General features: G+C 35.2%; 17 protein-coding genes, 1 long non-coding RNA gene and 3 other non-coding genes across 24 annotated transcripts; 10 read left to right on the top strand and 11 right to left on the bottom strand.

The window, feature by feature from the left end:
* Window positions 1-33237: 33237 nt before the first annotated feature.
* Window positions 33238-33309, bottom strand: Trnap-agg (transfer RNA proline (anticodon AGG)). The gene has a single exon. It is a non-coding gene; the product is annotated as a tRNA-Pro (tRNA).
* Window positions 33310-35151: 1842 nt separating this feature from the next.
* Trnap-agg (transfer RNA proline (anticodon AGG)) lies at window positions 35152-35223 on the bottom strand. Its single transcript has one exon. It is a non-coding gene; the product is annotated as a tRNA-Pro (tRNA).
* Window positions 35224-39926: 4703 nt separating this feature from the next.
* On the top strand, window positions 39927-40904 carry LOC106143382 (uncharacterized). The gene has a single exon (XM_013345443.2). It carries the CDS (start codon window positions 40199-40201, stop codon window positions 40598-40600), a length of 402 nt encoding a protein of 133 aa, XP_013200897.1. The 5' UTR covers window positions 39927-40198; the 3' UTR covers window positions 40601-40904.
* Window positions 40905-45025: 4121 nt separating this feature from the next.
* Window positions 45026-47571, top strand: LOC106134623 (uncharacterized). Its single transcript, XM_013334717.2, has 2 exons — window positions 45026-45157; window positions 45524-47571. The coding sequence occupies exon 2, from the start codon at window positions 45729-45731 to the stop codon at window positions 47460-47462; it is 1734 nt and encodes a 577-aa protein (XP_013190171.2). The 5' UTR covers window positions 45026-45157; window positions 45524-45728; the 3' UTR covers window positions 47463-47571.
* Window positions 47572-59657: 12086 nt separating this feature from the next.
* LOC132902732 (uncharacterized) lies at window positions 59658-71828 on the top strand. Its single transcript, XR_009657228.1, has 2 exons — window positions 59658-59907; window positions 70442-71828. It is a non-coding gene; the product is annotated as an uncharacterized LOC132902732 (long non-coding RNA).
* A 6169-nt stretch (window positions 71829-77997) lies between these two features.
* LOC106143339 (uncharacterized) lies at window positions 77998-104538 on the top strand. The gene is made up of 7 exons (XM_060948778.1): window positions 77998-78152; window positions 92271-92494; window positions 93918-94071; window positions 96115-97398; window positions 98018-99202; window positions 99718-100683; window positions 103084-104538. The coding sequence occupies exons 1-7, from the start codon at window positions 78150-78152 to the stop codon at window positions 104521-104523; spliced, it is 5256 nt and encodes a 1751-aa protein (XP_060804761.1). The 5' UTR covers window positions 77998-78149; the 3' UTR covers window positions 104524-104538.
* Window positions 104539-105650: 1112 nt separating this feature from the next.
* LOC106143384 (SET and MYND domain-containing protein 4) lies at window positions 105651-109465 on the bottom strand. Its single transcript, XM_013345444.2, has 2 exons — window positions 108060-109465; window positions 105651-107254 (listed from the first exon to the last, which is right to left on the bottom strand). Exons 1-2 carry the CDS (start codon window positions 109463-109465, stop codon window positions 106870-106872), a joined length of 1791 nt encoding a protein of 596 aa, XP_013200898.2. The 3' UTR covers window positions 105651-106869.
* Window positions 109466-109491: 26 nt separating this feature from the next.
* On the top strand, window positions 109492-111460 carry LOC106143385 (protein OSCP1). The gene is made up of 2 exons (XM_013345445.2): window positions 109492-109620; window positions 109729-111460. Exons 1-2 carry the CDS (start codon window positions 109509-109511, stop codon window positions 110535-110537), a joined length of 921 nt encoding a protein of 306 aa, XP_013200899.2. The 5' UTR covers window positions 109492-109508; the 3' UTR covers window positions 110538-111460.
* Window positions 111461-111527: 67 nt separating this feature from the next.
* Window positions 111528-137108, bottom strand: LOC106143440 (nuclear pore membrane glycoprotein 210). Its single transcript, XM_060948777.1, has 29 exons — window positions 136825-137108; window positions 136597-136747; window positions 135861-135981; window positions 135685-135772; window positions 134850-135080; window positions 134136-134607; window positions 133847-133932; window positions 133399-133578; window positions 132770-132901; window positions 132055-132140; window positions 130954-131117; window positions 130160-130288; window positions 129647-129786; window positions 129000-129207; window positions 128651-128770; window positions 128123-128323; window positions 127363-127605; window positions 126363-126509; window positions 125562-125672; window positions 124838-125030; window positions 123903-124003; window positions 118659-118940; window positions 118160-118320; window positions 117485-117624; window positions 116474-116655; window positions 115450-115642; window positions 114797-114973; window positions 113798-114088; window positions 111528-113488 (listed from the first exon to the last, which is right to left on the bottom strand). Exons 1-29 carry the CDS (start codon window positions 136986-136988, stop codon window positions 113256-113258), a joined length of 5127 nt encoding a protein of 1708 aa, XP_060804760.1. The 5' UTR covers window positions 136989-137108; the 3' UTR covers window positions 111528-113255.
* Window positions 137109-138434: 1326 nt separating this feature from the next.
* Window positions 138435-149028, top strand: LOC106143427 (uncharacterized). Its single transcript, XM_013345506.2, has 9 exons — window positions 138435-141153; window positions 141415-141576; window positions 141836-142054; window positions 143555-143709; window positions 143976-144198; window positions 144310-144490; window positions 146011-146117; window positions 146787-146903; window positions 148518-149028. Exons 1-9 carry the CDS (start codon window positions 138595-138597, stop codon window positions 148620-148622), a joined length of 3828 nt encoding a protein of 1275 aa, XP_013200960.2. The 5' UTR covers window positions 138435-138594; the 3' UTR covers window positions 148623-149028.
* Window positions 149029-154144: 5116 nt separating this feature from the next.
* LOC106143401 (homogentisate 1,2-dioxygenase) lies at window positions 154145-160261 on the top strand. The gene is made up of 10 exons (XM_013345463.2): window positions 154145-154285; window positions 154645-154817; window positions 155286-155382; window positions 156094-156271; window positions 156602-156722; window positions 156975-157105; window positions 157482-157636; window positions 158142-158268; window positions 159138-159319; window positions 159763-160261. The coding sequence occupies exons 1-10, from the start codon at window positions 154271-154273 to the stop codon at window positions 159895-159897; spliced, it is 1314 nt and encodes a 437-aa protein (XP_013200917.2). The 5' UTR covers window positions 154145-154270; the 3' UTR covers window positions 159898-160261.
* Trnas-uga (transfer RNA serine (anticodon UGA)) lies at window positions 158843-158924 on the top strand. Its single transcript has one exon. It is a non-coding gene; the product is annotated as a tRNA-Ser (tRNA).
* Window positions 160262-160961: 700 nt separating the features above from the next.
* Window positions 160962-162792, bottom strand: LOC106143338 (uncharacterized). The gene has a single exon (XM_013345393.2). The coding sequence runs from the start codon at window positions 161938-161940 to the stop codon at window positions 160993-160995; it is 948 nt and encodes a 315-aa protein (XP_013200847.2). The 5' UTR covers window positions 161941-162792; the 3' UTR covers window positions 160962-160992.
* A 2115-nt stretch (window positions 162793-164907) lies between these two features.
* Window positions 164908-170743, bottom strand: LOC106143400 (chromatin assembly factor 1 p55 subunit). The gene is made up of 10 exons (XM_060948768.1): window positions 170584-170743; window positions 170290-170467; window positions 169079-169194; window positions 167914-168118; window positions 167632-167706; window positions 167050-167232; window positions 166470-166587; window positions 166087-166217; window positions 165545-165722; window positions 164908-165277 (listed from the first exon to the last, which is right to left on the bottom strand). Exons 1-10 carry the CDS (start codon window positions 170603-170605, stop codon window positions 165185-165187), a joined length of 1299 nt encoding a protein of 432 aa, XP_060804751.1. The 5' UTR covers window positions 170606-170743; the 3' UTR covers window positions 164908-165184.
* A 562-nt stretch (window positions 170744-171305) lies between these two features.
* LOC106143399 (uncharacterized) lies at window positions 171306-173916 on the top strand. Its single transcript, XM_013345461.2, has 2 exons — window positions 171306-171461; window positions 171548-173916. The coding sequence occupies exons 1-2, from the start codon at window positions 171350-171352 to the stop codon at window positions 172156-172158; spliced, it is 723 nt and encodes a 240-aa protein (XP_013200915.2). The 5' UTR covers window positions 171306-171349; the 3' UTR covers window positions 172159-173916.
* A 1333-nt stretch (window positions 173917-175249) lies between these two features.
* On the bottom strand, window positions 175250-179298 carry LOC106143397 (transcription factor A, mitochondrial). Its single transcript, XM_013345460.2, has 5 exons — window positions 179104-179298; window positions 178535-178742; window positions 178099-178257; window positions 176138-176331; window positions 175250-175784 (listed from the first exon to the last, which is right to left on the bottom strand). The coding sequence occupies exons 1-5, from the start codon at window positions 179175-179177 to the stop codon at window positions 175673-175675; spliced, it is 747 nt and encodes a 248-aa protein (XP_013200914.1). The 5' UTR covers window positions 179178-179298; the 3' UTR covers window positions 175250-175672.
* A 502-nt stretch (window positions 179299-179800) lies between these two features.
* Window positions 179801-219990, bottom strand: LOC106143443 (frizzled-4). Its single transcript, XM_060948749.1, has 3 exons — window positions 218791-219990; window positions 186901-187079; window positions 179801-182442 (listed from the first exon to the last, which is right to left on the bottom strand). Exons 1-3 carry the CDS (start codon window positions 219696-219698, stop codon window positions 181793-181795), a joined length of 1737 nt encoding a protein of 578 aa, XP_060804732.1. The 5' UTR covers window positions 219699-219990; the 3' UTR covers window positions 179801-181792.
* Window positions 219991-220479: 489 nt separating this feature from the next.
* LOC106143442 (ralBP1-associated Eps domain-containing protein 1) lies at window positions 220480-229483 on the bottom strand. Its single transcript, XM_013345532.2, has 6 exons — window positions 229132-229483; window positions 228633-229043; window positions 227738-227894; window positions 225289-225451; window positions 224604-224784; window positions 220480-224413 (listed from the first exon to the last, which is right to left on the bottom strand). Exons 1-6 carry the CDS (start codon window positions 229279-229281, stop codon window positions 223337-223339), a joined length of 2139 nt encoding a protein of 712 aa, XP_013200986.2. The 5' UTR covers window positions 229282-229483; the 3' UTR covers window positions 220480-223336.
* Window positions 229484-230583: 1100 nt separating this feature from the next.
* On the bottom strand, window positions 230584-233918 carry LOC106143432 (glyceraldehyde-3-phosphate dehydrogenase 2). 2 transcript variants are annotated; one of them, XM_013345511.2, is made up of 2 exons: window positions 233771-233918; window positions 230584-231818 (listed from the first exon to the last, which is right to left on the bottom strand). In XM_013345511.2, the coding sequence occupies exon 2, from the start codon at window positions 231811-231813 to the stop codon at window positions 230815-230817; it is 999 nt and encodes a 332-aa protein (XP_013200965.1). In that variant the 5' UTR covers window positions 231814-231818; window positions 233771-233918; the 3' UTR covers window positions 230584-230814. The 2 variants fall into 2 exon arrangements, with proteins under 2 accessions (XP_013200965.1, XP_060804720.1); XM_060948737.1 differs by lacking the exon at window positions 233771-233918 and adding an exon at window positions 231911-231932.
* Window positions 233919-234964: 1046 nt separating this feature from the next.
* LOC106143451 (uncharacterized) lies at window positions 234965-242037 on the top strand. 2 transcript variants are annotated; one of them, XM_013345544.2, is made up of 7 exons: window positions 234965-235218; window positions 235571-235694; window positions 236221-236336; window positions 236704-236806; window positions 238657-238817; window positions 239609-239769; window positions 240039-242037. In XM_013345544.2, the coding sequence occupies exons 1-7, from the start codon at window positions 235135-235137 to the stop codon at window positions 241999-242001; spliced, it is 2712 nt and encodes a 903-aa protein (XP_013200998.2). In that variant the 5' UTR covers window positions 234965-235134; the 3' UTR covers window positions 242002-242037. The 2 variants fall into 2 exon arrangements, with proteins under 2 accessions (XP_013200998.2, XP_060804858.1); XM_060948875.1 differs by lacking the exons at window positions 234965-235218; window positions 236221-236336 and having other exon boundaries at window positions 235659-235694.
* Window positions 242038-242055: 18 nt separating this feature from the next.
* LOC106143450 (PI-PLC X domain-containing protein 3) lies at window positions 242056-246073 on the bottom strand. Of its 2 annotated transcripts, none has more exons than XM_013345543.2 (7): window positions 245936-246073; window positions 245554-245661; window positions 245092-245254; window positions 244254-244383; window positions 243982-244140; window positions 243303-243499; window positions 242056-242936 (listed from the first exon to the last, which is right to left on the bottom strand). In XM_013345543.2, the coding sequence occupies exons 2-7, from the start codon at window positions 245651-245653 to the stop codon at window positions 242699-242701; spliced, it is 987 nt and encodes a 328-aa protein (XP_013200997.2). In that variant the 5' UTR covers window positions 245654-245661; window positions 245936-246073; the 3' UTR covers window positions 242056-242698. The 2 variants fall into 2 exon arrangements, with proteins under 2 accessions (XP_013200997.2, XP_013200996.2); XM_013345542.2 differs by having other exon boundaries at window positions 245891-246050.
* Window positions 246074-246279: the final 206 nt, after the last annotated feature.

Here is a 246279-nt window from a genome sequence, read left to right as displayed (position 1 = left end):
AAGCAGATTTTTAAAGTTAATCTAGGGTTAAGCCAAATTATCATATGGATTCTTTGAGGCGATTAGCTACCAACATATCCCCTGTCTTAATCTCAATCAATTTCATCAATTATATAGTAGTTAGAAGCCTAGTGAATGCAATCAATTTCATAATTAAAACTGTCCAGAACGTGGCCTTTCTTTTAGAGGCTGTTAAGGTTCCCGTCAAAAAGTAACGTATCGTTATCATATTTTCAATATTTTCGCCTATCATCAACGTAATACACATGAACGCCATTCATATTTTTGAAACTGACTTTCCTATGAATATTATAAAAGGCGACAAAGGAAATGGCTTGACAATGAGCTAGCAACCAGTCACTATTTACATTTGAATTACATTATAAAGCCGCTTAACGAGGCCTTTTAGTCTTTATCTAGACTTAGATCTATCTAAGAACTAAACTGACTGAACCAAATACATTAATAGATTAATACACATGTATTTGGTTCATTCTACCTAGTATAAAGACGTGATTATATGTATGTATGTATTTTCAAGTCATTTCTAGATCGCACCTCACAGCATTAACTACTGGTTTCTGTATATATCATACAACAAATATGATATGATTAATTCGAGATGGAAGCTTCGTAATGGTGCATGAAATACTCGTAAAACTCTATTTTACAACCTCCGAACCGGAACGAACTCCCGAGACAAAAGAAGGGTAATATGAGTTTGATGCTAATGTATTTTTATGGCTCTATTTCACAAATTTAGTTCAAATTTAGGACACACTAGACAATGTCTTACACCTAACTTTTCAGCTTTCGTAAACAAAATATTCGTAATTCTAGTTGTAATGAAATCCCGAAAAATAGGTAGTATAGTATATGAAACAACTCAATCGATACTACCAGAACAAAACATAATTAGTTTGACATTACAGTCAGCCTTCTATTAACGATCAATGATATCTATTTACCATCAAAATGATGGAAAGTCCTAACATTTTGTGCCGTGTGGCCCGGCACTAATATAAAAAAGAATAGGACTACTCAATCTCTCTCCTATGGATGTGGTAAAAGGCGACTGTGGGATAGGCTCATAAACTTGGGATTCTTCTTATAGGCTAACTATTTGAATCTTAATTCTATCATTAAGTCTCACAGCTGAACGTGGCCTGTCAGCAGCAGTCTTTCAAGACTGCTGCTACTGACTGCTGTCTACCCCGCAAGAAATAGACGTGATTATATGAATGAATTAATCACAACATTTTCGCCTTTGATTTAAATAAGATAAATTTATTCCATTTTAATGTACAAACAAATATTTTAATATTACGATATCTTGATCCGATGTCCTATTATTCTCGTGTATAAAACTATCACAAACAGCAGAAATAAAGACATTTAGAAGTTCTCAACTCTCATTCTATAGAAATAAATTCCAATTTACGAAGATAGTTGGATTTGAACTTGGGAGAAAACTGACAAAATCAGATACGAAACTTGTTTACTTTGTAATGCGAAAGGTAAACATTATAATCAAGAAAAAATACAAATACTCGTATTCTTAGGTAGTAGGCTACTAATATTATAAATGTGATAGTGTTTGTTCGTCTACCTTTCAGCTCTATGAAATTTTGCATACGTATAGTGTGGAGTACGGAGATGAATATAGGGTACCTACTATTTACGGAGACAAAAAAAAAGTAAGATCTAGAGTATTATCACTTCTAGATAAATAAAAAAATAATAATATGACACTGGACACTTTTTATTGGCCTACATATTATTGAAGAAAAATTATTGATTTGAAAAACAAAGCTTCATGATTCATCACATTAACAGAAAAAAGATAATTTAAATTTAAAAGTTTATATAAAGCAAAAATTTTAACAAGCACGGACCAAAAAACTATTAGAATTTAAATAAAATTAATAGACAAACGTCGTCAAGATTTTGATACATTTTTTTTTTATTGATCTAAATATTATTTTCTTCTACCATGAGGATGAGCAGTTCGGTTGTGCGTAGATCTACCTAAGGAAATCTGAAAATAAAGACGTAAATAATGACTGAGGCATACTTCCATCGACTGCAAGTTGCCTTGTTGGTCTCGTTACGAACAAATAATCTAGTGCCCGTTGCTTCTCTTCCTGTGCTTATTGTAAAAACCAATCAAAGGAACCGTTCTAAAGAACCATACTATCTCTTTCCCATGGATGTCGTAAAAGATGACTAAGTGATAAGCTAATAAATTTGAGATTCTTCTTTTAGGCGATGGGCTAGCAACCAATATTTGTCAAGTCAATATTTGAATCTCAATTCCATCTAGCCTTACAGCTGAACGTGGCCTTTCAGTCTTTGTGAGTCTGTTGGGTCTGGGCTTACCCCATTAGAGATAAAATCCTCATCATACATATATATGAGTAATTCTTAACCATTGGATTCTCAATTCCATCTTTAACCTATACAGCTGAATATTACTTTCCAGCTTCTATCATGTTTCAGTCTCATCAAGACTTTAGTTCTATCTACCCTGTAAAAGATAAAGATATAATTATAACCGACCTCACTTCTGTTGTATGAATGTGTCTTTGGAACTTCTTGGAACATGGCCGGGGGTTCGAATCCACCCACGGACCCCGGATTAGGCCATTCTTCGTTGGCCGCACCTCCGTCGTTCTTACTCTTTTCATTTCTTTTCTTGCTGTTTACTGTAAAATTTTATATAAATAATAAAAAAACATGTTGTTTAAAAAAAATTGTGTACTCATTTTCAATCATTTCTCTCTCTCTCTCTCATTCCGCGAAATAATTCATCTAATTATTTTTGTCTTTTCATAATTAAGCTAATATATGGAATGAATTTCAAAGGTCTGTGCTTACTAAAGAGCCTATACATTTGCATAACCTTTAATATTTGCCTCACTACTTTGTTCCACTAACCGGCACTTTATTTGATCTCGGCTCCACCCGCAAATGAAAAATCCCGTTCGGGAAATCCCCCCCTTAGTGCACCGATAGACCACATATGGAACCTACATTTCAAATTTCTAGATCCCGTGGTTTGGGCTGTGCGTTGTCTGTCAGTCAGTCACTCAGTAAGTGGAAAGTTTTATATAAATAGACCAACAAGTAAGTGATGAGGTCTCCAACTCTAGAGGGAATGCGTATTGCGCGATTATGGTGGTACAGACAGGTCAAATCTTAGCTTGGCCATGTACCAATGACTGTTTTCTCAATAATGTCCATTAGTTTGAGTAAATAACCTTACGGTGAGGGAAAACATCGTAAGGAGATCTACATATTTAAAGAATATCTAAAATTTTTAATCTATATATTTAAAGATACACATAAGTTACGGAGATCAGACGGAAGAAGCTTCGTGTAAAAAGCCAGTCTTTACCCAAGCCAGGACCATAGTGAAAATGTTTACTCCAAGCTGCTCTTCTTAGAGGTGAGGATGTAAGTGGGATAATCGCCAGGAGAAATAAGTCTGTATATCTTTACGAAATTAGACTAATTAATAATATCTAGCTTATGTTAAATAAAAGACGATGTGACTTAATTAATAGGCAATTGTTCCCTAACCTGGCCTGGCCTTCAAAATACTTCTAATTTCTTTCAGTCGACTGGTTCGCCGCAGCTATTACATAAATTATAGTCTATTTCTTAACAAAAAGGGAAGCTTTCATTTTCACTGACGCAATTACTGTAATTATACAATAAATTATACAATTGTTTAGCTGTACAATTACTGAAAGTTTCCAAAACAAACATCTAAGTAAAATGTTTCAAAGAAAATTATCTGAAATTGCTTTGGATTAATTAAAGCCGAACCGGGTTAACAACCAAGAGCTTAAAATTAAGTGAATTAGGACTTTATTAAGAAAAGAATAAATTGGATATACGTACTTATTATGTTCATAAAATGCTGACGTTCTGCAGATTGAACAATAAATTTGGCCGTAAATTGGATAAATGAATGGTTTAAAACTAGTCATTTATTTTAACATAACCCATTTAAGGAATTGAACTCAAATTGAGATATTGTAATACAAAGCTTAATTAAAATATATACATTTTCCTTACTTACATACTCTCTATTGCAATACACTGTGATGAGAAAGACATTTAATTCTTGAACATTTCGTTTCTAATCTTTCCCAACCAATTTTCAAGAAATCAATAATTAAAATATAAAAAAAATAAATATATACGAGACAATAAGACAGATTCAGTTAGCCTCAAAATAAGTTCGAGACTTGTGTTACGAGATACTATATTATATATTTATTCACTCCTTTTTCAGTAAATTTCTAAAGTCTTTTTTATAAGGTCAGATAAAGTTGTTATAAAACACATTATATTTTATAATGGAAATGCATAATATGGTTATAGTAGAAAAATAACGACACTATAATATTGAAACAATGAAAAATCCTATTATTATTGCTTAACCAAACGACACGAGCATCAAGCAGAAGCATTTGAAACTGCAAACAGCATAATTCAATACGAAATAAGCAAAATATGAATGCTTATAAAAATGAGAGACGAACTCCTCTTGCGGGAAATGTACAGGGGCTGCAAAAGTATGTCGGGAACGCTTTTGAATATTCAAGAAGCGGCTCTGATTGGATTATACGAAGTGAACTGGCAGCTTGATTGTTATTACTTTATTTTTAATTTTAATTTTACTGTGTTATTATTGTTTTAGTATATTTTTGTTATTTAATATGTATAGGATATATATATATATATATATATATATATATATATATATATATATATATATATATATATATATATATATATATATATATATAGGTTATTTAATGAAAGCAGTTTGACTAAGCAAATATACAAGGAGAGTGTGGAGGGTAAAGTCGGAGTGGGAAGGCCTAGACCAACGTATCTTGATCAAATTGAGGACGTCCTTCAACGCCTTGGCATAAATACAGCATCCATCAGTCATTGGTACATAGCCGCGGTAGGATTGGAACCTGACTATCATGCTACTATATGATTGGGGAATTTCCCTCAAGATCAACGAATGAGTTTTGACGTCAGCTGTCCTTCATTTTTTGAAGAAGAAGTGAGCTTGAAGATGAAGTTACCATTAAATTTTTACAAACTCTTATTAATATTTTTAGACGTAGTTATAAAACAATGTTTTGTATGGTTGTGTCGTGCCGTGTGGTTCCAGGCACCAATACAAAAAAGAATAGGACCACTCCATCTCTTTCCCATGGATGTCGTAAAAGGCGACTAAGGGATAGCCTTACAAACTTGGGATTCTTTTTTAATCGATGGGCTAGCAACCTGGCACTATTTGAATCTCAATTCTATAATTAAGCCAAATAGCTGAACGTGGCCATTCAGTCCTATCAAGACTGTTGGCTCTGTCTACCCCGCAAGGGATATAGACGTGAACATATGTATGTATGTTTTGTATGGAACTTGGGGGCTCTTACTGTGCTCGTTCACAAGCCGGAATGTGAAAATGCGTTAATTTACTGTCCGTAGTTTGGTTTTCCAATTAAAATGTTACGCCACGCGGCTAAAAACTTTCAACAGTTTCATACGGGGTAAATTAGTGATGACTTTTATATTTATTTTAAATTACTTAGACATAATCTATTTTATAATAATAAATACTTATATAGATAAACATCCAAGATTCAGGTCAATAGAAGAAAGTCTCTGCCTACCCCTCCGGGAAAGAGGCGTGATTTTATGTATGTATGTATGTATGTACTTAGACATATTTTAAACACTAAAATTTTAACAAGTTTTGAGGCAATTTTGATCAAAGAACATGCAGTAATATATTATTATTAGTGTAATGTAAATAAAATTTATTTTTTAATTTATTTATTAAACCTATCTTTAAACCTACATTTGATTTTTTAAATTATGATGGATGGAGGAAAAGGGATCCCAATATATTATGTCAGGAAAGTAGTCTAACCGTCTTTAGTACACGGATGAAATAGGAAATATGAGTGAATATTTCATCAAAAAAGTTACAAACACACATTCTTACAAACTTTTGCATTTACAATAATAAGTAGAATAATAAGTAATGGAATTTATCATTTAACATACCTAATACCATATAAACGGTACAAATTACACAGATTGGGTTAGCCTCAAAGTAAGTTCGAAACTTGTGTTACGAGATACTTACTCATAGATAAACATCCAAGATTCAGGTCAATAGAAGAAAGTCCGAAATGGAAATAAGTTCATGCTGGTTTTGCATTGGCAACGATAGTGCTTGCTTTTCTGCCCGCCCACATTGTAAAAGTCGATGAAAGGAAAGGCCTATAAACTTGGCATTACTCTTTCAGACAATGGACTAGGAATCATTTACTATCTGAATGTCAATTCAAGTATTTTCAAGACTATTGGATTTGTCTAACCCAGTAAGGCATTAAGACGTATTATGTTTGCGTTTAAAAAAACAATGATCTTACCAGACTCCAGTAATACAGCAAATACCACCAGGACTAACAAAACCACAGCCTTCATTGTAAATGTCTTCGAATGTAAAATGAACATGAAAAAATCTACAATATATAGCGTTGGTGTAGATAAAACAGTAATTTAGAACTATTTCCTGTAATTTTCACCAGTCATTTGAACGTTATTAAAAAATGTAATATCCAAGAAATGACTGTTTTTCTTCTCTTTTTTTAATAGCTCAAACAAATGTGGTTTGCCAGCACTTTAAAAGTAGACAACTAGATATCGAAATAGTCAAATAAGACAATGTAATTACTAGCTTTTACGCGCGAATTAAGTGCCACATATGCGCGCGCATTTTAATATAACAAAGGAATCGATGAAAAGTACCCTATGTCCTTCTCCAGACTCTTAGATATATACCTAATCAAAATTCCAAGAAAAGTAGTTCAGTGGATCACTCGTGATGAGAAAATAGACAAACATACTTTCGCATGTTTAATATAAAGTGGGGATTACTATGCATCTACCTAAAACAACAAGTAAGATCCAAACTGGGTGAAGTAAGTCTGTAATCCCAAGGGAATGGCGAAACTCTGGGCTAAAATGACTAGGTTTATAAATAGGCCTTCGTAGGCATTTTTTAAGTCATTATCCATATTAATAAATTTAGTTAAATGCATTCCTCAAAAAGCTATTAACTACCTGAGCATTTAACCCCCTTGAGGCTAGCATCCCTTCAAGCAAAAGAAGGCTCTTCAAAAAAGTCACCCTCCCCAGAAGTGTGCCGGTCTTCGCCAAACAACCTTTATTTTCCATGGTGTTATACAATTCATATGTACAAACATAAGTACATTAAGGTATTCATATATATGAACTACAGCTTTTTACCTTCTTAACACCTTTTTGAATAATTATTTTGCGACATAATTCACAATCAAAGTAAGTTTACAAAATCGTTGAAGGTTCACATACCAAGATGGAACAAATTGAAATAGTTTCTGCGAAGTTGATTCGAGTTTTTAACAGTTTTTAATGGCTCGTTTGAAAACGCTGGGGAACATTGCAGACGGTAGTTCAAACTTTTTGGTATGAATTAAGTTCTTACGGGAAGAAGCTTAAATTAAAATGCTTAAAGTAAAATGAATAAATAAAGGCATTTTTATATCTTATATATAAAATTATCGTGTCTCAATTTCCGTTCCCGTACTTCTCCGAAAAGGCTTGACCGATTCTCATGAAATTTTGTGAGTAACTGAGAAAACCGGACAGCAGCGGACGACCTAGAGTTGATATGCTGATGATATGTTTTAAAAATATATGTAAATAATTAAAACATTAATAGATAGCCATACAAATTTTGTAAGTATATTGTGAGTAAGACGATTATATGCCGTGTGGTTCCCAGTACTTTATAAGCCATCTCCTTCCCATGAATGTTAAGGAAACTAAGGAAATAGGTACATTCATGTATTGCAGCTTTTCCAATGATTCAATAGCAGTAGATTTTCCTAAACAAAAGTTGCTGAGGTCAGACAGGAATCACTTCGTATAAAAACCTGGCTTAGAACCAATCAAAGATAATGGTCAAAAAGCACACCCAGGGCTCCTCTTCAATGATATGAGGATGTAACATGATCTGATCAGACATGACACACATAAATCGAAATATATATTCTCCTAAAACCAAATCATGTTATTGCCGCTAGTAACAGAATCCAAACATTACTTAGTAATTGATCACGTCACACTGTTCCCCGTATTTCCAATGGTGATATAAACCAAATACAATTGGTATAATGATATACAAACACCATGACAGACTGCTATATATTTGGGGCTTGGATTTACCCAATAAACTTTTGTGTGCATATCATCTAGTTAAGGCTGTCTGGCTGGCTGCTGGTAACAGTTCAAATAGGTACGTTTTCTATGGATAATTTTCTACATTACCCCGTTCAAAGCCCTGAAAAGAGGGGTGTTATAAGTTATATTTGTTAAATCTATTTCTACATGCATACATATAATCGCGTCTTTATCTCTAACAGGTTAGACAGAGCCAACAGTTTCGCAAAGACTGAAAGGCCACGTTCAGCTGTATGGCATAATGATAATTAAGGTCGGGAACCATACGCCTCTATTTTACACTAAAATAAATCAGTTTCTGTGTCATTATGACTTTCAAAAGATAAAATATTAGTTATTTTTAAAAACTGATCGTTATTTTTATAGTTTATTAAGCTTTTTTACCTTGAACAAATCGTAGACGTTCTGACAAAAGGTCAGGTCAAGAGTACCTAAAATCGACGAGCTCGCCGCATGAAGAGAGTTATGAATGTGGATGAAGCAAAAGAAGTATACAGGGATCGTGGCAAGTGGAGATTACTGCCTACCAATCCGGTAAAGAAGCATGATTAATGTATAAAATATATTTCTAGAATTGTAGACCGTGTTACAAATAGGGTGTTCAAAACCTGTAGAGTTAGTTTTAGTCACTTTTATTCACAAAATAAAGATTTCTTAAACTATTAAGCGCTTGGTCAAACTCTTGGATGATGGATGGCCACTTGTAATAATAAACTGTTCAGAAGTTGTGCAAAATTCTTACCTCTTCGAAATAGATGCGAGTTGGATAAAGCCTTATCAGATTACTGGGCGTAAACGTTTGATTGATGATGAAGAAACTCATGATGGCCCGGAAAATAATGTTGGAGTTCTCTAGGATCCATTTAATAATTCAGTACATAAATACGTACATCTTTACTAATGTGCCATTTTTACTCTAATTCTTTCGCAATGATGTCGTATAGGGTAACTAAAGGACACATTTATCTAGTACAGATAGATAGCTTGTTATTTAATTTCATGTATCTTACAACATTTATCGGTAGTAGAACTAAGTTTCGAAACAAGTTTTATGTTTGTTTTTTAATGGGATCTGATTTTTTTTAAACATTTTAGTAGTTTCAGTATGAGAGACTGTAATTACCAATACATACATACATATGATCACGCCTATATCCCTTGCGGGGTAGACAGAGCCCACAGTCTTGAAAAGCCTGCATGGCCACGTTCAGCTATTTAGCTTAGTTAATTACCAATGGTACCTATAATAAAATAAGACTTTTAATAACAGTCGATTCCCGAGGTAATCTCAACTTGTAATTACGACTTCAAATCGATTAACAAGTCCGTAAATTTTATTTCTCGCAAATCGAAAACCCATTTTCAACCAATTACAAAAGCCTGTTTTGCTTGAATTAAAACGGGTCACTTGGAGTCTCCTGACGGGAATAATATAATAAAGTAAGCAGTTCCCAACTATAACTATTAAAGTATTAGTATTCTGTGCGAGTGTCTTTTGTTTTCTAAGTGAATTGGGCCCACTATTAGGCCAGCCTAAAACCACAGATTAAAATTTACATATTTTGTTGTGCTGTTTCCGTAGGCTTATGTACTCGTGCCTAAATATACCAATGTACCTGGATCTATGAATATACTAAAATTAAAAAAAATGTTTTTTATCCTCTTTTCCTTCATAAGTTAATTTTTTCACACGTTATTTATTTTATTTTTTTATGCCTGACTCTAGATATTTACATACATACATACATATAGTCACGTCTATATCCCTTACGGGGTAGACAGAGCCAATAGTCCCGAAAAGACTGAAAGGCCACGTTCAGCTGCTCGGCTTAATGATGGAATTGAGATCCAAATAGTGATAGTGGTTGCTAGCCCATCGCCTAAAAAAAAGGATCACAATTTTATAAGCCTATCCCTTAGTCGCCTTTTACGACATCCATGATAAAAAGAGATGGAGTGGTCCTATTCTTTTTTGTATTGGAACCACACGGCACCTCAAGATATTTACTTAAATATAAAGCTTTTTCAGTATTTTTTACTTAATGATCTTACGAACGAAACTTAAACCTGTATACTATTTTCATACATACATACATAAAATCACGCCTTTTACCCCTCCGTGAAAAAATCTTTCCATTTGCCACGATCTCTGCATACTTCCTTCGCTTCATCCACATTCATAACTCTCTTCATGCAACCTCGGCGGCTTCGGGTACTCTTTACCATACATACCATACGCATACTATTTATTTATTAATAATAGTCAATGCCGTTTTGCTGGCCATAAGGGAATAACGGTTTATGGCCGGGTAATCCCCGGGACGTATTGGGCGTGTAATTTACGAAGGATCAGACATTTTACTGCCCGTTGCCATAGCAACAGCGTCGTTTGGTAAGATTAGAGACAATCTTATTGACTTTGTAAATGCGGACGAATGTAAAGACGAACTTTTAACGGAATGCGAACATTATGTTTTTAATTTTGTTATATTTTTAAAAAATTTTGTTCTTTTTTTCCTGGCTGGATATATCCTCATTTATGTAGCCCGTGATGCGCTTACGACGACGTTCCTGGATTAAATGAATCAGGACGGACTTTCGTTAGACCTCCGCAATCTTAAAGGGACAACCTTTCATTATTGAAACTAACCCAGTTGCCTGTACGGGGTTAGTCCCGTTAAAAAGTGTTCGCGAGAAAAATAACGTTCGTAAGCAAGTGAATGAATGTGTGGTAGATATGCATACAATATAAAGGGACTTTAATTATTGCAAAAAGTCAAAACACCAAAGAAAAACCACCGCTTGATCTGTGTTACTAACTGAACCATGACAAAAACTGTTAGGCATTCAAAGGACATAGGAAGGCAGAGAAAATTAATTAAGGTTGTAAATTTGTTGTAAATGTTCTTTATATTTAAAATAAATAAGTAGTTAATGTTTTACAAAAATTGCATGATCATTAACAATCATACTAATTGTATTAGTTACATAATGTCTATGCAAATTAAATATCCAGTTGTCGCGTTACATATTTCCTTGCGTTTGGTTACATCAGAAGGTACTATTTAAATAACCAACATTACACAAGTCGATTTACATACATTAATACCTAGCAATCTTTAACCCTTGTGCAATTTAGATAATATCTAGAAATATGCGGGAAGTGACAGTAATAAAAATATAAAACCAGTTATAAGTCTGGATTTCTCGTGATGGTTAAAAGTAAGAGTTTTTAGTAATTACAAGTATTTATCCTATGACATTCTTAATTTGCGAGTAAAATTTTTAAATAAAAATTTATGAAAAATAAGATAAATATTTAGTTATATATAAATAAACTAGAGGCCGCCCGCGACTTCGTCCGCATGAAAACCCTATCAATCCCGCGGGAACTCTGGGATAAAAAGTAGCCTATGTGTTATTCTGGGTCTTCAGCTACCTACATACCAAATTTCATGGTAATCGGTTCAGTAGTTTTTGCGTGAAAGAGTAACAAACATCCATACATCCATACAAACTTTCGCCTTTATAATAGTAGTAGGATTTATACAAACATCAATTTAAAAAGGTTCAAATAAAATCTCTATGGTTTTAAAAATAATTAACTGTACAATCACTCTTATGTTTAAATTTATAAAACTAAAAACTAACACTAATCTATAACAATAAAATAAAACCAAAGGGCAATGTAAATAAAATATTTGAGCTTATGTTAAAAAAAAGTTGTGTTAACTGTCATTTCCATCTCATTTTATGTATTAAGAAGAAAATAATATATTTTACGCCTATAATATTATATAACGTGCTTAGTTTGTCCAATGATACTTTAATTATCTTATTTCATTTTCTTTATAATCACCACCATAATATGACCACCACATTGTTCTCTCAAAACATAGCGGGACGACAATAAAATTTATATGAAATATTGTATATCGAGAAAGTTTCGAACAATAAGCCGCAAATCTTGTTATTGTGATGTAACTTACTTTCTTCGCTATATTTTACAAAACACAAGTGTTTCAGACACTAGGCGCGGCTTGTTACAAGTTCTCGAAAGTTTCTCTTGCTAGTTTTAAAAATAAATAGGCAAAGACAGTATTCGATTTATTACGCTGTGTGGCTTTCGGGAGAGATATTAGGTACTCCTAACATTAACTCGCTTGAAACTAACAATTAACGTATTAACTATTTCTAAGCCAGGTGAGGACCGATGAAATTTGCTTTGCCTAAAATCTCTTTTTATTTGCTTTAAATCCCATTATTGGGCCTAGACCATTTTGCGGTTAACAGCGTTTGTTCTTTGCCATAAATTTGCCATCAGTACAAAAAAATATAAATCACAAATGTCAAACGTCTTACATATACTGTGCCGAAAGCCACACGGCTATTCGATCATGATAATTCTAATACTACTTAATAATCAAAGCTTCGTTTTTTTGTGGGGCAAAACAGAAAAACACTTAAAGCAAACAAACTTAAAGTTCTCCTCCGTTTAAAAAAGAGGTTGTACGATTATCTCAAGTATGGGGTCCGGTTCACGGAAGGAAGTCAACCCTTTGGGTCCAATTATACTTCGGTACCCTACGCAATTTGCCAGAATCAGGTAAGTAGGTGTGTTACAGTTACAGTACAGAAACCTGCTGTTGAAAGTAATAAAAATGTAATAATAACTTCAGCGGTTTCCATTAAAAGTTGATAAAGTTGTTACTCATGAGGATATGATTGCCAATTTAAATATATATCCCCCAATGCAAGTTAGATCGGAGAGTTGTAAGATATTATCTTGAATGAAGGGTAGAATTTCGTTGTGTGCCTAATAGTTTTATAAATATTTCGATAAATAGTTATAATAAATACGCGTCAGAGTCTATCGTGGTCCTTTCCTCAGGGGTTCTTGTTAGGTAACAAGATTTACATCAGGTATTAGTAGTATACATATATTAATAGTATATACTAGCTTAATAGCTGTACCCAAAAATCGTCCAATAGTTAACGATATTCGCGTGTACAAAAACGCATGCAAAAATCTAGGGTAACAAAGGGACAGAAATATTTTACGAATTCTTATTAAAATTTGCTATTTGCATTTGTCTTTGATAACATAAAAGTACAGACACAGTTTTCCTATTATTTAATTAAATCTATCGATTAATTCCACATTAATTTACTTTCTATCAAAACCGTCACACTTTCTTTTACAAAGCATGCAAATATATGATGGCTCAGGCGTAGTGGGGTTCATAGTTGTAGTAGTAGGTTTTGGAGTAGTTGTAGTCTCTGGTTTGCAGAGAACGAACCTCGGGTAGTAGTGGGGGTACGAAATTGGGTGGTCCTCGTATGGCGGGTAGTAGGGTAGTTCATCGTCGATGTATATAGCGGAAGAGGCGTCTGAAAAAAAATGTGTCAAATATACTTATAAATACATACAAAAATCACGCCTCTTTCCCGGTGGGAGGCAGCAAGCAGAGACTACATCTTTTCACTTGCTTACATATTTCTTTCGCTTCATCCACATTCATTACTCTCTCATGCAAGCTCGGTGGTTTCTGGTAGGTACTCTTGACATACATATTTTTATTTGCTTCAAGCTGAGAATATTTCTTTAAATTTTATAGCATCTACATTTAGTTATCCATATATTCAACTTATTAGGCATGCACCCATTGAAATAGGCATTATATAATTATTCAAAGGTTGTACTTTAATACTATGACGGTAACTAAACCATCACTTGTCAAGTCTTATCTTCAGCAACAATTTTTTTCATAAGTAAATTGATTTAACGAATTCCCCCACCTGTACCAACAAATAACATTGAACATTTTCAAAACACATCCGCGTCTATACCGTTGTAATAAATTGAATAAAATATTTCTGCTTCTGTGACCTCACCTTCGTCATACCGCCTCGGGGAGCAGTACACGGGACAGATCTTGAAACAGAACAACCACCGTTCATTTTGTGCTGAAAAAAATATTATATTTATACATAACTTTGTAGCTTGGTAAATAAAAAAAGTGTGATTTAAAGATAAAGCTGTTTTAATCGCACCGATGCTCTTGTGGCGCGGGTAAAACATAATTAAGAATTCAGGACATTCAAGACAGTTGGCTCTGTCTAACGCATAATTATATGTATAATTACGTCTATATTTCTTACATTTATTTTTATTTATATTATGTATATATATTATACATTTATATTTATTTTTATTTATGTTAATTTAAGAAATATATATTTATATTTCTTAAATTAACTTAATATAGACGTAATTATATGTATAATTACGTCTATATTTAAGTTAAGTAATTATATGTTTTAACTACAAGAGGGCGGCTCCGCTCGCATACGAGTAAAACGAAAACATATCTCTTAGTGGGTATATCCCTAAACCACATTAAGAATTTATCTTTTCAACCCACCGGTTAGGGCCGTGCGTTGATATGTCAGTCAGTCATTCATTTTCTTCTTTTATATATTTAGATTTATAGAGATTTAAGGCGGCCGAAGTCGCAGACTGCTGCTAGTCACTTTAATATAAGCTTAACTTTCGTGTAAGCATTATCTTGTGGACGTTTAGACACAAATTGATGGTTCCTTAGGAAAAGTAGGGGAGAACTTAGAGAGGATATCCCAAACATGCGACGGAAAGCGAAATATATTTAAAAAAAAAGTAAGTTCGACATTGGCGAAGATTTCAGGCAAAATTTGGTTAAATATTACCGATTCTCAATATAAGAATAACAGTACAGGACTTTTAAACAATATACAGTAATGTATAGCTCAAGGCTGGGACCCCTTTGGCCACAATTGAATCCAAATTACGTAACGAGTTTCGAAAAAAGAAATATTTCTTCCTTCGAAATTAAAAAAATATAAATGTGTTATCAAAAAAAAATAAACTCACCAAAAAAGAAGAATGCATCAGCCAGCACTGGCAGCGCCACAAATATTAATAACAACAAATGCATTTTCTCACTTCGGTTACCTTTCACGCGCACACGCAGACAAATCGAGGGAAAACTCCGCGGTATCTTTATAAGTAGGAAGCTAAGTTACGTGTTGATATGGAGATCAGTCAGTCAATATTGTAAGTGTACAAGCTTGTTGTCCACAACTTCGTCCGACTTTAATCTCTACAAACTTATTAAGTATGTATAACGATGTCTAAGCTATATTCTTGCAAAGTTTTACGAAATTCCGTCCGATACTTTATGCGAAAAAGAGTTAAAAAACATTTAATAACAGAGCGTGAGGCCACCAAAATTCCCGATAAACTAGTATAGTATAATGCCTTTTGTACATTATTTTTAATGCAGTAAAGTTTAAATAAATAAAATCATACACCTCTAAACCATGTCTTTATCACACAAACAAACAGAGCCAACAATCTCGAAAAGAAAAATCTTTCTCAATAATTAAATTGATATTCAAATAGTGACAGGTTGGCAACCTGTCACTATTTGCATCCATCGTATAAAGGAAGAATTCCAAGTTTAATTAGCCTAACTACTAGGATCTTCTTGCGAAAATTTGTCAGTATATTAACAGCAGTATACCAAGCTCATTGGAATGCCAGAAAGTCATTACAAAACAGCATGCAAATTTTGACTGAATGACAAAGTTAAATAAAGGTCGTAAAATTATTCTAATAAAATCATTCTGAAAAGTCAGTTTTACACTCGTAAAGCCTTAGAAGCAACATTCCCGACAGATGTTTAATATAAATAGGTACATACTAGATAGCGCTGCTAAAGCAAGCCTTAAAATTGTCTTTATTTATAGAATACTACTTAGCATTTGCCCGCAACGCCGCTCATTTTTAACTTTTTCCCGAGTCCGCAGCATTTTCATTAAAAAAAAAATATTATTAATTTTATGGTTTAAATGTGGAAAATATAAATCAGATTAACACAAGATGTCCGAAGCTTGATTTTAATTGAAATTTAGAAATTTTCGCAAAATGTCCCTATCCGAATTAAATTGACCGTATTAAAATTTATGAATTCAAACTAACAAACTTTCCTCAACTGAATTCGATTGGGCAACTAGTAGGTATTAGGTTAAGTTGCGTTTATTCCATCCTTTTTGTTCTGAGTAGGGTCGAAATAATGTTTATTACACGCCCTTATAGTGAGAGCCACATCAATCTGTCTGTCTGTACCGTGACGTGGTTTCTAATGAGCATTGAGATTACAAGTCGTTTGCCGCGAACATACACTTCATTTTAGTATTTTTTTTACTTGTATATACATATATTTATATTACATTGAAAACTACTGGTTTTGATGAAAGACCGAACCTATGTAATTATATGATATGCCTACATAGTTTAATTTTTTAATTAAAATCGGCTGGATTACCGGTCGCCCAGTTATAAAATCGCAACTCTGTTCATAATGAGAAGTTGACTTTTAGTTTTAAATGTTTGAAATATTAAAATTTCCGAAATTCCGTTCATAGTTGATTCCAATGTCGGTATTATATACCATGACGAGTATACATTACCCCCTTATTTTATGGGGGCTTTATGGCCACGACTCACATTAATTTTGTACAGACCTAGTTTAAGGCCCAGATTAATTTAAAAATGTAAAAGAACCTTGTACCTTTTGAAAAGTACTTACTATAATCGACAATAATAATTTTTATCATCTGACACAACTTGTTATCCTGAGGGAAATGTTTATTGCCCTATATAAGGCGCCGTAACAAACTTATGTGCTAAATTATTGAGATAATAAGCTCTTTGTTATTGCAACTTTCATAGACATCGTAAAGTTACCGTGAAAATAATTCTTCAATCATCGAATTTGTTTTAAAAATTATTCTAAATAAATTAAATAATAAAATAATTTGAAAATATTAGATCAACATTGCGACAGCTCGATTTCTTTTTTGTTAATTTGAGACATATCAGTTATCTTCTTTAATAAGAAAAAACTACAAGCTACAATTTTTAATAAAAGAGTATAGTTTATCTTTCTTGTTACTTTCCAGATAAATTCAATTTAGATTTATAATTGTGACAACCTATCTAGTTAACATAGGAGGTTCAAATTTCAGTTACAATCATTATTTTATAAATTTATAATTTATTTTGTTTTCTAAATATTTTGTTTTAAATACTCAGCAAGTGCCTTCTAGAATAACGTCTCTGTAGACATAACATACATATGATGGCCTCTGTGGTGCAGCGATAATGGGTTGTCTGTGACACCGGAGTTCCCGGGTTCGAAACCCGGCCAGGGCATGATAAGGAACTTTCTCTGATTGGCCTGGGGCTTGGATGTATATCTTTATAAGCATTTATTACTAAAAACAGTATCGCTGAGTTTCTCGTAACACAAGTTTCGAATATACTTCGAGGCTAAATCAAGAGAAAATCAGTGCTGAAGCTGCAGCATATCACTGAGCCAGAAACTGTTATGACATTCACATTTATTTCCGAAGTTATGTGCGTACATTAGTTTGCATACTACCCGATGGTCTTACGGCAAGGATAATTATCGTGAGGAAACATGCACACTCAACTGTAGCAATGATGCATGAGTTAGATTCCCCTGCAAATGGTTGCGGAGGTCAGATGGGAGTCACTTGAAGCGACAAGTTACAGAAAGCGACTTGCATCCTGTAACAATGTGACTTACCCATTACAAAATCTTGATCATAATCGCGCCCCGGGCTCTTCTCCAGACAGATGAGGATTAACCAGGATTAATGCTCATGATCACAATTTATTGAAAACTTATATAAACCAGATAGATAATCCTTATTACATCAATAGTTCAAGTTTCTATAATAACAGGATTATTGACGCTTTGAACTCAAACAAAGTTATCTATTATCTAAGTAATAATATCAGTTTAATCCCTTCCCAACACAATACCAACTCAATGATGTGCGAACAATCAGATTCCGGCGGGGAAGTCTCTCGGCAACGGAATTCTATCTCTATGGCCTTTAATAAGTACTTTAAAATACCTTTTTTATTTAAGTATACCCACTTCAGGTCTCATATTCTTTTATGTTTTACTAGCTTTTACGCAGCTACGCCCGCGCGAATATAGCGTCATGTGTACCTTTTATTTATTTATTTATAGTATTTTCGCAAATCCCACGGGTTCTAAAGTTTCGGGATGAAAAGAAACCTATATCCTTCTTCAGACTCTAAATTATACATACGCAAAATTTCAAGAAAATTTGTTTAGTAGATTACAAACAAAAACTTACTTTCGCATTTATATTGTTTGTTGATATGGATTTGTTTTGTATTCTATGTAAAAATATGACTACTGTAAAATATTGAATTCGGTCATTTAAAAATTATTATTAACACACTCATATATTACAAACATTACGCACGGGGTGTATATCTGTGAAAATGTGACAAGAAAATCTTACAAAAAAAATAATTTTATTTTTAAGAAAAAATTGTTCGTGTTTTTAAGAAAAAAGTTCCACTTTTTAACAAACTTGTATCAAGTCGTTCTTATGTTTCATCGTATTATCCGCAGTAGATGGCCAGTAGTAAAAAAAATTAAAGTAGCCTTACTCTAATCACTCAAGTACTCGAAATGAGGTCAAGTCTGGGGTCACTCAAGAGAAGCCCGGGATAGTAGCGTACTTAGACTTCATGGGGCAAACATTTTACAGTGATATTCATACATATGTCACATTTAAATTCCTTCAAGGGTAGACAAAGCCAATATTGTCAATTAGGCTGAAAGATCACGTTCAACTGTATGGCTTTATGGTGGAATTGAGTTTCAAATAGTGATAGGTTGCTAGTACATCGCCTACAAAAGGAATCCGTCATCTTTGCGGAATCACGCTGTTATATGTTTCGACATTTCTCTTCCCACTTTGCCTGATCCATGGTGTCTCCAATTTTGAGACCATTAAACAATAAAAAAAGAAATTAAGCTGATTAGTAGTAGAAGTATATAAAACACTAGCTTTTGCGCACGACTTCGCTCCCTTGGATAATTCCAGAAATAAAAATATTTTTTGTCAATCCGAAGGTCTATTCTATATCCTGTAGTTTCTGAGTTTATTCGTTACAAACATACAAAATCTTTTCTCTTTGTTAATAGTGCGGATATGGATGTGAATGAACATGTAACTAAGTATACAAATTCACTTTCGCATTTATAACATTAGCACTGCTTCCAGAAATACAAAGTTAGTGTTACAGAGATATCCAACTACCGCCCTTTTAGTTAAGTGCTCAACTGACGGTTACAAACTTAAGAAACACGTTCGGCGTAGCAAATTGCCCTCACTAAAAGGTGATGGAGGTACAAGTAAAGTAACATAAAAATAAAATCGACACCTTTCTCAGCCTCGACGAAAAACAGGAAATAAAGAGGAAACAGAAAGACCACTTGGGAAGGAATACAATTTTTGATGTCCAGTTTACACATGCGCAATACCAGGGGTCAACCAGACCTGACCCTGGCCACTTACCAGGAATAAGAAAGTTGGGTGAATCGGCAGAGTGACTGACAATCAGGCCTGAATTTACCGTTCTACAAAATATACACAAAAAGATGTTACGTTGCGATACACAGAACCAGAAGTCAAGAAACTTAAAGGCCACTTTTAGTTGGATCGTATAATGACGGCTTTGACATTCAAGTACTTGTTGCGAGTTCATCGGCTAATAGAAGAATCCCAAGTTTGTTTCTCCTTTTTTTTAGATTTATCATTTCATTGTCTTAATCGTCTTTTAAGGACGATCGTGACAATTACCTTTGGCTTCTTTGTTTGAAATATTAAGAACTATGAACCGAAACAAACGGTCAACATTTCCTCTACTTGACTTGACTGGTTACGAATAACGAATCTAAACAGACACGGAAAAATATGCTACATTGTAACCAACTGTATTCTTCTGTACTCTTGATATTGTACACGGAAGGCCGCCATTATCTGCTGTAGTAGACTTCTCGGCTTTGTCACGGATCCTTTGACCTTCACGAATAGCTGCTTTTATAACGGTTCAGGCGACATAGCTGTTTTGCTAGGACACATTCCGGTGTGGACGCAGGGTGTCTTGCGTATGTACGGTGTTGTCAGAAAACTTCAGTACCTTGTCCTGTCTATATATAGAAAATTTATAAATAAATGCAAAAAGGTTAATGTTAAAATTTTACCGTTGTGAAACATCGGCTTCCTCCTGGCGTTTGTGGCAAAGAGGTGGTGTGGTCCTATTCTAAAGCTTCAGGAACCACACGGCACTAAACTTTTGGAAATGAATATTAAGGCTATAATAATGACAATCTTAAAATCCGAAAGATTACTTAATTTTTTGTGCTATATCCAACGCTTTTTTACGATCATATTCTTAACAAGCATAGTTAACGTTCATAACTTTTAACTCCTTCGCCCGACATCAGCTTACCCCTATTTATTCTTTTACCAAGACTTCTTTATTTTCAAAACCATCACAAAAGAGAATTATCTTTTATCCTTTACTGCAAGTGAAACGAAACACCAACTTTATACAGCAACTAAGGATTATGAGTCCTGCACGACCTACAAAACAATTTTATGTGGCACTTGCATCGTACTGATAAGAGATTCTGTTCACGCCCCATCGCAACATTGTGCACAATGCATAATGCATTCATTGGGAATTGTACGGAATTCCATTTAAATTAATATAAAACCATCACTTGATCCGTTCGACCGCCATTTATAATGTGAATTCTTTCTGTTGCAGCACGATATTCGAATTTCAATTATAACCATCTAATGAAAAATTATCTATCTAGGGTGGACTGCACTATTCAGGCAACTGAATGTGTGTGTGACTGTGCGTGACCCAATATATGTAAGTTAGGATCACCTGCAAAGATCAGTCAGACGGAGATCGCTTCGCTTAAACCAAATTACCTGCTTCAGGATCGTGTTCACAATATGTTCCCAAGAGAGTTGAGAACTTAACCCAGACAAACACCAAAATGGAAGGACTCCATATTGGTCCCATAAAGTAAAGTGGCATAATAATCGTTTCACGTACATACGTTTTGCATATGAAAATTTACGCGATAAGATAATTATGCCATTAAAGTTTATGGGACCCAATATAAAGAAAATATGCATAGATTGCAGAGAGAGTGGGTTGAGTGAGTTACTTAAGTGGACTCCAGGCCTCGAAGCATTGAAAGGAAGGAGCCACTGGGAATACGCAAAGATGAGAGAAAGAGTAGATGAAAATTAATAGAAATAGATGAATTAATGATACTAGATTCTCAAACCTTTTGTTTTAAATAATAGAAGCTGCTTTGTTCAGAAATAGCCTATCGCCGGCTTTGTAATGTAACATAATAGCTTAAGCAACTAAAGCCGATAAATCACTGTTGCTTACCTTCGAGAATATTTAGTTCTAAGATTACTATAATACATTATCATCAATATTTTAATATGTATGAACTTCTGTCAGTTTATTTTCGATTTGCTACTTAAGAATGAGGTTTTTTGGTCTGAAGATTCGACTGTTATATAATGCCTTATCTAAAACTATGTAGTACATTATTTTTGGTGCAATAAATTTAACTTAATATAAAATAATATATTTCCTAAGTCAGAACATACAAGAAACCTTCACGCCTTCACGAAGAAGAGACAATTCTCAAAAATCAAAAAGTATATTCAACCCACTTCTACTACCGAAGCATACAGTACTTATATGCAGAGTAACTTGATATGCGGTTGACTGTTCATAGCCATCGTATTATTTTAAAACTCTTAAAGACCTATAACCATTCAGAGGTGTGAGAAATTAAGTGCAGTTTTTAATGGTGCAGCTTGCATTATCATATCAATTAATACAGATCCGTAATGTGCCGATAATTGTTTTAACGTTAAACTTTCCTTTCAGACTATAGAACTTATTCTAGTTGAGTTAATTTTGACGTCTGACATTTTGACTTGTGAAATTGCACTTGTCTCTATTAGAATTGCTGAAATGTTTAGGATGTCTGAATTCAGTCTAGTGGAATACGCGCTTATACGAGAATTATGATAAAGAGTAACATGGGTTATTTTAAACCGACATCTACAAAAGAGAAGGTTTTCATTTCGACTTTATGATTTTCAGTATACCTAACCCCAGAAAAAATAGCATTGGGCAAAGAAAATATTATGATAACATCAACCAATTCAGATTTCCTTGTTCTGTAGTATCACATTGCTCTATCTCATTTACGTAAAATCGTTATCTAATAGAGTCGTTAATAATCAGTCATAATTATTGCCACAAAAGTCGCTTATTAAGCTGATAGTAAAACAGACAGCTCTTTTACTAAGATCCTTTGTTCTAAGACATAAAGAGCTCTTTACCGTTCTTCAGTGAAGAATCAGGTTTTTAAATTCAGTCCTGCCAGTCAAAATTGAACTTTACTCTCTCTATGTAAGATTCCAAACAGTATATTACTGTTTAAGGTATACCCAAAATGTGACGAGCATTGAGCTTAATAAAGCAAGGTTATGTCTGGCTTAAACACAGTGCAGTTTTCATAAATTTAACGAAAGCGAAATTAAAAATTTTGATTAAATAACCAACTTGTTTATGTAAAATTTTGTACCTTATTTATAAAAGAAGAATGATTTATCGTTTATCGTCTACCAGAAACACATGCACTGATGTTACTAAAGTTTGAAAGTTTTAATGACATTTCATGCTGTCGAAAATTGAGAATTGTTGAAAATGTTCAATTGCTCGCTAAAGCTCAAAACAAAAGACCAAACTACATATATGTGAGTGAGTTTTGTTAAGCCTCCTCGTTTCCATTATATATTTGCACACTTGATACTGATAAAGCATTTAGGACTTAATACACTGAATACAACTTAATCATACAAATGCAATATAAAAATTAAGAAAAGATCAAAAGACAGTCCACTCAACTTTAGCGACAAATTAGCTCTTAAAATAAGAAAGGATAGATAAAAAGATTAGTTACCGGTCAAAATAAAACCATCAATAAGCTTCCCCTATCTTTTTTTCAGCCGTTACATTAAATGACGGTAATCTTTATAAAAAGACACATGTTCCACAAGTGTACACCCTTGCTAACTCAGCGGAACCCTTGTCAGGGCAGAAGGCCGTGAGTGTGGGCGTCACACACATCCATTCACACCTATAGAACCTTTCTTTTTGTTTTTGTCCAACTAACTACCCAAAAAGGAGGCTTTCCGTTCGGAAGTTTTATAAGCATGTTGAGTTTTATTCTATCAAAATGCAAAAGAAGCACAACTTGAACGGTTTTTTTTTAAGTGTCAGTTATCGGCTAAACTGTCAAAACGTATACTTAAATTCTTTAAATCTTCTATATAGATAATTTCAAATGTGGAAAAGAATGTAGGGCACAGTATATACAATATAAAAAATAAAATTTACAGTACTAGACAAAGTTAAGAAATTTATAAAACTAAACACAAAGACTTAAATCTTTGGACTAATAATATATGCTAAATGTTAAGTGAACAGTCTTGAAAAGACTGAAAGGTTCACCTGCAAAGCTTAGTGATGGAATTGAGATTCAAATAGTGAGATGTTGCTTGCGAATCGCCAAGAATCCCAAGTTTATAAACCTTTCACAACGATTGAATTTTATAATCTGTACGAGGAGAGAAGCTGTTTATCATTGTAAGTTAAATTTAAACATTACTATTGGTTACTATCCTCTTCCTTTTATTTATATGTAATAACAACCTATAAGACAAGATTGAAATAAAAAAAAATAAACAATTCTACATAACAATTAATAGTTCGTAGAAGTGAGAGGCCAATAGATAAGTACGCTGTTGATGAGATGTTCAGCCGGCTATGATAATAAGACCTTTCTTATTACCCGACTACAAAAATAGCTTGTTTTTCCGATACTATTGTACCATGGAAATATATTCAAACTGAATAACCAACTCAATATAAAAAAATATCGAATGATATTGAGGGGAAAAACAACTTAGATTAACCTTATTCCTTTCATCCCTTTTAAATGAATCCTAATAGAAAGCGTCAGATTTTTTCATCTCTTCCTAATTATCCCAAATGGAAAGAGATAGAAGAGAGTTAATAATAATTTAATTTTTCCTTTCAGTCTTTTGGTGATTGTGGATCCATAAGGAATAAAGTTGCAATTGTATTTATATACATTCATTTAAGTGAGTGCCTTTTCCACATTGTTTATATGTCCAATGTTTCAAGTGATTCTTATAAAACGACTACGAAAAACAGGATTTTTTCTGACTGAACGCGTCAGACAAATAACTCGCTCGTGAGCAACTAATGAAAATATAATATTGATATTGATGTTAGTTTTTTACCGATATTTCCGTAGGTGTGTTTGATATAATTATAGTTTTGTTGAATTTTGTTGATTTTATTATTCCAAAATTTTTTTAGACTATTTTCAATCATAGATTTCGAACGAAAAAATTTCACGGCTCCAATCTTCTGTTTTTTTTTCTTGTAATATAGTATATATATATATATATATATAATAGTTACCAAAACGTTATTAAATACATAAATTGTGTAGGAGAATGTAACCAACACAACTGCTAATAGTGATTTCATAATCCTACGTCAATTTACGAAACAAACTCGATCCGGATAATCTTAAAACCACACGACACGGTTTCTGACAGTTAATTAACTCAACCAATTGTTCAAAAGTTCATTATAATCACGTCTTAATCCCTTACTGGATACAGCCAATAATCTCGAAAAGACTGAAAGCCACTTTCAGTAATTATTGTTCAATGCAACCACATCTGAGGTCTTAACCTTCCTGACGATGTACCGTTTGGCGTTTAACCACAAAGGGGGATTTTCAGTCCGCACCGATCTTCGTATAATTGGCCGACGCATATTCATGACATCAGTTTGGAAACCGATAGCTACTTAATCTGTGCTCCTGCTTGCTTTGCAAATGAAAGTACATAAGAGACCTGATTACGTACGTTAAGGATCCCCACATTACATACATAATATAAATTTATATATATATAATCACGTCTATATCCATTGCGGAGTAGACGGAGCCAACAGTCTCGAATAGGCTGAAAGGCCACGTGCAGCTGATTGGCTTGGAATTCAAATAGTGACAGGTTGCTAGCCCATTGCCTACGAGAAGAAACTTTATTAGCCTTTCCCTTAGTCGCCTTTTGCGACATCCATGGAAAAATATGAAGTGGTCCTATTCTAAAGTGCGAGAACCACACGGCACACGTGCCTCCTGAATTAGTCATAATACTTAAAATAATTAATTGTCTTTATAGCGTTGCAATCTCAGCGCCCTTTAAAAGTTTGAGGTTCGCTCAATATCCAAATATTATCCCGATAAGGTACTTACCTACTAAGCAAATAGGTGAGACTAGTTAAAAATCTAATCAATTAAAGGCTATTAAAAAACACTTCCTATTTAATTAAATAGGTTCATTTTATTTAATAGGTGAAATACACACGAAAAGAAAAAGAGACGCACATACACCACGCTTTAACCTCTTTCCGAGCAGACAAAGATAACAGTATATAAGATTGTAGCCACATTTACTAGCATAATGATGGAATTAAGTTTCTTAGATGACTTTAGAAATTTCTATGACAAGTGGCTAGCGCCTAACTGTAAACTAAAAATATGATTAAAATCTGTAAACTTGTGAACTTATCATCTAATAATATACTTCTGAGGATACTTTGACGAACACATTGGACATCGAGCTGCGGAGAATAAAGTTGTTGACTTCACACAGGGCCGGATTTAGGGATGAAGGACCCGGGTACCTCAAATATTTAAAAAAATTATTATGCTCGATATTCATCGAGCAGAATACATTTTTTATACGGAAAAGAAAAATGACAGAAGGTAACCTTAATTTTTAGGCCACTGGATGAGTTAGCACAAGACACCAAGAATCATCGGGAACACGAGGCAATAAAAAGTCCGTATTATTATTATATATTTAGATTAGACAAGGATAATACAAGTATTTTCTTCAATGTTCTTGTTGAATACAGAATTAAAACCATTCAGACCATTGCATGTAAATAACCTAAACCGACTTGTTTGCAAGAAAAGAACATGAATGTGGACGAAAAGAATGGATATAGCAAGAGGAAACATATAGTCTCTGCCTACCCCTCCGCGAAAGAAGCGTGATTTATGTATAAAAAAATACCAAATCCGCCACTGACTGCAAGTCCGTTAAATATTTAGAAGGCTCTCAAGCAGGGCCAGGGCGTAATATTAAAGAATTTGCCAAATTGTTTGGCCTAATCTGAGATTTACTCAAACCAGTCAATACCGAGTCCCTCTGAATATTTTATATGTCCGCTATTTGGGTAAAACCCAAGTACTTTTATTATAATTTATTAAAATATGTATGTTGAAAGGTTGTTTTTTTACCAGATATATAACAGTTGTTAGATACAGCAAGGTCTTTATTAGTAATGTGAACGGATTAAACAATAGGAATCATGGAGTCTTATTATTCCGTTCCGTTCAAACTAAAGCCAAAAGGGACTGCCATCAGGCCGTTACAAACTTTTTATCATGAAAACGTGAACGGATTGAACCAGATTGTCATCATTAAAACATTATATTAGCCTAATTAGCACAGAAAATAATAATTCATACCAATTTAATCACTTCAACCGATGCTCAGTAAAAAATATGAATTCTATTGCGATCAGAGGAACAAATTGGTGAATAAATTAAAGGAAAATGTGTTCAAAAGATGCTTGATTATGAATATTGTAGCAAATTCTGTTACCGAATTAAATAATGAGATTGCTACCTACAAATTTTCCGATAATCTTCCTTTTATTCGTCACAAAGATAGGATCTGCAGATCCTCTGCCTGAAATATTTCAGTGGCGCCTGAGTCTATTATGGTAATTTGAGTTTTAGGTTAGTTTCAAAAGCGATTAAAGTCTACATCAAAATTGTATTAACTGAAAGGTCTTTAGGGTCAAATAGAAATGTGGGTTGATATTAATTGAAGCTTATTATTCTAAAATCTTAGATGAATTTAATTTCGTACACATGATAATTTCAACGGTATCGTTAGCAAAACAAAATGTAGGCTTCTACTAAAGGGTCTTAATTAGTCTATCAAGATATAAGTAGGTAGAAATATACGAGGCTGACATATATCACTGAACTAACTGAATAAATTAATCTAAAATTTGCTAACAATAACGATAACAGACTTTAACATCAGCTAACTTTATTGAAAAATGCAAGTTTCAGTTCTTACATAAAAGGCAATTTAATTAATTCATTTAAATATTATCTATCTACCTTATCTATCAAATAACACTCAACGAAAATTCTCACGAGAATGGGAAAGTGGTAATTTAAGTTTAGTGTAACACCAGCGATGCTGCGGTTAACTGTAAGTCGTTAATTAACAATATCTTTAATAGAACAAGAGTGACAGCTATCGTACAAAGCGTAAACTAGGTAACAAAACGTAGCTAAAAGGTATTGCAACTTCATAGATATCCTAGGAAATGCAACCGGAATGCACTAATGCTTCTGTTGCAACGTGTGATTTTCGTAGCTTGCGTATAGATGGCGCTTGATCGTTATTTCAAACAATAGTGTAGACCGGCAGTGTCGTGTGGTTTCAGGCCCTTAAGAATTGGCACATTTCATATCTTACCAATGGATATCGTAAAAGGCGACTCAAAGATAGGCGAATAAAATTGGGATTCTTCTTTTAAGCGAAGGACTAGCAACCTGCCACTATTATAATTACGATTTCATTTGTTAGGCAAAAAATAACAACTACATTCATTCATATAAACACGTCTATAATCCTGGCGGCGTAAACAGAGCCAGCAGTTTTGTAAGACTGATAGGCCACGTTAAGCTAGGCTAGTTAGGCTTCATGATAGAATTGAATAATGAAAATAAGAATCCCAAGTTTATAAGCCTATCCCTATCCTATAAATAACGTTTCATATCTTAAATACCCCTCATAGCCATATTTCTTACCCTTCAAACAATTAAATATTGATATGAGAGATGCTTTTCTCTCTTTTATCCTTTTAAAACAGCATAACTAAGTTACATCACGTCCGTATTAAAACTAACACAAAATAAGGAAAACGCAGAAGTTTCACGCCAAAAAGTGCAGGCAGTAGACCCATGAGAGGAGAGATGAATTTTGGAGCGGTATGGCGTGTGCATAAATATCGTTTAACATATTTAACTAAAGATATATGGTAATACTTTCATAATTAAGTCCTGTATAATAAAGTCATATAATAAATTAAGTCCTGTGAGTAGGAATAGTAAAAATGGTGCGTAAATCAAACCTACAAGGAGGATTAGACGAATTTTATGTTAGTATTTTTTTGTAATTTCGTCATTTTGGACATTCCATTCGGTCACATAAAGGCTATCTCTACTTTGTTGTGATAATGGATCTTAGTTTAAGGTTTTTTAACGACAGGCTTAAATCCTATTTCTTTTATGACGAAGGTGGCTTTGTAGTATTAACACAGAGGATGAAATACTTCGTCCATAATACTATTAATTTACTAGCTTGAAAGGCTTTTGTTAATGTATTTTATGTGTGGTATGGTTTCGTAAATTGTAGCCTATGTTTTTTTAATGTTTAGGCTATATATGCAAAAATGTAGGTGTAAAGTTTATTCCAAAACCGTTCTGTTGATTTTGCATGAAAGACTAAAAAACATTCGGGTCTACGATAAGCTTGCTGCCCTATTAATATTATAAATGCAAAAGTAACTCTATCTGTCTGTTGGTTATGCTTTCACGCCTAAACCACTGAATCTATTTTGATGAAATTGGTACAGAGATAGAGTTGAACCTGAAGAACTTAAACTTAATTGCAAAAAAAAACTGTAAATTTCGAACTCGTGTTACGAGATACAAACTCATCAATACTTTATTTTGTAATAAGTACTTATACAATTAAACAACCAAAACCCAGGCCAATAAAAAAAATCGTTTCTCATCATGCACATTCGAACCCGGGACCTACTGTATCACAGACAAGCACACACAACTGCGCCACAGAGACCGTCATCCAATCATCTGTGGCAAGGACATTGATCCTAGGCTGAAATTAAAAAGTAAAACCCGGGACAAAAACAAGTTAATAAAATGTTTCCTTCCACAATACAGACGAGGCTCATTCCTCTTTCTCCCCGAGGAAATCCAGTGTCCGGGATAGTAATTAAAATGGGCTTGTTCACCGGTTGTTGTGGAAACAAACGAACATATAAACCTATATCAATTAAGACTAATATCTAAGCGCTACGAGGTGTACAAGCACTTAATCCATTTAGGTATTTACCTACTTACGTAGTTATAAAGATCCATACATACATACATATAATTACGCCTTGCGGGGTTGCCGTCTCAAAAAAACCTAAAGGCCACGTTCAGCTGTTTGGCTTAATGATAGAATTGAGATTCAAATAGTGGCAGGTTGCTTGCCTATCGCCTAAAAGTAGAAGTACAAGTTTTTAAGTTTATATACAGCTAACTAAGTGCATCATAAATCATAAATTAATTTCTGGCAAATATTGAAAAAATATTGTACGCCAATGTAAACGAGCCCTTATTTGTTTTTCGTGCATCCTACTCGTAGCCAGATTCCTGCGTAAATATAAACTGCAATACGATATCTGTGTTTTTTACCTTATAGGAAAGTGAAACCAAACAACTCGACAAAGATGATATAATTTGTTTTTTTTATAATAATTTGAGTTCGTTTGACCTCAATCTACCTGATAGTAAGCAAATTGAGACCTAAGGTGGTGCACGCAAGCTCAAATAGTGCCTTTTCAAACATAAAACTGTCTTCAAATGACTAGAACAAAACCGATCAAGTAGTATATGAAAATGGGGCATTTTCGATAATAATACTAAACCAATTTTTCTCAACTCTTTCTTTACCATATACCGTGCAACGTGGCCGTACTATCGTTTCGAGATAATTGGCTCCGTCTACCCGGTAAGGGATGAAACCTTGTGTGTATGTATTCTGACCCATGCTTGGTACGATTCCATTGATTTTTGGGGTACATAACTTATATACCCATTTTCATCGTTGACCTGATGTTGATTGTTATCCACATTATTCCTAAATCCATCCCTGAATGACGTTAATTCTAACCAAATACATACGTAAACTCTTTGGCGAAAAGCGTCGGTGGTCAAGGTAGTCAAATCGGGAAGGTGCCCGGTTAAAATGCGGCTCTAATGACAATTTTTATGATATGGCCAATATATTTTAATTCTTTTTTTTTATTAACATTTATTAACTTGTTTTTTTGAGCTTGCATGAAGAGAGTTATGAATGTGGATGAAGCGAAGGAAATATGCAGAGATCGTGGCAAGTGGAAAGAGGTAGTCTCTGCCTACCCCTCCGGGAAAGAGGCGTGATTTTATGTATGTATGTATGTATTTAAATTCTAACCAATGCTCTTACGGTGAAGGAAAACATCGTGAGGGAATCTGGACATTCAGGCGGCTGGATGTGTAACCATCACGAAGTCACTTCGTGTAAAAACCTGACATACCCAATCCAGGATCCATGGTCAAAGGCATATCCCGGACTCCTCCCTAGAGTGATGAGGATGCAACCGGGACAAAAGCCGAGAGAAAGAAGACATACATAAATTTCTTGGATCTTTTTATAAATTAATAACAATGACTTCACATTTTAAGAATACCTTGCGACCCATTTAAGATATTTTTACACCTGAGACGGAATTTTCCTTGACAAAATATCGCCGTTATTATACTGCCTTCATTACTTTGTCATAAATCCTTAATTCGTAAAGTCACTAGGGTGCTCAGGTTTCCTTTATTTTTCTCCATGACTGGCAGATTGACGCCATGGCGGGAATTAGCCGTTAAATATAATGCTTTGAATTCAGTTCAGAATTTTTTCATTTTAGCTTATATTGTCGAAATGTATCCGTGAAGTCTCTGAAGAGTGGAAGAAGTAGAAGCGAACCGCTACGGTCAAAAGCTGCTCGCTACGATTTCGCCCGAAGTAGGTACATAATAATTTAAATAACATATAACACCCGCAGGTATAGTATCTTTTTAACTGTGAAAGAATTTTTATGATCTCTTTAGTGTTACCGAAAATGAACCATTACAAAGAAACAAATTACCTCCTTAGAATATAACTATTTTTGCATGTTTCCGGTTCTGCTCTTGGCTATCGTAGTTTTATAATCTAGGTTCCTAAGACTATACATACATTGGTGATTTGCTTACAAATTATAGCAGAAAGTTTTGTAAAAAATCAAAATATTACTCCATAGCCGAAACTACTAGGAAGCTGTAAGTCAGTCTTTACTTTATTTGAACTGGCTTTTGCACTCGACTTTACATACAATACATTTAAAAAATAAATTAAGAGAGGATTAAGATTGTAAATAAATACAAAAAAAAATTGAAAATGAAGCACTACAGAAATACATTTAGCTGCCATTACGAATTCACATTGAGCCATAATCGGCTTTGTGAAAATAATGAAATAAGCATGCAGTAACATTTATAGTAAAGAGAAAATGTTTTATTTTATAGATTTATTTTGCAATGATGATAGGATTTATTTATATACAGAGAAATAATGTGCTGCGTAATATTGCAAATTTTGTTATTGGTTAAATGAAAATTATTTTCTGTGAATCGTTTCTTTTATTAACACTTTTTTTATTCTTATCTTTAATTTGACATTATAGGCTAACTAACTGCTCAAAGTAATATATAAAAGTGTACCATTGGGTGTTAGGGAAGAACTTTTACAACAATAAATTGTATTAAAAATAACTTTTTTTATATAATATATGCAATACATGAATCGATAAATATTACAATTTAAATACTTTAAACGAATGGGTAAAACGGATAAAAACGCAAGTATAAATTTTATCACGTTCACAATTTTTTGGTCAGACAAAATACTACACGGAAAAATATATGTATTGAAATGATAACATCACTGACGAGTAAATAATATAAATAGGGTAGAAAAATACGGTGTGCGTTTTCCTCCCTGTACCTAAATAAGTAATTATAGTACTTTTAAATAAGTACTTGGTGTGTTATAACCCTTAGACCACTTTATCACAAGACCCACACGACAAAAACTGTTTTTGTTAAGTAAAGGCGCGATTCTTATATATATTTCACTTATATAAGTCTTCCTGCTTTTCTGTATGCAATAATTCAGGTTAAAATGAAAATGCATCAAAAGGAGATAAAAGTTTACGAACAAACAAAGCAAACTCGTTGTTGTGTGAAAAATTTTTCTTGAAATACAAAGCCAAGAATCATATAAAATCCATAGAGAGTCCTGTTAAATTAGAAGTCGTAACCTATTTATTTTTCTTCATATCACTGACACGAAACCATACTACGTTACGTACACGGTTTCCAATGGCGCTTTCCTTTATTGGCTAAAAGCTTTTCGTGTGACGGCCGTTAGGTTTTTCGAATGAATCACATTTCTTCAACAAACCGAATACACTTTTTTATTTTACGTCAATATAAAATGGAAGTGTTATGATTTGAAACATCTACCATTTTTCCGAGAGGAAGCCGTAGAAATGTAATTGATTTCCGTATTTTTCATACGAGTTGGGATTTATCGGAATAGTGAGTTTATATAAGCATTAATTTTTAAGCATGTTCTCTTCGCGTTTAACTTTACTGTGCGACGCAAATAACTGCTTAATTTTACATTATGATACTTGCTATATTAAATTACATTATTTTCTCTAATTTCTGGTAGTATTCTTATTGAAACTTTCTCAGCAATCGATTCAATGTAAATTATAATAGTGCACTAAATTATAAAGAAAAAAATATTTTGTAACAAAAATGTATTGGGCTCGTCCGGGATTTGAACCCGGGACCTCTCGCACCCTAAGCGAAAATCATACCCCTAGACCAACGAGCCGGTTGTTTATTGCTGCTGGATAATCGATTGTTATACACAAATCAATAGAATATTATAGTACTTATCGATTAAATTTTATGGCATAGTAATAAAAATATCATACAACATGATTATGAGCAGAAGATACCTATAAATAATGATAAAATTTGTTTGAACACTGCTGCTACTATCTCCAAATTAATATTGATCATTTAACACTAGCTTTCGCCCACGGCTCCTTTTATTTTTAATTCAAATTGAATTTGAATTTAAATTTGAGTATAGTGTAGAAATTGTTATTGTCACATTTAGCCAACTCTATTCACCAAATAAATAATAATGTTTACTTACTAGTACGTCACGTAGATATTCCTGCTACCATAATACGCTCCTTAATGTCCATTGGCTACCTTTTGCTTTTTTTAAAGTATACTTTAAAGTTACTTTTTATATATTTTTTTCTTTTAATTTTTACAGTTTCTAATAATGGTGTATAATTTAGTTGAATAATTTACATAAAGAAACACCCACTTATCAGCAACATGATTAGTCAAATGCTTTTTAACCCCCGAGGAAAGAGAGGGGTGTAATTAGATTTTATATTCATTTCATACATTGTAAATAAAATTGGATACAAATTCGTCAAAAAAAAAAGTTTAAAACACTAACTGCACGTAAAGCTGTAAAGCGGTAGTCCTCAGTCATTTTATTATTATTATTTATGTTACTCCTGAAGATATTAACTGTGTCTATGATAAATTTTATCAAAGTTTATCAATTAGTTTTTGAGCCAAAAAATCATTTCTCTTTAAAATATTTGTGTATGTATAATAATATAATACGGAACAAATTAAACATATTGAGTTAGCCTCGAAGTAAGTTCGAGACTTGTGTTACGAGATACTAACTCAACGATTCTATATTTTATAATAAATTCTTATAAAGATAAACATCCAAGACCCAGGCCGATCAGAAAAAGTTCTTAACTCATCATGCCCTGGCCGGTATTCGAAGCCGGGAACTCCGGTGTCACAGACAAGCGTACTACCGCTACGCCACAGAGACCGTCAAAACGTGTATAGACAGATTGAATCTCAACTTCATCATTGAGTCAAATAGCTGAACGTGACCTTTCAGTCTTTTCTATATCTCTATCCATATGACCACCGAAACACTGTGCAAGTAAGAATATTCAGCTATCTTTTATAAATACTGTTGGCTCTGTCTACCCCTTAAGAATAAAATACGTGATTTTGTGTATGTATCAACTACGGTGTTTAATCAAAGACTGGTCAATGCAGTTTCAGGTACATTATAGAAATTAGCAAGATAGCTGTCGGTCTCACAAAGACATCTCCAGATGGCATGCCCAGATACTAACACAACCTTGCATAGCATGTATTTCTCAAACCTTGATACATCAAAAACTATAATAAAACTTGACAAATCGGTACATTTATTTATTCAAACTATATGCACGTAAAATGTACGACGGGTCAGGGAATTATTGCCAAAAGGCATTCTCTGCCGGTCGAACCGTTAAAGAAATAATAAATAGATCACATATATAAGTATGACATAGATAATAATATATACTCCACATAAAATAAACATTATGTAGAGTTTAAGAAAATCTACTGGTCAAAAAGAAGATTATGGACTTGCTTCCTGAATGGAAATCTATTGGGCACCAGTAGAATATACATATGTATATAAGAAATTATCAATTGACTTGACTACAGGTCGTTCAGGTTCATCTGTAAGTTTGGATGTCAGAATCGCATTTATCGTAGTTAATGTTTTCATTTCCTAACTTTCACACGTTTTCTAAAAACATCTATCACTGTGTAATAATAAAAATTTGGGCTCGTCCGGGATTTGAACCCGGGACCTCTCGCACCCTAAGCGAAAATCATACCCCTAGACCAACGAGCCGGCTATTTATTGTCTTCTAAAATTTCTTTACACTCGATATATTCCTATTTGATAATATTTTATTACCCATGCAATAAATCAATAACGATAAAACGTTTATCTTACAACTATAAACAATTAAACCAAATCGACTTAACCATATCTATTATCAATTATTTTCTTTTGTCGCTTCTTTATCTATAAGGTGTAATGAATTGAACGTTCCAGTGTTTCCGAGGCTGCTGGGTCTGTCTACCCCGTGAACGATAAAGAAGTGATTATATAAATGTGTATGTATGTAAATGTATATGTATAAATGTATGTACCTAAGAAACCTTACAAATACTTTTATATTTGTTTTTTATAAAAAAGTGTTGGAATGAGATGGGCTTTAACCAGAAATAAATTTTCCCCGAAGCCTTCCGCGTGAACACGAACGTCTCTTTTGTTACCTTCGTTATTATAATTATTTGAATTCTCCTGTTTACGATTTCCCCGAATTGGCGGGGAGATAGGCATGTTGTCATGATTTGAGAATGTAAAAAATAAGCGCCCAGTAAAATTTACGATGGAATTCAAAGAACGTTCTGGGAATTATCGTCCTACTTTAAGGGGTACGTCGCCAATGGAGCCTTATTACTTAGCTGTTCTTGCTTTTCAATTATTCGCTAGAATTTTTTTTTGTTTGCATTACGTACTATTTAAAAGGAAACATTTTATCTAACTTTTTTTTGCGTGATTGTCTAGAAAATTATATTTTGAAGTGATTTTCATAGTCATATTAAGTTAATGGGTACCTAAAATCTATGAACGATTAGCTTGGATCTCGATAACAGAGACATTTAAAATCTGCATTGTTTATTGCAAAAATATACAGAATAAATTCATATTCGGTATTGGTACTTTAAAAAACTGTCAATTCACAAAACCTCAAACTTACACCCACTTTTTTATTGTTTAAACATATAATACTTGCTATACTGTATTTTGTCAGTCTTTTACATCCCAGTTTGAAAAGCACTGGCCTGTATCGAAATCCTGTATGGAATGCCTTCTGATCTGCATGTCGTCAAATGTAACTCGGCACTTAGTCAAAATACGAACATACAGACGTTTATTCCCAAGGATTAAAGTTTAAAATACCATTAACAAATGTATGTTTAATTTTGTTTAGTACACATACTCTCATTCCAATTGTAATGAAATTGTTCAGTAGAAGGCACTTGATGTCGCTAGTTTCCTTTGTCTTCTGATATTACGGGAATTTAATTATTAAATTTCAGAATTTTTATTTTTTCTATTTGCTATTTTTTTTCAGCTACGAATTTTTGATTCAATATTTGCTACTTATTAACTTCCGTTTTCGATAACAGGTTTCGTTCTGTGGTTTTATGTCTCCCGAGAGATAGATGGACACGGTAGGTTGAAATTTTATGTTTGGACGATGAACTGTGTGGTTAGCAAAAGCGACAAAATTTGTTTTTCCCCTAATAAAGCTGAGCACTCAATTTTTGTGAAAGAGTATCCTTTTTACTTTTTGCTATTAACTTTTATGGAAACCTACTCAGTTTCATCGTCCAAGCATGCTGTAAAAATTAAAATTTCCATTATTTACAAAAATTCACCATGTAGGTATAAAATACAAAAAAAAAACAGTAATGGTAAACATTCGTCATCTAAAAGAATTGAAGAAAGGAAAGTGTCCCATATGTTACATATATATCTCATATATCTGTTAATGGACAATCATTTTTCTCCCTTTCAAACTTTCTTCAGTTTTACCATTTGTATCACCTTTGAAAAACGCCTGGACCCAATCGCCTTCAATTTCGCCAGGAAACCCGAAAACTATTGAAATAGGCAAAAAAACATTTGTAGGTTATAATAAAGAGTTCCGTAATGTCAGAATAGTAAACAGTATTATGGAGGTCAAATTGCAATATCTTATTTTAATGACTTGTTAGTCGGATGGTGCTCACTTGAAGCACCTCCCGTTCAATTCAAGTTTAATAAATTAAGTCAGTTACAGTTATACTCGTAATATTAATAATGTAATTAGTTTACTATGGAAACCAGAAAGAATACATTTTTTTTACAACTTGATAAAGTGCGCTTCAACCGTTAAAAAATTTCAAACAGATAAGAAATCACATGTAAATTTAAAGTCGGACACAAAACAATTGCAAAATTTAGTATTTTTAACCGACTCATTTATAAATGAAATATATAGATATACTAAGTAATTATGACATGACTTTACTGGGGCTACCCACGGGAGCAAAACCTCGCGCAAAAGTGTATTATTAGCGTCTTATAATTCGGCCTTATCGCCCCTCGCTTTCCATCTTAGATTAATCGAAGTGACTTATAAAGAAAAGACAAGCCTTTCAATTCGTGAAAAATGCCCTCAGGTCGGGTATAAACATAACAAACAGAGATAATTGGCAAAATTAATCAGCAAAATATTAAGAGTACTTCCCTTTGTGTAATTTGGTCGCTTTACAATGACAGCGCTGGCCTGTTTGTGACAGCCAATAATACCCGCTATGACCGAATTGGTTAATTTCAACTTAATCAAGCATCGGTACATAGGCTCGACGTGATACACACACACACACACACAAATGTATTGGTAGGTAGGATCCTAGTTGCCGATCGTGATTCGTTTTGATGTTTTGCGGTAATTCGTTGCTATCCGCAACGCATGTTTCATTGATTTGTCTGACAGTGTTGTATTCATAGGTACAAATTAAAATTTGTAAAAAAAATTGCCGTGGAGTGTACAAAATCGATTATTAAGCATATACTTAGTGGCAGAGACTATATTTTTCCACTTGCAAAGATGCCTTCATACTTCTTTCGCTCCATCAACATAACTCGTAAAATATTATAAAATTATGATTTATAAATTTAAATAATAGTCAGTTATTAGAAATAAATACTGGATGAAATATGACTTGATATGGAATTAAGATTCAAAATAGTGACAGATTGCTAAGACATCTCCTAAAACAAGAATTTCACGTTTAAAAGCTCTTCCCTTAGTCATCGTCATTAGTAGTTTTACGACACCATTGGAAAAATAAAATTCACTCCTAATTATATCAGTGCCTATGATAAAACTGAACATACACTAGGTGTTTTGAGTTCTACATAGAGTTTGAAAAGGGGTGCTACTAGGAACTTGTATAAAGTTTCACAGAACTGCATTCTGCCAACTACTTCATTACAGTATTTGAAGTTTGGACGGAACTGGGAATACTCAGTTCTGTCAGTGTTCAGCTAAGGATAACAATCCCGGATCGGATATACTTCCAACTGCTTCGTTTGTTTTTCTTGAGAGCAATTCAATATTCAGTCTTTTTAGTTTAGGGTTTCATCAAAGGGTTTCCTAGAAAAATGGCTAAATATGTAATATATAACGGGTTGGTACAATGGTTGATATAATCGTTTTAGTAAAGATGTTGACAAATGTTAATCGGATGTATTTTCTTCTTATTCAATAAACAGGTATATTTTTGTTTCGGAACAAAGATAACTCATTTTTGGATAAGCTCAATTTATGAGATTTTTAACTTTATTGTTTGTCATGCCAAAGTACACGTTGAAGATATAAAAAAATACCTAGAGTAACTTAAAAATTAAATTATCATTGTTGCTCGAAATATTCCGTACTTATAGTTGTTACTTTAACAGTTATTTAGACAAAAGGCTTTACATTCAAAACAATGACATAACTCCGGAACATCCAATGAAACTCGAACAATGGAGTTCACAAATTTACTTGCACATAAACCCTCTACGTCTTTGTAGAACACTCAGCCCCCTTTGTGCACGGGGTGTATACCTGGAACTCCTTTGGACCTAAGGCCGATGTAACTCGGATTATTGGAAAGCTCATACGTCCGCACACGCTCACATTAGCCGTGTTTCCCGGAAAATCTGGGTATCACACAGTAATAGCACATAGCCAGCTCGTCGTACCTACTACATAGGGCTCGTATTGATTTTTACAATTACATAGGGAGATACATAACTCTATGAGCACACATAGACTGCAGTCCGGAGAGCGTGGCGCGCTGTTTTTCAGCCGGTGTGCGTGTCTATTTTGAAACCTGGGCGATATTAATCCCCGCCGATAACAAAGAACCGTCCGAATTTCCAATTGAAAATTACAATGTTACCAGTTTTTATTAACTCCGTTGTCAGCTCGAGTGAAATTCGCCATCAATTTTGCCGTTGTTTCGCCGATTTATTTGAGACCAGAAACAAAGAAATTTTTTTGATAATCAATTTAACGGGTAAAAGGTTTGTCGGGTAAAAGTATAAAATTGCTTAGAGAGTTATCAATTATTACCAATTTTTCTTTGTGTTTTATATTCACACACATTACAAGGGTGTATTTGAGGTAGGTAAAACTAACCATAGAGAAAGGTTTTATTTGAATTATTGCCCTATAAAATCACTGTTATCGCAATTACATACACATAAGGTCCAAGTAAACAGAAATGCAGTCTATCCTGCACATAGCCATGTATCTGTGACAAAGGCAGTCCGTTGCATCGCAACTATGTACCAGTATGTTCGCAATAGCTATTGCTTTGTTTACCCCGGAGTCGACAGGCGGCTTAATTAATCGACGTCGGCACCTTGAGACGCAGCATGTGGATTCACCTGAGAGCGGCAGATGCGACGCAGCTGCCGTCCGGGGCGGAGGTCCTCCCGCGCCCCTCCCCGCCCGGCCGCGCAATCGCGGCTAACAGTTTTATTTCCCCGAATAAACTTTATCAAACAAAGCGTGCGTGCCCCGCGCCCTGCATCTGCTCGCCCAGCTGTTCCCGCTGCAGCTGGGCTCGCCGTCTCCCTCTAACGCCCGCCTCCCCCCGGCGAGCGAGCGAGACGCGGCGTCCCGGTGTAATCGCATCGAGGCCCTTCAATTCCCTGTGCACAGCCCATTCGCAGTCTGATTCCCGACGCCGGCGGGCAAACTGTAATAATGAAATGCAAACGTAAGCGCGAATGTGACGACGATCGGCGGGTGAGGCGACAACGTCGTCGCAAGCGATGCCGCAGCGAGCCAGCGGCGGACTCCGACAACGCCGAGAAGCGGGAGGCCTTGAAGAGGCTTTTCGGCCGCATCTGTTCGATCGAGGTGGAGGATCCGCGCGTCACCGAAGAGGATTTGGAGTACGGGAACAGTGATTACGGTGACGAGAACGACGACCCCCTATTGGATTCTGTGCCCGTGGATATGGATCCTGAACAACTAGGATTCTTGGTGTGCGCTCAGGAGACACTGCGCTTCCTGCACGGGCGCGGCATCCCGATCCAGCACCCGGTGTTCGCCCGGCTGCGCTCGCGCCTGCTCCGCGGGATCGACGAAATGGCGGTGGCCTGAGCAATGCTCGGCCCAGAGCCCAGGAACTAATCTCCCTATGTACCTGACCTCCCCCTTTTCGAGAGACTTCTATTTTCCGACAGTGTTTTCCCCTTCTAAATGGTTCTCTTCCTTCGAAACAAAGGACTCTCGCACCCTTACTATGGGCTCTGGTTAGTGCTTAAGATGGACTGTGTAAGGTTGGTAGTTGCTTGACAAAGCAACAGGTGGCCCGCCAGGGCATTCTAGTCACTATCTAGTCAGATTACGGAGTATAATTGATAAGCAAGATTATTCTATTGATGTAAAGATCGAATAAATCGTTCACGAAAATGTGTGTTAACAGATTATTTCTTCAACCCCTACCACATTCCCCATTGTGCATATGCGAACAATATTAATAACGTTATATTTTTAAGGAACGCTTTTTTTATATTGCTAATGTTAGCGTTCTTGTATAATCTAGATTCTTTTATAATACACTGATGTCACAACCGAGATTTTGTAGTACCCTCATAATGATGGACTTATGTAATAAAATAATACATTTTAGTTCAATCGCATAAGTTTATAAGTATATAATTTTATTTTAAATTCTTTTTCTTTATCTCTTCCTTAAGAATCCAACGTCAATACAAGTATCAGTAACGCTTGCGTAGTTGCTTAATTTGGTCACTTGACATCATTAAGATACAATTAAATTAATATATGCCTTGATGGAACTGTATACTATGCTTGTATAAAAACAATAAGCATTTTATAGCGGATTTTTTTTTATCAGCAAGTCTTTTTGTCTCCTCATAACAGCGCATTAGCGACTGCATTTTCGGCTTTAAATGCTGCTAAATAGAGACGTAGGAAACGGCCAAAGGACAAACAACTAGTGTTAATCCCAATTAGGGCAGTCAAAAATAATACTCATAAATCGAGTAATTCCACGGTAAACAAAAACGAAATTTTATTTATCTAGTGGAGTTCATGCTGTAAAGAGTTGAGTATTGAGTATTTGAAGCGACAAATGAACGAAAACTGCCTACAAGTGAGATGCAATAAATACTTTTTTGAAATGACAGGTATGGATAAAATACATAACAAGCATATATAATAGGAAAGTGGCAACAATAAATAAAAAACTGAATAATAATAGGTTGGGTTGGTACGGAAACATGAGAAAAGAGAAAAGCCATAATACTAAGAAAGCCTCAAAGTTAAAAATGTTTGGTTTTTAAATAAAGACCGAAAAAGGGATATGGATACCTTGAAGAAAAACATAGGAGCAGAAATAAAATTTATGACAGTGATTAAGGAACAAAATAATTAGAATAAGATACGGAAAAAGTGTATTTTTAACACCCGAAAAAAATTATAATAAATAATTTTATATCTCAATACCTACACAACAATGTTTAACACCCGAACGCTACAAATATTCGCTGTACCTAAATAGTTAGAAGTGCGAGCGAAATCTAATGCACCTTCAAGTGAAGGTTTAATCGTTACTGACCTAGCAAAATCAGATTACCACGACGTGATAAACAAGCTTACCAGGGACTAACCTAAAATCTCACTTGGCCTAAATTTACACGAACATGGTGCTTCAAGGGAATAATGTTTTTAAATTGGATTTATGAACTAGGAGTAACCGATTAGTTTACCTCGTAAAAAGGAGGTTTTCACTTATTTCATCTATTATTATACTATATTATTTATTTGTGTACTTGGAATGCCTCTTTTAGGCGATGGACGAGCAACCTGTCAATATTTGAATCTCGATTCTATCGTTGGGCCAAGCGGCTGAGCGTGGCCAGTTCAGTAATTTGATGCATGTTGGCTCTGTCTATCCCGCGGTGATATAGACGTGATTATATGTTATGGTATTTTATGTTCATCCACAAATTAATACATATGAAACCAGCCCCTTTTTCGGAAGGGTAGGCAGAGAAGATATTTTTCCACCAACATTCATCACTTTTTGCATTCAAGCAAATTTTATCTAATTAAGATACTTCACTAGACGTTTCATTAATGTTTTACTAATAAAAATTTCATCAAGAATAAATGATTATTTCACGTTGCAGAAATTATTAAAAAGTTTACTTATTTCGTATTTAAATTAATATTATGTAGACTGAATAGAATATAAAATGTAAAAGATTGGAGTTTTGTTTATTTCGACTTCACGATTAATAAAGAGAAAAAGCGAAAAACATATGAAAAAACAAATCGGTTTAAAAAATTATAAATTTACATTGGAAAACAGAAAAAAAATTTGCCATAAAGCAGGTTCTGTTACTATGGGCTTTATGACATTTTTTTTCATTCACAGATCCATCATGTTTCGACGAGAGTATCGAAATAGACGACTGAGGAAATACACACTTAGAAGTCATAGCAAAATAAAACTCATTATATATTTTTTCTTTGATATATTTATATCTTATTTGTGTACTAATACATTACAAACTGTTTATTAAAGTCATGATATATTTTTACTAAGTAATTTTCTATGATTTAAAAATAAAAAATATCTTATTTAGTACGATGGATATTTACTTCCTAAATTAGTCCCTTATCTAAAGTACGTTAAAAATATTTAATATTTAAGTAACCTAACTTTACTATCTTTGGTTTAAAAAACATGCATTCGATATGATTCGATATTAGCCTACTGGTAAATTATGTGTATTTGCAATAACGCTATAATTATAATTTAAAATAATGTAAATAATCTTTTTATTAAATTAAGTGCCGTAAGGTTTCCGGCACCTTAGAATAGGACCACTCCATCTATTCGGATTCCCCAAGGATGTCGTAAAAGCCGACAAATGGAATAGACGCACATCAAACATTAATTATAAAGTATGAAAAATGGTCACCGTATATAATAATTTTTATTCAAATATTTTCTTTTCTTCACTTATACATGCTTACTTTTTTATTATAATTTTACACAAATTAACCTTTATTCCTTAAAATAGCATTATATTATTTAGAACCTCTACATACTTAGATAATAAAGCGAATTAATTGCCCGTTGTTGGCAACTTTATTTTTCTACTAAAATAGCTAAGTATTTGAATCTTTGAATAATATCATCGAAACATAAATAAACTTCTGGGTAAACATTTACCGTCTCAAAAGAAACACAAAATTATTAACCAACTTAAATTTTATCTAATTATATATTGAGTGCTGTGTGGTTCCCGGCACCAATAGAAAAAAGAATAGGACAACTCCATCTCTTTCCCATGGATGTTGTAAAAAGCTACTATGGCCTATAAGTCTTTGCAAGATTTTTGGCTCTGTCTACCCCGCAGGGGATATAGAAGTTATTATATGTATATATGTTGGATATATATTTTCATATGAATTTTATCGTAGAGATCTATACATAATATCAAAAAATTACCCCTTTCAAAAGAACATATTACTCTACAATACGACATGATTTATCATTATTACTCAGTATAATATAATATTGGTATTTCAAGGCGTTTTCCTTCTTTCATATCAATCTTCTTCATAAAGCGGCAAACAATCGACCCATTTCCTTTGTTCATGATAAGGCTCCATCGTTATCCTTCCTATACCTAATATTGCATCCTCTATAGGCGTATTCAAGCAAGAGTTTATTGACCTCAGTACTGGTCATGTCTGGAGGCAGCCCCTTACTAAGTAACGTAGTAAGTAAGGCTCTATACAAATCGTATGCTGTGTTGGGTTGAGGTAAAACTTCCCCCTTCGTTACTGTTGAGAAGTCTGGTATCATTCTGAAACAATAAGAAATTAACAAATTTGACTATGTATATTCTGATATTGAAGGTTACTGTGTTTCAAATGACATCACAATTGGTCCAGATGTTCTTGAGTAAATTTTCAAGGAATAAAAATACAATTACTTTCTCATTATTATAAAAAATCGATATCGATTTTTATAATAGACAAACAAAACCAAAAATTTCATCTTTAGAATTTCTGTCTGTCTGTGTGTTTGTTCTCGCATCACGAGTAAAACTTTTGCTCCAATTTGAATACGGGTTTCACAGATTTGTTTAGCAAGGTCCAACTTTTAAAAACTGGTATACAATTTTCGGAATAAAGTCGCGGGCAACAGCTAGTCTTTAATATAAGTATTGATTGGTATGGATGTACTGGACACACACGCCCACAGCCACCCACGATTTAAGTCTTCTGGTTGACTGGTAGAAAATGACTTTTGCTTTTTAGTTACATTTTGCATTAATTTGTGCTTTAGAGGTCGTTATTTGTTATATTGTTTCCTTTGGTTTCGTCAAACGAAATGTTAAAAAGTATATTGTTGAACCTTTGAGAAACTTCGAAATTCCTTTGTTCGCAAGTTTTGAAGTTGAAAAATATACGGGAATACGAGTACCTGTAGAATTCTTCAGGCATAGGGTAACCTGGTCTATGAGTACGCATCCGATAAGAGTACGCAACACCCGATGCCGTGAAGTTGTTTACGATACTCGGCTAACTTCAGTCGTATTTTGATGTCAACTGAACTAAAAAGTGCTGTGCGAAAAAAAAGTCAAATCCGGATGAAAACAAAGAAATTACGTAAGTTTAAAGATTTTTGGTCAAAATATTAAGTTTTTTTAGGATTTTGAAAGTATTTTCGAGACAAGAATGTACTTATTTTGTAAAAACCAAGTGAACTGTGTAGTTCTCAAAGGCAATGTTTAACTCATGCAGCCCGTGTAATTCCGGTCAACGCCAAGAGGTGGCGTTAAATTTCGCTCGTTTCCGATTTGGTTAGAATGTGTATGAGTACGCACTTATGTACCGTAAAAGAGTGCGCGCGTACTCTTACACGCAATTATTTTTAAAGCTTGTTTAGTTAATGTATTTATTATTTATCGTTGTTAATATTTACATAAAGAAATATTATATGTAATTTGTAGGTAATTTTTATATTGTACACAGGATGTCTAGACGTCAAAGAAAAAGCGAAAGAAGTCTTTGTACTCCAGAACAGTGGCTCAACGCTAAAACACGCGTTGAGGCAGGCGAATCAAAGAGGTCAGTTGCTAAATCCTTGGGGATGCATGAAGCCACCTTGCGTAAGAGGCTGAAGAGATCCTCTCCAGCTGCAAGTTTGGGTAGGTACTCACAAACCTTTTCCAGTTAAATGGAAACAGAGCTCTGCAATTATATAAAAAAAATAGATAACATGTTCTATGGATTAACAACTCAAAAAATACGAGAAATTGCTTATGATTTTGCTGAAAAGAATGGATTAGAACATCGTTTCAATAAAGAAAAAAAAATGGCTGGTACAGAGTGGCTCCGACTTTTTTTGAAACGGCACCCAGATTTGTCGTTACGAGCACCTACTTCCACCAGCGTCGCTCGTGCAATAGGCTTTAATAAGCCCCAATGCGATCGCTATTTCGAAAATCTGGCGAAATTGTTAGACTCATACAAGTTCCCTCCTCATGCAATTTATAATATGGACGAAACCGGAATTTCCACAGTGCCAAATAAAGCTCCAAAGGTGATATCTATAAAAGGGAAGCGTTGCGTGAACAAGATTTCCAGTGCTGAACGTGGCATCAATGTAACCCTCGTGAATGCAGTTAATGCAGCAGGGAATTTTATACCACCAGCCTTCATATTTCCACGCAAACGTATGAAGGCCGAGCTTTTGGATGGAGCCCCACCTTCCTCTATAGGAATGGTGTCAGATTCGAGTTACATCAACAGTTCTTTGTTTGTCGATTGGTTATCTCATTTTAAATACCACGCAAAACCTTGCAAAGATAATCCAGTACTATTAATACTCGATAACCACACGTCACACTGCACATTAGACGCGGTCAATTTTTTCCGGGAAAACCACATTCACGCCTTGACAATCCCTCCTCACAGTAGTCATAAAACTCAACCACTCGATCGCTGCATCCATAACAGCCTCAAAATTTTTTATGCATCAGAGTGTGAAAAATGGTTGCGTAACCATCCTGGTCGAGTGATAACCGTTTATCAGATTGCTCAAATATTGACTCCGGCTTACCTTAAAGCGGCTACCCCGGCAAATGGCATCCAGAGTTTCAAGATATCCGGAATTCAACCGTTCAACCCGGACATTTTTGGAGAAGAAGATTTCTTAGCTAGTGCAGTGACAGAAAGACCACTGACAGAATCTCTTTCAACACAGATTCCTCAATCGGCTGATGATCTGCCAGAAAATATGCCTTTGCCAGAATTCGATGAAACACATGTTTCTCAATCAGCTGATGATCTGCCTGAAAACATGCCTTCGGCAGAATCTAATGAAACACAGATTTCCCAACTGACTGATGATTTGGTACTAAATGTTGACCTAGAGAATAATGATCCCAGAAATTCTCCACAACCCTCGTGCTCAAACAATTCTACTTCATATGTTCAGCCGTTCGTTGAGACAGATAGAGCGCGAACACCACTTGCCAGTATCTATGTTCAAAGCACCGGATCGCCTCACATACCGCTTGAAGATTTAGCTCCCCTACCACGAGCTGAATGTCTGTCAAGATCTAACCGTAAAAGGGCAAAATCTGATATTTTGAGTGGGTCGCCATATAAGTTGGCTCTCGAGGAGTCCTTGGCTTCAAAGAAAGAACCTAAAAATGTACTGAAGATAAAACTAAAGACTGGTCGAAGACCAAATTCTAAACCTGTTTCTAAAAAAGGCAAACAAAATTTTAAAGTGCCAAAGAGTATTCCCAAAAAAAAAGTTTGGAGATGCCCAGCATGCACTGAAATATACGTAGACCCCCCCGCAGAAGATTGGATAGGTTGCTCAAAATGTTCCGAATGGTGGCATGAGGCTTGTACGAATTACGAGGGTCGAGGAAATTTTATTTGCCGCCTCTGCAAGTAAGAAAAAAGTAATGGAAGATCTGCGTACTCTTGTCGACGTATTTGCGTACTCTTATCCAATAGTACTTGTAAGAGTACGCAATTCACAATTTTGATTATTTTGATTTTTATGAACGATACAACTTAATTATGTAATTTTTTATGTTACTTTATGTAAGATTTTTAAATTATAAGCATAATAAATGGCTAGTTGATTTCCTAAACTACATTTTTATTTTTATTTAACATTTTGAACCTTAAGTGCGTACTCCTAGACCAGGTTACCCTACATAAGTACGTGTTTAAAGTTTGTATGAATCTCACATGATATTTTAGCTTAGCTTCACTTTAGAGGAAATTTTCAAATGCTTATAACATAAATCGTCTATATAAAATAATTAGTTACTTTGACTCAGCTAATAAGATGTTTTCAAGATAACAAGATGTTTTCAAGTATTGCCAAAGTTATACAAACCTAAAATAAACAGCCTTAAAATCTTCGTGAAGTGGTATACTTGAATACATTCCCGTTATTTTACAAGCTTCATTTCAATAACAAAGATTGATTAAATCTTATAATTAAAGCTTCTTATTCCTGGACGATGTTTATTTATTTAACGTTACTTTCAAAATAATATGATCCCTCCTGGAGGCCAAGTCTGTGTACTATATAGATACAGGATAATTTCACAGATTGAGTTAGTCTTGAAGTAAATTCAACTTGTGTTATAGGTTTTGGGACACTATCTCCCTTATTTGCGTGTTCCCAATTGCACCCTCCGCCATTATGCATCGGAGCCTGTTCACAGCATCTTTAGTGTACCTAACAGCGACATCAAGCTGCTGCAAATATAGCTGAACGTGGCCTTTTTAAAACTGTTGGCTGTGTCTACCCCGCAAGAGATATAGAAGTGATTATATGTAGGTATGTATGTATATACATACATAAAATCACGCCTCTTTCCTCTTTCTTTTCTTTCTTTCTTTCTTTTTGTTTCTATATATATGAGTTAGTTTGTTTATTATACATTATTTATTATCACCCACAAATAGGATCTCTGCTTAACCCAATGGTAGACTGTTAGATAATGCTATAAAGAATATCAAAATAATTTGGGTCATTTCGAACATCACATATATATATTTAAAAATAAATTAAAGCTCAGTGTAGAGTGTAAGGGGTTGTTATTGAATTGTTAATTTTTTAAAACTTACTGAACAAACAGGAAATGAAATGTTACCTAGAAAAATGATTAGATCTAGAATGTTATATGGGTCAAAGGAAAATGCGAGATTTATTTACTTCTGAGTTGATGTTGAGGTGGACTGACTTAGTTCACTTTTTCTAGACAAGTTATTTGTTTAGAAGTTTCTCTGGTAGATAAGCTAGAAGACCGACTCCTATAAGTAGATAAGGACTTAATAAAATGCTGCAGTGTAACTTGATACCGCTTTTTCTGCACTGACGCTTTGTAAGCGGCAGTAAACTTAATTTTCAGTAATTTATTAGACGTCAACCAATGTTTTGAAACCAAAAGATATGATAATTATTAAGTTATGTTGAAATGTCCCATAATAATGTATAAAAATTTGGAATTTTTTAATAATTTATAATTGAATGTTTTTAACGATGAAAATCTTCCAAACATGCTGTGAAAATATCCTAAATTAAAATTCAATCTGTATATTTAATCTAGGTCTAAGACCTTTCTTTGATGCTAATATAGTGCCTGTCAAACCGCCTGCTGTCTCCAAAATTCAGAAATATTCTCATGTAAGTACTACAAAAACATCACAAAAATTAAGCATGTTAAGTAAGTAACTCTAGGGTTTATGTCATTAAAATTATTGAGGTTAATGATATTTTTTTTTACCATTAACTAACATTCAAAAGAGTCATTCTTTTCCTATCAGAACACTTTAATTACTTAAGCTAGTTTTAAAGATACGCGGGCATAAGAATCAAACCTAAATTTAACAAGATCTTAATTGATACATAGTTAGTCGTAGTCCAAGCAAACTTTAACTAACCACAAAACTCAATACCCTCCAGAATTGTGTCGTCGTTCTGGTGAGAAACTTGGATTATTTCCATGACTGAAAATCTTTATAAAAACCTTTTTAAGTAACCTCACATTTAATTTGAAGCTACCCCAATCCGTATACCTTGAATGATCATTTAAGAATAAAGCAGTTAAAGATAAAAAAGTGATCTTAGCCAATTCCTTTTTAAATATTGACACAGTCAAACCAAAGTGAGCTTTAAACATCACAACTTAATGTCCTACATAGCTTGATATACCGCCGGCATGCATTCCAAAAGCAGAATAAATTTGAAACACTATTCACAGAGCGTTACACAGTGAAACAAAAGTAATAACTCAAATATTCGTAAAATCCAACCATACACACGGTACATTCAAATCAAAACACAATATTCCCAGTTTGGTAGTTCGTATACGCGTAATTGCTATCAGTCGGCGCTGTGGTAAAAAGTTACGTTTCAATATTTCAGTTCCAGTATTTTAGGGTTTGAGGGTTGTTTAAACCTATCTTGTTTTCATCATAACGTATTTTCGGAGCTAGTAAAATTCAATTTTTGACAACACCATAACATACATAACAACTAGGATACAATTAGAACACGCATTTTCTTCCTCCAGACCTTAGTCTCGGTTATCCTATATACCTCTCTGGAGAGGAGCCCGGGCCCCCTTTGACCATAATCCTAGATTAGGTGAGTAAAGTTTGTACATGTGACGTCTAACCTCGGCAGCCTTTTCAGGATAACCTAAGCCGTATTAGACAACGCATTGTTCACAGCCTTATTACAAAACCATTTCATATGACTGGCCAAGGAATAGTAATAATTGTTTATCATAGTAGGTTTAAGAGCTTTTATACTAGTCTGGTAGCAAAAAAACTAATAAGCCTCTTCCTTGATTGATTTTTACAATCTGGGTGGGTAGAGAAACTGTCCCCGTAGCATGGCACGCGCGACGCCGTTTTTATCGCGCGGAAAACTATCGCTATTACGCTTTTTGACGCCCTCTGTGGCGCAGCGGTAGTACGCTTGTCTGTGACAGCGGAGGTCCCGGGTTCGTATCCTGGCCAGAGCATGATGAAAAAAGAACTTTTTCTCATTGGCGTGGGACTTGGATGTTTATTAATAAAAGTATTTATTATAAAATATAGTATCGTTGAGTTAGTATCTCGTAACATAAGTCTCGAACTTACTTCGAGGCTAACTCAATCAGTGTAATTTGTCGCATATATTTATTTATTTATTTTTATTATGACGTGAAACGGGCAGCTGGCACACATTATGTTTTTTCTACACGGCCAGTCTAATATGATGACAGACTTACAATATCACCCGAACTCCTGAACTTATACGAAGTGCCAATATTCCTTTAGAACCAGAGGGATACCGTCATTGTTTGTATAAACAATCGCAAAAATAAAACGAATTTCATTTGAATTCAAAATGTGGATGAAATGGACTTTGTTAAAATATTCTGTTTTTAGGGGTTCATTCCTGGAATTTATATTTTAATGAACTATTCCTAGTACCGACTGACGTTTCAGATAATAACGTTTGTTATCGCTGCGAAATAAAACCGGATGCTCAAAAACAATATGTATGATGATTGAATTGTTCAAAGATTTTTTATTGTTTCTGGGCAACGATGAATAAAATGAATACCTACTTTATAAAATAAAATGTGTGATTTACTTTGTGTATGACGTTTATATAGCACTCATCGTAGCTCAATATGTATATCTATCTATATATATAAAACTCTTCCGTTACTGAGTGACTGACTGACAGACAACGCACAGTCGAAACTACTGGTCGTAGACAGCTGAAATTTGGAATATAGGTTCCTTGGGATATGTAGGGGAGCACTAAGAAAGGATTTTTGGAAATTCAACCCCCAAGGGGGGGAAAAGGGGTAAAAACGTTTCTATGAAAAATCTTATTCCTTGGGTTTATAAACTTGAAACTTGGCATGAACACGTACATAGGCAAGTAAATATGTTTGACATTATAAGTTTTTTCAAACTACCCTCCAATCGTGATTTAGGGGGTGCGATTGGGTGACTAATTTATTAACGCACAGCCGAAACCGCTCGGTATAGGAGTCTGAGATTTTGAACAGAGGTTCCTTTAGTAACATAAGTGAGCACTAAGAAGGGATTTTTGAAATGTCAACCCCCAAGGGGGGGAAACGGGATAAACTGAGCCGGGGCTGCGGGAAAGTTCTAACGAGATACCGTGGCCCCGGAACGCAAAGGGCAACTGAAGGAACGAGGTGGGTTTTAGTCAGTAAAAGTCTGACACTCCCTTCCGTTCCACCCAGAGCGGGAGAGGTCATTTGATGATTTCCCATCCTTAAAAAAAAAGACTTTGTATGACAACTTTCAGTCGTTTCTTTAACATACATAATAACATACATAATTATGTACATACATGCATAACATTAATAACATCACGCTTTTAAATCCCTATTTTGTGTTAACACTACCCATACAAACAGCTAAAAGGAAACAAGTGAAGAGACGAAATTTGTCCGCATCCATTTTCACCTAAATTCTTAACGTTAATGAGATTTGCTTTTTATTATCAGGTCAAACTTATAGCCTCACATGTACGTATAACTTCGTAAGAATTTTCTTTCAACTCCTAACCGTTGAGGAGTTGTACCTTCCATCATCAGCTCATTCACATGGGATGATGACTATCAGACGCAAATACTTAAACAGATCTATGAAATTGTCAAAAACGTAATTGCCTGTAAAACACATGTAATCGATAAACTCCGAAACTACTGAATCGATTTCAAACATTCACCATTAGAAAGCTACATCATCCCTGAGTAACACAGGCTATATTTAATTCCAGTTGTAAAAAGATTTCAGCCTGTAGAAGAAAAAGCCCTGTCGAGATCATTAAAAAACGCTATATATAACCGAATTACACGTGGGCGAAGCCGCGGGCGGAAAGCTAGTATGTCATAAAATACTTACTTATCAGAGTATAGAGACAAAGTACGTAATAATTGTAAGTTATTATAATTTTTACATTTTTAAAAACATGTTAAAAGCTTACGGGATTTTCTACAATTCAACGTAATCAAATAAATTTTAATAAAAAATATGAATTAAGTATACCACTAACAAAACTATGACTGTAAACTACACCAATAATACATATGAATTGAGAACCGCAGTGCCCTAGGGGCGCCGACATGTGATAATCAATATCACTTTATATCAAACAACTAACTTATCTTCAAGCACAATTCTCTCTTCTTAGATTTTGCTAGTATAATCAACAAACAAGTAAATGTCCTTTATTACAATATATAATCTTTATTCAATTGCGACTTATCGTCCAACCAACCATAATTCATCGATAACAGAACCTTAAATTCTACGGAATCGTAAGACCCCGTTATAAAACAGTATTAAAATTTGCTACAAAACTGACATCTGTGCATAAACTAACCATATGCGAAAAGAAACCTGACCTACCTGACTACTGACGTCTCCCTTACAAGTCCGTTAACTTATCTAATATTGCACCTTTTGCTCAAGAAAAAACTCACAACACAACAAAGTTTGCGACCATACTAAAATACACAAGGACAGACAGACCCACAACCCGGCTCATTCACAATTTTTAATAAACAAACCCCTTTAATCGAAACTGGTTTCTAAAACGGAACTAGCAAAGTCTATAATCGGTTGGTGGTTTAATTGAAGGGGTGCCGTAGCCCGACAGTCCCTATTTAGTGATTTACCCCACATGGCATGGACGTATTATTGGCTCAATAACTAGAAGCATGTGCGTGTATTACCATGAGTTCTGCTTAGTAGTCGGTCGGTACAAATACAATTTATTCGTTAGCGGCTATAGTAAATTCAATTTGTGCTTCGGTCGTGGTATGATTGTTATACCTAAATAGGTCTACAATCTATAGTCTTAAACTCTCATCTTAATCCAAAGCATTCTTATAAAATATATCTATGTTTGTGCCTATGGGTCTTTGATGTCTGGGAAGAAATTAAAAATTAAATAAAGTAACTTTTCCATTTAAATATAAGTTCAATGGAATTCTTCAATTTGGCCACTAACTGCAGTTAATAACTGAATGTTCTCACTTTTATTAGTAAATGTTTTTTAATGAATTTGTTATATGGATTGGATAATTTAGTTGCAGATTAATTATATCGAATTCTACAAAAACAGTCTAGCTACAAGCTAATAGTCGATGAAAATAAAATGATTTTCACAATATACGAGTATTTTACTATAGTCGATAGCGATAACCAATTAAAACCCGTGGTAGGCACACTGATGACGCATTTCAATACTCGTTTTAGATCGATGATGTTAAATTATACGAGGTATTCTTCTAAAAAAAAAAGAATTTTTCATCAAGTCAGTTATAAAATAGTCAGTTCTAATCATGATCTTGTCCATTATTTTAATAGGGGTAGGACTGAAGATTTGACAAAATAACGAAGTACTTACTAAAGCACTTTAAACTATGAAGCCAATCTTTAATAAGTTTAATTTAATTTTCATGAAGAGAGGTCGTGCGGTTTGGCCGAAAAAACATATAGATTTTCGCATAATATAATGTTGATAGTATAACAGAATGGTTTTGCGTTTCACTCCATGATTCAGCGAATCCCGTTTCATAGGCGCTGAAACTTCACAACTTGTTAATTAACAAAAAATATTTCGTCAATTTAAATTATCTCATTAATTAAAAGTTATATTTTGGAGCAACGTGTTTTGTTACAAGTCTGTCATGTTCTAGTAGTATATAGGCTTGTTTTGCATGAAATAAAAAAACACTTGACAACTTGGAATTCTTCTATAAGCGATGAGCTAGCTAGCTAATTACTTTTAAAATCTTAATTTATCAAGCCATACTTCTTAACGTGACCTTTCAGTCCTCGCCGTTAGCCGCCGTTATCTGAAAACCTGTGGTGGAATCACAGGCCAATAAAATAAGTAATTCTACGTGAAAACATGGTTTACAATTGGAGTAGTAAGGTACTTACATTAATTACAGACTAGCTTTTGTCCTCAGATCCGCCCGCGTCTTAAACTGTAACTCCCGCTTTTTTGGAAAAGAAACGCAGTTTAAAGCCTACAGCCTATATCATAACTACACAATTTTGTAGTAGTTAATTGAATACATCTATTCCCCTAATTACAACAAGGACAGACTTATTCGACAATTGGCGCCACGACAAAGGTTGATGAAGCAAAATAAGTATGCAAGAATCACGAGATAATGTACCTACTCTACTATGTATATAAATGCAATTTGTGATTTTTCGGGAGACATTGCCGGCCTTTTGTCATACAAAATACCGAGACATTCCTAACGATTCTAGACCGTCTGGTTACCCTAAGCTTAGTGGGCGTCGCCACTGTAGGATATTTTCTATTTTTGACTTATATTTCTTAATACCAAGACCAGCCTGAAACTAATCAAAGTCTGGAAGTAAAGATCGAGTTATACCTAATGTGGCTGAAGTCTGTGGATGTTTCGAGGTTTCTCCCAAAGGCCGATCAGTGTCACAACAAATAAAAGAAAATGATATATGAAATGTTCTTAATAATAAGAAAAAAAAAGGTTTAGATTTAAACAGACAGAAACTTTTAGGACTACGATATTTTCATTCTATTATTGGTAAGAAAAACAGCTTGATATTACTATATATTTATAAAAACGCAAATTTGTGAGAGGAAGACAATAATGTAAATTTGTTACTCTTTCACTCAAATCTTCTGAACGGATTTGGATAAAGACAATCTAAAGAGAAAAATGTCTGATAGAGGACCCTGAAGTCCTGGAGCAAGCTGAACAACAACTAGGAATAGGCAAAAATAAATAAGAGATAGAAGATTGAATAAATCTTCTCTATAGATCATCCGACCGCGGCGCTCTTCTTTGAGAGTTGCCGCGGTCAGTTTAAAGCCACACTTTAGAGATCAAAGTATCAGTCACATAATGAACTGCATAAATTTAGTCACATCGGGAACGTCCTGGCAAAAGGTCAGTTCAAGAGTACCTCAAACCTACCAGCTTTCATAAAGAGAATGACGAATATGAATGCAAAAAAAAGTATGCAGGGATCGTGGGTAGTGGCAACATGTTGGCTCTGCCTCACCTAACCACAACTCAGAAATATCCACAAGAAGGAGCTCCCTTCCATCCTTGCGTGCACAATCTACTGCAATACTTTGAGACCATGGGGTCTACCTTCCTACTTTTTTCTCTTCACATTATCTGGTCTTTGGCGTCTCCAATTTTAAGTCCATTCTCTCGCATATTGATTCAGAACATCTAGCCAAGATTTCTTCTGCCTGCCCTTACTACCCTACTAAATACATATACTTAATAGTCCTAACCACCTCAACCACTATAAGTTCTCATTTAAAATAATAGTGCTTCATAATTTATCCTATAATATAACCCCGGCTGTCACCGGGTGACTGGGGCTCGATCGATCTGCAATGGCAGGTGCATCGCGCATGTATTAAATGCGCTCAAATAAAATATCAGACGCCAATGATGATATAACTATAGATACTGTAACTTCAATGTTTTAATACTAACAGATGCTCTCACGTGAAGAAACCTTTTGGCAACTGGATATGACAGCATGATCATTCAGTACGGGGTAGGTTCCCCTGCAAAGGTGGCTGAGATCAGATGGTAGTCTTTTCGTGTAAAAACCTAACTCACCCAAGCCAGGAACTTTGGTAATAGGCATACCCCGGGCTCGTCTCTAGAGTGGTAAAGATGCACATATTGACACTTTGATAGCTGGTAGCAAAGAAAAAACATGGCGTGTGCCAGCTGCTGCTCTTCCCTTGCAGATGTAAAAGTCAATCAAAGGAAAGGCTTATAAACTTAGAATTTTCTTTTCAGTGATAAGCTAGAAATATGTCAATTTGAATCTCAATTCCATTACTAAGCCACACAGCTTTAAGTTGCCTTTTAGTCTTTTGAAGACTGTTGGCGATAAAGACGTGATTACATATATGTATGCATTTATTGTCACACCTGCCGCATCTATAATAAAATAACCATCGGTGCTGTTTGTTCGTGTAGCCACCGCAACACAGCCGGAAGCTCCCCGTGTAATTGAAGCCAGAAATCTGGTCAAATAACTATTGATCGAGCAGTTCATTAAAAATTTTAATTAAACTCTGTAAACGTGAACGTGCTTTATACCGCTGGACAAAAGAGTGGTTAACTGTACATACAAATAGTCACGTCTTTTTCCCGGAGGTGTAGACAGAGAACTTTTAACACGTGCATAGTGTCTGTTTGATATAAACCAAAACCCTAGTGGGGGTAATTTACATCATTGCCATCGTAATGTACATCGAATAAACTAAAAAAACAAAGACATACTTAGGGGGATTGAGCAATACTAGTAAAAAAGAGAATGTGTGCGACGATAGGTTCCGTACCATTATCACGTTTATTGCATGTTTATTAAAATCGATCCAAAAATGCTTAAAAATACATTTTTAGTATGAGAGAATAGATACGAATACGAAACGACTAATGTTGAGAGAAATTTATTGTTTTTTTTATTTATTTATTTTGAAATGTGATCCTATATACAAGTAAATATTCCGTAGTAGTAGTATTCAAGCTTTCACGGTTTATGAGATACTGCCTGGTGACAGACAAATGGACAGATGACGAAGGCTTAGTAAAAGGGGCCCGTTTTTACCTTTAAGGTACGGAATTCTAAGAAACGGCAAAATTTTCTAGTGAAGGTAGGATTGTCCTTACGCCTCAGTTGGTTCTTCTTAGCGAGGTCACTCCCGTGTCCCCAGATATTATAGTTTGTTACACTTTATTAAAAAGCAACGCTCGCTAATAACTGTGCAAATTTTATGAAATAATTTTGGTAGTATAGCCTGGGCAATGCTGCTTACAATTTATTCTGGTAAGTGATACTGACGTAACACCGCATGATATTAAATACCTAATTCTACTTCGTAAGAGACCTACGAAGTCGCGGAAAACAACTAGTCTCGAAAAAACATCACTCCAACGCCATACTTTGTTTTTCATTTATTCCCACCAATAAGACTTTTGAAGTACGGAATTTATTGAACTAGAATTTTCTCAGCGTCTCGGAAATAGGTTTTCACGGAATCATATTCTTTGCTTTTCAATTATTAGTTCCTGTGTTACTTGAAAAGAAAGTAAAAATATATCTAATAAAATTCTACCATTCATTTTTCAACGGTTACCAAGGCTCCCCCGGAAAAGGGTAAAAAAAATCTCCCGACTCCTGGAATGCAAGTAAAATCTGCCTGAGTTTTTTTATACCAACGATGAAAATTAACGCTTATTCAGGAATTTCGTAGATAAGTATAACAAATATCTAAGCACTTCCCTCCCTGATTTCCGTCTCACAGACAACCCGAAATAATAATGACACCACAACTTATGCCATATAAATGTGCAAATGGATACTTAAATCCGCTCGTTGTCATAGGAAGAACAAACATGTTAAACTTATAACACGCTACCTTCGTGTTGGGAGTAAAAATTCCCAAAACGAAACGACTACTGTTGAAAGGTTTATCTGAACTACACTGGGTTACCTCTTTAACCTTTTACTTTTTAACTTCTGTTTGCTGAATTTTTATCTCTTTTAAATTGTTTGCCGTAAATCCGAGCTATGGAGAGAATTTAATTTAAGCTCTATTAAATAACAAAGCGGAGTTGTTTTGTTAACAAAAACATTTGTCGAGAGGAAAGATCTCTTAAATTCCTGTGTTATAAATAACTGGTTGTCTTAATTGTAACTATGGAAATGAAGAGGAGAAATTTGTACAGAGGCAGAGGCGACTTGAAAAGCAAACGTGAGATCGATCTCATGGTTCGGCTCGCATAACAAACAGGAAGGTTGATAAAGCCGTGGGTGGTAGTAGAATAGTGACCTTCATCTAGATTATATTGGTAGATGTTTATATAAGTTTTTACTTCGATCAAATATTAAAACTTGATCGAAGAGTAAATTCATCGATTTTTTTTAGTATATAATTTAGATTTTTTTTAATAATTAAATAATATAAGATTAATTATCTTAACTCTACTTAAGTTATGTTTTAGGTCGGCCTAAAATTTTATTTTATTATTTATAAAGTGAAATTCTATTGCTGTATTCATCATACTCGTATTATGCAAATATCGAAGAGTTAGTGAGCACCACAAAATTGATTGAGGCTAATTCAATCTTTGTTATTACTTAGTATTTCCTAGTGATATGATATTTATTTTTTATAAAACAGTAAATAACATTGATGAAAAGTTTAGAAAAAATTATTCACGAATTAGTATTACATTAATAGGATCAAATGTTCTGTTAACATAACCGATAATCTTGGCACGTAATCGTTAGGAATCTTTCGATTATATATGAATGTACCATGAATCTTGCCGCTATAAAAGGTAATAAAACATATAGCGCTCACTATCTGATAAATTACAAGTACAATAGGTACAGGCAAGAAAACATTCACCTATTCAGATTTATTGTAATTTGGGCACTTCTATAGCGAAACGTCTTCTTCTTGGCTATAGGCCCGCACTACTCTGGAGAGGAGCCCGGAGTAAGCCTGGAATAAGCCTGGAGTAACTCGTACTAAAATAATGATATTAAAACAAACGAAACGATACTGACTGATAAATGAAATCTTGTTAATACATTATGTCATCACTTATTTGAATTTTTTATGATAAATAACGCAATTGAAAATAAGTTTGCAATTGAAAGACATGTATTAAAAAAATACATGTCTTTCTTCTTAAATTTTCTAACTTTTGTCTGTGGAGTTAAGTGAAGCGTACTCCAGGCATTTCTTTTCTTTGTTACTTTTTTTTAATCTGTTGGTATGTTGTAACGTTAAGTTTTTGCTTTGTCTGATCAAAATATTTTATTCTTGGTCTCTCTCTTTTCCATTATTTTTTCTTCTTCTATAGTTTTCAAAAATCGTCATGTCGAATTAATGGCCTATCATTTGTTGGTTATAAATACATCAGATTTAAAATCGATTGGCAATCCAATAAAAAAGAATAAATTCTACAACTCATCTTAGGAAACAAATCGTCATTTTTGCGAATATTTTGAATCAATAAAAAAGTACATTTTATTAGGCTGCGCACGCGCCTGTCGCGCCCATTGTATTCTTCCATTTTCAATACTCACTACATTAGTTTACTAACTCTGGCGGCGTACAGTCGCGTCTGATATAATTTGTATAACAACTTTAAATCGTGACGGTACGACTAACAATCCATAATGTAAATGGCAAACATACATTTTATTATCACCTGATAAAATGGGAATTAGTGATGTGACAACGTGAAAAGTGACAAAGGAAAAACGCTGACGCAGATACGGTGCGTTGTTAACATATTTTTCCATGATTTTTCCGGATTTCAAAAATTGGAAATTGATTCGCTGCGGCGTGTTCCGTTTCACGTGTGTTAGTTTGACAACCGTGAAGTTTTACGATTTACGGCGAATTGAAACGTGGTTTGGGCACGTTGGGCTGTGGAAAACCTTGATGCATTGGCGGTACGGATGTTAGAATTTTTTATTATGTATCTTTTATACCATCGATATCTAAGTGTCATCCCGGTTCACAGATAATTTAGTAACAGTTACATCCTTTACGGTAACGCTTGCTAGCCTGGGGTCCACTCCATAATCAAACTACCTTCATTTTCCTTAAAAAGGTTTCTTGTCAATAAAAAACCTCCAACGAGTGAAAGGAAACGTTGTAGGTCTGCACATTCAAGCAACTGAATTTGTAACAGCGAAATGTTAATCGCAAAAATTATCAAGCAAAATAAATGGCATTTTCATCCCTATTCCGATCTATTTTTAGGTTGACTTTATTCCCTATCTCCAGAATAATAGCTTCTACATCATCTCAGTTCGACTTGGTTAAAGTGGATGATGTAGCGATTTTTACTCAAATGAAACTTAAAGTCAACAATATTTTATCACAAAATGTGTGTAAACATATAGGTGTTTGCAGGTGGATACATTTTTGGTGATAAATTCCGACATAGTGCCTTGAAATAGTATAGTACCGCTTGCAGCGACATAATATACTGCATAATAAGCTATTTTATTCTGTACTCATTATTTTGCTGTCGGTTTACACTTATTACATCATTCGGAGTATAAACAGTAGTACACACTTGTGACCTAACCACGCTTGAATGAGTGGTCATGGACACAAAACCTGCCATTAATTTAGAGCACGCTAATTAGTGCTAGTTATCGATATCTTTTGAAAAATAAAGCCTTCAGACCTAATGAGATAGTAGTAGAAAAATAATTAAGATGGTAGACAATTTTATTACTAAACAATATTTTACTGAATTTAGTTGTCTAAACTTTGAAGATTTTTTTATTATTTTTATTAACTTTGAAGATTTTTTTATTATATTTTTTTATTTTATTAAGTATATTTTATTATATAAGGTATGTATAGCGAGCCGATTAGAAAACATACACATCACCTTTCGTGTTATAATCATACATATAATCACGTCTACATCCCTTGCGGGGTAGACAGAGTCAAAAGTCTTGAAAAGACTGATAGTACCTACTATCTTCCTTGCCAAAACAACACGATTAACCTTATTTATTATGAACTAGATGCCGCCCACGACTTCGTCCGCATGGAAACCCTACCATCCCGCGGAAACTCCGAGATAAAAAGTAGCCTATATGTTATTCTGGGTCTTCAGCTACCTACATACCAAACTTCATCGTAATCGGTTAAGTAGTTTTTGCGTGAAAGAGTTACAAACATCCATACATACTCACAACCTTTCGCATTTATAATATTAATAGGATGCATCACAAACTGTTTCAAATTTCAACTGCAATCAATGCTGCCACACTTCGCCCACATTCAAAATGGCCGTCGCATCTTCCCGCCAAACTCAGACGCCTCCCCAAAGATCAAGGAAAACTGGTTTTCACTTATCGGGCTTTATAATAATTCTGTGCCTTGGTTTCAACACCGCATCAGTTGAAACCAACTAAAATCGTCCATTATCCCTGCGTAATATCCCTGGAGTGGCCGCTTTGAGCTCCACTGCTTTCGCCTCAAAGCAGACGGCAATGTACAGCGAATCATTGATTAAGTACCTGAAGCCCTTGATCGGTACCACCTTTGTACAGGGCTTGTTGCACTGAAGTAGATTTCAGACTGCAAAACTCGATAGAAATTTACAGCTATTTTGTAATGGTTATTCCTGATTCAGTTATATGTGTGTGTCTGACATAGTATATTATTTCTCTATGAGCTTTCGCCCGCGGCTTTCCTCTCTGCCATTATCGTACATTATACGGGAAAAGTAGGTGTTTTTTTTTCGGGATGAAAGGCATTTTATGTCCTTTTGCAGTGTAATCTATGTGAAGATTTGTCAAAAGGATATAGCGTGATGTAGTAACAAACAAACACACTTTTCTATTTAATAACAGTAATGATATCTATATGGTTTTCTTTTTACAGATAATAAGCAAAAACATTATTCCTTTTAATATTAATAGCAAAAGTTAGTTTGCTAGTTCGAGATAAAAGAAAATAACAGCTTACAACATAATATATTATGAGAAAAGCATATTTTCCACAAAGTTACGATAAAGCACTAAATTAAAAATTTGTTTATTTGTTTATTTTCTCTCCACTTTTTTTTTTTAACGATAAAGCATAATAGTCATACGTAGCTACAAAACTAAAATCTCACTTAAATCTCTTTAACATAAAAGTTAGTTACTAGCTTTTACAATTTATTGGAAGTTTTAAGAAAAATGGAGGTTTGCTTTGCAAATTTTGCTGAAAGATATTTCTTTAGGAATAAGTGGGACCTATGTTATATTGCTTCTTGTATTTATCATTATTATGAGTTTAAGTGGTTCTTCGTAAATAAATAAGTAAAATTTCAACAAAATCAGTCCAATCGGTTAAGGAGTGACAGACGGACAGACAGAATTTCACATTTATATTTTAAGTATACAGACGTATTTTCCACTACAGATTAAAAATGAAGGCTTAGTTGGGATTATAGACTACCTACTGTCCGAATCACTCGTTTTCATTTGCAAATGGCGGCCGACCGGATTATCAGAGTTTTAGTGAATTGTTAGTTTCCACTGAACTAATTAAGCTTTGCATTTACACAGAAATGCGCTATTTAATCAAAAGATCTAATGGGAAATTTATAAGGGGATTCTGCGAAAGAAAAGATACATTCATACACTATTTTAATCTCACATTGACGTAGAAAAAAAAGATAAACTGAGTGTAACCAAACGGCAAAATGAAGCACCAAAAGTATGCTAATTGTATGTATACACACCTCACGCACACACTCTCACCAACAGTGTGACATTCGGTCGCCACTACGTCATAGATGCGTCATAGATTATCTCACAAAATGGCAAGTATTGTCACTCACACATGCCTACAAAGCCGCCATTACGATACTTCATTTTTTTGCCACACTGTGTCCGCCTTTATTCTACGTCTCAATTCCTTCCTTAAGCGATACAGCTGTACGTGGCCTTACAGTTTTGAAAAGACAGTTGGCTCTTTCTACCCCGTAAGGGATGAAGACGTGATTGTATGTATGGAAAATACATTATCTCTCATCTTATCTTTGCATGTCTGTGATTCCATCCAATGGATAGCATACCTATGTCAGGTGTTATTGTTTGTTATTTTTATACACCGTGAAATTAAACTCTATTCGGTGATTGTACGCTCACCTTCTTATTAATGTTTTTGTTGTATTCTACGACAACATGTTTCAATGACCCCGCACTCAATGATTGGCTGTACGTTCCTAGAACTGACAATATTTTTTTACTTAATACCTTCATCTTACGATAAGGAAGAACATCATTAAGAAACTTGCACATTAAGACAACTGAATGTGTTAGTATGATCTAATATGGATGAGTTTCGGTTTGATGAAGGGATAGGCTAAAAACTTAGGATTTTTTAGGTGTTGGGCTAGCAACCTGTCACTATTTCAATCTCAATTTCATTATTAAGCCATACAGCTGAACGTGGCCCTTTAGTCTTTTGAGACTGTTTGCTCTGTTTGAACCTTTTGAGCTACTGATAAATTACTCGTAAATCAAAATCGTGACATCATCAAAGGACAATAACCCAGCGTAGATACTAAGTACACGATTATTATTGTAAGTGGTTTTATCACGAGTCTACAATTGTTTATACCTATATAACATTACAAAATAATACATGAAACTGTGTGTTCATGGATAAAATTATAAACTGCTTCCTAAATTTATTTGAATGGCGTAGGTATCTAGTATCTATAGAATAATTCTGATTTTTTCTAATGTTTTTCTAAACTCGCAAACCAGAATTGCTAACTACAAAATTTTTGGTTATTCTACAATACAATACAAATTTTCTTTATAGCCCATAAAAAATACATATTTAGTAGAAACATACATTGTGAATATTTTGAGCAAAGGGAGTCCCCCTTTGCTCAAAATATTCACAATATATCGCTAAGCAGTCTCTTCCAGCCAACCTTTTTACTTAAATAATAAGGTACTCGTAAAGGATCATCGCCACTGTCAATACCGGACATAAATTGAACATGAAATCATGCAAACTACTCAAATCAACTAGTTTAGAATTAAAAAATAAATTAAAAATAATGACGCCTAAAATAAATGCGGTAATTCCCGCGCCGATAAGATTGCGTGACCCAGAAATAGTATCTTTTTTGTACCTACCTGAATTATTTTAATTACCTTTTATTTAACCTTAAAAAGCATATAAATGGCGGCGATGGTGTCCGCACCCCATCACGTCTCGTTCCCGGCGGGAGCGGTATGCGGTCTGCTGAAAGCCGCTTTGCGACGATGAATGTAAGAGGAGGAATAAAGGATAAGATTGAGGAAGTATGCCAGATGATGGATGAAAGACGTTTGGATGTGTTGTGCGTGAATGAAACGAAGCGGAAAGGATGCGACGCGACGCAGCACGGCCCTTACACGGCGTATTGGTCTGGAATTTCCAGTACCAGCCGAGGCTGTCAAGGGGTCGGTCTAATTCTTTCTGCACGAATGGCTGAGTGCGTGAATGAGTATGAGTGTGTCAGCCCTCGTCTTCTATGGATTAGGCTGAAAGTTGGAATCACTCGGATCTTCGTTCTAGGTGTTTATGCACCTTGGGATGTGGGTTCGAGGGGTACAACATCAGCAAAAAGCGAAAACGAGGAGTTCTGGAATAGTGTAAGAGAAGTATTGAAAGTTACCAAGCCAAATGAGAAGATTATTATGTTAGGTGATTTTAATGGATGGGTGGGTGTAAAGCGTGATGGATATGAAAAGGTGCTTGGTGCGTTTGGTGACGAAAAGGTGAATGATAATGGAAGAAGTGTATTAGAAATTTGTCTAGAGTGGGATCTTTTTGTGTCGAACTCAATGTTTCAACATAAAGAGATCCACACCTACACAAGAGTGGAAGGTATTTTAAAAAGTATGATAGACTTTGTGATTGTAGATGAAAGATTGAAGAACAAAGTGCTGGATACCCGTGCATATCGCGGTGCTGGCATTGACTCGGACCATTTACTGGTGATATCCCGGATAAGGGGTATCTTCAATCGCTGGCGGCACAGGGTAAGGGAGCAAACCAGCGCTTTGGAAAGAGTAAAAGTAGAAAATTTGCAAGATATGGATGTAGGTAAGAAGTATATTAATAGACTGAAGGATGAATTTGAAGATTTAGATGAAATGAGCGATATTGAAGATGGATGGAAGGAATTTAAAGAAAGAATTGTGAAAGTAGCTGTTGAAGTGTGTGGTGTAAGTAGAAGAAGGAAAGGAAAAAATCACAAAAATGCGTGGATGAGTAAAGATGTGCAAGAACTTGTGCGATTAAAGAAGAAAGCATGGCTGGATTTGTTAGCAGCAAAAGCTAACTTAAGTATGCAAGAGGTTATAGATGAAGATGTGAATGAGGCACGTAAGGAATATAAGAAAATGAAAGATTTGGTTAAGAAAGCTGTGATTAGAAAGAAAGAAGAGTATAAAGAGGATTTTGATAAAAGGCTATCAGAAGACTTTCAGTCAAATCTGAAAGTATTCTGGAAATCCGTAAGGTCAGCCCGAGGAAATACTATAACCAGAGAGCTGACTAGGATCAGATGCCAGGATGGTAGCGTTGTGAAAGGAGAAGAATGTGTACTAAAGATATGGAAGGACTATTTTGAAAGTTTATTTGAAAAAAAGGAAGGAAATAAGAAAGATTTCTGCTATAGCGAAGAAAAAGAGAATGAGATGGAAGGCGAAATTGAAATGTTCGAAATTGTGGAAGCACTTAAGAGTATGAAAGCGGGAAAGGCTGCTGGGTGTGATAGAGTGTCGGTCGAGATGCTTAAAGCAGGAAAAGGCGTAGTAGCTAGTCAGTTGTACTGCCTTTTCAATTTGTGTTGGAGAAGCGGCCGAGTACCAAAAGATTGGTGTAAGGCTGTTATCGTGCCACTTTACAAAGGAAAAGGGTCACAGCTGGACTGCAAAAATTATCGTGGTATAAGCCTGCTTAGCGTCGTCGGCAAATTGTATGCTAAGGTATTGATTAATAGAGTCAGGAATGAAACTGATGACAAAATATGGGATGCTCAAGCGGGATTTCGAAAGGGAATGGGATGTACTGATCAGGTCTTTTCCTTGCGGTGCATAGCCGAAAAGTTTTTGGCCAAGAGTCAAAAAGTCTATTGCACATTCGTAGATCTGGAAAAGGCCTATGACAGAGTTGAGAGGAATGAATTGTGGTCAGCACTTTCTATGCATGGGGTGAGCAGTCTCTTAATACGAGCACTGAAATCCTTATATGAGGATTCGAGTGCTTGTGTCAGGATAAACGGAGCGCACACTGAGTGGTTTAAGATTGAGAAAGGCGTTAGGCAAGGATGTGTTGCGTCACCGTGGCTGTTCAACCTATTTATGGATAGCTGTTTGACAGATTTGAAAGAGTCTAAAAGTGGATTAAGGATGAATGAGTTACTCGTCAAATGTCTGCTCTATGCCGACGATCAGGTTATACTGGCGTCATCAGCGGAGGAGTTACAGGAGATGGTAAACTGTATGCATGAGGCTTTAAAGGAGAAGGGAATGAAAGTGAACGTAAGTAAAACTAAAACACTGGTTTTTGAAATGGAGAAAGAAATGACAGCATGTAATATTTTGATTGGAGGAGAAAAAGTGGAGCAAGTGAAAGAGTTTGTATATCTAGGATCAAAGTTTACATCAGATGGCAAGTATGATAGTGATATTGAAAGGAGAGTGAACGCGGGGAACATGGTGAATGGAGCTTTGCATGCCTTTATGAGCAGTCAGAAACTATCCAAAAAGGCTCGACTGGCTGTGCACAGGGGCGTGTTGGTCCCGACATTAATGTATGGGAGTGAAAGTTGGGTATGGCAAAAGAAGCATGAAAGCAGAATAAATGCAGTGGAAATGAGAGCGTTAAGGAGTATGATGGGTGTGAAATTGAGTGACAGGATAAGGAACAGCGTGATAAGGGAATGTTGTGATGTGAAAGAAGATGTAGTTACAGGAATAGAAAAGGGTATGTTAAGATGGTTCGGTCATGTGGAGAGGATGAATGAAAGCAGGTTGACTAAGCAGATATACAAGGAGAGTGTGGAGGGAAAGGTCGGAGTGGGAAGACCTAGACGAACGTATCTTGATCAAATTAAGGACGTCCTGGTAAAGGGTCAGGTCAAAAGTACCCGAAACCGCCGAGCTTGTATGAAGAGAGTTATGAATGTGGACGAAGCGAAAAAAGTATGCAGAGATCGTGGCAAGTGGAAAGAGGTAGTCTCTGCCTACCCCTCCGGGAAAGAGGCGTGATTTTATGTATGTATGTATGTATGTACCTTTTATTGCGTGTCAATTTTAGGGTAAAATACCTCAATCTTACCTTGAATCTTACATCAAATCTATACAACATGAAGTGTTTTATCATACATTTCCATAGACATCCTCTCTTAGTCACCCACGACTTAGTCTGCCTGCGTTACTTACAACTGCATATTAAATTAGACGAAAAATTGTACCCATAATAGGCAGCTCTTTTCATATTTAAGATTTAAATACATGGAAACAAGTCCTTATCTCTTACGGAGTAGACAGTGCCAACATTGTTCAAAAGAGTGAGGCCACGTTCGGTTGTATGGCTTATTGATGGAATTGAAATTCAAAGGTAAGGGAGCAAACCAGCGCTTTGGAAAGAGTAAAAGTAGAAAATTTGCAAGATATGGATGTAGGTAAGAAGTATATTTATAGACTGAAGGATGAATTTGAAGATTTAGAGGAAATGAGCGATATTGAAGATGGATGGAAGGAATTTAAAGAAAGAATTGTGAAAGTAGCTGTTGAAGTGTGTGGTGTAAGTAGAAGAAGGAAAGGAAAAAATCACAAAAATGCGTGGATGAGTAAAGATGTGCAAGAACTTGTGCGATTAAAGAAGAAAGCATGGCTGGATTTGTTAGCAGCAAAAGCTAACTTAAGAATGCAAGAGGTTATAGATGAAGATGTGAATGAAGCACGTAAGGAATATAAGAAAATGAAAGATTTGGTAAAGAAAGCTGTGATTAGAAAGAAAGAAGAGTATAAAGAGGATTTTGATAAAAGGCTATCAGAAGACTTTCAGTCAAATCTGAAAGTATTCTGGAAATCCGTAAGGTCAGCCCGAGGAAATACTATAACCAGAGAGCTGACTAGGATCAGATGCCAGGATGGTAGCGTTGTGAAAGGAGAAGAATGTGTACTAAAGATATGGAAGGACTATTTTGAAAGTTTATTTGAAAAAAAGGAAGGAAATAAGAAAGATTTCTGCTATAGCGAAGAAAAAGAGAATGAGATGGAAGGCGAAATTGAAATGTTCGAAATTGTGGAAGCACTTAAGAGTATGAAAGCGGGAAAGGCTGCTGGGTGTGATAGAGTGTCGGTCGAGATGCTTAAAGCAGGAAAAGGCGTAGTAGCTAGTCAGTTGTACTGCCTTTTCAATTTGTGTTGGAGAAGCGGCCGAGTACCAAAAGATTGGTGTAAGGCTGTTATCGTGCCACTTTACAAAGGAAAAGGGTCACAGCTGGACTGCAAAAATTATCGTGGTATAAGCCTGCTTAGCGTCGTCGGCAAATTGTATGCTAAGGTATTGATTAATAGAGTCAGGAATGAAACTGATGACAAAATATGGGATGCTCAAGCGGGATTTCGAAAGGGAATGGGATGTACTGATCAGGTCTTTTCCTTGCGGTGCATAGCCGAAAAGTTTTTGGCCAAGAGTCAAAAAGTCTATTGCACATTCGTAGATCTGGAAAAGGCCTATGACAGAGTTGAGAGGAATGAATTGTGGTCAGCACTTTCTATGCATGGGGTGAGCAGTCTCTTAATACGAGCACTGAAATCCTTATATGAGGATTCGAGTGCTTGTGTCAGGATAAACGGAGCGCACACTGAGTGGTTTAAGATTGAGAAAGGCGTTAGGCAAGGATGTGTTGCGTCACCGTGGCTGTTCAACCTATTTATGGATAGCTGTTTGACAGATTTGAAAGAGTCTAAAAGTGGATTAAGGATGAATGAGTTACTCGTCAAATGTCTGCTCTATGCCGACGATCAGGTTATACTGGCGTCATCAGCGGAGGAGTTACAGGAGATGGTAAACTGTATGCATGAAGCTTTAAAAGAGAAAGGAATGAAAGTGAACGTAAGTAAAACTAAAACACTGGTTTTTGAAATGGAGAAAGAAATGTAATTGTTGTGTAATATTTTGATTGGAGGAGAAAAAGTGGAGCAAGTGAAAGAGTTTGTATATCTAGGATCAAAGTTTACATCAGATGGCAAGTATGATAGTGATATTGAAAGGAGAGTGAACGCGGGGAACATGGTGAATGGAGCTTTGCATGCCTTTATGAGCAGTCAGAAACTATCCAAAAAGGCTCCACTGGCTGTGCACAGGGGCGTGTTGGTCCCGACATTAATGTATGGGAGTGAAAGTTGAGTATGGCAAAAGAAGCATGAAAGCAGAATAAATGCAGTGGAAATGAGAGCGTTAAGGAGTATGATGGGTGTGAAATTGAGTGACAGGATAAGGAACAGCGTGATAAGGGAATGTTGTGATGTGAAAGAAGATGTAGTTACAGGAATAGAAAAGGGTATGTTAAGATGGTTCGGTCATGTGGAGAGGATGAATGAAAGCAGGTTGACTAAGCAGATATACAAGGAGAGTGTGGAGGGAAAGGTCGGAGTGGGAAGACCTAGACGAACGTATCTTGATCAAATTAAGGACGTCCTGGTAAAGGGTCAGGTCAAAAGTACCCGAAACCGCCGAGCTTGTATGAAGAGAGTTATGAATGTGGACGAAGCGAAAGAAGTATGCAGAGATCGTGGCAAGTGGAAAGAGGTAGTCTCTGCCTACCCCTCCGGGAAAGAGGCGTGATTTTATGTATGTATGTATGAAATTCAAATCGTGACAGTTTACTAGCCCATCACCGTTGATAAATCCCAAGTTAAAAACCAAAGATCGTTCAAAAATAAAAAATAAAAATTCTTTGGCTTTCTCTTTTTATGCCATGTAGTTCCCGAACCGAGAAATAGTAAAAGTACTTTAGAATAGGACCACTATTTGTTTCCAATGGATGCCGTAAAAGGCAACTAAAGTGGCTAATAAACTTAGGATCCTTCTTGTAGGCGATGGGCCTCAACCTGTCACTATTTGAATTTCAATTCCATCATTAAGTCATTCCAATTACACGTGGCCTTTAAGTCTTTTTGAGACTGTTGGATCCGTCCACCCCATAAGTGACAGAGGCATCAATAATACATATGTACGTGTTTTCAATTTATTTTCTTTTTCAGGAACGCAAGATGTGGTCGTACTCCAGCGTGGACATCCCCGAAGCGAGGCTGAGTCGCACGGAACGCTGCAAAATTTATCTCTCTGAGTGCGTCGTCTGCTTCTGCATAGTTTTCTTCATAGTGTGTGTAGGATTATTATTGTATTTGTTCTTCCATTTGTACAACACTGTTTCTAGTTCAGGAAAACCAATAATGTTGGCGGAAAGCTAGCGGGATGAAAGTTTAATTAAAAATGGTCTGATGAATATAATACTTAGTTAATTCGAATGTTGCTAAAGTTAGATGAAAGTTAATGAAATCGCAAATCGGTTCATTGTAAAGTTAATAACAGTCAGGTATAGGCCAAAAATGTTAACTAAACTACTTCGATAACTATTTATATTTTTAAACGTTTGTTATCATGTACCTATGAAATAAAAAATATATAAAATATAATTTTCCCAATCTTATGTTAGATACATAATTATGGGAGGGGATAGACATATAACTACATACATATACAGACGAGATGATATGTATGTGCAATGGGGATGGCAGACATTATGGATTTCCATTTGCTACTCCTACGATCCTTACAGACCTCTCCCGCTTCCTTCGCATTACTCTTTTCATGCATAATCGACAATTACAGGTACTCCTAACATCTCCCTTTTTTAAGACATGCCAAATTTGGTCCTTGTTAGTAATATATTATCATATATCCTTTTCGGGAATCCCCCGTTTTACGCACTTTTATTCCTTACAGTGACAGTTCATCGATCTCTCCATAGGTCTTCTAATCCCTTTTTTACAATTATCAATATTTAGAATATTTTCAATGACGTGTTGTATTTTCTACTTAAAAACAAATAAAATCACGGATCTCGTCTTCTTATAATTTTTTTAGCTAATCCAACTAGAAATATAAATTTTAAGTAAAAACCAGACTTGTCCTTAATAATTCAAATTTAAAAACTTATCAGTACTAGCTACTAGCTTAGAAAAATAAGTACGAGTACTTACTGTTATTAACTAATTATATTATTAAGAACGAATGGATAATAATGTGTTAACAAAAAAAAAATAAAGAGCTTAAAAATGTGATATTACTGTACAGATACATATTTCATATTGTTATGTAGTCGAATGTACAAAATATACTTACTATTAAAATGTTATTGTAAAAAATTAATACGTATTTGTAAGCTAATAAAAGGTATTATTTTAATTTGTTTATTTTGTATTAAGTACTTGTATTGTTTGTACAATCTCATCATTTGATAGTTGTCTCCAGACAAGTCGTTGAACGATATGAGTACCCAAAGATTTATTTGTAAATATAATAAATGTCTGATAAATATAAATAAAGTGTATATTGTTGAGTATCGATTACAAAATTATTGTTTCATGTAATGTTTTATTTTAATGAGTACAGAGATAAATATAACACACATCTTATGTAATTTTCTTATCACAGGTAAACTCGGGAAAATTGGACACATTTATCTTTTCAAATACGTTTCCTGTTTTCAACGTCTAGATAATTTATAACGTTTAATTTTTCAGATCACCATAAAGTTAATTAGTCACATAAATGTAGGTAAGTACACTACTGTTGATTTAATTTTGATAAAATGCTATAAATCAATGATAACGAATTAACTTATCTCGTTAAAAGTAGTTTTCGAAACTGTCCAAGTGCGTGTCTTAATTTAACTTTGCCGACTACATTTCATTTAAAGGTTTTTAAATCTTCATAGGTATTTATTACCTACTACTTCTCGGAAGACGATAATTATGTGTACCGATGGTTTTAGAACTGAAGACGCGGTAGTCCGGAAAAAGTGGATAGAGAGCATTAAAGGGGACCTCAGGCTCCGAGGCTTTATGACAGAGGGTGCAACTGGGAACCCGCCAAAAAGAGAAAGTTGTATTGTCTACTCCAGTAATTCTACCTAATTAAAGAAACTGTTTTACATGTTATTCTGTATCAAATTCTTTTTCGATACGAGTATTACCTTTTCGAACACTTTACATGTGTAGTGCTGTGGTCGTGTGACTACAGTACTTTAGAATAAAAAAACTCCATATCTTCCCCATGTATGTCGTAGAAGGTGACTAAAGGATAGAATTATAAACTTGATATTCATGTCACTATTTGAATAGCAATTTTATCATAAAGCCATACAGCTGAACGTAGCCTTGAGTCTTTTCAAGACTGTTGGTTCTGTCTACCCAGCAAGGGATATAGACGTGACTATATGTATGTGTAAACTTTACATAACGTCATTGATAGCTTCATGATGGCGTCGGCACGGCAATTCGGCATAATAGCAAACATCCGTTATCATGCTTTTACAGTTACATTTTTATCAGGAACAATGCTGTTCAATTTGCTATAGTAGGTAAACTAAAATTTCTGCATATAGTGGATTATAGCAATGTAGGTTGTATAATAATTATTTATAATTACTCTAAGATTATAACGGCCTCTGTGGCGCAGCGGTAGTACGCTTGTCTGTGTTCGAATCCTGGCCAGGGTGAGAAACGAACTTCTCTGATTGGCCTGGGTCTGGGATGTTTATCTATATAAGTATTTATTAGAAAATTTAGTATCGTTGAGATAGTATCTCGTAATACAAGTCTCGAACTTACTTCGAGGCTAACTCAATCTGTGTAATTTGTCCCGTATATATTTATTTATTTATTTAGGCAAGAAAAGAGTATTTTGGGACCTAAATTGAAATATATAAGAGGGTAGATGAGCAGATTCGAGCAGTAAACCCCACCCGGCTTGGATATACCTATAGCGATTTGAAAAAGTGGAAGTAACTACCTATCTATATGGAAAACTTGACTTTACCCCACCTTACTATGGACAAACCAAATTTCAAAACATATAAAAATATCATTTATGACTCGAAAAGTTTGAACATTTGTATCATTATCAGTCAGTCTGGGACTGGCTGTTTCATTCGCGTTATCGATTCAACGACGCCTGCAAATTAAAAATAGCAACCAATCATAATTCAGTGATTTTGCTCTTTACATGTAAATAGGTTACGAGGAATTATCTTGTTCATTATTTCAGAGTTTATTTTTTGACGTAACTGGGTTGGTTCTTATTTTTAATCAGCTGTTGCCCGCGGCTACGCCCGCGTGTAGGTCGCTTTTTGCGTAACCTATACGAACTACGATAATCCAGAACTTACAGTTACAGTTACATACAGACTTATAGTTAACTAGCCACCCCGGCTTCGCACGGGTAGCATTTATATCATACATATAAAAATCTATCTTGAATCACTCTATCTATTAAAAAAAACTGTATCAAAATCCGTTGTGTAGTTTTAATGATCTAAGTATACAAATATTCATACAGAGGGATAGACACGGGAAGCGACTTTGCCATAAAGTATGTAAGTACGTAGTGATACTACAGTATCCTTTTCCCAGGACAATTTTATATAGTGATTACATTGTTACGATATCAAACGGAAATTGTTAACACACATTACCATCAAGTACATACATACATAACATCACGCCTCTTTCCCGGAGGGGTAGGCAGAGACTACCTCTTTCCACTTGCCACGATCTTTGCATACTTCCTTCGCTTCATCCACATTCATAACTCTCTTCATGCAAGCTCGGCGGTAAACTGTATCAAGTAAACTGCATTTAACTTTGTTTACAAGTTTAGAAGCATTGGCTTGAAGTAATTTTTCAATATAACTTATTTTTCCTTTAACGACCTTGACAAAACAAATTTTTGACAACTCTCCTAATTATAATGTAAACGACCTGAGAATACAGGTAGTTTCGGAATTATAACGTACCAGACAAACAAAAGAAATTTAAAAAAAAAAACTTATTTTTTGTTTTTGTTACTCTTCTTTTCTCCGAGCGTATCAAGTTTCTGCAAAAAAAATATTTACAGACATTAGATTTTTACTAAGTACCCTAATATATTAATATTGATGATTCGTATAATGAACCATATGTTGAACTATATAATTATGTCCCGTATCACATTGACGCGTTTCTTTGTAGAATATAGGCAGAGACTACACTCTCTCCGCTTGTATCAATCCCCGCTTAATTAATTCCTTATATTTAAAAAATACTAGTTTATCTACAAATTTTATCTACGAATGTCTCAAATAACTGCTGTTCAATTCTATCCGTACTAATAACGTTAAGAGAAAAGATAAGTTAGGTTTTAACTCAATTCTACTAGAGAGGTGTAGGGTTTAGCCAGGATTAAAAATAAGCAGATAAGGCATTCCTCAGTTGCCTCCCCCTCTCCCGGATCCCGCTCTACTCCCACGTCTAAGCTTCTTTTAGAACTTCTTTTACTTTTTAAATCTCATTTAAGTACACGTTTCACTTACTTATAGCGATATTATTAGGAACGATGAAAAAAATATTGTTCTATAATTAGCTTCAATGCGTATCTGTTTGTTGTACCTAAAACGGTAAAGATGGCTGTAAATCACAATGTCCCGGGTTCGATCACCGGCCGGGTCAAAATGAAAAATTAGTTTTCTGTTTTTTTTTATTATTAGGATTCTTAAATGTTAATATAATATTTATTTAGTGCCGTGAAGTTCCCGGTATTTCAGATAGACCACTCCGCGTCTCTATCCCATGGAAGTCGTAATAGGTGACTAAGGGAATAGGCACATTCATCTCGTACCTGAAGGTACTGGTTGGAAGTTACTGAAGACTGGACTGAGGAAAGAGTTGGATAGAGGACCCTTAGAATCCTTAGGTCATTAAAGCGACCCATTTCCCCGAGGCTTAGCTGTGGAAGATTTAATAAGATTTACAGGTTGTAGAATAGTATAAGCTATACTAATATTTTAAAAGTAATTGTGTGTTTGTTCGTCCGTCTTTCACGTAAAAACTTATGAACCGATCTCCATTAAATTTTGCATACATACAGTATAAAACACAAAGAATACCTACCGCGGGCGAAAATTAATCTATGGTATACTTGTATACTTTGAACTTGAATCTACGATGTGTGTTGGCATAGCTGAATGTCTCGATGTCTCGTCTGTTTTTTTTTAGTTTTTTAACCGATCGTTCACCCGCCGTGGTGACGATTGATGCGACAAGAATACCTCGCACAGTATACATATGTATGTATGTAGCACCAAATAGGATAGTATAACTTCCTCTAAAATATAATTATCTTCATCTTAAAATCTTAAAGACGTGTGGAGGTCGTTTGCCGTGTTACTTCAGAAAGCTATTAGGTAGCTTAGATTCATATATATAATCACGTCTAAATTTTTTACGGGATGGACTGGGCCAACAGTACCTAAATCTGGGCAAAAAGACTAGAAGTTCACGTTTAACTGGTGTGTGTATGGCTTAATGATGAAATTGACATTTAAATATGAAACATAGATTACTAGCTTATCGCCTAAAAGATGCTTATTTTCCTTTCGCTTGATTGATATTACAATCTGCACGGGGACAGAAGCAGCTGGCATACATCAAGGTATAAGACATAACCAATTTTAAACGCAAAATGTGTTACACAAACTTACTCTCCTCTTAACACGTCTACTGACACCTCTGTCTATCTCTTGCGGGGTAAACAGAGGTGTCAGTCATAGGACGTTTTTCTTTTTCCTGTTAAACTGGATAGCTCAATAATAAAAACATCGATAGGTACCTATTTTTTAAAGGCCAAAAATAAAATGATAAATATGGAAGCTCCTCTGGAAGCGTTCAAATAAGCGAATAGAATGGATTTATTATCAAAATTCGATACAACGTATGACTTATTGACGTCTACATAACTTAAGTCTTATTACGTCTACTACAAGTATCAAAGTCCGTTTATAAATGGCATGATTGCTAGCATGCGTTCGAATTGAGAACCTCCACCTTTATTCAAGTTGGTTTAAAATCAATATCTACGCAGTGCCGCGCTACGTAAGAAAAGTATAACTTAGTCATAACTTCGGTCTATTACATATATAGAAGTTCAAAGTCCAATCTCAAGGCAATGATTCCTTATGTAATTATATCTTCAATTTTAATCTCATCAATAAAATTTTTGCTCTCATGAACAGAATAAGAATATGAATTGATGATTGAATTGAGTTGGTCACTAAGAATTGTTACATATTTTCCTATGTTTAATCGATAGGTGGATAAAAATCAATTTTATAATTAAAAACGAAAGAGTTCTCAATAATTATTGTTACGCGCTTAGATAGGCTAATAAAATACCGTTATTTTATGATTTTTTTTAAAATAATAGGCATTCCCTTGATCATCTATAAGTATATGATAATTATGACAAGATTCGATGATGAGATTTTGGAGAAAATAAGGGAATACTTTAAATTGTAAAGGCTTTAATGATTGTTTTCAATACTTTTAATTTAGAAACAATGCATGCGAGTAATAATTTTTTTGAACATGCTTCATCAAATTTTCAAAATGACCTTGACTATCATACAAAAAGACCACACAGTGAGTTTCAGATGGTATTCTATTATATGTTTAAATAATTCTCCAAGCGTTACCTTTCACAAGTACATAAAGGTTCTGTACAATTTAACTTACTTATTATACCCTAAATACCTAACCAACTTAACCTCAAAATACTCTTTTGTAACGAAACATATGATGCAGTAGGAATTATGTAGTACATATACTATATATATACATTAAATATATATTTTTTAATATATTTGATTATCTATGTATGGCACCTCATAGGTATGTTGTCCAGGCTAACTGATTTCAACGTGCAAATAGTGTACAGGAATCGTGGCATGGAGAAAGCCTTTTGCCCGAAAATATTCCTTAAAAATACGATTACTATTACAAATTTTCAATTTGCGATTAATGCTACGGAACCCTAGTGATGTGCGAAGTAATTACACGGTTCGTCGCCTTCAAAACAGTTTACACTTTTTGTATGAAAGGAATGACGATGACGCAGACTGACGGCATTTAAATCCAAACGTAGATGTTTTGGGATGAAAAATCGTTAGTAGAAAGGTAAATAAATTATTTAGGAATTTTAATAAAACATATTATAAATAATCAAGTTAATAAACTAGGTGTACCGTATAATAACGCTAGTGGAGTACCTCAAAAAATAGATTTTTAAATTGTAATACATTATATCTCATGTGGTTGATATTCAACAACACATTTTTCATTCAAAAATTAATAAAACCACAAATTTGTTTCTTCTTTTCATTAGTTTTTTCAAATGTCTTAATTTTACACGGGCGTTTTTCTTGTGTACCTGTCTACTTCAATTCTGGAGTAAACAAAAAATAAAGTTAAAATGGACACAAAAAAGTAGAGGTGAACTGTCCAGTCCAGTTTGTTAATTCTGAACAAGCGCCCGCGCAGCCCCTGAGGCTCATACACCTGATTATGTCAAAAAATGACGCTGCGGCCGGCTCGAACCGCATTCTACGCATTCTGCGCTGTCCCGCCGTTTCAGAGGCCACGTGACTGAAGACTTTATGCGTGACTAAAGCCCCCAAAGTTTCCAAATACTAGTTCTTTATGCAATTTCCTGCAATAATACTCAAGCCAATAAATCAAATCGTATCCTAGCATAACCAAACCGCGTTATCATTATCACTTAAAAGAAATGCGCGGGCGCAGGTAACGTCTCAGTTGAGAAGCGACCGCGAGCCGAAACGCACGTGTTTTAACAACCAGTGTTCAGTGCATTGCAATGGTGAGTGCAGAGTTTAAACTGTGATTATTGCGTGTCTAAATTAATTGCCATCACAATAATAGCGAGCCTTGGATATTGTGCGCCATACAACATTAGTACCGGAGTGTGTCGATGACTTGATTATCCATAAATTTCGTACGCAATCAGTAATTAAGAGATCATAAAATGTATCGAATTTTATTAGATGACCATGTGAAATTAATTTGCGCAATGTTTAAAGTAGGACAATTTTTTTTATATCTGACGCATTCATTCATAATGTGATGGTAAGCAGAATTCCATTCATTGCATGGTCATATGCAACAAGAGAAAATAAAAAAAATCATCAAACAAGCACGTGTTCTATCATAAGTCTTTACGGTGTAGGATATAAGGTAGATATTGCAGTAAATTGATAAATCCACTACAACTTGTGGGCCCGGCTTATGTATAGGCAAAGTTACTAAGGACTGCAATACTTTCGTGTAAGGTATTTTGATGCAAATGCTGTTCTTATTGCATGCCTTCTCTCAATTGATGGACAACCACGTGGTGCTTACACGCGAACAACTAAACAATTAGAGCATGCAATGTCGGAGATGGAATTGACAAATGACAAACAAATATCTGTTTTTTAAACTATAACGATGTTTAACAGTAATCTGGTACTAGGCAATTGAAATTTTTAAAACGCATTTGTTCTGCAAAAACATCTTTTTCTGTCGATGTTTTCAAATTATTGCCCATCGTTTTGTATCTATAGACAGTAATATGTTGAAATTGTCATCACCATCGTTAAAAAAATAAAATAGGCCAAAAAATAAGCATAAGTAGTCCAATATGTGTCAGGTTCCCTATAAAAGTTGCGAAGGTCAGACGAGAGTTGCTTCTTGATGAAACCTAACTTAATTACCTATCACCAATGGTGGACCCCAGAGGAGACGCCAGAGAAATGCAGACGCGACCATTACTATATAGACTTAAAATTTCTAATATATGTTATAGTCCTTATAGTTTATCAATTTCAAAAATTATTATTACTTGTTTAACCGCACGCATTAAAAAAGATACGATAAACAACAAGGTCGCTTTATACGTAAAACTCAACAAAACTAACAATTTGGTGTCAACTCGACAATTAAGATTATGTAAAATTTTATTTTAATTTACATACCACCATAATATTCTTAGTATATTTTAATAATGCATAATTTTTTAATATTTAAATTCTGCCATATACGCCGAATCACTTGTTTAGAATCTAAAAACTTGCTATGTTTTATGTCAATTACAGTGTTATATAAAATAAAATTTGTTTATATTCAAGGAAAGATATATTGAAAGAAAGCATTGGTATTACAATTATTAATCATTAAAATCAAAGATATTTTTATAAAACTTTAAACGATTGATATGAAACAAAATACAACTAGTATTTATGGAATCATATTGGTAAAAGAAAAATCTTCATGCGTATACATATTTTTAGTAGCTAATAAAATAACAAAATAACATACAATCTTTCAAGTCACGCCCGATAAAACACCATAAGATAGGTAGTTATAATCAAATAATTAGTGCAATAAATCGATATGATTACGATAATCTCAAAGCGACGTCACATACACGAAAAATGGGCGTGCAAGACAAGAGCTCATGTCAAAACATACCAAACCAAACTAATAAGAGTTCATAAAACAACGGCGCGTTTCGAAAAAAAAAGTTACCTGTAAGTGTTCTTGCGCTTCGCTTCCCTCGTCTTACCGGGAACACTCGCGTACCGTTCCTCTAAAAACATTGAAATAAATTCTTTCCATGTCTTCTGTCCCGGCCTCCTCACCTCTTTTAAGGAGCATCTGTGACCATGATTCCGTTCTGGGTAGGTCAGGTTTTTTAAACAAAGTGACTCCCGTATGATCACCGTAAACGGAAAAAAAATTATAATTCAGTCGCTTAGATGAGCTGTGCATGATTCCTCTTTGCAATCATATATTTTCAAATTCAATATCGCTCTAGATAGACAATGTTGATTTAATTTTTTATATCAGTAGGTATATACAGATTTTACGCTTCTGATATTTGAAAATATTGTATAATTATTTTATTAGATGTTTATTTGATTAGATATTAATTTATTTTATTTCAATGACAAGAATTTCTAACTTATCGGGACACAGATTATGATTTATGATCTATCATCTTTTATATACGTACCTATAGAATTAAGAAATAACAAATGGTATAAGTAGATATCTTAAAACTTTCGTTTTAATAAACGTTAATGAATTAATTGGAGATTTCACCGACACACTAAGTTAACTTTTTGTCCTAACAGGTTTTTATCAATGAATTTATAATGTAATGAATGATTGAATAATTTATTCGTCGCTATTTGAAGTCGCAAAAACGTATCTTACGTTCTCAACACAAAAATTACTAATACATATTATATTTTATTCGAAACACATAATAAAAAATTGAAGAATATTTTCGTAATTATTTTACTGAACAATTAAATGATCATTTCAATATTAACTGCAGACAGTTATAATGACCTCGGTCGGATATTTTTTTACAGTCTTTTTAGAATAATCCGTATACTAACTTTATATAGATATACTAGAGATATTATATAGACTTCATACCAAGGTCATCACGTGTTCTATCTGTGTCAACAACAGGAAAATATCAGCTTCTGATTTCTAAACAAAAAACCTGATGCTCCAGTGGCTTCATTAAAAAGACGTAAAAATTAATATTTCAACTAAGGTATAACTAAAATAGTATTAATTAACATAATCTATTTATATCTCTCTATATTCAAATATTTGGTACACACAAATCATTTAAGTACTTAGTTGGATAGAAGAAATTTACCTTAGTAGAGTAAGTAATAAAGAAAAAGTATTGACAAACACACACACACACAACACTCAATGATAAGTATGGATTGGCTATCACAATTTTAAAATAAAAAATAAAGGGTTATTAACGTGTCATAAAATTTTCCTTGTTAGGAAAAACGGCGAATATTTTGAAACATCAAACATATTGAAATTGTATTTTTATAATTAGAATAATTTAGTAATTTCAATAAAGTTATAGCCATCAATCTACGCCTACACTTACAATTATCGCACTGATACGAGTACATCAATTTTTGTTTGATTTATTCTTAGTTTAGAATGATCAATCATTGACCACGTGTCATTAGCTTGCAAATTTCTAACCATACAAGTTTTTTTGCGATTATTTTTTGGGTTCGGTAGCAAGGTTGCAAAAAATTACACACTTAGAATTTCTGGCTTTTTTATGAACTGCTACAGAATTGAGCTTAATGAATTCGAAAAAAAAGGAGCATTCCATAAAATATAGAAATATTAAATAAAAACTTCAGAAGAAAATTTGTATGAATTAATTGTTCTAGTTGTTTATGAGATATGAGATAGATAGAACTGGAAGTTTCAGAAAAAATAAAATGGTACGAAACCCTACTCGCACCAGTCTGACTCGCACTTAGCTGGTTAGTTTTTATCAGTGCGGTCGAATTCATGGCCAAGTCATGATCTGATCATGACCTCACGTTGCCGGTCGTCTGTCACTGCAATTATCGATTCCATTAGACATCATCATAAGACCGCTTCATTCACGTCTTGAACCAATTCTTATCCATGCACAGTCGAAAAATAAACTGGCCAAATGTCTTCCCCTTAATTAAAGGTAATCAAATAAATAAATAAATACTTGTGAAAAATGTCAAACTTTATGGTCTCCCGTAGAAATCGACCGACTAATCGTAATTGATATGGAAATCCGAAATTTTATGTTCTTCTTTCACTATACCTACTCCAATAAGTCTACAACTAACAACGTAGCCGCAAGTAAGAATTTTATCTACAAATCTTTCGAGATTAATTTAAAGTTCTTAGTTACTTTATTATACGTCAATACTCAATCAATAATTGTTCTTTCATTAATTTCACAAAATAATGTTCTTTATTAATATATTTGTTTTGCTTTAGATATTTTAGTACATAATATAGATATTCTGATGTAAGTTAAGTGGCTATAAAAATATACTATCTTTCAGCAAATACTCAACTTCTTTCCACGTCTTTCAATACATATTTAGTACATCTAACATACTAACCTATCCATGCCATGTACATATGTATATGTAATGCAATGTGCATTACAGTCTATCAGTTAATGCAAACTAAATGCGAGTTTCTCGTAAGTTGACTGTTGGATTCGACACCAATTGGGACCGGTTTAAGCTAATCTTAATGGTAGATAAGTAGCACGACAGCATGCTATATTAGTACTTTAAGTTTATAGTAACAAGAGTTATGGAGTGATGATAGAAATGAAACCACTGAATTGTTTCCATAGCCAAAATTTGCCATGGTATCCATTGGTGTGCTATTTGGAGATTGCATGTGGTGCTCTAAGAAGAGATTTCCCTAAATTCCTATCGGCAACGAGATATTGCCATGTTCTAAGATAGCACTTCTCTCGGGCAACAGCGTTTTATGCTGATTTTCTTCAAGAATGCATAAAAATTTACTGACAACACATCCAAAACTCTAGACTGCGGCCAAATTCTCTCGAAAGCCAATTCAAAGACAAAAGCCATCAGTCTCTATGAAAACAAAATCATAAAATTCCTCTTGCCACGTTTCCGCCGGAACACTAAACACCTATTTCGCGACGCGCCGCCATTTCCCAAGTAATATTCTTGAACGAATTTTATATGATTTCCGAGCATACGCCTTCAAAGGGTACTTAGAATGAGAGACAACTGCATTTTATGTAACGTTCTCAAGAAAGCTGATTTCAGAATGTGGAATACTTTAAATAACCTAGATTTTAATACGGACGTCCTTTTTATTGACATTGTTTTACTGTTGACTTTCCGGAATTTCAGGTCCTGAGGCTCCAGAAATTTAACTTATGTAATTATGATGATCCAATAAAAAAAAATACAAGTAGGTATAATATAGTAAACACAACTAGGGGTAGGTGTGTGTTTACTATAATGAGCTTTTTCCTCTAATAAGTCATCAGCACAACACCCCCTGATCTGACACATCAATGTGCCCTCCTGATTAAGAAATGGTGATTGTTACCAAAAGTGCAGTTAGCTCTTGAAATACGTCTTCAAAGATCGATGTATCTACAGCGCAGCCTGACCTAGATGTCTAGGTATTAGATTGTCAGCTCCGAACTCGGTGCGCTTGTAAAATAAACGTCGTGGAACCTAGCTAAATGGACATCCTAATACATTCAGACGATCTCAGGAATGGTCAAACTAAATCCGACACATTTCTTGGTTAGCATGCTTTTGTCTTGGTTTGTTTGTAAACTCTTTATTGCACATAAGAAAAATGCAGTACAGATAAAATTACACTAATACTAGCGACCCACCCCGGCTCGCACGGTACCATTTATAGATATAAACCTTCGTCCGGAAACCCTTTTTCCAACATTTCAAACAGAAACATCCGTCCACAACTTTCCCAGTGCATACATGCAGACAGAAATAGTGGGACTTTATTATTTGTAGTGATAACTTACAAAGTTGGACTTATCCCGTTTGTGATTTCATCCAGTTAACTAATTAATTGAAGATATACCTGAAAATTTACTGGAAAGTAACTATATATAAGAACCAAGTACATAATCTGTTTTTTTATGTACAAAACTACTTATATACTAAAATATCAACGCTGTGTTACTCTTTAGTGTTAGATCGTGTGGATTGTAAACTAGTATCCTAGTATTCGTTTATGTAAAAAACAATACAATTGATAAGTCCATTTTATTCTTGAGGTAGTTTCAGGAAGATAAACAAATTCCAGTTTTTTTGAACAAACAGTAGTTACAATTTTTTTATTTTATACATAAAGATAGAAAACCAATTTTTGTAACGTCCTTAATAATAAAACTAAATATTTATCAAATTTCCACGAAACATATTTTTTTTACAAAAATAACAACATATCTTATAATTACATACTTACAACAATCACCAATGTCTTTTTGTAAGTACGTAGGTTCTACTAATTATACAATTCGTATAATGATGTTCACAAAGTTCTTGTCACACCAACAAAGTTGTTAACTACAATTTAAACAAACATAAATGCGCCGACAATGAAAACGACGATCATTATAACCGTTTGTTACTTAAATAAATAATTATATGGGTTTGCCTACGCTTTAAATAATATGGATCTTGTTATTTTTGAAAGATGGGCAAATTACATATAAACACTTCTTCTTCCTCCTGGCTTTAGTCCTGGTTGCATCCTCACCACTCTGGAGAGGAGCTAGGATGCCTTTGGCCATGGATCCTAGATTGGGTGAGTCAGGTTTTTACCCGAAGCGACCTTTGCAGGGGAACCTAACCCGTATTAGATGGATCGTGGTTAGATACACATCCAGTTGCCTGAATGTGCAGGTTTCCTCACGACTCCCCTCACCGTAAAAGCATCGGTTAGTTTTCAAACTAATGTACTAAACCTTCGAAAATAGTAGTGGCCGGGGTGGGCATCGAACCTGTACACACACGCATTTTAACTGGGCACCTTAACGATTCAACTATCGACGCTCTCAAATTATACACAAACAAATTTTCCTATTAGTATTTTCTTTAATTAACGCACTTATTGCAAGCCCCGACTGGCCCTTAATCTTCAGGTTTTTTTTTAAACATTTTTTATCATAGTTTCTTATTTTGGCCACATGCAGTTAAGCAACGTAGAATATTTAATATTCGAATAAATGTTAATCTCTTGCGATAAGTAAGTATTAATTTTGATAAAATATATAGGTACCTACTTTAAAAAAACAATGCTCGACTTTTATACAAAAAAACTACAAAACTACTTAAAGTAGGTACGTTAATTATTAAAAAAGAAGGTTTATGAATTTCAATAAATATACATACTTATCTTTAATATTTTGCAAATTTATGTAATATTCCATTAATTAGGTACACTATTACCACTATTTGTATATATATATTTTAATTGCCATAACTATCAACATTTATTTCTTTGTTATATTAGTAATACCTTAAATTATAGCTGTGATTATAAAGCATTAAGATCTGGTGGAAATTCACCTTCTTCTTCACTATACTTCATAAATTTAATGCAATTTGTTGCGTTTGATACAGTGATTTGATATCTTGAAACATAAATTATAAGGTACTATTTACATTATGAACGCTCTTGGTCATTCCCAAATCTCAATTCAATCCAGCTAATATTATGTATATCATTTCAGTCTTTGCAAGACTGTTGGCTCTGTCTACCCTGATTTAGACGTGATAACTAATATATTGCGAATATTAGTTTGTTATCTCTTCACATTTAAACCGAATGTGAAGAAATTTGGTAACAAATATAGTTTACTTAGACGTTTTTGTAATCCCTACCGGAACGGGAAAGTCAGATACCTATTGTAGGTAATATCGAAAGATAACTTTAACCACCGACAACATATATGTAAAGATATCGGAGTCAATTCATGTAAAAATCAAAATAAATAAAAAGAGGAAATTCAGGATAAATGGTCAAAAGCGTACTGAGGATGTGATCGGGACAGAAGGAAAAGATAAGTAAAAAAATTACAATGTAAACATTGCATTATCGAATGACGTTATAAATGTAATCCTGATAACGTATCTTTATTATACTATCGTCATCTTGTACTACCAGTGCGAAACGACTTTTGTGTTCCAATTACAGAAGAATTAATTGTTATACAACAAGTAAGATGAGGACCATCACTATCACTGAATCTTAAATTCCATCATTCATTAAACCATCCAATTAAAGCCATAAATTCTATTCCCCATCAGCTTTGTCTACCCCACGTAAAGATAAGATTTGTTAGTGTACGTATGAACAAATAAATGAATATTTTGCAGTTCCTTTCAATAAATTTGTGAATACATCAAATGCTGGATAATAACTGAATCAGGCAAATGCATTCAGTATGATGGACGACATTGCAATAATATTATGCGTTACACCAGCATTGTTGGCATGCATGCAAAAATTAAACAAGATTTTGCATTGTAAAAAATTACTGATATTAAAATAAATAATCTAATGAGAAAAAAAACGGGGAAAATTATTCCTCCTTAAATTGGACTTCAATGATGCCCAAAATACGAGTATCTATTCTACGCGGACGAAGTCGCGGGCACAACTAACTAGGACACAAAAGAGCAAGCAGACTGAGTACCTATATGATAGACTTATCATATAGGTACTCAGTCTGCTCTTTGTACAAAAGAACTCAATAATGTCCGTCCTATCATATCAATCTGCAAATTGTAACTTCCTCTGCGTTCTCTTGAATAACGATCGACAGATCGCCGATAGGCTTGTAGAAATTTTATGTCACTCCATAGTGGGCGGCATGTCGTGTGGTGCAAATTAATTGTTGTAGATATGACGTAGTAAGGCAAGTTTCACTTAGATTCGACTAGTCGCCAAACCATAGATATAAAATATATAATGTATATAATGATTTTAAAAAATCTGATATTTAAATTCTCATTTTAAACGCGAAAAAACGCAATACATTAGTAACAAAATTTTATCTTTTAACGATCATGATTGCGTCAGTATCTTAATCTTTTTTTTATCTTTGAACGTTTTAATTTGGTTTTATCATTAAGTACATTTGACACACAATCTCCAAATGTTAATTATATGCAATCACTTCACATCACTTTTCCTAGCTGATCAATGTAATTACTCACGTTGTAATCTTAGACGTACTATTAATTATATAAATTAAGTAATTATACAAAAATAAAGTAAATGTCAAATGAATAAAATACTCTCAAATTTAAAATAATCTTAATATTGAATATTAAACTATTGGATGTAAATCAAACCACACCGCCTCTGTTGAATCGGACAGTACTTTTTAGTAGCCGACACTTTTTGTCGCGGCCCTTTCTAAGAAGAGCAGGCAGGTATCGAAGGAGATCTCCCTTAGTTACCGTGAAATAGGGTTCAATGAACGACTATTGCAAACGTTTGATACGCTGAGTTGAAAGCAAATAAATAAATAATACAATTTTTTTTTCACCAAATTGATTAAGTTTAAAATTATAGATAAAAATGTTTGGTCTATTTTTTTTTAAACCAGACACAGTATAATGTCTCCTATATTAATTTATGTCTATGGCCCAGCTTTTATGGACAGTTCCTAATGCAACTTCAACGGCAACTGACAAAGCCCTTAATTCCTATAAAAAAAGAGTAGACATTCATTTCTCATTCTTATTATTAAAATCTGTTTTAAGTAGGTAGTCTAAAATCCCTCGCAAGCGCGACGAATTGAAACTGATAGGAATTTTAATTGTTGCACTATTTATAATAATTCTTGATAGAAAATAACGGACTAAAATGCTATATTATTTATGTTATTATAAATTCCAAGACATAAAGCTTGAATATCAAGTAAATGCAATTACTATACCTTTTTTGTTTATCAACGTGCCAAATTTACATTTTTTTTTTAGAATCAGCCTCAATGTATTTTGGTACTTATATTATGAAGTACGGTCGCGTTCATAATTGCAGTCATAGTTCGCAAAACTTTATAGCTTGCAGTCACCGCTGTCACTCACACATTCACACAAATAACACAATAAACAACAAGCGGTGAAGCGTTGGGTAACGCGCCATCAAGAAGAGGGTAGTGTAAAAAGTCGACCGCTCAGCGACCGTCGTCCACTAATCAACACAGCGACACGCCACACAGCGGAGATCCATGGTGGAACAGTACGAAAATAATGGCTTCATACCGACCAGAACATTTGCGGAACAGTTCGACACATCAGTGGTTACTGTTCGTCGAGTTTGCACCGTGAGGGACTATTCCACAGACAGCCAGCAAGAAAGCCGTATTTATCCGAAATAAATAAGCAAAAACATTTAGAATTTGCTCGGCAGTATTTGGATTTTGACTGGAACAAGGCGATATTTACGGACAAAAAGTTCGTTTACGTCATCGCAACACGGTAGGCTTCATTTATGGCGAAGAAATGCAACTCGGTATGAAGAAAAAAATATTGTGCCAAATATGGAGTCTGGACGCATATCTGTAAATATGTGGGGCTGGATGAGTGCTGCTGGACCTGGAGAACAGATGTGGATAGCAGGATGCGCTACAGCTGCTCATTATGTGCAAGTGCTGGAAGAAACCATGTTACCAACTGTGCGGTGTATTTATCCGATTGATGATATGCAATATCATTTGTGCAAGACAACTACCCTGTGTATCGAGTCCATATAGTGCGTGAAAGGTTCTGCCAGTTTATATTAAAACTACTATGTACTTAGATAGTATTTTAAGGACAGCTTCAATATCTTTTCTTTATGAAAACGAATAATTAAGCTGTAACCTTAATAACAGGAGATAAGTAAATTAGTGCAATATGCTGTATGTATACCTTTATATAATCATCAATATGTAAACAAAACTATAGGTAAACTGTTTCAATAAAATTTACTTATTTTAATTATTGAATGTTTTATTTTGCTCCCTCTTGTTTAATATTTCTTGCTGATTTCCGTGTTTGAAGACACGGGTACTGTAATTCTTAGATATCAGTTAGTTAGTTAGTCAGTCAGTTACTTAGTTCAAATGGCACCTTGAAACATTAAAAATTGTCAGTAACAATATATATATTTTTTTAATAGACAAAAATTCCTTGAATAACTTCGGAATCCGCTAGTAACTAGAACAAGCGAGTGTGAGCAAGCGAGATTATCTATTATATCTTAGATCTCACTTGCACACACGAAGTAATAAAATTGCTACCCAATAACTTTCAAAGGAACCACTACCTATGTTAGGGTCGTGTGCAGACAAACTTTCAACTTTATTGAAATGATATAAGTCTGGCAGTCGCAGGCTTCCCTCTATAGGCAAATCTTATGCAAATAATGAGAGACGACGATATCTCGATCGACAATTATCGGGCCCAGTTCGGCCATCGTTGATTACCGTCTCTTTCTGTTTTGTTATGTTATATGTCATAGAATAATAAACTGTTTTACTTAGTAATCATTGGTATTAAAGACCGTATTCATTTGAAGGAATATTTATTCTTTTTAAATATGCATGTGTGTGTGTATCTAGTGGAACCACAGTGCACGCTATTTTAACCCGTAAGAATTTTAAAACTATGACTGCAGATATGAACGCGATCGTACAAGAAACTTTAAATAATATTGCAATGCAAAGGTAAAGAACCCTGAAGAAATCGGTAGATAGCAGTAAAATCAAAATGTTAATAAAAATCTATAGTATAACAAAATAGGTAAAAATGTTCTGCGCTACTTTACTATTTCCATACTATGCACGTTACTATATTGTTATCTTCGTTACTAATAGTCTAGGTGTACAAATAAGACTTGCACTTGCACATCGTGAGAATGTAGGCGAGGCAAAAATACAATGGTAATTCGGGACGCCGTTCATGCATTTGCTTCCGCGCGAGACAGTTTAGCTAAATTAGTTCTTTCCTGCGGCGTTCGGATATCTATGGGGGAATTTGATGTGAAAATCATAATGCATCGATTACATGACTTTTATATAGTTACTAGAGGCCGCCCGCGACTTCGTCCGCATGGAAACCCTATCAATCCCGCGGGAACTCTGGGATAAAAAGTAGCCTATGTGTTATTCTGGGTCTTCAGCTACCTACATACCAAATTTCATGGTAATCGGTTCAGTAGTTTTTGCGTGAAAGAGTAACAAACATCCATACAAACTTTCGCCTTTATAATAGTAGTAGGACTAGAGGCCGCCCACGACTTCGTCCGCATGGAAACCCTATCAATCCCGCGGGAACTCTGGGATAAAAAGTAGCCTATGTGTTATTCTGGGTCTTCAGCTACCTACATACCAAATTTCATGGTAATCGGTTCAGTAGTTTTTGCGTGAAAGATTAACAAACATCCATACAAACTTTCGCCTTTATAATAGTAGTAGGATTTAAGACTTAACCAATAAAGCTAAAAGCATAACGTAGCTCTAGAATAACTGCCAATGTTATTAGACTTTTAAAGGTCTAATTAATGAATAATGTGGCAATATTAATATAAATGTGCCGTGTGGTTCCCGGCACCAATACAAAAAAGAATGGGACCACTCCATCTCTTTCCCATGGATGTCGTAAAAGGCGACTAAGGGATAGGCTTACATACTTTCTTAGGCGATGGGCTAGCAACCTGTCACTATTTGAATCTCAATTCTATCTTAAAGCCAAATATCTGAACGTGGCCTATCAGTCTTTACAAGACTGATGGCTCTGTCTACCCCGCAAGGGATATAGACGTGATTATATGTATGTATGTTAAATGTTAATATAAATCCAGAAGTAATTGAGATTTTTCATTAGGAACAAAAATTATTTCAAATCTTTAATGACATTTTTAAATCAGTTTCTTTGTAAAATCCTCAAATTTAAAGCAAACGGCTCAATACAACAAAATTATTCAGAACCGTTATTTTATTCTGTTCACCTACATGCAGTGTGCGAAACTTTGTTAGTAAGATGATAACTACCTACATATTAGGTAGGTCCTTCAAAATAATCTCCGATAAAAATGCTTATGACTGCAGCCTTGTTCAATTATGGCATAATCTTGATAATGTCATATAAAGTTAAACAGTAGTAATATCTGTTTACAGTTCTTGTATAGGTAGCCTTGCAGCGTATTTCATAATGAACATAACTTTTTATAAAATCTTTTTCTGTTTGGCTTAATTTACTATTTAGCTGTAAAATATTTTCCAACAATACTTTCTGTATTACATACTATTATATTTATTATGCTTGCACTTTTAACTAGTAAGTGGATAACTTAACTAATAACTTACAAAAAAATTTAATTGTCATTTTTCTGGTTCCTAATGTATTAAGTTAACTACTTTACTTTCTTATAAATGAAGGAATGTCGTATTAAAAAAATATTTAGTCTTATTTTTATTTCGTTTGTTCATATTGAGTCAATGTGTTTTGTTGTAGATACAAAAGGCTAACAGTGTTCTACGGCTGTTTAAATATAATTTAAGGCAACAAAGAAAAGAGACTACAGTTAACTGCATAACAAACATCGATGATATGTTTGGTTAACTCTGAAAACGGATTGCACTAAACTTCACTACGGCTATCATAAGTAAGATGGAATACCAGAGAGTCCGTTCACATTGAACCAATGGCGCCAAGTTATCCCGCGCTTTATTGTACGAAATATCCATGACAAATGACTTTTTTTTTTCTTTTTAGTTGCTATTAGGTACAGCATGGGTGGCTACAATTTGAGTTAACTGAATCGCTTACGTACTCACTTGTCTTTTTTTGCGTCTTTTTTCTACCTTCTAAAAATAGTACAAAGATAGATGCTTCTTCGTCGCATTTTTAGGAATTCTGATAAGGTGCCTCATTCAATTGCCGTGTGGTTCCCGGCACCAATACAAAAAAGAATATGGCCATTCATTATTTTTAAGACTGTTGGTTCTGTCTACCCCGCAAGGGATATAGACGTGACCATATGTATGTATGTATGTATATGTATATGCCTCATTGAAACAATAATTATTTCACACATTTCTATAGGCAAATTTGACTTATTTATCAGCCAAAACCCAACCCAAAACGTCAAAAAAACAAAAAAAAAGTCTGTCTGTCGTCGGTGCAATTTTACCAAGGTTTGATTCTTTAAATACATTAAAATATTGATAAAATATATTTGATTTATAACTATACTAAAGAGAAATTGAAAGAATATTGACCTTGATTTATATACATACTTGCGACCCGCCCCGGCTTCGCACGGGTGCAAAATTATAAATGTTATTATACATAAAAACCTTCCTCTTGAATCACTCTACCTGTTACAAAAAACCGCATCAAAATCCGTTGCGTAATTTTAAAGATTTAAGCATACAGACAAACAGACTAAAATAACGACTTTGTTTTATACTATGTAGTGATGCTTTAATTACCATATCGTTAACGATTAACTATAATTAATTCTGTTATTGAAATCTACTCTGCGATACCTTATTTAATTGCCTTTTCTCTAATTTCAGAACGCATTAATACAACTAACGGCCTTCGCGGTCGCGTTGGCTCTGTCTTCCAGCAGCATAGTGAAGTCCCCTGGGAACAATGGGGAGAACTTTGAGCTGCTGATTCTGCACAACAATGACATGCACGCGCGGTTCGAGCAGACCTCGCAGCTCAGCGGGACCTGCACTGCGGAGGACAGGGAGGCCGGGAAGTGTTACGGAGGGTTCCCAAGGGTTGCCTATGTGTGAGTGTTTATTTACCTATTTTCTCGAATTTAAGCAAAAAATGCCTACATTTTTGGTATGAATTCGTTCCAGGTCCAGGATTCGAATCCCGGCCAGGGCATGATGAGAAAAGAACTTTTTCTGATTGGCCTGGGTCTTGGATGTTTATCTATATAAGTGTTTATTATATAAAATATAGTATCGTTGAGTTAGTATCTCGTAACACAAGTCTCAAACTTACTTCGAGGCTAACTCAATCTGTGTGATTTGTCCCGTATATATAATATTTATTATTTATATTTATAAACAAGGAGTGTGAATAGCAACGTAGAAAGGAGAAGGCGCCCGTTCCTTGTTCTGGAAAAAGTCAGAGGGGTTAGTGCCAGTTTTACTCGATCAAACACGTCGAGCAAGTAAACGCGAATTTGTATGTTATTAAATAAGCGCCACCTAGTGGTAACGCGATGGCACTAATGTAACTCCATACAGACTCGCGGTTTACTTGCTTGGCGCGTCTGACCGAGTAAAACTCGCACTAACCCCTCAGGTCAAGGGTACCTACCCTAAACCGACATGCTTGCATGAAGCGAATAATGGATATAGATGAATTCGCTTCATCCATATGCAGAAGTATGTAGGTATCGTGTCAAGTGGAAAGATCTAGGTAGTCTCTGCCTACCCCCGGGAAAAACGTGGTTCGTCTAACGTATTAAAATAAATTTTGTAGTGTAGTCGAGTCGTGTCGATGTCGTGCAGACTAAAAATATTTAGGTACTTGATTTTATTGAGTGATGCTATTTGTTATTTTTAAAATTAAACTCATAAACAAAAAGAGAGTTTAAATTTTTAAATTCAATATCGACCAACGATATAACGTTTCCCGATATTACATTTCCTTTGATGAAACCAACAACTGACCAATTTTAAAATTTCCCTTTGTTCCTTGTTTGTAATTTATTGGGAATCACCCGGTTCTATCGATAAAGGTAGGATTTTATTTCACAAAACAATTTCAGGAACTGATTATTTTTTATGGTAATATGGGTTACTGCATTATTAGGGTAGAATTATTATTTTTTGAAAGAGCTACGCATGTTGTCACAGTACAGGATCCAATCCTATATCGACTAATGATTCTTTTTTGATTTATGTAAAGTTTTAGTATTAACTGATGCTCTTAGGTTAAGTAAAATTTCGTAAAAAAAAAACCTGCACATGCAGGCAACTGGATGTGTAACCCCGATTGTCCACGATCCAATATGGCTCCCTATAAAGAATGTAAATCGCTTCGTGTAAAACCTGACTTAAAAAATCCAGAAACATGGTCATGACGTCAAGTTTTATCGTTCCTTTGTAAGGAGGGATCTGGCCTGTGGAAAAATGTAGTATCTGCCTACACCTCCGGAAAATGGCGTTATATGTAAAGTATATCGTATCTTGCAGTGTAAAAGAGGCCCGAAGGAAAGCGGCTTCTGGCGAGGGTCCACCAGTACTCTACCTGAATGCTGGAGACACCTACACGGGCACCGCCTGGTTCACCATCTACAAGTGGAAGGTGGCTGCGGAGTTCATCAACGCTTTGCAACCAGACGCTGTGGTAAGTTTGTAATAATTTGTTCTATGTTAAAATTTCGAGATGTCATATGCCTGGATTGTATATTGTTATGCATACGTGTTGAAAATACAGGATGATTTTGCATTAATTGGCATCCTTTTAACAGATGAATCAGTTCATCAAACTGTACAACTTCTTCTATGGGACCAACCTGAATACTCCGAAAATGAAATTAGCTGTTAAGTTTTTGTTATTCATACGTATACCTTTTGTATGAAGCAGCTGATATTTATCCGCGATAACTAGGTTGGTCCCATAGTAAAACTTGTTAAGTTTTAAATATATAGCCTGACCTGTTGGAAAGATGCCACCTAATTAATAAAAAATAACCCTGTATACAAAATATGTTGTTATTGATAAGCTTGCAAAATGTGTTGTTAAAGCTATCTAGTGTCGCTCATTTCAACCTTAAACAATGAGGAATAATTACCTATCATAATAAGTGGATAGTCAAGAGCATATCTGGTCAAGGTCTGTATGAAAATTATTAGGATTTCTATAATTGGTGATAATTAAATGATAGTCTACCTGCAAATGATCGATCAGTTCACTGGCATCCTTACAAAGATTTTTTAATGTTGTGATTGCAACAGCGCCTTTTCTTAGAATGCAAACTATTCAAACAACATTGTTGAACTGATTCAAAAATGTTGCAAGAAGATATTTACCACTGCCAATAAAGGTATTGTATATTCTAGTAATCTGGTTGCGCATTAATAGGTATATCAAGTTCAGATTACAGCCTCCAGCAAATGTAAGCAAAGAAAGTTCACCGTATTGGAATCATATGACTTCTTCATTTTCAGAAGAGTATCGTTTACAGACTCTTTACGTATTTTCTTCCATGTATTTGTTTCAATAGTATTTTGAAAGTCTGTTCAAATTGTTTTTATTGTTACCTACCTAATATCACAAAGGACCGGTAGGTATACATATTTAAAAGAAAGTATAAAAATATATGATTATGTTGTTAATTATTTTGCCCTAAGCAAATTCCAGGCTTATCATTATGATATTATGACTGCATTCTTATCTTCATTTGTTTGATTGTTTGAACACTTTATTTTATCTACCTCTGCGGAATCTATAATTATACAAACCGAGAATTATTAGATGTTAATTTGAGCTGCTGTGATAAATTTGGTTCAATATTAGCTGAAAAGCCGCTTACGAAGCGGGATAATAACGTAGGTACTGGCGATGATTATGGTATATATTATATACCATAATCATCGCCATATACTATATAAGGAACCCTATCTACACACATCAATTACGTAATCGAAATTCATACTAAGCACTACACAATACGATGAAGAGACAATAAAAAAAGATTATAAAACATTCCATTATTTACAAAGATATTTAAACGACATGCGTAAAAAGTATTAAAACAACAAATATCAGATACACGTGAGTATATAAAAGAATGATGTGACATGTGTAACGAAGATCTGCTGGATTCAACTCAAAGTAAGTTGATAAAGAAGACAAATTGTTGGTCACGTTGTGGTACCAATACCAAAAAGTACCAACAATAAAAACATTACAATAAGCGTTCACATAAAATTTACTAATATATTGTTAATATAGTACTAGAAACTAATATATTATTACTAATATGTTCAACAATCGTTCATTTAATATTGTCATTCTTGAATTCATGACTTTTATATTGGTTGTGGTTGTGGAATTATTTGTTATCTGTTGCATGAACGCAGAAAATGGTGGTGGGTTGAGATTTTTTTAACACAAATCTAACAATTTCATGTTGCTCCCCAAACTAATTAACATTATATTTTATTATTTCATTGAAATTTTTTATGACATGTATACTACCCTTAACTGCCGTTATAATTAATTTCTACTAATACATTCTGTATAAAAAAATACTTATTAGATACTTATATAAATCTTACTTATCATAATCTCATTAATCAGTTAATAACAAATATTAACATACTTAACAATAACTGTGTGTAAATTACTGTTGAAATATAAAGCATACTTATATTTCCTTTTCAGTCGCTCGGAAACAATGACTTCGAGTCTGGCTCCACGAAGTTTTCGCCATTCATCAACAGCCTCAACACTCAAATCGTGTCCAGTAATGTTTTGTTCAAAAATATGGAAGGCAAAAACCTGGAAACATCCGTAGTTATCGACATTGATGGAAGAAAAGTTGGAGTTATTGGATACCTAAAGCCTGAAAATAAATTGTTGGATAGTGCTGGCGATGTAGAATATATTGAGGAAGTTCTTGCTCTAAAAGAAGAAGTTGAAAAACTACAAACATTAGGAATTGACATAATTATAGCACTGGGGCATTCTGATTTTGAAAAAGACTTAGAAATCGCAAGAGAAGTTGATGGTGTAGATATAGTGATTGGCGGTCATAAAAACATGTACTATTGGAATGGTACTGCTGCAGAAAATCAAATACTGGAAATGACAATTATCAAACAAAATTCTGGGAAACAAGTTTTGGTCACCCAATCTTACGCGTATAATAAATATTTAGGAAGACTTAGTGTTATTTTTGATAAAAATGGAGACATTACTAAATATAGCGCGGAACCTGTTATCTTAGATAACACCATTCCACAAGATCTTGAGTCAATGAGTATCCACAAAATTAACACCAAATCCCTAGCTCTGACTGCTCAAGAAGTACTTGGACAAACTTCTGTAGTTCTTGATGGCCAGTCTTGCCGTACTAATGAATGTAACCTTGGCAATCTTATCACCGACTCTATGATGTATTACTACGCGACCAGATTTGAAGGAGACACATGGACTGATGCTCCTATAGCTGTTATTCATGGAGCTGCTATTGCTGCTTCGATTTCACCGGATATAAGACCAGCATCCGTAACTAGGGGAGACTTATTATCATCATTGCCTGTTGCAAGCAACTTGGTCGTCTTATCGATGAATGGGACTATTTTAACTGAATTTTTAGAACATTCAGTAGCTGATTATAATCCTTCAAATCCTTCTGGCCAATTCTTGCAATTTTCGGGTGTTAGGGTTATATACGACTTCGACAACGAACCAGGTACAAGAATCGTATCTGTAGTAGTTCGATGCTGGTCATGCTTAGTACCTCAATTCTTTGCTATCGACGATTGGAGAGAATACAAAATAATAATGCCTTTGTCATTATTGGACGCACAATATGGTTTTACTATGCTTACTAATTTACCGCAAGAAGAACTTGCTTATGATGAGGTGACATGTCTAGCAGAATACTTAAACCTAAGAAGTCCTGTATATCCAGAAGTAGCAGGACGTACTATTTTACTGAACGCGCCTGATTCTGCAGCCACATTCACTTCTTCTGTTTTAATATTTGCACTTATTGTTCTTTCACGTGTTCTCTCTTAATTTTGTAACAAAAATAGTTTTAACACATAAATATGTTTTTATTTTAACCCGATATAACCAGCCATCAAAGTCATTTCTATTATAACCATGTAATTGTTTTATATAAACATAAATATTTGTGATAGTGAAAATTGGACCAGCTAAGGAAGAATAAGAATATATTACCATATGGGATAAGTAGCAGTACAAACCTAAACGGTATTTATTCCAGGCATGCTCTTTCTGAATCTTTTCTCTATTTCTTTTGCATGCTCTCTTACTATTCAGACCGATGGCCTGTTAAATATATTTTGTTAAAACAAAACGTTTACCAAATTTTAACAGCATGAAAATATTCGTATTGCTTGCCAAAAAATTATAACGTTTAGTTGAGTTCTTTCTTTCTCCCTGCGATATTAATTAATGCTGCATGTTTATGCATACCTTACCTACTTGCATTATTGGTGTTTCCTAATCTTTGCTGTCTTATTTGGTGTCTATTTTATAATATTTTCGGTATTATTTCTACATTATGAATTTAATATTTTTTTATTTGTTTCAGTCTCTGGGTAACCACGAATTGGATAATGGGGTTTCTGGATTGACGCCATTTATTGAAAATGTGACCTGTCCTGTCCTGGCAGCCAATCTCAATCTCACTATGGAACCAACCCTTGAATCAGAAACAAACCTTATGAACTCTGTAGTATTTAACATATCTAATACCAAAATAGGTGTTATTGGATATTTAACACCAGAAACGCAAGTTTTAGCAGTGAGAAACGATATAATATACGAAGAAGAAGTATCTGCCATCAAAAAAGAAGTAGACAGATTAAAGAAAGAAGGAGTAAAAATATTTATCGCTTTAGGTCATTCGGGATTTACAAAAGATCTCGAGATCGCCAAAAAAGTTGAGGATATCGATCTCGTCATAGGCGGACACACGAATACCTTTCTATGGAATGGCTTAACTAATGAAACGGAAACACCTGAAGGCCCATATCCCACGATAGTAAAGCAAAAGTCAGGAAAATCTGTTCCTGCAGTTCAAGCTTACGCGTATACAAAATACTTAGGAAAACTTCACTTGGTGTTTAACACTAATGGCGATCTTATCAGCTTTGATGGAAATCCAATTTTGTTAGATAAATCTGTACCTCAGGATCCTGACGTTTTATCTATCGTTAACAAGTATCGCGGCGAAGTACTTAAAGAAACTGAAATAATTGTTGGCCAAACTTCTGTTATTCTAGATGGACATTCTTGTCGCGTCAAGGAATGTAATATGGGTAACTTTATAGCTGATGCTATGGTTAATAAATATGCTTCAGAGTATAAAGGAGTAGGTTGGACCGATGCTCCAATAGCTATAATTCAGGGAGGCGGCATAAGATCTTCTATAGCCAAGCTTAGTTTACCTGCGAATGTAACGAAAGGCGATGTACTAATAGTTTTGCCATTTGGTGGTAATTTAGCAAAAGTATCAGTTAACGGAACTAACGTTTTAAAGATGCTTGAACACGCCGTTGCCTTTTATAGACCAAAACGTGCTCCCGGTCAATTTCTCCAAGTTTCTGGAATTCAAGTTCAATATGATTTTAAAAAGAAACGCGGAAAAAGAGTTACCCGAGTTTTACTTCGTTGTGGAACTTGCGATATTCCTACGTATTCTGCTCTGAACGTTTCACAGTATTACAATATTTTAATGCCATCATTTCTTTCAACAGGAGGTGACGGATTTTCAGTTCTAAATGGGCTTCCATCAGTAGCTTTAGACTATGATGAATTAAATTGTACTACTAATTATTTTAAAAAGATTAGTCCCATATATTACGCTGTAGAAAATCGTATAATTTTAGATAACCTCAATTGGGTTAAAAGTTCTACCGTATCCATACAGGGCTCCATAGGTTTAATTATAATATTTTATATGTTTTTGGACTGTTTATGGTAAAATTGTTATTGATATTACTTACACAGTAAAAAAAGGGTTTTAATTTTTTACTTTCAAACAGAGAATTTACAATAAAGTTTGCCAATAGGGTAATATTATGTTATAACCGAATTGTTGGTTTATATTAGTACATATTGTAAGTATACGAAAATAATGTTGTATAATATTACATACATCTGTGTAAACGTGAAATCTTTTAATTTTTCTATTTAATGATTATATTCTAAAATTATATAATATATTAATTAATTTTAGAGTTGAAATTTAAAGTATTGATAAGGTCCAATATCAAATTTTTGTTTCAGTCCCTTGGAAATCACGAGTTTGACAACGACGTGGATGGTCTTACTCCATTCATAGAAAATTTAAACACTCCAGTGTTAGCAGCTAACTTAATTCTTTCTAAAGTTCCGGAATTAGCCAAGGAGACAAATCTCAAGAAATCAGTAGTCATCAACACTTCAGGTCATAAAGTTGGCATTGTGGGATACCTGACACCAGATACTAAAATATTAGCAAAGAAAAATGATGTAGAATACATTGATGAAATCGTTGCCCTTAAAGAAGAAGTTCCAAAACTGAAAGATCAAGGGTGTAAAATTATAATAGCATTAGGGCATTCTGGTTTTAGCAAAGATTTAGAAATTGGAAAAGAAGTTGACGGAATCGACTTAGTTATCGGAGGACATTCTAATACTTTCCTTTGGAATGGAACTTCTCCTGATTCAGAAGAAATTCAAGGACCGTACCCCACTTACGTAGTGCAACATTCAGGAAAATTAGTACCAGTAGTACAAGCATATGCTTATACAAAGTATTTAGGGAAATTGCATTTAATATTCGATACTAATGGAAATTTGGTTTCTGCTGATGGATACCCCATTCTTCTAAATAGTTCGATTCCACAGGATACAGAAACTTTAAAGATAGTCGATAAATACAGATTGCAAGTAAGTAACACAACACAAGCTGTGGTGGGTACTAGTTTAGTTCCACTAGATGGCTTAAATTGTCAGAAAATTGAATGTAATTTAGGAAACTTAATAGCAGACGCCATGATTTATACCTATGTAAAAAATTACACTGGTAAACATTGGACAGATGCACCTATAGCTATTATTCAGGGAGGAGGTATAAGAGCATCCATAACACATACAAGAAAGCCTGCTGTATTAACAAGAGGAGATCTTCTAACAGTATTACCTTTCAAAGGTAGTATATCGAGAGTAACAATGAACGGTAGCGTTTTATTACAAGTTATTGAATATTCAGTGTCAAAATATAATCTTTTGGATTATCCTGGTGAATTTCTCCAGTACTCTGGTATAAAAGTTGTTTACGATTTGAAACTTCCCCCAAACTCAAGAGTGGTGGAAGCAAAAGCAAGATGTGCTGCGTGTGATATTCCAAAGTATTCCATAATAGAAGAAGACAAATTATACAATGTCTTAATGCCTACATTTATTTCTAATGGCGGAGATGGTTACACTATGATTATTGGTTTGCCAAAAGAAACATATCCATATGATGAACTCTTTTGCTTAAAGACCTATTTACAACGATATACGGATGTCCTGCCCGAAGTGGAGGGAAGGTCAATTTTGCTAAATTTAGATGCGATTAGATCAAGCTCTAATTCTTTATTACCTTCATACGGCTTATTACTATTGATGTTATTAGCGCTTAATAAATAACGAATAATTTAAATAGTAGGTACAGGACCAAATATATATACTAATGCAATAATTGGAACAAAAATTATTAGTTCTTTCTTTAGGGGTAATGTCAACAACAAGAATAACAAATTTTGATGAGATATTTAGGTAACTACATCGCAGAATAGACGGACGTGGATTAACACCACAGACTTTAGAGATTATATTCTCTATTCACACACAATTGTCCATTATACTAAACATATCATAATCTTGGATTATAATTAGGAATACATATATTGGCGAACGAAACATTCAGTATTAAATCGGATCTCTGGTTAATTATAAAAAATACAAAATATCAGTATTTCTTTAACTGTATGTGAATAAATTGATTTGGGATAAATGGTAGAAAATGTCTGTAGCTAAAGATTTCCTCGGATATAAGTATTTGTTGTAATTTAATTCTAATTTAAGCATAGGCGGCAGCATAAGATAAAAATTTGTTATTAATTATTGCTATAATTGACATGGTTTACCATTTCAAACATACATAATACAGTACCCAGAGCCAACAGGAAAGGCCACGATCAGCTTATATAATACCATTTTACTAAAATTTTTTGTGCTATTTTATTGATTAATCGTCGTAAAGCAGTGGCTTCCAACGATTGGTAGAAAAAAAAATTAAACAACACAAAAATTAATAAACCCAACCAACCTGCTGCAGGCTTATTATAGGTACTTTAACACAGTGTTGTGACATAGTTAGTGTTTATTTTTATAACAATTTTATCACTTTTGTATGGTTAAAAATATGTGTGACAAGATTTGATTTAAATATCTGATGAAATTAAAATAAAATATTGTGACTAAAAGGATATTTATGCGAATTTCTAAGTTGAAATTTACCTACTACTATGCTATACTACTATGAGTAATTAGGTATGTTCCTTGAATATGTACATAGCCACGAATATAATGTGTTTTTTATTTACCACAAAAATTATCCCTATATTATAAATAGATAGGTAGGTACATACATATCTTCCTTTGACATTGTCCATCAGAGTGCGTGTGTATTCTTATAAGTTCTATGTAATAAATCCTAGTTAAGTGTGTTTTACAAACATAAATTTACAGTTAAAATGCAAGATCTAAGAATCTATCTATCTAGAATATATCTAGAAATATATATATCTAGAAATCATAAGTTGATGTTTAAATTACATAAAAAAATACTTAAATGTCAGATTAAGGTATTTTTTTACAACCATAAAAACCTAAATAATATTATTATAATATTCCACAACACTAACAAAGTGAAGTTCCTGAATTGATAACTTATAAGTACAAAAATATTTATTAAACATTTCTACAATCTGAATTCGTTTCATTATGCCAAACAAGGTCCTATTAATCACAATAGTATTATCTATAAGAACATTTACAGTAATTTGCCATTCTTATGCTAATAAGCAGTAGTAGAAGATCACAAAATAGAAATAACAAATTATCAGACAGCATTCATCGGTCAGCTTTTTACACGAAGCGACTCCCATCCCAGTTTTGCAACCTTTGCAATTTTGAATCCCAATACCTATTGGATCATGGATACACATCTACTCCACTTCCCACTTCTCCTCCCTTAGGTTTCCCTATGTTTTCCGTCAGCCGTAACAAGTACCAATATGTCTTCACCACTATGATATATGGTTTAAAAATTTACTTATGATTTGATGGGTGTTAACTCACTAAATATCAAATCACTGTGAAAGTAGATGACGCGATTGCAACTACCAAGCGGCTTAAATCAAACCCTGGAAAACTTAGCTGGAAAAATATCATCGATATAGTATTTAGCATATTTTCTTTTTCTTTTCCAAAACTACAGTAGCCTACATCGTAGGTATATAAATGATAATAAAATGCAGTGTGATATTCCTACCTTACATGTTTTATCACGTGAAATCCAAATTATACTATATCGATGACTTGAAATTTCTTTCCTTCCAGTCTCTCGGCAACCATGAGTTCGACGAGGAGGTTGAAGGCGTTATACCATTTATCAGAAACTTGACATCACCAGTTTTGGCTGCTAACCTTATACTGGACAACGTGCCAGAACTACAGAATGAGAAAAATCTGCATCCTTCGGTAGTCATTCCAGTCAACGATATCAAAATAGGCATCATAGGATACCTGACGCCAGAAACAAAGTATTTGGCACCAAAAAATAAAATAGAATACGAAGACGAAGTAGTCGCTATCAGAAGAGAAGTAAATAAACTGAAGAAGGATGGTGTAAACATTCTTATAGCTCTAGGACATTCAGGGTATATAAAAGACTTAGAAATAGCTAAAGAAGTTGATGGCATTGACTTAGTTATAGGAGGACATTCGAACACATTTCTGTGGAATGGTAATAAAACAGAAGAGAAACCCGAAATACCACAAGGACCCTATCCAAAAACAGTGAAACAATCAAACGGCAAAACCGTATTAGTAGTGCAAGCATATGCGTATACTAAATACATGGGTAGATTGCATTTAAATTTCAATAAAGATGGCGACATAATTGATTTTAACGGCGCGCCAGTACTTTTGAACCAGGATATACCAAAAGACCCGGAACTCCAAGCAACTATAAATAAATATCGAAAAGATATAGACAAAATCAACGGTGAGGTAGTTGGAGTATCATCAGTATTTCTAGACGGAGAATGCCGTTTGAAAGAATGTAATATTGGCGATTTGATCGTAGATGCAGTCGTTAATTATACACGTCAAAAATATGCTTATTCACACCATGAGGATTTAAGTATAGCCATCGTCCAGGGTGGTCGAATTAGAACATCGCTAGATAGGTTTCCGAAACCTTTTGAGATGACAAGAGGCGACTGGATTACAGTTTTACCATTTTCGGATTTGTTGACTATTGTGACAATGAACGGTAAGATATTGAAGCAGGCCCTGGAACATTCAGTATCGACATGGCGGGAAATTGATAGCACTGGCCAATTTTTACAAATTTCTGGTATAAAAGTAGCCTATAACTTGGAGAAGCCGCCTGGTTCTCGAATAATAGACGCCTCAGCAGTATGTAATGGCTGTGGAAAACCAGGATTAAGCTACATAAAAGACTCTTATGAATATAAAGTGGCTATGCCAGAATTTTTAGCGAAGGGAGGTGACGGTTTTACGATGTTCGAAACTCTTGACAAGGAAACCCTTCCATATAATGAAGTCGAATGTGTATTTAACTACTTAAAACAATTAGGTCCTGTAAATATTCAAACTAGTAACCGAATTAAAATTAAGAATGTAGAACTACTCAAAGAATTCGGCGACGATACTGCCCCATCTAGGGCATTTAGTTTGTTACACCACAATATTTCCAGTATTTTAAGTATATTAATAGTATTATTTTCTTATGTAAATGTTTTGTCTACGTGATGCACCTATACGGGTAGTTATTTTTAGGTAGTCTTTACATACAAAATAATATTAAATTTAATTGAGAATCTCAGCTCGATTAGAATTTATGTATTTGTTACTTATTACCGCATAATTTACGCCACTTTTGAAAAACCGGTCAAGTGCGACCTAAATTAGCATTATGAATATCAGAAACAGGACAGAAAGATGACTGCTGTCTGGGAACACCGTAAATTTTTTTTTACTTTTGTTACATATTTATTTTTAAAGGGTACATATTACATATAACTTAATATTCTGTGAACATTTCAAGTGACGTTATCAATAACAAGCAAAACATTTACAGCCTCATTCATAAACGTTAAGACACTCTTTACGACATACTTAAATCTTATTAATAAATGCTGTGAGTTAAACATATAACAGAATCTTAAAAAATAAGAGATATTTAACTAAGACACGACTTTACTGGTTTTATGAATAACAAAATTTAAGACACTGCTTAAGTCTTAATCAACGTCTTAGTTAAGACGTTCTTAATAGACTAATTCTTTTTTATGAATAAGGCTGTTATTTTAAAAAGTTTTTTTCTTAGTATTTCTTGTAGTATAGCGGTAATAAAAATACATTTGTGAAAATATTTATCCTGTGGGCACGAAACCCTAAAAAGCGCAATTACCTAAAAAATCATGATAATAGTAGTTATTTTACAAAAGTGCACAGTAATTGGTTTTTTAACTGGTTTAATGGCGCCATTTCTGCGTTTATAAATTTATTGGATTTATCTAACACTGTACAGATAATATTTTGACGGCTATAAGTTGAAATTGACTCGAAGCTGTCGCTCGCGCGCATCGCTTTAGCAATTTATTACTCGTATGAAATAAATTTTGTTTCAAAATCTTAACTTTCTATCTCCTCCCGCCCTGCAAGTTTGTTGATGTTTTCTACCTACAAGCATGTTTTATCCCGTACGAGGTAGACAGTGCCTTAAGTCTTGAAAACACTGAAGAGACTAAAGGCCCCACGCTCAGCTGTGAGATTCAAACAGTAACATCGTGCCAGCCCAACCCAATTTAATTAGCCTTTTCCTTGTTTTACAAATCTATTAAATAAAATATGCCTATTGAGTGACTAAAACAACAATAAAGGTTCATAAATTTATTCATAAAAATATTCTGTAATTTAGAAATGTAGCAAAAGATACTGATACCATAATGACATTAAAATTTTCGTAAACATGTCAAAACGTTGGTAAACTTTTGATAGGAATTAAAAATATCTGAGAAAATATAAAAAAAATATGATATAATGTAACATATTTTACGTTTAACTAAATTTGCAGATAAAATTTTAAAAAAATACAAAAACAAAAAAAAAAACAAATTTTATCAATTTAAAATACAAAAATTAATCACTTATGCATAAAAAAAAAAAATTCGAGAAAAGTTAATCTTATAACTAAATAAAATTTATAAGTTTTAACAATATCTGTGATGGAGGATGTCCTGTTATGACAAAGAAACTTACTACATTTTGGTTCCAAAGACTTCAATAGAGGCTTTCGCCACTTTTCTCTGCTCGAAGTCATCCTACTGCACTGGTTAATGGACTGGCCCAAAATAGACGTTATTTGATCATTCCAACTCGTAGGCGACCTCCCGCGCGGTCTTAGTAGTGCCTTCTACTTTTCCCTGGACGACAAGGCGTTCTATGGACAAATTATCGCGTTTCGAGATGTGACTACGCTGCTTTATGCCAAGCTCATGGAATATGGAGACATTTGTCATGAAATTCCAAGCATTCTCCTCCAGTACCAGATCCCGAAAATGTGTTTTCTTTGCCTTTCCACTTATCACAGGGTCCACGTTTCAGCAGCATAAAGAACTATGAGGAAAATAAGTGAACGAGTCTGGTCTTCGAGGTTTTGGTGATGTTCCTATTCATCCATACTTTCTTCATTCTGTCCATCGATGTTGTTGTGATAGCAAGTCGTCGCTATATCTCATCGATTCATCCGCCATAGATCTTGATTAGCGCTCTGAGATATATGAATTAACATTTATCGCTAATCAATAGAATTTAGTTGTAGGCAAATAAAAATAACGGGTTTGGACATTCACATCCCCTCTTTAAGCCTTTATGACGATTCATTTGTAATCAAATCTGTTTAACCTAAATGAAATGCCCAACTTTCTATGCATCTTATAAAAAAACAAAACTTTAAATTTTAGTGGCAAACATATTTTAGACAATGTTTTCTTTGGTAAATTAAATATAATTTTTTACTTTTCAATTAATTAATAAACTCGCATTCTGTCGCATACTGTGTGTTAACGAAGTACATGTGTTGTTTTGCCCTTTTTAGTTTGAAGGCTTAACACTCCATGGAATTTCAATATAATTAGGTATTAAACCACCAAATATCTGCAAGCACTGCTTCAAAGTTTCTTGGCAATCAGCTAATTCAACACATGGACAATAGGGTTCCAACATTTGAGCAAGTTCACATAGAGGTTTGTACAATTTGATGGCCATTTTGATATCGCCCTTTTGGAGTTTTTCAATGTTATTTTGATGCAACAGGGAACACTTGGTGCTTTTTATCTGCGGTCGTAAGCACTTAGCTGGTGGTAAACTGAAATACATCGGCCATTTATTGACACAAGCTTCGCATGCGCAAGTGAATTTATATTGAAATTTCAATGTGCTTTGCCGGGACATGTAATCATCTAATGCGTGGTGTGCTCTGAAAATAAATAGAAAAATATTGTCATTAGTTATACTTATACACGTTATTTTTTTTTTCAATCATACCTTCCTAATTTACAAATATCGTGTCGTATCGCGTCCCATTAGTTAGGTACTAATATCAGGAATATATACTTATTATAAATACTTATTATGAATGTAAGAGCACAGTTAACAAGTTCACAATTAAACCACTCAACCTTGCAGAAGGAAACGTGACTCCTTTTTTTATAATTCCTAGATATCGAAAAAACCAAAAAAAAATGTTTAACGCGATTGAAACAGTGGGCGAAAGCTAGTTTCAAAGTTTCATAAATCAATTAAATAAATACATATAAGTACAAGGAAGTCCAAAATAAGTTTTTCTTTTAGGAAAAAACACAATATAACGTCTCTCTCTGTCTCTAATCTCTGCATGATCCCGGTTGCACCCTCCACAGAAGTGTTACGGGTGCCTGGTCCGCCTTCTGACTTGACTTTCTCTACTTGGTCCGGTTATCGGCGTCCTTGGATTTCAGTCCATTGGCTCGCATGTCATCTTTTGCGAGGCAATGGACTGAAATCTGAGGACACACAATATCACGTCTTTATCCTATGGGAATCATATATCCTAATGGGGAAGGCAGAGTCAAATATTATAAAACTAAAAGCCAAGTTTAGCAAGATGGCATTGAGATATAAAGATAGTTGCAAGCCCAAATATAAATTATCAGTGATCATGAGAAAAATACACTTTCAAAGGAGAAAGAAAGAAAATTTCCATAGAGATTAAATACAATACTATTTTTTAAATTAATACATACCCATAGTTGTCAAAGATCTGCATTCCTTTCTTTATAGGTCTAAGAGCTATTAGTGTCATTTTTCCTGTACCCAACTTGTTAAATCTTACAACATTAGGTGCACAGGAGTGGTTGATCAAACTGTGGAAAGCATATGAAGCGCTTGCAATGCTGGTGTCATCCTCATAGTGCCCCATAGAATTCTGCATAAGTCCTGATATTCCATGCATGTTAGTCGGGCTCGTCATTATATGGTGAAGTAATATACCTGCCACACATTTCTTTATATCATTTTTCTCCTCATCAACATTACCTTTCAAAAATTCTGTCTCCTCAAGCAATTTCAAAAATACTGCAGCAGTAACTGATTTTTGGAATATGTCCGAAATGGTCCTCTTTTCTATATTAGACGCTAACATATGTATTGAAGTATAATACTTAGAATCATACACCCATTTACCATCAATTTTGACATGGCCTCGAAATTCAGTTTCAGCATTCTCTTCAGCTTCTTTTATTGTTTGGAACAGGTCTTTCCAATTGTTATGGTCATTTCGAGCCCTTATAACAGTACGGAGGCCCAGCCATTCAAGTTTAGTAAACTCCATGTGTATTATGGTTGGCATAAGTGAACACTCAACTGAATGATAATCATTCCATGCTCTTTTCTTACACTTCTCAGAACAATATAAAGCAAAACAGCAACTACTGCATGGTGTTAAATTCAGATCTCTAGATAAACAGTAACTACAACATACCAAATACTGAGATTTTAATAACAGAACAAAATAGGGCTCCTCTTGGGCTAGTGTCTCACCCACCCTTATATCTTCTTTGGCCACAACATGCCGACCCATTTCTTTATTGAATACCACCTCCAACTTTGAATTAGCACAAGGGTATCGAGAATCATTTTTTATTTCAAAGGATTCCAAAAGGTCTGTATTATTTGTGACTGGAGGTTTTTTGGTAAGCAAACTATCTTGACACTTTTCCTTCCTATCATTTAGCTTTTTTCTAAGTTTTTCAGGAAATTTTTGTGAGAATACATTTTCAATATCTTTGATACACTCATTATAAGCTTTTAAAGAACATAATACTGCAGATCTATTAGCTAAAGATAAACTGTAAGCTTCAGACTCTATCGGTGCATATCCTAGAGACAAATTATAATACTGCAAGGCCGTATAATTTTCTCTTTGTTGGTAGTATTTGTTGCCCTGGTTACGGTACTTTGTAGATATTTCGTCCGACTTGGACACTTGTAATAAGTTTGGAAAAGCTTTCAGGCTCTCCAGTGTATTATAAACATATAAAACCCTTTCATCATTTTTAGTTAGCGATAATAGTTTTTGTGATAAAGGTTTTATTTTGTTTTCATCTGTAAGTCTCTTTATGACATTATCATAGCAGTTATCTATACTCATATTAGATTTCTGAATCGATTTTTCAGTGTCAGATTTATTTGTGATGTCGCACTTTTCAACGCCTTTTATAGTTGTGAATTTGGGATGTGAGATGTTATATGTGATTGACCAAAGACTGAAAGCACAAAATATAGGATCTGATAAGTCAGAGAGAGGTTAGTTCTGAAAATTTTCAATATTGTATCTGTAGCTAAGTGGTATGCTTATATGAAATGGGACCTATTGACGAGTTTGTAACTAATAAAGTTTATTTTTACTTACAGTTCTAATGGATATAGCTACGGTTTTGCTCCACCCGAAACTTTTAGATGAACTATTTATACCACAACCAGTGGCCACACATGTCGTCACCAAACAGTTGTTGCAAGATATATCTGCTACATCTATTATGAAACTGGACGAGTATTCTATGACTAAATTATGGGACCTAATGACTATGATATTTAAATGGCAGCTTTCAGTAGCAACAAAGCAAAATATATTTGACATTACCCGCCGACACCTAAAAAGTATTGCCCGGCTACTACCGCACTATTTTCCCAAATGTTTCATCGAACAAACAATGCGCAGGTTCGAAAATATAGAACAACGTTTTACAGATGCCGATTATAAATGTTTGAGCAATACCCTAATACTTTGGTTCTCAGAATATCATACAAAAATTTCTGTTCTTTTACGATTGGGATTACAAAATAAAGATGGCACATTCAGTTTACCTGCCACTATTAACCCAAACATTTTACACAATTTGGGAGAGAATATTTATAAATATGATTCAAAGAAAAATCCCGTAGAAGATTTTGAAAGACGTTGCTCAGACACTTCTGAAATTAGTTGTCTTCTTTCTTCGATAGAAAAAGATATACTTCCAACAAAACATACATTCCTAAAGATACAATTACCTTTTGAATTGGGAAATAAACAAAATAAAAAACGAACGATCGAAATAGATACACAGTTCGAAAATATTGCAACTAATTTCAAAAACAATATTGAATATGATTTAACATTTAATCCCAATTTACCAAAATCGCCGCAAGAAGATCTCTTACAAATGTTAGATGAATGTTAAATAAAATTAAATTGACTACCTACCTAAATAATAATTTTTTTGGAATAATAAATGATAATAATAATAATATATAAAGGCAGTTAACTATGTAGAAGTGGTTTCACTTTATGCTTTTTTGCTTGAATTTATATGGCTTATTTATATTTATAGTCTTTTATGGACAATTAATTTTAATTTTACTTCCAATTTCTCGCTCATGAATTCTTCATTTTAAATTATTTCTAAAAATCGTATACTTGGAATTAAAGAAAGCCGCCGCTCATTTTGATCATAATTTTTTTTCAGGCGCCCATCAATGTTCATTCAGGGCGGAGGTAAAGAATACCTACAAATAGAAATAATTTTACAAGTAATTTTCCTTTGTTTAAGGTTCAATCTATTATTATGGCTACACTGATTTGTTTACAATTTTAGCTGTCACTCTCATTGATATGGAAATACAAGTCTGAGGGGGATCCCCTCTCGGTTTCTCAGAATCGAAGAATTTATACAGAATTCAAAGGAAGTTTCTAAACGATAATCTTTCCGTCTTAGAATTTTATAAGCACACATAAATTGTTTTGGTTAAATACACTCGAAACACATTACCCTCCTTGTCGCAGTCGGGTAGAAATAGACATCCTTATAATAAAATTGTAAAAATTGTAAATAGCCGGTGTTATGTATATATACTTGAAAGCTTTTGCTAAAATAAGACCAACGGAAGCCAAATAGTGTTTATTTTTTTAGAATTTCTGTCTGTGTTTTTACACATCACGAGAAACGCTCGCTCTGATTTGAATGCGGTTTCATCAATGGGTCAACTTTAAAACAGGTAAAAACAGGTAGGTATAAAATTTTCTCCCCCCACTCCTCTATCTACGCGCGAAAATACAGGGGGTCTGCTACAGCTTTTTGGATTAAGATTAGTGAGTAGCTACGTTATGAAGTCTTTAAATAATATCTAATATTGTATATTGTTGTATTGTATGTAAAAATAAAACAGAAAAATGTTCAAAAATAATTTTATTTTTGACACCCAACACTACTTACGTAGGTATACATACTACACATGGTAAATCACATTCTTTAACATTTATCTAATAAAACAACAAATCAGACTTGATAATGTAAAATATTTACAAGACAATTACAAAGATCATCCAGCTAAAGGGACGGTGTGCTCTTCTTCAAAATTAAAATCTTATAAAATCAAATGTTTTTGAATTTGCATGATTATTTTCGATAATAAGCCCATACAAACAAACAACTTTTGTTTAGTTACAGAATTTACCTCTTTAAATTATATTTGTATAGATTGGTCTATAATTGACTTGGGCAGCTAGTAATTTTTTCAAATTATAAATAATTTGGGATTTCCCTGCCCAATGTAAATGAAACAATTAAAAAAGAAACAAAGAAAATCTTAAGTCACGTAGGTACACTAGAAAATATGACTGAATTTCATAAAACACAAACTTATGATAATAAGTGCAGAGTATTAACTTTTTTAAAAAGATCATAACAAAATTATCTTCACAAATTATTCAACCTCCTTCGCATATCTTAACCACAGACTCACATGTCTGTACTCTGAGTATCTTTGGTGATCAGGAGATTTTTGAACTATAACATTATGATTTTGGATATATGAATTATTCTAACCTTTTGCTTCAAAAAAAACCGTCAAACCAATAAAACCTTTTGCTTCAAAAAAAACCGTCAAACCCATAACAACTGACTAGCAAGCTGATAGTTTATCAAGTCCTTTCTATGCAATTCATTGTTGAGTACAAATGCTAAAGAGGATTCTGCATCTTTTCTATGAAGTAAATTAGGCATCTTGTTGGCCTGTTTAGTATAAAAAATAAGATACATACATACTAATTGATTGATAGTTGAGGTAGATATTTACCTATAAAAGATGTCAATACTGAAATATTCCGTCCTTACGGAGCTTGGTATAAATTTATTTAAATGAAATAATATTTTTTCCATCCAGCAACATTGTGAAAAAAATACACTCAAATAGTTTTAAAAACCACCATATGTATATTTTTTTTAAAACATATGGTGGTTTCCTTATTCATCCTCAGCAGGTTGCAATGGATTAAGATGGCTTAATCCATTATTTAAAAAAGTTCTAGTTATTCAGTCTGTTAGAAAAAATATATATATAAATTAAAATTTCTTGCAATGATCATGTATTGTATATATTTTAACAAAAAAAAGTGATATTACATACTACACAATGGTGAACTATAGACAAAGTTATGAAGTAAGAAACTTTTTGGTTTATTCTATTGACCTAAGACCGTTAGGATTTATCCTGATGCAATATTCAATAAGTACGACTTTCTAAGATCATTGTCTATGGATACAAGATCTTTAATATCACTGAGCATCATTATTTCATACATTTACAATATACACAACTTCCTGCTTCCAAATCCTCTGAAAGTCATCTTTCTAACACTCATCCCCTAACACTCAACCTATTAATAACAACTTTCTTTTGGCAACCCTTTAAATTTTGGTTAGAACACTCAAAAAGCTTTAACAACCACTTTTACACAATTAAATTTTGCCAAACATGCAGGCATTGAATGCTATGCAATTTTAATACCACTACCACCCAAAACCTTTATCTATCACTTTGATGAAACCACCATTGAAAACATTAAACAGTCAATTCAAAACACTAAAATCCGACCAATTTAAAACACTTCACGTCTAGCACTATAATCCAAACAAAGTTGAATGCATGCTTGTTGAGTTTGGCGAGAAGCTTTGATCTGGCAGTACACTGGCATCGCCATACACGGGGGCCGTCGGGCCTCGACTCGCGTACGGGCTGCGAGACCACGTGCGCGTCCGCGACAGAGGCGGGGAGCCCGGCCCTGATGATACGGATGTTTGGGGACGCTCCACCGGCATGCGGATCTGGCCTTTCTGCTGGATGCGGGATTGAACTGTGGATTTAAAATTAGAACATAGGTAATTAAGATTTATGAAGAAACCTGATAACTGAACCATAACATGTAGCTTAAAGCAGTAACTAGCACTTGACATACTTATTCTAGGAGGTCGAGGTCACCTACAACCACGATCCTTTAGTTGGTTTGTCAGATTGACACCTGTCGGTTTTTATGACTAAAAACCCAGTTAGGATTGGTTCTAGTATGATAACACATTGAGCTGCTAAAATGTGCAGGTTTCCCTTTCACGGTATCGCAAGTTTTTTGAACTTAGAATCTCTCAAAAGAACAAATAATACTCACTGTACAAAAACGCCACCGCAACAGCCAAGACCGTCACTAATGTTGTCAAATATGGCCTCAAAATTGATATTAGAGCCCCAAGCAAAGTCCCACATGCCACGTCGCATTCTCTTTCGACGTCTATCCTTATTTCTTGAGCTGTGAGTCTAGATTTAACGTCTATGAACCCTAGGCCGCAGGTCGACGCTTCATTCTTGACTAGAACTTCAATCTCTCCGTCTTTTGTTCGCGTTTCGATCTTGACGCCTGGTGAAGCGGTTAGTTTGACCAGTCTTAGGGCATGGGGGTGACCTGTGAAAAATGTAGAAATGTTAATGATAGGATAAATTCCAGTTACATCTGCACTCCCCTGGAGGAGTCCAGGGTGCGCCTTTTAACTATGATCACGGTGTAAAGGTCACGATTTTACACGAACACTATTGTACTTTATTTTAGTTGCAATAAAGCTTAAACCCATAAAAAATATATGTTATATATATCAGTCTTCTTCTTCGTCGTTACCTTTTCCCACTTTTTACGTGGGGTCGGCACAGTGTGTTAGTTTTTTCCAATTACTTCTGTCAATTGCCATCTCACTGGTCACTTTCTCCTCATACTATCCTTTACGCCGTCCATCCATCTCTTTTTCGGTCTTCCCCTATTTCTTGAACCTTTCACTTCCATATTTAAGGCTCTTTTAGTAACATGACCTTCCTCTCTTCTCATGATGTGTCCGTATCAACCCAGCTTATTACCATTCATCTTTTCATTGATTGGCGCTACTTTCATACTTCCTCTTATATACTCATTACGTATTTTATCCATTCTTGTCACTCCACACATCCATCATAACATTGGCATCTCACTTGCATGCAGTTTCCTTTCATCCATCGCTTTCGTTGCCCAACACTCTGCTCCATACAGCATAACCGGTCTGATGACTGTCTTATATATTTTACCTTTTAATATGTTATAATATCAGTATCATTGTGAAATGATTTCTTAAAAAAAAATACATACCTGTGACAGTGAAAGAAGCGGGTGGATTCAACAACGACACAGTCCTATGAGAGGTTTTGATCGGAGGCAGCAACATAACTTTGGTGCAAGTTCGCGCCGCTTCCCACTCCGCGCACAATTCCACTTCGGAAGCTTCTGTTATCGTGTAGGCGGGAATTATAGAACAACCGAGTTCACCTGAAATTATTTATAAGATTAAAGAATATTTATATATATAATTAATATAACCACGTATTTTTAAGTATTCTTAATTAAAAAATGTTTTTTTACTCGTACCAAATTTATTCGCTATTTAACTAGTTAAGTCTTAGGTTTATTATCCAACTTTCTTCTTCGACCCGCCGCACGGGTAGCAGTTATACATATAAACATTCCTCTTAAATCAGTTTTAAAGATCTAAGCTTACATACATAGAGTTAGAAATTTCGACCTCAAAACCATCTCTCTATTATCATCATAGTGACGGTATTATTGAATGCGGAGAAAGAGGGTATATTTTCCTTTTAAGTAAAAAGTCACTATTCTTAGTGTTTCTACAAATATGATTTTCACGGAAACAGATGCCTAAAATCTTATTCTTCTCTAACACATAACACACAATGCCATAAGGGCGTTTCGTATTACTTCAATTAAAAAGACTAATAATTTCTCACCCTTCATGATATCCAAGACAGCTTTAGCCGTATGCGGTGTTTTGGTTCTGCAAATAAACGGCAGTTCCACTTGAATGCCCTCCAATGCATACTTCTGGTCTTCGGTACACAATAAAGGTCCTGATGTTAAACCAACCGCTTCTATCTTGAGAGGCACCATGGCCGATGGCCATTCACCTGGCGCGAATTCCATCTGCGGAAGAAAGCAATAGTAAATTATAGTTCTTCTTCTCATCATTCATTCATCAAGTGGTGAGGATGAAGGAAAACAGCCCGAGTACCACTATCGCTGTCCCGTTTCACATCATAATAAAAAGCGAAAAAGAAAGCGATAAAAACGGCGTCGCGCCTGCCATGCTAGTTATGTTAAATTTTGTCCCTATCTACCTGAAAGAGACGTGATCTTATGTAGTATCAATGAGTTCATCTTTTATATATTTTATGAGTAGAATATATAGAACACAACAAGTTTGAAAACTAACCGATTCACTTACGGTCAGGGAAATCAACGTGACGAAACCTGCACATTCAGGCAACTGCATGTGTATCCATGATCAATCTAATACGGGTTAGGTACCCTTACACAGGTTGCGAAGTCAGACGGGAGTCGCTTCGTGTAAAATCTGACTCACTCAAATCAGGATCCATTGTCAAAGAAGGCATACACCCTATGCTCTGCAGAGTTGCCACGCGGGACTAAAACCATAAGGGGAAAAGATAGAATAGAAGCCGTGTGCCGTGTGGTTCCCGGCACCAATACAAAAAAGTATAGGACCACTCCATCTCTTTCTCATGGATGTCGTAAAAGGCGACTTAGGGATAGGCTTACAAACTTGGGATTCTTTTTTAGGCGATGGGCTAGCAACCTATCACTATTTGAATCTCAATTCTATCATTAAGCCAAATAGCTGAATGTGGCCATTCAGTCTCTTCAAGACTGTTGTCTCTGTCTACCCCGCAAGGGATATAGACGTGACGATATGTATGTATAGAACAGAAGATGTAATGTAGCGGCGTGTAGCACCTTGTGCACACACAGCTGCTGCACGCTGAGCGCGGCGGGCGGGCGCTCGCGGCGCAGCGCGTGGCGGGCGCGGGCGGCGCGCCACAGCACGGCCAGCGTGGCGCCGCCGCCCGCGTGCAGCCGCACGCCGCTGTCCGCCCGCCAGCCCACGCCGTCCAGGCAAATACCCCAGCCGCCGGTCGCTGCGACAAACAATATACATAAATAAATAAATATATACGGGACAAATTACACTGATTGAGTCAGCCTCGAAGTAAGTTCTTTGAGACTTGTGATACGAGATACTAACTCAACGATACTATATTTTATAATAAATACTTAATAATATAGATAAACATCCAAGACCCAGGCCAATCAGAAAAAGTTCTTTTCTCATCATGCCCTGGCCGGGATTCGAACCCGGGACCTCCGATGTCACAGACAAGCGTATTACCGCTGCGCCACAGAGGCCGTCATACATACATACATATAATCACGTCTTTATCTCTTGCGGGGTAGACAGAGCCAACAGTCTTGTAAAGACTGATAGGCCACGTTCAGCTATTTGGCTTTAAGATAGAATTGAGATTCAAATAGTGACAGGTTGCTAGCCCATCGCCTAAAAAAAATCCCAAGTATGTAAGCCTATCCCTTAGTCGCCTTTTACGACATCCATGGGAAAGAGATGGAGTGGTCCCATTTTTTTTTTGTATTGGTGCCGGGAACTACGCGGCACCTGCAACAATATGATTTAGAAATTTTGCTTAACAAGAGGGTGATTTAATTACAGTTATGAAATTTCAACTCTTAAAGAATACCTATCGAAAAAAAAAATTACTGTGACCTAAACAGTCATAAAGTAATCTCGGGGGATTCCAGCGTGGAGCACATGGAAACGCGTATAGCAAAAACCTATAATAAAAGTATTTTTATCGACTTATAGAAGTTCATGGGCTCTCATCTTCCATGACTTTCTATCATGAGCTTATATCTTGGACAAATAAGTTATTAACAAATTATGAGAAAACTCACCGAATATTCTATCAGTGCGGGAATCTGGGCCAGTGACCCACACGTCGTCACGGACTGTAACGCCGCCGATGGAAGCTTCGAAACTCATGAAAGCACCGGCGGGCTCCAGGTCCGATATCATCAATTCGTTTCCGTTTACACTGTTTGTCAACAAATATAAATATAAGAAATTAGGATTGCGGATGAAGCTAAGGAAGTATGCAGAGATCGTGGCAAGTGGAAAGAGGTAGTCTCTGCCTACCCCTCCGGGAAAGAGGCGTGATTTTATGTATGTATTTATGTATAAGAAATTATAATCGAAAATATGGATCTGGAACCCCTATATTGACTAAAAACTGAAATAAAATAGTGACTATTTAAAGTAAGTTTTCAAAGTCCACTCAGTATTACTAGTAGTACTCTAGTACTGGGAGCCTACATTGGGAGTTTTTAAATACGGGTATTTGAAATTAGAAATTTATCGAAACCAAAACCTATCGAAACAAGGCCTGGGCGTGCTAACTAGTAGAAATGCTAAAATATATTATATTTTTTAGATGATGTTTTTCTTTCATTACTGCGAGTTCCTGGTTGCAACCGCGGCCGCTATTACTTCATCCGCTTTCCGACATCTTTATCTGGTGTTCGGCATTCTAATCGACTACTGATGTACATCGATGCTTATAATATACAAACCTTCGAGTACCACTGTAAGTGAGTGAGGATATGGTGACATTGGCTTGCGGTCCGAGTAAATGTCTGCCGATATTGGAGCGGAGAGCCACGCGAACTGAGCCTTCCTCGTCTGCTGGCTCCGCTGTGCAGTAGTGGGGAGTCGCCACTTCTACATGGATCGCCTGGAATGATTAAACTTTGGTTAACACTGCTTTTCATTATTGATGAATATGATAAAGAATAATCCTACTCTGGTCTCTTCTCTTGACAGTTTGGCGTAGACTTGTAAACACGATCCTGAATAGTACTCAATTTATTATATGCGATGTTTCCCGTCAAAAAATTAAGACACTGCATAAAAGCTTAAGCCAGTTGGAATCATGGTCATCACCAGTTGGTAACCTAACGATGTTTTCCTTCAAGAGCAACAGTGTGCATACAAAACGTTTCAGCGCAGCGCTCCTCTGTTTTTTATCCTGTATCATAAATAGCACTTACGTAAACACAAAACCAAACTTACATTCTCCCTATAGATATTATTCCTCTCATCCTTATGACTAACAACAACCACTCCATGCCCGGGTCTTATTCCTCTCAATTCTCCATCGGGCGTGACTTCAAAGGCGCCATCTTGTAATGCCCTGTAACTTGATGTCGGTGTACTCTTCAATTTGACCGTCGCTCCCACGGCGACGGCCAAACGTTGGCCAGATGATATTTCGCCGACTCCATCAACTGATGTGCGAATGTCGGCTATGCCGAGTATTTCGATAGTACCGTCCCAGGAGAGGGTGTCGGATAGCTGGAACAAAGTTTTTGTGGTCAGAAAGTGGATGGATGGTGAAATAAACTGAATACTAAAACATAAAAAACAGTTGATTTGAGAACCTCCAATTTTTTTGAGTCGGTTTAAATATCGGGTTACGTGTTAAGACTGCATCGAGCAAAAATGCCAAAACAGGCACTCACCGTTTAGTTGATAACTTCTAAAGTTTTAGTTCAATAAACATAAAAAAAATACATTTACCATCACAATGAATATGTTAAGAATTAGTCCGTGGAAAAAACTAAAAAATATCAATATATAAGCCTACATAATTACGTAAAGTTGGTCGAAAACTGCCAAAACGTATGCTGCCGTTAAGGGCTTTTTTATTTGATAAAAGTTGAAAACTAACAATATTTTCAATTGACACAATACCTTAATGTCTAATGTACAGTTTGTCCGTTTTAAATATTTAAATTATTGTCCGATTATTTAAATACGTATTTATCAAATAGTGTATAAAAATCTCCATACATTTTACTATGGCGGCCGCGCGTCGATTTAAATATACAGCGCGCGGGCTCAGCGCTTCAGTCGGCCACAAGAGTTCAGAGTGATCTCACGTCACTTTTTTACCGAAAAATATTCCCGTCGCACGCCGGCCTGTCGCCCCGTCGTCTAGTGAACGCCACGGTAAAACGAGGTAAGTATTCTTTTGGAATTTTTCAAGTCTAATCAAGTATGAATTATTTTACTTTATTGTCTTAATATTTTTTTTTTTATTTCAGTAAAATGGGGAAACGTAAACAAAAATATTATAAATTAGTCAGCAAATCGAAATTCAAGAAAAAAAAGACTATAATTAAGTATGTATAAATTTTTATGTTTTTTGTGTGTGTAAGTGGCTAACACTGGTGTTAGATTTTTAATGCTGCCATTGCTCTCTCTTTGGGCAGTATGCATAATGCCCAAATTATCATTTGGTCGATAACATAATATATATCAGCATCAAATATTGTCACAAAAATGACATTTTTGTTTTTCTCAGATTTCTTGACTAGTGCAAGAACTTCATGATTTGGTCCATTATTTATTGATTTCACATGCCCCAAACTCTTTTCAGGCACCAGGTTATTTTGATTGATTCAGCCTGCATGATGGTTCTTCTTTCAAGTGACTGACGATTTTCTTCACAAAAAGTTATGCTTTTTAAGTGCTCTGTTTTGGAAAATTTAAAATCTGCATCGCTTAGGTCAGGTTTTTGACAATCCTCGCCATTATTTTCATTGCTGGTACAATATTTTCTTCTGCCGCTTCATTTTCAGTAAGTTTCTTGCAAATAATACGGTTTGCATGAAGCATGACGACATTATCAACCATCATCGTCAAGTATTGTCCTAAAAAATTTTTTTGTATTTGTCAGGTTTTTGAATACTCGTTGTACCCTATTACATACAACTATGATAATAATAAATGTCTAACTTACAATTTTTATATTTTATGAATAGAAACAAAGCAGGCAACGAAGATGGTGAAGCGCCAAACAGTTTAGGCTTGAACATATCAGACATTGATAAACAGGTCAGTATTCTTATGGTCTATAATTTAATATCATATTTTCGATAGAGATTATTATTCTGATTACATACGATTATTTTTTCTTTCTAGGAATCACTAGAAGATACATCTGATACTAAACTTATTATAGAAAAGGAAAATGAAGAGCAAGAGGAAATTGTAATAACTGGAAATAGAATTATAGATTTTGCGTACATTTTTCAACAACTACAACAAATTTCTAATCATAGCACGGCATTTGGTTGTAATTTAAATTGCTTAAAACTTAAGAAAGAAGTAAAAAAAGGGTTTCGTTCAATATTTCATTTTAAATGTCAAATGTGTAATGAGTCATTCAAATTAAAAAATTGTCCTGATTCTGATAACAACATGGATCTCGACCTAAACGATAATGTTGTAAGCAGTTTTATGTCTATAGGTGCGGGGTTTTCAGGATTGGAACTTGTTTCAGCCAGTCTCAACATACCATGTATGTCTGATAAATTATATGCAAAGTGCCATACCAAGGTCTGCGAATTATGGGAACTAGCGAAAGAAAAAAGCATGGCAGATGCAGCTAAAGAACGCACTGTGTGAATAGCAATATAGCAGAGGTTTTCAATAGTATTATTGCTAAGTTTATTGGAGGAAAACGCATTAATTATTCGGGCAGACAGTCATATTCTGGAAGATGTGCAGCATCAGTTGTTTCCTTTAATTCAAAGCAACCACAAACTTACATCAATAAAAATATATTTTTGCGAAGTCCAAATAAATTAATTAAACGTCTTGAAATGCAAAGGAATTTGAAGAGAATGTCTTCCGTAAAACGGATAATTTTTAAATGTCGCAAATCTAACCAAAATCGCAAAAAGTCTAATAATCGAAATAATGACGAAAACTATGGCGAGGCTTGTCAAAAACCTGACTTAAGTGAGGCTGATTTTGATTTTGCCAAAACAGAGCACTTAAAAACCATGACTTTAAGTGAAGAAGACCGTCAGGCACTAGAAAGAAGAACTATCTTGCAGGCTGAATCTATGGAATGGCGCCAAGAAAGGAAACTACGTCTTACGGCTTCTGTGTTTGGCAAAGTGTGCAAACGAGGACTTATTAAATGTGGACCTTTAGTTAAAAATCTGGTGACTGAAAAGAATTTGGAGCATGTCAAATCAATTAGTTATGGACAAAGTCATGAAGCTCTTGCACGCGAACAACTAGAATGTCATCTAAAGAAGCCTATTAGATCGTGTGGTCTATTTATTGACCAAAATTTGCCATTCTTAGGTGCAAGCCCAGATGGACTTGTGGAAGACGATAAAATTGTGGAAATAAAATGTCCATATGCGGCTCGGGATCTAAGTGTCGACGATGCTATTAAAACGAAAAAAAATCTTTTTTGGAAAATCAGTAAAGACGGAAATACTGTTTTAAATAAAAGACATGATTGGTTTTTCCAAGCGCAGGGACAAATTCACATTGCACAACGAAAAACATGCATATTTGCTGTTTGGACAAATGTAGATATGAAGATAGAAATGATAGAAGAAGATTTACTTTTTTGGAATGATATGGAAGAAAAATTAATAAAGTTTTATTTTAGTTGCCTCCTTCCAGAACTAATTGATTCAAGATTAGATAGACAGATGGAAATTAAAGAACCAAAACATATTCTGGAAGCAATTGAAAATAGAAACACTAAAGAAGTTAAGCGGAAACTAGATGAAACAACCAGAGAAACAAAACGGAAACGAAAAAAATAAGATAAGCGAGTACCCAATGAAACTAATTCAAAATAAGTTTGCCTTACCTGATTACTTAATTTTACTTGAGAGACGGTACCCTCCTTTTTTTAGAAAATTATTTGTTTGTTTGTTAGTTATGCGTCACTTTCCTAGACGGACTTCACCTTAAGCTTTAACTCCAAATCCGCTGACCCGCTTTTCATGAAATTTGGTAAAAAGATAGACACTAATGCTTGAGAAAGGACGCGAATAAAAACCTCTTTTGTGTATAAGTCGGTTAATTAAATGAACGCATAAGATTTTAAAACCTTAACTTTTGTTATAAAATTTAATTCAGTTTTTTAATTTGCTAATTGCAATATAATAATAAATAAATAAAGATAAATAGGGATAAATCACACAGATTGAGTTGTCTGAAAGTAAGTTTAAAACTTGTTTATGGAATACTAACTCAAGGATACTATATTTTATAACATAAATATATATATATATATATATAACATTCATTTAAATCTCATATAATTATATTAATCTGAACAATGTATTCTCTCGTCCACATCCTATTCTAAGTTTAATTGATATTGTGAAGTTGACGTTGTTGAAGAAAATGCTGCAGTGCAGTTTGTTACCGCTTCTTCTGCACTTACGCCTTGGAAGCGGCAGTAAACTTAGTTTTAAGTAATTTATTTGACGTCAACCAATGTTGTTAAACCATACGTTTTGACAATTATTAAGCGATACGAAGTATCCTATAATAATGAATAAAAATTTTGAATTTGTATTCAAGACCCAGGCCAATCTGAAAAAAGATAATTTTCTATGTTGACCTGACCAGGGTTCAAATAAGTTCAAACCCGTATTTGTAATAGAAGTATACTTATGTCAACTGTACTTCTTTCGGTGTAATGAAACTAGGTAGGTTTAAAATAAAATAATATTATACACTAGTATTGTGTTTTATTTACGACTTTAATTATTTTTAAAATAATGACTTATGCTATTTTCCCTTCGGTCGTTCCGATCCAAGCACACGGACACTCGCTGATGTGTGCGTTACGCACACTACTAGATAAATACCTAAACAGAGTCCCTGTGATATGCTCGGTGCAGTCTTAAATAAAATACATACATATGGTCACGTCTATATCCCTTGAGGGGTAGAAAGAGCCAACAGTCTTGAAAAGACTGAATGGCCACGTTCAGTTATTTGCCTTAATGATAGAATTGAATTTGAGATATGTAGATTGAATAGTGACAGGTTGCTAGCCCATCGCCAAAAAAAGAATCCCAAGTTTGTAAGCCTATCCCTTAGTCGCCTTTTACGACATCCATGGGAAAGAGATGGAGTGGTCCTTTTCTTTTTTGTATTGGTGCCGGGAACTACACGGCAAGTTAAATAAAATAATTGACTTAATTTATATCTGAGCACTAAATATTTTGTCTTTTAAGGTGGCTCTCTTCACATAACACATCTCACAATCAACACATTAAATGCGCGGTGGTTAAAATATCTTTGTAACTAGTAAGATCCTGAGACTTTTGATATTCTGAGGCAATTAAAAAAATCACATTACAGGAATTTAGTTCTTTTGTTCAAAGATATTACACTCAAGACTATTTTTACATAAAAAAAAATCGATTGTGATTCGTTATTGTTTAAACTATAGGAAAAAATTTTAGTTTCAAATCAACTCACCTGTCCCACATTCCTGACTCTGACATCTATCGTAATAACACCGGGCTTCAGAGGTACCACTCGCACCGACAAACCTTCAGCGGCCTGTCTCTCGAGCATATCTGCGAAACAATAAGAATTAAATAAAAATAATATAAACAGACGCACAAATATTTCTGTTTGACGACAAGGACAGTATTAACCGATTCATTCGAATAATTCATTTGTTCATATGTAATTTATCGGACCTGTTAATCATGGAATCGGGGATCTTCATCAAATCGGGGACGTCCTGGTGAAATGTCAGGTCAAGAGTAGGTACGCTAAACCGACGAGCTTGGATGAAAAGTTATGAATGTGGATGAAGAGAAGTATATATAGTAGACCTGTTACCTTGGACCTGTGCCGTGTGGTTCCCGGCACCAATACAAAAAAGAATAGGACCACTCCATCTCTTTCCCATGGATGTCGTAAAAGGCGACTGAGGGAAAGGTTTCAAAACTTGTGTTTCTTCTTTTACTCGATGGGCTAGCAACCTGTCACTATTTGAATCTCAATTCTATCATTAAGCCAAATAGCTGAACGTGGCCATTCAGTCTTTTTAAGACTGTTGTCTCTGTCTACCCCGCAAGGGGTATAGACGTGACCATATGTATGTATGTATGAAATCAAATATAATTTGGCCTACCCTTTAAACAATCTATGTATGTACCAATATGATAGGTGGTGGATGTTAATCATGGAATTGAATTATTTCAAGTAGGCTATCCCTTGATTTCCTCATTAATAGCGTCGTCGTGTCTCACCGTCGCTGTGCGTGGTGTAGAGGCGCAAGTAGGTAATTCCCTTAAATTCCCCAGTAATGGGATCCCGTGTCTCACCGTCGCTGTGCGTGGTGTAGAGGCGCAAGTAGGTAATACCCTTAAATTCCCCAGTAATAGGATCTCGTGTCTCACCGTCGCTGTGCGTGGCGTAGAGGCGCGCGGCGGCGGGCGGGCGCAGCGTCCACAGCACGCGCGGCGGCGGCTGCAGCGCCCACAGCGCGCCCGGGCCCAGCGCCGCGCGCGCCGCCACCCACACCGGGCCCGGCGCGCCCACCACCAGGCTCTGCGTGGCCGCTTGGACCCGAACGCCGGATATCGGCACCACCTGCGGGAATTACACAACTGTTAGGTCTACTATGGCGTGACTTGACTTAAGGTCCTATGTCCCCTAGCTGGGGCAGAGGGCATCCACAGTGCGTCGCCATCCCGCTCGGTCTTGAGCTTCGCGTTTTATTACGCTATGGCGTGGCTGCGGCGAACTAAAACAGAATGTGTGGCCGTGCAAAGTTATTCAGCCACCTGTTTATGGCCAATTGTTACAATCTTTGAACTTGATGCGGTGAAGCGAATTAAACAAAAAAAAATGTCTTATTTTTGTATGTTAGTATGGATGGAAATAATCATTTTCGTCTTCATATGTCACAAGTCGATTATTTAATTCAATTAAATTATGTATGCAATAGGAATGATTACGCAATTTTTAATTTTTTGGTGCGTCGGTCGGCCTGACAAATTTCAAGATATTAATTGTAATGTTAAACAAAAATGTTATAGTGCAAAAACATGTTACTAGGAAAATATACTAGTCGCGTCAAACGACTAAAAATAAATGTTAAGAATAATTAATGGCACTAACCTCCACTTCAGCATCAGCCGAAGCCATCTCCACGTTGGCGATGTCTGTAGCGACCAATTTGATCTTCGCGACGCCTTTCGAAAGCCCCTGGACGGAACCGGTAGGCGACACCTGTGGAAGATCTTTACGTTAGCATAAATAATCAGATAAAATTGAGTGTGTGAATGGAAACATTGGGAGGAAGACTACAAATCTTCATCAAATCGGGGACGTCCTGGTGAAATGTCAGGTCTAGAGTACCCTAAACCGATCAGCTTGGATGATGAGTTATGAATGTGGATGAAAAGAAGTATATATAGTGAATGATCGTGGCAAGTGAAAGATGTGTGAAGTGGAAGTGGCCAGGGGAGGGAATACTGTAGTGGATGCGATGTTACAGGGTTGACCGCCACAAAATATCTCCCGCCAGTTCACTCGTATGGTAGGTAGGTGTGTTACTCGTCCGTAGGGAACCGCGGCTCAGACATTGTTGAGTCGGAAACTGTATTCACGCTCCAATCCGTAGAACAATGCTCGCACTCATTAGAATTTTCGTTGCTATTGGCTTATGGCATACTCCGCTATGATTGGCTGATGTCGAGTGACGTAAGAGATGTCACCATACTTTCTTGTCCCATGCCTATTATTATTAAAAATGCCAAAGTAAGTTCGTTTATTTGTTATATCTCCACGCGTTTCTGAAGATTTTTTTTAAATTCTCGTATGGAAATAGTGCCTGGGATTTGCGAAAACGCTGTATTCTTTTGTAGGTGACGCTGCGGGTAAAAGCTAGTATCTTCACTATGTATCTATATATCTCACCTCGACATAGCTCTGAGTACCAACAGTGTGGTAGAGAATGTTGGCGAGGTGCGGCGGCGGTCCTCCGCGGTGTCGAAGTTGGAGACGTCCGCCGAGAGGCACCCGGGATTCGCGGGGAACCACTTCCAGGGGAGGGAAAACTACCACCTAGAAACAAGGTATTTATATTTTACATATATACATATGGTCACGTCTATATCCCTTGTGGGGTAGACAGAGCCAACAGTCTTGAAAAGACTGATAGGCCACGCTCAGCTATTTGGCTTAATGATAGAATTGAGATTCAAATAGTGACAGGTTGCTAGCCCATCGCCTAAAAAAGAATCCCATGTTTATATTTTATTACACAGAAATACACACAGTTACAAGTAATAGTACAAAGTAATAAAAATAAATAAATCACTTGCAATGGCGGACTAATCCAATGAAGGGATATTACTGTTATTCACGAACTTTGACAAGGTATAGGTCTTAAGAGCTATTTTACATTTTTCAAAGGCGCATGCTGCCGTCATCTGAAATAATCTCGCTCTCAACTGTACATTGATCTCATAACTAATGGATGACTTGTACAAATAACAATAAAACTATGAATACATACTCTTCCAGCATATATTTTAACACTTCGCCGCGTGAAGATTGTAAATAGCGATTGTTTCACAAATAACACACATCTAGCACAAATGCGGGTGGCACCGCGTGATTTTCATATGGTCCAATTTCACATAACTGTCCAGACTCCCGAAGCTGGATGTTTTCACGATATTTCCACACCTCTTTTTATCAATATAAACATCATCAGATATAAATAGATAGATAAAGTCTTTATTTTACCAAAAGAAAAACAGAAAAAAAAAACAAAGGTTATGAGGTACAAAGGCGGACTTATCGCTAAAGCAATCTCTTCCAGTCATCCTTAGGGTGGGAAATATGTCAGAACTACCACATGATACCTCTATATTACTAAAAAGTACATCATAAAAACTGTGTTATAAACTACCTCAAGTTCCGAACTCCAAACGCCAGCGATCGCCGCTCTAACCGTCGCTATTCCTTCATCGAGCCCGCACAATTTCTCATCCTTCACAATCACAGGCCCTGTGGTCCTCCACTGGGGGCCCCGGGCCGAGCCCAGGGCTCTGTTGGTGGCCCCGCGAGCGATTGCACTGATATCCATGCAGGAACCAACGCCGATAGCACGAGGTCCGGTCACGTCGACTGTTATGACCTCTTCTATAGCAACCTGAAAAATAAAATTGTTTAGTTTGATGCTTGATAAAAACTTTGATGAGTAATAGAATTGAAGATATAAATTATATTATACATACATACAAATAGTCACGTCTATATCCCTTGCGAGGTAGACAGAGCTAATACTCTCGAAAATATTGAAAGGCCACGTTAAGCTGTATGGCTTCATGATGGAGTTGAATTAGATTGAAATTAAAATATATTGTACTGTTTATTGTATTGTTTGTACTGTACCATTTGGAACATACTAACTACTTCTAATTTTAATCTATCTAACACAATCAAATTTGTTCATTTCTTTTTATATTGGATATACTCTGAAACTAGTAAATTGATTGCAAATTTCATTACAATGACAAAATTGCATCAATAAGAATTAACATAATTTTAGTTGCCTATAATTTAGACTAATACTTTTAACCGAGAGAAAAGAAAAGTGTTAGCTAAGCTCCAAAAGCTAGTTCCAAAAGTGATGCTTACATATAAATAAAACAAAACCACAAAGTTACCTCGACAAGTTGCTTCTCGCCCATCACACACAAGTCCGTCACTACTAAGTCATAGGACCCCGGGCCCGGCACAGCTAAAGTAAGTAGGGCTCCGTCTACATTCCCTGAGACCCCTTTAGGGGCTTCTATAGCGTATTTCCCGCTACCGCCAGATATGCGAGCAATGTTGCCAACGGTCTCGCCCTCCCATGCCATGTTCACCTGAAATAAGGGAATTTGAAAATAGAACGCATTTTTTTTATTTGAAAAGTTGTCATTACGGCCTGATACACAAATTGTTGCCTATTGTCTGGGCTTCCCATGACATGCTCCCCTGTGTCCGAAGAAATTTGAACATCCTATGATTCTACTTGGAAATTCAGGATGTCACCTTTTGCAATGTGCTTGTTCCACTCGGGGAACGCTAGTAATTTGAAAAAGATTTTTAATGTATAAAATTTCAATTTATTGCTGTCTGCTGATGTATGACGCCTTATTTAAAATGTCGTCCTCTAAATCAAGATTAAATTATAAAAAGTTATAACTAACCTTTAGCGGGTCACATTTGAGTGGCGCAACAACGCGCGCTTGTATGCTGGCGGTGGTTTCTGGAATGTTCGCTCGGAGGATGCCGCTCCAACCTACAGCCTGCTCGTCGGCCATTACAATCTGTAAAACACGTTTTCTATTAAAAATGTATATAAAAAGATGTGAATTATACATTTATTTTGCTTTGAATCAGCCAAGTTATAATATTTTTTTGTTGAACATTCAACCACAATTGGTATATAAAAAGTAATAATACCATTGATATAAAGATGCTTATTTTGTTTGCACAAAAATAAAATGACAAATTGACAATCTTATATTCAATTTGTCTTAAAACTAGCTATAATACCTGGTAATATTTATATGGTACGGGTACTGGATCGAATTCAGGATGCGTTTCCACAAAGAGTCTGTCGGTAGACTTGTACTCTATTCCCACGTGATAAGGTTCAGTCTCCCATGTCACTCGTGGCCCGGTTTCGTCTAACAGCTCTCTGCCTACCGCGTCGAATAGGGTCACTTTCAGTGGTACTTCATTTCCGGGTCGAAGCCAAACTCTGTAATAAACGAAAATATGTGAAAATCCGATAAAAAACAAGTGTTCAGGTATGACTTAGTTCAGAAATATACAAATACAATACAATAAAAACTCTCTAATAAATATTTTTTTTACCTATGAGATTTATATCAAAAGCGCTCTTTATCAAACCTTATCTCATTTGCGGTAATTTTTACCCCATATACTTTGATTATGGATCATCCTACTATTGTTTTTTTTTTTATCCTTGGTTTATTATAGAAAAGTTTTGAGAGTTTCACTCATATTTCCCACAAAAATAATTATCCCACCACTGCTCATGACTCTACCAAGAATACGGTTATACAAGCCGAATCATAGGATGGGTGCGCTGCTCTCGCTTTGCTGGGAAGTACTGAACATTATCACTATACATGGAGCAGCTGTATACAACATAGTACATAATGACGTCATCACACCTGGCTCCCGAGCAGTTCCCGGGCGTGTCGGGAGGCTCGAGCCGCACGCGAGACACGTGTGGAGCGCACGCCGCCTCCAGCTCTACTGACTCTTGCTCGCCTTCCGTTTGAGAGACCACAGCTAGCCGGGCTTCGCCTTTCTGAAATAAGAACGTATCTTGGTTCAATGAATTATTCACACACCAGATGCGGAGTGTTGAGCAGCAGGGAAAATATCTAATGAAAACTATATACTCTCTCTCTCTCCTTAAATGTGTAAGGCCTGACGATTAAAGTTTATCCCCAGACGCTCCAAAAGGAAGAATCCTTAGTCAGGCAAAGGTGATTTTTAGATAATCTCTTTTTTCTGCAGTATTCAAAAAGTATGTGTCAAAAATAAATTAAATGTCATTGAAACAACTGTTTAACTTGGTTTTTGAGCCAAAACTGTATTAAAAACTTTTTACCAGTCGATATTTTGGGAGGAATAACTCTTAAGCCATAAAAGTTGGTAATTCATCGAAAAGCACTTACCCTTCGACATGAGAAGGTAAACAACTGTGCATCAGGATATTTGCTAGGCGCTACCCCGCGTCGACTGGAAATCTCAGCTATTCTAGTTTCGGACGAGTGTGCCGATAAGGACTCGCCTTCTGCTATCACCTGGAACGTTAAACAAAAGGTAAAATCAAGATGAAGAATAAAGTATAAACCATAAAATGGCTTCGTGTAAGAAATTAACTTACTCAAACATGGCATCATGCTCTAAGGTGTGGATGGAGCTTCTTTTGATTCGAAAGAGGCGAGGATGCGCCCGGGATAACGCCATGAGGAAGAGGGTATAGCACCTATTATTACCTTTATAAGTTACACCCATGTACTTGGGCAGAAGTCAAATTTTTGTTGGGCGCGAAATTGTTTGTGCAATTGAGTTTATCAAAGCGCAGCGTTTGAACACGATAAACGAATTGTCAACTAATACGAGCGAAGGTTTTTTATACTTTAGGGACTGTATATCCGTCTGTCTGTCATCAGGCTCATAAAACGTTATAGCTAGAAAGAAATATTTAGAAATTATGTATTTCTGTTGCCGCTATAATAACAAATACAAAAAAAAAAACATATTAAAGGGGCCCCATAGATTCGATTCTAATAAACAGGTCAATCGTCGATATTAATAATCAGGTAGAAACGTAAATATAAAAAACAAATTTTACGATGGTACGAAACCTTTCGTGCGCAAGTCTGTTTCGCAAATGGCCGGGTTTTTAAAGTTTTCATTCGGTTCGAGATTTGTATTGTTCGTACCAATAGGCGTGACAACATACCGGCAGCGTGGCGCCCAGCACGGCGGCGGCGCGCGCGGGCCACAGCACGCGCGGCGCGGCCCGCAGCGCCACGCGCGCCGTGTCGCCCGCGCGCCCGCGCGACACGCGCAGCGCGGACACGCCGCGCGACGCCCACACGCATTCCAGCACGCAGCACGCACCCTCTGGAACAACATATACATACATACATACATAGGGGTAGGCAGAGACCACATCTTTCCACGATATTCATCCACATTCATAACTCTCTTCATGCAAAATTCAAAATTTTTATTCATTATTATAGGATACTTCATATCGCTTAATAATTGTCAAAACTTTTAGTTTCACAACATTGGTTGACGTCAAATAAATTACTTAAAAACTAAGTTTACTGCCGCTTCCAAGGCGTCAATGCAGAAGAAGCGGTAACAAACTGCACTGCAGCATTTTCTTCAACAACGTCAACTTCACAAATATCCAAACTTAGAATAGAATGTTGACGAGAGAATACATAGTCGCAAGCTTGGCGGTTTTGAGCACAAAATATAAATTAAATAATAATATCCCGCCAATTAGTATCTAGTCAGTCTGTCGTCTACAGACGACACTTCGAAGAGTATGCACTGGAATTTACATAATTTAATTCCTCCTGCACCATTCAAATAAAGGACGACGCGGCGTGGGAAGGGATTCTAAATCTAAATCTTTTATCATGCGAACTGCTGTGATTTGGAATTCCTCCCCCGCACCTCTCTTCCTCTATACATACAACTTGGGGATTTTCAAGGCAAAAGTGAATAGACATTATTTGAGCTTACGGGCAGATAGAGGTCAAACACATCTCGATGCTATATATGTATAATACCACATCCATGGAAAACAAGGAATAGTAATCAAAGTTTACAATATGAAAGGCAAAGATATCACAGCAAAGTACAAGTGTTGCGTTCACCTAATTTTATGCATCTCAATGGGAGTAATACGGCAACACTCGTCCGTCTTGTCCGAGAATTTTCCAGAATTTTCTAGGCTTTAGCAAATTTATCTCCGTCTCTTTAGCAAAATTTCGGATTATATTAAATTAAATTTAAGAAACTAGTCACACTGCTTTAATATTACCTTCTGGTTGTATCCAAGGAGCTGCCGTCACGTTATGAGGCTCGGGTCCTTCAAGCAGCGTCACGGCGAAAGACTCGCAGTTACATCTATAGAACACAAGAAAAAGCAATTAAGTAGTTTTAGCTGGCTCCGTTCACTCTGAAGTACCTTATTTCCTTCTCTGTTCTATCTTTGCATACATAATATAGTGTGGAAGACACTATATTATATATGCAAAGTTCAGTGGTCTGCAGGTTTGAAGAGGTAACAATTATTAGTTGACATTTATAATATTAATATAAAATAAGACTCAGAACGAACATGCTTAAAAAGTTACTAGTGACGGGGAAACAGAGTGATCTAGGGAGGAACTGTACATTCCTGAGAAAATTGAAAAGAGATATCACATTGTTTTTGAAAATTTATACCTACTATTATCAACAAGATTATTTTTACATACATACATATGGTCACGTCTATATCCCTTGCGGGGTAGACAGAGCCAACAGTCTTAAAAAGACTGAATGGCCACATTCAGCTATTTGGCTTAACAATAGAATTGAGATTCAACTAGTGACAGGTTGCTAGCCCATCGCCTAAAAAAGAATCCCAAATTAGTAAGCCTATCCCTTAGTCGCTTTTTACATCCATGGGAACGAGGAGTGGTCCTATTCTTTTTTGCATTGGTGCCGGGAGCCACAAGATTATTTTTATTAATGCGTATATCTTTACTTACACATTGTAGTTATGTAGCTGTCCAGTGGCGGGGTGGGTGGCAGTGAGGGCGACGTGCAAGTGGTGCGGGCGACCCACGCGAGCGTGCCCGGTACTTGACACTCGCAATAGTTCAGGAACAGTCGAGTACACTCTAAAAAGTATACAAAAATGTCACAAAATGTAAATTTTAAAAATCCATACAAGTTTACTAAAATTATTTCAAGGATAATGAATAACTACGTATATGATCCCATTAAAAACATATGTCGTGAATAAGCAAATGTATTTGGTATGCTGGCTTAATTTAAAAAATGCAGCCCATGTCTTACTTTTTGTTGTAACTTTGCACTTACTACTAGACATGGCCCAAGGATAGGCAACATTAGAAGGAACCACGGGAAGTCTTGTTACATAAAACTTATAAAAGCCGCGTAAAAAAATTATAAAAGTACAAAGTCGCGGGAAAAAGCTAGTTAATTTTGCCTATGAGTCCACGTGGTCTTCTCGCTTTTTTTACAATAAAAACTAATACTGACCATCTTAGAAAAATGGAATCGCATATTGGACATAACTTCTTTGCTGAACATTTCAATAACTCATACACTAGACGATGTAATATGACATCTATATCTTAAAAACAAAACTCACTTTCCAACAGCCCGCACATGTGGGTAATTCTTCAATTGCACTCTCACTGACATCTCGCCCAGACCTCGGACCCTTACTTTGCCCGAGTCAGTCAGAGAGAGATCTCCATCAGTGGTAGTCTCCACTTCTGACCACACCACGGGCTCGTCTCCACCTCCATGGTGGCGTAACTGCACTTCTCTAGAATAAAAAATATTGTGCTAAAATACAGCTTCATTAACTTTAGTTAGTCATGAGTAAACAGCTTCAACCAACATTAACAAAATACTTTAAACTCTATTGTAGCAGTTAATAAGACTTATAAACAGTAACATGCAATGTAAGCTAGTTAATGCACGTCATAATTAACACATTTTCTTTCAATACAATTTTAAGTGAATTTTAATATCGAAAACTTCCATATGATTAGAAAACTAATTCTGTGATATTAATTCAAAATTATTCTTACTGTATTGTGTCAGTCCAAGCGACGAAAACTTCAGGTGGTACAATCTCCAAGGGATCTATGGCTGTAGCTATCGCCTGACCTTCAACCTATAAGTACAAATATTTTAAAATCAAAGTCTGACAAATCCATTAGATAGATATGGAAAATAGTAAATAGTAGTCTTTTCAAGACTCTAAGCTTTGATCTACTTCGCAAGGGTAATAGACGTGACTATAACTATGTTCTTTAAAATTATATCGACCGGACAATTTTCTCGATTAATATTGTTATTAAAGATTACAAAGATTACCTTTCGCATCAACAATTTCCCAGCAACCGAATGAAGAACTGCTTTCACCGTAAACTGCCCAGCGTTTTGGGCAACCGCATCCGTTATTGTACCGTTTTGAGTAGATTTCAATAGCTCTACATTTGCTTCACCATCAACATTCAGTTTGATCGAAACTTCCTCTCCGGCCGTGATTGCATGGCCGTATTCATCAAGAAGTATGCAGTGGATAATAAATGGTTCTCCACTAATGACCATTTTGGATGGTCTTACGGTCACTTTTATGCTGTGTGATTCCGCTACAGTCAAAGTAGCTGTAGCTACTTCTGTTGAACCGGATAAGAGGTATACAGTTGTGGCACCTATTTCGTTAGCTCGGACCAAACTGATGCTATCTTCTAGTCGGGCTATGCTTGTGTCAGGCACTGTCAGATAATAAAGTGTCTCTGAAATATCCTGTATTGTGAGTCGACCCGCACGTGCTCTTACAACCCTGCAAAAAAATAACCAATACAATAAAAATTAACCCTATGATGTAACCAAATTTTTTTTTGTGTGAAAATCAAACCGCCTCTAATCATTTCTTTTTACGAGAACAAAACTAAGCTAACAGTAGTATGTTTGCGATTAGCATTGATTATAGCCAGCTAATAATAATATATTAGCCAGTGGCTATCAAACTTGTGCTCGTCAAAGAAAACGGGCATTAAATTTTTAATAAACTTATTTACATACTTGTATCTCAAAGTGTCACCCGGCGTCACAATAGCAGTAGCTGGAGTGAGCACAACACTGGCCACTACATGCAATCTGAAGTCCGTACAGATATTGTCAAGACAGACGGTGACGAGACATTCGCCCATGGCTTGGCCGTACAGCAGGACAGAGTAAGAACGAAGGCCAACAGCCTCTAATTCTGTGATGCCTGGCGGCGCTTCATAGTCCGTGTCCCGCCAACGAACTAACCTAAAAATTTAATTAGGATATTATTAATTTTTTTTTTCACTTCTATTTGGAACAATTACCCTTTGGATGAACCATAATCCAACATGAGTAAGGTTTCCATGCAGAAATTAAGGTTGCAGAGGCCAGATGTGAGTTCCTTCATTTATAAACCTGAATTACCCAACCCAGTATTGTGATCAACATACATACATATGGTCACGCCTATATCCCTTGAGAGGTAGACAGAACAGTCTTTTTTTTTTTTTTTTTTTTTTTTTATAAATTACACAGATTGAGTTAGCCTTGAAAAGACTATGGCCACATTCAGCGATGTGGCTTAATGACAGTTTGCTAGCCCATCGCCTAAAAAAGAATCCCAAGTTTGTAAGCCTATCCCTTAGTCGGGAAAGAGATGAAGTGGTCCTATTCTTTTTTTGTATTGGTGCCGGAACCACACAGCACTTGGTGATTGTGATCAAAAATAACCTTATAGGACATTTAATTGATTGGAGAAAATGTGTTTATTATTGTTAATAAGTATTCCTGTTATGTGAAATAAATAAATTTTATTTTTATTTATTTTAAATGAAAATACAACTTAAACAAATAACCATTTACTACTAACGTGACTAAGTTGTCTTCCCCAACAGTGCTGCCAATATTTTCGATAGACCATTTAAAGCTCAATCCTTCAAGAGTTGAAAACTTGTTTCCTAAAATTAAACATCAAAATAATCATTAAATATTATTTTACTCATAATATAATGCATCACTCAAACCGCCAAACAAAAATTGCCTTACCCGATTCATCATAAGCAAATACTTCAAAGGCCTCAGGAGCCTCTTCCAGATAAAGCTTCCAGGTTGTACTCATCACCTTGAGAGAACTTATTTTGTCAACATTGACATCTCCTCTCAATATCTGAAAAATCATTACTTCCATTAATTTTTTGCCAAAGTAATTTCTTAGAGCATTGCCTTGGAAGGAATTTGGTGTCACAAAAGGATGTGGTGCTAGAATCACTAAACACTTTTATCATTTAAATTCAGCAGCTCTCTAAAAGTTTATTTCCTTATTATTCAACTGACCGTACATCTGAAGTACAGCGGTAGTGAACTTGTCTGTTATATTAGGGGTCCCATGTAAAACAAAATTTCCAAATTGGCCTTTGCCTTGGATATTTATTTGTATAAGTATTTCTTATAAAATATAGTATCACCGAGTTAGTATCTCACAATACAAGTTTGGATCTTACTTCAGAGCTAACTCAATCTGTGCAATTTGTTTCGTATATCTACATATACAATTGCATTGAAGTATGTATAAGAACCATATTTTTGGATAAATTATTAAAAGGTGAAGACAATGACAACAGATGTTTATGGGGTCTCCCATTTGACTAAGACAAATGGTCATTTTGAATTAATAATGAATTACAATTAATGTTGTAGAATATTGCGCAATAGTGCTATCTTAATTTTAATCTTAATAAGTCTTAAATATAATATTCCCGCCATTTTTTCAAATAAAACATACTTCGCCTGTGTTAACTTCCTCTGCCAAGATGATGACAGACCCCGGTGGAATGCATGATTTAGATACTGATACTCGTGCAGCATGCGAGCAATGACCCCAGGTATCTTCGTAAAGAGGCTCGAGGTCTATGATGTCATCACGAGACAGACTCCTAAAAACAATATAATTTGAAAATGCTATCAATTAACACGTGACGATTAAATTAAAGAGTACAGCAAGTATATTTACCATGAATAGCAGCCACCTTCTATGATTTCAAAAGTAAAATTAACATTTATTTTCTCAAACCATGGTAGAAGTACTCTTGGCGTGTTTATTTTGGCACACTGACAACAGTTAGTAAAAATGCAAAGAAGTGATATAAAAGTTATGGTCTTTCTTATATTTTCCATGTTAACTAGCAATTACAATTTGCACATTATTACTAATAACAATTTTTTAAACAAAAAATTTTGGTTCGGTTAGCAAGCACATAACCTCTATCAGATATCTAAACAAAGCGGCGCGGCGCTATTTTGTTTCTGACACTGACAGTTAGGAATGTGAAAAAAAAATCGATTATGGAAAAAATCGATTTTTTTAAAGTAAAAAACCGATTTTTATACGTGATTTTTTTTAAATTAATAATCGATTAAAAATCGATTTTTATAATCATACAATTAATGCACTCCGACATTACGTTTTTGTCTTCTGGCTTGGAGCCCGGAACGCGAACTGCCAAAGAATACTATCAAAGCTCCATAATATTACATTAACGCCATCTGTGCATTCTTTCTTTGCTCTTAAAACAGTTTAGATGATTAATTTAATCAAACATTCTCTAGATGGAATTAGTCGATGAATAGTATTTTACCGACATTCGGTTGATATTTTATTCATTATTCGTTGCTGAAACTTCATTTTTCAAACTTGATTGTTAAAAACTTTAATTTGTGTTGATTATATAAGAACTTGCTGTTTCTGTTGTTTATTTTTAATTAATAAATCTATTGATATAATGTATATGGCATTTATTTTGACATAAATTGAAAAATTAAGAAAGGTCTATCAATATAATAAAATCGATTATTTGTTAATCGATTTTTCATACTTAAAAAATAAATCGATTATAAAAAAATCAATTTTTTATCAGCAATGTCACATCCCTACTGACAGTTTCCAAGACCGTAGGGATTTGACCCAATGAAAATTTGATCCGACCAACAGTCATATTTTGAACAGACCGACAGTAAGTGATGTTTACATACATACACATAGCCACGTCTATATCTCTTGCAGGGTAGACAGAGCCAACAGTCTTGAAAATACTGATAAGCTGTTCGGCTTAATGATAAAATTGAGATTCAAAAAGTGACAGGTTGCTAGCCCATCGCCTGAAAATAAATCCCAAATTTATAAAGCTATCTCGTAGTCGTCTTTTACGACATACATGGGAACGAGATGGAATAGAATAGAATAGATTTATTTTCAAAATTGGATACAAGGTATCACTTATTGACGTCACATAATTGAAATCTAATTATAACTACTGGAGTGGTCCTATTCTTTTTTTTATAAGTGCCGGGATCCACACGGCACACTTCTACTTATTGACATCTTCAATTCCTTCAATAATTAGTTATTTCAATATCTTGACAACAGCAAGATCTTTCAGAAGACGTACACTATATTTAACTCTGTACCTATATCTAGAGCTTAAGATCATAAGCTTTACAGGATTAAGGCGTATTAAATGACTGGTGCAGATGAACTAAATCTGTCATAAGTATTGTCAAATGTCATGTCATTAAAGTAGGAAACGTAAACGCAAATGTCATTGTCATAATATAATACTAAAGATGGCTTCTGTGTGTTCGTCGTATTTCTGTGTCGTATTTTACGTTTTGAATTCTAATATAAAAATTATTGGACACAGTTGTTAGCCCAATCTGAATGTTTTTAACGCAGTTATTTTCGTGAAATTTTATATGAACAAGTATAGCAGCGTTACAAGTCATCATGTCTGTAGACAAGGCCAGTGAAATAAAAGGCAATGAGATCGATAAAAGCAAACGTCGCCACAAAACTGACGACACTATTGTTGCGACAGCGGTGATGAACGGCGTTGAAGATATATTGCAATTTGCGAAGATGGAGAATGTCGATGGTGCGGGAAAACCGACGGAACTATGCTTGCAGACTAACTCTCACCTGATATCTAGCACAACTAGTAGTTTGGCTGATACGCCTGGTGATAGTGGTGTTCTATGTTTAGATAGTGAAGCCTCAGAAGCCACTAGCCAAGCGCTCATGTCTCATAGTCTAGTAGGTGCAGAGGAGTTAGCTTGTGATAGCCAATATGACGCGCCAACATCTTGTTCTCAAGACATGATCAGAAGCACAACAAGCAGTGTTATGACTCGTAGCGACATTGACAACCAAAACATGGGTATTCCCGATGACATAGTCCCTGAATTACTAGTTGAAACCAGCAAAAAGTCCAGTTTATATGAAAACCTACCTGATGTTGTTCTAAAAGCATTAGAAAGTGAAAAGGTCATTAGCGAAGAAGTAAAAAAACCAGCCTTGAGGACAAGTGAACCTAAAAAATCATTGTCTGAAGATATAGTGTATAGGCGTAGATGTCGCAAGAAATCACAAAGTGGGCCAAGTTCACAGAAAAAGAGAGTTTCTTTCCATGAGGATATACTTAATAACACTAAAACAGATAACATACATATAGAGAGAGGATTTGTATCTTATGGTCCAGAAAGCTGTGAAAAGTTTAGACAAAAGAATTCAGTGATGGATAGGTTTTCATGGTGTGCTTCTGGAGATCAGACTCCCAAATATGCAGCGGATGTTGCTCAACAGACTATGTCCGACATTCTGACATATGGAGATGCTAAAAATGATAGAAGTGGAATATTTGAGTATTGTCAGGATGAAAATAGTCAGAACAGCACAGATAAAGACAACAACAATGAAAGTAGGCCAACTGGAAAACTCTATGGATGCGATTCAAATAGTTCTGACTCTAATTTTAGCTGTGATTCAGAAACCTCTTCCAGTGATTCATCATCATCACACTCCAATTCTAACAAAACTGAGAATAATCTTCTACAGAGGAAGTGTGATAAAGCCCAAAAATCATATTCCTGTGATGGTTTTGAAAATAAGAGTCATGTACCATTTATGAGAAAAACCTATTTCTCTGAGGCTGATATTGATCAGACCCATGATCGCATGAAAAAGCCACTAGAAGTTTCCCAGAGCCCCAACACTGTCAAATCTGTACTCAAGAAGAAACGCTATATTAGTACCAATGTAGTGGAAGAAAGAAAACAGAATAAAAAAGGTTTGAACTTATTAGACACAAATAATATTATAGGCTCTTTAAAGAGTTTCTATAAAAGCTTTGATTTTAATTTTGCACCACAAAAAGGTCTGCCAGAAACAAGTGTAGAGCTACATAATGTTGTTGAAGCTTTGCCTTGTGATGTGAATCAGGATAAAAAGTTATCAAAAAGTCTAGATTCAGGATTTCAAATAGACGATGAGGATGACTTTGTGGAAATAAATCTCAATGGCCAAACTTTAATATCTGAACAAACAAAGGAGGTCACATTAACATCAAAAAACCCTATTGGCAATCAAACACCCAAAGAGGGGTCCCCTCGCCACAAACTCACTTTGAACATGAAGAGCCAGTTAGATAAGAAATCCACTAACAAATCTGATGCCTTCCCGCACAGCAACAAATATGTTGTCAACTGTGAAAGTACTGTTTATGAGCATAAAGGAGTTTCATACAGTTATGTACATGATACCTTTCAAACTGCTTTTGATGCACCTAAAGAAACCTTTGTACCGATACCAGAGACGACACCAGTTAAGGAGTTAGTGACAAGTTCAAGCAAAAATGAGTTGAATTCTTCTAAATCAGATACTTCAAGTAGAACTTCAACTCCTAAAAGACAATTCAACAAGACTGTCCAAGATGAAACTGAACTAAAAAATGGCATTCCCAAACACTTATCATCGCCTAAGAAACAGAATGTGAATAGATACAGTAGGAAATTAACATCCACAGTTCAGAGACTGGCTGAGGAACAGGCACCAGCCAATAATAGTGACAACTGCTCAAACACTGACAATTCTACTTTGAAAGGTGCCGATGATTTCAATGATGACTTTTTTGATAGTCCTGCTAACAACAAACTGCAGTCAAATAAGTCTGCCATGCTGAACAGATACCTGAAAAATGTTTGTCAGAGAAAAGATCTAGAATTGAAGATTAAAAATAATAAATTTTTTCAATTTAAACTTAGAATGGAGAAGCATTTCCCAAGTATTATCTTTCCATTTAAACGTGTGTCGGATACATTCCACTACTCAGCCGAGAGGATGTCGCGTCTCATAGACAAGGAGGTGATAGAAAACAAAAGATTATCTGTGCGGCTCCTTACCGCTGATGAACCATCATATTTTGATAGTTTTGAGGATAATGTGGCTATGGAATGCAATGAAAAGTTGAGGCTGCAGATTTTTTCATATCCCAATGAGACATTGCATAGGGTAGGTTTTATTTTAAATCATCATACTTTGTTGCTTTTATATAGTATCATTGCTCAATGTAAAGGCTTCTTCTAGGAAGAATGTGGAGGTAGCGTTGAGGTCTCTAATTGTGTAGATGAGGTTCATAATCATTGCACACTAATAGTGCTTGCTGTGCAGCCGCCATTTTGGTCTGAATTGGTAACAACATACAACAAAACAAAGCCAAAACATTATAATTATCATTTTCAATCATTATTTACAATTAAAATTTAATTTCAGATGATGAAAGTTCAATCACCATATAATATGGAAGATGGATTGTGGTCACCATTGCTGGTTTTCATCACGGACTATGCTCTCTATGTGGCGAGTGTCAAACACGGAGGCACCGAGTATGATATGCTGTGTCGCTTGCCACACAATGAACTCGATGCTATTGCAGTAAGTTGAATTAAATCTTATCATCATCAGGTGTCAAATAAGTCTCCAGGACTAAATTATTATTTCCCTCGTCATAGTCGCAATAATCGCAATCGTAATAGCAGCTAGCTATCTATTTCATACTTTGCTTTTGACCTCAAAGATTGTTCATGCTGAAAAAGAATTAAGTGACCTGTCTAACCCAAACTCACCTCAAAGAAAATTGGTCTACAAACTATTCACTTCCTAGCAGTATTCAACAATTTTTTTTTGTCTACAGGTTGGTCCTGATGGCCAGTACATTCAAGTGATAGACGTGGCGGGCAACATAGCGTGCTCAGTGGTGACCGCCGAGGCTTCGCTCGGGGCGCGGCTGGCGTCCTCTCTAGAGTGGAGCGCGCGAACTTCGCCGCTTCGAATACCACGACCGCCCGCCATGCTGCCGCTCAACTACCGGCAGCTGGCGGCGGCTGTTGCTACGCAGCGGCGGGAGAAATGTGTAAGTTATTTATATAATTTGCTGGACCACTTTTAGCCTATATGTTCATCCGTGTTGAACAAAATTCGCGTTTTTCCCATTCCTGTAGGAATTTCCAGAAAAAAAGCGAGACTGAATATACTTATATAACATGTAATCAAATCTATATCCCACCTATTTAAATGGTGAGATTGCTGGCCCATCACCTTCCATAAGAATCCCAACTTTTCCCTTAGTTTGAATAATTTTTAAATGTTGATATAATCTGACAGACTGGCATTGGTAATATAAGTTATGAATTCAATATGTATGAAACTTCATTTTTTTAATGATTGGGTAACCTACAGTCCTTCACAACACAAAGGGCTGTGAAAAACTGAATTTTAAGAAAACTGAATACAACTCCTAAATAAAAAAAGTCTATTACTTACACTCTTAATTCATGTGGTGTAATGACTACATGCATTAAATTTTAAATGCATAGAGACATAATTAGTTCATTCAAAGAAGAAAGTAAGAACTTTCTATAGTAAAAAGAACATCTAACTTACTTTTTACAGCTTACTGTTTATACATAAGTGGTCTACTAAAACATCAACAAAATATTGATAAACCTTTATAGGAAGGATTATGTGTTCCGATAAATATGGAAAATTGTAACTGTCTTCTTATAAAGTAATTAAAATTTTTAACATCACTCCAACCTTGGTATTATATTTCAGACAGATAAAAATGTCAATGATATGTTCCTTATCACAGCAGTCATTTAATAACAATAACACATTTAACATAACACTTGAAGTTCATTGAAATAAATATTATTTAATTTTTATATTTATCTGTTACTATGTAATTTAAAGGACATTTACCCTTAAAAATAATGTAATAGTAATTAATGATATATCTCAAACTTTAACATTAATTATTTTACTATTATTGTAAAAAACATATGTGATACATAGTTCTAATAATATAATCACTGTTGTTTAGAAATCCCTTATTAAAACATATTTCTCATTTTTTTTTATACGTATACGCCTCTTACTGTGATCATAATATATTTTTAGTTCGAAAAACATAAACTATGGGTAATAGTTTATGTTTTTCGAACTGAAAAAACGAAAACAAAGCTTAATTCTATTGACTGGGTAGTCAATAGAATTAAGCTTTGTTTTGAAGATGACTATTGTCTGAACTACTTAACTCAAACAATAGATATGAAGACAAAATTATAATAACATATATTTGTGAACCAGCTAGGGTTTGATGACTTTATTGCATGGAGATGGTGGAAGCTTTAGCTCCTAACTGCTTAAAATATAAATCGTTAGAAAGTCCTATATTTAGTTGTGGTTAATATCATGCTGGATTTTTTCCTGTAGTTCAATCAAATAACTATCTTTATTGTATACCTCCTACCCAAACTTTCTATACATCCTACATCACTCGGTCGGATAGCGCCGTTCACATGTTTTTTGCAATGATGAATGAATTAATAAAAAATATTTTAATTGTTCCCAGGTACCACAAGTCCTGTTCTACGGTCGCGCTTGCTCGGGCGACGCAGGCGACAGTCTCATTGAAGCCCCCGGCGCCTTCGCTCCGCCGCTTGAAGGCTACTTGATGTGCAGAACCGATAAGAGCAAACGATTCGAGCCCTGCTACTTCCTACTTAGGTAAGTTTATTATTTATTTCAACTTTATTGTTTAGATTGCTAGCCCATCGCCTAAAAAAAGGATCCCAAGTATATTAGCCTATCACTTAGTCGCCTTTTTTGACATCCATCGGAAAGAGATGGAGTGGTGGTGGTGTGGTTCCCGGCACCAATAGAAAAAAGATGTTTTTTTTTCTAGGTGCCAGGAATCACACAGCAGAGTTTAAAAGTCAGTTCAACGTTTCAGTTTTGAACGCAAAATTTTAACACGTTACTCTTGTACCTAGGGCTGGAGTCCTTCAATGGGGTCCTCACTCGCCAGACGGCAGCACCCCCCTGCCGAACAGCATAGCGTTACGATCGGCACTAGGCGTGAGACGCCACATGGACGCGTCCCGTAGACCCCATTGCTTCGAAATCGCTATGGAGTCCACGCGGCTACTTCTTGCGGCACCTGATGACCCTACCGCCTCGTCTTGGCTGCAATCATTACTGCTTCATGCTGCTCAGGTAACTGAAGATACTACTAGATGATTAAAACACTGTTTAATATTAACTTTTCGTCGACGATGTATAAGTCTCGACTAATCCATATACCACTAAGAAATATATTAATTCCAGGCTTTAGAAGAAAAAGATGGTGCGAAGAAAGTGGACCCGTTATCCGGCGGTGTTCCCGCCGCGTGCACTGTACTGGTGACGTCACAGGACGTGGTCAGCCTCCGGGACACGCTGGATGTCGCCTTCGTGCACGGAACGGCCGCCTACCTCAAGGAGAGAGGCTCAGATACTTTGCTCAGAGGTAATACTGATTATATAATGGTAGCTCCATAGATATCGGAATGATGTAGTGAGACACAGTGTGTGCGCAGTTGTGACGTCACACAGGATCACTAAGCATTCGCCTACGTCAAGGAGAGAGGCTCAGATACTTTGCTCAGAGGTGATAAGGACTAAAGTTAAGATCCATGACTTATACCCTGGGCCTTAATCGTATTCTTGACCTGAGCTTTCGCCAGGACGTGCCGGATTAGTTCAGGATATTTATAGTTATTCTAAGTTTTATAGTTTTAGCTATGCGTCATTCAGCCGTTCTCACATTTTTTTTCTATTTTAAGGAAAGAATTACTTATATAAAGGGATTTTTAAAGACGAATCAAGAAGAGGATTATATTTTAAACACTAGTGCATAAAAATTTTATATTTGTCAAAAAGGCAGTTAAAATGCATAATCTTAAACAGCATGTAAAGTATAGGTATAAGCTATGATGATATAAATTAGTTTCCTCATGAATTTATTATAAGGTGGGCACACAATAATAAAATAGTTCTACTCTAATTAATCAACATAATTTTGCTTTCTAATTTCTTTGAATGAAACTCGCTTTCATTTGATATGTTAACAGTATTGCGTTTTACATTGTTATGTTTAGTAAATTATTTAAGTACTGACTTGTCCAAGAAATAGAATACCTAATGTAATTTGAAATAAAATCCCGTTTATGAATAATAAAGGTATTGAACGAGCACGTAAGGTTTCTTTACTTTATTTCGGACGTTTCGAATCATGTCACAATGATCCGTGGTCACCAAGCGACCACGTGCGGTCAACAATGCGCGTTTAATATATGTATTATTTACAAGCTGTGCACACGACTTCGTCCGCGTGGAATAGTTATTTTGAGCATCATTGAAGCCCTCAAGGATGAATAATTTTCCCTGTTTTTTACATATTCCATTATTTCTTTGCTCCTTATAGTTGCAGCGTGATGTTACTGAAATAGCCCAAAGCCTTCCTCGATAAATGGTCTATTCAACACAAAATTTTTCAATTCGAACCAGTAGTGCCTGAGATTAGCGCGTTCAAACAAACAAACTCTTCAGCTTTATAATATTAGTATAGATAAATAAATAGTAAAATGCAACGAAAGTTAAAAATCAGTTATAAAATCCCATTTTGTATTAATTTTCCTGCAGCTTTGTCTTTATGTTGTTGTTGTTATACTTATATTTTACCGGATTTTTTTTTGTGAAAGAAAAGTATGTGACTTTACATAATATATAGAACGTTACAGTTTTAACCTGTTTGATTACATCTTCAACTCGTTAGAAGCCAGGATGCGTCTAGAAGTCCGGGGTGCGCCATTTCACCGCTTAAGGTCCACTTTATCTGTACTAAATTTCTTTAAATTTGCTCAATAGAAATTAATGTCTTTCGATACAAATTTAATAAATGTATGGATCAAAGTATAATACTTTAAAAAAATATAAATGTATAGATTAAAATATAATACTTGAAAGAGTTTTTTTTGTTGTTCTCAGAATATTTGGAGGAAATGCGAACGGACGTGGAGATAATGGCGTGCGGGTCTATAAAGAACCTGACAGCTTTCAAAATACCCGACACAGACGAGAACTGGTGCTGTTTGGTGAGTTCAGATTATAAACATACATACATATGGTCACGTCTATATCCCTTGCGGGGTAGACAGAGCCAACAGTCTTGAAAGACTAAATGGCCACGTTCAGCTATTTGGCTTAATGATAGAATTGAGATTCAACTAGTGACAGGTTGCTGGGCCATCGCCTAAAAAAGAATCCCAAGTTTGTAAGCCTATCCCTTAGTCGCCTTTTACGACATCCATGGGAAAGAGATGGAGTGGTCCTATTATTTTTTGTATTGGTGCCGGGAACCACACGGCACGGCAGATTATAAACGTTACTTAAATCACTACTAATTAACTTTGGATTCTTCTTTGAGGCAATGGGCAAGCAACCAGGCCGAACGTGATCATTCAGTCTTACACTATTTGCTCCGTCTAACTCGTATGGAATATGGACGTGTCGTACAATGTCCGTTTCCAGCACTTAAGAATAGAACCACTCCATCCATATTTTCATCCATATCTTTCTCATGCTTGTCGAAAAAGGCTACTAAGGGATTTGCTTATAAACTTTGAATTCCTCTAGTTAGCAACCTGTCAATATTTTCATCATAAGCTGGACGTGGCCCCTTCAGTCTTTCAAGACTGCTGCCTCTGTTTACCCCGCAAGGCACATAGACGTGACTATATTATACGTATATGTTTGTGTAACAGGAGTGGAGCGTGTGCGAAGCTCGCGAGCGCGGCGCCGGCCTGGCTTTGGTGTTCGCAAGTAGCACGGAATTGGAGCGGTTCATTGCGGCCGTCGAGAGGGCTTACAGCCTGCATACAGTGAGTGTTCAAAAAAAAAATACATAAACATAACATACAAACATATGTTCACGTCTATATCCCTTGTGGGGTAGACAGAGCCAACAGTCTTGAAAGGACTGAATGGCCACGTTCAGCTATTTGGCTTAATGATAGAATTGAGATTCAAATAGTGACTTTGCGAGGTTGCTAGCCCATCGCCTAAAAAAGAATCTCAAGTTTGTAAGCCTATCCCTTAGTCGCCTTGGTCCTATTCTTTTTTGTATTGGTGCCGGGAACCACACGGCACGGCACGGCACAAAAAATAAACTTCTAAAATTCAAAATTTTTGTTCATTATTATGGGATAGTCATATCGCTTAATAATTGTCAAAACGTTTGGTTTCACAACATTGGTTGACGTCAAATTAATTACTTAAAACTAAGTTTACTGCCGCTTCCAAGGCGTCAGTGCAGAAGAAGCGGTAACGAACTGCACTGCAGCAATCCTTAATACCTATTAATATTATTAATGCGAAAGCATGTCTGTCTGTCTGTTACGCTTTCACGTCTGAACCACTGAACCGATTTTGATTAAATTTGGCACAGAGATAGAGTTGAAAGCTAATGCTAATATCAAATGGAAATGTGACTGAACTATCAACCTACAGCCTAAACTAGTTTACCGATCAGGCTTAAATTTGACATGCAAATAATTACTATTACGATGTAGGCATCCGCTAACAATTAAGCAAAATTGCCGCTGAAACTGAAATTCGGCGGGATTATTGGTTTTGCGCAGGCGCAAACGCGGGGGTAGCCTATTGTTATAAAAAACGAACCCGGGGCCCGAAACATTGCAGTGGGTACAACCGGAAACACGCAAAGATTTAAAGAGAGATAAGTGACAATGTTAGTTTTGATCGCATATATTCATAACTTGCTGTGGTCAGACGAGTGTCGCTTCGTATAAAAACCTGTCTTACCCAATTAGGATCATGGTTTAAATAAGCACATACCGGGCTCCTCACCAGAGAAGTTGTGAACGCGACCGGCCAAATATAAAAATGTTTATTTATTATATTATATTTATTATATTCTTTTGTATGCCTTGTGGTTCTCGTCACTTTAAGAATAGGATCACTCCATCTGATCCCATAGATATCGTATAAGGCGAAGGGAAATGCTAATGAACTTGGGATTTCACTTTTAGGCGATAGGCTAGCAACCTGTCACTATTTGAATCTTAATATTATCATTAAGCCAGACAGTTGAACGTGGACTTTCAGTTTTTGAAAGACTCTTAGCTGTGTCTACCCAGTAAGGGATAAAGACGTGATTATATACATACATACATATGGTCACGTCTATATCCCTTGCGGGGTAGACAGAGCCAACAGTCTTGAAAATACTGAATGGCCACGTTCAGCTATTTGGCTTAATGATAGAATTGAGATTCAAATAGTGAAAGGTTGCTAGCCCATCGCCTAAAAGAGGAATCCCAAGTTTATAAGCCTATCCCTTAGTCGTTTTTTACGACATCCATGGGAAAGAGATGGAGTGGTCCTATTATTTTTCGTAATGGTGCCGGGAACCACACGGCACACGTGTCACATGATTATATGTTTGTATATATGTATATTTTCCTCTTCCCCAGAGCGAGCCGTTCCCCCTAAGCGTGGTGGAAGCCAGCAAATCAGCTTGTAGTACTGCGCACGCCAAGTACGAAGCCGCGTGGAGGCACATGTTACCGCAACAGTAATCCTATACATATTGCAGCGTTATTACTAGTATAATAACGTCTGTTTTTGAGGTACGTGAAAGAGGGTAAACAAAACATTATAGGTGCGTAGAACGGGAGATAAATGTTAGGTTCTATTGTCCAGAAGTGAACCTCACGGTGCAACAAGAGACTTGAGTGATTAAGCCAGATTGTACTTCTTAAATACAAAATACTCGTATTTCTCTGATACGAGAAATGGCGTGTTATAAAAGGCTTTTGTTTACCTTCTTTTAAATATATTGAGAAACAGACTTTAGATTCTTGTTATTTAAATTAACTCTTAAATTTTATTGCATATTGTGTGAGAATAAAATTACACGACAAGGATAGATATTACAAAGTACTCTATGGTATTTAAACCATAGAATATTTATTCCGTAAAATATAAATTTTGTATATCTCGAACAAATGAGTATAATAAAAAGAATGCGTTTTTTCAATTAATTGTAAAACATTTTATCAATAAAATGCAGCGATTTAAGTTCATAAAGTTGTTTAAATAACAAGAAGTAATGTTATATAGTAAAATGTAGCCAAGTCATTATAAATATTTTTTTGCAATAATTAAATGAATCATTAAAAAAATAACTGATTCTGGTTAATTTTTGTAAATATTTATAATGATTTGTTGTAATTAGATGCTCATAAAGTATTACTAGATTTGTCTTAATCCGCACCCGAGTTAAAAAATTCATAATTTGAATGCAATTTCAAATTATTGTATGCAAACAATAAGTCTTCTAATAATCCTGGTCTCAAATATCTTTCCGAGTTAAGTGCACTGTACTTAAAGAGTGACTTAACAGATGATAAAGATTGTACATTCCTGACAATGTTGATATTTTGTTCGGTATTTGTATAGTTTTAGGATTAATTAGTGGATTTAGAGGACGTATGAATAAATTACGGGAGGTGGTTTGAGTAACCTAGACTTTGCATCTAAGAAAATAATACTCATGTAGTTGTCTCAATGATTTCTGTAGAGCCTTCGTTTTATTTTTATAAATAAATATAATATGTCTTTAAAGGTGAAACATAGTGGGGAAACCTCTATATTTCAGGCGACTGGAATGTGAAATTATGTATCGACAGGTTTTTTAAACGCGAACTTCGTGCTCCCAGGAAGGGAGCAACCGGGATAGGTCTCGATGTTGATAAAATAATATAACGCAATCTCAAATAAAGTAATCAAATTATACTTGTAGTTTGATGCAAGGTCAAATCTAATGCCACTTAATCTTGCCGTTTAAAAAACTTAAGCGGGTGGAAAAGCACAACTAAATTAAAATTTAATCGTAAACTTTATTGAAAAGTTTTTGTAAGACTTACCTCCAAAAGCTAGCCTACACACGTTATGGACCCCATAAAACTGATAAGGCGTGCTTTTGGAAGACAGTTACAAAACTTCGAAATCTCTAGTTTAGTATGTAGTTCCTTAGATAATACTCTAATGCTTAAAGTTATGTACGTCTATCGCGATCTCTTTAAATATGTTATTCTGCGACAAATATAACTTCTATTTAATAATAAGATTAAAATAAATGATTACCAAACAATGTAAGTATAATATGTATAAAAATATTGCCAGAATAGAAATTACATATTTGTTTATGCTTTTTATTGCTTAATAAATTTTATGACTGGCAATGTTGATAAAATGAATGATATTTATATCTATCTATATTTGTATCGTCTTATAGCAATGCTGTAGTGCCCTATAGATATTTTTTTAATGAATTTGTGGGGGCAATGACAGCTAAAGTGTTCCCTTATAAATGCGCTATTCTGAAACTTGATTTGAAATAACATTTTCACATTTTATACTGATTATTGCGCCTATTTGGTTTTGATTGCCAAATTTTTGTTAATTTTTATTGTTTGAGTTAATTCAAAAATATCAGTATAAAATGTGAAATTGGTAGAAAATATGGAAAAAAAAATCTCAAGTTTCACGGAATGCGTCTGGTTGTTCACAGATATCACAAAGTATGAGTAGATTTTGTACAGCAATTTGATAAATTTTGTTACGAGCCTTTGCTAGCTTTAAGCTATTAAAGCTAATTACAATGGTTTCGTTAATTTTTTTTTATTCAATTGATTGTGACTAATTTTATTTTAATGATATATCCAATTTATTCTAGTGATTTATGGCGCTTTATTTAACTATTTTTTTCGTTTTTAATAATAATGGTTGTATTTTTTTATAAATTTTGATGTTACCAAATATATCAATGTATATCATTGCGTATGTGTAAGGCCGTTGTATGGGCCGTGTGATATTATTGTATATTCTAGGGTAGGTTTAGGAAATCGGATATATTATCAATTTAAATAACAACATGAATCAGCGATTGCATGTGTAGTTAATTTTCTATGTTGTATAATCACATAATGTTACGAATTTTGGTATCTCAGTGTTTATTATACTATTTATATGTTAACTTTATTTTTAAGTTATTTAATGATTCCAAAATATTTACTGCAGCATGAATTTTCTTATTTTTTTTGCCAGAGTGTAAACATATTTTTTATTTTTTGACGGCCTATATGTATATTTTTAATAAATTGAATGTTCTTGTAATTTAAGGGTTGGGATTGTTTTATAAAATTCGTGGTACGCAGTTTGAGCCTATTCCTTCATTAATCATTTTCCAGATTTTTTTAAAATAAACTGTATTATTACACTAGAACATAAAAGCTTTATGTAACATTACAATAAAAACATAAATGTAACATTAAAATATGAAATAAAAACAAATCAATTTATAAATGGTTCAAAAATGGATTTGCCATTAAAAGTTAACCTTTTACTCTGAGTCAAATTAATACCTGATTTCGGTTTGCAGTCTTAAAGCATTCATTCGCTTTAGTATTCGTTGTATTAAGGCTCAAAAAGTTTTAAATAAATAAATATACTTGGCAAAAATGTACCACGAATGGAGGCTTGGTGTGTACGTACCGCGCTTCGTGACTGTGATTTGTGTAAACCAATAAGTTGTTATGCATAATGTAATAGTTATTGTTTTAGCATAATATTGTACGTTATATTGCGTTTATGTTAGTAAGGAGTTTATCGGCTGTTCGGTCGGCGATTATGTAATAATATTGGTGTAACATAATGTTTGGATGAGATTAGAAATTCTGAAATGTTATTTACCCTCGTTTTTACTAAAGTTTTGATTATTATTGAAATTGATTTTTTTATATGTTGCGGAATTTAAATTGTAGCGATGTTTTTGCGACGTAATTTGAAATTAAATATATAGACTTTAATTTTTTCTTTGATATTTCAAAGACGTATGATCGATCTCTAATTTTTTAATACATCAACACCATATATTCGCCGTATCCAGTGATATTTTTATGTTCGCATTTTTATCAGCTATGAAATTATTTGATCGAAATTGTTATTATATTAAAATATTGTACTCGTGACAATACCTTCCGTTTTGATTCGACCGCTGATTAGTATTAAATAAGAACAATAATATTATAAACGTTGTAAGTAGATCTTGGATTTATTCGTAATTTTGTAACTTTAATTACCCTTCCTCCATTAGTTAGCTAATGAGTGTCGTGTCAAGATGTATAATAACAACTGTAAATTTATTTTATGTTGTTTTGTAGTTTGAATTCTTATATCATTACATTTTCACAAAGTGGGTAAACACAACATACTCGTACTTTACAGGAAAAGAAAGGCTTGCGAATAATACAAAATATTTTAAATTCATTAGAAGTTTCCTTGGTATTTTTACATGGTGTATAAACAGAATGTCTTGATAATGATACTCAGCTTAACGTTAAGGGTACGGTCACATGTGTCTTTAAAAAAAATCTGAAGTGAATGTTTCAAACAAGATATCATTTTTTATCTTAAAATGATATTTCCCTAACTATGCAATACTGGGTTTTCGAATGCGCTTTTCTAATTAGAAATGTTTTTTAAAGAGGCCAGTGTGACGCTACCTTTAATGTTTTATTATAATACCTCCAATCCACAAGGGATCTCAAACATACACAATATGATCGTTCCAATGTACTTGCTTGATATTGTAATATAACCTAACTATAATAAATAAATCTTTGCGGAAGTATAAACTTGTTTTTGTTATAGTTATTAATTAAAAAAAAATAAAAAGAAATCAAAATCATGGATATAATATTCCAATATTCAAAATCTTACAAGCAAGCTTTATCCGGTAAAAATACGTTTATTTTTTTGTAAGTAGGTGGTTATTCACCATTTGTACATAAATTTAATAGAGATGCAGAGGCACTGAAAAAAAATTCTCTAATTACTACTATTAATTTTTTGACCTTAGGTATATATATAATTCCATTGCCATATAAGGTTTATTTCTTTTCTTTTTTACGGTTTTTTTATGAAATAATAAGTGACTAAATAATCATCCTGTGATTATAATTTGTTGTGATCCCGTTTACCTCATGTCGGTAGCAACAGGTATACTCAAAATGTCAAAGAACAGATTCCAATCCACTATACCAGACATGCCAGCATATTAGCATACTGGCCACGCGTTTCTGATCACGTATTCAAATAGTAAAAATAGGTTTATTTTCTGTTAATGTAACAGGTTGAATTGCACAATATGTGGCAATATTACTTTGAACTTTTCCATTTATGGAAAATAATAATTCCATAAATGGAAAAGTTCATTCAATAAAATTCGGAATCCAAATAATATTTTTGAGCTTAGCGGCGTTAGTTCATTTCTACCTAAATATATTCCATATTTTCAATAGAAAAGTCTTGAAAAACATGAATGTCAAAGGTAACGGCTTCGTCATAAGTGGATATCGTAGGAAGCGACTAAAGCACTAACAAGTGTACTTATATAACCATATGCAGACAGCCGATTTAAAATGTTTGCCAAATCTAGTGATAACATAAGAAATATTTCGAAACCCGGAAAAGCCTAAGAATGCAATTTCATACAGTGGGAATTTTCACTTGATCTCTTTCGGGATTTCCCTCTCGCGGGAATTTAATATACTTATATTCAGGGGTTTGGTTATTTATTTATTTCAATACAGTCTAACTAAGCATTACATACATACATACATATGTTCACGTCTTTATCCCTTGTGGGGTAGACAGAGCGAATAGTCTTGAAAAGACTGAATGGCCACGTTTAGCTATTTGGCTTAATGATAGAATTGAGATTCAAATAGTTACAGGTTGCTGGCCCGTCGCCTAAAAAAGAATCCCTTTGTAAGCCTATCCCTTAGTCGCCTTTTACGACATCCATGGGAAAGAGATGGAGTGGTCCTATTCTTTTTTGTATTGGTGCCGGGAACCACTTAGCATTATCCTTCCGTAATTTCCGTTTGCGTTTTCACCTCTCTGGAGAGCGGAGCCCGGGGTGCGCCTATATGACCAACCCATAGACATATACATAAAACAACGTATAGCACAGTTCATCGAAGAACCATCCAAACAAATCTTTCCACTTTATAATAATCTTACAATAACAAGTTAACACATTGCTTGTTTATCTGTAAACCTGATATATTTGCATAGTGGACTAGTACCTAAACATCTCGAAAAACGCCATTCCGTCTCAGATAGTCGAGTGAACTGCAGGAATCTTTGACTCTTAAATATGGGTGAATTAAAGGTATGTGATATTTTCTTATATTTTTTATGGACTTGGATAAACCCAAATTAACTTTCTTGATATAATTGGATAACGAATAAGTAGGTAACTGAATCTAAAAAAAAACATCTCGCGTTTTTCATTAGATTAAAAAATTACCTAAATGAAGTAGGTACCTACTGTTACTCTGATTTTAACAAAGATTTTTAAAATCTGTATTTATAACATAATAATCCATACATAATAATTGAACATAAAAATATTAAAGTGTTTGTGTTCCTTAAGCGCAAGAGATAAACTGGGATCCTATCCTAATGCGTCGGAAACGAAAAAGGATTTAACTTCTCAGCGTATTTTAGAAACTTGAGTATTTTTTGCAGTATTTACACGGCTTCGGCTCCGAATTTTCCTCAGAGGACCCTCGAAGACCCGGGGCCCTCCCAGTCGGTCAGAACAGTCCCCAACGCTGCCCGTACGGACTGTACGCTGAACAACTGTCTGGAAGCGCCTTCACTGCTCCCAGGAACGAGAATAAGAGGTCTTGGCTTTACAGGTCAGTTATTGATGTCGAATGTTAAGTGTACAACTTCTTTACAAATTAGTTATGAAAATAAAAAAAGAAACGATGAGACCTTAAAAAAGTGGTATGAGAGACTGTTAGATAAGTAATGCTATTAGCATAAAGTCCGCCTATTTTACTTTACAAATTGTTACAATAAAGAATAAATAAATAAAAGGTAGGTAGTACACCCTTGCGCTTCACATGGCTCGTCTTAGCGGGGGCAGATGAGTAGTCATGCGAAGTTGATTTTAAGATTCTTCCCATTGATGTTTGCAGTTTCTGTCCTCTACCTTTACCCCTTTATCCCGGTTACGTTATAGAAAACGGTCGGGTACTGACATGGAGTTTAACCTCTAGAATAGAGAAACCCACAAATTGCTAAGAATAACCGGTCTACAGAGGGAGTTGTGCAGAATTTTATTTAGACGCAATGTTCAACTAATAACAACTCGATTGCAGGATCCGTCCCTCCGTCGTGCACAAGCCATTCAAAAGGTCCTCGGTCACCAAGTATCTCACTCACAACTGGGATGAACAGCACCCTGATCCAAATCAGGTAAAATATATAGTTTTTATGAACTCTCAGTTACAAACAAAACAACTCATCATTCTTTTGGTGTTTGTCATGCTTACGTTTGTTCTGGCGAGCCCAAGGTTCACCTGTTATCACAATCACGGAGTGGACAAGTTAGTTAATAAATCAGTCTGACGCTTAGATCTTGGTTTTTAATATGACTGAAAGTTCTTTGTTCCTCATTCAGCTCTTACTGCATCCAAGGTAATAAGATGAAGTGGTCCAACTTGAAACATACATTATGTATAAAATAACATATATACTGTATAAAATAACACTCGGAAAATACTGATTGTTTCAGTCATGAAAAGATGTTAGATAGAGTTATGAATCCAGCGAATTGATCGATTGATTGAATCTCAATTCTATCGTTGTTACCTTTCTAATTGTTGAAGAAAATGCTGCAGTGCAGTTTGTTACCGCTTCTTCTGCACTGACGCCTTGGAAGCGGCAGTAAACTTAGTTTTTAAGTAATTTATTTGACGTCAACCAAGTTGTTAAACCATACGACAATTATTAAGCGATATAATAGTATCCTATAATAATGAATAAAAAATTTTGAATTTTTTTGAATTTTTTATCATTGAGCCAAACAGCTGAAGCGTGGCCTATCAGTCTTTTCAAGACTGTCGGCTCTGTCGACCCCGCAAGGGTTATAGACGTGACCATATGACGTATGTATGTATGTTTCAGTCCCGTTGGCTTCCATTCGACATACCGTCGTCTCCTGTGGACTTCGTCGCTGGCCTTCACACGGTCTGCGGCGCTGGAGACCCGAAAGTAAGATGCGGCATCGCCATACATGTCTACTTGTGCAACACGTCTATGGAGAAGTCTGCCTTTTACAGCAGCGATGGGGACTTTCTGATTGGTAATATGTAGATAATAATATTTTGTTGTTTCCACGAATTAGGGAATTACCTAATGAAGATTACGCTAAGGGTTACTACACTAATCGCTTACCATCTGATACCGTATGCTTGTTTTTTTATTATCGCGTCTTTGTTCCATAGTGGGTAAATAGAGCCAAATGGTCAATATAAGAGATAAAGTGACATGTGGCTAGGCCATCGTCTAGAAAACCTTTTTCTCAATAACGAGGTAATTTCGTTTTACCGATAGTTCATTTCCATACCAGTTTTACTCCGGATTGATATTAAAATAACAGTGCTTAGCTTTACATTAAAAATATTTGCTCCAGTGCCCCAACAGGGGAAATTGAAGATAACGACAGAATTCGGCGTGATGGAGGTGTCGCCGAATGAAATCGCGGTCATACAGCTGGGCATGAGGTTCGCCGTGGCTGTTGAAGGTCCTACCAGGTATGCATAGTATAATTTCTTTGTGTTCTACTTTCAAGCTAGTCTATAGGTACTGGTTCTACTGCAGAGACGGACGTTGTATACTTACTTACTACTTAGGTATATACTCCATGTAAATTTTGCTACGCGCTTGCTATTGGCTAATGGCGTGTGACGTTTAGAGAAAGCGCCACCAGCCAATCATTTTGTCCTTTACGGAGTAGATGAGCCAACAATCTTGAATCGTCTCAAATATTACGTGTTTTATTTCAGAGGATACATACTAGAGGTTTTCGGTGGCCATTTCACGCTCCCGGACCTAGGTCCAATCGGTGCGAACGGACTCGCCAATCCCAGGGACTTTCAGACTCCTTCGGCGAACTATCAGGATCGAGTAATACCCGGTAAGTAAAACATACATTTTATGTGATATCTTGTCAAATATGTCCCACAAAGAATTGTACTTACAATGAAAGATATCTGCGACTGCGATCTTTAATAAAAAACTAACAAAGAACAAAAAGTGAAGTTAGGTTAGTTAAAATCTTTTCGTGAACTGGGATCTGAATCGCGAATCCTCCCTGTGGAAAAGAGCCTAGGATCCATATAATGGAGTTTTGCAGAGCAAAGCCTCATTATCGTTGCCGCCCTATGAAGAATTATGTATTATAAGTTTATAAGTTCCCCTCTATCTTTCTAGCTGCAGTTTTCTTATTAGTGTTCTGTTAAAATATTCTATGAATGTTTCTGATTCTGTTCTGAATCTGTGATTGTAAACAGGTTTCAAGATATACAACAAGTTCCAGGGCGCGCTGTTCGAGGCGGAACAGGGCCACTCTCCGTTCGATGTGGTGGCTTGGCACGGCAACTATGTGCCCTACAAATATGACCTGAGCAAGTTTATGGTCATCAACTCTGTCTCCTTTGACCATTGCGTAAGAAACCATATTTAACTTTTCTTTTTTGTTCTAATTCTTTCAATAAAATTTTTCCACTATAAAACTATATTTTGCAATTTTAACAACCTTAGGGCAACAACCTTGTTAGTAATAATATTCCTACCATAATCTCCTGACCGGAGGGCTTGAAATTATCTCAGATTTTCCATTTAAAATGGTACCTAATGTTTCCTTCCTTGTTAAAGCCTTCTGCGCACACTCCCGCAGGTTGATGTTATGCAGAAGCTGTACAATATTTAAATTCAATTTTGGTTTGTAATCATTTTTTTCTTTTATAGATTAGGTGAAAAAATTCTCAACTACTTTCTACGAACTACCTACTTACTAAAAATAGCCATTATAAAAAAAAAACCAGCTGTGCTAAATTGTGGTGTTCCCAAAAGGCCCTTTTGAGAATACCACAATAATCAAGCAACCACAAGAACTGCTCAACAAAAACAGCCAGTCAGTGCTGATCTTATCGTTCCTGCTTTTTCCCCAGGACCCATCCATCTTCACGGTGCTGACATGCCCGTCCACGAAGCCTGGTACAGCCATAGCAGACTTCGTCATCTTCCCGCCGAGGTGGTCGGTGCAAGAGCATACGTTCAGACCGCCTTACTATCATAGTATGTATTGTTACAGGCTACTGGCCGTGTTAGCGATGCTTCACCTTAAAAAAGTCAAGTATCTACCTACTTTCTTTTCTAGACCGGGGTAGGTACTTTTGCGTAACAGAACCTATCCAGGCTAACCTTATACCTACCTTATTTACATGTATTTAGGTATTCGGACGAATAAAAATAATCTCATAGATAAATCGTAATACGGCCGAAAGTAAAAAGTAATAAAGTAGGCAGGTAGTAAAAACGTCGCCATCGATACTATAATAGATACATATGTCTAATTTCTTTTGTCTGCCCAATGAAAAACTAGCAAGTAACTTAAAATTATGAATTCTAGAATCATAGTTCTAACACTACAGAGATACATTTATTAGGCTAATTAAACAAGGACCCCTCTTAGTTCCGCCATGTTTTATTTTGGTATCATTATCTTTATGTAGGTAACACATGTGCAAATAAATGAAAGTGTATGTTATGTAGTCACGACAAACAAATGTTTTATGAAAATCAAATATAATAATGTGTTTATTTTTACTTACGTTGGTATGTTAACTGTGTTTTTGAAGAGATCCACAGAGCTGAGGTGTCCGAGTGGTTAAGGAGTTGGACTTGAAATCCAATGGGTTATACCCGCGCAGGTTCGAATCCTGTCCTCAGCGAGGAGTATTTATTTGTTTTTGCTATTAGTTTTACAAACTGATTACTTTTCGCGTAAGAAAATGAAGAACGAGGTGGAAATCGTGCCCTCACTGAAAACGTAGTAGGTTTCACATTATGCGTGCGTACGATTTCAATCCTAGATTGCTCTTTCACCTTATTGGAAAGCAGTCAATTTGAGTAAAACTATTGTAAAAATGCATTTCTTATTTAAGGGAACTGTATGAGCGAGTTTATGGGCTTGATTTTGGGCTCGTATGAAGCCAAGGCTGGCGGGTTCCTGCCCGGCGGGGCCTCGCTCCACTCCATGATGACCCCACACGGGCCCGATGATAAATGCTTCAATGGGGCTTCCAACGCAGAACTTAAACCAGAGAAAATTGCTGTCGGGACTCAGGTAGCATTGACTTTTACTTCCGTCAAGGACGGATTACTATTGGGCCACTTAGCGAAACTGTGAAAATGCATCCTTGACGACTTGAATATGAAGTGGTCGTGGCCGATTTTATGTGGGCTTGAATTAACATCAGATGCATTATTTTCCCACAGAAAAACTACTGTACTGGCGATGCCGAGGGTGCTTATAAGCTTCGACTAGTTTCCTCAGAATTTTCGTCATAGTCAAACTCCTTGCTCAAGCTAAACGTTTTGTTTTTTATCAAGAGAACCCTTTTTCCACATAATTTGCGATGATGACGCAAGATATCACTTTTTATTGATAAAATAGATATTTATCTATGAAAGCAAAAAATTACCAACATTTTAAATAATCGTGACAGCGACTTTAATTTACAAACAAAAAGTTATCACAAAATAAATTTAAATTTATAAATTTCCTAGGCGTTTATGTTCGAGTCGTCGCTCAGCATGGCGATCACCAAGTGGGGGGCGGAGACCTGCCAGAAGCTGGACCCCAAGTACTACGAGTGCTGGCAGAACCTGCCCAAACTGTTCTCTGATAAAATATACGTCTGAAATCTTATTAAATACTCTTTTCTTACCATGTATTTAAAGAGAAATGACTTTTCAATGTAACTTTAGATCCAAAAAGAAGTAGTGTTGATAGGATGTATAAACCTTCTTATTCTTTGTCATAAGCCTATATAATAATAAGTTGGACAATAATTTTACAATTGGCAAAATATTACCATTTTTTAAATTTTGTGTATCTAAGCTGAACGTGGCCTATTCAAGACTATTGGCTCTGTCTACCCCGCAAGGGATACAGACGTAATTAAACAAATATTAGGCCAAAGTTCTATGTTCAATAAAGAATGACAGTAACTTGCAATTGTAAAAAAACTTTTATTCATGATTAAATAAAATACTTTGCATTTTTTCTAATGAATTACATATGTTATTAAAAAAAACGAATAAAGCCAAGCCCACACAAGCGTGACCTCTAACACTACCGGCGACACGCACAGACAATGTAACGTCACGATCCTATTAGGTACTTTAATTAGATTAGCACCACGATTACCATTGGAATTAGAAAAAACCTATATACTTACAGCATGTTAAAATAATTTTTGTTCTATTTTCATTAATAAAATATGACTAATTGAGTTGTAAGTCTATTGTCGTGGTTATATTGCGATACCCTTACAATTCAAAAAAGGGGAAGATACGAGTACCTTTTATCAAGAAAAATAATCTCTCAACTAAAAACTGAAAATTAAGTGTGCATATACTACATATCGTTTTGAATATCTAACTTCTATATATAACAACTGTCTTAGCACCATGAATAGTACGCTATTTTTGTGACTAAGTAACTAAATATTTTATATACACCTTAGTCACTACTACGTCACTACATAAAAGAATCAATCCACAGCTGTTGGCGTTACATCAAGTTGTCTTATCGATCTGTTTATCACGAGGGATAACAAAGATTACGGCGCCAGCATGTCTGGATCTATCCAGCAGAAATCTTTGTTTGTATAGTATTAACAAACCTAGTTACTTATATGTTCGAAATCCTGATTCTTTCACTATAAATTTATCTATGTATTTTGCTTTGATTATACACAATACAAGAAAAAAAAAATATTATTTGTTCAAATTCTAAATGTAATAAAATAATAACATGCTCGTTATTACTAACATTTGCAAGACTGGCGATAATAGTTTAGACGCATTCCTTCTCATAGAACTCATGGCGTAGGTTTGCAGTATGGCACAATCCACGGTCTTTTTCATCGTGGAGGAGTCGCTAGAAATCCGTATGAGGTAGCACGTCATGCCCGGCGTCACTTGTATCGACGGCCCTTTCGCTGCGAGAGCATCCACCACCGTTGTATTCGTGACTGTTACAGACACGCTAGTCCCATTAGTAGTAACCGTTTGGTTCGTTACTGACGTAGTTACAGTATTCGTATGTTTCGGTACTTGATTACTAGCCGTCTGCGCTTCCCAAATGAAACTGGATATCAACTGGCAGCCGATACGCGTCTCTTCGTAATCACCGTTTGATTTATGAATTCCCAGTTTGCAAACTTCCCCCGGCCTACCTTCGTAGCGGCGGTCGTCGTAATGGTGGTGATGGGCTGACATCTTGCCGAGGTTATACAAAGCGAGGCCGGTCAACAAAGTATCGAATCTGCTACCAGAATCTCTGTATTCGTAGACGTAAACAGGTGGCGAACCGTGGTACACTGGGAGCGTTTGAGACCCGTAAGTAATATGTGGGGGAGGGTTATAATGGTAGTGGTGGTGCACTTCTGTTTTGGATGTGTGGGTGTTGTAAGTGTTGTGTTGATGGACGTTGGCCGTTTGTTGGTGGACGTTGGTTTGCTGATGTCCGTACTGCTTGTTTCCTGAAAGGCCGGAAGAGTCAGGGTAGGAGTGTCCATGACTTGTATGATGGTAAGAATTTCCATGATTGTTTGATCCGGAATAGCCAGTTGAATGTGGATAACTATGTGACGAAGATCTTCCGTGACCAATACTCCCGAACCGTTTCGCGAATGTCAAAGAGATAGAGAGGACGAAAATGATAAAATTTGGCGACATTTTGCTGGGAGCGTCGCCCTACACTGCGTTGGTTTCGCGAAAACAGGGTGTTATAAAGTGACGTTATCGGGTGTGGCGTGTATTCCTAGCGGCGGGAACTTGCTCCCATAACTATCGATTTCGCAACAAAACATTGCGACGTAATATCAGCTGTGTTGATAAATCCATTAATTAATAAGACTGTTTGTTATATTCTTGATTTCTTAACAGGAATTTTATTTAATAAACTTTTAATATTTGCATGCCACCTGAAAAAGTTAAATGTTTAGGTCTTGACAACAAAAATCCGTTAAAAATGTAAAAAAAAACTCAGCATATTCTTCAGGTCAACGACCAAACATAATGAAACAAAAGATTAATTATTACATTTTAATCATAATAATAATTACCACGGCTTACAAATACATTCTATTACTCGTAAAAAATCCGTAGTTCAGTCGACAACCGTAACGCTTTAACATTGAACGCGGCAAATTCAATACCTACAGATTTGCGTAGTTACACATCATAAAAAGTAGCTCCTTTTACAGCAAATCAAATAAATAAAAAGGAAATCATAATCAGTCGGTTGAATTTCAAACTTTAAGGATTTATTAAATTATTCCCAGAAGCAATAAAGGTAGGTTTTCGTAATATTTAATTATATTGATTTTAATTACTAATCTTGTCATATTCTTTTTCAAAGATTTTATCAATAAAAAAAAATATGGTGAACCAGAGATATACCTACTTTAAATAAAACTTTATACGACATTTTATTTTATGTATGTACAAGAGCAATCTTCAGACAATGAGATTCTCGTTCATAGTAGTACATTTCTGCCACCATTACACAAAAATTTCAGAACATCAATAATAGGGTACCGGACAACTTTTCAGATTGTGTTTAAAAATAATCTTTTTTTATTTATATATCCATAAAAAATATTATTTTAAATAAATAAATCTTTTGGAGTATTAAAAAACGTCAAAAACGTAATTTATTTAAAATTGCCGCGAAAACAGCACTTTACGTCAATTCAGATCGCGTGACGTCATATGTTTGGAAAACAAGCCTTATTACAAGTGATCAGTGCTTGGATAATTTAAGTATTTTCTCGCAGATCTAGAAACATGCAAAACCCATAATAATGTAACCTTTAAAATCATAAAAAAAAAACATATGTGAAAATAACTTTGTAAGCAATGAAACTAGTTTTAGGTTATGTTTTCGTTTGTTATTTTTTCAATCATTTCTGTTGTTAAGATAAACAAAAAGAGGTTGAAATACTTACACAAATGTTTTCACATTGCGAAATTCAGCAAAATAAAAGTCGGTATTAGTGGCAAAGAAACTGCCGACCATGAAAATATCAATCTTTTGAGAGATTTCTATTGTCGGCTTTATTAACCTTGTTCCATGATAAAAGCTTGATATAGGCGGCTTCAAGCACTTGCAACAACTTCTGTTATGAGTAAAGTCCTTCAATTCTTAACTAATTACAATTAAATATTTTTAGAAAAATGCTAATAAATCGTAGAATAACTCGAAATAACATACAAAGCAGTGTTGTTTACTTATCACTTCTGAGGTATGACGTCACCCACTGTGATTGGTGTTTGGGTTCTTACGCTGCACAGATAAAAAATATTGGATTTTTGCAACTTTATTTATTGATTTAAAATTATAAATCATTGTTATTTCTTAAAAATCTTTACTAAGTGATGTTCTTGTATAAAAAACTTTATTTTAAAACACAACTTAGATTTTTTTTCGATTACTGTCCGGTACCCTATTATAGCATCTATCTTCAGCAAATTAACTGCTCATATTATTTTATTAGAAATAAAATAAAACTAAAATTACTTGAACCACAACTCAAATTTTAGCAGAAGAATTTGCCAGGCGCTATTTAAAAAAATAATTTCTTACACCTCATAATCCGTCGAGGACGAAATACACTGAAAAAGAGATCTATTAAAGAAATTGTACTGTACATACTGCAGAATATTTTTATCAACATTTAATGAACGCCTAATTAAATAAAAACATCGGAATTATTACTTAGTTTATTTAAATGCGACATATTTACTAATGATTTTCAGTTATGTAGTTACTAATTAAATTGGTACAAAAAATAGTGCGTTTCAAAAAATAATTTAATTTATGTTAAGTATTTAAATTTTTCCTAGAATATATCCATTTCAAATTACATGAAAAATCAATTATCAGTGTATTTTCAGTTGCATTGTGAGCTGAGTTTTGAAGCTTGAGCTTTTCCCAATAGGCAAGCCATTGGATTTACAAAAAGGACTTTCTTACTTCTGCAAAGGGTCCAAATTTTAGACCGGAATCAATGACGTTAAAACAAACACTATTGTCTTAATTTGTGCAGAACTTGAATAACTATCCTAGCCAAATTTACATACAACTCTTGTAGCACACATACAAGAAGTTCAAATGTCTGATCGAAAGTCGTGAAAATTGGACCAGGTTCGTGAATAGACCTACAGTACAGTATAAACACTTTTATAATTTGCACCGAGGGACCTCTGTGCAGAAGTGAACTGTCAGCCACTGCAATACTAACTGTATTTTGAGCGATATTGTTTGGTGATTTATTTAGTGTTTAATTTACGGTGGGTCAAGCTATTCTGCCGATGCGACTTATAAAAGTTCACTGACTAATATTTATTTATAACTTGATTCAAAAGTACTGTTAAGATGTAACAAATGAAATGTGTGAAAATGAGCAGACAGCATGAACAGCAACTAAAATACATTTTTTGTCATAGTAGTCCTGTTTTTGTAATATGACGAACTATAAATATGGATTAGGCGCACGGATCAACCAGTGGCACCGTCAACATAGACGAGGTGATTTTTTTAAAAAATATGTTACGGCGAGTTTTTTCTGACACATAAATCGCAATACAGACGTAATAACAAGAGTATTGAAGTAGCGAAAACGTAGCAATTGTTGCTACTTTTTTTTTCTAGCCATATTGCAATTTATTAATCACTTATGGAATAGCTAGTTGGTAAAGTACTGATTATACAATCGACAGAACCATATTGGTGAAATAATAAATTCAAACATTCATATTAAAAAAAAAAAAAAACAAATTCAATATAAAAGCTAAAAATATTGTAGCTAGAGCATCATTTTCATTCAGAATAACTAGTGTTACCAGTCTGTAGTGCCCTAAAATGTGCGTGACGAAACAATCACAAGAATGGAACGTTTATCTGCTGTTCGAGTCTCTAACCGTGGTTCACGTTGACCCCCGTATCTAACTCCGAGGCGGGCGTCTCGGGCTCCTCGTCGTTGTAAATGTTCTCCGCCATTTGCCATACCTGAATCAAATTCGTAGTTTATTTCCTTTGTTTATATCATAGACTAAAGACATGGATCTGTCTATGCTTGCATGTACTCTTTACTCTATGACTTTTTCAAATTACGAACAATGAATGAGAAAGTGACTATCAAGTCACTTTCTCAATGAAACTGTAGCGAAATCTAGCCTTCTTTTCCATGTGGCCAGTTCTATTTTTCGATCAAACCAAGAGTTCTAAACAGGCTAGAGATACAAAATTTAAAAAAAAATTGTGTCCTATCTTTACCTGCATGATGTTGTCCTCGGAGACGGAGCAGATGACCCAGGGCTCGTTTGGGTTCCAGGAGAAGTCTGATATCTTGGCAGTGTGGCCCCCGTGTATGAACAGCAGCTCGGGCGGGCCGTCCTCCGCGTCTTCGGCTGTTTGTTCCTCGCCGATCTTGGACAGGTCCCATACGTGCAGTCTAAAATTATTATTAATTATGATCTTCAAAAGTCGGTAGTCAAACGGGTAAGGCAGCAAAAAAAAAGATACGTGACGAACATGGTCATATTACACCATTAAAAAATGAAATCGAAAAAAGAAACGTCTAAACATTGCGTAATTATGTATTAAGAACGTTTATTTATTGTTTGTGAAAAAAATTGTCATTGTATAACCCAAGCTTGAACACAAACACACAAGAAATTTAAATAGATCCATCCATCATTAAATTATCTAAATAAACGTCAGATTCAGAGACAAACTGTTCAAAAGGAAATATTTATTACAAGCCTTTTAATATTGGCTAGGAACATTAGCAGACAAGTGTTGAAAAGTAAAGTTACCTCCTGTCGGTGCCACTACTAGCCAAAATGGTCTCATTGTGGGGCGACCACTGTACTTGGAATATCTCATCTTTGTGCGACTCGAACGAGTGAAGTTTTAATTTCAAATTACGTAAATCCCATAATGCTACCTGCAAGGAAAAATATATATCTTATTTATTACATCCTTAATATGGTGAGACTGAAATTACACTGGAACATAAAATGGTGGCAGTCTTTCAATTTCAATTCAATTAAACCTTTTATAAGTTGACAAAACTACAATGTTCACTCATTGATTTCAAGGTGGATGTTGAGATGAAACTATTTTTTTAAAATTTTGTTCTTCGTTTAACATAATCAATATACTAAATATATAAATATATACTAAAAGAGTATCTCACAGTTTTGTCGGCGCTGCCAGTCGCTAATATGAATTCGGAATAAGGGTTGAAACTGAGACAGTTCACTTCGGCGGTGTGCGCATCCACTGTGTGAGACGGCTTCGATGTGTTGTTACATCTGAACAAACAAAATTATTGTTACATTTCTGCTTGTTAAAGTTGACTACATAGACATGGAAACTGTCGAATAACTCTGCTGATGTTGGCTTTAACATGGTACCGGAATAAAATTATAAGATCTTAAATCTATTAGAAAGACCGGCCGCATTCATCTTCAGCGCAGATTTAAAGCTGCCAAATGGTTATTAGAATTATGAAGCAAACTGACAAGGAAAACTGCAAATGATGGTGCCAGTTATCACTTGCGGCGTCAAATTTCACCGAAGTTTACCACTTCTATCTCATCTCAATCTCAATATGCAAAAGTAAGTTTGTCTAAATCATTAACTTAGTGCATTGCAACCCTAGATACACATAATACTTACATGTTTAATTGCAAATTATCATGACAAGTAGAAAGATGTAATCGAGATTTAATGTTATATTGGTCTTTCTTCTTAAACAAAACAAGATCACCCACCTGGTGTCCCAAATCATGAGTTTCTGGTCGTCTGCCACAGAACCAAATAGAGACTCATGCAGCAAGTGCCAGGCCACGTCCTCGACGACGGCGGTGTGTCCGGTGAACACGGACTTGGCTTCGATCACGCGGCCCTCCTTCGGCGTCGCGTTGATGTCCCACAGGCAGATTGTGTGGTCGTCACTGTACCGTACCGTATTAACAGTTTATTTATTGTTAACAAATGTTAAGCTTTATCTTGATTCACTTTATCAATAAAGATTTACGCTGCCTTGAAAATATAAATATGTTTTTGGAAACACCAACTTGGGACTTGAATACGAAAGCATTCACGTAGGTAATTACAAAAATGTATCCACGCGGTCCTCCTTCGCGGCTTCGGGTAACAAATAATAGTTGTGAAGATTTTTCTTGTTCTTGTTGATTCAACAAACTTCGTCAACTCATTATTTTATTTTTTTTAATTTGCGTTAAATTGTTATCTATTTACTTTTTTTCAGTGAAAGCAAACCAAAATACACCTCAAGAGCAGCATATGTATCATGAAGCGTTAAAGAAGTTTTTATTATAAATCCTTATTACCTGGCTGATAGGAGATACCCATTGAGATTAGGGTTCCATGATAGACCGTAACCTTCTTTTTGATGTCCTCGCAATCTGCAACATTGTTATTGTTATTAATAAATAATGTATACATTTCCACGAAAAAAATTCAAAATACTTTTTATAAATTACAAGTAACTTTTATTTACCTAACTTACAAATTAGGTATCATTTACCGTTTTTGTGTATAAACTGTAATGAGAGAGACAACAAAATACACACTATATAGATAATTACTTTTGCTGTTAACTTAATTTTTACCTTAGATCAGGATGGCACTCTCCTGACGGCTCTGGCTTGGAGGGGTGTTTGGTGTAGTCGAATACAAGCACGTCCGAAGACGGTGTCTTAGTGGCTATGACGCAGGGGTTCTGAGGCATGTACCGCGCCCGGTTCACCTCCCCCTCGTGGTTGATCTTTATCTCAATGTCGATTTTGCCCGACACTGATCCGAAACCACCAAACTCTGGAAATAATTGAAGTAAAAATATTCTTTGATATAATAAAAAATTAACAAAAACTTACAAGGAAAATTTGTGTGTAAAATATCAAGGCAAAAGGAGTCCTTAACATGAGCCGGCAATCTTTTCTGTGGATCTGTCCACATCCAGATGAGACGCTTCATTATACCAGACTCAAAATTTAACTTAAGCTGCCAGAACAGAAAGGTTCTAACTGCACCGTACGGCGCGTCTCGTCTCTAGTCTGAACTGAAGTTTACTGACTGACATACAAGACAATCGAAACTACTGCTCATATTCTTACTCTTGTTTTACTGTAGCTTTTTTGGAGAATCAGACACTAAAAATGGATTTCCTAAAAGTTTTTCAAAACCAAAATGGGATAAAATATTGTTGAGAAGTTCCAAGAAACATTGTAACTGGTTTGTGGACCACAACTATTTTCGTGGAAATATTTAGACTTTAGCCACCTGAATACTTCCACTATCTTGTGGTAGTGCAACCTGTCACATTGTGGTTACGAACAAATTGATTGTTATTTAGGATTTTTGGCTTAAATTCTACACTCAATAGCCAAAATGTGGCAACATGTAAATTATTTGCCATGTGGTTCCCAGCACTTCAGAATAAAACCACTCCATCTCTCTCCCATGGTTGTTGTAAAAGGTGACTTAGGGATAGGCTAATAAACTTAGGATTTTTTTTTAGGCAGGCTAGCAACCTGTCACTATTTTCATCTTAATTCCATCTAAGCCATACACCTGAACATGGCCTTTCAGTCTTTTGTGAGATTGCTGTCCCTCCTGTATCTCTCTACCCTGTAAAGTATAAAGATGTGATTATATGTATATTTTATGTTATATTGTTTATGTGTAGGTGTACTAATGGATTCAGCCTCAGCAAAGAGGAAAGATAGAATGTAACCAGGACAAACATCAGATGACAACAATTACCAAGATACTTACCGCCCTTGTCATTATCGTAGTGGCTGGCATCAAACTGTGCATCTTCATTGGGGAGCTGCACACTCGCTATAAGCAGGTGGTTTTGTTCGTCTGATGTGTGGGTGCCCAAAATCAATCTGAGGGTATTGAAAAATTTATTCAAACTATAGTTTATTTCCACCACAAATAATACTTTCACTACATTTGGGTGAAGAAAGGGGTAGATTGGAGCCTTTCTAAACTCTTTCATACCTACAGGTATTGCTTATTTGTAGTATAAATATTTCAATTTGTGGTTTTTTTTTTAACAAATAACACAGTTTGAATTAGCCTCGAAGTAAGTTTGAGACTTGTGTTACGAGATACTAACTCACCAACAATACTATATTTTATAATAAAAAATAAATACTTATATAGATAAACATCCAAGACCCAGGCCAATTAGAGAAAATTTGTTTCTCATCATGCCCTAGCCGGGAATCAAACCCGTGACCTCCGGTGACACAGTCAAGCGCGATGCACCACAAAGGCCGTTGTTTCTTGTATTATCAAATTAATTTTATTACAATGAAAACAATTCTTTTCTTTCTATAATATTACTATAGTTAAGATCCTTATATATGAAAGTATAAAATTATATGTTTATAAAGTACAAGTAGGTAAGTATAACATTTTTGACATATTAATGACTATAATTTTGTTTAATATATTTTCATTACTGGTTTGATTTTAAAAACAAAGAAAAATCTAAGATATTCTTTATTGAATAACTTTGCTTACAAGGCATTATGCAAACATAATTATTGTGTCCACTGATAAATGTAATTTTAGGAACAATACAACAATAACGAAAGTACTGTCGCTTTACATATGGTTAGGTTACATAGTTGGAATGTGAAAATGTGAATAAGCCTAGGCCTATTTTCTGAATAAAATATTGATTTTGAAACTATTAAAAAAAACTGTATATTAGCTATAAGATTAAGGGAGAGTGATCTTATTCAGCTAATAAGATCACTTTCCCTTAATCTTCTGAAATGGAGTCTAATTAGGCTAAGATAATAATTTGGCATATCAGTAAGAAATCAACTACATATAGAATTTTCAGGTCCTGGACTGCTTGTTACAGACATCATAGTCCTCAGTCCTGATGATAAGGTAGCTATGCTGACTGAGACAAAGTGAGATACATTTGGTCAAATAAGAAACTGCAGCAATAATAATGTAAGTACCTGTGCACAGAATAGTCCTTTCCTTCGGGCCTCGTCACGTCGGGCAACCACTGCGCGGTCAACGACGGCCACTCCAGAGCGTGTGTCATTACCAAGTCATATAGAAAAGGAGTATTCTTCTTCCATATTTTATATTCTTCATTGATAACTCTCTCCTCCACCGCATCATCAAAGGTTTCTACAATACATGATTTATAATAAATACACGGAAAGGTAGAACTCAATAACCAAAAAAATTGTGGCTGTCATTACGATTTCATTCAAACTTTAAAAGAATGATTATTAATCAGTTACCTCCATCTCCTTTATCTCCCATTATATATTATCTCACAAATTTCTTCACCAAAAAGGACTAGATAGTGATAATTTCTCAAAAACTAACCGGCCCGAAAGGCGGCAAACAACAAAAATCCTTGGCGTTGCTGTTGTTCACAGACAAGAGAGCGACTACCGGTATTAAAAAAAAAGTGAAATTGCTTTTTTAATAAATAACACCGAAGAGTGATTGTAAAGAAAATAATCAGTAAATACTCAATTAATAATTAATATTTTTTAATAATTTATTTTCTTTTTATTAATATTATTTTAACTAATTAATTTGAAAAGTATTTGTGTTCAATAAGTAATTAAACGTCACTTCCGTTTTTTAAAAACTCCATTCATTTATGTATTCCATTCTACGCAGTGCTCCAACCAAACCTGTAACTAAGATTATTCTACATACACCAAGTACAAACCAACATTATATATTTAGAATGATAGTTATGTTGTTGTTGTTGTTTAAACTTTTAATTGTGCGTTTTTGTCTACTATTATATATATAAATGTATACACGTTTAAGTTTTTAGTACATAAATAGCATACGAAAAGCCAACACAATCGGTGAGCCGCTGCCGGTCCCGTTCATTTGATGCTTTGTCCTTTGAATTTCTACAGAAAAAGCCTAACGTCAGTATTTTTAGGTGATGTTGTCATTGTCAATTTGCTTTTTGTCATCCGATTGAAAAGAAATAGAACTGTCAAAATTATTTGTGAAGTCAAGTCAATTACGTGAGTGAAAATGGCTGATTCTGCTGCAGCCCGTCGTGAAGCTCGAAGAAAGAGGATTTTAGACAATTCTAGCAATAGACTGCAACTTATAGCTGGTAAAGCGAGTACAGAAAGCTCCAAATGTAAGATATTTAAAATAATTGCACGTAGGCTTTGTGGGAATGTTTCGTGTTTTGGTAAACAAATGAAGGAACATGTTTTTTTTCAGCATCACCTATTAGATGTCACAATCCAGAGCAGCCACTAGAAGTACCTCTCGTAGCCATAGCCTCAGAGAACAGTAGCATCTCTAAAGCTTCTTTGAACAATGGCGTGTTGGTTAACGAAAGCGAGCCGTTGGAGTTGTTGTCAAATTTGACTCTGAGCCACAGGCAAGACACGGTCGCGGCTGGAGACACAGAAATAGTCAGCGATGTCACATCCTTCTCGGGTCTCTCGGCCCCATCTACAACCTCTGTTCAAAATCAAACAATTTGGGAAAAGATAACTGTTTACAAATATGACTTAGTGCTACTTTCATTGTTGGTTCAAGTCCTTTACAGTTTCTCATTAATGCCCATCGATAACAACTACATATTCCTCCCATTTGCAATGTATGCCATAACAAAGCAGATATATTTCCCAGTACAAAGTAGTTCCAAATTAGCTAATGTGTTGTTATTACTAAATGGTTTGTCAGGGCAGGCAAATGCAATACAGAAAGCGCTAAACATCTCGCAATGGATTGGGGCCATTTTCCAAGACATATTTATCTACCTTTTCACGACTATTTGTGTACAGTCATTGTATGTGTTATTAAAGGACTGCTTTATTACATAGTGACTGCTTCTCACCCTGTCGGTGAGGTATCTGTTGACTGAGCACTTTCTTACAGTAGCAGGCTAGTTGTGGTGGGAATGTTTCATAGTTTGATTGCTTGTGCCTTTTATGTAAGTGAGATGTGACAAGTGTGCGTTTTAGTCACATATTGCCATTTTAGTTGTTAAATTAGATACCAGTTTGTACATAGCAGCAGAATTTTTGATTTTAGTAAAGTCTTGCTCAATAACTCCATGCAAATGTGAATTTGATATATTGAATTGTATATATATTTGTTACCAATTTTTAGATGTTTAGTTGCACAAAGGCATTATTAAGATAACATATTAATTGCAATATAATGTGCCTGTATATGAAACAGAATTACTGCTTAATTTATAAGTACCTGTTTGTGCCTCACTATTGGGCAAACACCAAGTTATTATTAAATGTGAAATGTCTTTTTGCAACTTAATCATTATTATAACTTTCTTAGCATCAATCATTAGCAAATGACACATTTTCAGGTAAAATGATTGTAAATATTAATAGTGCTCAGCTATTTTTTTTATAATTGACTGATACTATCTTTTGCTTTTACTCAATTTAGCATTTAATTTATTTTATTTATTTTTTCTAATTCATAAATCAAAAATTAATGATGTGTACCTTCAAAAATTAATGATGTATAAGTGTGTGTGATGTTAATTGAAACGAATATTTACCTATAATAGTATGCCAAATTAGGATTGTTAAACTATTTTCATGCTTGTGTAAGTAAAGAATGTAAGTAAGTACAATATTTTGATATAAATTACAAAGTTGTATTTTTCAATAATTTTATATTAATGGCCTATTGTAAACACTTTAAATCTCTATGTGCTTTCACATTGTCTTAATTTTCTTTTAGCTTGGGATTTCACTATGTAAATTAAGTTGTGGTTCCAGAAGTAATTCAAAACTTAATATTTTACATAGTTACAATATTATAGCAATTAGTATGTAATAATTGAATATTTAATAATAAACAAGTAAATTATACAACAAATAATAACAACCCATATTTTTTAAAGAGTTTACTAAGGCAACATACACAAATCGTAGAATGAAATTTACAAATAATATTCAGCAATATATATTTTACATATTTGGTAGAGATAATGATTAAATGGAAATTTGAAGCTATAATGTCAACCATCATCATAAAAAGCATCAATCTTCACCTTCATCTTAGTCTTTTCAAATAGATATCTAATTCTCTGTTTTAGGTCTTTATTTATATTATTATTAATATGTAATAGCTTGGTTTCTGGCGCAGTAAGAATAATCCTACTGGAAACGGATCTGTCATCGTCTGACCTCAGGTCTGGCACTAGTTGCAACACTGTTTGAATGCGGAAAGTGCTGCGGCCGATGCTACTGTTCCATGACTAGTCTAACGAATAATTAATAGTCACCAAGTAATCTACATTTCGCTGAATGAGCATTTCTCAAAGGGGGCAGTACTGAAATTGTTGCCGGGTCAGGACGGACATTAGAATCACTTGTATCGACGATTTATTGGAATTTGAGCTTTGAAATTAGTAATACTAACGCTATAGACCATAATTATTTGGTTGTGATTACTTATTTAACATGTTTTTAATAGTATAATTACATTCTACCAGGGCCAAAATGGGCGAAAGAAAACTATTTAGATTTTGCACTAATCTTTTAATTTTCATTTGTTTATCACAATTTGCAATATCATTGTAAGTAAATTAATATTATAATTATTATATTCACAGTATTCACCTTACAAAATTGAACATAAATAATTATTTAATTATAATTAATGAGTGCTACGTGTGCGTCATGCGAAGAGTTAATCCGTATAGATATTACGGTAAATTTCATCTTTCGGATAATTCATATATATAATTATTTTAATTTTATTTAGGCCTCTATTTGGCATTGTAAGTATATCAGATCAAATTTGAAAGAAGTCACTTTCGTATCCTAGGTGGTATACTGTACATACATAAAATCACGCCTCTTTCCCGGTGGAGTAGGCAGTGACTACTATCTTTCTACTAGCTACGATCTCTGCATATTTCTTTTGCTTCATCCACATTTATAACTTTACTGTACTTTAAAAAAAACCGTACGTGTGGCGAATTCGCTTCGTTCTAGTACATAATCTTTGGAAAACCACTACAATGTGTTAATAAAGGAAATCGGTTATTTATAAAAGGTTTATTTAATTATATTTTGTAATAATAACACTTTAAATTAAAAAAGGACTCAAACTGATATCAGTTGTTTTAGTTACGATGCCAATAGTTCCTTGCACCTGTAAAAAAGGTAAACACACATAGGTACATCGATAACGTCTAGTCTATAGTAAGAAGTAGACAGCCAACAGTCTCACAAAGACTGAAATATTACTTCTTTTATCTTCCATCATATTCACAACCTGACTTTGCCTGTTATAGTGAAGAATAAGGGACAGGTTCGAATTTCAACTGACATCTTAGAAGCAGAAGTTCTGTCTTCGGTTCCTTATAGGAACTTCTTATGATATAACTTTAGTAAAAGAGATTGATATCCTCTTTTTTTTTTTAAGTTAAATTTCTAAAACCTAAATGTAACAAACACTTTCCTCAAGATAGTTACTCAAAGCATAAATGACATACAACAAAACAACAATATGATGTTATTAAATCAAATAAGTACGTAGGGTGATCTAAACAAAAAAATATGTTGCAAAAAGCACAAAGATAATTAACTAAGGAAAATATGGGACTAGGATAAAAGTAAATAAAAAATAATAAAATTTTTCACAATAAATGTTTTAATGATGGCAAACTAGTTGACTAAATTATGGCTCCTCACGCTTGCCTTTTATTTGAAGTACATAATAAATGTAAGAACTAAGTATCTTCAGTTTCTCTATTAATAATGTAGCCTATTTGTTATTGGGATTACTAACACAATGACTATGTATAATTATGTCATCAGGAAATGTTAGTTCTTCATTATGACTAATCGAAACTATATGCAAAAAATGATATATTGTAATTATCTGTAGTAATAATAAAAAAATTGTAACCAGAACTTTATGGCAATGACAATAGGATAACATCATTACACTTCATTTGTACATTTGCCCCACTGGCAAGCGTGAGGTGTCAATAAATGCGTTAACATAAGATGTTGTCAAGTAACACTATGTAAACTATATCTAAAACTTAAAGAAATCTTTAATACTACTCATGATCGTCTTACTCTGTTTTTCATCACTTGAGGTTGAGGTTTTAGTTTGTTTGTGCTCAGTCAATTTAGATAGAGCTTCGGCACCCGTGCTCTGACGTGTTGACTCATTATCTGCTGAAGTGTCCAATTTGTCTGGTTGTTGAGAAGGTTTAGGAACATATTCTTTGATTTGAGGTACGTCTACTTGAGGTTTGGTTTTCTTATCAATACTTTGTACATTATCTTGGAGGTTATTGTGTGAGTTGTACGAGTCAATGGAATCGCCAGAGCACCCGAGTTCCTATTCTTTTTTCTTCGAACTTGCCGTCTTCTTCACTTTTACAGATTTTGTTTTGACTAGATCTGTTCGTCCTATTGAAATCATTTTAAGTTCCCATGCTTCAATATCTTTCCTGGAAATTATAAAAATGTTATTATTAAAAAATGCAAGTTTGCCAATTGATATGTTTTTACTGGTTTATGTACTAATTACAATTTATCAAGATATCAATAATGCCTTATAAATTATGAAGCTGCGAGATCAAAGTACAAATATACTTTTTTCTTCATAGTATTTAATGAATGCTAACCACAGACTATATTTTCTTCCCAGTACATGGGCCATGAGCTTGCACAAAGAGAGTTGTGAATGTGGATCAAGCAAAAGAAGTATGCGGAGTTAATGGCAAGTGGAAAGATGTAGTCATAGCCTGCATCTTCGGGAAAGGGGCATAATTTTATGTATGCAAAGACCATATAGTCTTACCTATATTTCTCCATTAGCTGCTGAGCCTGTTTCTCATACTTTAGTTTCTCACTCTCTGGCAGCTTCAGCCAGTCTTCTCTGATCTTCTTCTGATATTCTTTGAGCTGCTTTCCTTGGAAGATATCATTTCTAGATTTAATGTAAAGAAAATATGACGACATTGGCTTTTTTGGACGCCCTAATTCTTTATATTCCTGGGAAAAGAAAGTAAAAATTTAGGCAACTTAAAATATAGGAAAGTTCTTTGTTATAAAAATTTCTTCAAAATAATTAAAGTCTATAATAATTAGTGTCCGACCGAAGCTTCGGCTTCGGCTTCGGCTTCGGCCACCTTCGGCCAAAAAATCCACCTTCGGCGAAACATTCGGCTTCGGCCCAAAATCCGGCCGAAGCCGAAGGTTTCGCCGAAGGTCCGAGCGACCGTCGAGATTGAACGAACTGTTACGAAAGTCATGAGGCGGCGGGGAGTCACTGTCAAAATATCACATTGCTGATTGCATGCATCAAAACAAGTCCGTACGTGTTTTTAAACGAGTGTTTTTGTAAAAAATCAAATCATTATTTTTACCAGTAGGTAAATCACAAACTTTTATCTATACATATAATAAAACAGTAAAAATATTTTGTCTGTACATTTAGTATTTTCGACTGAAATGGATAGAGGGACACTTAGATGAATAATAGAAAGCAAAAATATTTTTTTTTAATTTCTTGTCTGTCTGTCTGTATGTATGATCACGATTATCTCCGAAAGTACTAAACCGATTTACTTCAAACTTTCACCAATTGCTTTGTTTTAACTCAGAATAACATTTAAAGTTTGTTTCATCAAAATCGGTTCACAAAAAAAAAGTTATCGACATTTGAATGAACTCAAGGCATCAGTATGCCGGCAAATAAGTTACGAAATTAAAAATTCAAAGTCATTTATCATTATACGACGACATTATACCTATAACATATAAATATAAGTGAAAGGCGACTAAGGGATGGGCTTACAAACTTGGGATTCTTTTTTAGGCGATGGGCGAGCAACCTATCACTTTTTGAATCTCAATTCTATCATTAAGTCAAATAGCTGAACGTGGCCATTCAGTCTTTTCAAGTCTGTTGGCTCTGTCTACCCCGCAAGGGATAAAGACGTGACCATATGTATGTAGTCTTCTTTAATTTCGACACCAACGCAACGGCTTCGATGGTCCAGTGGTTAGCCCGTGAGACTGTGAAGTTGGCGGTCCAAGTTCGAATCCCAACAATTACAAGATATTTTTTATTATTAAAAATATATTTTTTTTGTATTATTTGAGTATTTTATGTAAAAAAACTGAAAATCAAAATACTACATATAATAAAACGGTAAAAATATTTTTTCTGTACATTTAATATTTTGACTGAAACGGATAGAGAATTTTTTTTTTTACATTTTTTGTCTGTCTGTATCTGACTGTATAATTAAAATTCAACTCGAAATTTACGCGGACGAAGTCGCGGGCAACAGCTAGTTTATCTCTAAACCAACCACCTCTTTGATATATCATCAACTTCTATATGAGACAGTCAATATATAAACCTTCAATATTGAGGTTTTGAAATGATTTTAATATTAATTGTAGCTTGTAGACAATATTGAACAAAATTAATTACTGAGTGCTGAGAGAATATAAACCTTCGGCTTCGGCTTCGGCCGAAGGTTGTGGCGATAGCCGATTAATCGGCTTCGGCTTCGGCCAAAAATAGACCTTCGGTCGGACACTAATAATAATGTACATTGAAAAGATCTGTAACTAAAGCTATCCCAAATATTTTTTTTATTTATCATTGTTTTTCTATATGTTTCACACCTTGTCTTTATTTTCAAACATCAAGCACAAAACTGTTAGTTTGATTATGATGGAACATGATAATTATAGATTGGGTACTTTTTATGCCTTAAGCACTGGACAAATTAAAGTAATGCTTACAGCTTTCAATTTCCTTTTCTCTTTGGCAGCCGCCATCTCTTCTTTGAGCCTACTAATTTCTTCTTTCTGCTCTTCAGTCAAAGATGACTCATATATTTCTTTAATCTTCCTGTAATCTTCAAGGTCTTTTTCATATTCTTTGGCCATTTGTGCCTTGGTCTGAAAAGCATAAAAAAATGTCATTGAACAACATTCTATTATTACATCTGACAAATTTAATGTCAGTCATAAAAATTAAACTTATCAAATTTGACCTTTCTGCGATAACAATGAATTTGACAAGTTGTGTGCTTCTAAATAAAGCTATCAGATTTGAAATGTTTAAATGGTATGTAATAAAAATTATCGTGGAGATATTTAAGATTTGATTTAAAAATGCTGGCAACTGGTTGTTGAACTTAGTAATTATCAATTATTAATTGGCCAATGAGCTAACCCCTGCATCCAATTCTTGCCAATGTTTGGAGCTCCACACTATTGCCTCTTTGGATGTGATACCAGGATTCTTGGCAAGCAGAGCTGGCCTCATTTGTGCCATGAACTTGAAGAATGGGGTCAATGGTCTTTTTGGTTTTTCAATACCAAGCCTTTCCTCAGCTGATTTAGCATAATTACATATTTGTGGTGTAATTATTACACTTGTCCTGAAAATGGAATATTTTATTAAATTTATTCCTAATTGCCAGTTAATCAATTCTGACTAGGGAATTGTTATAAAATAATGGAACACTATAATTATGATAAAAACTTTTTCTGTGCAAGAGTTTAGAATTGATATTTTGATTTTGGTATTTCTAAAATGGTCACACTGCTGTGGAGACTAAATTAGCACAAAGTGATATAGTTTATACGAGAAATTGCCATTGTGTTCTATTAGAATCATTTGTTAAGAGACATGATGACAGGAACAATAAGTTGTCTTAAAACTACTTACTGTTTATTTCACAAAGAATATTTTTGTCAAGAAAACAAAGCAAGCGTCCTAACCTTAAAAAACATCCTTACCTTCCATGTAAGACAGTTTTATAGCCATTTATTAGGTAGTTACTCAGACGAGTAAACTGGGTAAATGTAGACATTTCGCAGGATCATACAACTTTCTTATTTAACAATAACAAATTACAAAAATAAAAATCTTTAAGCCTGAAAAGCAAGCGTTTTCTACGGATCCCTCCGTCTTTTTTACGATGACAGGAGACGACATTTATTAGTTGATTTGACATTGACAAATTGACGAGACTTTGTTTTTTATAGAGCAAGCAAGGGTAGTGGCAGTTAAAAATTATAATTATATTTTTTTCTCTTTTTATATTTTAATTAATTAATATTATTTTTTTATTTATTTTTGTCCATTAGTTTCCTCTTACTCCATCCTATAACCAATTTTATATTGCCGCAAGCCACTAAATACCTCTAGATATACTAAGTGCTAAATTTATAGTTTCTTGCATTATAACTAATGTTAATGATAATGCAAGGACTAGTTTTGCATTTGTGTGAGACTAACTAATTTTTAATTTTGATTGTTCGACATTGAAAACATCTTCGGTATGCAACCAGTGAATTTATTATCTATTCTAAATGTCTTTTCTTAAAAAAAAGCCTTAGATACCTTTTTTCCTACATTGACTTCGAATACCTACCTACTTTGAATTTCGCCATCAATGAGGTATATCCCAGGGATAAATTGAAAGATAGTAGGTATAATTTTAGTTGTTTTTATTAACATACTTACAAAAACATTTTTTATATTTACAAGGCCCAAATCTTGAAACTCCTTAATTATTTACATTATCTTACATAATACTATTTTGGCAATAAGTGCATCTCATTAGTGCAATGCATTGTAATGTAAACTAACAAATAAACAGTAATTAAATTATCTTCATGTTTCTTGTTAAAGAACGTTAAGGAGTATGTATGATCGGTGTGAAATTGATTGACTGGATAAGAAAGAGCGTGATAAGGGAATGTTGTGATGTAAAAGAAGATATAGTGACAGGAAGAGAAAAGGGTATGTTATGAACAAAAGCGAGAGGATGAATGAAAGCAGGTTGACTAAGTTAATATACAAGGAGAGTGTCGATGGAAAGGTAGTAGTGGGAAGGCCTAGACGTAAGTACCTTGATCAAATTTAGTACATCCTGGCAAAAAGTCAGGTCAAGAGTAGGTACCCGACACCGCCGAACTTGCATGAAGAGAGTTAGGTATGAATGTGGAAGAAGCGAAAGAAGTATGCAGAGATCGCGGCAAGTGGAAAGATGAGAGACTACATCCTTGCAAACTCTTTCGGGAAAAAGGCGTGATTTTATGTAGGTATGTATGTGTTTAAATCAGTCTATGTATGTTCGTCAAATTCTAACATTTCATTCATATCAGTTAGTGATGATGATACAATAAACAAGAACAATAATATACCATATTACCTTTTCGGTTTATCTTTTCTCATTAACAAACTATATAAGTTACATATACAAAAGTCATTTATCAGTTCAAATCACTTTTTACAACAGGTTTTACTATACATTGTTTATTTCAAAATTACCTAAAAAATCATCGTAACTTAAATAAAGAAAATGCAGTAATCGTACTGGTCTACGAACAGGCCAGACTACGCCGTAGCACTACTGTAGCATACAACAACGATGCTACGAAATTAGCTAGCGTAGTAACGGCTACGAAATTCTGTGACAACAAAGTGCTGCAGGATATTTTAATTTTTCTTTTGTGTTTTAAAACAAGTTTCGTTATGTATCGGAAAATAGTTTCCTTTAGACATTTAGGAAGCTTTTAACAAATTACACTGATGAAATAATAATTTCACATTTCCTTCATTTAAAATAGGTAAGTGGTTCATTTACACATTAAAATAAATTTTATTTACAATATACTTATGCATATCTAATTACTTATTTGAATTTAATCAATGGATTAAACCGTTTATGCTTCGTTGAAGTTACAAAAAAATTCACTTAACAGAAAAGGTATTCACTGGCACTTACACTACAGGTCAATAATTAATAATCCAATAGTTTTAGTCTAAATACTTTTTATGAAATGCGTACTTTGTAAATAGCTTTATAATACAAATGAGAAATCATGTCAATGCATACATACATATAATCACGCCTATATCCTTGCGGGGTAGACAGAGCCAATATTCTTAAAAAGACTGATAGGCCATGTTTGGCTTAATGATAGAATTGAGATCCAAATAGTGACAGGTTGCTAGCCTGTCGTTTAAAAGAAGAATCCCAAGTTTATAAGCCTTATCCCTTAGTCGCCTTTAACGACATCCATGAGGAAGTGATGGAATGGCCCTATTCTTTTTTATAATGGTGCCTGGAACCACACGGTCCGTCAATGTATGTACAAAATAGGAGAATAAAGCCCTAGCTTATTGTTTATCGTTTTAAAGTCCCGATAAGCTTAGATAAACCATTATTGTCCTGGGATAATGTGCGAGGCATATACGATAATTTAATATAGTCCTTCCTATATACGTGGACTACACGTATATAGACAGGACTATTTATATATATAATTCAGTCAAATTTAATGGCACTTACATATTTTGTTAATCATTAAACACATGGTAAACACTAGGAAAGTAAATGCAATTCTGGACACTCATACATAGTACTTAAAATGTCTTTTATAATTTGAGCCACTTCGATGTTTCACTTTTCGTCGGTCATAGGATAGTCTCTCCAGTCGAGTAATGATAATGCCTTGGTTTTCTGTACGAAGAGTGTAACTGCGGAGGCCTGTATGTGGCGTATTTCGGCATATGCCGCGGCAAAGTATGAGGGTGGGTAGCGTAGCAGTGAAGGGTTAAGGGCGTGGGCGGTGGACCGGCTGGGCACTTCGCTAACGGTGGCTTCCGAGGCCCCGCGATCATCCGCCAGAGAGCCTTGAGCCGCGGCGTCGCTATCCATACTGCCACCATAACGCCCAGGATTTGTGTCGCGAAGATTCGAAACAGGAAAACCCAGAAAGCGGGTCTCGGGTGAGTCGAAGGTTCGGACGAAGGCGTCGGTGCCGCGAGCCAGCTGTCTCTCCACGCGTACTCGTAGATCCATGTCGCGAGAATGCAGGCAGAGGGAACTGCGTATAAGGCAGCGAATGCTCCCAGTCTTAGCAGGCTTTGGTCAGTTGTTGACGAGTGGACGGCTTGAGGAGTGTTGAGGAGCGCCGGTTGTGCTACCACAGGAGCTGGTCGGCGAAGGATCGCTCGGAGACCCGATGCTAGGAACACCGAGCCGAGCAATAAACAAAGCGCCTCTGGAACTATCACCAATGCCAATAGAGACTTGCTGGATTGGTTACCCACGAAGCATGTTCCTGAAACATATAAATTTACTCATATTAATAAAATATAACTTATAATTAAGTACATATATTTCTATGTGTAGATTATCGAAGACCATACCATGATTTTATAGGTAAAAAGAGATGAGTCTTAACTCTTCTTCCATTATCATAAAGAACTAAAGTACAAAAGGTTCTACGGCGTATTGGTGGCAAAGCTGACTAGGCGGCGGACCGGAAAAACTCAGCAAAGTCTCACACCCAACGATACAAGATAGAGAGAAATTAATGAAAAAACACATAGCGGATATGAATTCCCTGTCTCGACTTATTTATATTCAGCTGAATAACATTCCGATTTCCAAGCAGCTCTCAAAATGAACACCTACACAAACATACGGCGAGAAAAAAGGCTTGCATTAATAAGGCAGCGACTAAAAGAGCCGATTTAAAATTGAAATATGAGCGTGCGAAGAGGAAAGGTGTCGTATTTAACGGCTCGAATAATGGTCGCGCATTTCTTTCGAGCACCATAATGGAATGGAAATAAGAAATAATAAAATAAAGGCACAATACTCGAGGCACGATTGAAACTGCAATATGCCTGAGAAGCACGACTTACACTGGGTACAAGAAAGAATACATTCAAAATTGAAATGAATTTTTCAATTATTCATTCGTATAATAGAAATTTGTTGCTTTATTCACGTTCAAAGACTATATAGGTAATATTTTACAATAAGTATAAAATGTCGACGTAATCTCTACGGCTTGCGTGAAATATATTTCGTTTTTGAATCAACGATATTAGATCTTGTACAAATAATTACATAGGTTAATTAAGCTGTAAGATTGTGAGAATAGATTTGACTGGAATTAAACAAGTCAGTTTGAATTTATGCGCAATTAAAGTTCATGTATAGGTAGGTAGCATTATTTGCATGAAGATGCGGGACGCGGCTGTTAATTCTTTCGACTGACAATTTATAGTACCATTTACGGGGCAGATGATTTATAACAGTTTTTACTGCGAATGATTAAGATGGTATCGAAATATTAAGAGAGGAAAGGTCCTTATATTTTCGTTATTGTAAGTATGTTGATGATGTTCAAGATTTTGGTGTCAAACTACCTACCTACTTGGGCACCATGCGACAGTAGCGCTTCCTTTTCTAATTGGTTAGTTTAAACATACATATAAACACATCTATATCCCTTGCGGGGTAGACAGAGGTACCAATCTTTAAAAGACTGTAAGGTAACTGTAATAATCTCAATTCCATTCCATCATTAAGCTATACAGTTGAACGTAGAACTGTATAGCTTAATGATGGAATTGAAGTGGTCTTATTCTATTATAAAGGTTTAATTAAAAATGTGTGTAAATTTCAAATTCATATCTTGCCGGAACGCCTTCAATTTCAAACATTCATTTATTTAGTATTGATATGATAGTATGACTTCCACCTCGCTCTGTTTTAGGCGACCTGCATCAAAGGTTTCCCCGCGGGCTTTACCAGATCATCGGGTCCATCTCGCGCAAGTACAATACCGATTTTTTTAATAACTAACTTAGGCTCTAGTCTAAGAATAAATAAGATTTCCTGTCAAAGAAGCTTTTGTGTCGATAAATCAATAGTTCTAACACAGTCCGACTGAACTACAATGGCGACGATTCTCGGTACGGTCTTATTCGATTGTTAGATCGGCGGCATTTTCAAAGCGATTAAATCTGGTACGAGTGCGCAGGAGCACGCATTCATTGCGTATTGAGAGATCGTATTGAACCGAGCAGCCCTTTGTGGCAGTGGCATGCATTAACGCATTCTCAACGGGTTTGTGCCATTCATAAATTTAAAATTTCCGAGGTCTCTACGATTCTCATCATCAGTTCGCTTTGCTCATCATCAAATTTGATCTATTTATTTGGTCTATTTGACTGGTCACGGAGGGTTTCTTCCCCTTAAGCCCGCCGTTTACTTATATATTGTTTTGTAATGACGTTAAATCATGTCCTAGGCAGAAAACTCCCAAGACTGCCATGATTTTGCCTGACAGGCAAGGTGATAATAGATTACTTTTTTATAAATTTTGTTTAAGTTGTAGACTACACACGAAATACTAATCCTTATTTAATATTTGATCTATGAAATAAAAAGCGGCAAGCGGCGATAGCCACAAGTCACTTAGATCTGGTTATTAGTACAATTTACAAACATCGTTTCCTACTTTTTGTACCTACTATGTAATTTCTTTTCAAAACACCGCTGCACAGTGGCCAGTTTATTAAATTTTATCAAACAAACCCCCTTATCAGAGACGATTAAATCCTTAATTTTAAAGAAGACCTGCCGCCTGATATCTTCAGTAAATAGCGGCATAATTAATAATGAGCATTAACGTCCAGATAATTATAGCTACAAGTACGTGAGATGATAAAATGTTACAAGTGAATCCGATAACATTGCTTTTTGTCTCTTTGCGGCATTTTTGAATAAACACAAATATAGGTACTTGTCGTCTTTCAGCGCTTTACCTTTTCGGCGGATCTATTTATATAAGTACATACGTTTAATCACATCTTTTTCCCTTAAGAGATAGACAGAGCCAACAGGCTTGAAAAGACTGAAAGGCTACGTTCAACTGTGTTAGAAACTAGCTGTGCCCGCGACTTCGTCCGCGTGGAATAGTTATTTTGGGCATCATATTTATTTTTGCAAACATCCTCCTCAGGCGGTCAGGCGGTCACGCGTATTAGAAAGAACGCTGGTTCGCCGTATTAAATGTTTCGCTGCAAATTGCTTATAACGACTATATCTCAAAACCTATTCGTCTGATTTATATACTGTAAATGGCAATTTTAGTCTACATGAAAAGCCGAAAGTAATAAACATATTTATTTGGATAAGGATTAATACTGAATTAAAGAAAATTGGTTTCAAAATAACTTATGTTTATAATGAAAAAATAATCTTAAAAAATGAACATAAAAGTGGTTATTGTAAGTAAACCTTAAGAGATAGATATATGCTCTCGCGGACTTTTTTGTGGCAAAAAATGAGTACTTCACATCTTTAGTACATTGTTTTACTATATCTTTGTTGGTTTGCGCAGCGTTCGCGTGGAAAGCTCGCAGATGGCCGACTCATTCAACTTTCACCTGCATTGTTGACGTTTCCCGTAGGAAATCCGGGATAAAATGTAGCCTATAGCCTTCCTCGATAAATAGACTATCTAACAGTGAAAGAATTATTTAAATCGGTTCAGTAGTTTCTGAGATTAGCGCGTTTAAACAAACAAACAAACAAACAAACAAAACAAACTCTTCAGCTTTATAATATTAGTATAGATATAAGATTAATGATGGAATTGAGATTCAAATAAGTAGTGACAGATTGCTAACCCATTGCCTATAAGAATAATCCCAAGTTTATTAGCTATTATTTAGTCTGTAAAATATCATAGAAAATGTATACGAACAAAACCCTCAGATTGAGGATTGAAATTTGTGTTGTGGAATAACAACTACGTAACATAAATTTTCGATCCAAGAATAAGAAAAAAGTCAAATTGATTAAAAACCTCATCTTCATATCCATCTTGACCTGTCGGAATCCAAACCTTAAGCCTAAAGTTTTGACCTAAGCAAGGCATTTTTCTACTGCGCTTAAGACATTTGCAAAAAATACGACTTGTTGCGTTGTATTTAAATATGTTTTTCGAGCATTTATTAATATGGATGCATCAAGTTTTTAAGTCCAATAAGTAGATAATCTAAGTCCGATAATGATGGAATGACATAGGACATAAATCACGTGACAGACAAGACTTGTTTGTCCATTCCTGGCGTCGTGGTCGGCTCAGGGCAGTCTGTTGCTATATACGGTAATCCTACCATCAAGTAAAAACTGCTTGAGAAAATACGATGTGGATAAATGTCACCTAATACAGGGGCTCTATAGATTAGGCAAAAATAAGGTACTTTATCCTGTAAGGGATAAAGACGTGATTGAATATAAGAAACTGAGAGGCAATATGGTGCAATTAAAAATAAGAAACTAAGTGAATACTTTATAAAAAGGACCTTCCTAAGTTCCTAAATAAAGTAGAATATAAATATTTTACCATTGTAATAATAGTAAAATTTAGATTTATCCTTACAACGAAGGCAGAGAAACAAAATGTCAAGTGTCTGACGTCAAAAATGTTTTCGGTACCCTTGTACTTATTCCAGGAAAAAAAAATTACTTCCTAAAAAGACTTAAACATTATACATAGCTAGCATACACTAGTAACTGTGTTAGTTTTTCTTTATCGATCATCCAGACAATAATTAATCGATAGCTGAACTTTCTTTTATTCTGGTTTGCTCTGTCTACATCGTAAGCGATAGAAACGTGATTGTATGTATGTTCTTATGTATATTTCTTCGAGACCTTACAAAAGTTTGTACTGTACTTGCAAAAATTAAAAATGAGGAAGTAACCCTACCAGTGAGCTCGTCAGCATCAACATCTCTTGTCACCAGTACCGCGGCAGCCAGAGCCGCTGGGACTCCCCACGCAGCCAGCTGAAGCAGTGAGGAGTGTCTCTCGTTCCTGGCTGGAGACCCTGAGGGTTGAGGAGGTCGGAGCACGCTGGCTCGCCAAGCGCCTGCCACTACTACCCACCTGGAATTAAAGAATAGATATGAATGAATAAATGATGATGAAGCAGAAGAAGTATCAAGGGATAGGGCAAGTGGAAAAACTGGTCTCAATCACCCGTCCAGGAAAGAGGCGTGGATGTATTGTATAGGTACTTTAAACATCACAGAACAAGCCTGTTCACTACAGATGCTATTAGTCCTATTTGGTTCCTATGAAGACGCTCATTCATGAATATTTATCAAATAGTATGGTCTTAAAACTGAAGACGCTGCGAATGCGACAAAGTGTAAGGAAAGATGTTGGATAGCTGACCTCAGGCCCCGAACCATTATGACGCATAGTCGCATAGATCGGAGAGAGACATAAACTAGACCAGCCTTTAGTTTTATTGTAAGCATAAATTGTAATTAGACTATAGTAATATACTACCTACTAATTTACAAGTAACAACCGCGAAAAGGTTAGCTAATTAAAAGTAATGTATACAGCCTGCTCCTGAGTCATTATATTTTTTATGCTGGCGCGCGTTATTTTGAAAATTATCGAGTCTGTCAGTAATTAAGATAATTGAACAGTCAATAAATGAAGAAGAAAAATAAGAACAGCTGATACCAGCAGGTGGATGTTTTTTTTATATAAAGCAATCTAATCGAGAATTGTATTGTTTTAAATTAAATAAAACAAACTTTTATTTTATTTATCTTCACGACTTTTTGTTTTACCGTCAGCAGTAGTAACTCTTTTTCGTGTCTTCAAGCTTTATTTTAATTTGCCCGTTTTTAGGTATAACCATTCAATATAGTAACTTATTTATGATATGATTTCAAAAATTTGGAATTAATGGCGTTCCTGGTTTCGCGTGAAATTAAGTATTCATCCCCAACTAATATTATTAATACGAAATTAAATTGTTTTAGGTATATTCATACGTTACATATCTACAAAAACTTATTGAAATTTTATTTTTATATCATTAAGAGTTTGGAGAAGGATGGATGGTTTTTATCATGGTAAAAACAATAGTTCCTGTGGCATTTGCGAAAAACCTGTAATCTTTTGTAGGTGGCGCTAAATTCGCGCGGACGAAGTTGAGGATAAGAGTTAGTCGTGTCAAAAACTTTAACGTTTAACTTTTACAAAAAAAAATATCTGATACTGTACCGAACAGCTACTTCGGAAAGGAGGATAACTATATTATGTTCTCAGTTTCAGTTTATCCTTCTTTTAGTAAAAATAAAGCTGTATACACGTTCTTAATACCACATGTCTTATCGGGGATTAGCGTCGGAATTTAAGTTAAAAATTATGGCGTTGTAAAGCTTGTTGAATTTACCTCCAAGTAAAATTGTAATCCATGTCACCCCTTACTTAACTGGTTTCTTGACAGATAAATCCAGGTGCTTACCGAAGTACCTACAGCCTGAGGTGTACAGTGGATTTCGACCATTTTAGTTAGACCTATAGTGGGTTTGCATTATATAATATATATGTATATGTAGTTTAATTTGAACTTAAATCAAAATTTCAGTACACTCTGTACATAAATCTTTTTAAAATTGGCAATCCATAAAATATATATATATATATATTTTTCTTTTTTCAATATTAAATCTCATAAATATATAAATCTCCCGTGAACAATGTATTCTCCCGTCCACATTATATTCTAAGTATAATTTAATATTGTGAAGTTGACGTTGTTAAAGAAAATGCTGCAGTGCAGTTTGTTACCGCTTCTTCTGCACTGACGCCTTGGAAGCGGCAGTAAACTTAGTTTTTAAGTAATATATTTGACGTCAACCAAGTTGTTAAACCATACGACAATTATTAAGCGATATAATAATATCCTATAATAATGAATAAAAAATTTTGAATTTTGAATTTGAATTTTGAATAAATAATATTCAAAGTAATGATTATTCTATCTTACCTATTATAATAAGTTACTTACTATAAGCTTATCCTCAAAATATTAGTCTTCAAAAGACTGGCTTAGTTTAAAGTAAGAGAAAAACTTTACATACGCTTCTTTGATGAAAGTATGCGCATGCGCAACTGTGAAATTTCAGTCGTATTCAGCACTTTAGGATTTTTCTATCGTTCATATGAAGGATATAATCACGTTTCTTTTTCGAGGAGTAGGCTGAGGCTACAATATTCCACTTGCAACGATTCTATATTCCTTTACCCTATTCTACAAGATCTAATAATAATAACGAAAAAGCAAAGAGCTTTGCAGTGGCATGTCTGTGGCACTTGGGCAAACAAAAGTAGTTGTTTGAACAGGGCCGAAAGTGGCGATAGTGCTAACAGAACAAGTGAGTGTGTGTTTGTCCGTATGTATGTTTGACTCGCCCGACCGCCGAAACGTGTTGGCTAACTTTACTAATGTGTTTGTGATAATTAGTTCTCTGAAGTGTCACTAACCATAGAGAGAGTTCTATAAGGAACAAATTTTTTAATATAATGGTTGCCTAAATAATAAAATTAATATTTAAATTCCCTTCATAAAAATAGATATATATAGTTGGACGAGCAGAAATGCATATCCATTGGTGGCGCGTTAAAAGTTCCTTCCATAGATCTCTTGATGGTACCCCTGTGATGTGAACATGACAATGTACTTATTTTGAAAAGGGCTTAAAATTGTTAATGCATTAAAGGTTTTTAATACGTTAATGAGTTGAGAGACTGATTGACTGACAAAGTACAGCGAAAGCCTCTATGCGAAGGAAGCGAAAATATGGCATGATTGTTCCTTTGAAAATATACGAGGGAATTTCCCGAAATTTACCACGAGAACGAAAATAAAAGAAACTTTTACACGAGTGGAAGGAAACGACTTAAAACAAATTATAAAATAAGTGACCTTTTAAAGTAGACAGTTTAATGTTTTTCTTGTTTTAGGGCTGTATAAGTGTCATGATATTTGATATGTTGGCTTTAACCCTATGACAATAGAATTTTGAACTTTATTTTAAATTTTATTGACTTTTAAACTTAACCGTCCGCAGCGAAGGGCCACACACGCCGCCATTACTGTTATGTTCTTATTTTAAATGTCACTTTTCTCGTAAACGTCAAACAGCACCATCTACCTATGTAGGGTTGCCGGTTCATAACACAGAATACGGAATTACTATATTTTAATTAAATTACAGACGACGCTAACCTTAGAGTATCTACTTAATTAAAAATAATGAATGCTTACTGATTGGCTGACAGGCATAATAAGCCCTAATCGCCGAGTCTGGAAATATAAAATTTTGTATGTAAGTTCCTTATGTGGTGTTAGGTATGCAATTAAAGAGGATTTCTTGATATTCTCGCTGTAATTAACGGAATTTGAAGGCAGAGCCGAATGCGTACCCTAACTAGTGAGACTATAACATACTAAGAATCGGCGCACAGGGAGGCACTGGTTCAAATCCTACCGCCCCCAAGTAGATACTTACTCTTACAATTGACTTACTGAGTCATTGATTAGTTATTATGGGAGTGTAAAAATAAATGCTTGGTGTAAATAGACTGGTCGGCTTTCCAATAAATAACAAGACAAACTTAGTCCAATCTGGCGATAACCAGGAAACCAATAAAATGAGGAAAAGCTATTGCAGTCACATTTTACTTTGAAAGGACTGACTAGTGACTTAAAAAAATATAAAGAATGCAGAAGAAGAAATCTTTTTATTTATAAATATCCTTAGCACCAAAAGGGTTCCAAAGGAAAATAAAAAAAACGAACCCCGATAATTTTGGCATGCTCGTCTGTTAAATATAAAGTGAAAATTCTGAAAGGCGTTGAACTCAACGAATCGCAAAAAAAGTAAGGTAGCACGACTTCATCTATAAGAACATGACTGATGAAAAAAGCAACCAGCTAAAGGTCGCCTTCAAGCCTGTAGCTATAGTCTCTATTGTTTTAAAGAAATGTGTATATGAAACAAAAGCAAAGAAGTGCTCTATCTGGCTTAACCTTATTTTCCGACGCTTGTCGGGCGCAAACGCCTCGTTAAGTTGCTGGCCATAACAATAAAATTGAACCAACACCCACACTGGACTGAACTATTTGGGTGAACGCACCCATTTATCGCTCAGAGATGTATTCTATTATTATTGGGATTCAGATTAAACTGGCTGGTGGTGGGATTGTTCCTAGTAAGTTATATTTGCTTTAAATTAGTCAAAGTTCCAAGGGTTATAAATTAAACTGGCAAATTTTTGCTTTTACTTCTATCTGCAGCGTTAATCACTCAATTTAACCTTCAAAGTAGGGAGAGAGAGCAGATGAAAGATAGGTATGACATCAATGTAGAATAGACGTGTAATCTCTCTCTATCTTATCTCTGCGTGCCCGGTTGCACCCTCTACAGAAGTGTTTCGGGGCCCGGGGTCCGCCTTGCGACTTTTCGCTCTCTACTTGGTCCGATTTTCGGCGTCCTCGGATTTCAGTACAGGCTCGTATATCATCTTTTTTTAAATGGTAATCATTATATTGTTATCATTCAGCATTCCCATTCCTGAAAAGTGGTCAAAGGCGGAGAGGAGAAAAGACGCCTGGGTGATGCCTATATAGAGATGACATGCTACTTAATCAAATTCAATTTACGAATAAAGGCTGGGTGTAAGTAATTCGTAAATTGAATTTGATTTATTCAATGTCGTGTTCAATTGTTGATGTTTATAAATCCTTACTTAATCTTACTACAACCTACCTACTTAGATGTTCATTCCACCATATTTACTTGCAACCCATAAAATATCTACAATATTATAGGTATTATCCTGATTTCTAAACCTGCAACTAACTGTAAGTACCTTTTTGGAAAGGGCAAATTGCATCAGCATCTCCTAGTCATCATTTACCAAAATTAGACTCCTTGTCAGATCCGAGTAAATTGGAAATAACTCGACTGCAGAATGCGCCGGGGCATATGCGGGGATCTATTTCGGGAGCTCGTAAAATCGATTATCCCTCGGGACTCAGTCGATTCGTGTCCCGCGTCTCCGCTAAACAGGATCTCAAAGTATCGAAAGCACGGAAATATAAGTCACGTTTCATTTCACGCGATATTTTTCGATATCTTTTGTAGGTATACTGTCCCGCAAGTAGGTTGAACCAAAATTCTACTCTTATGGGCAAGATTTTTTTTAAGAAAAGTTGCTATTACGCATTCGTAAGTGTAAATTTTTAGGGTCAACTTAAATGCTGGGTGCTATAAATACTGAATGCTTTCATAAATTTTTTAATTAAATTAATCACAATACCAAAAACTAAGTAAAGAATTAAAAAACAAATAATGCAGCTGCAGCTGCAACCGGTAGAAAATATATAAAATAATAAGTGACATATGAATATGAAATTTCATAATTTATTTGGATATGAAGTAATTGGGGAGATGTAAGTTTCAATCGCAGCACTGTGGACCTCTGAACTCACTTTGCTTACCCAAAACGGAGAACACGGCAGGTGGCTAAATATGGTTACCAGACATGTTCATTCATTCACACCATCCTTGATAGACCCACCTCGTGTCTCATCTTTTACTTCGAACTGCACGATAAAGGGGCAACCGATCAAGCCATTGGATACCAGGATATAATGGTCGCATTATGCATAAGCAATCGAAATAATAGGATGGATATTCCATCAACAGTGTTAAAATCGTTTATATGATTGATGTTACTGAAAAGGAAAATAAATGGGATCTATAAACGTATCCCGTTTTAACACAAACATATGGGTTCGAAGTAATGTTCGGAGTTCCAACTTCGACTAAAGGTGTACTTCCATTGCTACACATTCATCTTTCCTGTTTCTGTTGATGGTCTGGTAGCTAAGAAAAAAAAAACAATCTGTGCCCGCTGCTTCTCTTCCAGCGCAGATTATGAAAGTCAGTTTTAAAAAAGTCAAGAATATGGCTTATAAATTTTTAATTCTTCGCATCATGTGACTATTGGATCAGTCTTATTTCCATCTAGACATTAATGTATGTAACAAACTTATTCGTATAAAGTTCCTTCCTCTTGGGTACTTACATGTCCGAGATGTTGTCAGTAGGTAAAATATTACCCTCGAAGATCTTTTGCAATTGTGCAACTGATAAAAACCTTTTTAAAAAGGCCGGTATTTTATTATTTTGGAGAATTCGAGTAATCCCATGGCCGCTCACATTTTATAATTGTTACATACTGCTTGTGCTTAGTATTTTACTGAGCACATTCATAATTTGTAGCGCCAAGCGGACTCGACTATGGAACGATGGTTTTATGCGCACACGCAGTGGTAATAAATGAGGAGGCGCAGTTAAGTACTTGTATCCAAATTATAAGTTTTGAATTATGCCGATGATGAATGAGGATGTGAAGCTTGTTTTTATAGTTGATCGCTTCAAATCGGATTTAATTAAGTATGTTTATTGCATCCGGACGTGTTTCGGTTACTTTGTCGGCTGTTTTCTTTAACTATTTTACTATCTTGCTAAACAAATTGTTTTCTAAGTATAAATAAGTATACCATTAACCTGCCTGCTCTATTAAGCATTTTTTATTAGGAATTTTTGAGTAATCTCTTCCGAATGCTTCACAATATACTCTTACTGTGAGTTTTACTACGATTCTACTATACGAAGCCAGTATAATAACTTTTTGTGGTCTTGAGTATGAGTCCTAAAAATGTAACATTTAACTTTTTCAAGTAATAGCCACATTCGATTTTTTTTCTATTTCCTTGTAAAGTTTAACAAAAACTCGTCTGTTTTACATCATTAGGCAGTTATCGATTACAGTACACGTAGTTAGCTTTACAACGTAATTGCTACCTTAAGTTATAGTTCTTCGTAGCTCATCAATATTGATAAATGCTCTTACCCAGAACTAACGGCCTAGGCTCGAGTGTATAGTGGACCACAAAGAACTTCTGATACGCCGACGATACAAAAGTGGTATACTTTTCTAAGTGACAAACTGTACTTACATGTAAGTGCACAAGTTCCTAGACCACTCGCAAATGGATGTGTATGAAAAAATTGTTAAGTACATAGAGATACAGAACTGGAATTCATTACCAACAGACTTGAGTAAGCAAAATTTTACTTAAAAAGAATATCGCTCTGCATAACCAATAAGGATCATTATGGTTTTTCATTGACCGGTGTATTGCAATGTTGCTTTTAAATTTCATATAAAATTTATGTATTTCATAGTCCTACAATAATAACTGAACTACACGTCAAAAACATTTCATTGCAATTTTTCATATAAAATAATTTGCCTAACATCCGTAACGTGGAATTTTTTATTATGACCATGTCGACTCCATAGGAAGTTTGTAAGTCTGTGTTGGAATTCCTTGGAACGGTTTTAGTTTACGGTGGTCCTCGAAACCATTTGTGAGGCTTGTTATGGCAGCATTACGAGTTACGAGAAGAACTATCCTTTACGGTCGTACAAAGCTGATTAAAGGCACTGTTGGGAGATGACAAATTGCTGGAACGCCCACAGAAGTAGCTCATGTTTAACTATGATACTCTATAGGTAGGTAGCTATAAGAAAGTTTTCACAAACGTAAATTATTTTTTTAAAATGAAAATTTTTAAAGAAAATAGACTGATTCTGTAATTCTAGAATTATAACGTGTAAGAGCAGCGTCTTAGAAATAAAAAAAAGATTCTTTATATTGATTTAATTATGTCTTAAAATTGTGTACTAAATATTGTGTTAAAGATCATTTAAATGATTTCACATTAGGAAAAAAAACTGTCATGAACGAACCAATCAATTACACTTTATTATTTAACATCAAAATTATAGAATCTGACTAGCTGCAAGGAGAAGTTGTGCACTGGAATAATCCTTTGAAAGCAATCTGGTTAAATAAAATTGATGATCGCGACACTTGGCAGACATTAATATGCGACACCGGAATGTTTTCTCAACTCGTTAAATCTGACTGCGAATCAAGTTTAACTAATGAAGTGTCGCCTTTGATAAATTTCGCACTCGCTTCGGCGACACAGATTATGGTATATATATACACCCTTATTTTTTTGAATTATAAATATAAATTAATCGTAAACAGATTACGTCATAAGTTTATGCAGACGGTGTTGGTTAGGTAAAACTTATGATTAAGAATAGGCATATTTGGTCAATTCCGTTAGTTGTTTTGATATTGACTTAACTATCAATAAAATTTATCAACATTTTTTTTACATATAATTAATTAATAATTAATCATTAAAATCCAATCAACTCTCATTGGACCATTAATTTGTAAAAATCTTCTTGAGCATCTCAAGCATTTATTCACTTCATTATACTAAAAACCTTTTTTCAGGGTTATCTCTTAATTATTGTAAAAATGCTACCTATTTTAAAATAGGATTATGTATTCCTTTGGTTTTCGCTTCGTGACTTAAATTGCATTGGCATTATATGATTTGCATATTGTTTTACATATCAAAATAAGTGTTAATTGCTACTTCGTGGAATAGTGATTATGTCGTGTAGTTAAAACGTGCCTTAACTGGATAAGCTCATAATAAAGCAAGCTCGTTATAAAATAATACATATGTATGACCACTTAGTTGGGGATTCACAATATTGTTTTAGCACTGAATATGTCAATTTGCTATCAGTACTCAACGGCCTGTAAAAGTCATAGAAAAATAACAAAAGAAGGAAAATAAGGTTCAAAAATAAAAATTAATCTTTTATTATTTCAGTGTTTTTTTGAAAGTGTATACTCTTCGTGTAGACAGATTGATACGAACCTAAGAAATTCTAAATAAAAATCTGCCATAGAAGCAGTATTGATATAGTGGACATACATACATACACATGGTCGGTCACGTCTATACCACTTGCGGGGTAGACAGTGCTTACCTTGTCGACTACAAGAGGAATCCCAAGTTTATAAGCCAAATCCATTTACGACATCCATGGGAAAGATATGGAAATAGTGGTTGTCACTTGTTTTTAAAGTAAGAATTATAACTTTATTTATTTTTTTGGCCTAAAATTTGAATGCGCGCGCCCTATCTATGAAATTAGTATTCATGATTTACGCTTATTTCATTATATTTACTGATTGTCTGCAGGCTTGCAATTATCAAGTTATTGACGGCTAGGTGTGCATTACCTTGCCTTCAAGCTATAATTGCTTTCAAGATTGATGGACGAGAGCGCAGAGCTCTGAGACCGGTCGGTGCGTTCCCTGCTCTGTGGACCAGGCGGACCAGTTGATTGGAGGATAATATTAATAACAAGACTGGGAAGCGAAGACTCACTACACTCTTCACATACATAATAAGGCGATTTTACTCAGATATACTTATCTGTGTTTTAACCATTATTATTGACTTTTAAAGTGATCACTATTGAAAGAATTGAAGTAAAAGAGGTTAGTCTTACTTATATTTTAGTTTTAAGGCCGACGTATGTATTACCAAATAGTTTTAAATTTGATTTGGATATTGACCGGCAAATCTTCAAGTGCTCAATCAAATGAATAAATATTTTTTATACAATTGAAATCACTCGAGTTGTCTTTTAAAATGGTCGGTAACTAGATTTGAGACTTCAAAGGACCGAACATGATTGGCATTTAGTTTGTCGGAGCATGACTAGCTGGTTTGTTGTGACTGAGAGGACCACGTACCAACTGTGTTTTTGGAAGATACCGAATGCTGCGCCTGCGCCGCGTCTAGTTTAACTGGGCTAAGGTGGAGGGCACTAAGGATTATGGATTGTTCTTACTTTTATTTCATCAAACAAAAATTTGACAAATGAGATACTTTATTTATGTTAAACCTCTTAGAAGGGTTTCTTTTTTGCACTTTGGCTACGGAACCCTAAAAAGAACAATTAAAAATTTTGTATGATACGCGAATATAGCAGACAATATTTTCAGACCGTAAAAACTTCTTAAACAAAAGTTTAGAGTTGTAAAATATCATTTTACATTTTAAATTGTAGGTTTGGGACTAAACAGTCCAATATAATAATGTGATAAAAAATGTAACAGATGTGTACACAGCCTAACTTCCAATTGGTTCCCGAATGTGGTGATTATCAGTTTGACGGATTGACGCGTCGACACGATAATCTTTCGAATTATTTTAACGGCTGCCTGCTTTTTCCGACTACAACAAACATTATTCATGACCTACATGTTCAGAAAATATTAAATTCGTAATATCTCTCTCTCATAGAAAAATCTCGATTGTGTTTTCAGCGAGTTTAAATTTCTGGTTCTGGTAAAGAATGTTTCTGCCTTTTAAGACGTTTGTTTTTTGTTTCTTTGTAAAATTTTCATTAAATAATAAATTTACAGAAGTACTTACATAGTATGACAATAACAATATTATAAAATGGCGGATTTATTCCTAGGAGAGGTTTTTCGAGTCAAAAAGGTATCTGATAGGATCATATCTAGGTAAGGGATAGTAGTTTTTATATGGTTCATACATGTTACGCAAAGATTTAGCACAGCATTTGACGTTACACTCTACAGATAAAAGATAGACTAGACATGCTTTTGTAGAGAGTTCTGTTAATTCCATTTCTATCTCATGATTGAGTTGAGATATTTCGCTTTGTCTTGAAATCGAATTCAAATTTCACAAACTAAAACAAATTCCCTCCAAATCGCAAATAAGCGGAAGGATCCTGCGACTTGATCTTCCGACGATCCATATTATCTTACACTCTATCCATAATAGTATAGAAAAAGCATCGGCTGATATTTACACCAAGGCACGTCTAGACTTTCCAATGCATCGCGTTTATTTTCAAATAAATATAACTTACTTACTTAAAAAGTTGATCCATTCGAGACAGGTTCTTAGAAATCGTAACAAGAATCGATTCTTATTTGTCGAGCGTCCTGAATCGATTGTAACGAGCCGATCGCAGGCTCCGAAGGTCTCGTTTCCCCAGAATGCCACTTTTTACAGCCTTCTTATTTTGTTGAGCGCGGGAGCAATGCCTCCGCTACAATAAACAAGTGCCAGAGTGACCAAGTTTAACTGATTTGTAGGAATTACTCCAATAGATCTTTAGTTCAGTTTTGTGTATATATATATCTAGACTAGATCTATCTATCTTTAGATTCCAAATACAGATTGTATTCCAAAATTATATTTAGTTCTCTAATATGTAGATTAAGGTTATTTTGATTGGGTTTCGTAACATTTCAATAGATGTGTCTTAAAAATGTAGCGACATTTAAATCATCTCATAGTTATTTGTTACTAATAGTATATAAGAAAATATAACAAAAAAGAATGGTATGAGCTAGTCTAGGCTAAAATGGTGTCATTCAAATCAGTTTAATTAATCATGCCCAGAACATTCATATCCAAGAAAAGGCTCTAAATCAGTTTCATGGTATCTTATAAATGTATAAAACCAGTTTCCATCATTCATTCAACCTCATCATAAATTACATTTAATAAATGCGAAAGGCACTAATCTCAACAACATTTAATGCAAGGCGTGAATTTCTTCGCCCGATTATCCTGAGGACCGTGACTGAATGGTGACTACATCTGAGTGGGACAGCCTGATTGTGGGAGAAGGGTAGACATATGCCAGTTTCACAGGTGTGAACGGGACACGCGCTGAACATACCTCACGAATCTGGCTGCGGTCCTCAAATAGTTTGGGAGTTTTTCTTCGCCAAATATGTTGAAAATTTTGTCACAGTTTGGCGACCTCTGAATTAGTATGTCATTGTGATACTAAATCTTTATCGGGGTTTGGTGACGTTGAAGAAGAGGTTCGCTTTCATATATTATTATATACGTAGATGGCGATAGCCGGAAAAAATCTCTTATAACAATGTGGACATAAAATTACTTACAGCGGCAATTACACAGCACATCGTAACTATCTTTACTTAACCATTTTCGTCAAATGTTCCTTACGGTCCCAGCGAAATTATTCAAGAACGTTTAGAAAATATAATTATCCGGTATCATTCCTCTCTCTCTCTCTCTTTCTCAGAAGTTGACCAAGAAGATGGAAATATATAAAATAAGACATAAGCCTTGTCAACGTTCGTGAATAGAACGTCGGAGCTTTCAAAGTCAACGGCTGAGAGTGTAAGTTGTTAAGTATTTAAAAAGTGAACATATGAATGTAAATTTGCATTTAATGATTCAAGTTACAGAATGTTTTCATAAAAGCATTTTGCCGGGAGAAATTATCACTTCATGAAAGTGATAATTTCTAGCCGCTAGCAGCCTAGTCACTACTTTACATTATGTTTGAGTACCACTGGAAGCATAGTGCTTTTCGTTCGCTTCTCGTTAAGAGCTTTTAACGAGCCGACCTTGCCGTAACGACTAGAAAGAGACGGCACATCTACAATGCTTCGGGTCAGAAAAGGAAAAAAGAAAACGTGGCCAACAATAAGCTTACTAACAAGATAGAGTTACGGAACACGAAACGCCTTAAGCGCCGCAATTATACTTTGAATTATGCAACCTATTTGTGTTTGATTAAAGTGTAATTTTGAATAAGTAAACACGGTCGATTGTTTGACAGCCGCCGACGCGCCCGTTTGACTAACGAGAATGACTCAGGCGTTGATGTTTTGTTGTTTTTGTGATATGAACCTTTCAGTCAAATGGGAAGGTTTAAATTAGGTTGGGAAGCGCTTCTCCGCGGGGTTTTCTCATAAATGCCCTTTTGAAATTTATTTAAATTGGTTTTTCGTTGCGTTCAGGTACGGGCACGGAGATCGAATCTATAAAGAAGGCTTTATGAGATCTTACCGATTGTAATTGGACGTTTTCTAATGGGATTTGGGGCACGCCGCATTGTTTATATAGCGACGAAACTTGTTGTACAAAATTACTACACTAAGTTATACCAGTGTCGTAATTTTAATTTGTTTTAGAACTGGAAAGTATTGTTTTAAAAATATTTATTTAAGTAAAACAACTTCAGCTAAATGCTTTGTACATTGGCACTACTTATTTCCCTAAGGCACAAAACTCTCATAATATTTTTATTATTTCCAGTATTAAAAAGCAGTATAAATGTAAATCCGTGGTGGCAGGTCAATGGAAATCTCATTTACAGGGTATTTAAAAGACGCGCGAAGCTCCATACAAAAGACATCAACGCAATCACTCGACTCGATTTCATACTGAAACCAGTCGCGCGAGAAATAATTATTTTTCCGAATATATGCGATTTGTTTTATGTTTAAATAGAATACATTTATAGATATTACATGTTTTTGTGGATTTGTATCTCTGTTTTTATTAAGTTAAGGTTTTTTTTTTAATTTTAGCTAGGTTTTAATTTTTATATTTAGAGAATACTAACATTTAAGAATTGAAAAAAAGGCTGACCTGTTTTTTTTTCAAACGTTTTTCATATATTCCAGATATTTAATCCATGGTACGTATTCCATTCCATATATAAATGTTAAAGTGTTATAGTTTTTCCGTCTTTCACATCAAAACTACTGAACTGATCTACATAAAAATTTGCGTACAAATACTGAAAAGGACATAATTATGTTACTTTTTACGCGGACGGAACCGCGGGCGAAAGCTAGTAAGTAGTTTATATACCTACTAACTAAAAAAATACCTCCAACAAACATAAACCCTCAAATGTCAAAAAGAACATTGGATTTAAATTTAGAACTCAGGTCATAAGTTCATATTGCATAAGTTTTTCTTTCCACCCATCAATCAGCTGATAACCGGCTTGATAACCGCAGCGCGGGCGGCCCGTTTGATCTCTATTTTGCATCTATAAGGCGGCCACATCAAAGTAATGGACCAATAGTTGGTAGTTACTGACGCGTTTGCGGTAACGCACCCACTCGCCTTATGAGTACTTACTTACTACAATTACATTCTTACTATAAATACACCTTCCAGTAGGAAGGTTGCCTACAGTAGTAGGCAACCTTCTTGGTATACGCCATAGCAACGGTTGCCATGATGTTGTTTATTAGAGATATGTCAAAAAATATTTTTATTGTTAGATTAGTTTTTAATTTTATGTTGAATAATATAGTGATTTATAACTGATTATTTCTCTCCTCTTTTCTCCTTCTATCTTCTGTAGGAATAAATAACTTTAAATAACTATACTTCCTACACAACATTCTTATTCCTGGTGTTAGTTCCGACTACATCCCCACTTCTTGCGGTGCGTCCTCTAACCAAGATCCTGGATTAGGTAAATCAGGTTTTTACAACTTCGCACTGACACGTCCATAAACTCGCTTATTCCCTTAGTCGCCTTTTACGACATCAATTTTTCATGTTAGAGATGGAGTGGTTTTATTTTGAAGTGCCGGAAATCACATGGCACGGTACGATACAATTTAAGGTTCAATGTATTTAGACGTGTTTATGATTAGGCCGTTGTTTTTTGTTAAGTAATAAAAAATATGCCGTGTGGTTCCCGGCACCAATACAAAAAAGGATGGGACCACTCCATTTCTTTCCCATGGATGTCGTAAAAGGCGACTAAGGGATAGCTTACAAACTTAGGATTATTTTTTAGGCGATGGGCTAGTAACCTGTCGCTATTTGAATCTCAATTTTATCTTAAAGCCAAATAGCTAAACGTGGCCTATCAGTCTTTTCAAGACTGTTGGCTCTGTCTACCCCGCAAAGGATATAGACGTGATTATATGTAATTTAATGTATATAATAACAAATAATCAGTATTATTTTTAATCTGTAAGTTGACAGGGTGCAAAGCCTCGAATGCTCTGAACGAAGCTTTTCCGAAACACATTATTATGGAAGTTAATACCGAGAGCGGGTGCGAATGAACTGTGATTAGCAGCGGACGTGTGAAGCTCGACACACGGAGAGCTTTGACGGAGCTTTTTGTGACATGAAGAATTTATTTTAAAAGAAAAAAGACATCTTCTCCTGCACTATTAAAAGAGAAATTGCTACCCCGTAGAAATTACCGCTGTACTGTTTCACGTCATATCAAAAAGCGAGACAGCGATAGTTAATCGCGCGATAAAAACGGCATCGCACGTGCCATGCTACCAGTGCAGAAATTGGCGATGTTTTAAATGTTTATTATTTTTAAATGTGGGTGATATTAATTTTATGCCAATCTAGAGAACACGTATGGAAATTCTCTCTAATATCATATAAGGACCCTACATCCCAAATTTCAAGTAGTTGTCTGTGAGTCAATCACTCATTAACGGAACCATTTTATTTTCTTCTTCCATCTACTGATGGTCCTGGTTACCTTCTCATTTATAGTTAGGAGCCCGGGGTGCACATTTTTGACAATGATCCACAGAATTCACTCAGAACGGATCAGTTTTATATAAGTATAGAAAAATATTTTATAATAAGTAGATATTGTAAGTCAGCGTGCCCTGTGGTTCCCGGCACCAATACATAAAAGAATAGGACCACTCCATCTCTTTCCCATGGATGTCGTAAAAGGCGTCTTAGGGAAAGGCTTATAAGCAAGAGATTGTTCTTGTAGGCGATAGGCTACCAACCTGTCACTTTTTGAATCTCAAATCCATTATAAAACCATAAAGTTAAACGTGGTGTTTTAGTGTTTTCAAGACTGTTGGTTCTGTCTACCCCACAAGGGATATAGACGTGATTATATGTATGTATAGTTTAAGTTCGCCAGTAATTTCAATGGCTGAGGAAGCGCTAGCACTCTCCATTAGCTACGGTCATACAATTTCACGCGTTCTCCTCACTCCATCTGTATTTCACCCTTTATCTTTATGATTTAATAACACGAGAAATTGTTATTAATATATACAATTATTACTACCATAGAAACCGATATATTAAACATATAAATTACTTATTTTACTTATTATAGAAATAATGAATTGGTCGGTCATCTTGCAATGTATGCATTTATTGCGCAGTTGTAAAGCTTATATTAAGCAATATTTATCACTTCTATTGTCTCATATTATTTCAAATTCTATGTTTCCTAGTTACCTATGTATATAAGATTTTTTGCGAAGACATAACATCGATATTTTTTTATATTTTCTCTTTGAACATAAAGTGCTTCAAGGTAACATATTATATTGTCTTACAAACAACTGTAGTAAATATTTCTATCGGTTGTCAGCTTAACACGTCGATCATGTCAAACCTCGTTAGCCAAACGACTGGTCATGTCAAAAACTATGACAGGAAACATCCGACTGTCTACCACAAAGCAAAGAAGACCGCCGCCTCTTGCGATCTAGGTACAGTGATTAGTTCGGAGTTAAAATATTTGAGCACTTTCTTATTTATATTATTTGATTTCATATCTAAATCTAACAGATATTTTTTTATTTTATAAAAACAACACACAGCCTCAATTGCTTGGTCTATGGATTTGAAATTTGGCATGCAAGTTTCCTATGTGGTTTAAGGGTGCACAGGTATTACGGATAATTCCGATATTCCCGCGGGATCGGAAATTGATGGGATTTTTCGCTATACTTACGCGGGTGGAGGAGCTGGCGTTGGCATCATAAAATATAAAGAATCTTTATGTAGGTATAAAGGTATGTAAGAGATAGCAAACATTTTTGTGTTAGTGATTGACTGGATGATCACGTACAGCCGTAATTGTTGGGAGATTGAATCTGAAATTTTCTTGAAAAGTGTAGGTAAGCACTAAGTAAGAGAGGATATCCATATTGCCATTGGGACTGCAATTAAATTCCACTTTTCTACATGGTGATAGGATACGCTTACTTAATGAAAATTATTGACTTGTACCCAGAATAATGAGCATGCTTGTTTTAAAAAATTTCAATTACTTTGTCAAAAATACAATTCTATATTTTAAAGCTTTTATTTTTAATAAGTTTTAAGTTCACAACATATGTGACCTTAATTGAATTTAACAAAAAAATCCTAAGCCATCTTTTTACTTTGCTGCCAGTTAAATTAAAATAGACTATATTCTTGTCTTCTCGATCCAAAAGTTGCCGGCGACCGGCCGGATTATGGCAGTTATAAAAGCCTCTGGTATTAAACTCATAACGCTTTTAAAACTTTACGATGTCTCGTTAGACGGGCATCGGAACGACCGCAGATAAAAATCCAATCGGCTAAATTGGACAAGCGTTTTTTTTTATCTTATAAAAATTACTGTGAAGTGCTAAAACTGGTAAACAATTGACCTCTGTCGTAATTGTAATGCTCTGTGCCTAATTGGGGTTTCTTAAAATAAAGATAAGATGAAAGCTGCGGTTTTATATTTCCAGTACTGTTTATAAATAAATCGAATAAGTGATACATGTTTTTACGTTATTTGCATTTTTTTAACTAATAGAGTTGGGATATGTATAAATGTAAGTCTCTGAAAATTATATTTTTTTAAATGTCTTCATCTTTTGTTTGGAAAAACCGCTTTGTGACAATCTATTAAAACTTTTTTAATTTGATTTTGAAGTCATAATTTTATGTGCTTCATCTATCATTAATTAAAATGACGAAATTGAATAAATAATTTAGCCTGCTTGTACTACCTACAACGCTTATAAGCTTGTAAATTGACCACGTAGTTAAATAAAATTCCTTTAAGGCGGTTATCGAATATTGGCTTTAGAGATTCTGAGAGGCGATCTCGTTACAGAACTATGTTTATGGCGCGTTTATAGCACCTTGTTTTACATACAATCGGGTCTCGCTTCTTATGCGATGTAAATAAACAGGTTATCGCATCCTTTGTTGTGAGCTGCATCGGATTCATTTATATCCTGTCCCGAATTGGTCCATTAAATAAGAATTTAAGTTAAGATAAGATCGTTAGCACGAGTATGAAAAATCCTCATGAAACACGCAGTAGCATACGCAGCTGATTGTTTTGCTTCCTGAAATATGCTTTAAATAAGATTTAGGGTCTCTCATTCGAATGAATGTACAGGAGCATGCACCTTAAAACTATAGTGTTTTTTTACGTTTCAAAGCATCAAATAAAACATTTTTAGAGTTGGGTCGAGTCGAGTTGGTCATTTAGATTGTGCCCCTATGGTTTAGCTACTTTGAGGCCTGGGCCACAATCAAAATACACAAAATTTGGATGATGATGAGTCGATAAATATGCTCGTACATTATTCATTTCGTTAAATGCGCCGATATATGTATGTACTAAGTTACATTTATAATATTTTAAGCAGCGGGTGGAATATTATTGTGTGGAAATGCGCATTTATTTATGCTTTTATTTTTCTTGTGTGTCTGAAAGAAAAATATCTGATAATACTGCGTTAAAGAAATTGTGCTTAGGTTATATTTTTAAGGGCAATTAAAATAAAAAACAGCTTAGCGATTATTGTGAAAAACAGACTCAAAAGTTTTGTTATTGATATATTAACACAAATTTTGATATACATAATTATAAGTGTTATTTGTTACTTTCCTATGCGTGTTTATTTTAACCTATATCTTTTCTATACCTCGATATAAAAAAGCTTGTAGAAAATCCCTCTGAAATAACCTAAGTCATTACCAAAATAACACACAGTTGTAACAAACATCCCACAACTTGGAGTCGTAAAATGATTTGTAGAGCTGTTTTTGTTGTCCTTTGTATCTAAACCTGGATTGGAAGTTGTGGGAAAAGGACAGAGATACTAGCAAAAGGATAGATATCGTGTGGATGCAGGTACCCCGCCGGGTAGGCATGTGCATCTGCTTAGCGAGTTGCGGCTTACGAGTAGCACAGAAAAACAACGGACGCTACTATATTTTCTTGATTAAAAATAAATTGATTGGGATAACACATATCGAAATATAATGACAAAACTTGAATTATAAAATCCAATATAATGGACTTCGATGCAAATTTGTCATAACCACATAATGTACTCTACCTACAGAAAACTGTGTAACTCATAATTAATTTAATTTTGTGGATTATATTTTTTTAATCATATTAAGTTTGTGACAAATCAAGTACCTACTGATATCGAGCCACTGAGCATCTAATTATGAAGCTACAATATTTATTGTATTGTAGTAATTTCTTCTATTTACCTAGAATACTATACACTTACAATTTTGATTTCCATTATGAAAATGCATCTTTGATCATTGTTTATATAAAATATTCAACGTTTACAAAATACAACAGGCCTGTCCAAACATTTCTCTGTCCATCTCGGGAACATTCCAGCTTTTTAGTTTCGTGTTTAAATTACGGCCGACGGGATTTCTCCATACGATCAATAAATCAATAAATATATGTACGGGTATGTGTGCCGTCCGTCTAGACATTAATGGGACGGTTGTTTGTTTAGGATCGCGCTATCCTTGCGGCGGATCTGTTATTAATCGGAAGCAACATTTCCTGTGATAATATAGAGTAGCATTTTGGTTGGAGAAAGGAGGAGAATTGCATAATCATATTAATATTGTTTAATTATTTTCACGGAACCTTTTCTCGTTTTGCGTGTTCCCGGAGTCTGTTGATCTTAAAAAGTACTAGTGGCTTAATATTTTTTTATGAATATCCTAACTTTATTATCGCATTTTAAAATGAGTTTAAAAATAGTGATCCTTTTTATGTGCAGACATTGATGCTTCACAAAGAAGATATAAAAAAAATATTAGATATAATTCCGAATTCGATATTTAGTGTTATCAATACTGCTTAATAAGTATCTTAATTTTAATAAATTTCTCTAATTTAAAATTTAACTGTCAGCTTCTAAACAAAAAGCCCAAAACTACCGTTCTGATACAAAAACCGCTGCCGATAATAAATTATGCAGTTTTTTCCATTCTCCTGCACCAGACGTTTACAAAAAAACCTACCTGCTTTGGCGAGGGCTCACACAACCACCATTTATTTGGGCGAACGTCCTAACATTTCACGTTTTGGTATTGGCCACGAAAAAGGAACAAGTTGTTTTTAAGGAACACCACATTTTCTGAGAACAAAAGCTGACGTTGTCGAGGAAACAATATTTTACGGCGCTGAAATAAATAGGTTTAGCGTTGGGAATTGGTTTTATATTGAAGACCAATTTAATGGTTGTTTCTCGCTTTTGCTCGTTCACCTGCATAATACTTATTCCTTTTATTTGTTTTCTTCCTTAATATTTGTTATTCTTAGGTTTATGAATATAAAATCTATCTATATTTTAAGACTATAACAAAACAAGTCACTAAAACCCAACGGAACGTGAATTGTTAATAATTTTCCACGACGCCCGATTGATAAAATTGAAAACCTGTATGTGACAGTGTGAATATGAGCCGTGAAAGCTTTTAAGGTGTAAGACAAGCGCAGCTTCAGCCTTGTTTGTGAGAGGAGGCGCTAAATGGCCACCATCGTCGACTCGGTCACACTAGGGTTACCATATTTCATTTTTTTTTTATTATATTTGTATGACTCTTTAAACAATATAATGTAATAATGTGAGTTCGTCAACTGAGACTAATCTAAAAATGTTAAGTGTAATTAGCTACACAATCTTTTCTAAGGAATAATTATGAATGTTAAAAATTTAAATTAAAAGTTTAATAAATAATTAAAAATAAATTTAATTACATACTTTGATTCTTCAAATTAGAAACTGGAAGAGATTGCATTAGCGATAAGTCCGTTTTTGTACCATCTTTATCTGTTTTGTATGTTTTACTCTCATGGTGCAATAAAGAGTTTTATCTATCTAAAATCATGAAATAATAAAATAATGTAGTGAATCGTGATAGGTTGTCGGAATAGAACCTTCTTTTGCAAAAGGCTGAACAGGATAGAACAGATAAGCAGTTTTATTTTTTAGAGCTACAGAGCATATCAATCTGCACAATTGTAGCTTCAATACAAAGTATTTAATAATAACAATAAAAAAAAAATAACAAGCATTTTTTATTGTATAAGTTAAGTTTCAAATTACTCTATAGTTCATGGTCACTATACCACGAGAGCGCTGACCATGTAAATGTGTTTGAGAGTAGAGTTACTGCTTGTGCACTCGACAAGTCGCTGACTTCGATATGCCATTGTTTTGTTTAGCTTTGTGGATTTGTTTATATATTACAGCACGTTTACACACACGAGTATACTGTGACATAATGTGATACAAATTTATAATAATTACCTATGTATGCGCTCTCGTATCCGAAATAGGTAGGTTAGGAAAATAATATAAAGAAAAATAATGTTACATACAGTCACGTTTATATCCCTTGCGGGGTAGACAGAGCCAACAGTTTTGAAAAGACTAATAGGCCACACTCAGCTGTTTGGCTGGATGATAGAATTGAGAATCAAATAGTGACAGGTTGCTAGCCCATCGCCTAAAAAAAGAATCGCAAGTTTATAAGCTGATCCCTTAGTCGCCTTTTACGACATCCATGGGACAGAAATGGAGTGATCCTATACTTTTTTGTATTGATGCCGGGCACCACACATTTGAGGAATAAGTTAGAAAAATATATATATACCTATATAAGTACCTACAAGTGAGGGTATATAAGTAGGCTTAGTTTGATTAAATCGGGGACGTCCTGAAAGTTCTACCCTAAACCGATGAACTTGCATGAAGTGAATGACGTACGGTATGTGGAATATTTGCAATATAAAGCGAAAGAAGTATGCAGGAATCGTGGAAAAAATTAAGTAGTCTTAAGTATTTTAAGTACTTAAGGTGTAAAAATAAGATCTGTTTTATTTATGACACATTACGTTTCACTCATGGAACAAGATTTTCTGAAGATAAAAGAAATGCCTGCAGGATTACCTTCTGACCTCTGTGTACTCCTGTGGCTCAGTTCTGAGGTTTCAAGTTCAACGGTATCATTGACAATACATAAGCTAGACGTTTCATGTCCGACGCGTGAATATGTATGTTTGTATGTGTGTACGTATGTCCTACACGTGTTTGAAATGTTGACTTAACAAAACGTCCGCATTCTATTGTTTACTTACTGCACTAATGCAGTTTAAAGTAAAATAAGGTCAATACAGAAGTATCATTCAAATAATCTTGCATAAGATAGTGGTTTCATTAATAAGAATTTCTTTTTAATGAAACCACTTTCTCCCCAAAATATAAGATTTCGATAGATAGCAATCTTACTACTGTCTTAAAAATCAAAGCAAGCTTAACCTTTAATATCTTTACCACATAAGCTGATTATAATATATTTAAAACAACAAGGAAACAAGTATTATATATAGGTAGTACTTTTTTCATTATTTCTTACTACTACTTACTGAGAAAATAAATTAATTCATGTTGGTACTAGTAGAACCGAGTTTCCTTATAAGTATTCTTGAACCAATATTCTTAAGTTAAAAACAAGTAAGGAATTAGTAATTATTATCGCCATAAAAAAGCCGGTTATTTAAGTATCAGCCCAAACAACATAATGTTAGTACAGAAACTGAAAATACTTTATTTATTAAGAATAAACAAATTTACCTACAGATCGTATTTGCTTTCAGAATTTTCTGTTTTCATCCAAACTCGTGATCATCCAAAATTGTTTAACAGTAAATAAATATGTGGTATAAACTGCTGTGTGAGCAAGGTCATAAAGAAATGTAACTTACCTAGAAAACTCGTAAAATTAGTATAATCTCCAAAAACTAAAACTAATGTTTTCAAAACTGGTAGCCCAGACTACTCGTATATATTATATAGAGGTATACTCGTATATATAACTAAAAAAATATTTATAAATTGTTTCGTTTGAAAAAAGAATTCGTTAGAAGTAAGTGTCTAAGAGTGTGTCTAAGAGCAATATACCTACATGCATTAAGTCCGCCCTTTGCAGGTTTTTGCTTTTTTAATAAACTTTTCGAAATCCACTGGACTCGATCCACTCTTTATTTGTACCTTCGACAACCGGTGACATGATCGAAAAACTGAGTACTAGCAATCGATAAATAAGTGCCTTATTATAATAACAACGTAGAAATTAACATCAATTTTGAAATTCTCGAGCAGCGGGCAGCCAGAGATAATCGTCCTTAATTACACGGCTATCCATCATCGAAAACCAACAAACGAGGTGGATTCGGATATAGTGGCCCACCCACGGACCTTCAGAGACCCCAGGCAAATTGTACACGGCATGAGGACGACCTCTAAAAAATAGGTAGACATATGAACGTATTATGTGGAAATAATTAGGTTGTTCCACACTTGCATGTTCCGTCTCATCTATCCCGCTCGCTCTCTTTATTCTGTGATCCCGCTAGTTCTGATTTGTTGTTACTTTCACACGTAAGAGATGTAGAGTAGAAGAGAAAGAGAATGTCGTGTTCAATGCAAGGACAGCGATGAATGATTTCTTCTTCTCTTTAGTTATTTTTTTAACTCTTTTTGCATATTGATCGGACCATAGTCACAGATGAATCTTGGATCTTCCTCTCCAGGGAAGGAGTCTTCTGCAACTATGCGACGACGAGCTGAAGTGAGGACTATCACCATTACATAAAGTCTCTTATTACAATTTCTGCAAACATCAAAAATATTATTCCAATTGGTATTATCTCTAGAACCTCAATCATTTGTTGAAGCTAAAGCATTGTTAAGCAAAGTGACAAGAGATTTTGATACTGTCCTTCAGAGAAGCGGGGGCCGCGCTGATATAATCGCGCTCCGTGCTAGGGCTTCGCCCCCGTATCGCGCGTGCATCGCCTCGGCTAACGAGCTATGGGCGTTTTCAGCTTAAACCTGGATGTCTGGATAATGGGGATTGTTTGTGGAAATAATTGGAGAAATCTATACGAGTAGTTTACTCAATATAGTGCAGTATGTGTGTGAGTTGTTCATACCGTAAAGCCAGTCTTATAAATTGAACAATGGTTAATCCATTTCTTTTGTACCTTTTTATCGGTAACAAAATTTTGCAGTGTAAGCTTTAACCGCGGTTCTTGTGTCTATAACAAAAAGATCTGTATTTGAAATTTCGGTCAAAAATTCTATAATTAAAAATATGAAATCCTTGTGATTTTTATTTAATCTTTTATTTTGACGGCTTTTTAAAAAAACTCTTCAGTATTTCAAAATTAATTACTATTTTAAAATCACCTAAATTTAAAAGTGCTAAAATACTAGGATTCACTGGTCTCTGTTTCCTTAATCTAGATAATCTCTATGCCAAGTTTATTTGAGTCGGGGCTCCGGCGAGCGTGTCCAATAATAAGGATTGTTCGATAGGATCTCGGCGGCTGCGCCCGCGCCGATCTCTGCGCTGATACGCGTTCTTCTCTCGGTGCCTTTGTACTCACAATACGCGCCTTATATGCGAGGTCCGAGAATCATTACGTTGCGCCTGACCACATATTGTATATCGGGATTAGTCTTTATGGCAGTTTTGAACCATAATTTTTTGTCATATCTTGTCATTTCATTTAAAATATATAATCATGATAAAAAAAATAAGTAAATGAATAATATAATGCTAATTGATGTATTTTTATTATGATCATCGTATTTTATTGTTCACAAATGAAGATATTTTAAAAATCTTTGCAAAAAGTTAAAAAAAAATATCGTACGGTTTCGCTATTTTCCAAATTCTATTCTTAACCCTCAGACTGAAATCGCAGAAACTCGACATACGAGTAGTCAATAAACTATCATTTCAAAAATAATATCAACCAAACCAATCTGAGTACGTTGAAAAATAAAAAATATTCTGCCAGCCAACTATGGTGATTACAAGCCAGGCGGCCCAGCCCGAGGGAACCCGGCTTATTGCCACATGATTGAAGACACCACCGCCTCCATCACTGGCTTTCTGAAGTGTGAGCGAGACGGCAAACACACGGTATCAAGACAGAAAAGGACGCAGACAGTTCAGCATCTGATTAGCATCCCAATTACGGCGCGGGCGCAGTAGGATCGAATCTCTGGTTGTAGTGTTGTACCAAAAGGGTTATCGATGAGAGAAAGTTTATGAGTCCATTGTTCCTATTATAAACATCTATAAAAGATTTTCTGAAATTACTTTTAAAAGTAGAAAGGTTGCTGTTAAAAAATATAATTTCTCGATTTAATAAGTAAAATATAATATGTTAGCTTTTTTTGAGAGAGGTTATTAAAGTTAATAGCTTGTATAAATATTACAACACTGCTTATAAGTAGGTTGTTTATGTTGGTGTTGTTTTGGTTCACAGTTAATTACTTTATATTCTGCAAATGTGATGTGTATAGCTTAGATATTTTTATAAAATGACACAAGTAGCTGTTCGATTTTACATTACCTACCTATATTTTTTTTTGTTTGTAATTTTTTTTTAATATGAATTTGCTTTTACCGTTGCTTATTTTCTTCGAATGATTTTGATTTGATGATTTTCCTCGAATAGATTTTTTTTTATACTATAACAATAATATACTAATAACATGTTTAGCTAGGTATCGATATTATTTGTAGCAACCCTAATAACGAGAATAGCGGCCGTCGCAAGGCGGGGCGCTCGTGTTCAGATTACATCGGCAGCAAGGAAATTTTAAATAAACAAGAAATTATGAACTGCCACAGATTATACCCTCCATGACTTGGCGGCATCGCTAAGGCAACTAGATGCTTATGCGCAGGTATTTCGTTAAACGTCAAGACATGAAATTGTCCTGTCAAGGGAATAATTTGTTTGGTTTAAACCTGCTTATAATTACTTATATGCTGAGTTGCATGAGACAACCTGGGTTTGTTTTTCTAAGTACTTAGTTAATTTTGCAGGCAACTTAATATATGAGCCACTATATTGGGTGCCTTAGGGCACCTGATTATGTGAATATACTGTTCTGCACACAATTTAAACAAGTTTACCCACTTTATCAGCCTAGTGGCAGTGCATAAATAAGGTAAGTATTCTTTCAAAAGTTTCCAAATGACACGGAACTTTAAAGACAAAGTTAAGAGTTTTAACTTTAAAGAAAAGCAACTAGTAATACGCTGTGATGATTAGAAATAGGCAATTTCGGGAGTTGTAATCCAATAAATTCCATAACGAACATGGACGGACATTATTGAAAACGTAACGGAACATGTAACCGCGTCCAAACCAAACGCACTGCCACAGAGCGCTGCACGACCCCACTCGGTGACCCTTGCTCTGTGCAGCGGCCTCTCCGCTTCAATACAAACCAATTTGACATTACTCATTACCCAGCGACCACAATATGCGCTTGGCTAACTAGTTCTGTGGCCGATCTGTTATTATGGTAATCTTGGGCTAGTTGAGGCAACTGTAGGGTTCCCAGGCAAAAGTGGAGAAATCGTACTTTCACTGTTCAGTTGAAGATTTGTATTTATTATTAGGTAGGTATTCTTTTGGGCTGCGACATCTTCACTTGCTATTTATTGTTTGGGTACTAGATCTGGTGAAGTGAGTGTTCAGTTGCAGTGTGAATTAAGTACCTATTAAATAAAAAAAAAACATGATTGTTTTAGGTTTAACGCACAAAATATTAGGCTACACCAAAAACTAGAAGTAGGGTTAAATTTAAACAACACGTCACCATTCGAATGAGAATAATTCCTCGATTACTTGTAAATTTACTCTATAGTTGTCCATCAAAAGCCTTTCGAATGGCCACCGTGCAAAGCCTTCGAGCTACATGCACGTAGTAAACAATTAACCGGCCCCTTTCATGTGTCAATAAAACGCGATAACTACTTGTAATTGGCCGTAACTGGTGTGCGACATCCACTATTGTTTTTCGCAATTGTATTGAAACCTTCGGCTAAACTACCCCGTAATTCGCTTAGTTCACAATGGGCGAGTAGTTGCGGTAAGTTGCATTCTGTGACGTTAGTACAGAGCCAAATTACGCCCACTGCTTCGAAAGCTGTTTGGGGTTTAGACGGTTTGTCAAACTCCAAACGCCTTCACTTTGGAGCTAATGAACGTGCGTTCCAATTCAAATTAAATTATAATTTATAGGAATTCAACGATACTATCTGCATTATAAAAACAATTGCTTTTAGTCCATCGAAATCCAAGACCTAGACATCAAAAGACTACCTCTTTTGATGTTTGGGTCTAACTTAAATCCTTTTATTATTAGGTCAAATAAAATTATAGTTTAAAAAATAGAAATACCTAAACCATTGTTTTTTTTAAAGCTAGTCTGTTTAGGACCAACGTACCACTTGGCTCGAACTTGACCAATGTAAACACAAGTAGATATTTTAAGAATAGGTTACATGGGGAATGTCAATGGTCCTTCGAGGCGGATACGAGAAATAATCGCAACGGTTGTATAGTACATACTGTACCCCATTTAGTCATGACTTTAATAATATGTTAAGGAGTCTTTTTGTAAGCTGATCATTTTAACTGCGAATTATTCGATGCATTTACTAGATATTTACCGTATGTAGGTAGGAAATAAATAAAGCATTTTCTTATTTTAGCGTGTTAAAGTTGCAGTCAATAACTTTTAAAAAAATGAATTATAAAGGCTTTATGAATATGTACTTACTTACAGTACCTATAAATAAAATCACGGAGATAGGCACTAAGCAGAGTATAACTTTCCAATTGCCACGATCCCTGCATACTTACGCTTCATACACATATAGAATGTAATTAAATCCTCTAAGAAGCAACATCGCTTTTTTATTTTCGGGATCGGATGCACGAACAGATAGACAGATGCCATCATGCTAATAACTGTCGCTGGGTGACCATCAAAGAGGCCGGCATCGCATAAATCCACGAGAAATTATCATAACGAGGCAGTTTTGTAACGAAATTGTGTCTTTCCGAGAAATTATAACCAGCTATAAACCTAGATTTACGATTGAACTACTTAAACCATATATTAGTATCACTGATTTTATGATGTAACAAAATATTATTTGCTATGTAATTGAATATTATAGGTAAGTACATTCGTCATCACAATTTGAACAATACAATTAATAAGACTACAGACTGGAGAATAGTTAATGAATTGATATGACACCATACAGTTATAATTTTGCATATCTTTATTGTGCAGATTTAATGGCATTTCTATTGTGTCAAGGCATACCTACTCAAAAACTTGCAAGTCTTTCAACAATACAATAAATTATTTTCATAGGGTGGTAATAAAACGCATAACGCATTTCCTGCCATTAGAAAATTTCACAAGAAATATCCCAGTATTAGAGGTAATTTGAAAGAAGCAATAAATGTTTGTTGGTCTGCGATATAATCGGGTGTTATTCGACATCTTCGCTGACATAATATGAAGGAAGGCTCGTTTTCTCGCAGCAATTAAAAGTTTAATAACCCTCATAATATCTCGAGGTTCAGTCATTCCGGGTTTTGATTTAAACCAACCGTGATATGATTGCTCGCACGTGTCGCCGAACTTAAAAAATATATTTCTCTTTGAAAATATTATTCTATCAAAAACTAAAACGAAACACTGACTTATCCTGATATATCAATAGCCCAAATCGTTGGGTAAAGATTAACTTGTGGTCTACGAGCGTACTAAGAGTGGATTTTTTTGAAATTTTTGCAGGATGTTCGCGGGTGTACTCATTAATACCTACTTGACTTCGTATAGGTACATACTAAATTGATTTCCTAAAAAAATCTTATGTATAAAAGAACAGGAAAGCGACGACTATAATATAATCGACAATCAGGTAAAAATAAAGAAGTATAAACATGCCAAAAATGATTCGCCTTTAATATTTTAACACAATTATTTTTATTTTAATCTTGCTGAAATTCGTAAGGGATCAAGAATTTACACAATACGAAAGAAGAGCATTAGCATGTTGTTTTTCGACAGTTCTGTGTATTTTTTTATAGTTTTTCCATTATCGTAAAAACTCACTGAAAGCAGGTTAAGTGCTTGATGTGTTTACGTTTTCAGAATTGCTTTTTATTTCAGAAGGTATTCATCATGTCTACAGACAGATGTCTCTCACGTGGCGTTATTTAGAATCAGAACGATAAACTAAAATAAAAAGAACAACAAAATATATTTATAAATCGACAAGCTTGCATGAAGAAAGTTATGAATTAGAAAAAGCGAGAGCAAGATTAGTCTCTGCCTACCCCGCCTGGTAAGATGCTTTTAGTGTGTTTGTATCAAAATATTTTGCCGACGACATAATTTATGTAACCTTTCCAATATTTCTATTTCCATGGTAAAATCATTCAAGAGTTTTCACAAAAAACACATAGGTAACATATAGCATTATTCTTTCGGGCTGTCGTGTAAAAGTTTCTTAAGGAATGAAAAAACTGTGCGAAAAGGTGTCATTTATTAATTTGATTGCCTCCTCTGTAAAGATTCGGCTCGTAAGTGCGAATTTGGAATAGCATGAATGTGTTTCTGGCGGAAGACATAACTCCCTGTTGGATGCCGGCATGTTGATGAATTTATCTGTCGACATCCCGGTATTTTTTTATGGATTGCAGGATATTTCTGGGTTTTAGCACAACGATTTTTACGGTTTTTACGTATTTTTCATGTAATACTTGGTGATATATTGTAATATTAGTTTTCAACGCAATGATTACTATAATAAAAGATTATTTAGCTCAAAAAAACGGACGATAATGATGAAATAATGTTCTATTACCATCATATCGACGCAAATGCAGCCTAGCAAAGTTATTGAGCGTATTACTAAAGACACTAACAGACACCTCTTTAGTGAGCAACACCAATAGCCATTTTGTTTCGCAAGCTTTTTTGCTGTTAAAGCTATATTTTCTCAGATGGTCCGATCAAGTCGAACGACCAGTATGGGTAGTTAAGACAATATTTATGTAGAAATGCAAGACTACAAGTTTTTATGGTGCATCCACATCGGTTACAGATTTACAACCCGGGTTTTACCATTATTTTAAGGCTTGTTTAGTTCAAAATAAAGTTCAATTTTGGTGGTCGCACAAATATCGGAGACGATGGCTAACGAACACGGCTAGTTTTTCTGAACAACATCGACAAAGTGTATTTTGTTACCACGTCAAGTTTTACAGCTGCCTCGTATTAATATTTTTTGTAGGCAGTAACTCATTTCCTATGCAATGAAAACTGTCACTTGTATCAGAAAATTGATGAGGGTGCTTGGTTCTTAGAAGCCATAATGATCCCGTGTTTAACGGGTATCTTTGCAAAGGTAGGTATCTAAGTATATATGTAGATCGATGTTTTATGTATTAAGTCAATATTCGGGTGGATCAAAGTCCTCTTTTTTAAATAATTGTAAGTGAAGAGATTCTTCATGATAACAATGGTTTAATCAATGATGAAAAGGGCGCCTGCTCAACAACAACCCATCTAGAAGTACAACATCCCTCAACGTATTAGAGAGGGCTACTTCGGATCCGAATTGATAGAGAAAGATCGCATGATCCTGTGACAATGATCTCAACTAATGTGGAAACATCGAGAGAAGAGAAAGAGAGACGTCATGGCCTCTGTGGCGCAGCGGTAGTAGTAGTACCGGGTTCGAATCCTGGCTAGGGCATGATGAGAAAAGAACTTTTTCTGATTGGCCTGGGTTTTGGATGTGTATCTATATAAGTTTTTATTATAAAATACTATAGTATCGTTGAGTTATTATCTCGTAACACAAGTCTTGAACTTACTTCGAGGCTAACTCAATCTGTGTAATTTGTCCCGTATATAAAAGCGTATTCTGTTAGACAAAAATCGTCCTAAATGTTTCAATTACTAATTCAGACAAACTAAATAGCGTTTAGGAAGTTCATTTATATTGTGACGCGCTTTATCCAGTGTTAGCCAAGTTCTTAAAACAGTTTCTTTTGACTAGCACCGTACCGGTCGTCGCGTCGCCCGCCTGTGATTTATTAGACCTCGTTTATTTTATTTCCCAATTCGTTTTACTTTATGGCCCAGCCTTCTTCTAATCTTTACGAACGGTTCCCCGAACATGACTGATTTATTTTCTAGTCATGGAAACAGAAATATTAAAGAAACAACACGTTTTTCATTCATTGAGGGTTTTTGATAAAGTTTTATACTTAACTAAATTTTACTAGCATTCCGGGTTTTAACTAAGTTTTTTGTTCTGTTTGAAGTAATTGATGGGCTTTCAAAAATAAATGTTTTTCGTATGTAATACGTAGGTAACCTAATTTAAAACGTTAAAATTTCTATTCGTATGGATGAATACCAATTGAGCAATGGAAATGATTTATCACGTGGAATACATTGTTAGTTAAAGTTCTTGAGAAGAAAGGCTTTCAAGTAATACACTTGGAGCAAGTTTCATTGGTTCCAGGCCATTTGAAGCCATGACTGATCGCCGAGCAAACAATGATGCCCGGTAGCTGCGTCAGGAATTCCAATAGTGGCTTTTTATTCTATTCAATTTCGAGCTATTGTGTTAACTCTCAGCCTGACTAGAGACAATACTAATTATTTTCGATTTTGTGTTCCGAGCCTATTAAAAGAAGTTCAACTTACTTAATTGTCTACGTGCACATAATGGCAGGTAATTTTGAAAGTTTCGTTTTTTTTTCTAATAGCATTTGAAAAGGCTATAGGACGAGTGACAATAATAATTGATTGGTGACAAAGTTAACCACCTGAAATATCTCCAACAAAAGGAGCAGGTAGGTACAGATCGGGACAATAGATGGAAACCCCTTATATCGACGCGATCAGACCTGCCAATTGTTGCGGTGCCATTTTTTGCTGGTGGTTTACGCTGTCCGTATACAATACGATATCACTTGTAATCCGTGGCTATTTGTAAACATGTATCTTAAATCTATGACTTACCAGACAGACGCAGCGAGCCCGAAGTAATACAGTAGAAGGAAAACTACGGCGCAATTCGGGTTCGCTAATCCATCATGAGCCAGCAGCATCCTCGTTGGGATGGCAGAGTCCTTGGCGCAGCCGGCTGCCGAGCGTCCAGCCGCGGCCCTGACGCCCCATCCGGCAGCCGCTGCGCACCGGCACAGCGCCACCAGCACCAGGGCGCGCTCGCCGGCTCCTCCTCGATCTCCGCAAGCTAATTGGGCCCCAACCGCAGCCAAGGTGCAAGCGAAACTTAGCGCAGCCCACGTGGCCAGCCACACTTCAGCCGCCCGTCTTTCTCCGGCTTCCCAGAGTACTTCAGCCTCACAAAACTGCGCGCACCGACTCGAACCTCGCACCCACACCCAGCTCTTCGGCTTCACGAGTCTCTGACAAGCTCCCGAACCTCCTCCGCTTGTATCTATTGGTATTGAACCTACAGGAGGTCCATGATCACCCGGCCCTTCCATACACATGTGTTCGTGGTTGTTTTCGGCCGGGAATAATGAACAGTCTAACTCCGCAGGCCACTGGAAACCGAATCCTTGTAGCACGGGATAACATCTGGCATATACCGTCTCGCACAAACCTCTACAAGGTCCGATGGGTAACGCGACTTTATCCGTACACATCGGTACATAAACCGTGCACAAGAATAAACCCAACTGGGGCGAACAACCATACTGAACGAGAGGACTGAAGGTTTGGAGTGTCACATCAGCATCAGCCTGCAGGGTATGACGAGCCAAATTAGGCATTCCAGTTTGGTTATACCCAATGTTCTTACACATTGCCACTTTGATAGGTTCACATGTCCGCACTGAGGCCTCAGCGGCTGCACTGCTCACTAGGGTCACGGTTAGGAGGATCACAACGAAGCACTTCATTTTGAGAGACGATATCCGGCGCGTCAGATAAAAGATCTCATTGTAGTCGTGAGTTATTACGCGCGGACGCACCGGTTGCGCGGAATACGTTCATGCGTCTCGAAGCGCGTCTCAAGACGGTGTGGAGCGTGCGCCCGCGGTCCGGAGCCCCCCTCGCGGCTGCGGACTAACATAAAAAAAGGTCCGCAGGTATGCGCGATAGTGCGGCTGAGGGAAAGGGAAAGAAATTGGTGAGGAGTTTGGAGCGAGATGCGAGCGTAAACCTCGTTACGGATGACTGCACTGGCGACATTCTCGTTATCGACTCTTATCAATAGGGTAGAATACAAACACGACACCGCTACCATTGTCCCATAATTTCGATATCGATTTTTTAGATAAAGTTGATAATAGTATCTTCTTGATTACATATATCAGCAGTTTTAGTGTGATGGATTTTGAGACGGGCACGCAAATATTATTTTCATTTATTTCCTTACATAAAAAATGAGTATTAAAAATGAATGAAGAATAATGTAAACTAATAATAGATACCTTTTGGGTACGAAATCTTTAAAATTCAAAAAATGAAGGTTTATTTTATTTAAATTTTCTCACCGAGCAATTGGTATTCATATAATCCCCGGAAGAACAAAAGCATAATAAATAGATTAGCTTTTAGGATCTTCAGACACGTTACCATCGGTACCAAATTTAAATGGCAATTCGTTGTTTTATGTCTTGTTGTTAATGCAGCCTAAGTGTTGATCTCATTAACCTCATCTGAACAAAAACGAAATCATTAATTTTGAAATAAATTTATTGTACATAATTTACTACAATAATATTTAAGCAGTACTGTATAAATTTTACGAAACGATAAGTGAGAACGGGCGAATACAATAGTACAAAATTGGACCAAAATTTATAAGAGGGTAAATTTAAAAGTAGTTTGAGGATGTGGTCAAAAGGACAAATAAAATATTTACACTGATGAAACGTCTGCTCCATGGGAATATGATATCCTTAAAATACGACTAAATAATAGATAAATACTTTTACAACAATCTTATATAATACATTGTGTTTCACTCAATTCAGCATGGTTTTAACAACATCTAGCTTGCAGTGCGAGGCACGGCGTCTAATTACTTACTTTACAGTTCGAACCGGCGTTTATTGAGGCTTTAGTACGCGGTAGTTCATTAAAACATAGATATGCAGGGTCGGTTGCCGTTACAACTCGTTTAAGCTAGGAAAGTTTCAAGTAACTACCTGTAACATCTACAAAATATGTAAACAACATATTTAGATGGTGAGAAGACTGACTATTGGAAAGTACATTGTATGTATGACTACCCATTTCTTGTGTAACAGGCTTTGTAATTAATATAAGAGGATAGATATTAAATAGACGTGGCTGATAATAATTAACAACGTATGTAGCAGTATGCACCCCAAGCATACACACAAAGTTTGTATTAGTTAGATATCTTAGAATAAATTCGTAAGTCTTCCTACAACAATCCTTCCTATAACAACAGTATTAAAGTCTGTCTCTAAATTATTGCAGTTAAACTAAAAGAAAATTGTTTAATACAAATAAAGCTGCCCTATTTAATTCTATAACGCAGTATCATCATTAGGATTATTTTGAAAAACATATTACTGCTTTAAAAGTTGCAATGTAAATGTATTGATTTTGTACAACAACCACGGTGTACTAAAGCCTTTAAGTCCGCCAAGTTCTCCATCATTTTTACATTCGTTACACTAATTCTTTTTATACAACATTCACATATTTCAACAATACTCTTCTCTGGTGGTACTCCGTAGTTCTTAAATATTTTTTATACAATAATAAAGCAAATTACAACATACGTAAACATAAGGAATGCTATTCAAGCAATTATAAGCGCCAAACGGATTATTAAAGTGTTTTCAAAATTTTCGTTTCGAATAATAAATGCCTAAAAAGGCCATAAAAATTTGCATTATGTCATAAAAACTCTTTGTTTGGTAAAAATAAATATATCCCAATTTTTACACTAAGTTTAAATATTATTTGTGTTAAACGGTGTTATAATAATATTGTTTAAAATAAATTCCGATGCAAGTCGTAAATAAAAATGTTAGCACAACCTTCAAATACACATCATACTTATAACACAAAATGGCGGAATATGTTTATACATTTCACATATTAACATATAATATTGTCTCTTGGAAGGGTTAAGCTGCTGTAAATAGGATATTACAGTGTATAAAAAAAAACAAAACAATATGCACAAATAAAAATTTAAATGACGTTGTGGCATAAGTTTTGCAAGCATTTCTGAATCGATTTAAAATACTATAAACCGTAAGGTAGAGATTTCACGAATAGCCTCTTATTTTAAAAAAAAATATGTAAAAAATATTTGATATATGGAAAATTCCCTATCTAGATAATTTGCATTCACGCCAAAAGCCAGTGCTTGCCAAATAAAATAAAAAAAACTTGCGACGGATTGAAAACTTCTATTTTTAAAATTCAGTCGGAAGTAGTATACGTACCCATAAATTGGATTAAAAATTTACAGGGGAGATATATTTAAAACAGTTCATTAGAAAAGATTTCAGTAATCGCTGTTGACCAAATTTCAATGTAGAATGACAAATGTTTCTATCTCTGTCACTCGTGTAATTAAAACTGCTCTTTCACGTCAAGAGTTTAACGTGAGGATTCGAGATGAATCATAAAATTTTGAATATGGGCTGCAATTTAACATGAATGTCTAGTTTTATCAAAATTATCGAAAAATATCAAAAAAAAGAGAAACAATGTATTTTAAACTTACATTATAGAGAATGCAAGCCGACACATTTTGTAAAAGATACTAGATCATATGCGGGGACCGAAAGGTTAATATTTAAAAAGTCGTATATCAAGTTTGTTCTGAAAATTTTGGTAGCTGCCGTAACATTGAACTGTGCGATAGGGACGCCAGATGTGATATTGTCAAAAATCTTAGATATGCATTTTTTATAAAAGATTTTGACATCAATAAAGAAACTAGCGCTTAGCTTTATAAGACTTAGATGTTAAAACGGTTAAAAAACAAAAGAAAAACGATGCAAAGGATTGGACACAGGGTAATAATAGCTTTACATTGAAACCTGTGTCTATAGACATCGTCAAAGACAAGAACAATAATTTTCTTAGGTTTTATTAGTAGACCAAAGCCTTGGGCTCAAAATACATGCAAACGAAATCGATTGAATCCAATGGACTTCTGTTAAATTCCTGTTAGTTAACCGAGTTAAATGAAGGTGATAAAAATAAAGTTATGTGCAAATTTCGGATTGCATTGATACAACTTAACAACATAATTATACCACAATATCACTGTTGTTTATATTAAAAAATATAAAATTTTCACTTCCTTTGCGACAAAAAATAATACCCATACGACTCGCGTAAAGCTGTGTACACACCAGGCCAATGGGTTTCGCTAGCCTCCGTCGGTCCAGTTTGGTTGAATTGGCCAATTAAAACGCCTACATTTTAAACAACGAACGTGTTTTCCAACATTCCTTTGCCCGGTGTGTTCGCTTAGAAGATTTCGTCCGCATGTAGTTCGAAATTCAAATTGATTTATATCAGCGCGCTTCGTTGACTAGACTGGCGCTGAATGGTCGAGCCGCACCCGCAGCGCCTCCCGCTCGCGCTGCACGTCGGCCAGCTCGGCGCACAGAGCGCGGCACACGCGGTGCAGCACCGCGTTCTGTTCCTGCAGCGACTTCACGTCCGGGTCCGCCTCGTTGGAGGACTCTCGCGACGGTTTCCGGTACACTTCGAACGCGCCGTGCATTTTTGGAGCGTCCTCGCGGTTGTAGCCGAAGCCCTCGCCCTCGTACTCGCGAGGGGCGAAGGCGTCGGGCGGGAACGCGGGCTCCCCTTCGCTTCGCTGGTTCACGAGGGCGCGTCTGGTTGGCGGTGAAGCAGCCGAAGGAGACATCCTTGGCGGGGGTTGTGGCGGCGGTTGACCGGCACCTTTGAACCTGTTAAGGTCTAAGGAACTGGATCTCGTGTGGTTCCGTAGCGGCCTCGGTGGTGGAGGCGGCGGGGGCTCCTTCTTTGGCGCGTACTGTAGCGACTGCGGGCCGTCGTCGGCGTGAACTGAAGATTCCCGCGCGGGAGGCGGTGGTAGCACTCCGGCTGTCTTCAGCGGCTTCTTCGGCTGCGGTCGCTGAATGGACTTGATTTCTGGGTTCCCGTTTGGCGGCGGTTCAACTGGTGGTTGGGAGTTCAGTCGCTTAGGGCTAGCGAGTTCGAACGCGTGCGCGAAGTCGTCTCTCCTCGGTGACGTGCTCGACCTCATATCGCCTTCGCCGTGAGTTGGCAACGAATTGGCGTCAGGAGTCACCCTCAACGCGACGGGATGGAAAATCTTTGGATCTCTTTCTAAAGCGGACTTGTGGAAATCAAAGTTGACCGGTTTGGGGCCGGGGCTCGACACGCTTGAAGTGGGTGAGTCGACGAATTTCGTCCACTCCTTGTTGTTCACTTGCGGTTCAGGTTTGGGCGATAAGGACGGCGGCCGTTCGTCGGGCTTCTTCGGTTTGCTCTCGTAGGGGTCGTTCTCTGGCTTATTCACGAAACTGAAGTCTGCGGAGGACCCTGAACTGAACATGTCTGAGCCCAGGTCCACAAGGTCGGTGGTCACTGCTTGCTGGGAGAACCGGGAGTCAACCTTGAAAAGAAAAAAAAAATTAAAAAAAATCTAATGCAGATTCGATTTCATGTTATTAACGACTTGGCAAAATTAAATGCAGACCACAACGGTTTTTTAAATTTTCAAATTCGATGGGCATCAATTTCGTAATAAACCGATTCTTTATTAGAAGGTACTTCGAAATATGAAAGAGAATTTAAAACTTCACCTTAGGTACAAGACACGCGGGCAACACGTCCGGCACAGGCATGTTGTTCCTCCTCAACACGATGAGATGCATCGCTATACTGAACTCCTCTAACGTCAGCTTCCCGTCTTTGGTGATATCCGATAGCTGCCAAATCTTCCGCAGGTCAGGCACGGACAGTCGAGATTTCTCAAAGAATAGTCTGGAAAAAATATTTCAATGAGAATACTGAGAACCGAAAGAAAAAGTGCGAGTAATGTTCAGGCATGCCCACATATTTGGTATTTAGCCAACATAAATAACCCGTCATTATCAACTATAACTTCTTCTGTCTGGCTTTAGACCCAGTTGCAACCTCATTAATCTTCAGCCCGATTAGTATTCAAATTAATGTACAGCTACTTGAGAATTTTTAAAGGTTATAAGATGGAGTGAGTAGAACTGTATGCAGATTAAGTGCAGATCCCAGATTGAAAAAGACTTGAACTTCTGTAACTAACATCGATTAGGTCCTCCTAGAAGGAATGTAAGTATAACTAAGAAATGAAGAAGAATAATTGTAAATATAATCTGTCCTGACCTGACAGCAACGACCTGAATCGCGTTGCGACGCGCGTGCGCATCACTGATCATTTAACTAATAACAATTTGATGACTACTATTCGATAAAGGCTAAAACTATAGTTCTAGTAACTAAGGTACTAACTTAGCAGTCTGTCCTGACAGCAAGCCGCACTCTGGCCGCAGCTGGGCGAACTGCGCCGCGTAGTGACGCGCCTGCGCTTCACTGATCGCCCACACGTCCTCCCCACCGTCGACATCGCCCTCCTCCTCAGACGAGTGACGATCTGATGATTCTTCTTCGGTACCTAAAAAGGTATACTTTGAGAATTATTTCTGGTAAAGAATACTACTATAATGGGGAATCATGTAACCTTATGGTAAATATTTACAAGTAATATAAACAAAAGGCTTTTAAGGCAAGGCTAGGCAAAATTCTGTCTCCGACTTAATAATGTAAACATAAAGGGAAGGAAATATGTCACCCAATTATAAGAACCTTATTATATACTTTTGTCGATGAGAAAAATGACCTTTTCTTTCTGTAGAAAGAGAGAATTAAGAGAGAAAGTAAAAATTTTAATCTAAAACTTTCTTTCCCCGTGAGGAATAAAGACGTAATAATATGCATGTATAGTCAAGCGTATAGATAAGAAGTTATTTTAAAGATACTGAAAGACACATGTATTTACCGCATTCCGCAACATTATAACGACATACCGAAACAATACAATGATAAATTGTAATTATTCTCATTAATATGCAGTATAATGCTGAATACGAAACATTTCACAAACACACACATGTACGCAAAAATCTGAATAATGGGAAACAAAGACCACAACAAAACCTCATTGAGGGTTTTAGTCATTGCTTTTATCATCAGGAAATGTGTCAAAAGTATCCAAAAACTTGCATGAAGAAGTTTATGAATGTGGATGAAGCAAAATAAGTTTACATGGATTGTGGCAAGGAATCAATCCCTGGAAAAAGGAGATAGTTTTATGTATATAGGAATGGTGTGAAAGAGGAATGGTCAAAATGTAAAATTATATTGAGATGGTTGTTGAGAGAATGGATGACAGACTGACGAAAGGTGACGGCTTTTTTAAGTGGGGGAGAGGACCCGCCTCGTCGAACTTTTCAAAAGGCCAAAATCCGTATGTTTAAAAAAGGGCGATGTTAGCAGTTAATATTCTTGAAGCATGTTGGAGAAAGCAAGTGAATATGTATTTTGGAATTATAGCAAATCAAAAACCAGCTCGGACCATGACAACACGTCAGATAACTGAATGTGCAGGTTCTCTCACGATATTTTTCCTTGACTTTTAAATTATATAAACTAGTTACGCTCTTAACATACTGGTACTAGTATAAATAATGCAGGTCACACAGAGAACATACCAGGCGATATCAAGGCCAATATCACTTTGATATAAAGCAGGTGCAATAAGCATTCAATTGGTAACGCATAATATACAAAATTTAACTAACACAATTCTTTGATTGTACGTACTCTTAACCGTGAACACATATGGGAAAAATTCAATTTCTTTCTATGTCGAAGGATTTTTATTAAAAATGAACATCAATGACAAGAAAGTTTAAAAAAAATAAGTGGTCCGTGCCCACCAACATGAAATTCTGACTGAATTAATGAACATTGTCTGAAGTGTATTTAATTTTAAAATAATGTTTCTCGACAAATGACTCATTGCAATTGAAGTGTACTAGACTTGCACACAGCTAGCGCACGCTCATTTAATTTATTAGCGTTTGTGACGTCACAACCCACGGAAATACCTACTGATGATAACAGATCAAACGAGACTTCGTTTTTATTAGGTTTCATGAGCGCTCATTACATTGTGATAGCGAATTACTTTCGTTTAAAATTGGTTTGGTAACAAAAGTAGAATCTGATATAGTTATTATGGGTAAAATAAGATTAAGACACTTTTGTAGAATCTAAAACATTATTAGTTCTTATGCCACAAAACACAAAAAAACTTCTCAGCTCACCAGAACAAATAAATTGATTTTGCCTTCTGTGGCAATGGCTCACTCAACGTTATGATACGAGTATGTTCGCCTTTGCCCAGGAGATATTGGGTAGAAATTTGTTTCTTAGATCTAGTGCCCATCATTCCAGCAAGACATGGAGCAAGTCTTTATTTTGCTCCCAGTAACAGTCTAGTAGTCTGTTCTGGTTATTTTCAACAAAAGATCAAACTTGTATACTTGAACATTATCAGATCTAATACTAAAAGCAGCCGAAAGTTTCGTAGAAAAGCCAGCGCAATCAAACCAAGGCACTTAGCCGAGAGAGCATTGGAAATTTTGGTACATAGTGTCCCTTATGTTATTGTTTCTATATGTTTAAACTATGTATTTAAAGATAGGTAAGGCTGTCTCATGCCGACTAGCAAACAGATTATCAGAAGAATACACACTAATTATAGAATTAAGTTAAGGAATTGTAATGATAATTCGAATAAAAGCTTATTAAATAAGGTTGTCTCTCTCTCTGTGGTCCCCATTGCACCCTCCACAGATTATTAAGGTTGTGTCCTTATGCAGAAATGTTTACCAACCTAGTAGTTGCGCATGCTCCTCTCCAGTGTTGGCGGGCCACACTCCGCGCCCGGTCGCGCTGTGCTCCCATACAGGATGCACCCGCTCTGCTACACTGTTGGTCGGCGTGGGACTTTCACTAGCTGTGCTCCATGGAGATCCATTCTTCCCTCGGCGCTGTGGGAAAAAGAGAATCATAATTACTGGGTAACTATACTTTTATAGTTAATTTTAATAAAATATCAAAATAGTCTGGTTTTAAAGGAATTGATCATGAGAAAGATGGAAGGGTCAAAGATAAATGTAGGTAAGAGATGAACGAAAATAGGTTAACTAGACAAATAACCAAGGAGAATGTAAATGAGGAGGGAAGACCTTTAATTTATTGAGGACAACTTGGCGAAAAGTCACATCAAGAGTAGGACCCTAAGTTGATGAGCTGGCATGACTATTATGAAATGGGTGAAGCGAATAACTTATACAGGGATCATGGCACATGAGACATAGTAGTGGAATGTAGTATCTGCTTACACTTCTAGGTGATTTTATATATGAATTGCAATGCAAAAAAAAATTGTTGCATAATTAGATATGGCAATTGCAATGCTACTTATTAAAGTCTACAGTAGTTTGCTTGGACTGATAACAGATGATATAGTAAAGTAGTTTAAATTTTAAAGAGACAAATATTGAGGTTGAATACAACAGTTCTGTAGCTATATATTCATCACCTTCTGTTAGTTTTGTCCCTAACTGTACTGTATTATTAAACATTGTATGAAATTTTAACATTAGACAAGAATAAGTTCTATATTTTTTTTATTTTGATCCCCTAATGTGTCAGACTTTGGGGATTTGACTGGGATAAACCTATCTCTATTACCATAGATTCTCAAGAAACAAAATCAGACTCACCCCTCGTGAATCAGATCTTTGTGACATTGTTTCAGATTCCATCTCCGAGTCTGTACTCAATGCTTCAGTGGCATCGTGTGACAAGGCTGGAGGCCCATCACTGTCAGACAAATTTGATGAAACTCTTATGGGCTCATAAGCACCCAATGTATTTCCAAAACCTCTCTCTCTTTTAGGTATGTGTTGCTCCTTTGGCGAATTCGACAATTGTATTAAATCGGCATTAGCTTCAGAATTAAGGGCCCACGTAAACCGCGGAAGTGGCAGGTCAAGGGCAGTTGACAGCAACTCTGGCTTCAATGACAAATTTGTTTGGTGGGCTGCTATTAGTTTCAAAGCTGAATAAAACTGTTTCCTATTCATATGATTCAACGCCGAACAGTTGTTTGGCGCCACACTAATGTCCATGATCTGTAAAAATCAGAAATATGAGCTTATTTTTCATATCTCTTGCCATCATTGTTTTATAACTACTAGCCCAAAATACCATATTGTTTACCTGTTTGAGGACATCATTCGATACGTTTGAAGATCTGAATAGCTCCGTTGCCTTTAAAATTGGTATTTTACCATTAGACTCCTCGTCACAACATAAAAACAAATCACCGAAATATCTCATTTCGGTTTCTGTCAAATTGAGATCCTCCATTATAAAACAATCGCGATTTACAGACTTTCGCACAATACTAAAAGTTTATATTAAAACAGCCAACAAAAATAACCATTATCTGTTAATGTACACCATTATTCATTGATAAATAGACGGATAATTGTAACTTGTACGATAATGTACATCACAAAATTTACACGAAGCAAACGAAATGTCAGTGACAGACAGCTGCCTGCGGTGCTACAGCCATTTTTTAAATAGTGTTTTCGAAAACCGATTTCTACCGAATCTGTCAGCACAGACTTGCCAACTCGAATTTTAAAAAAGATTGTTCGCACGAAGTAGTAATGCATGTATGCTGATTTTTTATCTTACATCTCTCTCTTCCTCAAAGGTTAAATGCAGAGTAAAAGCGACAGGGAATATATGACATAAATGCTTTACCAACGTTCGTGAATAAATTCTTTCATTAAGCCAAATAGCTGAACGTGGCCATTCAGTCTTTTCCAGACTGTTGGCTCTGTCTACCCCGCAAGGGATATAGACGTGACCATATGTATGTATATGAATAAACTCTAGACCCTCAGACGGGAAACGGATAGGCTTTGAGCAAACCTCTACCGGATATATGCACAGGTAGGAACGGAAGTGAACCAAGGGTGGGGATAAAAGCATGTAGGTATTTAATTTGTTGCAGACGAAACCAAATAAAAATTGAGAGGACTTTTGCTTCTATGCTGTTCTAGTTGGATTTTATATACTACCCAGTTTGCATATAGTATGCAAGTTTAAATTTTATATACCCCGTTTATTTTTGACGAATTACTCAGATTGAGTTAGCTACATACATATTATAATAAACGTTATATGGATAAACATTCAAAACCCGGGCCAATTAGAAAAAGTTCGTTTCTCATCATGCACTGGCCGGGATTCTAATCCGGGTCCTCCGGTGTCACAGACAAGCGAACTACCGCTGTGTCACAGAAGCAGTTTTCTTATAAGTTTTGTGACTGATGTACATATGCAATCTAAGATGCTCCTTATCTTTGTACATTCTTATTACTGTATACATCAGTTTGACCAGGAATGGAATCGGCTTTTTCTCTCCATTCCATTCATACCTAATAAAGGAAGAATGTTTCTCAGTCAGCTGTAGCTACATTCGACGACAACATCGCCAGATATATTTTATTCTCTCTCTCAAATTCTTGGGACATGAAACTTCCACCTAAACTCTTTCTGCGTTTTAATGTACTCCTTACACTTTCGTTTCTCTATTCAAAATTCAATTACGACATACATAAAATCAACTTTAAATGTTTAAAATGAAAGGCAAAATAAGGTGTGAATTTGTATTTAATTATAGCGCTTACATACACGATATAGTATTTGCCTCAGACTGGTTACTATTACAATAATTCTCTTTTGTAACGACGAAACATTAAAATACACATGACACTACTATCAAAGTAGTTCAATAATTTAGATTACACATCTATACTTAAAACTTAACATAAGCATCGACATTTTCGACGATAAATCATAATTATTCATAAAAATCTAATAAATTTAATCCTTGGTTTGGATGTACTTGATGAGGTCGATGACACGGCTGGAGTAGCCAAACTCGTTGTCGTACCAACTGATGAGCTTGACGAAGTTGTCGTTGAGGGAAATGCCGGCGGCGGCGTCGAAGATGGACGAGTGGGTGTCGCCGATGAAGTCGGAAGACACCACTTGGTCTTCGGTGTATCCAAGCACGCCCTTCAGGGGACCTTCAGCTGCCTCCTTGACCTTCTGTTTGATGGCGTCATAGCTGGCGGGCTTGCCAAGACGGACGGTCAGATCTACAACAGACACGTTGGCGACGGGAACGCGGAAAGCCATACCAGTCAACTTTCCATTAAGTGCGGGAATGACTTTGCCAACAGCTTTAGCTGCGCCGGTGGAGGCAGGAATAATATTTTGTTGTGCACCACGGCCATCACGCCACAGTTTACCAGAGGGACCGTCAACAGTCTTCTGGGTGGCGGTGGTGGCGTGAACTGTGGTCATAAGGCCTTCAACAATTTCGAAGTTGTCATGGATTACTTTGGCAAGAGGGGCCAAGCAGTTGGTGGTGCATGAAGCATTGGAGATGACCTTGAAGGAGGGGTCATAAGCCTCAAGGTTGACACCGACGACGAACATGGGCGCGTCAGCACTGGGGGCAGAGATGATAACCTTCTTGGCTCCACCTTCCAAATGGGCAGATGCCTTTTCTGTAGTGGTGAATACTCCTGTGGATTCTACAACATACTCAGCACCAGCCTTGCCCCATGGGATGGCTTTGGGGTCCCTTTCTGAGAAGACAGCGATTTTGTTTCCATTTACAATGAGATTGCCGTCAGAAGCCTCAACGGTTCCCTTGAAGCGACCATGAGTGGAATCATACTTGAAGAGGTAGACCATGTAGTCCAAGCCAATGAAGGGATCATTGATGGCAACGACTGAGGCTCCCTTCTCAATGGAGGCGCGGAGCACCAGGCGACCAATGCGGCCAAATCCGTTGATACCAATCTTCGACATGATTTCTGTAATGAAAGAAACAAATTATTAATTACAATAAGTTGTACATTACCAAAAAATATACATGTGGTAATGTAAAATTGGGATGTTTCACTACCTTTAATAGAGGGTTTCATCACCTTTAGCAGAATAAAGAAAAGTCAGGCACAAAATGTAAAGCAAACAGTATGATAAGTGGTTGTAATTGAAAAAAGATAAGTGACATGTATATGTAATATACACACACAAGACTAAATATAGAGCAGCTCTTTATATTGAGTTCTTATCATCCTGATATCATGTTATGTTCAGGAATCCTCAGTTGAAATGTTTAATATAGATACTGATAAATGTAAAAGTTAATACTGTTACTTCATACTTTATTACGATGTTTTCTTGTTGCAACCTGACCTGATATACTTATTAACCTTGGTGACTTAGGTCAGGAGGAAAGAGGTTAATTTATTAATAAAACATGTAGATATAGCTACATTTTTTATTAATAATACTTTTTATTTTTTATTAATTATTCTTGATATAATTAAGTTTATTTTTATAATTTAATAATAACTCATTGTAAAATAATTCACCCCAAATCACACTAGCTCAAAAGGTAACTCATGACGTTATGTGATATTTAATCAAGTTTATTTGTCTGACAAAACTATTTTTCAGTAAATTTGAATGAGTGATCTGATCTATCATGTACCTACACATTGAACTTTTTTATTTCATACAACAAAATTACTGGTAACATCTTTCCCGAAACTTAGAAAACTGTTAGTTGATTTCATTGATAGATACATACTCATAATAACGTCTTTATCTTTTACAGGATAGACAAACATAATAATCTCAAAAATTATAAAAGCCAAATTCAGCTGCATAACTTTAAGCTAGAATTGAGATTTAAATAGTGACAGATTGCTAGCCCCTTGCATAATAGAAGAATGTTTTGTTTATCAGCCTTTCCCAAGGTAGACTTTTATAATTTGACTTGTTTCAAAATTGGTAAAAGTTTATCCCCAATACTATCCCACATTTAATAAATGCTTATAACAATAAATCATTGATACAAAGGACGAAAGACACAAGTTACTTTTACTGTTTTTGTAAAGGGCTTAAACAGTAAACTAGGTTTTTCTTTCAAAAAATTATTCATTGTTAAACAAGATTTAAAAAAAATAGGTATTTGTTCAACAAATTAAAACTATTCAATAAAATTAATAACCAACACATGTACATTTAACACTAAATTGTTTTAATATTCATAAAAAGAATGAGCCCTTTACATTGATTTTATTGCAGAAAAAAAAAATTAAGGTACCTATTGAGTTTGATTCTAATAGGAATTTAGTGAAAAGAAACTTGGAGGTATTACTAGTTTTGATGAGACAAATTGAGGGTAATAATGTATAAGTAACTACCTACCTTAATTAAATTGTTTCACCAAATGACTAGGTACCTATGTTTAATATTGCTAAATGTTTTACTTTCAACTTGCAATACATACATGGGGCTACGTGCCACCCATCATGTAGGTAGGTATGTAAATAAAACTTACTTTATTCTGAAATCATGTATTTTTTTGAATAAATATGTGTTATCCCATATTCCATGACCTTCATATTGCTTCTCTAGAATTTGGTGATCATCTCAATTAAATTAATATTTGTAGGAGTTTGCCGGTCTGTGGAGGTCATTTAGAGGTCAGGGAGACTAACACAAAATTAACGATTATTAAATAAATATTTTCAAGGATAACGATTCTAATAAGATCTAGGTATAAAATAGTACCGGAATTTTGCTAAACCAGTATCCTAAAGAGCACAAAAACACATAAAATATTGTATCTAGCGGTACCTACAAGGTGATGTAAGTTTATGCAACTGAAGTATTACAATAAATAATAACCGGATAATATTAATAAACAAAAGTATATAGTTAAAACAAATATGAGAATACAGAATTAACTTACCGGAAATTAATGGAAGATTCTTAAAAGATTCTCACTAGACACGTTTACTCCTTACAAGATGGAGTACAAAAATGACATTTGTTGAAGGACAGACAGGCAGGCAAGTGAATCAGAATCAATGAATCATAGATTAGTAATATGTAGAATAGAACTGGCGAAGTTTACGCCTAACTATGAATTGACCTTCAAAAAGACCTTCAGAGCCTAAGAGATTTTCATGTGATCGGAAAGATTAAAATGCCTGCCAAGCTGTTTGAGACAAGTGGAGAGGAGCAAAGCTGTGCTACCCCCTTCCAAACAACATTATTGCCTATGCCTAGTCAGTAGTCACGTCAGTGGAGACATATTCTTAGGTACCTATCACATTATTCTTTTACGAACATACCTGTCTGGCACAATTCGACGAAGAAGAAGTTACCTATGATTATCATTAACGTAGTTCATCACAGACTCGAAACCTTATTATAACTTTAGACTTAAGATAGCCAGTACTCTGATACATTCAGTAAAATTTCTAAGACTTAAGGTTGCATCCTCGATAGGAGACCGGGGTTTGGGTTTTTACGTAGAAGAGACTCCGACTGACCTACACAACCTATGCAGGTAAACCAAACCCGTATTGAATCGATCATAGTTACACATAGTTGCCTGAATGTGCATGCTTTACTATGTTTTCCCACACCATAAGAGCATCGGTTAGGTGTCAAACTAATTACATAACTTCGAAAATAGTCAATGGTACATGGCCGAGGTGGGATTCGAACTTGTGCCTTTATGCATATTACGCATTTTGACCGGGTACGTTATAGATTTTTCAATCGATGTTTTTCTTTATCTAACACTAAATAGTGTCATTAAAAATTATAAAAAACATGAAAACGGCATTTTACTGCCTGAAGTTATTGTCCTGACAGAAAGTTTATTACAAATTATCTTGGGATGATTAATTATTGAATGATAGGTAGACCTGTTTACCAAAGAAGTGTCTGAAATTAAATTAGATTCTTTGGGCCGGTGACTTGTCACTTGCTTGTCATTCTCATTTGGCATTATTCTTGTCAATGTCAGTCGAATTCTTTAAGTTCGATTTTATATAGCAAAAGGAAATACTTGATACAGCGCTAATGTGACTGCGCGTTTCCTTATTTTTTTTTCATTTGGCGCTGTTTAAATAATTTTCTCCACTTGTCACTTTTTATTCTTACAATCTACCAAATAAATCATGGTTGTGATTTAATTACATATTACTTTCTATAAAAAGGGAGCGCGGCATGATAATATAAAATTGGAGCGCGGCTTATTCAAAATGTTGATTGAATTTTAGTGTAATTGGACATGTTTTATCAACATGTGAAAGCTCAGTTATGGTCATTAAAGTTGGTATAAACGGTTTTGGGCGAATTGGCAGAGTTATTTTTAGAACTTGCCACCAAAATCCAGACTTGGAGGTGAGCAATTAAGTCTGCAAGAGTTTAAATGAAGAAATGACTAACTTTCCATTTATTCTTTTGTACATACATACATATAGTCACGTCTATATCCCTTGCGGGGTAGACAGAGCCAACAGTCTTGAAAAGACTGAATTGCCAGATTCAGCTATTTGGCTTAACGATATAATTGAGATTCAAATAGTGACAGGTTGCTAGCCTATCGCCTAAAAAAGAATCCCAAGTTTGTAAGCCTATCCCTTAGTCGCCTTTTACGACATCCATGGGAAAGAGATGGAGTGGTCCTTTTTTTGTACGGCAAAGTAATATTCTTTTGTAGATTTATTATAGTAGCCTATAGCCTTTTTTCTAGGTAGCAGCCATCAATGATCCTGCTATTGATGTTGAGTACATTTGTTACTTGATAAAATTTGACTCAACGCATGGGAAATTTAGAGGGAGTATCATCCATACTGAAAGTGAAATTACCGTAGACGGTGCGTCATTCTTTTTTTTTCCTTCGTTTCATATCTACTTATATGATCAGGAACATCTTTATCACAGGGCGTCTAGAAATATAAAGCTTGCAAAGGCACTGCACTACATTAGTGCATACCACATTCAGTGGCAGTGAAAAATATAAGCCGCTGGGCTACCCAGTTCAATTGAGGCTTCAAATTCTTCTGTAATCAGTTCTAGGCTTGGATGTAGCGAGGTACAGGAAGTGTGGATAGCTGCTACCTCCAAGAAGAGCCGTCGGTTCCTGCTCCTGCCCCGTTGTACTTACATACAATGTGATGCTCACAAAATTTACCTCACCATATTCGGCATTTTATTAACGCCTGCTCCCGTGGCATGGCACGCGTGATGTTTTTGTCGGACGAAAAACTCGTTGTTTCGATTTTTCTTATGACTTGAGACGGAATACTGAGTTTTTCGCGCGATAAAAACGTCGTCGCGCGTGCCTTGCTACGGGGACTGGAAAAAATATTTCGTGCCAGTATTAATTAAAACGTTTAATAGATGCAAAAATCAAGATTTTTCACGAGAAGCTGCCAGCGAACGTCCCGTGGCAGTCGGCGGAAGTGCAGTATGTGGTTGAAGCGTCGGGAATCTTTACCAGCCTTCAAAAGGCTTCCGTATGTTTTCTTTTTGCAGTTTAAACTTCACACATGCAGTAAACTAAGCTTAGTGATGTATCCGTAAGGCATTGGGGATGTGTGTTATATGTTTTGAATGACAGGAAAGTACGTTATTTTGAAATAGTGTCAAATCCAGATTCTTTCCCTTAGAGCCCGCTTATGACCATCGCAACGGTTATCAACAAATAACTGAACTAACGTTATTCAGAAAACCATTATTGTACCTGTCTCCTAAGGATTTGACCCTTGGCTTTTTACTTCGCATACCTTAACCACCTGACCAACGATGCTGATTAGTATGGAATGACTATTTAGGTAAAGGTTCTGTTGTCGAGCTACGGATTTTTTTTCGTATATTTTCTAGGGTCACCTGGCTAGTGAAAGTGTCAAAAGAGTGATTGTAACAGCGCCAAGTGCAGATGTTCCCATGGTCATATTAGGAGTCAACCACTCTGACCTGGATTCAGGTACAATGTTCGAAGTACCTGTTTATTATTTTATTTTTCATCCTGCGACATATTTTTGGTACAGCACCTTACTTACGTTTACAACTCACATGCCACATTAAACATCATTATCAGCCATTTTACACTGTTTAATATTTGGTAAATATTGAAATATTTGTAGTTTTCAATATCATTTGCTTTATTTCTCCAAGATAGTTTGTAAATAGTTGTATACCTATATATGATGGGAGGCTTTTATTGCCATAGCAATGCAGTATAGGGGAAAGGTGTACATAATGATCCCTCTAAGGGAGAAGGCTAATTGTGGCCAAAGTATTGAAGCTAGAGTAAATCTGTAAAAACCTTTGGATAGTTCATTTAATTGGCCGTATTTTGGAATACAACTCTTTTTGGGCGGCTTTATATTTTGTTTTATTTGTGATTTTCCAAACCTCTACTATCATCATCATTTTGTACACCGGGGTGGGTAAAATGATTCCTGGGGTAGGGTTAAAATGATCCCGAGGATTATATTGCCCCCAGAGTAAAAAAATAAACTAAATTAGTTATTCTAATCAGTCTTTATTAGTTTTTTCATATCACAATTGACATTTAACTGTTATAATGCCTGTAATTAGTCAGATCAGTATCTTATATCTTAATATAGCTATAGAAACCCAGTCTTTCAGCCAGTGAAACTTAAAGTTATAAAAAAAGAACTCAACATAATAATTTTAAACGGGCTGTTTCCAATTCAATACCTAACTATGATTAATAGTCTTGTTGAATCAACTACCAAAAAAATTTCAATAACAAAACAAAGAAACCCAGTCTTATGGGTCAATAAATCTGAAACAAAAAACATTTCTAAACATAATTTAACGTGGCCAGCTGATACGCCAGAGAAAGTACATCTTGTTTGGTTAGGCCATACATCCTAGATTCCATGTCTGTTATGTGCTGAATTAGTTCTTTTTCTTGATCAGGTGAAAACACCGTTTGTTTACTTCCTAGGGTCTTAACTGCGCCAACAGCAACTTTATTTTTGCCTTTGGCTCTTCTTTTCAGGCTCATCACAGGTACCGAGAACTGCTTGCTGGCTGTTTTATATGGCATGCCTTTTTTTACTTCTTCGAGTGCTCGTGACATAGCCTCCTCGCTCCATTTTTGCCGGTCTGTCTTTCTTTGATAATTTCGCGGCATCTGCAAATGATATATAAAAACTATACATGCTACACACACTTAAATTTCGACATACATATACACACACACTCACACATACACACGTACATAAACATACAAAAACGTATATTATATTTTTATGTTCAAAAAAACCAAAAGTGAAGGGGTAAAATGATCCTGGGATCATTTTACACTCATACGCAGGGATCGTTTGACCCCAAATACAATTTTTTTTTTTTATTATTGAAAAGTAACCTCAATTTGTCGCCTTAGCGAAATCGAACCGCACTTAAACAACACTTGATTATGATTCAAAGTCGAAAATAAAACGTTAATTCACTGAAATACAACACCATCCAAATAATACAACATTGATTTGACGCTTACCTTACATTGAACACAGCAATTTTCTTTTTTTTTATATTAATCGGCGCACGATGCTTAGACCGCCATGATATTTCACTGGTGAACTGAGCGGGGAGCGGGGAAGACGTTTGCATATAAATCTAATAGATGGCACTAGTAATTTACCGACAACGATGGGGAATCATTTGACCTCGAGGAATCATTTTGTACACCTATCCCCTAAATCCGGTTTCGAAGGACCAATATGTTCTGGCGATCGCCGTTCCTCAGCTTGGCTGCGATGCAACGCGTATATTTTGCTGAGAGCTATGAATATATTTCAGATAAAAGAGTGATATCAAGCGCATCCAGCACTCTATACTGCCTGGCGCCGATAGTGAAGATCCTGAATGATAACTTTGGTGTCAGCGAAGGATTCCTCACGAGCATACACGCTATGACACCCTCTCTGAAGCCTCTAGACGGATTATGTTTAAGGGGAAAGGTAAGCAAGATAGTAACAGAAATAGATTCACTCTATTGAGATTCTATGCCTTCCTGTTGTAAAAAGTACCTGAAGTAAATGTACCTAGTTAAAACAAAGCATCTTCTTGAAAAGGCTTTCGAAAAAAAGATAATTACTTAATAAGAGTCTATTCTAGGAGCTACGATATGAGAGATACAAACTTGTCTTCTTTCTACCCTAAAATACGCATAAAGAACATGTAAAAATCTTTATTGAGAATGTCCACATCCCAATGTGTTGTTAGTATTCAATCTTTTGTTTACAGTTTTGCTTTGTATTTTTATTCCCGTCGGTACAAAGGTTAGTGATATCCGTGTAAAGGGTTGATAACCCCCTGCTTATCCGTTCGTGCCGATAATGTGAAGAGGCTATCGGCTTTGGGAATGTGACTTGCTTCAGTAGGACTATCCCGTTTACGATTCATTTATAGGATAAATTGTCCATTATAATCTGGGCTACTCACAGAAACACCTAGTAGACTGACACCATTAATGGGGCAAGTTCATCACTAAATTAGGCCCGCAGACATTTACATTACATAGGGATAGAATTCTATGTTATCAGTAACTCATTCTGTTTCTTTTTTCATATAAAGAAAGAGCATAATTGACCTCAAACATTATCCGTGACGCAACTTTAAGTCTGTGAACTGAAAATAGAATACTTGCAATACAAAACGTATCTTTTTGAATATGTTCAATATTATCATCATCATCATTCATCAATATTGAATATTATAGGTTTATTTATTTAATTGTATATTGACCTAGCACTGGCGCGACCACCGCAGTATCCATCAGAACATAATACCAGCTGCGACCGGCGCTTGCAAAGCCCTGGGCAAGATCATCCCGCAAGTGAAGGACAAACTGGTTGGCTTGGCGTTCAGAGTGCCTATTGTCAACGTGTCTGTCTTGGATCTAACTTTGAGGTATTTTTTATACGATTCGCAGCTTCATACTTTGGAAAAGGTATCACAAGAGCGATGGATACTTTTTATTGGAGGAAGTTAAAGGTTTTTAATTGAAGTGCCCACTTCGACAGGACAAGACTTATATATGTGGAAATACAACTTGCTATTCCATTACTCTAGAATAATCAAATTTAAATGTATCTTATAGGTTTTCAGTTAGTACTTTTTCTTTGACAAATTCGTTAAGATGTTATTGAATTAATGTTAATAACACTTGTTTATTACAGGCTTAACAAGGAAACATCCTTACAAGAGATCGCCAATGCAGTTGAAAAATACAGCAAGTCTACCATGCAAAATATTGTTAAGATTTCAAACGAAGATGCAGTATCGTCTGACTTCGCCGGCGATGAGCACTCGTGCATCATTGATGTTGACTCCAGCCTCCAACTCAAGAAAAACTCCTTCAAACTCGTCTGTTGGTACGAAAACGAATTTTCATACGCCTGCAGAGTCATCGACCTCATACTCTTTTCAGAGAGACAATTCCTACTACCAGACCCAAGAAACATAATGAATTTTGCCACAAAACGTACAGCTATTAAGAAACAGAATGATAAAGCTGAGGATAAAAATAACGAAATCAAGAGTGATTTAAGCCATTCGTCATCACAGCTAGTTCATTGTAGATCGCCAGGACGACCGGTAAAGTTGAGGAAACCGGCGTCTATTAGTTATTCAGGCAACTCCCAAGAAACAACAGCAAATAGTGATGCGATATTCAGAATTTGGAATGATGATAACGAAACTAACAAACGGGTGAAGGCGCAGAGTTCCAGTTGTCACAAATGTGATGAAGCAACTCCCCATACAAGTCAAATTCACAGTGTAAAAGCCCACCAGCGTTTAGAAAATGTAAAAAAAGAATTTTCCAAAATGGTGAGTATTACCGAAAGCTTGTTGAGCAAATGTAATAAAATTCGTGATATCAGTTTATCGGAGAATGCCTTAGAAGAAAAGGCTAGAGAGAAAAAAATATGTGACATTGATAATAAAAAATCGTTTGATGGTAATATAATAAAGGAGTCTCCTACGTTTAACCTTATTTCTGATATTTCTGGAGATTATATGTCCAATATTGAGGAAATAAACAGTAGTAAGAATAATTTCAGAAGAGATAACCTCAGTGACTATAACAAAAAAAGTTCGGCTTTTATAAGCACAAATCAAACGGATAGCGATTCGCTGAAGCTAAAGGTCTCTGGCAATAGCGCCGACTTCAGTCAGTTTTCAAATGACGTTAAAACCAGCTGTTTGAAAAAAAAGAAAGTTGATCATTTATTTCAAGATCAAGTAGTTCAAACGATTACGAATTTAATAAATGGGTTGGCACAAAACATTGAACTAAATTTTATAGGCAAGCCACATACTGACGACGTGACTTGTGACGGACACAAAGTTGATGAATATAAAGACAATAATAAGACTCAATTTTTAAAGAAATCACCAGAAAACATTGATGATAGCGGGTTTGTTTCGCCAGTCAAAAATAGAACTAGTCAAGCCTGTGTATTTAATGATGAAATTATTTTGTCAAAATTGGAAGAGAAATCTCAAGTAGAAGTTGAAATTAAATCCTTAGATTTGACTTCGTCAGACAATGCAACAGCACCAGGAAAATGCATTAGAACAGCATCAGATGACCAATCGCCAAAAGTCAGTCATAGTAAAAGCACGACTAACACGGACTGTTTTACAGCAACAAAATCTTTTGATAAACCTAACAAAAGTCTAGAGATACCGGCGGAAATTTTGAATAATCTCAACAGACTTTTAACAGATCCCGTGATAATTGTGCCAGACAGTTCAAAATGTGCAAGTTCAACATTGACTGCATCTGGAAACAGTGAAACCGGTAGAAAAGTTGATTTATATGATAAACTTGATAGCGTCAGTGCTAGCGATTCCGATAACTCATTTCAAATACACGAAAGAAAATCTCAAGTTATCAATATAGCAGATTTGACAAATTCAATAGAAGATTTGGTGCGTTTAGACAAAATTTGCAGGATCATTGAAATATCGGACGAGCTATCAGACAAATTGTTTTCCACTTTGGGAAGCACGGACAGCGCCGCGATACAAAAAACCAAGTGGTCATTCAAAGATTTATGTCAAAGAATAAAATTGGATGAGTTTTGTAACAAATTGTTTTCCGGTCAGTCGTGTCATTGTGATAAAAAAAATTAGTGTTTTTTAAATAAAAATTCTTTATTTAATTGATATGTTATCCTTAATATTAAGTACAAATTTACTGAAGGCACTGCACAATCAAATTTACGACAAAAATATCACAGTAATAAACAGTATGAACAGATAATACCAGGTACTTGGGGTAACTCAGTTTTGTCATTCATATGTAACTGTATTATGTTTTTAATTCGAAGTTATGTAAATTATAATAAAAGTTAATCGTCCATTTTGAGATGTTGAAGTCTCAACTAGTTTTAATATTATTAACACAATTTTCTCCACTTCAAAACAAAATCCATAAAAACTATATAAAAATGCAAAACATGAACTATATTTAGAAAATTTAATATTAACAAAAGCGATATTTACAACCTAAACTCTGTCGGTCGGTACTTCGTAACTGTAGATAACGCTCGTAGCGCATGTAAAAAATTATGAGGCGTTTTTAAATTAATTGTGACATATAACGTATGTAACCTTTGTAATAGCAATTTTATTCCCATCATAAACTCTTAGTAATATAAGAATATGTCTCGCTATAGATTAACAGCAACAGTGGAATACTAAACCCTAAAGTATTTTAACAATAAAGCAATCTATACTAAAGTATTCTGTATGTACGATGAGTGAACATCGTATATTCCGACTGTACAAGAAAATCAAGGCAAGACGAACACCTATCCTTACCTTAAAGCTATCCATAATTATGATAAACAAAGTCAGTGTTTCTCAACAGTTTCCAGTTCAGTTCTATGATTTTTCTTGGGAAGAGAGCATCGTCTAGGTCGACAAAGTCAGCGATGACTACGTTGAGCGGCGCGCGGTCAGTGACCCCGCGAGCTAGCGGCGGCCCGGGGGACATCTCCAGCAGTTTGGGAAGCACTTGCTCTTTCACAGGCACCGCGCACTTTTTACGGAGGTTTGATAGCCATCTGAAAAATAAAATATGCAGGCAGTGGGAAGACCTAGACGAACGTATCTTGATCAAATTAAGGACGTCCTGGTAAAGCCCGAGCTTGTATGAAGAGAGTTATGAATGTGGATGAAGCGAAGGAAGTATGCAGAGATCGTGGCAAGTGGAAAGAGGTAGTCTCTGCCTACCCCTCCGGGAAAGAGGCGTGATTTTATGTATGTATGTATGTTAATTCCAGTCTTATAACGAAAAATTATAAGGTATTGGGATGAGTACAGTTTGTTGGTGTCATTTTGGTTTTTTTTAAGAAATTGGTGAGACCCGAAGTGTTACCTAGTTGAGATAACAAAACTTGCATAAATTTCCAATATAACTTGACACTTACCTCAAAACAATAAAGGCGGGCGTAGGTGTCAACACGGCCTGGTGGACGAACCCCATGCCTGGGTGTCGTTTTACATTCTCCAGGAAACTGATGAGGCCCGAGGTGCGATCTTGCTGTGGCCACGGAGACGGCATCATCTGTGGTTGCCAGAACTCGCTCATGGAGTATACGGACTGATGGCGGTATACCACTACTACCTGAAATATTAACCAATTCAAATTACATAAAAGTTATATTGAGATTAAGAGATAGTGGCAGCTTGCTATGCTACCCAATCATTTTAAATGTGTTACTCGATTTAAAAGTCATTCACTCATTTGACTTCTACAATCTGCATGGGAAGAGAAGCCGATCTTTATAAATATCCTTTTTCAATCTTTAAAATATATTTTTAAAGATTCAATTACACATTCAAGAAGATTAAGATCTATAAAATATATTTTTCGATCTTTAAAATATATTTTTTTGTGTATAATATAACCTCTGTTCTTGAAAAATCCCATGGGAACTAAAATTTTTACCGGGGTGAAAGTACCCTTTCTCCTTCTCCAAATTCTTAATTATATATACATATTATTTTAAGAAGATTTTTTCAGAAGATAACGCGTGAAGAGACAACAAACAAACAAATAAACTTACTTTCGCATTTATAATATTGCTATGAAAAGTTGGGCCTCACCTGTTGCCGTAACCTGTGCAAAGAGTTGAGCGTTATCGCTTGCAGGTCAATCTGCCTCGGCACCAGTCGGTTGCCAAACATCTTGATCAAAACCAACATCAACCTCCTGTGATCCTCGATATCAAACCCGTAGAAATGCTGGCAATCTAATATCACAACCTGGAATGGAAAAATATAGCAAAATTTTTATTGCAGCAAAAATTATAAATCAGGGCTAGTTGTGCTCATTAAGACAAAGACATGACTAGGAATGTAAACAAAATATAAACTACCTCTTCTGGGTGAGAGTCGATAAATTCTCTGACTTTTTCTAATGGTCCGGTGATCTCATCCGCATAGACACCATGAGTGAAGAAGAAGCTGTCTGTGCCATTCTTGGTTGCTAATCTCAGGTCAAAATATCTGGAAAATTATGTACAAAATTGATAGACAATCATACGGAAATCATATTGATTTGTTTACACAATTTAATAATATCCATGATGTCTACAAATTTTATATATTTTTTTGAAATTTTTGCAAGTATTTTTGTGATGGGCTGATAACCTATCACTATCTGAATATAAATTCATTTTCAAAGCCAACTAAATGTGGACTGTGAGTATTATGGCTATTGTCTTTATCTACTCAGTAAGAGATAAAGATGTGATATGTCTACAGCTAAATTCACTGGGCTATTAATGTACTGATGAAAATAATTGTAAGTATTAGTAAAGTTATACTGTGACAAATGAACAGGACAGAAAAGAGACAACAGATAATTCAGTGACAAACAAATTAACACAATTTACACTTACAACAAGTTTTCATGTCATCAAAGGTGATTAAGGGGCTTGTATACTTGGGATTCCTCTTGTAAGCAATGTGCTAACAATCTGTCACTATTTGAATCTCAATTCCATCTTATAGCCATAAAGCACAACACACACACAAACACGACCTTTCATTCTTTTCAAGACTATTGGCTCTATTTACCCAACAAGGGATATAGACGTGAATAAATCTAAGTATGTACTGATCAGTACCTAATAAATATACATTATATAATGATACTTAGTTGACTGTATATGTATTGTGCTTATTCATAATTAATGTGAATGTTAGTTGTACCTAATGCCAATGAGTAGTTGCTGATGTACATCTATGGCCTGGGTTATGGTCCAGCGTAAGATCGTACCTCGGAACAGAGGGTACAGCTGGTGCAAGATTGGTTCCGCATCAGGGGCAAGGCCGCTTGCCCGAGTGATGCCATATGTCATTGAATCATGGCTACCTGGAATTTATTATGGCATATTGATTAAAAAGGTAGTATTTTCTTTTTTTTAAATGTTCTCAACCCTTCTCATTTTTTTAAATGATCACTTCATGGTTGTTAAGATAGATAATATTGAAGTTATTATAAAAGCACTGTTACTGATACTTGTTGTTTCTTTAAATCATTAAAACATATAATCATTGATTTCAATATTACCCAATAGGATAATATATCTTCTGTAGTATATTTTTAGTACAATTTATTTATTTATACAATAAAGTTTACTGACAAGTTTTGTACCTATTCTTAAAACTTACCAGGGATAGCTAAGTATATCAGAGGCACTTCTTTTAACTGGGCTGGTAGATCTGTCATCCAAGATTCTAAGTTTATTTGGGCTGCACTTTCTTCTCCCATTATGAATGCTAAAATGAATATTTTTGTGAATAAAACCGAACAAAGAAAACAAAGCACTGTACAGTACACAACTAGAAAAAATCCTTTTAATAGATATGGCACGTTGATGATATCACTCCGATTACCTCAAGCCCTCTAGTTGAGTTAACCTCTGGTATAATTAAATCGAGGTTGAAATCTTGTGTCGAAATCAAGAATACTAATAATATTTATCTAGATATCTTGCGTCATTCTTACCATTAAAAAAATAGCCCGAAGATCGAGTATGTACTAAAGTTTTACCTTGTTTATTCTGTGATTTTGGGCATTTTAGTTTTTCCTCTAAAAATTAAGTAAAATTTAATAAAACAAAGTAAAGATTTCGAAAACAAAAACTTGAATCCAAGTGATAAGTCAATGTCACCATCAAGCAAATAGCTGTCACTGTCACAGAGAATAAACATTTTTTTTACTTTTGTTTAATGCAAAGGATCAACGGTATACGTACATCATCTCTAGCAAGAGCCCGGGGTGCGCTCTTTGATCATATGTTTTTTTCATGTTGGCAAATAAAAGATTTATTTATTTATATTGTTAATTTTTTTATTCCTTGTTCTGGTATTTTGAAGAGTGGCTCATTAGTCGCC

Source organism: Amyelois transitella, chromosome 17 (genome assembly GCF_032362555.1).
Source record: "Amyelois transitella isolate CPQ chromosome 17, ilAmyTran1.1, whole genome shotgun sequence".
Taxonomy (NCBI): domain Eukaryota; kingdom Metazoa; phylum Arthropoda; class Insecta; order Lepidoptera; family Pyralidae; genus Amyelois; species Amyelois transitella.
The sequence above is the reverse complement of the archived record's forward strand: the minus strand, read 5'-3'. Positions and strand labels throughout refer to the sequence as shown.

Coding starts and splice junctions, on each gene's coding strand:
- LOC106143400 (XM_060948768.1), bottom strand. CDS start 170,605: ATGGGAGATAAAGGAGATGGAG. Junction 168,119..169,078: donor CTACGATAATGACAAGGGCG/GTAAGTATCTTG, acceptor AATTATTTCCAG/AGTTTGGTGGTTTCGGATCA. Junction 166,588..167,049: donor CTCATGATTTGGGACACCAG/GTGGGTGATCTT, acceptor TTGTTTGTTCAG/ATGTAACAACACATCGAAGC.
- LOC106143451 (XM_013345544.2), top strand. CDS start 235,135: ATGGTCATTAAAGTTGGTATAAACGGTTTTGGGCGAATTGGCAGAGTT. Junction 235,219..235,570: donor ACCAAAATCCAGACTTGGAG/GTGAGCAATTAA, acceptor CCTTTTTTCTAG/GTAGCAGCCATCAATGATCC. Junction 239,770..240,038: donor GTCTTGGATCTAACTTTGAG/GTATTTTTTATA, acceptor TGTTTATTACAG/GCTTAACAAGGAAACATCCT.
- LOC106143440 (XM_060948777.1), bottom strand. CDS start 136,988: ATGGAAAATATAAGAAAGACCATAACTTTTATATCACTTCTTTGCATT. Junction 132,902..133,398: donor CATGTGCGGGCTGTTGGAAA/GTGAGTTTTGTT, acceptor TATACTTTTTAG/AGTGTACTCGACTGTTCCTG. Junction 131,118..132,054: donor TCCTTGGATACAACCAGAAG/GTAATATTAAAG, acceptor ATGTTGTTCCAG/AGGGTGCGTGCTGCGTGCTG.
- LOC106143385 (XM_013345445.2), top strand. CDS start 109,509: ATGTCGCACTTTTCAACGCCTTTTATAGTTGTGAATTTGGGATGTGAG. Junction 109,621..109,728: donor ATCTGATAAGTCAGAGAGAG/GTTAGTTCTGAA, acceptor TTTTACTTACAG/TTCTAATGGATATAGCTACG.
- LOC106143397 (XM_013345460.2), bottom strand. CDS start 179,177: ATGTCTACATTTACCCAGTTTACTCGTCTGAGTAACTACCTAATAAAT. Junction 178,743..179,103: donor AAAACTGTCTTACATGGAAG/GTAAGGATGTTT, acceptor TTCCATTTTCAG/GACAAGTGTAATAATTACAC. Junction 176,332..178,098: donor AGAAAAGGAAATTGAAAGCT/GTAAGCATTACT, acceptor TTCTTTTCCCAG/GAATATAAAGAATTAGGGCG.
- LOC106143443 (XM_060948749.1), bottom strand. CDS start 219,698: ATGAAGTGCTTCGTTGTGATCCTCCTAACCGTGACCCTAGTGAGCAGT. Junction 187,080..218,790: donor GGGCTCGCTGCGTCTGTCTG/GTAAGTCATAGA, acceptor CTTTAATTCCAG/GTGGGTAGTAGTGGCAGGCG. Junction 182,443..186,900: donor TGATGCTGACGAGCTCACTG/GTAGGGTTACTT, acceptor TATATGTTTCAG/GAACATGCTTCGTGGGTAAC.
- LOC106143384 (XM_013345444.2), bottom strand. CDS start 109,465: ATGAGTATAGATAACTGCTATGATAATGTCATAAAGAGACTTACAGAT. Junction 107,255..108,059: donor CAGATCTTTGACAACTATGG/GTATGTATTAAT, acceptor ATTTATTTTCAG/AGCACACCACGCATTAGATG.
- LOC106134623 (XM_013334717.2), top strand. CDS start 45,729: ATGGAAACAGAGCTCTGCAATTATATAAAAAAAATAGATAACATGTTC.
- LOC106143339 (XM_060948778.1), top strand. Junction 92,495..93,917: donor TTCCCAAGGGTTGCCTATGT/GTGAGTGTTTAT, acceptor CGTATCTTGCAG/TGTAAAAGAGGCCCGAAGGA. Junction 94,072..96,114: donor CTTTGCAACCAGACGCTGTG/GTAAGTTTGTAA, acceptor TTTCCTTTTCAG/TCGCTCGGAAACAATGACTT.
- LOC106143401 (XM_013345463.2), top strand. Junction 157,106..157,481: donor TCAGGATCGAGTAATACCCG/GTAAGTAAAACA, acceptor GATTGTAAACAG/GTTTCAAGATATACAACAAG. Junction 158,269..159,137: donor CAGACCGCCTTACTATCATA/GTATGTATTGTT, acceptor TTCTTATTTAAG/GGAACTGTATGAGCGAGTTT.
- LOC106143442 (XM_013345532.2), bottom strand. CDS start 229,281: ATGGAGGATCTCAATTTGACAGAAACCGAAATGAGATATTTCGGTGAT. Junction 227,895..228,632: donor AAAGATCTGATTCACGAGGG/GTGAGTCTGATT, acceptor TTTTTCCCACAG/CGCCGAGGGAAGAATGGATC. Junction 224,785..225,288: donor CTGTCAGGACAGACTGCTAA/GTTAGTACCTTA, acceptor TATTTTTTCCAG/ACTATTCTTTGAGAAATCTC.
- LOC106143338 (XM_013345393.2), bottom strand. CDS start 161,940: ATGTCGCCAAATTTTATCATTTTCGTCCTCTCTATCTCTTTGACATTC.
- LOC106143450 (XM_013345543.2), bottom strand. CDS start 245,653: ATGGGAGAAGAAAGTGCAGCCCAAATAAACTTAGAATCTTGGATGACA. Junction 244,384..245,091: donor CAACTACTCATTGGCATTAG/GTACAACTAACA, acceptor ATAATTTTCCAG/ATATTTTGACCTGAGATTAG. Junction 242,937..243,302: donor CCCGCCTTTATTGTTTTGAG/GTAAGTGTCAAG, acceptor TTTATTTTTCAG/ATGGCTATCAAACCTCCGTA.
- LOC106143382 (XM_013345443.2), top strand. CDS start 40,199: ATGAAATGCAAACGTAAGCGCGAATGTGACGACGATCGGCGGGTGAGG.
- LOC106143427 (XM_013345506.2), top strand. CDS start 138,595: ATGTCTGTAGACAAGGCCAGTGAAATAAAAGGCAATGAGATCGATAAA. Junction 144,199..144,309: donor TACTGCTTCATGCTGCTCAG/GTAACTGAAGAT, acceptor TATTAATTCCAG/GCTTTAGAAGAAAAAGATGG. Junction 146,118..146,786: donor ACGAGAACTGGTGCTGTTTG/GTGAGTTCAGAT, acceptor TTTGTGTAACAG/GAGTGGAGCGTGTGCGAAGC.
- LOC106143399 (XM_013345461.2), top strand. CDS start 171,350: ATGGCTGATTCTGCTGCAGCCCGTCGTGAAGCTCGAAGAAAGAGGATT. Junction 171,462..171,547: donor GAGTACAGAAAGCTCCAAAT/GTAAGATATTTA, acceptor GTTTTTTTTCAG/CATCACCTATTAGATGTCAC.